Source organism: Trachurus trachurus, assembly GCF_905171665.1.
Source record: "Trachurus trachurus genome assembly, chromosome: 3".
NCBI lineage: Eukaryota > Metazoa > Chordata > Actinopteri > Carangiformes > Carangidae > Trachurus > Trachurus trachurus.
In genome coordinates, this window is record NC_139893.1 from 38,799,842 (window position 1) to 39,088,199 (window position 288,358).

The 288,358-nt window shown below is 41.9% G+C and overlaps 5 protein-coding genes across 8 annotated transcripts; all 5 read left to right on the forward strand.

Moving 5' to 3' along the window:
- Window positions 1-2,770: 2,770 nt before the first annotated feature.
- Window positions 2,771-10,000, forward strand: skor1a (SKI family transcriptional corepressor 1a; the record flags this gene model as incomplete). The annotated part of the gene is made up of 8 exons (XM_083997948.1): window positions 2,771-4,537; window positions 5,084-5,159; window positions 5,269-5,340; window positions 5,466-5,528; window positions 6,487-6,561; window positions 6,814-6,888; window positions 7,507-7,572; window positions 9,903-10,000. The coding sequence occupies 8 exons, from the start codon at window positions 2,771-2,773 to the stop codon at window positions 9,998-10,000; spliced, it is 2,292 nt and encodes a 763-aa protein (XP_083854074.1).
- A 12,403-nt stretch (window positions 10,001-22,403) lies between these two features.
- On the forward strand, window positions 22,404-110,223 carry LOC311005177 (E3 SUMO-protein ligase PIAS1-like). Its single transcript, XM_083997529.1, has 13 exons — window positions 22,404-22,424; window positions 67,326-67,821; window positions 88,022-88,106; window positions 88,219-88,357; window positions 90,049-90,183; window positions 91,153-91,258; window positions 92,795-92,868; window positions 93,796-93,956; window positions 96,118-96,254; window positions 97,841-98,081; window positions 99,295-99,434; window positions 101,221-101,261; window positions 104,770-110,223. Exons 2-13 carry the CDS (start codon window positions 67,329-67,331, stop codon window positions 105,145-105,147), a joined length of 2,130 nt encoding a protein of 709 aa, XP_083853655.1. The 5' UTR covers window positions 22,404-22,424; window positions 67,326-67,328; the 3' UTR covers window positions 105,148-110,223.
- A 783-nt stretch (window positions 110,224-111,006) lies between these two features.
- On the forward strand, window positions 111,007-111,996 carry LOC311004028 (relaxin-3 receptor 1-like; the record flags this gene model as incomplete). Its single annotated transcript, XM_083995975.1, has 1 exon — window positions 111,007-111,996. One exon carries the CDS (start codon window positions 111,007-111,009, stop codon window positions 111,994-111,996), a length of 990 nt encoding a protein of 329 aa, XP_083852101.1.
- Window positions 111,997-120,056: 8,060 nt separating this feature from the next.
- LOC311007183 (mortality factor 4-like protein 1) lies at window positions 120,057-133,710 on the forward strand. Its single transcript, XM_084000277.1, has 12 exons — window positions 120,057-120,253; window positions 120,589-120,635; window positions 120,737-120,804; window positions 120,966-121,052; window positions 121,257-121,337; window positions 121,693-121,718; window positions 122,816-122,904; window positions 127,294-127,395; window positions 127,713-127,801; window positions 128,424-128,596; window positions 130,820-130,904; window positions 132,550-133,710. Exons 1-12 carry the CDS (start codon window positions 120,214-120,216, stop codon window positions 132,632-132,634), a joined length of 972 nt encoding a protein of 323 aa, XP_083856403.1. The 5' UTR covers window positions 120,057-120,213; the 3' UTR covers window positions 132,635-133,710.
- Window positions 133,711-136,422: 2,712 nt separating this feature from the next.
- Window positions 136,423-199,399, forward strand: uacab (uveal autoantigen with coiled-coil domains and ankyrin repeats b). 4 transcript variants are annotated; one of them, XM_083997468.1, is made up of 19 exons: window positions 136,423-136,559; window positions 172,083-172,213; window positions 176,236-176,324; window positions 179,459-179,523; window positions 181,398-181,455; window positions 182,004-182,074; window positions 182,380-182,486; window positions 184,319-184,500; window positions 185,023-185,060; window positions 185,533-185,589; window positions 187,009-187,116; window positions 188,002-188,034; window positions 188,638-188,730; window positions 189,284-189,314; window positions 189,414-189,463; window positions 189,615-192,314; window positions 193,376-193,528; window positions 194,669-194,734; window positions 196,793-199,399. In XM_083997468.1, exons 1-19 carry the CDS (start codon window positions 136,512-136,514, stop codon window positions 196,862-196,864), a joined length of 4,152 nt encoding a protein of 1,383 aa, XP_083853594.1. In that variant the 5' UTR covers window positions 136,423-136,511; the 3' UTR covers window positions 196,865-199,399. The 4 variants fall into 4 exon arrangements, with proteins under 4 accessions (XP_083853594.1, XP_083853597.1, XP_083853596.1 ...); XM_083997469.1 differs by lacking the exon at window positions 136,423-136,559 and adding an exon at window positions 171,463-171,601; XM_083997471.1 differs by lacking the exon at window positions 188,638-188,730.
- The last annotated feature ends 88,959 nt before the right edge of the window (window positions 199,400-288,358 follow it).

Consider the following 288,358-nt stretch of genomic DNA (forward strand, 5'->3'; position numbering starts at 1 on the left):
TCCAATCAAAATTGTTTGATCACTGCACAAACTGATTGATCAATGAATTGTTTCAGCTCTAGATGATGATTTAATGTGTCCCTTCCATTATACAACATAATGAATGTGTGCTGTGAGGCTCCGGGGCCCTCCAGGGCCTCAATGTGGCCCTGTGTTCCCACCTGCTGCAGGTACACGGACTCCTCTATATGTGACAGCAGATCTCACTGAAGTCATGGATCCGCTCATTAATAATAAGTGAGTGTCTTTAAAGCAGACAATGGGCTTCACTCTTCCCGTTTACACCGCTGATTTTTTTCCCTTCCTTTTCAGTTTACAGATTATTGGGCTTCCTCTCTTCCTCTCTGCCTGTGTGCGTGTGTGTGTGACAGTCTGGCCTCAGGCATCATCATCATCATCGGCGGCAGCAGCAGCGGCGGCGGCTCATCCGGATTCACTCCGCTTTGATTGCAGAGTAGAAAACATGTCGCCTCCAAATTATAAGACGCACGAACAAAAGGCACCAAATCGAAAGCCATATATATTTTATTTCAATGTATTTTATTCATATGATCTCCCCCTCGTGCTGCTGCGCCGTCGCCGAGGCCTCAGAGTGCTGCGCGTGGCCGGTGGAAGCCTAACAGATGGCGGTGTAACTTGATAAATGAGCCCGGGCCTTTCTGCGGTTCTTGTTGCCCTCCCTGCAAACTGCCGCTGTTCGTCAGCTCGCTCCTGCTGCGGCACAAATAATCCTCAGTGCACACTGAGCCTGATCACTTCTCTATGTGGGGTCCGGGGGGCCCCCAGAGGGTCCAACCTTGACGTGGTCCGGGGTGCGGGGTGCGGGGGGGCGAGGGCCGAAATTATGACTGTTGGATTTCATTTGTATTCTATGGTGTTATTCCTGTGCTGGTGTTATGTCGCTCTTTTCTTATTTCTAGGTGCTGCAGTAACAAATGGGTCAGAGTGGTTCTGTGTGTGTGTGTGTGGGGGGGGGGGGGGGTCAGAGGGGCATATTAATTAGTCCTGGTTTTGTTTCTGATCATATTTGTGCGTCAACGCGACATCAGTGTAAATTAAAACTGGTGTGTAGCGCTTGTTCTACATATTTGTGTGTGTGTGTGTGTGTGTGTGTGTGTGTGAGAGAGGGAGAGAGAAAGAGAGAGGGGGGGAGAGAGAGAGAGAGAGAGAGAGAGAGAGAGAGAGAGAGAGAGAGAGAGAGAGAGAGAGAGAGAGAGAGAGAGAGAGAGAGAGAGAGAGATGCCATGTGCTTCCTGTCTCCACACCATTCACCTCCCCGGGCTCCACCAGGATGGAGGTCCTGTCTGCTGCTGCCTGCTCCTGCACCGACATCCACTGAAGCTCAGCTCCGTCCCTCTCTGGACTCACCTGGCCTCACTTTACATCCCGTAATAGTCGTCCTATTTATTCGTTCTCCCCCTCCTCCTCGTCCTAAGTCCGGCTGGAGTGTGTGTCGTCTGCTGAGGAGAAGAGGGTATGTGTTTATGTGTTTTCTTCTCTCTATTCAGTCTGAAGTCCTGCTGCTTTTGCTGTGAGTGTTTTTATGGTGAATTTTATTTCTGAATTTGGGATGTGATCGGAACGTGTCGAATATCGATTATCAATCACTCTTAAAAAATAGTTGTTAATCGCATCAGTCAGTGGGGTGAGTGCTGACGCAGCCGCGAGCTGCGTCCTCGTATTTTCGTGTCCAGTGACTGGAGGTAAAAAGTAAGTATGGTCAGGTGAACGTGAGATAGGCCCGCTTCAACCTAATTTCCAGCGACTGGCTGAGGCTAATCTACGCTGAAGCTTTAATTATATATAGGGCTAGTCTTTTATTAACAATGCGAAGACGCACGCTTGGATCTGTGTAATTACCAGGAAAGCAGCTTAGAGTTGTTCTTTTCCTCTCTGCTAAGCGCATTGGCGCAGCTCATGCTGCATTTTCCTTCTGTCCTTATCCGCCTGTAAGGATCTTATGTGACTCTTAAGCAGTTGCCCCATAAGTGCTGAGCCGATTTGGAGATAAGAGGAGCAGCAGATCCACCGCCGCGCAGGAACCCGGATAACCCGAGAGAGGAGGAATGAAACCATAGAGAAATAATTAACAACACGACTGATTGATTTCACTTCTCAGTAAGACAGCATGACCTCGTGCAACAGTCTCATGTTAGTTTCACTGTCTGCTCATTTCTAAATCGAATATAATCGTAAATATAAATCAAAATTATCACCTTTATTATTATTATTATTATTATTATTGGCATTGTTGTTATTATTAATATTATTGTTGCTGTTACTCTTATTATTATTATTATTATTATTATTATTATTATTATTAGGCAATTATTATTATTATTATTATTATTATTATTATTATTATACCCCGTGAAAATTAACATTAAAACTATATAACTAACTATAAATATTTTTACTCAACATCTTTACTCAACAATTATAAATATAGTATTAATAATCAAACCTATTATTGTCGTAGGTTTTTAAGACATGATATTCTTATAATACCATGTGTATTTTATTTACATGGAATTTGTGTGGTATTATTGTTTTATTGTATTATTTCCACCCCACAAACTGAATCGTTTTCAGACGTCGCAGTGGAGGGTGTGTGTGTGTGTGTGTGTGTGTGTGTGTGTGTGTGTGTGTGTGTGTGTGTGTGTGTGTGTGTGTGTGTGTGTGTGTGTGTGTGTGTGTGTGTGTGGCCTCCTTGTTCACTCTCCTCTCCTTCTCTCCTCTCCTCTCCTCACCGACCGACAGACTTCCAGGGATGGAGTCCATGCCCGGACAGCCTCGAGACGCTGGACGAGACGCCAGCTCTTCCCCGGGCTCCAAGCAGGACGCGCAGAGTTTCTCCGGCCCCCCCATCAGCTCCCTCAAGACCAACCAAGTCAGCGAGACCTCCCTGTACGGGGTGCCCATCGTGTGTCTGGTCATAGACGGCAGGGAGAGACTGTGCCTGGCGCAGATCTCCAACACCCTGCTGAAGAACTACAGCTACAACGAGATCCACAACCGGCGCGTGGCTCTGGGCATCACCTGTGTGCAGTGCACCCCCGTGCAGCTGGAGCTCCTGCGGCGCGCGGGGGCCATGCCCATCTCCTCCAGGCGCTGCGGCATGATCACCAAGCGGGAGGCCGAGAGGCTCTGCAAGTCCTTCCTGGGGGCGCACAGCCCCCCCAAGCTGCCCGAAAACTTCGCTTTTGACGTGACGCACGACTGCGCGTGGGGCAGCAGAGGAAGCTTCATCCCCGCCAGATACAACAGCTCCAGAGCCAAGTGCATCAAGTGCAGCTTTTGCAACATGTATTTCTCCCCGAATAAATTCATTTTCCACTCGCACCGCACCCCAGAGTCCAAGTACCTGCAGCCGGACGCCGCCAACTTTAACTCGTGGAGACGCCACCTGAAACTGACGGAAAAGGGCTCAGCTGATGACATTAACCACGCGTGGGAGGATGTAAAGGCCATGTTCAACGGGGGGAGCAGAAAGAGGACTCTGCCTATGAGCGGGTCGGGGATGTCCTCGTCGATTAAACCCCAGACCTCGTCCAGCCTGGCCCGGACCAGCTCCCCAGAGATCCCTCACAAAACTTTACGCTGCGACGACGACCAGGGGAGTAATAACCTGAGTCTGGCGGGCGGCGCGCGCAGCTACCCGGTCATCCCGGTGCCCAGCAAGAGCTTTGGCATGCTCCAGAAACTCCCCCCGCCCCTGTTCCCCCATCACCCCTACGGCTTCCCCAGCTACGGCCTGTGTCAGAAGAAGAGCGACGCGGTGCCGGACGCGGGTAAAACCAGCGTGTCCGGTGTGTTCTGGCCCGGCGCGAAGGACGCGCTCTACCCCGCCTTCCCCATGTTCTGGCCCACACCCGGCGGTCTCCCCTTGCCCCCCTACCCGGGCTCTCCACCCAAACCTCCCCCCGAGCTGCCAGGCCTCCGCCAGGCCGAGCTCGACCTGTCGGACCAAAGCGACCGAGGCGCGAACACCCCCAAAGAGCCCGGACACCACCACGCGCACCCGCAGCTGGAGGGGGAGCGCTGCCCCAGCTCCCAGTCCTCCTCCACCAGGAACGACGAGGACAAATCCGGGGACGAGATCACCCCCCAGAGGAAAATCAGCTACATTTCGGCCTTCAGACCCGTGGTCAAAGACGCGGAGGCCATCGCCAAACTCTATGGCAACCGAGACAGCTACGGCGCGCGCCCTGGCTACCTGTCCCCGGATTTTATCAGCGAGAGCTCGAGTTACAGATCCGTATCACCGGACAGGGACAGCGTGGTGGAGGAGGACGACGACGACGACCCAGACGTGGATGTGGAGTCCAATCGGGGTCAGGACGATGAGGACAGCATCCAGATCTCACCGGGGGGCGACCATGTGCCGGAGCGGCTCCCCTCAGGCGGGGAGGAGAGCCAGGAGCGTCCGGATCCCTCCAGCCCAGCAGCGGCGGCGGCGGCATCACCGGAGGACTCGGCGCACACTGGGTCATCAGACGAGGACAGACAGATGCATAATGGCTCTCCTCTTCATGAAGTAAGATTAGATTAAATGAAACTTTAATGATCCCCGTGGGGGGAAGTTGAATTGTCGCAGTGGTGGAGAATACAAGAGTTTATGGAAAAGAGGAGGCCGATAAAAATGTAATCAAGACCAAGTGGGCCGGAATTATAATAATAATAAAAAAAAACCCACAGATGTAGATATTTGATTGGCACATTTTATAAATCTAAATAAGAAGTCACGTGTCCTGCCTAAGTGCTTTTTAGCTCCAGAACATCTAATAGAGTCCACCTTAATGTTGCTGTTTCCAATCAGGATGATTCAAGTACAACAGCCTAATTCAGTCTGATTTCATTCCCAGTGTATTTCTATAGAAATTATTTCCTCTCTTCCCACCACTTTAATGTTTTTTTTTTTATTCAAATCTATTCACTTTCCCTTTTTTTCTTTTTGGAGAATTAGTAAATTACAGGGTTCGTGCTTTTTTGAAGAACTGACGCCCCAATTACTTGAAGAAGTGCGTTAAATGACATATAATTGGTGCGCGTCATTGAACTCGGCCTGTGCCTCATTTCGCAGGTGTACGCGCATGAAAAGGAGAAGGAGCCCTCGTCGTTTGGGTCCAAACAATCGAGCAGCCCCCGCAGATCCAACGGTGATTATTTAACCGGTTTCTGGTAGGCTCTGGCTCTTCATGGGAAATTGAGGCGGTTTTGTCTCTTTTAACTGAAAAAATATATATGTGCGCCTGCTTGTGTCTATAGGTGCTCATCACGTGTGCGACGCGCAGAACCAGCGCTCTGCAGCATCCTGTCAGGAGCCAAAGGACAGACAAGGTTTTTTTCTTTTTTCTTTCTTTTTCTTTTTTCATATTTGATCATCACTGTCCTGTGGTTCCACGCTCTCCTCATACAAATGACTCAGTTGTAGCTTTAATGTGTGTTTTGTTGTTTTGGCGCAGCTGACGGAGCTCTGCGCATCGACATCAGTGTGCACGAGAGAGACCTGCAGAACATGGCTAAAGGTAAGAAGCTGCGTTCAGGAGCAGGGGCATGTGAAAGTGAGGGGGTGATTATTATCAGATAAGATTCCTGTGTACTTTGTAATTTGGGGCGATGTATGGACAGCCAGCAGCTGTAGGGCCTGGTCAAGACATGTTATTTACCTCAAAATTAAATAGGCCATCTAATTTAACTAAGTGCAGCTCATTATTTGCTAATTTTCATATTTATAATATATATTATTATGTTTACTTGTTAAAATAAATTCAAATGTGCATCTGCATCATATAAAAGCCTGTGTTCGCAGCTCAAAGCCCACGGCCCGAGATGACGTGCCAAAATCTAAATGTGAATTTACATTTTATGGGCCTAAAGTGTTTCCATAGTTGTTAACCACTTAATCACGAGATGTGGGAGTTTTGACTTATTATTGTAAGAGGAAATCGTTTAGAGGCTATTAATATTTTAAGGAACAGAGCCATAACCCCGAGGCACGGCAGCTAATTATTTTACAACGCTTGGAAAAACCCTGGGACTCCATTATTATCATCTGCAGCTCCAGGCAATGCATGGCAATTACTGTGGCAGCGAGCGAAAGCAAAGCGGTGAGATGGTTGTTATGGAGGGTGTAAACGCACCTGAAATCGGTTTACTGGGCTCAAATAAATCATCTTTATGTGGAGAAATTCAAAAATATATCATAGTAAGTGGAACTAAATTGATGTGAGGTAGATGAGGGTGGAGAAGGTTTTTTTTTCTTCCTATTTTTTAAAAATGTGCTTTTTGTTGATATTTTCAATTTTTTTTATTATCATTATTATCATCATCATTTTCATTTCCATCCCTGCTGGTTATTCAGAAGCACTGTAGGTGTCAGCTGGGATGTGTTTCTGTGTTTTAGGCCTGTTTCCATGCAGCAGATAAAAATGAAAAAAATTATCCACTGCTGAATTTGATGCATTTTGCTCTTTTTCTTTGCAGAGGAGTTGCAGAAGCAGCTGGTGGAGCAAGTGGAGCTGAGGAAAAAGCTGGAAAGGGAATTTCAGCATTTAAAAGGTAGGACCCAAAGTGAGTCTGAAATCCAGAGATATGTGTGCATATATATATATATATATATATATATATATATATATATATATATATATATATATATATATATATAGAGAGAGAGAGAGATATATATATATAGATAAATACGTATATATATACGGTGTATATAAATTTATATATTAGTTTAGAGCTGAAGCCCTCTGATTCAGTGTACACGTTGGGAGCAGAGTGAGTCATTTTGTCCTTTATGCTCTTCAGATAATTTTCAGGATCAAATGAAGCGTGAGCTGTCCTACAGAGAGGAAATGGTCCAGCAGCTGCAGATTGTTCGAGGTTGGTCTCTCTCTAAAACTTTGTGCCTTCGTAGACTCTGACTGGAAGGCAGATGTAGATCAATGCTCTTTAAGTTTATGGGGAAAAAAACAATAGAAAACAAAAACGTTTAAATAACATAGGCCGTCTCAATCAATCCGAACCAACATGCCTCCAAACCAGAAAAGAAAGGAAAAGTGACACTTGCATATTGAAATATTGGCGATATGTGCCCAGCCTTTTTCCTGTAAACTCCTTCTTTTTTTTTCCTCCTGCAGTTGAATTAAATTCTTCGATATCAAAAGGTGAAACTGAAACCACATTGTTTTGTATGCAAAGGTTATTTTCTCCTAAATCATGCTCTGGAAAATTGAATAGACAGACCATTATGTCGTGCTGTATCAGTTACATGCAGTAGACAGCAACTAATGCCACCCGTTAAAGGATTGGTGTAATGTTACAGTAGTTTAAATACAGGGTTCAAGTACACAGAGGGGTCACTCTAAATACCATAGGGGCAAATGGCATACATTACACTCCTCCGCTTCAGATGCTACGCAGCCACTTACAATTTCCTTTTTCCTCCTTTTTGACCTTTTTTTTTTATATCTATTCATTTTATTTTATTTGTTTCGATAGACACTTTGTGCAGCGAGTTGGACCAAGAGAGAAAGGCTCGTTATGCAATACAGCAGAAGCTAAAAGGTAATTTTATCTGGTCCAAAAAGGAACATGAACACATGTCTTCTTTTTTTATTTGCCTACAGACATAAATATGCAAGTGCTACTTTTTTTAAATTATTATTATAAACATCTCTTGTGATCAATAATTACAGTAAGACACCATTAAAGGATAGGTTGACATTTTTCTCAGTCAAGCGATACTCACATGTCCACCGTACACTGAAAGCACCGCAGCTCTCTTCAGTGGGCTGTATGGAGATCTCAGTGCAATGTGATGGGAAAAGCCACAGTCCTTGTTAAACTGTTATACATTCACAGCTTTTAATATCTGAATCCAGTCAAACATGAGTTCATCTCCAATAGTCACCTTTTACCACACAAACTCTTTTTGTCACTGCAGCTCCACCACGGCTCTCCGTAGTGTGTTTCCATCCACTGGCTTTTTCACTACATTTTCAATTGGCATGTAAAGAACATGTATGAGAGGCTTCCACACACACACACACACACACACACCTTAACCACAATGAAAACTGGCAGCAGGTGAAAACATCATCGACGTGGAGCGATAAGAATATGTTTCTTATTTTTCTTTTGACCATGTTTGACTGCAGCATCCTGGTCTTCAGCAGTGGTTTAATGGCACATTAATTACTTCAATTAACCGACTCTTGAAATTGACAGTGGTAGAGGAAGGCAACACACATCGGTTAAAGTAGGCCTACATTTGGATGGAAGGCTGGCTCATGAGAACACACAGAAGATGTTTCACACTGAAAAGATTCTTGACTAGAGCTGTGGATTCGCTGTGGATTTTTAGATTCCTCTATGACCAGTACGAAGGAGCAATCATGGCTGGATCACCAGGGCGTCTATCCAAGTCTGCATCATTTGATCACCTGCAGATTTGTCAGAAACTTGCATCACTGCAGTAGCTTTAATTTCTGCTCATCCTCCAGCTTATGGACCTGGTGTGCAGAGGTTCCCTGTGTCAACATGGTTTAAAGACTCTGAATCCTCTAGTTTAGGGCTTGTTTTTTTAGAAAGTATTTTGTTCATTTCTTGGACACATTTGAGTCTTCAGGCACAGTCATATTATTTCACTAGAGGAATTTTAAGACTGTAGTCAACAATTCTTTCCACACATGACAGTTTTCCTTTTTAACAGTTGATTCATTACGTATAAAATATCAGAAAATAATGAAAAAGCTTCTATTATTTTGGCTTTTTCTCACCAACAGTCGTTAAATCTAAATATGTTGAATTTACTGTCATAGAGAAAAAAAACCTTGGAAACAAATTTTGCATATTCAATCAAAAATGATGTAAACTATTAATCAGCCATGTTTTTCCTGTTAGTCAATTAATCTGTGTGTGTGTGTGTGTGTGTGCACACATGATGAGACTGTCAGACGACATCAGCTGGGGTCCAGAAACAGTTGTTTTGCCTGAGGGCCCTGTAGCAGGTGAATCCAGCCATGAGAAATACAGATACAAAGACCAAAACAGATCAAATGTGGTCAAAAGGTTCAAATGGACATGTGAGGTTTTTTTTTTTTTTTTTTTTTAAAGGTTCAGTGTGTAAAATGAGGGGAAAACAGTGACATCTAGCATTTCAATTCTATTATTTATCTATTATTCTACTGTTTATTTATGAATGTGAAACTCATGAAACGCGCTCTCTGGTTGGCTGGATTTTCCATTCCGCACAAACATTGTGGCACAAGATGGCGACACTATCTAAGCAAGACCTTTGGTATCCACAAGTTTCCGAACGTCATCTATGGTCAAAACCGGAAGCCGGTTTTGCCGGTTTGGTGGAATTGTACGTTTACGTTTCCATGGTTTTCAGTTGTTGTCATAGTTGCGGTAAACGCATGGATCTATTAACGCTGGCTTTTAACACGGATGTCAATTTGTGTGATATCCACTGTTAAAAGCTGGTGTGATGATCCATGCGTTTTACAGATTTCCATTGAAAAAAAAAAAAATCCATGCATTTACCGCGACTACCGAAACCATGGAAACGGAAACATAAAATTCCACCGGAAGAGCAAAACCGGCAAAACAGGCTTACGTTTTTGACGTTCGGAAAAAGGTGGATATGTAAAAGAAGAATTATAAGGTTATGAAAACCAAACAGATTTTATTTTATAGCCATTGGTAGAATATTCGGATTTTGCCAATAAACCTTGACAAATATTACACACTGGACCTTTAAGACAGCCTTTAAAAATGTGAAACTATCCTTTGACGCCATTTAGAGAAGAACTCTGTGTTCTGTGTGCGTGCTGAGTGTGTGTGTGTGTGCTGCTCTGCATGTTCTCACTGTTGGACTTGTTCCTCCCCAGAAGCTCACGACGCCCTTCATCATTTCTCCTGCAAGATGCTCACCCCTCGTCAGTGCACCGGAGCCTGCACCTTCAAACCCCCGCTGCTGCCTCCCTAGTGCCCAGCACCACCCCTGCACCTGATCCCAGCACAGCCAAAAACTAAAACTTCAAAAAAAAAAAAAAGAAAGAAAGAAAAAAAAAAGTACACACACACATACACACGCGTACACACACAGGTCCACCTCGAGAGCTCCGATGCGTCCACCTCCCACCTTTAACCCAAGGATTACTGCACCAACCTGCTGTATAGATACACTACTGATTTTAGCACTTGTGTGAGTGAAGACGTGGGCGCGGAGAAGACACCAGCAGCCACGTCTCCTCTGAAGACTCCATCAGGATTTATTTAAACGTGGAGTTTGTTTTATGTTGTGAAACAAAAGGATTGTTGATCTGAACCTGCAAAGCTGAAACCAAGGAGTCTCTCTGAATCAAAGCTGTCTGCTCTTTAGCTATTCTGAAAAGAAGAAAAAAACAACACTATATACATATACATATATATATATCATGTGACAATGTGCAATGGCTTGTATAATTGTGATATTAAGTTCAAAATGTATCTCATTATTTAGCTTTTTGTTGCTTGTTTGAATATTTTTGAGTTTTTACATATATTTGTTATTTATCTGACTTTGGTTTAATTTATTGTCTAGGTTATTTGTAACACTGCATATGTTGTGAAGCACTTTAAATGGGCAACATTTTCTGAATTTGATCATGCCATCCTATACCAAATTACTGGATCCAGAGTAGAGGGATTGTTTTATTTCAAATGGAGCACATTATCGTGAGCACTTAACTACAACGGCCGGTCAGGTTTGACATCAAACAGTGAAACGCGTTCTTCTCACCGGAAAACCTGGTCCTGAGCCATTTCTAGATATCATGTACAGTTTAGAATATTTTAAACACAAAGCTGGTCCCATAATGCTCTCTGTTTCAGGGGTTTTCTACCATCAAACGCATCTGTGAGTCACAACAGACAAAAACCAAAACTTTTCCCCATCATCCGATGGTCTTTTTTTATAAGAGGAAGACTCTGTATGATGAATTATGTGTAAACTGCCATTCACACCGCTGCATTGCATTTTCTCCCATTTGTTTGAATTCGGTTTGTAATTTAAAAAAAATAAAAAAATACAACAGAGTACGTCTGAAAGAAATGAATCTTGGTTTCTGACACAGTCTAACAATAAGTTTACCATTTATGTATGTATCCATGTCAATATTAATAAAATGTGAAAGCCACTCTCTGCTTTATGGCCTTCCTCTTTTTTCCTATCTGTGTCCCTGGTGTGATCCTGACACCTACTGGCTTCCTTACAGAACAGCTCCTCATGAGACGGATCATATTGCCTCTTATTGTATCTGAGTTCAACATGATCTCTTTCATTAGGCGGCGACATCAGTGCATGACATGTCCAGTCAACTTATAATGTTTGACGTTGAGTCAGGGGAGCAGGCTGATCTAATAGTGAAATCTAATTCTCCGATGGGAGGACTAATAGATATTGATTACACGGCTCTGGGTCCCTGGATGCTTCATAGTGAGACAGATACTCACATAATGTCACTGACGCACAATGAATGTTAATTTTCTGTGATGGTGAGGGTCCTCCATGCTAAAGCCATGCAGTTCTCTGAAGCTGAACTGGGATCAGACCTGCAGGGGAGCGGCTGGGCTGCATTTTTATTTCCATGTTTAACATCATCCACATCCTGATTCAGGGTCATGTGAGACACGCATGAGTGGATTGTGTGTCGTATGTATATGTGTGTCTGGTCACGTTTCACCTCTTCTCATTATTCTACATCTCTGTGGTGGTGTTGATCTATTTATAGGAGCTGTGTGGTAACTCGTCCTTGTGGTGGTTTTATATCTCTGTAGTTATTCTGCCTCACTCTGCATTGTTCTGTTCACTCTGTAGTCATGTTGCATTGTGCAGTCATTGTGTGCCTTTCTTATCTCTTAATAGCTGCTGTTGTGTCTCTGTAGTTGTTTGGCTTCACTTTGCGTCTCATTCTGTGGTTGTTTTGTGTCTCTTTGTGTTCAAGCTTTTTGTTTTTGTAGTGTTTCTTGGCCTCTCATCTTGTTGTGCTGGTTTTGCATCCCATTGGCATTTCTCTTTGGTTGTTTTTTGTGTCTCTCGCTGTTTTGTGTCTGTCTGTGGTTGTGTCATGTCTCTGTAGCTGTGTTGTGTGTCTTTGTAGCTGTTTTATGTCTCTTTGTGGTTGTCTTGTGTCTCTCTGTAGCTGTTTTATGTGTCTCTGTGGTTGTCTTGTGTCTCTTTGTAGTTGTTTTATGTCTCTTTGTGGTTGTCTTGTGTCTCACTGTCGTTGGTTTGTGTCTCTTTGTGGTTGTGTTGTGTGTCTTTGTAGCTGTTTTATGTCTCTATGTGGTTGTGTTGTGTCTCTGTCATTGTTTTGTGTCTCTTTGTGGTTGTGTTGTGTCTCTGTAGTTGTTTTGTGTCTCTCTGTAGTTGTTTTATGTCTCTCTGTGGTTGTGTTGTGTCTCTGTAGTTGTTTTATGTCTCTCTGTGGTTGTCTTGTGTCTCTCTGTCATTGTTTTGTGTCTCTTTGTGGTTGTGTTGTGTCTCTTTGTAGTTGTTTTATGTCTCTCTGTGGTTGTGTTGTGTCTCTGTAGTTGTTTTATGTCTTTCTGTGGTTGTGTTGTGTCTCTGTAGTTGTTTTATGTCTTTCTGTGGTTGTGTTGTGTCTCTGTAGTTGTTTTATGTCTCTCTGTGGTTGTGTTGTGTCTCTCTGTAGTTATTGTATGTCTCTCTGTGGTTGTGTTGTGTCTCTGTAGTTATTTTATGTGTCTCTGTGGTTGTGTTGTGTATCTGTAGTTGTTTTATGTCTCTCTGTGGTTGTCTTGTGTCTCTCTGTCATTGTTTTGTGTCTCTTTGTGGTTGTGTTGTGTCTCTTTGTAGCTGTTTTGTGTCTCTCTGTGGTTGTCTTGTGTCTCTCTGTCATTGTTTTATGTCTCTCTGTGGTTGTGTTGTGTCTCTCTGTAGTTGTTTTATGTCTCTCTGTGGTTGTGTTGTGTCTCTCTGTAGTTGTTTTATGTCTCTCTGTGGTTGTGTTGTGTCTCTGTAGTTGTTTTATGTCTCTCTGTGGTTGTGTTGTGTCTCTGTAGTTGTTTTATGTCTTTCTGTGGTTGTGTTGTGTCTATGTAGTTGTTTTATGTCTTTCTGTGGTTGTGTTGTGTCTATGTAGTTGTTTTATGTCTCTCTGTGGTTGTGTTGTGTCTCTCTGTAGTTATTTTATGTGTCTCTGTGGTTGTGTTGTGTCTCTGTAGTTGTTTTGCATCTCTTTGTGGTTGTGTTGTGTCTTTGTAGCTGTTTTATGTCTCTTTGTAGTCATTGTGTGTCTCTTTGTGGCTGTTGTGCTCCTCCCTGTCTTTAGGGTAGTTTTTGTACTTCTCTGTAATTGTTTTGTGGCCACCTGACCCTTCGAGCCCCTCGGCACACATGTACCAACAGATCTGTTCCATAATGCATCTGTGGTGATAAGTGGAAAACAATCTGTCCTTACATGGTGATTTCAGGCTATTCTCCAACCCTCCAAAGTTAAACTGCAAACTGAGTCTGTAGTGAGTTTAAGGGCAGAGGGCCTGAAAGCTGCTGACTAATGACATGATAAATTATTTCATTATAATTTCATAATTATCAAAACTTTAAAATTTAAAGTAGGACTTAAGGGGCTCATTGAAAATGTGCCCTGTGTTCTCACATTGCTCCACGGCGCATGGCATGACACACAATAATAAACTAAACTAAACTATACACACACAAAACATTCAAACTGTTTTACTTTGTGGTCCTTACCAATTACAAAATACAAGATCATTCACAAAAGTACAAAACGACACACAATATGAAATCACAAGAAGATGCTGAGGAGAATAATGTTTCAAACAGGTGAGATATAAAACAACTTTTTAAATAAACTTTTTATATGCAAGTGTGTAAACTGTTTAGATAATGTGACCACAGACACTGTGAGAATATTCAGATTAATCCATCCTCTGACAGTTTGTCATATCGCTTTCTCAATGACTGACATAGTGGATTTTTTGCATGTAAAAATCCTGGATATTTATATGACCTTTTTGTTGGACATGTAATTTTCCAAAATAACCAGTCTTGCTCACAAAATGTACCTAAGCATCAAAAGTAAAATCATGTATTATGGCCCCCGTGTCTGGTTTTGAGTTTTTTTTATTTTTTTTTATCATTGATGCATTTACATGTAAACTGCTTTTATAATGTTAAAGTTGGAGCTGCTTCTTAAACTATCCTAGTTTGTGATATTTAAAGCAATCATGTGTTTTAAAAGTGTAGAACCACAACTTTCATGATGTAAAATGTTATTATGCACATACAATACAAATTCATTGATTGCATACTTAACAGCTGTCGTTTTCCACCATTGGGATCATCCACTTTTTATCCATACATTTTATCTGTTTATCTGCTCATCTTTTATTTGGTTTCCTGTGGCTTCAGAAACTATTCAGACCCTTTCAGGTTTTTTTTATATATTATATTGTAGATTTAATTTGAACCTCTTATACTGACAAAATGAAACATGTTCTTAGAAATATGAGCAAACTCATTAAAAACCAAACTTAAAGCAGAAGTAAGTGGAATGTTTGTGTTACAGTAATATAAGTCTTAAATAGTTCTATCTTCCGACAGCAATCACTTACATAGAGTGTTTGGTCTGAAACACGGGTCTGTCAGTCACTCTGCTCTGCTCTGAGCCTAGGAGAAAACTTTCCTTGTATCCTACAACCTTTATCCAATGAGGAGAGAGAACGGCATAAAGGGGCAGTCCTCTCTGTGTGTGCAGCCAAGGGATGCGCATGAATGTGGTGACGTAGGGACGAGGGCGGGGACTGCTAACTCCATCGGCTGACAGGAAGTTAGACAAAACCACCGGATCACTTACTTCTGCTTTAAATCTCTCATTTAGAGATACATTCTTTGGCTCTACTTCCAGCCTGTTTCCTTTAATTAACCCCGAGATGTGTCCATATAGCTTGGCTGGAGTCTAGCTGTGGTAAAACCAAGAAACTCTCTGTATGACCTCCATGAGAGAACTGTGGTCAGATACAGATCAGGGTAATGGTATAAAACCATCTCTTAAGCAAGAGTTAGAGTTTGAGGGTTAGATCCTCTGAAATATAAGAAGTTTGGAAACACCTATAGACTCCCCTCTCTGAGTAACCTGAAGAGAGGTGACAAAAAGAACCCAACTTTCACTGACAAGAGCTTCATGTCCTCTGCAGGACAGCCTGCTAGAAGGACAACCATATAGAGTTCCCTGTGTCTGCTGAGCACCAGACCCTGCTCCTCTCCTAGCATCCTTGTGCTGAAGCATGGTGGTGCTGCTTCTGTCCTCTGACCTTGAATGGGGCCAAAGTAACAGACAGAAACCCTATAGAACATCTGTGGAGAGACCTGCAGATGGAAGGTCACAGACTATCAGAGACATTTTTCCTTAGAGTTTGAGAAGATGTGTCAAGAAGACTGTCCAAACCCAGGTCTGCAATCCCTGTTGTGAGACATGGGTAACTCAAAACTTTAACTGTGGCACAGACACTTCTGTTAAAATACTAAATTAAAGTGATAGTTCACCCAAAATTCAAATTTCACTCATTATCTACTCACCCTCATGTCAACTAAGAGCTGTGAGAATTTTCAGAGTCCTCCGTTCCTTCTCTGAGTTACGGGGGGGTCCGCACAGCAGTTTTTGTCCATATAATGGTTGTCAATGGATACCAACTTTCTTCGTCCAAAAAGACACACCAAAAAACATCCAAATACCTCCATACTGCTCGTCTGTAATGTCCGTCTTGTATTGAAGCCCCGACATGAGAAATTGTTCAAAAAAAAATTAAATAAGTCTATATTTTAAGCTTGTTTGTAGCGGAAGCTCCCAGTGTCTCAGTTCACTGCTCTTCCTGTGTCATTGCAAATCTCTCGTGATTTGCACTGACCGGCGGAACAATTTCTCATGTCGGGACTTCAATACAAGAGGGACATTACAGACGAGCAGTATGGAGGTATTTGGATGTTTTTTGGTGTGTCTTTTTGGACGAAGAAAGTTGGTATCCATTGACAACCATTATATGGACAAATACTGTTGCGCGGACCCCCCCATAACTCAGAGAAGGGACGGAGGACTCTGAAAATTCTCACAGCTCTTAGTCGACATGAGGGTGAGTAGATAATGAGTGAAATATGAATTTTGGGTGAACTATCCCTTTAAGGCTCTGAATATACATGAAGAACAATAATGGCAGTTTTACACATTCTCAGTCTTAAGTGTGCAAAAAGTACAGGGTTTGAATACTTCACTGTATTTTATTCATGCCACAGTATAAACTGTGTATCCAGTAGTGTTGTACATGTTTGTGCAGTGAGTCTACCTGAAGTGCTTTTACACAAGCAAACAAACATTAAATCAATGCACTGTAATATCAAACATTTCAAAAGCAGAACAATGTTTTTTCTTGCTGAGGGGCATATTGTCTCTCAGTATTTGCCGTGCGCATTAATGATTAATCATTAGCTTGTATAAACATGTGCGGTCAGCAGACACCTGTCCCATCACTGGGCATCAACAATACAACAGATGGCAGCAATACATAATGATATAATAAAAACCTGTGTGATTCTCTGTGTATGAAACGAGCAGCACAACTAGTTTGTCAATAGATTCTTTGTCTGCACCTTGAGGGAACGAGCATTTTCTGATAATGGATTTGGGCATAAAGCCTAATGCGTTTTGGTATTATAGTGAATTTTTGTTCAGGATGGAAGTGTAAAACCATTACTGGTCCTCAAACTGGGTGTGTGTGTGTGTGTGGGGGGGGGTTGGTGTCCTCCACATTCAAATGATGCAGGGGATGGGGGGCTTGGATGACAACTGGGTAAACTGGTGAAGGGTGAATGAATAGGATCAATGTGGGAGATATTAACACAAATCTTCTGGTTAGTGTTATTGTGTTGACCTTTATTTCACTCAAATCCAATAAGGATCATTTTTCATTGTTCATAGAAGATCTTTGGCTTCTGGAGACAAAGGTGTCAGTGATGGGAACAAATTACTTTATGGGCTGTATCACTGACAGGCTGCATGTTATTTTTGATTCACCTTCATTTGAAATGATAGGGCGCCACCTGCTGGTTCATCCAGGACTAACTCTTTTACCTCACTTGGAGTTTCGCCCTGATGCAGCTCTCTAGTGTCCAATCTAGACTTTTTATCCAACTTTACTTACAGTTTTTTTCAATTGCTAAAACACTAAACCCTGTTGTCTGAACCAAATTCTCAGTTGCTCGAACCCACTGATTGAATCAGTCACTCTTTTGGCAAAACCATCAGCACTTTTCACCTGTTTAGACACAACTTACCAACACATTTTCATTGTGATGCACCTGTGTTGCATAATGCTGAGCACAGGTGGCAAAAGTCAAACACAACTAAAGCACGGGTTTCACCGGTTGAACACAACAACTCAAAATTGATCACACTTGTGTCCAATGATGTGAGGGAACATATACTGTAAACTAGTTCAGGATGAAGTCCTGTGGCCTGACCCAGCACGGAGAAATGATGCTGTGGCTGACTTATGCACTCATTTGTATATTTTTGTACTTTATCTTTACGTAGGCTTACTGTATACAAGTGCTAAATGCAAACGATTTCTGTTTGTTTTTGTACTGTACAAGTAGCTACTACGTGTAAAATGCATTTTTTGTACTTTTTTTTTTACACAGTACTATGTACAAGTGCTAAATGCACAGGTTTTTTGTTTTGCAACATGCATTTATGGAGGGAGAGGAGGAGGAGAGGAAGAGGAGAAGATAAGAGACGACAGGGTGAAGGAAGAGAGGATGAGGGAGGGGGGATGAACTGGGAAGAAAAAAGAAGAAGGAAGGAAAAGGGGATGAAATGGATGTGGGGAGGGAGGGAGGATGGTGAAAGAAAGGGAAGGAGAGAAGTGCTAAATGCACAGGTTTTTTGTTTTGCAACATGCATTTAGCCTACAGTGAACAATAAACATTTATTTCTACAGCTCCATGTCCTGAGCATTGTGTTTTCTATTTCATGTAGTGTTTAGTGACTGCTCAGTAGGGTTTTTACAGTAATTTTGATTGACTCGGGGCACGATTTGACAACATAGTTCAGTTTTGGGCACAGATTGAACTGTTTTGATGTGAAAGTTTGGTTTTGCAAGAAGAGTCTGAGATTTTGTGAATGTAGCTTGAAAATTGGGGTTTGTGTTCACAGTTTAGAGAAAAGGAGAGCAGCTTTTGAGAAATGGGTCTTAGCAATCGAGAAAAACTTAAAGCTGACTGAATAAGAGAAGCTGTAGAATTGAATAAGTATAAAAAGTATTTTAATTAAGTCCCTAAATGAACTGTGAGTGTGGATTTACAACCTGAATTTTACAAATACTCTGGTCATAAGATCTCAACACCTCTCTTCTTAATCCTTTAAGATTTTATGAAGTCATTTAAAGTTTCAGTTAAGTTTTATACTATTTCTTTTCTTTTTATTGTTTGTTTGTCTTTTCAATATAAAAATAACAGCTCAACAGAAAAGAACAGAACATGCTACAGGCAAATGGATACAGAATGTAAAGTTGGAGTGGTGGAGTACCATTCAGAAAAGAGGGGAATTAAAGCATAGCTCTGATGTAGTCCGTGAATGGCTTCCAGGTTTTCTCAACGTTATCAGAGGAGCCATGAATTGTAAATCTTACAGTAATTTCTCAAGTTCAAGGAGCTGCATCACTTCCCTCAGCCGCTGAGTCCAGCTCGGTGGATGAGTATTTTTCCAGTTGAGAAGAATCAGTCTCTGTGCTAACAAAGTGTTGTTATTTCAAGCTTGGTTCCAGAAAGATTATTATTGTTCTCTCCCACTATGCCAAAAAGGGCTATCATTGGATCTGGCTGAATAGCCAATTTGAAAACTTCTGATAATGTACTGAAAATTGAGCTCCAGTAGGTGTGCAGATTGGGACAAGGCCAGAATGAGCACATCAGATGGTGAGAGTCCACAAGTTGGGAACATTTTAGAGTCTAACTCTGGAGAAATGAAGGTGATGCAGTATCTTAAATTGACTGTCACCATATTGGGCGCAGATTGAGACCAGTGAAAATGCTATTTCAAAAACATTCTCCATGGTCAAGAAAATTTAAATCCTTCAGTCATTTTTTGAGGCAAAACGTAGTCAGATAAAAATCTGAAATATTAGAATTTGCATGTATGAGAACTTCGTCATCTTAGTTAGTACTATAATGCTTTAACAGTTTCCAGGAACAACATACAGAGGACAGAGTTTTATTATCCTCACTTGTAGCCATAATCCTGGTTTTGTCTGTGCTTCACGAAAAAGCACACTGGTATTAACATTGAAAAAAAGGGATGTAAATAATGAACTCGTAAGAGATTGATCAACACACAGACATTAGTTCTGGTCAGTGCTGTCTGATGGAACACAGTGTAACATCTTTGTTTGTTCCTACCAGCCAGTTTCTAACTTGTTTTCTATCTCTGGTCTCAAGCTGAGGGTTATTTTGTCTCTCATCTCTCTCTCCAGTGGAGATTCTCCATCATAACTGCTCTAACCATGAAGTATGAGTCACTATAGAAAAAGAAAGTACCAATCAAAAAGCCCCCCTCAGAGTGCAGACCCATACAATGCTTTTTGATCATTTCTCTCAAAAGGTTTGACGAGGAGCACAACCCCTCCCTGAGCTCAGGCTCTTGTTGTGGACATGAGGCTCTGACAAACTCCTTTTATTCTCGCTCTACTTTGTATCTATTTTAAAAGAAAATCTAAAGTTTCCAATGACCCGTCAGTCCATCATAGATACATCTGCTACATTGTATAAATCCTTACAGGTTATCCAGGGTTATGTCACTCTGCAAGAACATATTTGTTTTTGTTCACACAAAAAAAAATCAAGGCCAAGGTCGTTCGTTGAACAAGTCTGATAAATTGTTTTTATTTCATTTCTACATTTGAGACTAGAAGTGAAAGTTTATGAGCCCAGAATGTAACTTTTAGCAGTTGATAACCTAGATCAAGATCAACTGTATGTAGCCTATGTATTCATATCTGCATTGAGGAACTAGCATTTGATGCTATTACAGAATAAAGTAGAGCGCTGACTGTCTGCAATGAAATATTGTTTGCAACAAATGTTCAAGGTTAAAATCTGCAGTTAGTATCAGTATTTGAAAGTAGGCATGTCAATTGTATCTTTATTTTTAAAAAAGTGTATTCTTGTGCAGGATATGAATATCTCCATAGCTACTGTAGGTTTTCTCATATCAGCAATAGCTCCAGTTTCTCAGTACCTCAGCGGTAACTGTCGTGGTTTGTCTTGTTCCCTGTTTTATTTTGAAGTTCCAGTCTTGTCTTCCTGTGCTCTCCCCCCTGTGATTACCTCATGTGTCCCACCTGTGTCTGATTGCACCACATGTGTCTTGTTGTGTATTTTACCTCAGTGTTTTCCCATTGTCCTTGATCGGTTTGTCTGTTGTCCATGCTCTCTGTTGATGTCCTGTGTCTTGGCCTCAGCTTCCCTATGTGTTCCTGCCTGTTTTGTAAGTAGCCTACATGAATAAATAAATATCTTTTTCAAGGTTCACTTTACCTGTCTTCAGTGTTGTGGTCTTCATTTGTAGTGTCTGTCAGTGTCTGTAGTAAGACACTGACAAGATGTTGGTATTTAGTTTTTAAATACAAGTTTTCATTACTCTGAAATCCACAAATAAAATCCAGTAGTAAGACAGGTAATATGTAAGTGTACAATTTTTGAGTACATTGTGTTTTTTTGGGGTCGGATCTACTCTGATCTTCCACTGTATGGATTCTACAGCACCATCCAGTCTGTAACTCAGTGGTTCAGTTACAGGCTGGATGGAAGAAAAAAGATTTTATCTGTCATTAAAGAAGAACGAATAAACTTGTATAGCAGACATATCTGGACCAGAGGTGTCTCTGTGTTGGTTATACAGGCCTGTGGTCTGGGAGAAGGTGCACATGTTCAGATGAGGAACTGGTGGTATAGTTTTAAAGATGGTAAATAAGATGTTAATTAATATTTGAGACGGAGATGAGATGAGAGCAGTGGAGCAAAGTCACTGAAAAACTAATGGAAGAGCTTTGAAAGTAATTCAACTGTTGACATCTAAAAAGCCACAAGGAGAATGTGAGCATGTATGAAAATGGTCAACAATAGGCTGTTTTGCAAAAAGGTGAGATTTAGGATTTTTTATTTTATTTTTAAAAGCACCAGTTGTAATATGGGTGGTAACAAACAAAGACAAACTTTTTTCTATTCTAGGTAGCAGTCCATCTGTAAGCCTGCTAACTTTCTGGAGCAGTTGCATCTAATCTTTGTTAGTGGAGTCTGCAGCATGAGCTTAGCTACTCCATGGCAACTGTGGACTTGCATTTATCACAGTTAACAAAACCAGTTTCAGAATAAAACTGTTCCTCACTGTGATTGTGAACAATGAGACATATTTATTAAGTGGCGTCCTTCAACTTACAGCAAAGTATAAGAGAATGTTTTAAAAGCCACTCAAGTAATCACATAGTTTATCACATCATTGCTCAGAGAGCAAACAGGCAGTGAGAAAAATCCACTGACCCTACAGCTGCTAAAAAAAAAAAAGATATTCTCATTGTAGGCTATTTGGTGAATGATTAATGTGTTAAACACTCAAATGTATTCATCATATAAATGTGTGAATATGGATGAGATCTGCAGAAACTGGAACACAATTCTGCTGAGTGGTTTCGCTGTTTCAGCTGCATTAGAGAAATCATAGGAGCAAGGAGCATTCAGTAGCCTACCAAACTGACAAGTAACAATCAGTGATCACTGTGATTCTATTCCACATTGAAATGTACCATATTTCACCTTTGAGAATGATACCGAGAAGAAAATGTAATGTAACAAAGGTAGGCCTAGCTATTTAGGTGCAAATAACAGACTGTTCCTATAGGTTACAGGTTCTGTAGGCAGTCAGGTCCTGTTCTACCTCTAGCGGTGCAGTTTACTTAGAAGAAAGTTTAATTCTAGGTTATTTTTTACCCATTTAGCAAAATAGTTTGTTTGTTAGAGGATGGTAGGCTATTATTATCTAGGCCTATGTAAAACTGAATAGGAATTTCAGTCATTTGATAAACGTCCTATAAAAAAGCCTGTGTGGAGCTCCAATGAAGATTAATTAACCTACAGATTGTTCTATTCTGTCATTTAATTCTGTAACATTTTACACCAGGGCGAAGTTATTATTTCCCTTTTATCGTTTGTGTCCCTGAACGCACCCCCTCCCGCTGTGTGCGCGTTCACGCTACGCTCTGCGCGTCCCAGTCATGTGACAACACTTCACCACGCCTGCGCATAGAAATACAAGATGGCGGAGAGTGCGGAACTGAAGGTAAGGCGCAGCCTGAAATCATTTGAAATTTCCTCCGGTTGCCGAGCGTTAGATTGTCCGGAGACTCTGCGGCTCAGTGAGCTAAAGCTCCGGGGGCCGAGCCGGGGCCGGGCCCGGGGTCTGCGGCTCTGACACGGCAGCAGCTTGACTGAGCTCCGCCAGCACCGCCAGCACCAGGCAGCGGCTTGCAGGAGAGGAGCGTGTTTATGTTGATGTTGGTTTGTGTGAACGGAGCGTTTTCTCCAGCACACCCGGCGCTGGCGGGGCGGGACTCACTTTAAAACCGTCCTGGCTGTGTGTGTTGGTTGAAGTTGCCGGCGGCGGGTTGAGCCTCGGGGGTGTAGACGGTCTCCGCTGGCTGCTGCTGTTTTCGGGGAGAGATGCCTCCAGCTCCGGGGCGTCTGTCGCGCCGTCCGTCGGGCTCGGTCCGCCGCTGTCAGTCGGTCTGTGGATGTGACAGCAGCGGCTTCATGTGCCGCTCGGCTCATGTTTGAAAAACACGCAACCTGCCGAGCAACCATCGCGATTGGTCATTGGCGCTCTCATTAACATCACACATTAATTATTGTAAAAAATAAATAAATAAATTAAAAAAAAAACCCTACCGCTACCACACACCGAGTCCGTCTGCAGCTCAACTAACGTTACCTGTTGATAGTCGCATAATAACAACACGCCGCTTCATGCACAGGTGAAACCAGCCGTGTGTTTATTGGGTCAGGCCCGGATCCACATTATTAATCAATTAATCACAGATTATTAATTAATGAGGTATGTGCACCTCTGGAAAAGAAGCTCACAGCTGGAGCCCTCTGCTCCACTGCACTTTGAGTCGTCATATAGCTACATGTGTGGAGTTATTTGCACTATAAAGGCACAGTGTCATGTAAGGATGCACCTGCACATCAGCCACATGTCAGTCTGACCTGTGTGTGTGTGTGTGTGTGTGTGTGTGTGTGTGTGTGTGTGTGTGTGTGTGTGTGTGTGTGTGTGTGTGTGTGTGTGTGTGTGTGTGTTTCCAGAGTTAAAAGGCTTGTCTCGTATCATCTGTATGAAGCATATTGTCAAACACAGCTGTGAGATCAAACTGAGAGCCTGTCTGCTTACACATGGACTGAAGGCAGCAGGTTGTAGAGAGAGCAGTAGGTGGGTAGGTGGGTGGGGTTGGGTGGGGGTCAGTGATCAGACATGCACCTTGATGACCCTTCACTTCTCTTCACATCACAGCACAGTGTTGGTGCGGTTGGTCGCTCCAAAAAACATGTTTTAATGTAATGTTGTAAAGCCGGGTTGGAATCTATCTAGCAGTTATTGATCACAGTCTTGAGCTATTTTTAGCCTGTTCCCCCAGCGTGTTGCTGTGGATCTATACGTGCTCCTTTGTGCCAGCTGCTGCTCAGCTCCACACATCCTACTAGCTGCTGTTTAAGCCCCACTGCCTAAACCCAGCATCTGTAATATTTACAGGCTTTCTTTGGTTAATGACGGTCACAGGCCAGTCACTGTGGAGACGTAGTTACAGCTTCTTCTTCTTTCTTTCTTTTTATTTTTTTACTTGGCTTGCTGTTTTTCATTATTGTGGGGTAGGGCTGCAACTAATACTTATTTCCACTGTCAGCTCATCTGCAAATTATTTAGTAGATCCACACAGTCTCGGGGAAAAAAAGAGAACTGCACATGTCTTTATTTGTCTGATAAGAAACCAGAAACCCAGACACAGCCAGTTTATTATCACAAAGGAATATGAAGTCGCAAATCATTTGAGAGGATGAAGTTTCTTGACCTGGACAATCTGAATATGACTCAAAAAAATAGTTGCTTGTTGACTTGTTGATTTATTTCTCTTTTTATTACTGTTACAGTGTAACAGAACCAGCTTTCTGCATCTGAACATATCATCTTGAGTTTCAGCAGGAAATAGGCCTAATATCAGCATTTAATTGCATCTTTCTATTTCCACACATTCTGTATAAGAATCAGTCGGTCAGATTGGCAGATTAATTGTTGAGAGAAATGATTGTTATAGCTTCAGCTCTGAGGTTTTGGGCTGTAGCTCACACAGACAATGTATTGTTATGGGTTATATTTGGAAGAAAGAAACAATGATCCACAGATGTGCTCTGTTGTGACTGAGGGGAAAGGTGATGTTTGTGGGATGTTCAACTGAAAGCTCCCTCTAGTCTGTTTGTGTGAGTGTTAAAGTTGCACACTTGACTTGTGAGAAGTGTGAGGAGACCTTGATAGACGCACAATTTCACTATTATATTCACAGCATCATATGGCCGCTGTAGAAGCACTGAGGGCTGTCACACACACACACACACTGGCCCAGGGTTTTGTTTAGAAACCAAACGAGTGAGGTTTGGATTTGCAGTGACTTCCTGGTGACTGAGCTGGCTCCTACTAACCTGCTATTTGGTTTTACAGCAGCCACTCACTTATGCATTCCTCTAGATAAAATAGACTGACTAAGTGAGTGGTCCAGACCATCATGCCTGATCCTCATCTCACTTAAAGACAGACCATAGACGTGGGACACTGGAGCTGCACTTATCAGATCTTTTCACTGTTGAATATTTATTTCATTGTTTGATCTATAAAATGCAGAGAAACACCCGTTAGAATATAGGCTAAAGCTGACATCTCCAAACACTTATTCTGTCCAATCAAGAGTTCGAAAAACCAAAATTGCAAACTGGATGGAATGGCTTGAAACAAGCTTTTCCTTTTTGCTTGGAAGATCCTGCAGTGATTTATCAATTAGCAAAAGAGTTGCTGATCAATTTTCTGAGATTCGATTCATCCACTTATTGGCTCAGCCCAAGTCCAAAACCCAGAGACTTTTACTTTACTAAGATCAAGCCTCAAATGCACACATTGAAGAAACAGGCACTAAAAAAAAACATTCAGTCATCAAAGTTATTGGTCCTTTATTTTTTTGCACATCACTAATTGTTGCCACTGTAGACAACTGAGTCGTCTTACAGATGATTTGTTGGTCAACCGTGATATTTTTAACTCAACTGAAAGAACCGAGTCAGACTTATTTAATCTTGACTCTGTCCTCTTTATAGGTGAAAATGTGGCGAAATATTCTGATTGGACATTTTCCAGATAGTTAATGTATATTTAGGTTTGTAAAGGAGCAGCAGGTCTGAAGAGTCAGCTTCTTCAGGCAGCAGCTGAGACCTCTGGACTTGACAGGGTTTTGTGGTTATGTTTTATTGTATTTAATGTAATGGATGGGTTATATTTAATAACATGCATTTTTCAGATCTGTGTACTGCAGGTACAGTGATGAACAGTTAAATTAACATCAAGCTTAAAGAGATAGTTCAACATTTTGGCAAATTGGCCCATTGCCATAATCCCTATAGTCATAGCAGTAGGTTCGTTACCTTTAATTGTCGGTGCAAGCTATTTTTAGAACGGCGGAGCAGAGCCGTGAGCTGCTCAGAGCTACACTACAGAGGCTCATGGGATTTCTTGGTTTCCCTCATCAAACTCATCAAATACACAATCCAACAACTCCAAAACGCTCTGGTGGACAAGTTGTGACCTGCACATTCACACACATGAGATAATAACACAACGTTACCAGACAGAGTTGTTTTAGAGGTAAATGCAGAGAGTGCTTGATGAAAAACCGCCTCAGACGGGAATGCGGATCAGCGGTTTTGCATGAATTTACCTCAAAAACAACTCTGTCTCGTAACATTCCGTTGTTAGGCTATTTCATAGTATAGCTCTGAGCAGCTTGTAGCTCTGCTCCGCTGTTTTAAAAACAGCTTGCACCAACAATTAAAGGTAACAAACCTACTCCTAAAACTATAGGGATAATGGCAATGGGCCAATTTGCTAAAATGTTGAACTATCCCTTTAAAGAACCTTTTCTCCTTTTTATAACCTGCCTGTACTCATTAGGACACAAACGTATAAAATATACACGTGATCTTTTTTCCACACCTGAGATCAAAGTGTTGTTGTAATGAATCTATTAGTCTCCTCTGTGCATGTGAAGCATCTGGGGCTTTTGTCAGGCGCCATAGGAGCAGAGAGCTTGAAACTGTGATATTGAGCACTGGGCTGACAGCGAACATACAACAGTGACAGTGTGTGGCAGGAGTCGCCAGCCCACCACAAAGACACAGCTCTCAGGCTGTGGATGCAGAGAATATTAATGACAAGGGAAGGCACAGAGGAAGACAACAGAAACTTTACAGAAACATTACAGTGCTGCAGACTCTATCAAAACATGGACTTATAAGCCTGCAGCTAATATTTGTGCATCATTTTCAGTGGATTAAAACATTTTTCTATCAATGATCAGGAGGCAGTGACGTGTTTCCAACCAAGAGATTCAGTTTAGAATTGAATGAGTTTCTGTTAATCATCAAACAGCTTAAACTCTTACTAACATGATCATTTAGCCTTGACTTCCTTAGTGTTTTGGTCTCTCTAATGGATGTTTGTCTTCCACAACAGCAGTACGGGGCAAATTATCCAAAAAAATTGCAGCTTCAGATTGCATTCTGTCAATTTTGGCACAGCAGCTTTTGATTACATTTCAATGAACTGTTCAGCCCTAGTTTGGTCTTTGCCAGCGAAAAGTGAAAACTGTTTACACCCCTCCCATTCTGGGTAAGCTTCAGGTAAAGTCAAATGTCTTGTTTTATTGGACAGGTCAAATAGAGCTGCAACAATTGATTGATTATGTGCACAATAATCGATTATTATTGGGACAAGGAGGAGTTTGTATTTGGTTATAAAAGTCTCATATTAATGTGGATGAATCTACATTACCCACTTGTTAATGGGTCCATTTTCGATAAATATATTGTCTTTTATAGTTATTTTGATATTATTATTATTTAGTGGTCGACTCGTCCAGCATTTCCTACTTTCGGTTTCCCGGACGCTGCCTGGTGGGTCTTGGGAATAACGCCGCCGAATCGCCGTTCATATCGGAACTACGACGGTATCTAATCGTCTTCCAACCTCCGACTTTCGTTCTTGATTAATGAAAAGATTCTTGGCAAATGTTTGGACTGTTTTGTGCCGGTCCAAGAGGCGCGGAGGCTCATGGGAAATGTAGTGTGAAAACACTTAGCTTTCCAAAACTCCTCATTGTCCCTTTAAATTATTAAGTATTTTGATAATTGAATAAGTTTTTGATAATTGATAATTGAATAGTCGGGAAATGCTGGTCGAGCCGACCAGCATTTCTTTACTTTCGGTTTCGTGGCGAGTCATGAGAATAACACCGCTGAATCGCTGTTTATGGTGGGAACTACGACGGTATGTGATCGTCTTCCAACCTCTGACTTTAATTCTTGATGAATGAAAACATGAGTCTGTCTTGCGCCGGTCAAAGAATTTCACGGTGCGGAGGCTCATAAATGTAGTGTGAAAACACTTCGCTTTTCCAAAACTCCTTGTTGTCCCTTTAACATTTTATTGACCAAACAACTAATCGATTAATCGTTTAAATAATCGACAGATTAATTGATAATGAAAATAATGCTTAGTTGCAGTCCTACAGTCAAACCCTCCCAGCTGAGAGAGCAGAGAGCTGGGGAATGATTGTGTTGATTATGACTGATTCATTGACTAATTAATTCCACCTGTGAGCTGGAGTACATTGGTTTGGTTGTATATTGTCATGACTGAAGCGGTGCATATAGAAGTGTGCGTCGCGGCGGCCCCAGAGCAGAAGTGGGTGCTGTGTGGAAGTCTTCTGATGCTGCCAGGCCCCCAAATGTGTCCTGTTGCATCGCATTTTGTTTCACAGGAGTCCCGATCCGCCTCAGCTTCTTTGAACTGTCTCCTCTCTTCTCCGGAGCTGCTGCAGCAGCAACCTGGCAATACAAATAACTGTCTGCGCGCTGGCGGCTTATAGGTGGAGACAGTCTATTTGTAGAGCCTGTGGCTAGGTTAATCCCTAATGATACAGGCCTTCATCTCTGCTCCCCTACATCCTTTCAGCACCTGCCTATTTCCCTCATTGTCATTGTCATTATCGCCGCAGTCAGTCTTTTTTTCTTTCTTTTTTTTTTTAGCTTTTAAAGAGAATTAGATGTTCACATTGGAAATTACCAGTGTGGATGATAACTGTTGTCATCTGTTAGTTGCGTTTCAGCCTCGTGCAGATGTACCACGAGCCATTCTGAGCCGATGAGAGAGAGGGAGAGCAGGGCAGGAAAAGTAGGGAAATGTAAGAATCATATTGGTGAGAGGCCGATTAAAGATTTATGGCAGAAGGAGGCCCGAGCTGGTCTGGTGCAGAGACGTCAGTGGTGCCGGAGCTGGAACAAACCGTTGGAGAGTTGGTTTATTACCTTTTTCCTCCTTCTTCTTCTCCTTCTTCTTGTTGTTTAGTGAAGTTTATCAGCTGCTGCCGGATGAAGATAACAACCAGGGCTCAGTCTGATTTCTGTTCCTCTCCACCACCATGGATGCAGCTCATGCTGTTACTGTCGCTCCTTCTGTCCTGTGAGAGCGCATGTTGTCTGCAGTCATCGACATTTTAGGCTAAGCTTTTTTTCTTAAGTCCTGTGGTGATTTTTTTTTTTTTTTTTTGTTACGCAGGCCTGTTGCCTTGGAAACGTGTCACATTTGAGATGCACATGGCTAGGTAGCAGGGTGTTTTTTTCTGCTTTTTTTTCTAAATTCAATTGTGTGTTTCCAACTGGAACAGACAGATAGGCATCACTGAGCTCCCTCTTGGCAGATTTCTAATGTTTCTTTTTTTTTTTTGTTGTAATTTTGGAATATCAGAGAGATTTTGGTGTGAATCAAGAGGAATACACGATTTAAAAAAAGTCTTGTGAAAAGCCTGTCACCATAAAACATGTTTTTTTTTTTTTTTATCCTGCTGCAGGATTTAAGAGTGTGGTGTGTTTTGTCAGACCCCCCCCCCGCCCCCCCTCTTCCAGCCCATAAATCTCCACCAGACTCACGCTGCTTTGTGCAACCGGAGCGTCGTGAGTTTAGTTCGACTTTCACTTTTTGTAATTTGTGACTCATAATTCACTTATGATCTGAGGCAGCGTTGCCTGCGGTTTGTGCAAGACATGACATCCAGATTAGCTGCTGTCTTCCAATAAATCTGGAGCCCAACTCTGACATTTCACTGGCACGGCACGGTGCGGCGTGTCTGACGTCACGCTGCCGGTAACACACCTGATCACACCTACACCACCAGTTACACAAATAGAAACAATCGTTTAGGAAGAATTTGTTGCATCCTGCTGCATAAATTTGCAAGTTAATGAGGAAAAAAAAGTATGAAACATCTGCATGGAAATATGTTACAGCCTGAACAGGGGAGACAGTAATGAAAAAACAAAAGAATGCAGAGAGAGAAAACTTCATTAAGATTCATTCCTTCTGTCTATTATATGAACAAAAGGAAACACTTTTAATTAAACAATTTGTCTAGATGTAGCCTATCAGTGCTGCCTTATTCTGAAAAACATAGTAAAAAGTATTCCGACAGGTTTTTCTTTTCCCTCCATTTGGAGAGTTGGAAACTGAGTAAAATGCCACTGAATGAAAAGAAAGACACTGCACATGCCCACCCAGCTGATGGCTTCCTCTGCTGTCTCTGCTTAACGTCACATCATGACACCTGCAGCCCGCTGCCCTTTTGTCTCAGGCGAAGTGCTGATGTGTGAGTGTGTGTGTGTGTGTGTGTGTGTGTGAGGGAGAATGAATCCAGCCGGTAAAGACGTTGCTATTGAGTGCTGAGCGGCAAACCAAAGGGTTAATTGCTAATAATAGCAGAGAGCGCATGCCATAGCCTCTCCAGTGACCTGTAACCTGAGGGACTGCAGCTTAAGACACTGATTCACCAAACACTCCTCATTCTTCAGGAAGTGGCCGGCGGAGAGCAGAAACTCCCCTCAGTGTTTTTAAGCAAACAGCGTTTGTGTGCTTGGATGGGAGGAAGGAATGAAATGAAAATGTTGTGATGATCCAGCAGGTCACCGCGTTACCTGTGGAATAACAACCGCACGGGCAAAAGGTAGATACTTTAACTCCACAGGGAGTTAAAGGGATAGTTCACCCAAAATTGAAATTTCTACTCACCCTCATGTGGACTAAGGGCTGGGAGAAGTTTCAGAGTCCTCCGTGGCTTCTCTGAGTTACAGGGGGTCTCGGCGTAGCAGTGCATGTCCATATAACGGTTGCGAATGGATACCAACTGTCTTCGTAACAAAAAGACACACCAAAAAACATCCAAATACCTCCATGCTGCTCGTATGTAATGTCCCTCTTGTATTGAAGCCCTGAAATGCGAAATTGTCCCGAAAAAAATTAAATCAGTCTATATTTCAAGCTTGTTTGTAGCGGAAGCTTCTCGAAGCTCCTCTTCCTGGTTCGTCCAATTTAGACGAACCAGGGTCTGTCCTCTTCCCAGTTCGTCCAAATTTGAGGAACCGGGAAGAGGAGCTTCGAGAAGCTTCCGCTACAAAACAAGCTTGAAATATAGACTTATTACATTTTTTTCGGTACAATTTTGCATTTCGGGGCTTCAATACAAGACGGACATTACATACGAGCAGCATGGAGGTATTTGGATGTTTTTTGGTGTGTCTTTTTGTTACGAAGACAGTTGGTATCCATTTGCAACTGTTATATGGACATGCACTGCTACGCCGAGACCCCCTGTAACTCAGAGAAGCCACGGAGGACTCTGAAACTTCTCCCAGCCCTTAGTCCACATGAGGGTGAGTAGATAATGAGTGAAATTTAAATTTTGGGTGAACTATCCCTTTAAGGCATTGGCTAGTTTATTCAATTCAAACCAAACCACTCACTAATAAGACAACTGAAAGACCATAAGAACTAATACCAACCACATGATAACATTATAAGCAATAATGACTGGCACGTTACCTTTAAAAGGTAGTTAGTTATAGTTACTAGTTACTTTCCCCAAACAGTAACTGAGTTAGTAACTGAATTAGGCTACTACATTATAAAAGTAACTAATTACCAGGAAACGTAACTATTGCGTTACTTTTTTATAAAATGTTCAAATATGTCAATTTACTGGGACCGCCCCCCTAACCTCCGGTTTATCCGGAACTAACCAACTCACTCAGTATTCCACTGGTTGATAGACTGAAAAAAAAAATATATAACGTACACTTTAACGGTTTATTATTTTATTACTTGAGTCAAGTAAAGGCGCATTATTGTCAGTAACGGTAACAGTGTTATAACGGGGGAAACAGTAACTTTTTTGATTACTCGTCGTTCCTGAACAAAGTATAGCGCCGTTGTTTTATAAAACTGTTATTCCCATCATGGATAATGACTTATAGCAGGCAGACACAGTAATAGTAACATACTGTAAGTGATTGATTTTAATTTAAAAGTTAGAACAAAACAACAAGGGACAAAAATTGACAGAGATGAATCTAATGAATTAAGACACAGGACACACGCACATTTCTAACTGACAACGATGCACCCAAGTGCTTAAACAGTTTCTTACTGATGCATAAATCAGGAAGACAAACAGGTAGTGACAGATGGGACAGAAACGTGGACCAAAGCCATGGTTTATCACACAGCATTCCTCACACAGTTGGAGCCTTCTGGGGCCTTTCTCTGTGGAGTTTGCATGTTCTCCCTGTTCCTGTGTGGGTTCTCTCTGGGTTCTCCAGCTTCCTGCACCGTCCACACACATGCACATGAGATTAACTGGTGACTCTTAAAGGAGACAGTTTTTGTATATCGAATTCATCCATCCAGACAACAGTTAAACATAAACACGTGGCTGAGCCTCTGCATGCATATTCTCACACTGATCCTGCTCGTGTTCACTCTGATAGTGTTAAAGGGATAGGAAAATTGGCCCATTGCCATAATCCCTATAGTTTTAGCAGTAGGTTCATTACCTTTATTTGTTGGTGCAAGCTATTTTAAGAACGGCGGAGCAGAGCCGTGAGCTGCTCAGAGCTACGCTACGGAGGCTCATGGGATTTCTTGGTTTCCCTCATCAAACTCATCAAATACACAATCCAACAACTCCAAAACGCTCTGGTGGACAAGTTGTGACCTGCACATTCACCACGCTATGAGATAATAACGGAACGAGACAGAATGCAGAGACTGTTTGCCGGAGAACTGCCCCTGACAGGAACGCGCATCAGCTGTTTTGCATGAATTTCCCTCTAAAACAACTCTGTCTGGTAACGTTCCGTTATTATCTCATAGCGTGGTGAATGTGCAGGTCACAACTTGTCCACCAGAGCGTTTTGGAGTTGTTGGATTGTGTATTTGATGAGTTTGATGAGGGAAACCAAGAAATACCATTAGCCTCCGTCCTCTGAACAGCTCGCAACTCTGCTCCGCCGTTCTAAAAATAGCTTGCACCGAACCTACTGCTAAAGGGATCATGGCAATGGGCCAATTTGCCAGAATGTTGCACTATCCCTTTAACAGACACTCATTAACCAGCCACAAACCAATGATCGACAGAGATAAAAATCTTGTGTTCTGAAAAGACGAGTGTCTGTAAACACACATTAAATCCTCTGCTGTGTATAACCAGCACCGTCACCTCTGCTGAGCAGCTAAATAACAAATAATAACCAGACTTTCTAATGTATAAACAGATTAGCAAAATGAAAACGCACACACTGAATCCTCAAGCACAGGGAGCTGTTAACAACCTCCTCCTCTTCCTCTGATCAATGATATTAACAACAGGTCAGAAAAGGGGGTCTTTTAGAGCAGCCTCTGAGGCCAGGCCTGGTCCTGAGCAGAGCGAGCAGCTTGTCTGCTGGTTGCTCAGAAATAGCAGCATGTGGACGTGCTGTGTGGCGAGTCTGCTGCTCAGTCTGTTGACTGAGGCCTGCTCAGATGGTCCGGATGTCCTCACATGTTTGAACAATATCATTGATTCGTATCAGTCACAATTATCACTGTCAGTTAACACCTAAGCTGTAAATTATGGACAAAACTAATTGGTACACACATAGATACTGTAAAAACATCCCACCACAGGGGCGGTGCGTGGCGCAGTGGTTAAAGCGGCCGCCCCATGTAGAGGCTACAGTCCTCAACGCAGGCGTCCCCGGTTCGAATCCTGCGTCGGGCAGACCTTTCCTGCATGTCATTCCCCCTCTCTCTGCCTCCCCCTTTCCTGTATCTTACTATGTGCTTTCAAATAAAGGCAAAAAGGCCAAAAAATATACTTAAAAAAAAAAAAAAAAAAAAAAAAACATCCCACCACAAAAGGGATGAATCATTGATCATTGACACCAACTGCAACAGAATATCATACTGTTGTGGTGGGTTTTCCCCCAGTTATCCATAAGTGAGATGGACTGATCCGGGACCAGTACTGAGCATTTCTCTCGCGCATCGTTAGGTTTAAGTTCCACACGGTCCACATCTCGTGTTGCTCTGGTGGCCTGACCTGTGGCAGTGCAGTGACACTACACACAGCTCTCAGTGCTTCTGTCTGCTGCAAATATCAGAGTGTTAACCACAGGTGATCGGCCTCACAAGCAATAATTCTAATCTAATGATCACTATTGGCATCACTAATTACCACCTCTGTGAAAGTATCAACAAAAACCTATTACAGTCATCATAAAAAACAGCTTTCGGGAGAGCAATTGTAATATCTCTTTATCTCCTTTTATGTATTTCCACCTTTTATTTGTTTTATTTATTTTTCTAATTAACTGTAGCATCCTGCATTTTAATTTGAGTCCTCCTGGTCTCATTTGGTTGTTGTAGTCTTGTATTGCCTGTGCTGCTTGGGCTGTCATCTCCTATGACATTTGTATGTGACTTGTTTTCTGTGGTCTTTATATCTGGCTTTTGTCAAGCACTTTTTAAACCTGTGTTTTTAAAGGTGCTATGTAAATGAAGTTATTATTATTATGATTATTATTATTGGCAAATTGCTGTACGTTTGACACCGGAGTGTGAAAATGACATTGAAGACCGAGGAGGTATATTGTTGAAATGTCATGTATTTTTCTCAAGAAATTTCAGGTTGTTATGTCTTACTAAAAGGACAGTTCATTAACTGTAAACATCTTTCTAATGGACTTGTTCTTTTTATGATTTATTTCTATTTGAATGTTTATTTAAAAGGGGCAATACATACAACATTGTCACAGAAAATGGGAAAATGTGATAAATAAGACCTCTAGCTTTGGCTAATTTGCAGTCTTTGTCCCTGGTCAGGCTTTAGAATAGAATAAAATACTGAATACAATAAAAAAAAATGCAATGATAAAAAAAATATTAGAATAATACAATGAATAGCGCTAAAACAAATGGAAACATTTCGACTTCTTGTTATTTATAGGTTATTATGCTGTTATTTTACTGGTCTGGCCAAGTGGAGGTGAAATTGGGCTGTGTGTGGCCCCCTGAACTAAAATTAGTTTGACACCCCTGCATTAGACTGAACACGTGCTGTCCTACCTGTGTCTGTTTCCACTAAGTGTAGATAGTGATGTAAAATATACCATCGTGCACTAGTGATAAGCTCACCACTTCAACGGAAACTGTGTGTGGATGCACAACAGCTCTGTGCAAGTGCAGCCGCTCACAGCGCCGCTGCCTCGTGTTGACCGCTGTCAGACGTCCATTGGTTTACACAGAAGCCTTACGCACAACGTGCCACGTCGGTGAACCACTGTTTCACTTTCAGTATGACTTAACAGGTTGTATCAGTATCCAAGTCCGCCTCAACAGCCAGTGTAAAGTTAAAACATTTACCCGTAGAATAGGATATTATAGAAATATCACTTTTTGAAGGCTCTTTAACATACAGGGTTCGACAATAACGGTTGCCCGATTGCCCGGGGCAAGTAAAAATTACCGGCGGGCAGGTAGAACCTGCGCGGACTTGCCCGGTCGGGCAAGCACCGACTCAGATTTTATTATTTTTTATTTTCGGACTTTTTATGCATTTATTTTGAAAGGACAGCTGGAGAGAGACGGGGGTAGAGGGAGAGAGTGAGAGGGGGGGTTGACGCGGAGCAGGCACTGTCAGGTGGGATCGAGCTGGGTCGCTGCAGCGGGTGCTCTACCAGGTGAGATAGGCTGTACGTCCGTCGCGGCTCGCCGTATTTAATCGGCGATTTCACCGAGCATTTCACTGACGGTGAGCGGCCTGACGCTGCTTCATTAACGCCGCCGCTGTTTCAGACTCGGGGCAGACGCACGCAGCAACAGTCACCTGTTACCGTTTAGTTACCATACCGACGAGCTAACGGGTCCTTTTTAGGCTATAATCCTGTTGTCAATAAACACACGTGGAGACGGCGCTTCAACCAGGGGTGTGAAACATGCGGCCCGCGGGCCAAATCCGGCCCAACAGTGGGTCCAATCCGGCCCTCAGCAAGTGTGAAAATTTTAAATTGCACATATTTTTATCAAGAAATTTCAGGTGGTTCATAATATGTTTTGTAAAAGGATAGTTCATTAACTGTAAACATCTTAATAATGTACTAAAACAGAGGAAAAATAAAAAATTTAAAATATATGTATAGGCTATCATGCATTACTGGTTAGGCCTACTTGAGATCAAATTGTGCTGTTTGTTACCCCTGAACTAAATTGAGTTTAACACACATGATTGGCTGTTTGCCTGTCACTGTTGTTTCAATGTCCCACATCCTTGAGTTTTACAGGGGCAACTCAATAAACTAGAGTAACATGGAAAAGTCTAGGCTATTTCCAGTAGTTCAAGTCAAATGGCCCCAACCAAGTACTGAGAGCATATAGATGGACATGAACATTTTCATATTAAAAATTATTTTTTAAATTGGTCTTTTCTAATATATATATATATTTTTTTAGATACTGCAGTAATACTGAAGCTAAATTGTCCACTGCAGCATGTGAATGCAATGAAAAGTATAAAATCTGATTGGAGGAGCCAGCTATCTGTTAAAATGTTGTCCAGGTTAATGTTTTTAGCCATTAAAAGGCCCTTCAGTTCAAGATTTCAACTGTGATCGGGCATTAAACAGGTGGCTCACCTGTTCAGATAGGGCATGGAGGGTGTAACTGCTACTGGTCAAATAATGTGAAATAGCAGTTAATTTTGCATGTCTGCAATGATTGCCATTTAAATGCAATTATAGATAATAATAAATACTGCTTTCTGAAGAAAGAAGTGTTGTGTAGTGTTGTGTATAGTCAACAGGAAGGATTTTAGTAAGATTAAGTCATGAGCGAAAGTATGCACCACACAACCAGAAAAAAAAACCTAGGCAGGGCAAGTAAGAATTTAAATGGGGCAAGTAGATTTGAAAAGTACTTGCCCGACAGGGCAAGTACGAAAAAACCTTAACGTCGGACCCTGACATATAATGTATTTGGGTGTTTGTCTTGACTTAATTCCGGCCCCTAAAATGTGAGAATTGACAAAAGTCTGTAATGTTCAGGCTCCCTAGGTTGAAATCCATGTGGTTTTATGAGCTGTTCCCTCAGTTGTCTTCCAGTGATGTAACTAGTTTTTGAATTTGCATAACCCCACCCCTACCTGGTACCAGTAGAAGGGGCGGGGCAAGCAGTGGCTCATTCGCATTTAAAGGGACAGACACTGAAACCAGCCGTTGTGAACAGGGCTGTTTAGAGAGGATGAAAAGAGCTGTGATGTTTGATCCTTGGGGGATTTTGTCTTTAAGACACCTGAGAACTATTTTAATTTGTGGAAAAGGGGCGAATATGTCTCCTTTAAAGTAGTAACGTAAATACACAATATAAAGCTGCTATCTCAAGAATACCAACCATCACACTACACCTCATATTTACATTTGATCTGTGATGGACTGGTTTCTCTCTGAAGCTGTAATTTATTAATTAAGTTAATTGCAGCTGCTAATGGGGATCCTAATAAACTTAATTAATGAATATGCTTAGAGGGAGATGGTCCCAACATACAGGAGAGGCCACTCAACAGCAATAACTTTACTCAAATGACAGAAGATTGGTTGAGAGACAGTATTACTTGACTGTAGTGCAGCCTTTGAATTGACCACATACTGTTAATTAATAAACTCAGATGGAATGGTTTTCACCCCAACAGCGATAGTATGGTTGGAAAGTTATCTACTTAAAGGGATATTTCAACATGGCAAATTTGCCGATTGCCATAATCCCTATAGTCTTGGGAGTAGGTTCATTATACCTTTAATTGTTGGTGCAAGCTGTTTTTAGATTTTCACAAATCACGTCCCATTGGTGCTGGAAAACGCAACAATATCCATGTGTTCTGATGATACAACAATATATGTACCGGTACATGCGCCCATCAGTGAAATTTTAAACAAAAGATTGATTGCACTATTGGAAAGGGTGACTGGCAACAGATTCGTTTTAAACAAAAAGCATTAAATTTGGTACAAATCATTCATCGAGCAATAAACTCAAGTTAAATCTGATGCTGAACAAGGTAAATGTTGAGCAGGTTGAAGAAACAAAGCTCTTGGGTGTCAACAATCTGTCATGGATATAATAATATAGTACATATAATTTCAACACCATGGGGGAAGCATATACAAAGCGTGGAGGTGTGATACTGTGATGTATTATGAGCATCTTCTGAGCTCCACGTTTGGTTCAGAGCTAGAAAAAATAATCACTGGAATAGCTTTCCCTGCACCGTGCGTCATGGATTCGGCAAGACCAAATTGCAGCACATTTTTCCCATCATGCAGCTGTAGTGACCGAGATATGTGCAGCAGCAGAGTATAGGAATTGATTTGGGAGACTTCATTCAGCGCGGGCCAGCAGCTGCCTTCTTTCTTTGAATGAAGCTCAGAAAAACCAGACGGCAGCAACGCAAACTGCAGGTCCGACATCAGAGCGCCACACTAGCCTCTAATGATAAAAAGTCATGTGTGCTCTGTGCCAGGGACATGTTTGCTGCACGGCACCGCAGTCACAGGTTACTGCCTCTGCTGCCCCCCCCCTCACTCTGGAGCCGGCCTATAGCCGACCTCCATGGGGATTAAAGGGCGCAGAGGGCGAGAGCGGCTCACTGGTGTCTTTCTCCTGCTCTTCGTCTTCTCTTCAGACCGCTGCAGCAGGATTAGGCCATGGAATGTCTTCGCCCTCGGCCCTGCAGCTTCTGTTGTGTGTCCTTTCTTCAGCACAGGGGTCAGCGATATGGCATTGTGCCCTCCCTCAAGTCTTCCTGCCAGTTTGCCATTGTGCCATTTTTTTTCCTGCCAGCTTTGTCTTTGTCCTCGTACATGGCACCAGAACAGTTTTTATTTGGTTGCTATACCGAGCAGCGCGTATACCTGCACTGCACTGTTTGGACAACTTTTTTTTACACCGTTCAGCCTTGAAAGAGACGAGTTTTTGATAGTTCACCCAAAATTGAAATTTCACTCATTATCTACTCACCCTCGTGTGGACTAAGGGCTGGGAGAAGTTTCAGAGTCCTCCGTGGCTTCTCTGAGTTACAGGGGGTCTCGGCGTAGCAGTGCATGTCCATATAACGGTTGCAAATGGATACCAACTGTCTTCGTAACAAAAAGACACACCAAAAAACATCCAAATACCTCCATGCTGCTCGTATGTAAAAAAAAATAGACTTATTAAATTTTTTTTCGGGACATTTCGCATTTCGGGGCTTCAATACAAGATGGACATTACATACGAGCAGCATGGAGGTATTTGGATGTTTTTTGGTGTGTCTTTTTGTTACGAAGACAGTTGGTATCCATTTGCAACCGTTATATGGACATGCACTGCTACGCCGAGACCCCTGTAACTCAGAGAAGCCACGGAGGACTCTGAAACTTCTCCCAGCCCTTAGTCCACATGAGGGTGACTAGATAATGAGTGAAATTTCAATTTTGGGTGAACTATCCCTTTAAACCCGCTAACTGCCATGGGAGCTGTGTACGCTCAGGTGTGGTGGCACAGCGTTTAACTCACTAATGATTAAAGGAGAAAGCATTCTGAACTCGGTCCAGTTAGGCTGGATGAACCGATCCATATTTCTGTCCTAAACTTTGTCTCTTTTTGTTTCATCCGTTGTGTGTGTGTGTGTGTGTGTGTGTGTGTGTGTGTGTGTGTGTGTGTGTGTGTGTGTGTGTGTGTGCACTAGTTGTGATAGCACAGAGGCAGGAGGGAGAGAAAACAACAGGCAGGAGGTATTTCAGAGTTAAGCCTGAGTCAGAGAAGCTGGAAGGGCTGAGAGGAGGAGGAGGAGGAGGAAGAGGAGGAGGAGGAGGAGGTGGGGGGAGGATGAGGAGGGAGCTGGCACAGAGTACACAGCCCTCTAGCCCAGAGTGGGAGCTTTATATAATGGCCAGGTAGTGTGCACCCCCTCCCCTCCTCCTCCTCCTCCTCTCCCTCATCCACCTACACAACCTCCACACACCCACCCACACACACACACACAACGCACACATCCTGCAGAAACTGCTTGGCACAACATTATTAGCCCTCACCATCTCCCAGTCTCCTGGGACTCAGAAGAACTGCATTACTGTTCACCTCCTCAAAACCAACTAAAGTGCAATAGATTTTTTTTTCTTTCTCTTTCCCAGCTCTGCGAACAAACGTGTGGAGCTCAAAGGGAAAAGATGTGGGTCTGTGCTGCCGCCGCTGCTTCGGTCACGTCAGGTTTAATGGGCAGCTTCATCTCGAGGGGGCACCGGCGGACGTTTTAGACTTTTACTATGCTCCATTCAGTCTGATGCCGAGACGCAGTTCAAACTCACGGCGGCCCAGCGGGGAATTTAATTTAATCCCATTGACATTTAAATGTCATTTACATAAATACATTCAGAGGAAGAGTTTACACATTAAGTTAAGTGAGTTATGGGTTTCTAACAAGGAGCGATGAGACAAAGTGCCTGATAAAGAGATTAACATCTGTGGGATCGAACCTCCTAGTGCTGGAGAAGTTTAGCCTCCTTTTTATATATATATATATACTATAAATGCAGATATTTGGTCAATTTGAACCCTAGAAACCATCAGCTTCCTCAGCCAACCAACAAACTTAAAGAGATAGTTCACCCAAAATTCAAATTGCAGTCCTCTGTTCCTTCTCTGAGTTACGGGGGGGTCCGCGCAGCAGTATTTGTCCATATGGTTGTCAATGGATACCAACTTTCTTCGTCCAAAAAGACACACCAAAAAACATCCAAATACCTCCATAGTGCTCGTATGTAATGTCCGTCTTGTATTGAAGCCCCAACATGAGAAATTGTTCCGCCGGTCAGTGCAAATCACGAGAGATTTGCACTGACACAGGAAGAGCAGTGAACCGAGACACTGGGAGCTTCCGCTACAAACAAGCATATAGACTTTTTTTCGGAACAATTTCTCATGTTGGGGCTTCAATACAAGAGGGACATTACAGACGAGCACTATGGAGGTATTTGGATGTTTTTTGGTGTGTCTTTTTGGACAAAGAAAGTTGGTATCCATTCACAACCATTATATGGACAAATACGGCTGCGCGGACCCCCCCGTAACTCAGAGAAGGCACGGAGGACTCTGAAAATTCTCACAGCTCTTAGTCGACATGAGGGTGAGTAGATAATGAGTGAAATTTGAATTTTGGGTGAACTATCCCTTTAACACAGAGGTTTCGCTGCACCTCTACACGGTTGCCAACGTTTTCTGACTAATCTCTTCAAGTGTAAAACATCCTGATGCTGCTACGGGCTGCGAGTGAAGAAGTCGGGATCAAGGTGTGGTGCAGAGACTCCTGTTTCTCCACGTTACCTCTCGGTGTCGTCATCAGTGGAGGGAAAATATTTATGGTGTACTGTGTCACCTCAGGCAGTGTAAAAAAAAAAAAAAGCTAGCCTAAATTTGTCTTCCTACGTGGGCTAAATCTGTACCGGGCCATTCCGGTCTTGGAAGAAGGATTTTTTAAAACAGAAACAGAGTTCATCATCATCATCCTAAACACTCTTCATCCTTGGACTCTTGTTTTCAGCTTGTTTACAGGTTTATTTCCACATCTAAGTGTCATTGCGTGCACGTCATTTGATGGTCATGGGACTAAATGGTAGATTTGAGATTTTCCACACACACACACACTCAACATACACACTCATACAAACCAGCCATCTGACCAGCACATGCGATCTCTGAGAGGTTAACGATCTCTTGTGTTGTGCGTGGGTCCTGATGAGTGTGTGTGTGTGTGTGTGTGAACTGTTATTGTCGCATGCTAACCCTTTGTGTGCCAGATCTGTGGCGTGCATGCTCTCTGTCTCTGCTGTTTGCATGTGGACACAGTTGAAGTGAGCCTATAGCATGATAACAGCTCGTGTGCTCTGCACATAAGTTAATCTGCAGTTTGCACTTGTCTGTGGTCGATTCCCCTTTGAACATTTGAAAGCTGATTACGTGCGATGACATTTAAGGCAAAGAGGAACACAAATCAATGGCAGACCTTTTTCACTCAAGATGTTTCACACCAGAAAAGCACAGGTGCAAATGAAGTGAGTAATGGCTGCAGCTGCTTTTGGCTCTCTAAGTTTCTTTAAGTTTGAGTTCTCTGTTGTTTATAAGCAACCTAAAGCAACATACTGTATGGCTTTGTTTTGCATTGGTGGCACAAACGGTAATATTTAATTGCATCCGTTTGTGCTTTGAGAAATTGTAAATGGAATTGTTCCCATTTTTTCTGACATGACATGATTGTGTAATGTGTCAGCTGCTGTGACTCCTCCATTCTGTCACATCCCTGAGGTGTGGAGTTGGGTTTAGGCCACTGAACTATACTCTGAAGAGCTATAGTTGGAGGTATTTCACAACATGGTGCATTATCATGCTGTAAGCCATGGTCAATTTGTGGCCATGAAGTGATGCACATGGTCAGCAGCAACACCCACATAGACTGTGGCATTCAAATGATCTTTCTTTGGGAATAAGGGGACCAGAATGTTCCAAGAATATGTTCCCCACACCATCATACCACCACCACCACCAGCAGCAGCAGCAGCAGCAGCAGCAGCCTGGTGTGTTGACACAAAGCGGGTTGGGTCCAAGGATTTGTCCTGTGGACTCCAGATCCTGACCCGACCATCTGCGCGCCTCATTAGAAACCCAGCTCCATCAGACCAGGTGGAGTTGTTCCAGTCTGCAGCCGTCAGCGTTGGTGAGCCTGTGCCCACTACAGCCTCAGGTTTCTGCTGCTGGCCAACAGGACAGGAACCTGACGTGGTCCTCTCCTCTGCTGGTGCAGCTTCAGTGTTCCGTCAGCTCACTGCAGCTGTGAAGTGTCACTGTTACCTGCATCACCAAGTAATTAGTTATTTTCTCCCAAAAGTAACAGAGTTAGTAACTGAATTAAAAATATTGATTGATTGTTTTATTTAAAGGTCCCATATTATGCTGTTTTTCAACCATTTCACATGGATCTAAGTTGTCCAACCATATTGTATTCCTATATTGTCCCCAAATCAATCTGCAGCTCTACATCTCAGTAATCTAAAAGTGGCTCTAGCTCTCCTGAGAACGAGCCGTTTCTGTGTCTGCACCTTGAAATGCAAATAAGATGTGTAAACCACGTCCATTCCACAGCCATCACGGGGAGAGGGTGTGGTTTTCACTACAGGTAGCCTACATGTGTCAATGTTGACATTGGGAATAGGGATGGGGTCGGGCATTGATTTCCGGAAAAAAAAAAAAGTTTCTGAGACTCTCATCTTGTCTTGTCTGAAAATGACTCAATACGCTGTAGTACATACACCAGGCCTGTAGTGGCGCTGCCACACAAATACTGTACCACAAACAGAGAAGAAGAGTGGAAAGCTAGAGCAAAGACGGTTTATAAACCAAGACCTTCCATGACAAGTCAGCTTCCTGTATGCATGTCACTAGGCTTCTGCACGGCCACGTCCCTTTAGGGAGACCAGAGGCAGCATAGAGTGTATTGACTCCAATGGGACAATTTAACGTGAACACAGATTATGGTCGAGTCTTTCTCCCCACAGTCACTGAAGTAAATTTTGGACTCATTCACAAGCCACATCTCTTCTGAACAGTTTGACACAAAAATGGCAATGGAAAATCCACTTTGTTCAAGACCTGTCTCTGTCTCTACGACACACTCTCGCCAGATTTGGCACAGATCTCCTAGGCAACGTCAAACAAACGGCTGCGAACTCCCGTGAAAATGATTTAAATTATTTTTGTCATGCTAAATATGTTAGTAGTGTAAATATTTAATGTTATCATAAGAAAATATAAATATCTCACTTTCATCTACCTAGAAATTGTATAAATCCACACACACGTTCACAGACGAGGTGGTGACGGTTGGCCACGCCCATTTAGAGAGACAGGAAGTGTATACCATTTCTATCATTGGAGCAGCCGCTCATGGAGTATCTTTCCATACAGTATATTGAATATCTTTGGCTTGAGCGCTGTAAACAAACTCCAAACATTATAAGTCGAGTAAACAGGAGAAGTCGTGTTGGTACAAATATACCGATCAATGCCGCATGGACGCGTTTCAGGCGCCGTATCCAAGGGACCCGCCGTTTTTGTTGTTGTGTTACAGGTATGAGGTGCGACTGTAAATAAAACTTACTCTTCACTTTTCAGACAACCTTTTGCAATGTGTTCACTGTGCATGCCGCGATGACGATGGAAATCAGATGAATGGTGCAGCTCCTACTGCTCACTGTGCAGAGAGGTCAGTGTAGCGAGCTCATTGGAAAAGTGAATGCACTCTTTTTGGACACTGATCATTGCCTTTCAGCGTGAATGCAATGCATGATGGTTAATATGGCTTCGCCAGTGACCAAGACTGTGTTCACAGTGAAGTAGACAGCCAGTATCCCAGAATGCATTTCACACAAACTGGCAGCAACAGTGATGATGACAGCCAGGAGTTTTTACAAACCTCCCCCTCATACTTTGCCATTATAATTTGAAGAGCCGCAATGCAACATGGGACATTTCAGTTTGTCTGTTTGTTTATAGCACATAGTCAACATTTGTTGCTCATCTAGTGAGCTGTAAATGATGCACTATTTTGCATTGAGGGAGACTGTGTGTCCACTCTACAGGGTGTAATACTGTAATTGCACTAGAAAAAGTAAAACTCACCATAGTGGACTCTACTAGAGAGTGAATTCAGACTCAGCCTTTGACATTGCACTGCTGCCACATGATTGGCTGGTTGGATAATAAGCAGGTGCACAGGTGTTAGAGTTAAAGTGCTCGCTGGGTGTAATGTGGTGAGCTGTATTTGCTGAGCCATTGTATTGTTTGGGCACTCGCCTGTAATCATCTGTGATGTAGAAATACGAGAAGCCAATAAAAGTCTCTGCTTTAAAAAGAAAAAAAACAAGTGTAAAAAGAGACCAGAGCAATGACAGCAGGAAAATAATCAAACATCTTGACGGCCCTAAAATAACAAGGGAAATAAAAAAGACGAATTCTGGAAAGTAAATGATGGCAGATGTGAGAGTGGTAGTCTGCACCGGGCAGGACTTTCTCAGAAACTAGAGCCACTCTGCAGTTGTTGTTTTTTTTGGTGGCCAGTGATTCTCCTGACAGATAAAACAGCCCATTGAGGGCGGCTCGGCAGCTGGCCAGTTCCAACCTGTCCCTCCTCATCAAACGGCCCTGTTTCCTTTCATTATGGCTCCACTGCAGTCGACTGCTGTGAGCTGCAGCACAGTGCTGCTAACAGGTGTGTGTTGATGGTAGAAGTTTTTTTTTTTTTTCTTCTTTGGTGTAAGTGAGCGTGAGATTGTTTGTGAGAAAGCGAAAGAGCATGCATGCAAGAGTTAATTTGCATGTTCCGACAATCTTTGTGTATAAAGGTGTTTTTGATAACATATAGGCTAAGCCTCTGACCGGTGCAGTGTCACTCTGAATCTCCCTGTCCTGTCTCCTGGTGCCTGATAACACATAGGAATGGAAACGTGCTATATTTAGCTTAGTGCTCTGTTTTTAAAATATTACTGTAATAGAATTGAGGAGTGGGAGGTGGTATTCCAAGCGTCCTGGGAAAAAAGAAGTCCTGTGAGTTTTTTGTGCATAGTCTGTGTTAGATTACTGACATTTAGGCAGACGTGAAACTCTCCCACTGAAACCAGTACCAGAGGAGCTGCATCCAGGTGAAAAGCATTCAGTTAGCAAACTTAGGAATGATGTTGTGTGTGTGTGTGCTGCTGGCAGGAGGTGGAGGCTGGAGGCAAACAAACAATGACCTGACAGAAGAATTAAAGCATGTCGTGGTTGACTTACCTTACTGTGCGTTCACACCAAAAGCTTCCAAAGCGTCAAAACGCCGGAAGTCAATGGGCTCTATGCACAGCTCCACTACTTCCTGAAGTTAAGGCAGCTCCTTTATTTCCTGTTTTACATTATTGGATAAACTGATTATCCAGGTGTGTCTGACCATTGTGACGACTCAGACACACCTGGATTAATCAGTTTGTCCAATAATGCAAGACAGGAAACAAAGGAGCAGCATTAAGTTCAGGAAGTAGTGGAGCTGTGCATAGAGCCCAATGAGAGCCCAGCGACACTGAGCGTCCAAAGCGTCAACAGGCGTCACCGCGCTTCCAAAGCTTCCAAAGTGTCACCAGACTATAAATTGAGCCATGGTTAACGTTAGGGTAATTAGTAGGGCTGACCCAAAAAAACGAAGCTTCGAAGCTTTGTTCGTTGCCATGGTAATCGATCATGAAGTCCGTGATCTATTGTTTTTTTTTTCTTCCTTTTTTCCTTTTTGACACCGGTTCTCATCGGCAATTGTTACATTAAAACGAGTAGGCTACTTGGCATCCTGGAAACCTGACTGATTTTGGAGATATGCAGTGTTTGTTTGCCATTACTTTCAGTATTTCCGCTACGACCCCCCGTTTTGCCGTTTTGGGAGCTGTCTTGTCTGAAGCCCACCCTCGAGCGTTTTTGGCGCTTTGGAAGCTTTTGGTGTGAACGCACAGTTAGACTTACCTGCTCACGTGAGGTTTCGTGAAAGGCTACGAATGGCATGCACTCTTGTGTTAAAGGGGACATATTATGAAAATATCACTCTCAGGGCTCCAGACTAACACATTTTACTCGGAGCACAGTGCCCCCAAACTGTGCACAAGCAGAAAATGTAGGGACATAAACTGACTTGCAAAGCAAATATTCACATTTCTTTTCATTAATGATCCTCACACTCATTGGCCTGACACCTTTAATGACAGAGTCCAGATTCTTTGAGTTACCACTTCCACGTTTCACCAGTGTTACAAAAAACAAACAAACAGCAAAATGTACTGGCTGTATGTGCGCAAGTAGATGAAAAATTTGCTTGCACCGTCTGAAATTTTAAGGGTAAAATGCCCCCATATAGGGGCAGTCTGGAGCCCTGACTTTTTGAAGGCTCTTTAACATATATTTGGGTGTTTGACTTGCCTTCTGTTCCCAAAATGTGAGAAATGGGGGGTGAGCAGTGGCTCACTTGCATTTAAAGGGACAGACACTGAAAGCAGCCGTTCTGAACAGGGCTGTTTAGAGAGGATGAAAAGAGCTGTGATGTTTGATCCTTGGGGGATTTTGACCAAAGCATGTCACAGACATGTCTTTAAGACACCTGGGAACTATTTTAATTTGTGGAAAGGGGGCAGAATATGTCTCCTTTAAATGACCCTGAGGTAATCACATGGCAGAGAGTCACCAAAGGATTTGAGTGCTTTTTTGGGGGGAGATTTTCCTTTGATGGACGTGATGGACTTTTTTCATAGTCACATGGATTAATCGAGAAAACAAGATCAGATCCTGGATCTGTGTTGGATGGTTTTGGCTGCTGTGGTCAGATGGGTTTATTCCCCCAGCTCAGACAAATCAGTCTGAAGTTGTTCTGACGAGTGCCTCTGACTTGTTTCTTCTCTGTGGCAGCAGCACATGAAGCTCGTGGTGTCTTATTACTGATGCACCAGCCACACACACACTGGCAGGGAAATCCAGATTTCTCTGAGACGATGTACTTGGCCATAACATAATGACAGATTGTTATTATAATATTAAAAAAACTGAAATTGGACTTTAGAGAGCTAAAGCTTCCAGTTGCTTCTGCCACTTAAAGGACAATTCCGGGCAAATTCAACTTGGGGGTGTATTTTCCTAACATTTTAGGTCTAAAAGAAGGAATCTGAAGATTTTCAGTTTAATTGTTCCTGTTTTGCGGTAGTTGTGTCTGTCCCCGCATCGCCACGGCAGCAATGAATGGGAGCGGATGCAAGTTCCGCTGCTTAGGCTGTTTACATCCCTCAAAGCCGCAATTTATTTCCACAGACAGCATCAGATGGCGACTCAAACATGCACCGAGAAGTTTATTTACTTCAAGCAAGTCGACATGTTTGTAAAACTAGATCTAATTCAAAGTCTCCCAGAGTCTCGCGCAAGACCCAAGTTGCCGTGCTCGGTGTGTTCACGGACAGTGGGAGCTACCATTTGTGTCATAAACACAGGAATATCAACTCTTGACTTGCTTCAAGTAAAAAAAACTTCTCGGCGCATGTTTGAGTCGCCACCTGATGCTGTCTGTGGGAAAAAATGTACACTTCAAGCAAGTCAAGAGTTGATATTTGTTTATGACACAAACGGTAGCTCCGACTGTACCTGAACACACCGAGCACGGCAACTTGGGTCTCGCGAGACTCTGGGAGACTTTGAATTAGATCTAGTTTTACAAACATGTCGGCTTGCTTGAAGTAAATAAACTTCTCGGTGCATGTTTGAGTCGCCATCTGATGCTGTCTGTGGAAAATGCGGCTTTGAGGGATGTAAACAGCCTAAGCAGAGGAACTTGCATCCGCTCCCATTCATTGCTGCCGTGGCGATGCAGGGACAGACACAACTACCGCAAAACAGGAACAATTAAACTGAAAATCTTCAGATTCCTTCTTTTAGACCTAAAATGTTAGGAAAATACAGCCCCGAGTTGAATTTGCCCGGAATTGTCCTTTAACAACTCTACTTAAAATGTTTGATAGTTAAAAACTTTATTATCTATAAAATATATTGTATGACATATAATCATGAGCAACATTTAATTTTTATAATCCAAAAAGTTTGAATACAGTTCCAGCAGTTCAGTGCTGCCTCACCAGTGCAGAACTGAGGAGCCTTTATTTCTCTGATAACATGTCCATCTAAGCTGCCCCCCCCCCATCCCCCATCCCCCATCCCCCCTCCAGCCTCACCACCTCCTCCCATCTTCCCTCATCCTCCCTCCCCCTCCCCGCTGTGTTTTCACTGGAGCTGTGGAGAATTTCATTTGGTTTGGAGGCTCAGCTGCTCTCTCTCTCTCTCTCCTCTGCTCTCTCTCCCCATCCCCCATCCTCCATCCCCCATCCCCCATCATCTCATTCCTCCATCCGTCATTCTCACCGGCTCTGGACATAGCATATTATTACCCTGCACACTCCAGACTAACAAGGATCTAAAGGGTTTCTGCAGGTCTTGAAAAACATCTTAGGAAACATTGAACTAAAAAGAAAAGAAAAGAAAATAAAATAAAAGAAAACATTCAGAAGGTCAAAAAAAGTTTGCTTTTATCTTGGTGAACCCTGCACCCAAATCTACCAAACACTGTGGGAGAGATGAGATTGGAGCCAGCTTTATTTAAGTCAAGCTCTCAGAGCTGAGTAGAGAGTCCACAGTAAACCGGTTAATTACATGGAAGCCAGTTAGCAGGGCCTCCATATGTTTTAGTTTATTTTTGTAAAGATCTTTGTCCACACTGAAACACAGAAACAACAGGATGCTGCTAGAGTTCTCCCTCCACCTTCTCTGTTGGTCAGAAAACAATGAAAGTGTGCATCACAGACAGCATCAGCTGAGGAGGGGGGGGGGCTGATGCAGCCGCTGTCTGTGCTGCTCTCTGCTTGTTAATCCTCCACCGCCCCCCTCCCCTCCTCTCCCCTCCTCTCCCACTCCCTGTGATCACCTGTATACTGCTGTTTTATCATTAGACAGCTGCATCGGCACCAGGAGGGGACTGGATCACAGTGCAGAAGTGCAGCCTGGGATCAGCTTTGTTGACATTTTAAACAGAGAGCTTGCCTAACTTCACCGCCACACACAGTCTCACAGCGTGGCCGTCCTCTCTGAAAAGCTCTGTGTTGGTTTAATGAGAGACAGAAGGCCACAAGACACAGAGGAAAACATGCATCTTCATTTTTTAGCTGTTGCCATGTGGAAACATATAGACATCCGAATTTCTAAAAACTAATGTTTTTCTTTTGTTTCCTGATATATTGGTTATTGATTAACATGCAGTAGCTACACAGATTTGACCGTCTGGTTTGTACCCAGGTTTTGGGGTTGTAGGTCAGCAGCAGCAACAGAAGAATATACAAGTTCATCAAAGGTTTTTTGCCCCCCAAAAAGAAGCTATTTTTATACAAATATAATTTGTCTTAATCATCACCTATGGGCTTCTAGTCCTGTGTGGTGGGGGCTGTGTCTGCAGCGCCCCCTCCCCCTGCCTGTATTTTGGTCTTTTGCTTTGTTTTGTTGTGCACGTGGACGTTTCTGGGTGGAGAGCGAGAGAGTCTGTGTTTTCTCTCCAGCCAATGACAGAGCTCAGGTGAAGCTACATGCATCTCAGGGCTGCTAGCCGCTAGGGCTGTCACTTTTTATTCGACATTCGAATATTCGTTCGATTGTGGGGGGAAAAATCGTATTCGAGCAGTAATGACCCGCTCGATATGCAGGCTGCAGCAAAGATACTCTATTTACCGTCTTTGGCTGCAGTGCCCAGTGCCTGCATAGCGCCGCGGAACGTCCACCGGACGCGGAAGGGCCGCGAACAGCCGAGAAGCGGAGCCAGTTTACTTTCTGTGTCCATATGAACCGCTGGTGTGGTGTCGCGGCGTGCACCTCCGCGGCCGGCTCGCGCCGTGCAGCGTCTGGTCTATTTTGTGTGAGAGCCGCGAGCAATCGCGTCAAGCTGGGCAGGAAGTCAAACATGAAACAACGAGTATCCGGTCAATTTTCAAAATAAAACACCGCGACTGTGTGTGCTGCGGCGGCGGGGGGGGGTAATATTCGAATATATCCGAACGAATTACGGGTCATTCAATAATCGTTCGAACCTCATTTTTCTAAAAACTGACAGCCCTACTAGCCGCACTAGCTGTCTGATGTTAGCGGGTGCTAGCACGTCTCTCTCTCTCTCAGCAGCAGCAGTCAGGACCGCAAAGAAAAAAGAAATACAGTCTGAGTGAAAAGCGCTGGAGCCGTGGACAGATACCCAGACGTCACCGACAACTAAAGCCTCGACTGGTAACAAGTATGAGGTTTAGTTTAGTTTAGTTTATTAGTTTAATAAGGGACAGTGTGCAATTACATTAATCATTTGCAGGAAAAAATGAAAAGATGTTTGCACCAGATTTAGCTCACAGCTAATTTCCATCTGTAGTCCCTACACATAACATAAAAATGATAAAATACACAGAATTACACAAGGTACTATATGAAGGTGAGGCATAAAAAGACACAATTAGACAATAGACAACACATTAGACAATACCGAAACATGTATGAGGTAGGCAAAGTTGGGCTGTTGGGGTTGAGCTAGCTTGATGCTAACTTTGGCTAGCGGTAACGGTTACAGTGTTTCCCACAGGATTTCAGGAGACCATGGCGCGATATAGCACATTTACCACACGACCTGTCCATGCGCCCGTGCGTGTGTATACGCGTGTGTGTGTGTGTGTGTACGTGTGGTGCGACCGCAAGCGAGAGAGACAGCATGGGGGGAGAGATGGTGAAACGCTGTTTTCATTTTTTTTTTCTGTGAGAGACTGTGGTGGGCCCAAACGAGACTGTGACTCGTTAATTAATGGGAAACACTGGGTTAGCATCCGCTGCTAACACCCTGTTCCCAGCTCACTACAACAGCTCCTGCTCCTTACAATAAAACACCGGAGGCTCCCGTTGTTGGTGACGGCCGGGTATCGGCCCACAGTTCCAGCGATCCACTCGGGCATGACACTGTGAGTTTGACTAAAACCAGACTTTTGAAATACCGTACATGTAAATGTGTTAGTCTGACAAATTGTAAAAAAAAAAGAAAAAAAAAGAAAAAAGAAGAGCTGTGACGTTGTCCATGTTTCCACCACTAGCTCATGTGTTTGTTGATTGTTTGGTCTGTGACGTACAGTGCTGTTCGCTGGACTCCCAAAGCTTTAGAAATGGCTTTGTAACACTTTCACACTGATAGATTGTTTTTGTTTTTTTTCATCTGTTCTTGAGTTTCTTTAGCTCGCAGCATGATGTGTTGCTGTTTGAGATCTCTCAGCCTCCTTCACTTTGTCAGACAGATTCTATTGAAGTGATTTCTTGAAGCGACAGGTCTGGTGGTGATCAGGCCTGGGTGTGGAGAGTGAAATTGAACTCAGCTGGATAGTTGTTTTCCCTCCAATAAATAAAATCATCATTTAAAACTTACATTTTATATATCCTTGGGGGGTTTTTTGTCTAATATTTACATTTGTTTGACGATCTCAAGTGTGACAAATATGCAAAAAAGTAAGAAATCAGAAAGAAGCTATCATGGTCTAGAGTTGGACGTAATTCAGTCAGTAGATCAGTTCTCCTCCTGTGCTTGTCTGTCCAGCTTGAAGGACCTGAAACCCCAGTTTTTACTCTCAGGGTTTATATGTGACCTGAAGCTGAGTCCAGTGGACTGACATGTTTGAACAGAAGGAACATGCCAACACAAACATCACTCTGTGAGGGACTAGCTGAGGGGGAGCAGGCCTAAAGCTAGAAGAGCAGCTTCTACTGGACTTTTAGAATTGTCTTGTCTTGTCTTAGTGTCTCTGGTCAGCCTGCTGGCTGCTGCCACACATCTAAAGATCGTTGTCGCTTGTTTCTTGTCTTCGGGAGAAGCAGCATTTTACTGAGAAGCATAACTGTATGTTTTAATGTTTACTGCTGTGCCAGCGGAGACGAGCATGGGCTTTTATATGGATCCTGTTCCATCTGTTCTTGTTGAAAACATTTTTTGAAAGATTAGCTGCTTTGACTTGTGGTGAAAAGCCAACACATGGAGCTGTCGTACCTCTGCAGCTGCATGGAGTTGATGGGGCCACCTGCTCCATGTCATTTCCTCTTCGTGTAGCACGGTTACACAAATGAACTCGAGTTTATCTTTGTTACACATACACTCCAAAAAAAGAGACTGAATTTAGCAACGAGGAAAACCAGGTAGGGTAAGCATCACTTATCTGATGGATGCTGGTTAGTTCATCTAGGTGAAAGAATCAAATTAGAAAAGCCTGTCTAAAGTTCAGCTCCATTACAACAAGTTTTGAGGCTTGTGTTTGATTAATCAGCAAAATTCAGAAGTGCAAACTCCACCTGGATAGTGCCCAGGGCAGCAGGAAGTACTACATCAGCAGGGGAGTTTTTCTTTTTTTTTTAGAGGGGGGGGGGGGACGGGGACGGGGACTAAAAACTGCCAAAACTGGAACTCGACTCCTGCGGTTGAAAAGCAGATAACATACCAGACTTCCTCAAAAACGTACCTTAAAAAATTCCCACTTTGAAAATAAAGGCCATGGCTGAAGGTTAAAAAAAGAAAAAAAAAGAAGCTGAGGAGTAATAACTGTTTCTCTCCGTCTCTTTCTCAGCTGTAATTGAATTCATTGAAGTGAATTGAGCTTCATTTATTTCCACGGGCTGTTAATTAGAAATAAATGCTGCTTGATTCATGTCTTAGTTAAGTTAACCCCTTTTACAGACTCTCTGATGATTGTTCACAAGCCAGAAATTAACATGCAAAATAAAATATAAAAAAAGTTACTGTTAAATTTTACAGTGTAAAAGACGCAGAGGCTCACACATGGGCATTTCTCTCCTCACCTAATTATTTATAGTTTTTAAATGTCTACGTATGGTGATAAATGTGCATGTTTAATAATGAATGCAGCAGTCTTAGAACACGGGAACTCTTCTAGCCTGATGAGACGACGGTACTTCTTTAAAGCAGTAGAACAACAGCGAATTGAGCTTTTTCGTTACTGTGTGAAGTGATTTCATCACTCTGGGTTTTTTGTGGCTTTCAGCTTCAGCACCATGTGTTGATAACATGTTGTTTCAGGGGCCTTTCCGTTCTGTGGACAGTGGATCCTGGGACAGAAACTGTCACATTTAAATATACTCCACATATGCAGTGGAGTATATTTACCAGGCGTAAGGTAAATTTAAAGAATTTCCTCTGGATCTCGGAAAGCCACACTGTTGTGTGTGTGTTTGTGTGTAAAAAACTCCCCTGTTACCAGCAGCTATTCTCTTTGTGTTGTATCCTCGCTCTCCCCCTTTCACCCTCCTTCCTTTGTTGCAGCTTCCCTCTGCACCTACATGTCAGGTTGTTTCAGTGAACCACCACAATGGAGCACATTCTCACACACATGCTGTTTGCAGCCTCGCACTCGTTTTTCTGTTTCAGAATTATGCAAACGTGTTAAAAAGCATTAAAATGATCTTCACTCTGGTGTCTTCAGGAGATCAGTGAGCACTGTCTCCCACACTAGAAATCATGTTATGACACTATAAAGTCAAAATGCCTCTGATGTTTCTTTAAAACATTAACTTGTTGTTTTTCAGTGGCTTTGATCAGTGTCGTGACTAAACCAACTAATTCAGATACAGCCGAGTCCTTTCATCAGTTTCATGCAGCATGATTTGCTGGTGCAATTGCGTTTTTAACCCAAATTAATAAGCAAGTTAGAGCTCTAAGTAATTACTATTTTCATTATTGATTAATGCCTTAATTTTTTTTTTTCAATGAATTGATCAAGAATCCAAGATTGCCTTTTTACGCAGCTTGTTTTGTCCCACAAAAGCCCAAATATCTTTAGTTTAGCAGTATAAAATGGGGAAAATCAGGACATTCTCAGACAGTAGGCTACAGCAGCAGTTCTTTTGTCCACACGGAAACATAGCTTCACCCAAAACAATCTTTTTCTTCATTCGTTTTGAAAAGAATCTCCGTAAACATAGTTTCCAGAAATATCTGCGTACACACAGATCCACTGAAAACGACTCAAAACGCCGTTGTTCATACTCCAGGCCTGTGTGGAGTGTGTGTGTGGCGCTGGAACACTGCCACACATGTACAATAAAAACAGAGAAGAAGAGGAAAACTCCCCCGCTGTAGCCTCCCATCACCACGCTCTTCAGAGAGGAGGAGAAGAGCCTGGTTTCTGTTTACTCCGAATTGTGTCTTCATTCTGGTTCCAGTCTTCTAGCAGATCCAGAAATCACTAAACTCACCAAAGTAAAAGTGTTCACCAACATAAAACTTATAAAATAGACATTAACTTGTAATACAATGAAAGCAAAAGGTTAACTTGATGGCTCAGGGACTTTCTTGTAAATTATATTTCTTAAATTAAAGACTTTCACCGCATTTTATTAGCTTGGTGCTTTTATTTTGACGGAAAGGCCTGTCTCTCTCGCCCTGGTTCCGGTTGCTTAACAAAACAGCGAGTCAACGGCCCCAGACTGCCCCCGCTGTATTCAAACTCAAAATAATTTGATTAAATGTTGACTGGGAGTCGTGTCAGTGCCAACATGGCGATTGAAGATGATTTAACGGAGGCAGTTCAGCTGCAGTGTCCGAGTGACCGACAGTAGTCAACCGCTGTTGTTGTTACGTTACGTCCATAGACTGTTGTGTAGCGGTGTGGCTCGGGGGGGTATGACATCATTGTTTCACGAAAGATCCCTTTTAGGTGTCTTCACAAAAATGCTTGGGCAGCAATTTCAGATTTTCCCACTCGGACCCGTTTTCACCCCCCTGATAACGCTGTTTCCATCTGAACAAAACGCCTAACGGTAAAAAACGTATGCAGATTCACTTGAACCCGTATCCGTGTGGACGGGCTCTCCAAGTGCCCCCCACCCCCAGTAATCAGCAGTTCAGGGATGAGAAATGAAGCTGGTTTGACCTTTTCAGCTTAATTGTCTCTTAAAGGGATAGTTCACCCAAAATTAAAATTTCACTCATTATCTACTCACCCTCATGTCGACTAAGAGCTGTGAGAAGTTTCAGAGTCCTCCGTGGCTTCTCAGAGTTACGGGGGGGTCCGCGCAGCAGTATTTGTCCATATAATGGTTGTCAATGGATACCAACTTTCTTCGTCCAAAAAGACACACCAAAAAACATCCAAATACCTCCATGCTGCTCCTATGTAATGTCCCTCTTGTATTGAAGCCCCGACATGAGAAATTGTTCCGCCGGTGATTTGCACTGACACAGGAAGAGCAGTGAACTGAGACACTGGGAGCTTCTGCTACAAACAAGCTTAAAATATAGACTTATTTAATTTTTTTCGGAACAATTTCTCATGTCGGGGCTTCAATACAAGAGGGACATTACAGACGAGCAGTATGGAGGTATTTGGATGTTTTTTGGTGTGTCTTTTTGGACAAAGAAAGTTGGTATCCATTCACAACCATTATATGGACAAATACTGCTGCACAGACCCCCCCGTAACTCTGAGAAGGCACGGAGGACTCTGAAACTTCTCCCAGCCCTTAGTCCACATGAGGGTGAGTAGATATGAGTGAAATTTCAATTTTGAGTGAACTATTCCTTTAACAACCTGCTGCTGTGACTTTGGTAGAAGACGGTGCTTTTTTTTGTGTGTAAGAAAAACTGTCGCGTCAAATAAATCAGTGTGTAAACAAAGCTGGGAACACAGATTCATTCAGTGATTGTTGACGGAGGAGTTTGGGGGCCACCTGTCCTGGAGGACTAGATTGATTGAGTGATGGAGCGACGGACAGAGGAGACGGAGAGAGAGAGAGAGAGGGAGAGGGAGAGAGAGAGCACCCAGCTTCATCTCTCTCTCCTCCAGCTCCACCACCACCCGCTCCACTGTTTTCTCTCTTCTGTTTGTTTTCCCTCTTTTTTTTGTGTGTGTGAAGCCAGAGGAATGTTACACATCCGCAGTATGGTGGAGGAGTGTGCATGTGTGCGTGTTTTTTTTTTTTTATGTGTGTGTGTGTGTGTGTGTGTTTCAGGTTTATGTGAGCCAGTGTTTGTGCTTGTGTGCATTTGTCTCTCTTTTGTGAGTGTTTGCTTTGCAGCAGAGAGAGTGGGTGGGGTTGAGGGATATGTGTGTGTGTGCATGTGTGCGTGCATGTATGTGTGTGTGCGTGCATGAGGGAGAGAAATGGTGGGCAGCCGGTGTCATCATTTTTTTTCACACACACACACCCCCCTCCCACTTCTCTTCCACATGCATATTTCATGGAACTGGTCATTTATGTCGCCAACAGGAGAGTTCCTTGGCCAAACCAATATACACTGTGTGTGTTTGTGTGTGTGTGTGTGTGTTATTCCACACTCTGCTCCGTCCAAGTGTAGGGAAACTAAAAAGAAAAATATTGAATTATCTAGATTATTATTCAGTTAGAAATCCATAGACGGACAGCTGCTGCCAGGCTGTGATGGAGGCTGATGTCCTGCTGCAGGAGCCGTCTGGTTGACTGATGTGTTTGTAGAGCTGCACTCTGCTTCACACTGAAGGCATCACAATTACTTTCACATATGGGTCTGATTCTGTTTTCCCTCCTGAGTCTGACTTTACTGTGTGACACAGGACGAGGACAGACAGCTTCATCTGGATTTAATACACTTGTTAATACCTGTATGTATGTGTGTGTGCGTGTGTGTGTTGTATGTACGTGCGCTGCTCACGTTGGAGAGACATTAATCTGTTTACACAGTCACACTGTGGGGACTTGACTTCCCTCTGGGGACAAGAAGGGTTAATGCTAAGCTAAGTGTGTGAGTTTGGGTAAGTCTGTGAACAAACAGTGTGTGTGAATAACCCCCCCCCCCCCCCCCCCCCCACACACACACACACACACACACACACACACACACACACGCTCGTGTGAATAGGAGAAGTGTGCTGTGGATCAATCAAGTGGGGTCATCCAAAGCGATGCGTTGGGTCACCATCCCACAGGTCGTTGTGTTGGCCAATCACATGCGAGTGATGAACGCTGTGTTTCTGTTGCTCACCACAAGATTGTCTCAACGGTTGTCTGAACTTTTCAGAGTTGTAAAATCCTGTCTGTGTGTTATCACCACCAACCACCGTGCTGTGTTTTGCCTTTTAAAGATGTAAATCTGTCCTCACTAGGGATGCACATGATTAACCGTTTAACCGCTAACCGATAAAAACAACTTTGACCAATTGAAGCAGAAGTAAGCGGAATGATTGTGTTAATATAAGTCTTAAATAGTTGTATCTTCTGACAGCAATCACTTCTATAGAGTGTTTGGTCTGAAACACGGGTCTGTCAGTCACTCTGCTCTGCTGTAAGCCGAGGAGAAAACTTTCCTTGTATCCTACAACCTTTATCCAATGAGGAGAGAGCCAAAATGACCGGATCGCAGCTGCTTTAATACTATCGATTATTTCTTTTTTTTATTAGCTCCTTATGGCGTCAACCCATGGGGACGTGTCGACACGTGCAGAGTCCACGTGCCTTCAGTCATATTTCGCAGCAAAAAGTTACACAGGAGGACTGACAGTATGTGCAGCAGCCCCCGTGAAGGAAGGTCAGACAATAAATGTACCTACACAGACATATGTGCATTATCTGTAACAACGTCGCTGCAACGCTAGACTGTAAAAAGAATGGACGTAGCACCCGTGACGTCACCCATTGGTTTGGGGGAGTCTGTTTTGTGCCTCTACTACGGGGGTTTGAACTGCGCCATCTTGGATTTTAGTGGGAGTCTACTTTCCATATTTGGAGAGGTGCGGCGGTTAGCCGGCTGAGAACCCGCCCACTGAACCCGAAGCAACCAATTAACGGCCGGTAACTGTCTGCGAACCTGTCACTCAACGTAACCACGCCCCCATTTATTAGGCTGTTTTAGTGTTGTTTAGAGTGTTCACAGAGGTGGAAAATATCGGTAGAGACCAAAAGAATAAAATGTAGCCACCACCAGGCTGTAAATATGCTGTAAAGTCGGCTATTTTAACATGGGGGTTAATGGAGAGTTGCTTACTTCCCGAACCAGCCCCCAGAGGCCGGACAGGAACTGCAGCTTTTTGAATGCGGAAGTGGTCTTCACTTCTATGATTTTTTTTATTTTGATTTTATTATTTCATGCTTGCAGTGGAGGCTCCACTGAAAAACTGCAGAACTGTACAAAAACAAAACAAACATTTAAAAAGAAGCTACATACAAACAAACAAACAATTTCAGGGTTAAAAAAAATATTTCAGGGCAGTGAGCAAGGGCAGTTAGCAATCATTTGTAGCCATACAGTAGCCTATTTTTTTTTTTTTTTTTTTTACAGTCTAACTATTACATAACCTAACTGCAATGTGCAGGGTTGAGTTTCTTGGCCTGCTGGTCTTGGCCATCGGTTCAGCCAGCTTGTGCTGGTTCCTCAGTGTCTTTGCTGTGCAGTTGCCTCGTGTTGGAGGTAGGTTGTAGAACCCACAACTCCCCCCTTGCTCTCCAGCCGGTTCACCTGCAGCTCCACAGAGGAGCTGTCAGAGGAGATCTGCTGTTCCTCTCTCTTCAGCCTGGTGTTTGGCTGCACTTTGTATAACAGTTCTACATTGGACGATCTAACCTCCATATGAGCGCGATCAGCTGAGACAGAGCACAGTGGATGTGGCGCTGATCAGCTGTCACAGTGCATGTGTGTAAAAAAAAAATTTGGAGTGATCAATTAATTTTTTTGCCGTTAAATACACATGTGTAGTCTTATCGGTTAAAGGTTAATAATCGGTTAACGAGCGTCGGTTATCGGTCAGAAAAAACATTGAAAATGTGCATCCCTATTCCTCCTCGCAGGGTCATAATCCACTGTCCCACCGCTCGGTATGTGAATGGACACGGGGGGGGGGGGGATGTCTGTGTGAATGCAGCATAAGTCTCCAGGAAATGTAAACCAATGTAATGTCCCCTGAAGTGTTGGAAACACAACTCTGTGTGTGTGTGTGTGTGTGTGTGGCTATGCATATGTGGCAGCTGTACACAAGATGCAGTGTTTGGTGTGTAAACAGCAGCCTCCGCTCTGTCACACTGGGCAGTGTGAAGCTTGGTTGGAGCCCAGATTGTCTAAAATAGTCCTTTACATGCAGGAGCAGGAACCAAACATCCCCATAAACTGGGCCATCGCATAACTGTGTGTGCAGCTGCAACAATTCCGTGACCGGCCAATGGACAGAAAAATGAACCTGCAACTGTTTTGATAGTGGAGAAATTGTTGAGTAAATCAGATGTACTTATTCCAGCTTCTAGACAGTGAGGAGTTTAAGCTCTTGGTTGTCATATATGTGACCCGTTCTATCAAAACGAGTCGGATGTCGCAACGCTCTATTTTTAGATAATCAGCTGATAACGTGGAAAACCCATAGAAAAGAAAAAGAAAAAAAATCTCCCAAAGTTTCACAGTCCAGATAATTGAGAAAAGGCACGTAAATGATGATTAAAGTTGACTTGCAACTTTAACCCTCTGAAAATGAGCGTTGCTTCGGTGCAAAACATGAAATATCTTCTGAACCGTCCATGATAGAGACGAGCTGTTAACTGCATTTGAATTGCGGGATTCTCCGCTTTCCGACGGTCATTGAATGGTGCCTCTATGACAAGAAGGGACGGGTACAGAAACAGATGCTAAACCGAGTAGCATCGACACTAACAGAGCGTAGCATCGATGCTAAACCGAACGTAGCAACGGCACAACGCTTGCACATGTTTTACAAAACATCAACAAAACATGACAACTTCTGAACCGTTTATGATAGAGACGAGCTGTAAACAGCATCTGAATTGTGAGATTCCCTGCTTTCCGAGGGTCATTGAATGGTGCCTCTATGACAACAAGGGACCGTATAGGGTGCGTGTAATCACGTGGTACAGGGACAGATGCCAGAGTCACTGGCAAAAAGTTTAACTGAAATTTTCTCAGGTTTTAGAACAGAATAAGAGAGTGAAAGATCGTAATTCAAATGGCCACATCTAGAAAACCATCAAATGTATGACTTTGACTAGGGTATCATTTTAAAGCTTATTTTCTAATCTGTCCATTGATACCAAAATCTCAACTTTGAAATTTGGATCATTTTGATGGATCAGGTCACATATGTGAGACAGATGAGTCAAGAACACAATCGACAGACAGTAGCTGTTAGTTTTATAACTTTTGATGACATCATCTTGGTGTTTGGGGATTTGCAAGGAACATTTTTACTGTTACTGTCTGTTGTTCATTTGTTTCTCCTGTCAACAAGTCTCTGATTTGACTTGTTCTCCCTCTGTGGCTCAGGGACGACTGGTGGACCACAACCAACCCTGTAACAGAGATGGAGGCCAAACATTATTCTTAAAGCAGCTTTCATTTTAATGACAGCTATCAAACATTCTGCCTCTCTTTCCTTTAAAGGGATATTTCAACATTTTGGCAAATTCACCTATTGCCATAATCCATATAGTTTTAGGAGTAGGTTCATTACCATTAATTGTCGGTGCAAGCTGTTTTGAGATCGGCAGGGCAGAGACGCGAGCTGCTCAGCTAACGCAATGGAGGCGCACAGTATTTCCACGTTTCCCTCATCAAACTAAATACACAATCCAACAACTCCAAAACGTTCTCGTGGACAAGTTGTGACCTGCACATTCACCACGCTGTGAGATAATAACGTATAATTATGTAACATTGCGACACAAGAAGCAAATACTTGGAACTACTTACACGTTTGAAGTCACTCCGCCCAGCAGCCGTGTCTGGAATGTAGTTCCGGCTATGCATTTGCCTCGAAAACAACTCTGTCTCATAATGTTACATTATTATTTCATAGTGTGATGATTATGCAGGTCACAACTTGTCCACAAGAGTGTTTTCAAGTTGTTCGATTGAGTATTTGATGAATTTGAGGAGGGAAAGGCGGAAATACAGTGTGGCGTGCAGAGCTTACGTCTCTTCCCCGCCGATCTCAAAACAGCTTTCACCAACAATTAAAGGTAATGAACCTACTCCTAAGACTATAGGGATTATGGCAATAGGTGAATTTGCCAAAATGTTGAAATATCCCTTTAACTGTTCCTGTTGCTAACCAGATATCCACAACCAGTTATCTGGTGATGCCAGTTTTTGCCACGGTTACAAAAGTACCATGTTATAAGAAGAGATAGCGAACACGTGTACTGTGTTATCTGCCTTCATGGTCCACAGGTAAAAGAATAAATGTTGCTTCAACCGTTGTGCTGTTATTTAAAGCACATACTTGGTTTGCTGCACTTGTGGCCACTGAAAGCTAGAAGTGCAAAAGTGGAACAGGTCTTACAGTAAACTGCAACACGCAGGGGTTTCGCTTCCTTTCCAGTCTGCTGTTAATACATCATTTGTGATAATGCACCATGGGTGGAGCAGACCAAGAGGCTGCTGTCACACCTGTAACACCCAAACCAAAAAAAAAAAAGTTATGGTATTGTTTTGGTTATTTTTAACTGTTGATGATGAGGATCAGGATAGTGTTTAGAGCAAAGTAGGGCAGCAGTAAAACAGGCTTCAGTTCAGTCTTCACTGACCCAACAGTAGGCTACTCCTGCAAAGAGGATCAAGAAAGAGCTGGAGAGAAGTCAAACTGAAGCTAATGAGTGAGGTAAGGGCTACTTCAGTCCCAAATGATGGATTTTCAGATAATCCTTCATAACATTTACTGTTTGTATTGGGTGTGTTAGTGTTTTCATTCTGCAGCTGTAAGAGGCTGTTGGTATGGCTGGGTCACAGAAATTGCATACAGCAGTCATTTTAAATGTCAATTGAATGCAGATCCCAGGAGACCAAACAGGACTGTGCTGCATTATGAGAAAAAAAATCTAGGCGTAAAGATTTGGAGTAAATCCTCTGGGTGGACACTGCAGTGTATACAGATAAATTGTGTACATAACTTATCATTATTGTGTACTAAGGCTGCACGATATTGGAAAAAACTGACATTGCGATTTATTTTCAGCAATACACTGCGATGTTAAAAAAAAATACAATACATACATGTTGTACATATTTTGGATGTTTACCTTCTTTTGGAGACTAAATCTTCCTTTCCTGTTTCTCCGTCTTGCTTGGTGCTTATTTTCAGAGTGTGTGGCTGACGGTGTGTGTGCATGGGGGGGAGGGGCTGACTGTGAGCTGAGAAACAGAGAGAGAGAGAGCTGAGCTGAATGGGCCGGCCCGGCACGAACAACGCCACCGGACGTGCAGGTGGCTGAAAAAAACAACAACAAATGACTTGGGTCTGGCCTCAGGCTTTTGTTTTTGTTTTGTTGTTTGGCTGCGTTCGAGATGAGAATTAATGCTAGCGAGTCGGGCTTCAACACCCAGGTGGGGTTTTCATTCTAGGAGCAAGCAGCTCATCCTATCATATGACTACTGCACATGCAATGCTCAAACAGTAAATCATGCAGCCCCATTATGCACATATCTATCTGGTATATTTAGACCTGCAACAATTAATTGATTAATCGAACAATAATCAATTTATTAAAGAAAAAAAGTCAAATTTCTCTGATTTCAGCTTCTTAAAGGGACAACGAGGAGTTTTGGAAAAGCGAAGTGTTTTCACACTACATTTATGAGCCTCCGCACCGTGAAATTCTTTGACCGGCGCAAGACAGACTCATGTTTTCATTCATCAAGAATTAAAGTCAGAGGTTTGAAGACGATCACATACCGTCGTAGTTCCGACCATAAACTGCGATTCGGCGGCGTTATTCTCATGACTCGCCACGAAACCGAAAGTAAAGAAACGCTGGTCGGCTCACCCAGCATTTCCACCACCACTAATAATAACAAAATAACCATAGAGACAAAACCATATATTTATCGAAAATGGACCCATTAAAGCAGATATCAGCTTCACGGCCGTTTCGGCTAATGCTGCGTTCAAGGCAGGCTTTTGAAACCGTAAGTTACAGCTTCAAGTCACAACTACGACTTGGTAGCGTTCCAGGTAACCCGTAGCTCGTGTTTTTACCATCCTGTTGTCTGTGAAAGTTCCCTATAACGGCCACTCGTAACTTCCGACCCGTGAACTCGTACCAGATCGAACTGGTATGACTTCACAGGAAGGAAAAACACAAAGTACGAGTTTCTTTGAACACACCATGAGTTAGCAGCCCCCGCCCTTGTCAGGCATCAATTGGTCCTCGTGCTACGTCACCAAATTCACGCGCATCCCTTGGCTGCACACACAGCCCTTCATGCCGTTCTCTCTCCTCATTGGATAACACTTGTATCCCACAAGGAAAATTTTCTCCTCGGGTTACAGCAGAGCAGAGTGACGGAGAGACTCGTGTTTAGGCTGAAATACTTCATGTAAGTGATTGCTGACGGAAAATAGGACTATTTAGGACTTATATTAACAAAAACATTCCACTGATATCTGCTTTAACAAGTGTGGGTAACGTAGATTCATCCACATTAACGTGAGACTTTTTTATAACCAAATAGAAACTCCTCGTTGTCCCTTTAAATGTGAATATTTGGTTTCTTTGTTCCTCTATGATGATAAACTGAGTCTCTCTTTGGTTTGTGGACAAAACAAGACATTTGAGGACGTCATCTTGTGGTTTGGGAAACACTGACATTTTTCAACATTTTTTTACATTTTATTGACCAAATAACTACGATTAATCGTTTAAATAATCGACCGATTAATTGATAATGAAGATAATCGTTAGTTGCAGCTCTACTGTAGATACATTGGACACTGACAGTCCTGTGTGCTTTGTCATTTAAGGAGATGGAGGAGGGGGGTTGTAGTGTGTGTGTGTGTGTGTGTGTGTGTGTGTCTTTATTTTCCATTATATAATTATCCACATGTTATTAGATGCTGGTGACAGACACTTGTTAACGAGCTGAGGTTTCATTTGAGCAGAGTGAATCTCACCAAACTCAACCTTTAGATAAACAAGGGCATGTTGTATCTCATATTGTGTGTGTGTCTTAAAAACAATGGATGATGTTGAAGTATTGCTTCTTTTTTTTTCTTAATTGTAATGAAGTGTCAGACAGGCCAAGACTGAAGTGACTGTAGACAGCTGATTATTAGTGGTGAAACTGCCTTGATTTCATTCTAACTACATCCTCACTGATTTTAATAATTGAAGGAAGTGCTGTCTCTTTGGGTTTATGCCAGGGATGTATTATATTATCGGTTTATGCCATGATTGATGATCATGTTCAGGTAAAAAGAAAAAAAAACATGAAATTACTTTTCAGAACATTTTTCCTGATCTCTTGTCTCTCCTCTCTGGTTTTGAGAGGTTTCAAACTCAAAGCACTTAGCCTAATTCACACCAGGGGTTTTAGTCCCTCTGCCCATCTATTTTTTTTTCTAAGTTACAGTTGCTAAGGATGTAATCAACTAACTTTTGTTTGTATAATCTGCACATAGAGTATGTGTGAGCACTGGACAGTTGGTCTGGTCTGATGAGGATCTGCCTGCTCTGCCACCTTAAGCTGAACCTAGAGTCTGTGTTTTTTTTTTCCCAAGCTTTTGCTGCAGCTTCTCCATCCCACCTCCTCCTGGGAGGTTCTGCCTCAGCTTCGTGTTGAGCCAGGGAAAATCCATTGTTGGTGAAAGTTTTTTTTTTTCTCAGTCCAAAACTGATGAAATCTTATGGCACCTCCTGCCCCGCTTCCCAGCACTGGTGGTGTGTGTTGTATTACAACAGGTGCTGCTAAGGCTGACAGGCTCTCACACACACATTAGAAAATGAAAAGATTCTGCACTGAGTATTTCATCATAGTTCAGTAAAAGTAGCTTCTCTGCCAGGAGGACGGTAGCTCTGTGTAAACATCTGTGAGCAAACTGTGCTGAGTTAAGTTATTTTAATAGGAGACGACCCAACTGCACGAAGCCAGATAAAAAAGATTATTGATTGACATATGGTGGCATGAAAAAGTTTGGGCACCCCTGGTCAAAATTTCTGTTTTGATGTGAGCAGTTAAAGGGATAATTCAGCATTTGGGAAAATTTGCCTATTGCTATAATCCCTATAGTCTTAGCAGTAGGTTCATTACCTTTAATTGTCGGTGAAAGCTGTTTTGAGATCAGCGGGGTAGAGATGCAAACTACTCACGTAACACAACGGAGGCTCATGGAATTTCCCTCATCAAACTATACACAATCCAACAACTCCAAAACGTTCTCGGGGACAAGTTGCGACCTGCACATTCACCACGCTATGAGATATAATGTAGAATTATGTAACATTACGACACATGAAGCAAATACTCAAAATGACTTACTTTTGAAATCACTCCACCCAGCAGCCGTGTCTGGAATGTAGTTCAGGCTACGCATTTGCCTCTAAAACAACTCTGTCTGGTAACGTTCTGTCATTATCTCATAGCGTGGTGAATGTGCAGCTCACAACTTGTCCACCAGAGCATTTTGGAGTTGTTGGATTGTGTATTTGATGAGTTTGATGAGGGAAAGATGGAAATACCATGCACCTTGCGTCTGTCCCCCGCCGGTCTCAAAACAGCTTACACTGACAATTAAAGGTAATGAAACTACGGTATAGGGATTATGGCAATAGGCAAATTTGCCAACATGTTGAAATATCCCTTTAATAGAACTCAAAGAGTATTTTGCTACTATACACAGTTGTGCATTTGAATGTCACTCCTGATCAGGTTGACATGGCAGAAGAACTTGCTGAGCAGCCCCATGCCCCCCTCCCTCCACCGGCCCCTCAGGACGAGCTGATAGTGAAGCTGTGTTGTTCACACAAAGCAGTAGATGGGTTGTGGCCTCTCATAAATCTCTGCCTCTGTCAGTCTGTTGAGTTACGCACATAATTTACAACGTCTTTGGCCTCTGTCCTGCACACAAGCAAGTTTTTAATTTCCTACTGTGCATGTTTTTTTCTCAGAGTGCAGAGACAGAAAAACTTTTGTTTCCTGTCCATCTAGACACACAGTGTTTTGTTGAAACAGTTTTGATATGACAATGATGCCAGAGTGGACCAGACATGACTTCTAATCATAGACTGTAAAAAATGACGTCACCCATTGGTTTTGGGGAGTCGTTTTTCTGACTCCAACATGGCGGCCTGAACAGCGCCATGTTGGATTTACCGGCCGAGAACCCGCCCACTGGCCTCGAAGCAGCTGTCCACGTAGCTGCTCGGACCTGTCACTCAACGTTTCCGCGCCCTAATTGGCCAGAGTTTTAACCTAGTAACAGTAAAACGGTAGCCAGGCTAGCGCCGCCTACTGGTTCCGGCAAATTTCATTTGCCTCAACCATGTAGTCAGGAAACTAGCAATGCGTTTCGGTTTGCTCCGTCCGCCAGAGCGGACGGACCAATCAGCGAACAGACGGGTAAGTGAAGGCGATGACGTTGAACTCAAGCGCTCAAGATTAACCTATGAGCTTAACCGGTGTATAGCACACGTGACCACCAAGCAGCAGCGATTAGTTGAAGCAAATGTAAGCAACCGCCTCCCGGAAGCAAACGAATCCCTATGGCTCGTGTTCAGACGCTATATGAAATGTAATGAAATAAGCGGCTGATGCATCAGGCTAGTAAAACGGTAGAGTTAAAAAAAAATGCACCCCCCTCAGAGTGTGTGCGGGGGTAGAAACTATTGATTGAGACCAAAAAACGTTCTGACACCAGGCTTTGATCATGTTTATTGAGGATGTAAAGTCGGTGATTTTAACATGGGGGTCTATGGAGAATGCTGCTTTCTGACACCAGCCCCCAGAGGAAGCCGGGGGGATTGCAGTTTTTTTTTAACGCAGAAGTGAGCTTCACTTCTCAGTCCGACAACTGCTCCTTTGTTTCTAATCCTTGTCCCCCCCCCCCCCCCCCCCTTCTCCCACCACAGCAGATGGTGATGAGCCTGCGGGTGTCGGAGCTGCAGGTGCTGCTGGGCTACGCCGGACGCAACAAGCACGGACGCAAACACGAGCTGCTGACCAAGGCTCTGCATCTGCTGAAGGCCGGCTGCAGCCCCGCCGTGCACATGAAGGTCAAAGAGCTGTACCGACGACGCTTTCCCGCCAAAATGGTTTCCCACTCAGAGCTGGCCATGTCCGGACCGCACCACCCGGCCACGGCCGGGGTGGTGGGGGGAGGGGGGGCCGCGCTGCCCGCCGGCCTCACGCAGCTGGCCTACGAGGGTCACGCCGGTCACGGCGGAGCCCCGTCTCCCGCCGCCTTACTGCCCCTCTCGCTGCTCGGCCCCGGGAAACACGAGCTGACGGGGCTGACGCACCACCTGCCCGCCTCGGCCACGCTGCATCCGGTCCATCCAGACGTCAAGCTCCAGAGGCTGCCCTTCTACGACATGCTGGACGAGCTCATCAAGCCCACCAGTCTAGGTAAGGACCCGTGTCTCTGTGCGTTTGGAATCAGGACCTTCAGTCTTTGAATAGTGAATGTGGGTGGAAGTGGAGGAGAGTCTCACTTTATTTCAGTGTGTTCACTGTATATAAGAATAATCAGGTTTGGCCTCATGGTTAAAATAAATATTATAGAAATTAGGGCTGTTCGATTTTGCCCAAAAATTAAATCTCGATTTTCTTCTCTGAAAAATCGATTTCCGACTTTTTTGTTAAATGACAAACTATTTTGTGTGCTGTTTGTGTCTTTTTAAATGGACCTAGAGTCTTAAAAAAAAAATCCATCCATCCATCCATCCATCCATCCATCCATCCAGTTGAGCTGTAACTGTGTAGTGGAAAAGGGCCATTGGTCTTTTTGGCAACAAAATCCTCACTGGTCTTAGCAAAATGCCGACATGCTTGTTTCCAGTGTGTGGGGAGAGCAGTGGGAGAGCCTGATGGGAGGAAGGAGGCAGCAGTCATTACCATAATTCAGCGCAGCCCAGATTCATGAACGGGGACTTACCGTAATTACCCTAGTTAGAGTAAAAAAATCGATTTTTATGATTCCAAATAATCGCGATTACGATTTTAAATCGATTAATCGAACAGCCCTAATAGAAATGCAACATATTGAACATTCACTTCAACCAGGGAACCTAGTTACATCTCTCTCTCTATCCTTGTCTCTCATTCACTTTCTCTACTCACTCTTTTTCCTATCACTCTCTTCCTCACCCTGAGGAACCCTCACGGGTGAAAACGACAAAATATTTTATCGGATGTGCCTTTCGTTTATTTTATTTTATTTTATTTTTTTATTGTGCAATACAAGTGACAGACATAAAGTAAACATAAAGACATGACAAGACATGACACAGCACAAGACAATTAAAGCAGAAGTAAGCGATCCGGTGGTTTTGGCTAACTTCCTGTCAGCCGATGGAGTTATCAGTCCCCGCCCTCGTCCCTACGTCACCACATTCACGTGCATCCCTTGGCTGCACACACAGAGAGGACTGCCCCTTTATGACGTTCTCTCTCCTCATTGGATAAAGGTTGTAGGATACAAGGAAAGTTTTCTCCTCGGCTTACAGCAGAGCAGAGTGACTGACAGACCCGGAAACGCGGAATAAAAAGTGAGAACGGAACTCCACTTTTGCGTTTTCTGTTCAGATCATTTCTGTGTAAACATAGCCTTATTCTTCCTTCTTACTTTTTACATCACTCGTTCTCCTCTTTCACTCAATCTTCCCTCTCTCTTGTCTGTCACTCACTCATTCACGCACTCACTCCTAAAAACATGATTGGCCGGGTTGTGGATTTTTCTATATATCAGTATATAATTCATATAGTGATCATGGCAGCAGTCACAGCTAATTCTGACACTTGTACTTCCTCTGCTGTGTAAAAGGCCTCCTGCCAGTCTTGTGCCGCCTGCTAATGTGATGATGACAGGCACAGAGAAGTTAATGCTAAAATATCATTTTCACATTTCTCTCCGCGGGTCACAGTTGGTACCTGAGAGAATTCTGTGAATTAATCAGGTGCCTTAAACATCACTCATCAGAAAAGAGTAAACGCTGGAGAGTTTGTCCTCTCAGATTCCCTTCAACTCTTAACTTAATGGTGTTTTTTCTTGTCGAGGATTAAAGGGATATTTCAACATTTTGGCAAATTCACCTATTGCCATAATCCCTATAGTTTTAGGAGTAGGTTCATTACCTTTAATCGCGGTGCAAGCTGTTTTTAGATCGGCGGAGCAGAGATGTGAGCTGCTCAGCTAAGGCAACGGAGGCTCATGGTTTTTCTATGTTTCCCTCATCAAACTAAATACACAATCCAACAACTCCAAAACGCACATTCAGCACGCTATGAAATTATAACATATAATTATGTAACATCATGCCACTTGAAGCAAATACTCTGAACTACTTTTGAAATCACTCTGCCGAGCAGCCGTGACGGAAATGTAGTTCCAGTTATGCATTTGCCTCTAAAACAACTCTGTCTCATAACGTTCCATTATTATCTCATAGCGTGGTGAATGTGCAGGTCACAACTTGTCCACCAGAGCGTTGTGGAGTTGTTGGATTGTGTATTTGATGAGTTTGATGAGGGAAAGGTAAAAATACCGTGCACCTTGCAGAGCTTACGTCTCTGCCCCGCCGATCTAAAAACAGTTTGCACCGACAATTAAAGGTAACGAACCTACTCCTAAATCTATAGGGATTATTACAACAGGCGAATTTGCCAAAATGTTGAAATATGCCTTTAAATTGATAATACTGTATTTTCCTCATCAAATAAAAGTCTGAGAGTCAGATGAAGGCTGCCCACAAACACAGGCCTTGGGAAAACAATCTTTCCTTGTGCCTGCCCTGTTCTGTTGTGTACATACATAACGTGCATCTCTACTGCTCTAACTTGATATACTCATTATATTCAAGCTCTTTTCTGTACTTTTCCATTCTGGATTACTCATCTGATGCAGTTTTTCAGATGTAGACATTTCCAAGAAAAGCCTTCCTGAGAGATAAAGGGTTTCTCTTCAGTGAGACATTAGAGGGCTTTTATTTTGAAAGAGTAACGGGAGATATTGAAGACATGAACAGCATAGTGCAGGAACTTTAACAGGGCACAGTTGGTTTTCTGTGAAGGTGGTTTAGAGACAGGTCAGGTTTCAGTGTAGCTGTACATGTATGTGTTTGTGCGGCTACATGAGGACTGCTGTGCTGGGATCTGTTTCTGCTGGGTGGTGCAGTGCTGCGTTATGATGAATCGTCATTATATTTTCATTGTATGTATGTTGGTGGCTATTAGACCCATTTTTCATCATGGAGCCACTTGAATATTAATGAATCCCCCTGCATGTGGACCATCAACAACACATGTTGACAGTGTTGTTGCCTCTGTGCTGCTGACAGAGGCCAGAGGCGCTGCTCTGTCTGTCCACAGATAAATCTGTCTGTATGTCATGTGGACACGGTGTCTCAGGAACACCTGAAGGGAATCTCTTCAGATTGGCACAAACAACAATTTGGTTGTGGAATGTCACTGTGACCTCAAAAACACTTTTTTGGCCATATATCAAGAATTCCTAATCCAATCCAATGTGTTGGGGACTCTGGAGTATATTATATACACCAAATATTTTACCATATATATTCAATCTGAGTCTCTGGAGCTATATATATCTAGATCTATATTCTATATATCTAGAATCTAAATATATCTAATACCTGTGTCTTCAAGGATACTACATGAATAGAGCAGTCAGAGACCAGACATCAATGATGCTTGAAGGAAACTCTTCTTTTAGGCACAGTAGTTGAGCCTCACTCTGACGCACTCCTGAAAAAATATTTGTGTTCTGGCTCTGCATAAGACCATCACATCTCCTAACAAAGCTCAGTTTTGTTCCCATGTTGCAGAAACAGAAGGAGGGAACCCAAAAAGAGAAGCTCCTTTATATGTTTCTAATTAAATATGTTTGTTAGTTTTTTTTGTAAATAAAAGCCAATTGTGTATGCTGTAAAAAAAGTGAACTGTAACAACTTCTAATGGGTTATTCTGAATACCATCAAATCTGAATGATAAAGTATGCAACAGTCAAGTTTAAAATATAGTATATATTATTATATAATATAGATATATATTCAAATGATATTCATTAAGACTTGAAGAGTGTGGTTTGATCAGATGTAGCTGTCATAAACACACAACCCACCATCTGTCACAGGGGTTTGATTGAAATACTACAAAGTCCTGGTTGTTGCACAGATGTTTATTTCCAGCTGTGCCACGCCCACAAAAATGCAAATATACAAATTTTGCATGTAAAATAACTAAAACTGCTCTAACTTTGGCTGGAAAGTGGAAATACTGTGTTCACGTCAAAACCCCACTGACAGTAAGAAGCTAAATGACTCCTCTTGATTCATTTCATGAAGGCCCAGAATGGACGCACCATGTCTTCTGTGCCGTCTGCCCCTTAAATTGTTGCTTTTAATCTTGGCTTAATCTTGGTCAGATTTGGCATCATATTAGCTGTGCATCCAGCTCCCTGCCCGCATTTAGCATGACAACACTCTCTGGGCTCTGGGATGTATTGCAAATATATGGAAATGTCTAGATTTTCCTACATTAGCATTTTAATGGAGTAAGAGACCATCTCGTGATTAATTTGCCTGCAGATGCATGTACAAACACAATGCCTGCAGCTCTGTCATCACACCATCTTTCTCCTCTTCCCTCTCCTTTTCTCACTCTATCCATTTCCTGCACATTTCCCCTTCTTCCTCTGGCTCTCCCCTCCCTCCCCCTCTCCCCCTCTCCCTCTCTCCCTCTCTCCCTATGTCTTCCATCCTCTCTCCCCCGTCTCTGTGGCCGTCCTCGATTAAAATTTGCATGCAAAGTGATGAAATCACACAGGCGTACACCTGTGCCCGCAGAACACACCCTCCCCTCATCTGAATCGCGCCGCTCTCACACAAACCCGTACACACCACACGCGCGCACGCGTCTGCACATACAGCACTTTCAAAACGCAAACGTACTTTCCAATAAATAATGCATGTTGATCGCATTGTTCTCAGAGAGGCAGCCGGAGTGAGAGGATGAGTAAGAGGAGCTGCAACCCAGAGGAAGACGGTGCACATCATTAGAGCAAACTGAATTTACTTCAGAAAGTGAAACTCAGCTGCAGCTTCGGAGGTGACGACCCTCTTTATCCTAATAACAATGCAGGGCAGTAATGAAAAGCACTTGATTAACTGTGATTCTTCACTCGTGTGCAGACTGGAAGGTTTTCTTTTTTCTTTTTCTTGCCATTGCTTTAAGGCAGCCATGGTCTCCTCACTCCCTCACCCTCCTCTGCCACAGACTCCACTCTGCTTGTTTACTTCTCTCTGATCTTCTGATTACTGTTCAATCCCTCTCTACCTCTACCTCTCCCTCTCTCTCTCTCTCTCTCTCTCTCTCTCTCTCTCTCTCTCTCTCTCTCTCTCTCTCTCTCTCTCTCTCTCTTCCCATTGTTGTTGCTCCTCCTGTTGCCTCGCCTCTTGTTCCACTCTCCCCCACTCTCTCATTTTCTTTCTTACTCCCTTCCCCCCACTTGCTTACTCTCCTGGTTTGCTGTGTATGTGTGTGTTTTTTTTTTCTGGAGCAGTCTGATTTTGTTGGCCGTGTTTGTGCTTAACCGGGATCCTGACAGGGTTTTACAAGAGCACATATGCATGCCGGACAGTGCAGTGAAAGGACAGATCATCACTTGTTGGTTGCATCCCTGCATCTAAAACTGGAATAAATAATAAGTAATAAGTCTCTTTCCTCAGTAAGAACTGGAGGTCATTTGTAAAAAAAAATTCAGACCCATGTGACATTTAAAATTGAAATTAGTTTTGGTCTGTTTGCAATTACACAACAACTTGGCAAAAAGAAAAATGGAAATGCTTCCAACAAAACACCAGAGCAGAAAACCATACAAGACAGAATGAGGGTTGGTTAGCGCCACAATGTCATAAAGAGCAGAAAGATGCAGTAATTGTTTCAACATGGAGCTAAAATGGCATCGCATTGACAGTTTGTTTGGATTTGCATTCACATGAAGTGACAGTAATAGCAGTGTAAAGAATGAACAAACAAAAGCGATCTGACATCCTGATGCAGCGTCAGATCAGACTGTGTTCTGTGTCGAGCTGCTTCACTACAACTGTTGTACCAGTTCTCTTCTTATTTTACTACAGTAGTGACCTCATGCACGTCACACTCCCCTTTTTTTAAACAAGTTTTGGATGCTTTCATTTAAGAAGCTTTGGATGCTTTTTTATTGCCGTCTGGACACAGACACGGGGCTTTAAATGGAAGAGAGCTTGTTTTGGCAGAAGTTTTGTACCTTCTGCTATAGCATCCGTAAACAAGCTGCATCACGCATACTGCTGTGGAGGGGTGTGTGTGTGTGTTTCTGTGTGTATGCGGCCTACATGTGTGACAACAGATCTCCCCTGGGACAATAAAGCTTTATTATCTTATCTGTGGTTCAGTCAATGTGCCCTGTTTTAAGAGTTACCATGTCCCTAGATTGTTTGAGCCTTAACACTTGGAGGTAATCTGGATGTGTACGACAGTGGCCCTGACGGCTCGACACACTGGTAACTAAAGACAACACATGCACAGAACCCTACCGATAGCCACAATCACAACTTCTCAAGTCAAGAAACACTGAACAACAGGATGCTTCAGCCTGGTCCCTCACTTTTTTTACATCCCCGGAAACCCTTCGGCTGTGGTGTTTTGTGGAGTTTTTTCAGCACATGTGTTGTATCACGGTTATTGTGACCAAATTTATCACGGTTATCATTTAGGGCTGGGCGGTATGACCTAAAATTCATATCGAATCCCACCACGGTAACGGTATAAATATATCGCGGTATAAATTTAAGTGTAAAAATTATAATGGACGTGTTTCTGAATGGGTTTTGTAGTCCCTTAGCAAAGCTAAAAAAAATTTAAAAAAAAAAAAAAAAGTAATAATGTAATTTTTAGAGCATTTATTGTGCAGAAAGCAGATCTCAAATCTCAAAATTAAAACCAGCACTTTATGGTGCAAATAGTGCAAACAAACACAAATAACAAAGCCATAAATGGTCAAATAAATTGCTCATGTTCCCTTTGTTTGCTGTCACTGTCACTCCACACATCTTGCTAATTATATTTTGCTACTCAAAATCTGAGACACACACTCACACACACACACACACACACACACAGGAAGAGTGTGTTTCATGGTGAGTGAGATGTGAGATGGTTTTGGAGTCTCCGGTTGCTATGGATACAGTACGTCTTCTCTCTACGAGGTTCATAAAGTTGCGGACTTTACTTTCACTTTCGTCAACTTACCACCTGTAGCTTTACGGCCGAACCCAGTCCAAATCACGGACGTAGCACCGCTTTTTTTTAAAGACCCCCTCCCATGAAAATCGTGTTTGGTTCGTGTTGGGCTGGGCGGGTGCAGAGCAGCGCAGTCTCCGCCCACCCTCCAGAGACGCATTGCTAATGAGCTGCTGGTGCTGTGCAGAAGGAGAGCCCTGGGAAATGGCACAGGTTTTGTGATTTTGGCTAAAAACTTCATAATCACAATTTAAAGACCACAGAGAATGTTTTCAAATAACCAAAAAGGGTCGCGGGAGGGGGACTTTAACAAGTTCTCCTGCGGCGCTGTCTCTGAGGCAGGTGCGATGACATCATCGACGATAGGACGGTAGAGCGCAAATCTCTACCGTGGGCGAAATTTTCTACCGTCTACCACAAATACCGCGCAGCCCTATTATCATTATTATCACAGTATTGTTGAATGTGTTCAAAATGTTTAAAAAAGTACTACACACATATCAGTGTTTCCCCTAGAATTTTTTTCAGGCACAACTTTCTTACCTTAACCCTAAACAGACGAGGCGTGTGGGACAGGAGGTCGGACGGACAGTGGAAAAGCGACCAGACTTGCATAGTTTGTTCATTTTAAAACATTTATTTATTGAAATGTGGTGATATCTGATGACCCGCGGCTGCTGGTGACCACTCTCTGACCACTCTCTGACCAATCAGCGGTCTGCAATGTTTACACGTCACATTTTAGTACCGCTTCACCCGTTTTGGAACCGCGGCCGAGCAGGTACTAAAAAAATAGTACCGGGTACCAGGTACTTTTACGTAGTGGAAACGCAAAAAGGCCGAGTCGAGTCGAATCGAGTCGAGCCGGTACCATGTAGTGGAAACGCGGCTTAAGTGAACGATTTAAGAAAGCAGTAAGATGAAATCTCCCTCTCAGACAATACAGTAGAGGAGCTAGACACAACTGTAGTTACTTTGATTTTCTGTCTTAACCTCATTGTGCATTGTGTGTGTGTGTGTGTGTGTATGTGTGTGTGTGGAAATTCAGTTATTATCACTCACCCCCCCCCCCCCTCTCTCTTTGTCATTCTCCCTCCCTCCCCCTCCCTCCCGTGTCGCTCTCTGCTGAGTCTGATCAGTCTGTAGGATAAAGGTTAGTGGGGTCTAAACTGGTCAACAATCTGGATACTTTTTCATTACCACGGCAACCTCACTGGTTGAACTCCAGTCTCATCTCCATCATTATCCGTCCTCCGTAGAGAACTGTGCCTCTCTGCTCATTATTGGATATCGCTGTGGTGCACATGCATTATACATGATTTAATCACCATATCTCTGGGAAAAAGATGCAAGTCCATTTTGCGTTTGATGAGCGTTTCATGCATAATGGCTTGTTACACGGGAAAATTGCTGTGATATTCATACAATGGAGTAAAATAATGTGGGGAAAAATGTTCAGACGTCGCTTCCTTCAAAGATGAGTCACCCGATGGTTTCATTTTTATATAGTGAATGCTTTGCAAAACTAGACACTAGGGTTTCATTGTTATGGTTTTTTGTGCCCATTTAGACTATAGGTCACACTCTGTGTTCTTTCATAGGATCTGAAAACAAAAGCAAAAAAAACAATCTCCTCATCCAGCGGTGCCAGGACATGAGTCATGTCAGCGTGCTGTTATTAACTATTCTCAATTTATTTCTCATTTTATTTCCAACCAATAAAATCCCCAAGATATTCAACCTTTACACAAATGATATGACATAAAGATATGACACATATGGAAATTCACATAAAATATCAATTATGGCGTTATTTGTAGAGACAGAAAATAGGTATATTCTACCGTACCGTATATTGGTTAGTGTCTCTCAGGGTGGTATAAAATGATTGTATGGATTAGTTTAAATACATTTTCTATTTATTGTCTGAAAGTGTTAAATTACCTTTGTACTTTTCATATGTAACTTACGGTAACATAAATCACAACCAGAGAGAAGTTTATGTGTTCAGTGTTTGTGGCCATCTGCTTTGTATTATGTGGTATTTTGTCACTGAATGGATTGTAAAGTGTGTGAGACAGATGTGTTTAGATATTCATATAAGGACACACTTATATAGAGGTTTGGAAATGTAAGTTACATAGTTACATAGTTACATATAGTAGCTGCTTCTGAAAACACACTTTCATCCGTGTGTTTATCACCAAAATGTTGTCACTCATTTACAAATGAGTGGCAACACAGACCTGTGGGCCTGACACCTCAGAGAGCGGTTACACAATCACTGTATTTTCTAGCACTCACACCAACATTCAGCCAGTAACACACAGCACGTGCTTTCCCCCCGGTTTCAATATTCAGTGTTGAATCTCACTTAAAAAGGAGATTTCCATAAGTTTGGCATGAAACCACTTTTCCTTACCAAGTGTTGTATAATAATGGCTTTGGTCTTATGTGCTGTAGGTTTTTTTTTTGTGCCTGTCTTTATCTTGATAAATGTTGGTGGACTCTCTAAACACCAGGGGAAATAATGAAAATAATTAGAGGTTTAATCATTCTGTCCTTTACACAGTCTGATTTGATGTCTTTTAATTACTGTGTATTTTTACATCGATAAACAGGTGAGTAGAATCAGGTCAATATTGGGGTTGTCATTAGAGCCAGGCTTTATTTCTTCTTCTATATTCTACCATGTTTTATTGCTTTTTTGATTTGCTGGTACCAGTGTTTTACTGAAGTGACTCAGATTTTATTGTGATTAACTGCCAGAAGCCTCATATAAAGAAAGCAAAATTACAGCAGCACACTTAATGTTGAAGGAATGAATCCATAAGTTCTGGGTTCAAGTCTCCACACTCTTAGAAATAAAAGTGCTAAATAGAACCATATAAGGTTCTTCAGCTTGTCATCATAAGAGAACCCCTTTTTGCTCCTGGTAGAACCTGGCTTTTTTTTTTTGCTTTTCCACTAGTACCTGGTATCTGGAATCTGGTACATTTTTGGTACCACATTTTTGGGAACACCTCAGCCCTGGTTCCAAGCGAGCCGAAGCGATACTAAAACATGACGTCAGCCGACTACCTTCCACTGATTGGCCAGAGCGTTGTCACTGGAAGAGTCGCGAGTACGACTTCCGACATGAAAATCAAACCCGCTAAATTTAAAAACACACCAACAACAGCTCCCACTGATCTGTGCTGAGACTGTTGTTATTCTCTCATGTGAGTTAAATGGCTGCTGTGGGGAAAACCACGCTGTGGTCCGTAATTGACCTATGGCTAAGCCCCGCCCCCTCCACTCACTCGGACAAACAGTCAACATTCAGTGACAGTTGCTATGGCAGCTGTCACAGTAGGAGACATTTCACAGGAGGCAATTGATGGTTTTTGGAGACAGAAAGATTAATCTCGAAGTCACCAAAACTTCACTTAGCTTTACTGCTATGGCTGCCGTTTGCCGCTAAACGCCGATAGCGACGGGCTAACTTCCGCATTATACGTTAGCATTAAGCTAGCGGGCTTTATGCTTAGTTGTGATGCTGGCTAACATTCAAACATCTCTCACAATATGTTGCCTCAAATACGTTGTTGACTTAACTTAGAACAGATGTAGACATCCTTGTTAAGTTTATCCACGTTTAGTTGGTGTTGTGGTCTACTGCATAACCTTATCCAGAGCAGACACTTCTCTTGGTTGAGATGTGGCTTAGGAAAAGGTAAAAAATAAAAATAAAAATACACCCCGTCGCCCAGCCTCTCGGGATACCGTGTCGGAGTTGCATGTAGCCTACCCTATGCACACCGTTTGACCATTTTAAACTTAAAATGTCAAGAAAAAACATATAAAAACGAATGAAAACTGACTAACTGCAATGCATTTCAATGGACGTGGAAGCAGAGAATGTCCGAGTGTATGGGCTAGCTATGCTCACTGTGATTGGCTCATCGTGTTTGGGGGCGTGGCTTAGCCATTGGTCAATAGAAGTGCAGACGAGTGTGTTTGGAGCTAACGAGAGGATGATGGAAAACCACCTAAACCAAGCTGTGCCGAGCCGTACCGTTTCATGCTGTGTAGTGGAAAAGCACCATTAGTGTTACCCCCAAAGAAATTTAAGTCAAAAGCAACTGGACTTAATAACCAAGTCCAGTTGCTTTTGACTTAAATTTCTTTGGGGATAACGATGACCTGGACAAATGAGAATATTCACAGGCATTAGTGTTTCCAAAAACCCTTTCTTCAGAAAAGGGTTTTTCAGAAGCAAATGGTTCCTGGTAGAACCTCAGCCCTTGTAGAAGAACCCTTTTGGAACCCTTATTTCTAAGAGTGCATGGTGGCAGTTGAGCAGGCTGCTGGAGTGTCCTTGAACAACCAGGCTTTAATCAGCGCAGATCAGTTGCTCTGTACGTCACGTTTCGCCCTTGTCCTCACAGAGCCAGTAGAGATAGTATATCACATACATTATCAGATGCATACAACAGGTTCTGCCGCCGCTGTTCCTAAACATCTGCAGCGCCAGAAACGGAGAGAGAGCGCCGCCTCCTCGCATTGGAACAGCACCTGACATTTAGCAGCACATGTTCTGACCCCTGCGTGCTCCCGAGCAAAATCTTTTCCTTCACTCTAAACATCTCAGGCTTCTCACAACAAATGAACATCAACAAAGGAGCCCTGGCTGCGCTCTACTATAAACACGCTGCACAAAATGGCTTCCATCTCTCAGAGCCTATTAAAGCAGCATTATTTTCTTTAAAGGGGACATATTATGGAAATATCACTTTTTGAAGGCTCTTTAACATATATTTAGGTGTTTGTCTTGCCATCCGGCCCCAAAATGTGAGAAATTGACAAAAAAATCTGTAATGTTCAGGCTCCCTAGGTTGAAACCCATGTGGTTTATGAGCTGCTCCCTCAGTTGTCTTCAAGTGATGTAACTAGTCGAATTTGCATAACCCCACCCCTACCTGGTACCGGTAGAAGGTGCGGGGCAAGAAGTGGTTAATTTGCATTTAAAGGGACAGACACTGAAAGCAGCCGTTCTGAACAGGGCTGTTTAGAGAGGATGAAAAGAGCTGAAATGTTTGATCCTTGGGGGATTTTGACCAAAGCATGTCACAGACATGTCTTTAAGACACCTGGGGACTATTTTAATTTGTGGAAAGGGGGCATCATATGTCTCCTTTAAAGAGACCCCGAGGAGTTTGCTTTTGGTTATAAAAGAGTCTCATATTAATGTGGATGAATCTACGTTACCCACTTGTTAATGGGTCCATTTTCGATAAATATATCGATTTGTCTTTATAGTTATTTTGACATTATTATTTAGTGGTCGACTCGCCCAGCATTTTTTTGTGGACTATAGCCTCAACACATGGGGCGGGTGCTCTACCACCCCTCCGACTTTCATTCTTGATTAATTAAAACATTTTTGGCAAATGTTTTTGCTTTCATCCGTCTTGCGCCGGTCCAAGAATTTCACAGTGCGCGCGGAGGCTCGTGGGAAATGTAGTGTGAAAACACTTTGCTTTCCAAAACTCTTCATAGTCCCTTTAATGTCCAAGCCGATGTGTCATCAACGTCACCAGCAACATTATCATCATCGCCTGATTAGACAAACCCGATTCTTGGTTCTAACTCTGATCTCTGTGTTCCATGGTATACTGGCCGAGGTGTGGCACATGAAGGCGGCTCAGGAGATTGTGTGAAATGCCTGCTACAGTAACAGTGATAGGAGGAGGAGGGCCAGCTGCCAGGACCAGAAAATATAATGCCAGCCTTAGGAGGCATGTCATCACATTGGAATGCCTTAATGAGCCCTATAGTATATAACTGCACAACGCCCTTATGCAGATAATAAAGGGTAATCACTGCAATTTGGGGGGGGAGGAAGTAACACTTGTGGAAAGTTTTTTCAGTTGTCAGCGTGGGTGTGACATCCACATTTGACCTTTTGTTGCGGATGTTTCCAGCACTGTAGATTTTCAATTTGAGTGACGCTGAAAGGATTTTCGTCTTTGTTCGGCCTGTGAACGTTGCGCATGTGTGTGTGGCTGTCATTTGTTCGTGTGTGCGTCTCTGTGTGTGTGTGTGTGTGTGTGTGTGTGTCTGCGGTGTACCAAACAGAGGAAAAGTAGCAACGCCACTAACAAGTTAATAAACTCCAGCTGGGCTTTGTTGTGCTGGAGACAGGCTATAGAGCCGAGCACATTCTCCGTAGCTTAGCTCACACATCTTCTCCTCAGACCGGAGCTCAACCCAGAACCAAAGGTTTCTAGGTTTTCACATGCCGTGAGGTCAAAATCATCATGACAACAAATATTCATACTTTCCATACTAGCAGGCAAATGCGCCTGTTCCATTATTTCCACTATGAGATGCTACAATGCAGCTGGTTTCAGTGTAGCTGTAGGAGAAACTTCACTGTAATGTAGCGAGTGCCTTGAGACCAGATGTGACCAAACCGGCTCATAAATCTAGATATGTGCAAACATGAGCTGGTTGTATCTCTCAGATCAGAGTTTTTTTTGTTTTTTTTCTCTGAGTATAGAGAATTTATGTTGGACCTCAAAATGAAGATGGCAGCCATTCTGTCACCTTCATCTCCTTGTGACCAGAGATTATAGGTCGTGGTTTGTTTCATTCATCACGAGTGTTGACGTTTTTTGCCCACAGGGTGTCATGTATTCAATTTGATTTATTTACTCACATTTTACAAGATGTCTTTGTCTAATTAACTAGCTGAAACCAATCCAGCCTAATCCACTGGTCCTGTAATAAATACTATATAATTAAAATGTTGTAGTGTTGGGCCTTGTGTTTACTTAGATATATTGTTTCAGTCCACCTCATAAGGAGAACAGTAACATTAGAAATAGTGTTGAAGAGGCGCCGTGTGGTGTGCTGGTTTGAGGCTGCAGCCCCCGTTCAGTTCTCCTGGTGGCCCTTTGCTACGTGTCACTCCCCCACTCTAAGCTGTAAATAAAATAAATAAATATTGATTAATTGTGGGTGTTGTGTAGCTCAGCGGGATTAGCAGGCGCCCCGATTCGAATCCCGAATCCGGTGGCCCTTATAGCCTCATGTCATTCCCCCTCTCTCTGCCTTCCAATGTCCAAAAAGGCAAAAAGCCCCAAAAATATACAAAGAAAAGTTAATTAATTAAAAAAGTTACCAAAAATACTTTTAAAAAAGAAAAGAAAGAAATTCTGTCCAAAGGGACAACGAGGAGTTTTGGAAAGCTAAGTGTTTTCACACTACATTTCCCATGAGCCTCTGCACGCACGGTGAAATTCTTGGACCGGCGCAAGACGCACGAAAGCGAAAGCATTTGCCAAGAATGTTTTCATCAAAAAAGAAGGTCGGAGGTTGGAAGACGATCAGATACCGTCGTAGTTCCGACTATAAACGGCGATCCGGCGGCGTTATTCCCATGACCCACCGGGCCGGGGGCCGGGAAACCGAAAGTAGGAAATGCTGAGTGAGTCGACCACTAAATAATAATATCAAATTAACTATAACGACAAAACGATATATTTATCGAAAATGTAATGTAGGTAATGTAGATTCATCCATATTAGTAATATGAGACTTTTTTATAACCAAAAAAAACCTCCTCGGTGTCCCTTTAACAGTAAACTAGGGCTGCACTCGGCCATCATATTGAGTATAAATTAAACTGATAATTATTTTCTGTAACTGGGCTGGACAAAATATTAAGAAATACCTCCTGGAATAGTTGTTTATATGAGAGCTAATGAAATGGTTCTGGGCTGTCCTCAGTTTACTTCCTCTTCAGTGTAAACATCAACCCATTAGAGGTATCCACCCATCTGTTACCCTTCCCACCATCTGTCTTTCAGTATGAAATGGTATAAAACAATGTGAATGCAGGGCAGTGGCCGGTGCAGCAGGGGCTCCAACCATCTCCATTCCAACCAAGCGGCGAGAGTCGTCACGTCTCCGTGGCGCGCCGTGTCTGTACCGCGGCTTTTCCTCAGCGTGCACACGTATCCTCGTGATAACACACATTTGCAAAGCATCACGTCTCCATTTTCGAGTTCATTCTCTTTAAAACAGCGTGGAAAGCACTTTTTTTCCCCATAAACTCTCTAGTGTCCACTTGACACCCTTGGGAAATCACACCTCAGCTGAACTCCTGCACCTTACAGCACAGTGAGGTCTCATCAGATGGAACTCCCAGTCCTCTGTGAAGCTCGGCTGGAGATTTGTGCTGATAGACGCTCTTATTTTTTTTTTTTTTGTAATTAGGCCTGTGCCTCAAAATTAATGTCCCCTTGATTTATTAATGTTCATACTCTAATAAGCACCACTAAGCAGAAATACGATTACATGCAGCGGCAGAAAAGTGCTTAATAACAGTAATTACAATCCTGCTCATTAGTTTTGTGTCTTCTTCCACTGAAGTAGAGACTTCATTCATTGTGATAACTCTGTGTTATGTCTCAAACTTGTGAGTAAAAAGATAAGTGAGAAGAAAAAAGCGTTTGACACTTTTTACATTAAAGTGGAAGATTTTAACAGGGAAATAATATACTTGATATTTCAGCACTGTTTTTGCTTACTTGTCTCAGTATTCGTAAGCAGATGATGCTTTGCTAAAGTAAGATAGTTTTGATTGATAGTTATGTTCTCAATTTTTTTTTAGTTTTTTTTAACCAATGCAATTCCTATAATGCAAAGTTGTTTGTTTTACAGTATATTTCTTTTCACTTATCTTTTTACTCACAAGTTTGAGACATAACAAGTAGTTATCACAATGAATGAAGTCTCTACAAAACAGTCTTTTTATCTATTATGTTTTATTGTGTCTTATCTTTAGTATTTTGTCTTTTTATTATGTTTTATGGTTTTTATTTTACGGCACAGCACTTTGGAAACCGTTTTGTTTATTTAAAATTGCGCTTAATTAATAAAATGGATTGGATTGGATTGGATTGGAATATCACATACCATTAGGGGTGTCGCATCCATTCCCCAACCCCACAATACAGTCGCACAACCACTTTAAGGTCAGCCAGTCACTTTCATCCAGTAACACACAGCACACAACCTTCAGTCCTGAAGTGTAAAAGTTTCAACACACAGCTGGGTGATGAATTAAAGGACAAGGCTGAAAAATTAGTGGAGGACCAGGATGAGGATGCTGTCATTCACAGGGAACCAGGGATCACTGACGGCTTTGATGAGTAGGAAAACAGTATGAATCTTATGCTGTTGCCTTCACTACCACATCTCAACCCAATTACACATCTACGGTAGATTTTTAGATGTGTCAGACGGCGCTCTCCTCCACCATCATCACACCACCTAATGAGGGAACATCTTTTAGAGGAGCGGTGTTCATCCCTCCAGCTGAGTTCAGACACATGAAGCTGCTCTGGTCGCTCATGGTGGCCCAGCTCTTCACTAAGACTAAGACACCTAATGTTGCTTTTCCTTTCATTAGTCACCTGCCTGCATATTAAATCTTCATTAGAGTTTGACATGTGACCACTCTTCCCTCCCGAGCAATTTCCTGGTGTAGTGTGGCACTCACCACAAGAGTTTGCTCAAGTAGCTAAATGTCTCATAATTCTTAATGTCACATCCTCATCTTCATCAGAACCAGTAGGATACCTTAAAGGTCCAGTATGTAATATTTGTCAAGGTTTATCCGAATCTACTACCAATGAATATATTTGTATAAGTGCATAATCGCTATAGAATAAAATCTGTTTGGTTTTTATAGCTTTATAATTCGTCTTTTATATATAGCAAGGGTCTTGCTTAGAGAGTGTTGCCATCTTGTGCTGCCATTTATGTATGGAATGGAAAATCCAGCCAACCAGAGAGCACGTTTCAAGAGTTTCCATTCATAAATAAACAATAGAATTATTTAATAGATAAATAATAGAATTGAAGTGCTATGTCACTGTTTTCCCCTCATTTTACACACTGCACCTTTAAGACTCGGTCATACAGTAATTAGCCTGTCTCTCTGTTAAATAAGATACACAGACAACACAGAATAAAAGGAACCAACTTCCCTAAAAATAGTTTAGTTGGGCATCAGCATTTAGTATCTTTTTCTTTTTGACTCTTTTTTTTTTGCGTGAATTGAACAAACTCGATCTAACATGTTAATTAATGAGCTTCAGAGAAGCTGGCAGACTGATTTAGTTCCAGTCGGACTGAGCCAGGCTCGCTGTCTCCCCCTGTTTCCACTCTTCATACTAACCATCTGCTGGCTGGAGCTTCACATTTAACTGACAAATTACCAGTTTCGACCTCTTCATCCAATTCTCTGCAAAGTGAAAGAAAAAAAAAAGTGCTTTTCCCAAATTGTCAAACTAATTTGAATTTAGTTCAGCAATAGCGGCCAAATGAGAACTTTGGCCAAATACGATACAGTATGAATTCTGCATTGTGATTTAATTCTGACCCTGAATCTGAGCACTTGACTGCAGGTTTCACTGATCTAAAGAGACTTCTGCTACAGCAGTGGTCTCGTATCAAAGCTCAGTTTCATCTGAAAACACAATGTGCATCTTAAATCACCAGAGTTAAAGAGACGCCTGTGGGAGTTTGCATAAAGTAAGTTGGGGTGCACATCACATGTATGTGCGAGCATGTGTTTATGTGTGTGAGAGAGACACAGAGAGAGGAAGACATCAATCAAAGCTCATTTCAGCCCCTCTCATATCTCTGCTAACCACACACACTGAAACACCAGAAACAAATCCACTGCCACAGAGAGAGAGAGAGAGAGAGAGGGAGAGAGAGAGGGAGAGAGCAAGCGAGGACAGAGTGAGAGAGAGTGAGAGAGGTAGAGAGAGCACTTTCTATTTATAGCCTGTGTGCCCGGAGAGGAGGAAGACTGTTGTTCGAAAGCACACTCGATGCTCATGGTTTTGCTCTGCAGTACACACACACACTGCCCGGCAAAAGATGCAGGGACAGAAACATACGGTAAATACACAGTCTGTACAAATCCTACATCACGTGGGCGGCGAGATGGGTCATTACTGGGAAAATTAATGGCCTTTAGAAAGGATGATGAGAGGAGGAAAATGATTGGACCAATAATCATCCACAGGAACTGTAGACTCCATCCCACTCAACACCCTCCACGGGAAGAAATTACAATGTGTGTGTGTGCGTGTGTGTGTGTGTGTGTTTTATATATCGTGCACGTACAGCTGTCACTCACCGACAGCGACAGTCATGATTCATGACAGGTAATTCTTTGACTCATCTTCCCCAGTCATTTACACCTCCTGCAGGCCAAAAGATCTGTGCTCACACACTGGATATGACGGAGGCCACAGAGTACTCCTGTGTTTTAACAGCACATATAGTATCTGTAATATAATGTTCAGTCTCCTCGGTGAGGGCTGAAAGCTTTCGCTCAGTGGAGGAGATTCAAGCTGGTTTTTCATCTTCGGAACGAAAAACCGTCCTGCAAACACTTCTATAAAACGCTGTTTTATGGAACTGTTTGTTTGCCGCACACATCACAGTTCCTGAGAGCAAAGTCTGTAATTAGTTGCAAATTTGACAATAAAATAATGTGTTAGTGGCCAAGTGTGTTTGTGTTGATGTGCAGTCTATGTTAAAGGGATAGTTCACCCAAAATTCAAATTTCACTCATTATCTACTCACCCTCATGTCGACTAAGAGCTGTGAGAATTTTCAGAGTCCTCCGTTCCTTCTCTGAGTTACGGGGGGGTCCGCGCAGCAGTATTTGTCCATATAATGGTTGTGAATGGATATTGGATACCAACTTTCTTTGTCCAAAAAGACACACCAAAAAACATCCAAATACCTCTATACTGCTCGTCCGTAATGTCCCTCTTGTATTGAAGCCTCAACATGAGAAATTGTTCCGGAAAAAAAATTGAATAAGTCTATATTTTAAACTTGTTTGTAGCGGAAGCTCCCAGTGTCTCAGTTCACTGCTCCTCCTGTGTCAGTGCAAATCTCTTGTGATTTGCACTGACCAGCGGAACAATTTCTCATGTCGGGGCTTCAATGCAAGAGGGACATTACAGACGAGCAGTATGGAGGTATTTGGATGTTTTTTGGTGTGTCTTTTTGGAAAGTTGGTATCCATTGACAACCATTATATGGACAAATTCTGCTGCACGGACCCCCCCGTAACTCAGAGAAGGCGCAGAGGACTCTGATTCTCACAGCTCTTAGTCGACATGAGGGTGAGTAGATAATGAGTGAAATTTGAATTTTGGGTGAACTATCCCTTAACCCCTTCCTGTCCTGGAGTCCCTCACAGATTGAACTGTTGACGTGGTGGCAGGCTTTCTTTCTGTTGCACTACACTAACTTTAAAAAGCCTAACCACACACGCAACTTTTAATGCACTTTTATATCAATTTCCTTCCTCCCGTTATATTTACAGCAGAACAGTGGCTTCTTACATGCTGTACGTTGCTAAAATGAGGAAACTTGAGACTTGAACTGGTTGGTCTGATTTCAGAGGTTCGTTATAACTATAAAAACATAAATATATAGTTTTACATACATACTTTTTCAATGCTGATGGATAAACAAGTTCCAGCTCATAGTTTGTCATTGTGTTTTTAGATTTCTGTTTCCATGCAGTCCTTCTTGCTCTTTCCCTCTATTCCAATTTTAATGTTATGTTACACTGCTAAGTTAATCACCTCCCACCTCTGGCTTCATGCATATTGCACAGACACGTGGTCTGGATCTTTTCATGCAGCTCTGAAGTATAGATCTGAGTCAGACACACAGTCTGCTGCTGGTTTCCTTGCTAATCTCCTGCAAACATATACACACACATACTTTCCTTGTCTTTGTGAACCTGCTGTCTCTTTAATGGGGGCTGGGTTTTAGTTGCACCAGTTATTTCCAGCACCTGTGGGTTGGCCTATAAATAGAGCGCGCACACACACACATACACATATTTTCTTCTCCGTCTTCACCTCTGTGTAGGGTGCTGTGGTTTTGTCGTCCAGGTGTTCTTTAGCTTTTGAAAATTTTATGCACACGACTTGCAAGAGACGCCCACTCAGTCGCTGGCTCTCTGTTTTCTGCTCCTCTGTCCGTTCAAACAGTGATTCACTGTGTATCATAGCGTTTGGCCTGGTTTACAGAGGTTTGGTTTCCTGATCTGAATGACTGAGGGTCATTGTTGTTGTTTTTTTCTTTTTTATAACTGGCCAGCGTTTTGTGACTGAGACTGAACTTGTAATATCTTGTTTTTATATGTTATTTTCTCACACATTAAAAAGAAATCTCTCTCTTTTTCCTCTCTTGTCTCTCTCTGCAGCTTCAGACAACAGCCAGCGGTTTCAGGAGACGTGTTTTGCCTTTGCGTTAACACCGCAGCAGGTCCAGCAGATCAGCAGCTCGATGTAAGGCCGCTCCTGTCAATGATGCAGGACGCCCAGTGGCTTTTGAATAATTCATGAATGTGCGGCGGTTCCCTGCCGATATGTAGTAACAAACCTGTGTCTGTCCTCAAAGGGACATCTCGGGGACCAAATGCGACTTCTCGGTTCAAGTTCAGCTGCGGTTTTGCCTGTCGGAGACCAGCTGTCCTCAGGAAGACCATTTCCCGCCCAACCTGTGTGTGAAAGTCAACGGGAAGCCGTGCAACCTGCCGGTGAGGAGCAGTGACTTCAGCACACACACACACACTCACCCAGCAGATTTAAAGGAGACATATGATGCCCCTTTTCCAGAAATAAAAATAGTTCCCAGGTGTCTTAAAGACATGTCTGTGACATGCTTTGGTCAAAATCCCCCAAGGATCAAACATCACAGCTCTTTTCATCCTCTCTAAACAGCCCTGTTCACAACGGCTGCTTTCAGTGTCTGTCCCTTTAAAGGGATAGTTCAACATTTTGGCAAATTGGCCCATTGCCATAATCGCTATAGTCATAGCAGTAGGTTCGTTACCTTTATTTGTCGGTGTAAGCTATTTTTAGAACGGAGGAGCGGAGCGGCAGGCTGTTCAGAGCTACACTATGGAGGCTAATGGAATTTCTTGGTTTCCCTCATCAAACTCATCAAATACAAAATCCCAAAACTCCAAAACGCTTTCGTGGACAAGTTGTGACCTGCACATTCACCACGCTATGAGATAATAATGGAACGTTACGAAACGGAGCCGTTTTCGAGGTAAATACAGAGTCTGCTTGCTGAAAAACTGTCCCTGAACGCAACGCGCATCAGCGGTTTTGCATGAATTTACCTCTAAAACAACTCTGTCTCGTAACGTTCTATTATTATCTCATAGCGTGGTGATTGTGCAGCTCACAACTTGTCCACGAAAGCGTTTTGGAGTTTTGGGATTTTGTATTTGATGAGTTTGATGAGGGAAACCAAGAAATTCCATTAGCCTCCATAGTGTAGCTCTGAGCAGCCTGCCGCTCCGCTCCTCCGTTCTAAAAATAGCTTACACCGACAAATAAAGGTAACGAACCTACTGCTATGACTATAGGGATTATGGCAATGGGCCAATTTGCCAAAATGTTGAACTATCCCTTTAAATGCAAATGAACCACAGCTTGCCCCGCCCCTTCTACTGGTATCAGGTAGGGGTGGGGTTATGCAAATTCGAAACCTAGTTACATCTAGAGCACTGGAAAAGAGAGTAACAACACACATTGGTTCAATGGAAGCGCCTCCTGATGGCGGAATATGGGTATTGCAAAAGTGCCCAAGAACTGACATCTCTGCATTGTTGGTGAATGAGCAAGTGTGGGATTTTCAATAATTTAAGGACATTTCTAGATCACCCACGTTAATAGCATCATTGAGGACATTAACACATAAGCGAGTAAAAAAAAAAAAAAAAAAAATAGTTGTCTACATGAATGTATCAATCTACATTTTGTAATAAACAAATTATAAGTATAATTTGATATGACCAAGACACCTAAAAACAAAAACACGGCCGTTTTCATCAATTTACAAGCAAGTGGGCAACACACATACATTGGACTGAATGGGTTTTCTGGGCGCTTTTGCAATACCCATATCCTGCCACTCGGGGCGCAAAACCCTTACCACGGGAGTCAATGGTGGCGTCGTTACTCTCTTTTCCAGTGCTCTAGTTACATCACTGAAAGACAACTGAGGGAACAGCTCATAAAACCACATGGATTTCAACCTAGAGGGTCTAAAAATTACAGATTTATTTTGTCAATTCTCGCACTTTAGGGGCCGGAAGGCAAGACAAACATCCAAATATATGTTAAAGAGCCTTCAAAAAGTGATATTTCCATAATATGTCCCACTTAAACCTTAATGGGAACTGCATTGTCTCCGATACTCACCTCTCTTCTCCAGGGTTATCTCCCTCCAACCAAAAACGGCGTGGAGCCCAAGCGGCCCAGTCGGCCCATCAACATTACTTCACTGGTCAGATTGTCCACCACTGTCCCCAACACCATCGTTGTGTCGTGGACCGCTGAGATCGGGAGGGTAAGAACCAAAGCCTTGTGTAGTTTCTTCATCAGTAAGGACAGCTTTCATGCTTTTTTAAATTAAATGAAAAACATTGTTTTTCTCTGTTCCAACTTCTGGATCTACTACCTTTTTCTTATCTTTCTTTTTCATTCTGTTGATTTTTTGTCATATTCTTCAATGCAATATAGCATATATAACATAATTATAACCAATCTATCTGCGCATGTCTGCACATTTCTTTCTGAGCCTGCTGTAGTTTTCTTGGTGTTAACTCTGAGTGAGTGGCCTTTCGTCCCCTCCACCTCTTCCCTGCTATTCCTGTCAATCACTGTTGTTAAAAGAAAGTGAAAGTGCAAGAAAGGAAAAACAAGACGTTATGTAGTTGAAAATCCCAATTTATGCAACAAGTCTATGTCTGATTCATTAGCAGGGGTGTAGATATTGTGAGTTATTGTCTCTCTGGTCGAGTTCTTACAGCCAGAGATCTTACACATTATGATTAAACGGTTGAGTAAAGTGGGAAAACCGCATCTTCATGAAACCAATGACCTTGTATGGTCCAAATGCAGGAGGATGACTGTGCGTCTATTGATGAAATCATCCTTTGATGAAACATTTTAGATCAAATACATCAGTTATTTTGAGTGAAACTAGTCTGTTCTCTCATACACTGACTCTTATTGATGTCGGTGGAGCTCGACTCACCGTCGGCAGTCCGGCAGTAGATGGCAGTAAAGGAAACGTCTCACAGCTGAAGTGATGGTACACTCTGGCCTCTGATGTCAGTTCTTATTCTCCTCTGCTCCTTCCACTTACACATAGTGGAGCTGGACATCTATTTGGTCTGGAGCCCAGAGAATTGACCTCATGTGAGAAAGACTCAAGGACAGTCTCTGTGACTGGAAAAGAACTCAGACACTGAGCAACAGAAATGTCTCAATGTGTGTGTTTTAAAGTGACATTATGACGTCATTACATCCACAGAGTTACTCCATGGCGGTGTACTTGGTGAAGCAGCAGTCGTCGACAGTGTTGCTACAGAGACTACGGGGAAAAGGCATCAGGAACCCAGACCACTCGCGGGCACTCAGTAAGTCAGACTGCCGACCTTTCATTATATACTCATCCAACATCACATTGGCATCAGGGTCAGTATTGAACCATCCAGATAGGGATGATTGGCATTTAATACAATAGAGTGTTGTAACTTCATTTGTAATTCAGCCTTTCTATTAACTTTGCCAATAGACAAAAAGACTTAATGCAATACAAGACAAAGTATCATGGTTCCGCTGGTACCACATCGGTCTCTGGCCTCATGTTATCATGTGTAAATATGACCTCCAGACTTTCACACATACATAACTTAATTACCCCCGTTTACACCTGGTATTAATGCGTTTTCAGTGATCGGATTGCAAAAATCAGATAGTGTTTGACCACACAAGTTCAGGTGTAAACACACCCAAGACATATTGAGGACAGATTGTGGTCAGGGACGCATTGTGACCACATTGAACAGAAGTGTAAACAGTAATGTGTTCTGTATACGCATATAAATACGCAACAACTATTTATTTTCTTTTTTAATTTACCCACACAAATATGTGATCGGATCTCAATTGGATCTCAATGTCGACGCTGAAGTTGCATCTTAAAGGAGACATATTCTGCCCCCTTTCCACAAATCAAAATAGTCCCCAGGTGTCTTAAAGACATGTCTGTGACATGCTTTGGTCAGAATCCCCCAAGGATCAAACATCACAGCTCTTTTCATCCTCTCTAAACAGCCCTGTTCAGAACGTCTGCTTTCAGTGTCTGTCCCTTTAAATGCAAATGAGCCACTGCTTGCCCCGCCCCTTCTACTGGTACCAGGTAGGGGTGGGGTTATGCAAATTCGAAACCTAGTTACATCACTGGAAGACAACTGAGGGAACAGCTCATAAAACCATGTGGATTTCAACCTAGGGAGCCTGAACATTACAGATGTTTTTGGTAAATTCTCACATTTTGAAACAAACACCCAAATATATGTTAAAGAGCCTTCAAAAAGTGATATTTCCATAATATGTCCCCTTTAATGCCAGGTGTAAATGCTATCCGGTCAAAATACAATCTGTATACGAGATGGATGTTAATTCCAGGTGTAAACAGGGTGAATGATGAGTAGATTTTTGGGAGAGAAGGCCCAAATTGTTGCATCCTAATATGACAAAAACAGCCTGTCCATGCATCAGTAGCCATAGAAACCCGACTTAGACATGAGCTCGAGGGTTAAGTTATTCTTCATTTACAGTATTAGAGAGTGAATGATTGTAATGGTGGAAGTGAAATTTCTTTTTTTCTTTTTTTTTAAACCATAACTAGTGTGAGACTGAGCTCTGCACCCAGTCAGATTGTCAAAATATTTCCCACTTTTAGCACTGTGTAATGAATTATATTTTCTATATCTACCTGTACTGTATATGTTTTATCCTATAGGGGGAAGAGATGCCAGAGATAAAGATGTAGAGGGAATTCAGCACATTTGTGACCTCAGTTAGAAATAAATACTGAAGTTTTAAGTGTAAAATACAAAAGTGAACAGGTTGGTAAGGTGTCTGTGTGTTGTCCCTCTGTCCTGCAGTCAAAGAGAAGCTAACAGCCGACCCCGACAGTGAAATAGCCACGACCAGCCTTCGAGTGTCGCTGCTCTGCCCGGTAAACACGCTCCCTGTTCTTTGTGCATTAAAGGGATAGTAGCATTTTTTTAAAGTGGGGTTGTATGATCTACAAATAGCCCCTAAGTACTTTAATTGCAGTAGAAGACTCTCTGCACTCCTCCCGTTAGCAACGCCAGCCCATAGCCCTGCCCAGAGATTTACAACATACAGTGTTGTGAACAGACCCAAAGAAACAGCCTATTTTCGTGGCCTAAAAGAGGTTTTACCTGAAAAAAAAATACACAGTTCCATTGTTTGCTATAATAATAATACCTAACCAACTGCTGATCGGCGGGCGCTAACCCTGGGTGGAGGGATACGTGAGTTGGTTAGGTCCACATAAAAACTGTGTTTTTCCTGCACTTTGAGGGGCTGGAAAAAATGATATTATAGCGAACAATGGAACTGTGTATTTTTTTCAGGTCAAACCTCTTTTAGGCCGCGAAAATAGGCCGTTTCTTTGGGTCTGTTCACAACACTGTATGTTGTAAATCTCTGGGCAGGGCTATGGGCTGGCGTTGCTAACGGGAGGAGTGCAGAGAGTCTTCTACTGCAATTAAAGTACTTAGGGGCTATTTGTAGATCATACAACCCCACTTTTAAAAAAAATGCTACTATCCCTTTAAGGCGCCACGCCGTCATGCCCAAACATGTCTGTCCATTCTTTTCTGTTGTTTTCCCTGCATATATATATATGACTGTATATGACTCAACATGCCTCCATGAACGTAACAGCTGGTTGATAAACGTGTGATCTGTCTGTCAAACTGTCATCCAACCCCTATCGCGTATCCTTTTGCATGTGGGTTTGGTATGTTTACGCCATTCCTGTGCACTCTTCACCCCGCTGCGTGTGTCATCTTCACGCCCCTGACACTGTATGTGTGTCTGTGTGTGTGTGTGTGTTTGTGTGCACCCTGTGCAGCTGGGGAAGATGCGGCTGATGATTCCATGCCGGGCGATGACATGCTCCCACCTGCAGTGCTTTGACGCCACGCTCTACATCCAGATGAACGAGAAGAAGCCCACCTGGGTGTGTCCCGTGTGTGACAAGAAGGCTCCCTACGAGCACCTCATCATCGACGGGTGAGTCACCTACAGGCTACCTGTTTGACCTGAGGGGAAAATGAGGGAATGATGGTCAAATGGGACATTTTGTGAAATATGCTTTCTGACTTTCCTGGCCTTGGAAAAGTCCAACAGATCATCCTCTTCAAATATGTCTCCAAGAATGAAACAAATGAGATGCAAGTGTTTTTTTGTTTTTCTTTACTCTTTCAAATATTTTTATTAGAGCACATTGTAACATTGTTATATTATCTCAACTAGTCTCACTCTGGGCTCCACATTGTCCCATGGTCATTAAGTCGCGACCCACTTTTATAGAATTCAAACCAAGATTTTTTTTAAGCCTTTAAAAACTCATTTAGCTCTTTATTGAGCAAAGTGCATTTCAGAACACATGAATGAAACTGGGGAGGACCATGACAACTGCATGTACGGAAGTGAATAAAAAAATATCAAACTGCACAAAATGGAGACCAACAAAACGATATATTTGACTTCTAATGCATCTCTGCATTCAGAGCATGTTCACAAAAGTGAATAAATATCAAATTGCACAAAATAAAGACCCACAAAACAAAACAAGATTCACTGCATTCAGGCCACATTAATAAGAAACTGAGGAGGACCATTACAACTGCATGTGTTCACGTGACCCATGCCTTTCAAAGTTATTTTTCAAAATAAAAGACATGTCCTACATCAGATGTGCATTAAATATTATTTACTTTTTTGACCAGCTGTCCGCGACCCATCCAGAAAGGGTCCGCGACCCACTTTTGGGTCCCGACCCACCAGTTGAGAACCACTGATCTACATCATACAGTATAATGTATCTCCATATAGAATTGTGTGCAGTTAGGACACACTGTCCTCTTTTTGTTTTTAGAATATATAACAATGGTAAATGAAGAACAGATAAACATGTATACAGAGTACAGAAAAATAAACGAACAAAAACAAAACCTAAATAAATAAATCCCTCCCTCCCACCCTACCCAGCCTTACCCTTCTGTCTAAATACTACTTTATTATAGTAAGGGGGAAATATTAATTTCCATTACTAGGTGTGAGATAGTGAATGAAGTGTGGGAGTTTATCCATAAGAGTATATTTTGTGGAGAGTGTTAGTGAGATCACACATCTTTGTGGTGGGTGCTTCTTTCTTTTTCCAATGCATGAGAAGTAGCTTCTTTGCGATGATGAGACTATAGGAGAGGAAACATTGTTGGTAGTTGTTTAACCTTTTAATATCGTCTGATATTCCCAAAATAACAATAGGTGGTTTAGGCTCCAACTATATGTTAAGTATTTTAGAGACTAAACTGAAGATATTAAACCAAAAGATCTTAACCTTGGGACACAGGACGAAGCTGTGAAGCAGCGTGTCTTCTGCAACAAGGCATCTGTCACAAATAGGGGAATGTGAGTGTTCACCGGTGAACTTCAGCAGGGCTGTTTGGTAGATTTTGAAAGCTAGCTCTTTCCCTCTGTTTCCAGTCTTTGTGCTAAGCTAATCTAGCCAGCCAGCCTCATATTCAAAGACATGGGACTGGTCTCAATCTTCTCATCAAACACTGAAAAAGAAAACAAAGTAACGCTTAATATTTACAACAAGGTTTCTACTGTACTGAAGCTCTACTGATGTCTCTCACTTGAAAGTGACTTTGGATAAAAGCACAGCCTCAGTGAAATGAGTGGTTGTTATTTACAAAGATTTGTTTTATGTTTACACATTTACTCATGTCTGTCTCCAGAGTTTGATGTTTGTGTTTTCAGAGGAAGTAACTGCAACTTTCAAAATCTCAACCCGTGTATAAGTGAAATCAGGTTCTGAGAGGTTTGAATGTTGCTGTTAACAACAAGAGTTCACAACAGAGACTTAGAAAATGCATCGAAAGTGTTTGTGAGAACTTTTCAGACCTCTTCTCCAGCATGTTCTCAGAGTAACATCGCTCACTGAGCTGCAGTGAAAGCCTGCAGGGAGGAGAACATGTCATATCAAAAGATGGATGTTTGGGTGGAGTGGTCCATCAAGTGTTTGATGCAGAGGCGCCATCACGGCTCAGAGTTGATACTACTTTGTTCAGTGGGTTTCATTTCTCTCTTGAGTTTTTAGAGGAGGCTCTTTTCCACCTTGTTGACAAAATGCCAATTTGTGTGTGTGTGTGTTTGCTCTCAGGCTTTTCGTGGAGATCCTCAACAGCTGCATGGACTGTGATGAGATCCAGTTTAAGGAGGATGGCAGCTGGGCCCCCATGAGGTCTAAGAAGGAAGTGCAGGAGGTGTCCTCTGCTTCCTGTAACAACGGGCTGGATGGTAAGACAAGGGACAGGGGACGGGGGCAGGGTGTGGTTAAAGGGATAGTTCAACATTTTGGCAAATTCACCTATTGCCATAATCCCTATAGTTTTAGGAGTAGGTTCATTACCTTTAATTGTCGGTGCAAGCTGTTTTTAGAACGTTGGAGCAGAGCCGTGAGCTGCTCAGCGAACACAACAGAGGCTCATGGTATTTCTATGTTTCCCTCATCAAACTAAATACACAATCCAACAACTCCAAAACGCTCTGGTGGACAAGTTGTGACCTGCACATTCACCACACTATGAGATAATAACGTATAATTATGTAACATTAAGACACATGAAGCAAATACTTGGAACAACTTGCTTTTGAAGTCACTCTGCCGAGCAGCCGTGTCTGGAATGTAGTTCAGGCTACGTATTTACCTCTAAAACAACTCTGTCTGGTAACGTTGTGTTATTATCTCATAGTGTGGTGAATGTGCAGCTCACAACTTGTCCACCAGAGTGTTGTGGAGTTGTTGGATTGTGTATTTGATGAGTTTGATGAGGGAAAGGCGAAAATACCATGCTCCGTGCAGAGTTTGCATCTCTGCCCTGCCGATCTAAAAACAGCTTGCACTGACAACTAAAGGTAATGAACCTACCCCTAAGACTAGGGATTATGGCAATAGGTGAATTTGCCAAAATGTTGAACTATCCCTTTAAGAAAAACAGAGGTTACTTCTACATCAGGCTGGAAGAAATTAAATTAGGATTACAGAGACGTGGTAGGAAGAGAGGGAGGGTGTATTTACACCCCCTCCTTCTTTGTTTATGCATTGTCAGTTTTAATTTGGGGAGGCATCAATCATAATGCCTCTGAGTAAACGGCCTGTCTCCATAGTAACAAACATACTGTAATTCATATGAGAGCAGGGGACATGTGTATGTGTGTGTTTGTGCGTGCTCACACTGCACAGCAGCGCCTTGTGTTTTTTTTTTTTTACATATCTTTATTGGTTTTTATATTCATACAACAACATAGAACACTTTAAACATATGGCAGTAATACAAATAATAATGAAAATACTAATAGGAATACAGAAAAGGTAAATAAATAAATTGTCATAATAAAATAAATAATTAAAAAGGGATAAATTAAATAGACAAATTAGTCAGCAAAATTACTGAGCAATAAATAATAAATAAATAAATGTATAAATAAAAAAATCATATAAAATAATAATAATAAATTATTATTAATAATAATATTCTTAATATAGGTTACATCGTACACTCCTATCAACACATTAAATATTTTTATTATCTCATTCTCTCATTGCCTCCTCCAAATCTCCACCTTTCAACAGTTCCAAAAATATCTTCCAAATGTCATAAAATTCAGATGCCCTCTTTCTAACAATATAGGTCAGCTTCTCAAGAGCCAAACTGGATGTTAAGTTATTCAACCATTGGGTAAAAGAGGGGCCATTAACATTCTTCCGACATAATGCAATACAGCGTTTGGCCTGCAGTAAACGCTTTGTGTTTTTTAATGTGATTTCTATAAACGTTGATACGAGTACCGACCGGTCCGTTTCCTGTCCTGTCCCTCCCCAGGTTCATGTCGAACATCCTCCGGCTCAGACCAGCGGAGCTCGGCGTTATCTGGCGGCGGCGGCAGCGACAGCAACGGCAAAAAAGTGGAGGTGATCGACCTGACGCTGGACAGCTCCTCGGAGGACGAAGGGCCGGAATCCCCGCCCCCGCCGCCGGCCCCGCTGCCCCCTCCGGCCAAGAGGGCCTGTCCATCCATGTCCCCCATGTCGCCCACCTCGCCGCCCATCATCAACAACAAAGGGTCAGAAGCATAAAACGGAGGCCTGTGGCTTCACCTCCACCCTCGCTTTTGGGATTCATTAAAAGAATAGTTCACCCAAAATTCAAATTGCACTAATTTTCTACTCACCCTCATGTGGACTAAGGCCTGGGAGAAGTTTCAGAGTCCTCCGTGGCTTCTCTGAGTTACAGGGGGTCTCGGCGTAGCAGTGCATGTCAATATAACGGTTGCAAATGGATACCAACTGTCTTCGTAAAAAAAAGACATGAAATCTCGCGAGATTTGGACGGACCAGGAAGAGGAGCTTCCATTACAAACAAGCTTGAAAAATAGACTTATTTAATTTTTTTCGGGAGAATTTCGCATTTCGGGGCTTCAATACAAGACGGACATTACATACGAGCAGCATGGAGGTATTTGGATGTTTTTTGGTGTGTCTTTTTGTTACGAAGACAGTTGGTATCCATTTGCAACCGTTATATGGACATGCACTGCTACGCCGAGACCCCCTGTAACTCAGAGAAGCCACGGAGGACTCTGAAACTTCTCCCAGCCCTTAGTCCACATGAGGGTGAGTAGATAATGAGTGAGAAATTTCAATTTTGAGTGAACTATTCCTTTAAATGTGGAAATGAAGCTCATTTTAGCTGCTTGCATGGGTAGTTCTGTATCTGGATGGTAAATGATTCATGGGTTTTGTGCTGGAACACGCACAAGTGTCTTTTAGCATTTCACATCGACAGCGCTCACAGTAGGCAGCCCAGAGTGCTGACTGAGAAACATTTGTGTCTTTCGCTCCTTTTTTTTTTTTTTTTTTAAAGCTCAGACTTGATCGATGTGAAATGTTTCCAAAACAACAACAGTAAATCTGCACATTTTCACCGCGAGCAGAGGATCATGGCTTCCCCAGCTGTGGTTTCACAAGCTTTTAGACCTCTTAGACTTTAAGCTGCTCAAGAAACATCCCTGAACCACGGCTCCTGGAAACTTTAACAGCTGCTTTTTTTTTTTTTTTTTTTGGTCAAATTAAAATTCATTATCTGTGCAGAAACTGCAGCTGCTTCATTTGACTTTAATGATCCCTGACTGTTGTTGTTGAGAGGTTTGTGTTAGCAGCTCAGTGGAGGACACGGCCCATCCCCGACACCCCACCTGATAAATCTGACATGAAATAAAAGCCTAATTCTAAACGCAGCGGCTTCTTTACCCTCTGTATCTCTGTATCTGCCTGCAGAGTGTTGAACCTGCACCACCAGGCCTCCCCCGTGAGCCGGACTCCCAGCATGCCAGCGATGGACACCAGCTACATCCCTCCTGTCCCCCCTCTCATCCAAGACTACAGACCCTACTACCACCCCCCCAACGACCTGTCAGGTAATAACAAACACATGCTGACTCAACAAATGAGAAGTTACATGACAAATAAATAATATATACACTGCCTGTCCAAAAGAAAAAGTCACACTACAACTTGTTGGGCCACCTTTAGTTTTGATTACAGCATGCATTTGCTGTGGCATCGTTTCAATAAGCTTCTGCAATGTCACAACATTTATTTCCATCCAGAGTTGCATTCATTTTTCAAAGATTCTCAATGGGGTTCAGGTCTGGACTCTGATGTCACATTGGACCACATTTCTTCCTTGAAGATGATGGTTCCCCACTGTCCTTCCAGTTTTTAATGATGCCTTGGACAGTAGTTTTAGCAATCTCCTTAGATCCGAGGTCTTCAACAGGAGGTCTGTGACCCCTAGGGGGTCCACAGAGGTGCTGCAGGGGGGTCGTGGAATTTTTGGTTGATAAGACAATTTTTGAAAATATTTTTTCGTTTCCAAATTTATGTGACAAATAAAAACCTCAATTTAAATAGCTTGTCTGCATGATTATCTTGAACTTGACAGGCATTGTTGATATTGGCACTGGCATCAGTTAAAGGGACAACGAGGAGTTTTGGAAAGCGAAGTGTTTCCTACTACATTTCCCATGAGCCTCCGCGCACGGTGAAATTCTTGGACCGGCGCAAGACGGACGTCTTGACAAGAATGTTTTCATTCATCAAGAATTAAAGTCAGAGGTTCGAAGACGATCAGATACCGTCGTAGTTCCGACCATAAACAGCGATTTGGCGGCATTATTCTCATGACTCGCCGGGCAGCGTCCACGAAACCGAAAGTAAGGAAACACTGGTCGGCTCGCCCAGCATTTCCGCCACCACTAATAATGTGTGTGTTTATAAATGGGAGTGGCACGGCCGCTCACTGTACCTGTACATGTTTGATATATGAACATGTGTGTTATTTGAATAGCTTAGTGAATGCACAATAACAAGGTATGTTTATACATGGCACTAGGTCCAGTTTAATATAAAACACAATTTTATAGAATACAGTATGTCTGCATCAGTTTGGGGGTCCCAGGCCTGAAAAACGTAGAAGACCCCTGCCTTAGATGTTTAATTTGCAGATTAAACAGATTAACATCTTCTCCATGACCACAGGATGTGTCTTCTAACATGCTTGTTAAATAAATGAGACTGCATCAGTTAGGGTTAAATAAGTTGTTGACAGCTTAAACATTATCATCCATGCAATAATTATCCAATGGGAGGCTCTGAACTATTATCTTATTTAAATCCAAGTGGTGACTTTTTTGGGGGGGATGGGCAGGGTATATTGAGAATGAACTGTTTCCCCGCAGCATTAACGACATTAACAGAAAGTAGAACATTCCAATCCCATGAATACATTGACTCACGTTTACATTTTTACTCTTAAACTGTTACAGAGGTGTCGAGTGTCGATTTCACGTTGCAAGATGTTCAATGAGACGTTGCCAAACTCTGTCAAACTGTTTTCTAAAGCGGCTCCAATCCTCTCACATCTGTAGTTAATGAGGGAAGCAGAGAGGAAGAGTTTCTGAGATGAAGCAAGACTCGCTGTTGATGATAAGTGCCGTGCCTGCTGCTAGGATAGAAGCAGTGGCTTGTGGGAAAATATCAATAATAGCAGACAGGCAGGCAGGCAGGCGATGAGGTTTAGGACCCTCCATGGGTTAATCTCTTGCAAATGAGACAGATTTCCTTTTGGAATAATAGAGTTTGTGCTGTATCTTAAATGTATTTAAACATTCACCTCTGACTCTGCTTCCTCTTGATTTCCAGAGTTGAACTTCTTCTCTTTTCTTCAAGGCGACAATCATCAGGTACGTACAGCAGCTCATCACGAGTTGAATGAGCCGAAACAAACTCCCACTGGAATTCTTGAGATTTTTTCTTCCTAAAATTCACATATTTGAATCCTGGTATTGGGTGGATTTACATCTTGTACTGGTAGGAGCCGGCTCTAGGCTGCACACAGGCTATTTAAGGAGATACAAGAGCGAGACGTTTGACAAATGACGGCTGTCACCCCACAGTTACTGGTGGGTTGAATCCACTGAGGCAGTCAGATGTGAATGCAGACATCTCTTGAATTCTGATATCAACCATCTGTCATCCTGCTCCCATGTTCTAAAGAGTTGGTTCTCGCAAATTACAAGAAACGTTTTCTCACTTACTTTGAGTGGTGCGACATGCAGCTGTTCAGATTGCTGCTTTTGAGGAATCTGCCTCTGAGATTTCTGCCGTAGAATAGGATTCTACATACAGTATTGAATTGAAAACTTTATTGAACAGCATTAGACAAGTGTTCAAAAGGATTAAAACACAATAAAGCCCAAAGGCTTATTTCCATTGTGGTCCTATTTGATGGTAGACAGTACACATGGATTTAAAAACAAGGAAGACAAACACACAACACATGGACTAAAAACATGGGAGAAAGACACTAGGGCACATGGACTACAACATTAAAGAAAAAGAAATAGATAAAACAAGGGAATTATGTCCCAAACAGAAACAACAAAACATTTAACAGACACACAAACAAACAATACAATAATCTAGTGCTTCATGGCTCTTTTGATTTAATTTATCGGTTGGCTAACCATTTTTTTATTGAGGACTTAAAAAGAAAGTAGGAGGAGCTAAGATTCAGCACTATGATTCTCACAGTGCTGAAAAACGAGGTTGAAAACAATGTGACAGTGACCGCGTGTTCCTGGTTAGTTCACAGACTGTCCTATAGACAGGAGGCAGCTCCTTCTGTGGTTTTAACAGTGGTGCTGCCTCTGGAAAGATACTGCTGTTGAATATTTTAAATGTCATGTTTTTAATGCCAGCACTAAAGAGCAGAGCAAGAAACCAGGGGTGGATATCTCATCTCACAAGCCAGATAAACAAAAGACCAAATCCAATATCACTGGAGGTTATAAAGTATATATTCTTTTGTAATATGAAGAGCTTATCTATAATTGTTAAAAATTGTCTGCCATTCACTCTAGTGTTTAGAAACCCAGAGCTATAATCATGAAATATCTCAACCTTGATTCTAAATTGCACCAAATGTTAACCCAAACTCAGAGTTTCCTCTTCCAACCAGTTCACAAAGACGCCGAGAGAAACTTTGATAAGACAGGACGTGAGATAAAAGACAGGCGGGGTTGTCCCACTCCTTTTCTCTACAGTGACGGTTGACAGACGACCTGCGTGTGTGAATGAATGTGAAATTAAAGGGATAGTTCACCCAAAATTCAAATTTCTCATTTCACACTTCAACTGTGTCCACATGCAAACAGCAGAGACAGAGAGCATGCACGCCACAGATCTGGCACACAAAGGGTTAGCATGCGACAATAACAGTTCACACACACACACACACACACACACACACACACACACACACACTCATCAGGACCCACGCACAACACAAGAGATCGTTAACCTCTCAGAGATCGCATGTGCTGGTCAGATGGCTGGTTTGTATGAGTGTGTATGTTGAGTGTGTGTGTGTGGAAAATCTCAAATCTACCATTTAGTCCCATGACCATCAAATGACGTGCACGCAATGACACTTAGATGTGGAAATAAACCTGTAAACAAGCTGAAAACAAGAGTCCAAGGATGAAGAGTGTTTAGGATGATGATGATGAACTCTGTTTCTGTTTTTAAAAAATCCTTCTTCCAAGACCGGAATGGCCCAGTACAGATTTAGCCCGCGTAGGAAGACAAATTTAGGCTAGCTTTTTTTTTTTTTTACACTGCCTGAGGTGACACAGTACACCATAAATATTTTCCCTCCACTGATGACGACACCGAGAGGTAACGTGGAGAAACAGGAGTCTCTGCACCACACCTTGATCCCGACTTCTTCACTCGCAGCCCGTAGCAGCATCAGGATGTTTTACACTTGAAGAGATTAGTCAGAAAACGTTGGCAGCCGTGTAGAGGTGCAGCGAAACCTCTGTGTTAAAGGGATAGTTCACCCAAAATTCAAATTTCACTCATTATCTACTCACCCTCATGTCGACTAAGAGCTGTGAGAATTTTCAGAGTCCTCTGTGCCTTCTCTGAGTTACGGGGGGGTCCGTGCAGCAGTATGTGTCCATATAATGGTTGTGAATGGATACCACTTTTCTTCGTCCAAAAAGACACACCAAAAAACATCCAAATACCTCCATACTGCTCGTCTGTAATGTCCCTCTTGTATTGAAGCCCCGACATGAGAAATTGTTCCGCCGGTCAGTGCAAATCACGCGAGATTTGCACTGACCGGCGGAACAGGAAGAGCAGTGAACTGAGACACTGGGAGCTTCCGCTACAAACAAGCTTAAAATATAGACTTATTTAAAAAAATTTCGTAACAATTTTCATGTCGGGGCTTCAATACAAGAGGGACATTACAGACGAGCTGTGTGGAGGTATTTGGATGTTTTTTGGTGTGTCTTTTTGGACGAAGAAAAGTGGTATCCATTCACAACCATTATATGGACAAATACTGCTGCGCGGACCCCCCCGTAACTCAGAGAAGGAACGGAGGACTCACAGCTCAAATTCTCACAGCCCTTAGTCGACATGAGGGGGAGTAGATAATGTGTGAAATTTGAATTTTGGGTGAACTATCCCTTTAACTATTGCATTAATGGAAAGAAGCAGGAAGGATAAACTCACCATCATCTATTTGAAACATACTGACAGGTGTATATACAGTAAAGCAGCAACAGGTCTTTGATGGAGAACATTTATGTCATCAGTTCAGAGGCAGCAGATCACATCCTAGGTTTGAAAAAAGAAGAAGAGGATGGATCTGCTGCTGGTTGGGGGAAGGGGAAAATGTTGTGTTTTTTTCCCAACCTCAATGTTTTTCTAAAACTGCACTCACAAAATTTATACAGTGAATTCTGCATCATATCTTGCTGCGCTCTGATTGGTTGGATTGCCGTCATGTTGTGAGAGCTCTGTTTTAAATATCTGTCCTTGGTCACTAAGGCTGTCTTTACACTACATGGTTCAAGTGGTCGATTAGATAGATAGATAGATAGATAGATAGATAGATAGATAGATAGATAGATAGATAGATAGATAGATAGATAGATAGATAGATAGATAGATACCGGTAGATAGATATTTTTTTATTATTTTTTTTTTAATTAGACTCTAGGTCCATTTAAAAAGACACAACAGCACACAAAATAGTTCGCCATTTAACCAAAAAATCGGAATCGGAAATCGATTTTTCATAGAAGAAAATCGAGATTTTATTTTTGGGCAAAATCGAACAGCCCTACTCACTAATAACACTTCCTCTCTCTGGTGTTTCTCCTCATGCTCCAGCATTACAACATGGTGATGGCGGCAGCGGCAGCCGCCTCGGCGTCTGACGACCACGAGCTGCTCCTCAACCGCTTCCTGCCCTACAGCACCGGCTCGTCCTCCGCCTCCCAGCTGTTCCTGGACCAGTCGGGAGCGGCGTCGGCCCCTTCGCTCAGCGCGCCGCCGACCAACGGGGCCGGCAGCAGCTCGGGCAGCAGCAGCAGCCTGGTGTCGTCCAGCAGCCTCCGAGACACACACTCCACGCACTCGTCCTCGCACTCGGGCTCGCACTCCTCGCACACGCACACGCACCCCGGGGTGGTGGCCAGCCGGAGCAGCACCGAGGCGGCGGTGGCGGCCATTTACGGCGGCATACCCGACGTCATATCGTTGGACTGACTCAAGAGGGGTCAAGACTTCACTTTGGGTTCAGCCATGATCCAGTGATGAACCCGGTCGCAAAACTGTTGACCTGCAGGGTAAAGTTTTGATCCAGAAACTTAAACTGGCGCCGAGCCACTGAACTGAACGTTTGTGGGGTGGCAACGGGGCGAGACTGCCTCTAGAAGAGCACTAAATGTTGTGAGTGGGTAACAGGCCTGAGGGTTCCCTTCACCAGACTGACCTGAGGACAGTAACGAGTCATCAACTTGGAACGGGTCAGCTCTGGAAGTCGGAAGTGCTGGTTTTTACTGACTCTGGATCAGAAACCTGTCCAGCACGTGAAACCCACGTTTACCTGCGGTGGCGGAACCAACCTGGCACAAAACAGCAAAGACGCTACCTGAGCAAAAAACACAAAGGAGGACGGCTCTTTTTTTTACAAAAAAAAAAAAAAACGAAGAGTGGCACCGTGTACAGAGAACAAAATCTATTTTCCTCTTTTACTTTTGTATGTTAAATCGGGACAGTTTCAGTCTAGTGAGCTGCTTCTATCGCTGTTTTCAAGTGGAGGACTGAGGTTTTTTTTTCACAAAATCTTATACATAAGCTTGTTGCCATGTGGTTTTGTTTTTTCCTCTCTTTTAGCTTTTTCCTCTTTAAATTTCCCATTTGCATTTCTCCAACAGAAACTTCAAATCTCTGTCCCCTTTCTCTCTCTCTCTCTCTCCTGCTCGAGCTCATTTTCAAATGAATGGTGTATTATTTCTCTATTCAATGACAACAACTTTTCAGATGCTGAATTTACAGTTTATTAATGTACTAATAATTTTATTATGCTTTTAAGTTATGTATGATATTTAAACAGTTCTCTCTCTATATATATATATAAATCTATGAATATATGCATTCCCTTTGACCTTCAGGTTAATGCTGTTGGGAGTGTGTAAGTGGAAATTAGCCATTTCTGGTTTTTCATTTTTCACTCCTTGATTTTAAGCTCCCTACAAAGACTTTGGCAGCATAGAGCATTTAGAAATGGAGACTTTTACTATATTTATTCTCACCAGTCTAGAGTTTTGAGCTGGAAGAGTTTCTTTTAGTTTCATTTGATTCTTTAAAAAAATCTTTTTTTTTTTTTTTTTGCACAATGCCAAAAACCTATAATCTACGGTACCTATGGAAATGATCACAATTATCAGATTGCAGTTGCCTGTTGCTACGGTGTTTTCAGTCAGCTGTGTCCTTCTGTCTCTGGTCTTTTTAGCATTATTTTTTTTCTTCATTGGATGTTATAGAAGTAATAATTGTGATGGAGGTCGAAACTGTCATGGCAGTTTAAAGGGACGGGCGTCTTGTGACATGTGCCACAGCTCCACTGGGGCAAGTGACTGAGTTTTAAACTAGTGCCTGTTTGTGTGCATGCTTCACAGCGTGTTTTTTTTTTTTTTTTTTATAGTTTTGGGACTCGGAAGAATGTCTTAAACGGTCGGCCACAACCTCTGCCCCCATCCCTGACTAAGCAGTTTGTGAAGATTTGACCTGCCACTGATATTTTTAACCGTGTATGGAGTTAATCTTAGGGAAAGCGCTTGTAGAAAAGCATGGAACAGTGTAAGCAGGCTATTTAGTGCCACAGTGAGAATAAAAAAAGAGGGGGGGGGGGGTCTAATACTGGGCGCAGAGCCAGCTGGTTTAAAAATACACAACCTGTCTGGGAGTTAAAAGCCCTTTGAGAGGGGGGGTGTGGGATGAGGTGTTTAGGCGAGGCGTTTAGGTTTTCGGGGAACCTCAAACACAGGGTTTTGCTCACGAATGTATTGTACAATTTTAAGAGTGGACTCACTTTAGTTCTTTGCTTCCATCGCCGTTACTAAACAGAACAGGCGTTGTAGGGATCCACTGTGGTCTGGTGAGGCCTGCACTATAGTGGACTTGGCCCCGCCCCCCCCTCCACTCCTCCGGCTCGTCCTTGAAACTTTTCCAGACTGCCCTTCCCTAACAATCTCTTCTTAATCTTTCACCTCCGGATGTCTGAGACAGGCAGCTCGCTTTAAAGCGTAATTATCTCCACTTCAATAACGTGATCACCTCTGACAGCCCCCGCCCCCCTTCCCCCCTCCCCTCCCATCACCCAACATCTCCTCTCCTCTCCTCTCCTGTCCTGTCCCGTCCTGTCCTTCAGCCACTAACTGGGAGACTTCAGACGACCTAAATGGACTCCCCTGCTCTCCCTCCACCCCCTGACATTTTTAACTCTTATTCCCTGTTCTTCTCACGGGAACCGCCCCCCCTCCTCCCCTCCTCCCCCGCTCTGACTCGATGACTCAATCATTTGCCAGAACAAGTCTTGTGTATTTCCTGTGTTGTGCAGTATTTTATTTATTTTGTATTCTTATTTCTATATATTATATTTTTTACAAATCGTTTGCTTTCCATGGGTGAGAGTGTGAGTCAGCTGTTGTGATGATATGAGTTTATTTAATATCCATTTTTATTATCCTTTGCCAGCTGCACGGTTTCTCAAAAACATATTGTTTAGTTATCCGTCATGGAGATGTGTGTGTGTTAATTGTCTTGGGGAGCTGACTCGAGAAGCACTTTATAATAAGGGCACAAAACACATGCGTAATTAATACATGCATGACTCATGATGATATAATAGATTCATTAACTCAGGATGTATTATGAATTCCTGTTGTTCACCATTAAGGAGTGATCGAGTCACTGCGACTTTATGTGACTAGTTAACTCTTAATGGATCATAAATGAATGATTAAGTCACACTTGAGACATTAATTCTAACACCGCTAAATTATCTGGAATCCAGTTACATAAAAAGAAGCCATTTGTACCAAGCCGGCGAGTCAGACATAATTATTCACAGGCAACTGCAAAAGTCAACAGAAATGACCTCCAGCTAAAAGTTGAAGTCTCTCTTAGTTTGGCAAATTCAGCAACTACAAAACTATACGGACAGAATTATAAAAGAACCATGTGTTGGTTTGTAAATTGGCTCATGGAGACACTTGGAGACACAACTAAGAATTTGATTTTTTTTCTGTAGTCCCATAGTCCACAAATAAATGACAGTAAGACAAAAACAAAACAAATGATAAGCAGAGCACATGACGGCCCCCTCGCCTCTCACTGTTCCTGTCAATTAGGCCAAAATGCAAAACACATCCCTGTGTGAAAACAGGAAAGCATGACGACGATGATCATTATCATCATGTTGTGGTCGTCTGGTGACGGGATGTTGTGTAACTGGATTCCCATCAGTTTGGTGGCACATGAAACATGTATGACATACCTTTGAGTTAGCGCTGCTACACTGATAAGTCTTAAAGGGATAGTATCATTTTTTTAAAGTGGGGTTGTATGATCTCCAAATAGCCCCTAAGTACTTTAATTGCAGTAGAAGACTCTCTGCACTCCTCCCGTTAGCAACGCCAGCCCATAGCCCTGCCCAGAGATTTACAACATACAGTGTTGTGAACAGACCCAAAGAAACGGCCTAAAAGAGTTCACTATAATATAATTTTTTCCAGCCCCTCAAAGTGCAGGAAGAACACAGTTTTTATTTGGACCTAACCAACTCACGTATCCCTCCGCCCAGGGTTAGCGCCCCGCCGATCAGCAGTTGGTTAGGTCCAAATAAAAACAGTTTTTCCTGCACTTTGAGGGGCTGGAAAAAATTATATTATAGCGAACAATGGAACTGTGTATTTCTTTTCAGGTAAAACCTCTTTTAGGCCGTGAAAATAGGCCGTTTCTTTGGGTCTGTTCACAACACTATATGTTGTAAATCTCTGGGCAGGGCTATGGGCTGGCGTTGCTAACGGGAGGAGTGCAGAGAGTCTTCTACTGCAATTAAAGTACTTAGGGGCTATTTGTAGATCATACAACCCCACTTTAAAAAAAAATGCTACTATCCCTTTAACCAGTCACATGCAGGTGTGTGTGTGTGTGACATTATTATAAAGTGTTTCTATGACTTCCTATATGGATGAAGACGTTGATCCTATAGTTTCCATGGTGTCAGTCTGAATATTAATCACCAGTATTTGGATACTCGTTGAAGTATCACCGTTAATTTATTGAAACGTCCTCTTCCCCCACACTGGCCACGCAGCAGATCACAGCCGCAGCGAGAGAGCAGACCGTTTTGAATGTGTTTCCGTTGAAGTGCTCTACACACTGGGATGCATGTGGGATTACCAAAAAAAAAGTCAGATCCCCCCTCCACCCCCCTTCCTCCCCCCTGCAGATTGTTTCATTACGTGTCCACGGCTCCCTCCTGTGGTTTCCAGTTGTTAGTTTCAGGTAGAAGCAGTGATCACTGAGCTGTTTTGTTGTTTTTTTTGTTTCCCCTTTTAACTGAAGGGCCTTTTTGTGTGAGAAAAGGTCAGGTTGCATGCAGGGATGGATAAGCACAGGGCTGTTGCCGTCTCAGTCCTTCTACACAGGTGTGTGGAGTATCTAGACAGCGTTCTTTGCAGCAGCAGCAGCTTCTGCATTTGCTGGGTTGAACTCTTTAACGTGAGGACACTGGGACAAAACCAACAACTGCACAGAATGAAGTGGATGAAATACGGCCACTTTTATCAGTAGTTAGTTACCCCTAACAGTGTTTTCAAGAGCTCCACGGGCAAACCTTAAAAAGCGGCTCCACTCTGAGGTTGCCAGGTTCTCACCTTAGATAAAAGGGAAAAGTCAACAATGTGTATATTGTGTCTGTATGGAAACATGAAAACTGAAAGTTCAGATCCAAACGTGAGTGTTTGATGTCCGTTTGTATGCTTGTTGTGTGTCAATTCAGAGCGAGAGAATAAATTAATTTATATATTTTCTAGAAAATGAAAGCTGTATTATTATTACTACTACTATTATTATTATTATTATTATTATTATTATTATTATTAAAAAAAGGACTGTGGCCAATAAAGAGTCTCATACAACTGAAATAATCTTACAGTCAGACTCAAGTCGACATCTGCACTCACTGCCTTAAAACATTCACAAGTTCTGTTTCACAGCTCCAATCCGAGAAGAATCATAAAAAGGCTTTTCAAGGAGGGAAAGGAGAAGACGGTGTACAGTAGACCCTTGTCAGTTTGTACAAATATACCAAGTGAAAAATAAAATATTTATTACCTGCATTGGAAGAAGTTGTTTACTGAATGTTACCTGTTTATGTAGAAAAGTTTAGATGTAATAAAAAAATGCATTCTGTTATTTCTCTGGGTGTTGGTGTGGGTTTATCTTCTTCTCATGCTGCTGTTGCATTTCACCATCCTGTTCCACCTAGACCTGAACGCTGGGTGGCGGCAGAGAGTCGCTGTGATCAAGTTCGATCCCCTTTGCTGTCATGGCACAAACCCAAATTACGCACGCTTTGTCAACTCCTGTCCTGAGGCGAACTTAACGCCAAAACATCTTCATTTATGAATTAGATGTTTAATCTTTGATTAAAAGTCAAGGGGGAGACCTCACGCGCCACGGAGAAGCCGTCACGCGCGAGATTAGCGGACGCGTCAAATCTAATGTTGTCCAATCAACACCCCCAAACCCCCCCCGCGTGAATGAGGGGCGGGTTTGAAGCATTCCTGTCATACTGACAGAGAAGCTGGATGATTGTGCGTCTTGGGGAATAGAGGGAGAGAGGGAGGGGAGGGGGGGGGGGACGCGGACAGAGGAGCTGGGATGGCATCATGTGCTTCACACTGATGTGCCACTTCCAGATCCAGCTGCTGCGCCTTCATGTCGGTGTGGAACTTTACCTCAGACTGCGCCGTGGAGCCTCGTTCGTCCTGAGGCGCAGTGTGTGTGTGTGTGTGTGTGTGTGTGTGTGTCTGTATGTGAGCTGCTGTCATTATGGATAAGGAGAACGAGAGCGCGCCTACCAACAGGTCCCTCATGCTGGACATGGACCGCTTCAGCAACCTGGAGGACATCGACGTGTCGGCTGACGGGAGTCCCGTTCTGAGGTTCCTCATCTGCCTGGTCTACTCTGTGGTGTGCGCCGCGGGGCTGATGGGCAACCTGCTGGTCCTCTTCTTCATCAGGGTGAAGAAAGAGAGGAAGAAGTCCAGAGTCAACTTGTTCGTCCTCAACCTGGCGGTGACGGACTTCCAGTTCGTGCTGACTCTGCCCTTCTGGGCCGTGGACACCGTGCTGGACTTCAGCTGGCCGTTTGGAGACGCCATGTGCAAGATCATCCTCTCCATCACCGTCATGAACATGTACGCCAGCGTGTTCTTCCTCACGGCCATGAGCGTGACCCGCTACTGGTCGGTCGCCTCTGCCCTGAAGAACAGAACCGTGCAAAAGTCCTGCTCCGCCAAATGGGTCTGCGCAATCATCTGGACTCTGGCGACTCTGGCCACTGCGCCGACGTCGATTTTCTCAACTGTCAGCAACGTAACCGGAGAGAAACTGTGTTTGCTGAGATTCCCCGGTGGGCAGTACTGGTTGGCAGTTTACCACATACAGAAAATCCTTGTAGGTTTTGTTCTGCCGATGTCCATCGTGTCCATCAGCTACATCATGCTCCTGCGTTTCATCCGCAACCGGAGTATGAAAACCAGCAACCCCAGACGGAGATCCCAAGTCACCAAATCCGTCACCATCGTCGTGTTGTCGTTCTTCTTGTGCTGGATGCCAAACCATGCCATCACCCTGTGGAGCGTGCTGGTCAAGCTCAACGTTGCGAACTGGGACAGGGCGTATTACATAGTGCACACATATGTGTTCCCACTGACCGTCTGCCTGGCGCACACCAACAGCTGCCTCAACCCCATCATTTACTGCCTCATGAGGAAAGAGTTCAGGAACAAACTGAGAGGACTGATTCACCGAGGATAAGAGTTTTTTTTTTGGATGGTGAAATGTGTTGGCGAACAGTGACCAGGACGCACCGAGAGCGCACGGCAAAAGAAGAAGAGGAAAACACAAGAGCCAGAAAGGAGATGCACCAGAAAATACGATCAACTTGTTAACTCGATTCTGCTCATGCAAACTGTTCCAGTCATCTGCGCTTTTGTCTTCACGCGCCTGCGTAATGTGGCTGATTAGTAAAGAAACCACTGTAGCTGGTCCGCATACAGAAGCTGCTAATTTGATGTGGTAAAAAATTACATTTGAGATCACATTGCTTGTTTGACGACCATTAGGAGTGAGGTATCTCTAGTAGTCCACAATCTAAAGTCAGTGCGTGCGTAATTACGCATGACAATCACCTATACGCATTAATGTGCTGGTGTTTTCATTGACCACGTGAAAAAAAGTGACGTTCTGCGTCCACATGTGAGTGTCTTAGTGAATAATGTATACATATATACTTATACTCATCACCTGCTGAGACAAAGGCTGAAGAGACCTGGGTGGGATATTAACCATAGCGTGTCCAACACAGTACAAAATAGCCAAAATAAATGTCATCGCTGTAAATATACAGAAAAAATTGTATGAACTGTGTGTGACAATAATAACGTGCTCATGTTTTCACACAGGTCAGTTCTTACCTATAAATAATATCTGCCTGTCAGTCAGAAAAGTCCAAAGGGAAGAGGTGATTTGATCAGCAGGTGTCCATCGTTCAGGAGTGGCTGGTCATGATAGGAAGGGGGAACACAACACATGTGAGACAGAATAGAGTTGTGTGTGTGTCCCGCTGGTCTCACTGTTCATTCAAAAGGAAGGACCTGCTGGCACCAGCTAATGGGCTCAGCCTCAGCCCTGCAAAGCGGAGGATAAAATAGACTTCATGATGGATTTTCATGCTCAGCGTCGAGAACTCTCCACAATCACTTATCAGAAAAAAAAGAAGTGGCTGCATGCACGAGCACAGCATGAACCACACGTGGACAAAGGCCTTACAGAGTTGCTTTGCGAGCTGCACGTGCACACACACAGCTGGGTGTCGTGTGCGTACATTCATATCAGGGACTAGACTCTATTTCTGTCTGGCAGGATGGACGCTGCTGGCTGCAGCTGCCGATTGAACTAAATGAATCTGAATGTGAAATGTTGAACTGAACCGAATACAAGATGAACCATACCTGCTGTATTTACACAGGGACTGTCAGACATGTTTTTGTTGTGGTGTTATTTTTCATGTACTTATTGGTCAAGTCTGTTTTGAAGATATTGCTGTCTGATTGTGTGTCACACGGGTTGTATTATCTGTTGTTGAAATAAATCAGATGCATTAAAAATAAATACAATAAATAAAATCCCCCCAAAAGTTCAGGACTTTTGAAACTGTAAAAGGTTTATTGAATAAGCTTCTTCTTTTTTTTTTAATCTAAGATGATGACTCCAAAATGAACTGGGAAAACTTCATAACACAACACAACACAACACAGCAAACAACACAACGTAACTCTGAACTTATCTAAGACACTTTAAACAACACACCAAGCAAAAATAATAATAAAAATCAATAAACAATCTCACCAGCATCATATCATATCAGTGAGAGGCCAACCTTTTGCCATAGCAGGGCTGGATGTGTATCTTGAGGTAATAGGCCTTGAGGTAATAAAGGCACCAGTGTAATGTTGTCTATTTCACAGATGTCAATAGGATTCTGAGAAATATTGCCCAGAAACCGTGGATGAACTCTTATAGTTCAATTTCCCACCAGGATTTGAAATAGAAGTGTGTGTGTCGGCGGTGCCTCTGATCTTTGCCGGTGCTTTAATCATGAGGATGTGCTGAGGGTCTTGTAAAGGTCAGTTCCTGTTGACATTTTGGAGGAAAAACATGGTTGTTAAAAGCACCAAGGAGGAGGCCTCCTCTCAGGACACTGAAGATGTGTCACTGCCCACTGTGTCCTCAAGAAGATGAAGGCAAAGAACCAGGAGAAAAGAGATATGAGACCATTACTGTAAAAGAACAGGCCCCCAATCAATCCCAGTTCAAGCAAAAATAACCGACCCTGCATGTTGTGAGTGTTTGCGACCATTAGGCACTGGTATGGTAAGATAAACTGGGAGAAAAAAGAATTAATGTGGCCTTACTTGTTGCCATAGCTATGACAGCAGTGTTAAAAAGACTCTTTATGATCTATGACAGAAAATGTATTTGATACTTATGCGATAAGAAGGCGTGTCTATCTAAGTGTTAATAAGCTATAGCAGTTAAATAACTGAAATCCATCCAAGTTTTTCACCAATTAAAACTTTTCCTCAGAGTTTCAGACTCAGGCACCAAATGCTCTGATATTTTAATAAAAACCTGACTGACTTTAACTTTAAAGAATAATTATATTGTATTTAAGCATTGCATTGATGTTTACTGTGTGCATTTCAGCAACTCAGCTGATGACTGTACAATCACTTTCTATAGAAATGTACTGTATTACAAGGACATAGAAGACAGAGAAGTTTTACATTTGGAGTATGATTTTGCCATTTGATGCAAAAACTCCACTTATTTAGAGTTATTTTCATTTCAGTGTTTCATTTTGCAGCCGATATGTGATGACTGCAGTTTTTGGGGTTTGTATGTAAAGATTATAGATAAAGTGAGACTTGGTTAACTGTGTAAAAGTGGTTATAAAAATCTGTATCCAAGAATTTGTCATTGAAAAACTAAGGGATACAAAAATTGTAAACTGCAAAATTGACAAACAAAATTATAGAAATCTAACTTTGAAGATTATGTTATAGAACATATAAGTACTGTATGTGTGAGTGACTGACCTTGGTATTCTATACCTTTATGAGGAAAGTTTGAAGTGATTTGACTGAAAGCACTAATGCGATGCAGGACTGTGAGTGTGTAAGAAGTCTGAGATTCTATCTGACAAAGGTTCTCATGAGTTGTCAGAGCCAGAAGAGAAATGCATCAGCACAATGAGAGAACGTCTTGAGCAGTGAAACATCTGTACAATGAGAAATGCTAATCAGGGTCAGGGAAAGATGAACTTACTTTTCTTTCTTTTTTTAAGAACTGCATTTAGAGTGGTGAGTAACATTTCTGATGTGAGAACCAATGTAGTTCTCATTCATTCATTCATTCATTCATTCATTCATTCATTCATTCATTCATTCATTCATTCATTCATTCATTCATTCATTCATTCATTCATTCATATCTTTATTACAGACTTATGGTCCATTTGACAGAAGATACAATACAAGACAAAAAGACACAGATTACAAAAAACACAAGATAAAAAGTATAAATTAAAAACAAATTAATATACACAGCTTTTATGCCAGTGCTCCCTGAGAGTTGATGTGTAATGAGTACAGCTCTTCCTCGGGTTGGTTAGAGCAGGGGTTCTCAACTAGTCTCACTCTGGGACCCACATTTTCCTATGGTCATTAAGTCGCGACCCACTTTTATAGAATTCAAACCAAGATTTTTTTTTTAAGCCTTTAAAAACTCATGTTGCTCTTTATTGAGCAAAGTGCATTTCAGAGCACATGAATGAAACTGAGGAGGACCATGACAACTGCATGTACGGAAGTGAATAAAAAAATATCAAACTGCACAAAATGGAGACCAACAAAATTATATATTTGACTTCTAATGCATCTCTGCATTCAGAGCATGTTCACAAAAGTGACTAAATATCAAATTGCACAAAATAAAGACCCACAAAACAAAACAAGATTCACTGCATTCAGGCCACATTAATGAGAAACTGAGGAGGAGCATTACAACTGCATGTGTTCACGTGACGCGTGCCTTTCAATATATGTTATTTTTCAAAATAAAAGACATGTCTAACATCAGATGTGCATTAAATATTATTTACTTTTTTGACCAGCTGTCCGCGACCCATCCAGAACGGGTCCGCGACCCACTTTTGGGTCCCGACCCACCAGTTGAGAACCACTGGTAGAGCCGTGATGGCACTGTTCCCTGATAGTCAGATTTGAGACCCAGACAAACTGCTATAAACTGTATATTTAATTTATCTATTGCCTGACTTTAATACAAAGCATTTCTGGAGCATGAAAAGTATGAAAAGTAGTAGTCAAAAGTTTCAAAAGGAATATACAGATATGTGATACAGCAAAACAGGTTTCATAGAAGCAAAATGAAAACAAACCAGCAACAAAGGATTGTGGGTTTCTCATTTGATTTAATCTGAATGAGACATCAGTTCAATAATGCTTTGAAGAATTATCACTTGATATCTTAGGTTGTAATGATTCTTTGCCTTCTCCCATGCAGTTCCTCATCAATAACCGCTCCAGGAAGATGCCATAAATAGTGAATTTTCCATTTTAACTTGAGTTTGCCTCAAACAGCAATGTAAACATTATTTGAGATGTTGAAAAGATGTTTATTGGTCTTGAAGGGTAATTCATCACGAGGCTGTGGTCTGTCTGTTCCTCTGGGTACGTTATTGGACTTTGGCAGCTGTAGCCTATCTCCTAGTGAAACACCAGTCCTTTTTCTAACTTCACATCTTGGTGTTCAAAGTCGTTCTGCTTATCACTGCTTAATTTGTCCTGATTGCAAAACATGGATTAAAAAAAAAGATAAAATGACATCAGTGCCTGACTGTCATCCTGCGGTGCACAGAGTCTATCACTGATGTGAGGCTACATGTGAACAACTGATAAATTAGGTCTGTCTGTGCTATTAAAAACACAACACAAATGTATACTGAGATCCAATTCACATAACAATGTGACAACTCACTAAATTCAGAGTGCATGAGAAATTGGTGACCTAAAAAACATGGTTGCAGGCCAGACAAGTCTGAGAAACCATGTTGTAGACTCCACAAAAATGTCATCTTTTTTCAGTCTCCCGCACAACAAGGCTGCTGAGTTTACAAAAGCTTCATCAGGAATTTGGGAAAACTTTGGAAAGTGATTTTAGACTGACGTACAACTTCATATTGAACCTATCTTTTTTATTTCCTATCACAGATCGAGCACCATGATTCATACACTGAAAGGTTTTTAATGTAGTGGCAATTGGGGCTAATTAAGAACTAAATGAACTGGATGTACAACTGAGAGAGCTGTGGCATTCAGATGAATCAGTCCATTTGGGCCACTGTGGTTTGGCCTAGTGAAATCGCATAAAAACAACAAATTGGGAGAATTTAAAGTTAAAGAGTGTGGCTCTGCCTGTGAGAGGGCCTTTATGATACAGCAGCCTGTTACCCACTGAGGACTGTACCCTGATATTAAGTCTAAAGAGTGAAAAACATAGAAAAGTAAGAGATTATAGCTGCTGCGCAGCGATGGGTCGGGTTAGGGCTATTTTTTGGCAAATTTAGGCAAATTCTGAGCAACAAACAGGAGAATAGGAGGACAAGCCGTTGACCTTATAATGTTCATTTTGCACCAGTTGAGGCTTGAACCCACAATTTCTGGAAAGACCATTCGCACTGAGCTAATTGGCAAGTGGCTGTTCGACAGTGGCTTCACAAACTGAGTAAACCATTCACTGTCGCGCAGGCAGATTTGAAACCACTATAAAAAAATATATAAAAAATATATATATATAAATCAGTTTTTGAGGTAAATTCTGATATGTATTTGTCAAACATCATCTACCATGACTCTAAAATGTCACACATTTGCTTCACAAAGACTATCTGGAATTTTGATGTATTATGATTATCACCCATGCTGGGGCTTGAACCCACATCATCTGGCACCAAGAACCAGCTCCTAACTCACTGAGCTAATTGTATGGAAGAGCAGCCAGGTATGTGTCTTCTCAAATAGACACAGGGAGTGATGGACTTCATAATTTGTAATGAGTTTAAGTACACAAAAGTTTCAGCAGTATTGGGGTGACATTTTGGTGAAAGTTGCAAAACTGTAGCATGTACCGTTGGTTTGGTAGGAATTTTTAAAGTTTTTAAATTTAAACGATTATTGTGCCCCCCCCTAGGAGGGGGCGGGGGGTCATGTCTTTGGAGTTGAGTAAATTTGGCATGGGGTCGGACGTTTCTGTAAAGTTTGGTGAGTTTTTGCCCATGGGAAGTAGGATTTCCTCGGAAGAAGAAAGAAGAAAGAAGAAAGAAGAAAAACTTAAACTTAAGTTAAGTTTAAGTTTAAGTTTAAGTTTTAAGTTAAGTTAAGTTTAAGTTTTTTAAGTTTTATGTTTAAGTTTTAAGTTTAAGAAAGAAGAAAGAAGAAGAATTCCTATACAATAGTAAAGAAAAATCCACACACCAACAAAAGCTCCAGAGCAATAATTAAAGTGATGTTTTGGGTTGAAAACCTAAAGTCTAAAGAGTGCCACATGTGATGATGTAGTCTGAAGTTTGCTGCACTCCCTGACTACCTGTGTCTGTACTGTTGCTCTGTTTGATTTTATTGCCTATGTAGCCTCATTTAAGCTGCACCATCTTACATGCACTCTGAGGTTTCTCTCTGCTGGGTGTAGGTCTTCCTCTAGCAAAAGAAAGTTAATGTAAATGTGGGCTCACACAAGCTGTGATATTGCATGATCAGAATCACATGACATTTCAAATGTTCAATCATAGGTTTGGGAGGTAGAGCCTTCAAACCGGAGGCACCCTGTGTGAAGACCACCAAAATGCTAGTGACATAGGGTTTGGACAAAGTTAATGTTAAGGCCATCATTTAAAAACAATATTATTGCAATTTTTTGTCAAAATGTATTCATAATATATTGATGCATTGAAATACATCTTAATATGGTGTAACCATTCTCAATATTTTGAATTTTAATCAAAATTACTGTCCCACTTTAGGAAACATGCCTTCCTAAGTGGGACAGGTGTTTTTTCCTAATGTGGGACAGTGCTTTTTCAGGTAAAACTGTGTAGTTGAATAGGTTGAACAATAACAATGGTTGTTTACATGGTTTTATTATTATAATGCATTATTTTGGATATTTCACAACAAAAGGAAATTCTATTTAATAACTGGAAGTGGTCATAATACTGTTAAAGGGGTAAATGGCTCGGATTTTTTTTCTTGTTTCGAAATCTTGTCTTTTTTGATAATGTTCATGATAATTGCTTGAGTTTAGAAGTAATCAAAGGATAGCCCATCATTTATTAATTAAAAGGAATGTATTTCAGATCACAGTGGAAAAGAAGAGTCAATGAGACAAAAACAGGAAAAGAAAACACGGGGGAAAAAGGAAAAGAATCAAGCAAGAGAACTCAACCAGTGGGAAAAAGACAGGATGAGGGGAGACATTGCTGAATATAGGGAGATCACTGAGGATGGTGGTGTCCCACAATTGACACCACCTGGGATTGACAGGGCTGGGAATGACCCTAAGTCCACTCTTAAGCGCAGGGTAAAAGGTCACCTTCATCACACAATTGGTAGAAAACCGTTAATATTAACAGAAGACGAGGCAGAACTAGGACAATAAGTGATATTATTGTACACTGGTTTGCAATCTAGCATTCATCATGCAAATTAAAATTACTTTTAAACAGACCTTTTAGTGTCCCACATAGGAGCATGACTGTCCCACATTAGGGCACGGAGATTGCCGGAGAAGACTTTGCAATCAGAGTTGAAATATGTATGGTAGGCTATTTCTTTTAGGAGTGTGATATCAGAATTTTCTCTTTGGATTTCATTAGATCACAACCTAAGGATTTCAGAATGGTACAGGATGTAGATTGAAAATGTTTGCTTTTCATATCACAATATATACCAGAAGTCAGAATTTCAAAAAAAAAAGTCCCACATTAGGCAAATTCACACTATCTGCAACATAGCCTATGTTATCAATGTGTGTTGCACTTGATAAATAAACAATTAGACATACATGTATAAATAGTTACATGTGTAGGCTATACGCATATCAACATATCCATGATATAGCCTAACCATGAACACATTTCTTTGTGATTAAAATTCAAATCCACCGGGCACGTTAGACGCGTTTGTATTTTACAAGTTTGAGGGGGAGCTCCTGAATGCAGCACGCCCCTGAGGCTTGGTGGTCAGGTGACCCAGCAGCAGCAGCAGCAGCAGGCAGGCCAGTCTCGGCTTCTCCTTCGCTTTGGCTCCGATGTCGGAGGTGTTTGTGCCTGGAAGAAATGGACTCTGGCAATGCACGAATTTGATCCTTCAGACATCCGACCAGCTGAGTCTGTGAATGGCGCCAAAACAGGACCCTAAACCTAAATTTCAAGAAGGTCGGTGCAGAAAAATGGACGAATCTGTGGAAGGGGGCGGGTTTGTTGTTGTTGTTATTGTAGCTGCAGCTAATGCTAACGCACAGCTCGACAATAGTGGTCTCCAGGGAGGGTCAGGGTCTTCATAACCGCACAGTTGTGTGTGACTTTTTATTTTAAACACACCCATAATGTACATGTTATGAAGTGTCACTGCTTAGGGTGAAGATAAATAGGCAAACCAGGCGTTAACGCAAAGCTAACTGTTAGCTAGCCCGTCGTGTTGTTAATGCTGTGTATTGTGTCATGCCGCGGTTTCCACCCAACTTCCTACTTTTGTTTTTCCCTCCTCGCAGGTGAAAGAGTCCTGTGCTTTCATGGGCCACTGCTGTATGAGGCCAAGGTGTGTTTCAGTGCTGCATGGGCTTCCAGAGTGAAATATGAACAGTGAAACAAACGTCAGCCAACGACTGACGCAGGCCCGTGTGTTTTCTTGTTTTACAGTGTGTAAAGATCAACATAAAGGATAAGCAGATTAAATACTTCATTCATTACAGCGGATGGAACAAAAAGTAAGCAGCCTGGTTTGGTTTCACTTTGATTATCTGTCCTGTTTTCAACCTGAGTGCTCACGTCAGATATACCTTGCTTTGTTTGTGTGTGTGTGTGTGTGTGTTTTATTGAGGAAGGTTGCTTTGTTTGTGATGGAGTCTTTAATGCGTTTCTGTTGCAGCTGGGATGAATGGGTTCCTGAAAGCAGAGTTCTCAAATATGTGGACAGCAACCTTGCAAAACAAAAAGAGCTTCAAAAGGCTAATCAGTAAGTTTCCATTGTTGTCATGACAATACAATCTTTCTGTGACCACTAACCCCCAATCCGACAGTCAAAGAAATACCATAATATATTTTTCAATGTTTTTAAATAATATTGACCATTGTTTTGTTATTATCTGCTGTTTTATGTATGGACAAATGTCACTTGACTATTCATGTAATGATCCTCACTTGTTTTTTTCCTCCCCAGAGACCATTATGTTGAGGGAAAGATGAGGGGTTTAGCACCAAGCAAGAAGATTGCTGCTGTGCAGCAGAAAAATGTCGATCTGTAAGTGTTCACTTTGCTTCCACTCCCACTCCCAGTAATCCAACTAATTCTAAACACCATAAATGCAGACGTCATTTCAATCAATGTGTGTGGTAGAAAATCTGAGATGTTTTTGTCAACTTGATGTAAATTCAGTAGTTTTTAAACATGCCACTTAGAATTATTCTATGTGAATTAGTGAACTGTACCATGCACTGCACCTGCGTAAAGTGCCCGCATTCATTATGTTTATCAACACGTTTGTTGAAATGTTTCTTGTAATTTGTCACCCATCTGTATGTATTGTGTGTTGTGCACAAAGTACAAAACATTTAATATTGTATGTTCACACATAATGTCTTTTTTTGGCTCTTAGGAAAGTGAAAAAGGCAAAACAGAAGAGTAAGTAAACTATTTCCATATGACATGTTGATAGTAGATTTCACATGGGTCAGTAACGTGACACAACCCAATGTCAAGTGGTGTAACTGTTTTTTTTTTATATAAACATCTGACAGGATGTTTATACAATTGTTATTTTATACAGGAAAATAAATCTAGACTCAGAAGTGGAATAAATGAAATTCACTTTTGCAATGCAACAATATGTTTCTTGACCAATTTTACATAACTTGTCACATTTTTTAGAAGATAAAGCAATGTTTTAGAATAAGTCCTGCTCCGTGTTGCCAAAATGTATTTAAATACACAAAAAATCAATTTCAGTTTAATGTTTTCAGAAAAGGTATATATTTTATAAGTACACTTAAATCCACTGTAGGTGGATCAAATATTTAATATTTATTATTCTTTTGTGGTCACACCATTTGACATTTTCAGGGCATTCAGTCTCACTTTTGTTAGAAATGGTTCAAATGTCATTTCAAATTATGTGAAACCAACATGAATACAAAATGTACATTTTAACAAATCTGATGCTTTTAAAACAATTTTAAAAGATATTTCTGAATTCCTCATCTTGCCAAGTACCCTTATTTGTTACTGACCCACATACATTTTGTATATGCAACACACATCACACATTAGCTCTAACGCTGCTGTATTGTTTAAAATCACAACAAAATGCAAAGGGATTTCAGCATGTTCTTAAATACACAAAGTTTTTTTATGATATCAGATGATGTTTGAGACACTTGAGGCACTGAGACACTATACATTTGATAATGTCAAACATATTTCCTGAAATATGCATTATATTGTTTTTTTTGTTTTGTAGTTTTTTTTCTTTTTTTGTATTTTTATAGCTGCCCTGCTGCTGGGCCCAGCCCTCACATTGTGTGTTGACATGTGACAAATGTAACTCCTTTTCGACAGCATCGCTCACACCTGAAACACAAAATCATCTACATTCAGTCCTATGATATATTAGCAGCATAACAGTAGAATTAATCAGAGGATAGTTGGGCTTTATCTACATCTACAGTAAAAGAAGACACATTTCTACACGATGTATTAACTGTACTGTGTGTGTTGTTTAGCCCCAGGGCCGGGTGAAGGTACCAGCAGCGGAGAACCGCCACAGGGACCACGGAAGAAGAGGCCTCGGGTCGATCCCACTGTGGAGAGTGTATGTACCATCAGATACTGGTTAAAGGGGTAGTTCACCCAAAATTTAAATTTCACTCATTATCTACTCCCCCTCATGTGGACTAAGGGCTGGGAGAAGTTTCAGAGTCCTCCGTGGCTTCTCTGAGTTACAGGGGGTTTCGGCGTAGCAGTGCATGTCCATATAACGGTTGCAAATGGATACCACTTTTCTTTGTAACAAAAAGACACACCAAAAAACATCCAAATACCTCCATGCTGCTCGTATGTAATGTCCGTCTTGTATTGAAGCCCCGAAATGCGAAATTGTCCCGAAAAAAATTAAATAAGTCTATATTTCAAGCTTGTTTGTAGGGGAAGCTCCTCTTCCCGGTTTGTCAAATTTGGACGAACCAGGGTCTGTCCTCTTCCCAGTTCGTCCAAATTTGACGAACCGGGAAGAGGAGCTTCGAGAAGCTTCCGCTACAAAACAAGCTTGAAATATAGATTTATTTAATTTTTTTCGGGACAGTTTCGCATTTCGGGGCTTCAAGACAAGAGGGACATTACATACGAGCAGCATGGAGGTATTTGGATGTTTTTTGGTGTGTCTTTTTGTTACGAAGACAGTTGGTATCCATTTGCAACCGTTATATGGACATGCACTGCTACGCCGAGACCCTCTGTAACTCAGAGAAGCCACGGAGGACTCTGAAACTTCTCCCAGGCCTTAGTCGACATGAGGGTGAGTAGATAATGAGTGAAATTTCAATTTTGGGTGAACTATCCCTTTAACACTTGACAGAATCTACTGGCTTAGTTTTAAGGAGCCATTTGTCCACTGGGCATCTTTATAGTTGGATAAATTGAAATCACTAATTACTTGAAGAGGACCTCTCATGAAACTACAGACTGAGGAGTGAGCAAAGTGGGGGAAATATCAAGATGTCAGGGTAAAAATGCCCTTCAAGTGTCCAAATGACTGTGAAATTTAAAATGATGGTCCACTCGCTCTCTCTCATTTTGTCTGGCTCATAAACTTTGATGAGGAGTCACAGAAGGTGACTGCTGATTTGCTCTTTGTCCCCAAGTCTTCCCGTGTGCTCTCAGCGTTGCCCAGCAGAGAGAGGAACAGCTTTGTTTACCTCAAAAAAACTAGAAACAACAGAAAGCGGTGGCACCATGCAGTTGGTAGAAGTATGACCATCATACAAACCAGGTTATCAGCGTTAAAGATGCTCTGATACCAGTTACACATAGTGTTTACTGCTTGTATGTATTGTATGGCATCCATACATGTGAGATGATCGTTGTCACTGTTAGGCAAGGCATCTTTATTTATATAGCGCATTTCATACCAAGGCAACTCAATGTGCTTTACACAAAGACAAAATATTTAAAAAGAACAGCATGAAAACAAACAATTTTTTGAAAATTAAAAAAAGTTGTAAACATTAAACGTAGAGTTAAAAGCAAGAGCAAACAAGATTTAAAAAAGTAGAATAAAATAAAATAAATAAAGTTTAAAGTTCAAGTCCAAGCTCAGCCATAAGCACATGAAAAGAGAAATGTTTTTAACATGGATTTAAAAGTGTTTACAATTTGAGCTGATCTCAGTTCTGCTGGTAGTTTGTTCCAGTTGTGTGCAGCATCACAGCTAAATGCTGCTTCACCATGTCTGGTTTGAACTCTGTGCTCCACTATCTGACCTAAGTCAGTAGATCTCAGAGCTCTACTGGGTTTATACTCTACTTACATGTCATTCATGTATTCTGGACCTAAACCATTCAGTGATTTGTAAACCAGGAGCAGAACTTTAAAATCTGTTGAATGATAATGATCAGGTTACACCCTTCTGTAAAACATGAACTAACATGTGAGTGGAGGTTCTATTATTATCTAATTTGACTGTCAGAAGCAACAAGATCTTGGGATAAATAACATCAGGTTGTCATAACACTAGTGCCTAACACTGGATAGTAAAGCCTTGTTGCCTTTTTACTGGAGGTGCTCAGCTATATTGGCATACTGCTGACATATTACACAGTTTACTATCGTGCACGTCTCTGGAGCTGTCCACGGTTCCTTGTTTCCCACGGAGCTCTGCCCCGTTTGAAAGGTGAAGGAAGCCCTAAGTGGAAAGACGTCGCCTCCGAGATGTAGGATGTGTCTTTATAGAAGAGAACAGGGTTCCTACGCAAGTATGGAAAGTATGGAAAGTATGGAATTTGATTTTATACATTTCCAGGTCTGGAAAAGTATGGAAAATGGAAATTATTCTATGGAAAATGGAAATTATTGTATGGAAATATATTTATCTTAAAGGACAATTCCAGGCGAATTCAACTCTGGGGTGTATTTTCATATCATTTTAGGTCTAAAAGAATGAATCTGAAGATTTTCAGTTTAATCGCTCCTGTTTTACGGTAGTTGCGTCTGTCCGCGCGTCGCCACGGCAGCAATGAATGGGAGTGGATGTAATTTCCGCTGCTTAGGCTGTTTCCAGCCCTCAAAGCCGCAATTTTTTTCCACAGACAGCGTCAGATGGCGACTCAAACATGCACCCAGAAGTTTATTTACTTAAAGCAAGCCAACATGTTTGTAAAACTAGATCTAATTCAAAGTCTCCCGGAGTCTCGCGCGAGACCCAGTTGCCGTGCGCGGTGTATTCAGGTGCAGTGGGAAAAGCTACCGTTTGTGTCATAAACACAGGAATATCAACTCTTGACTTGCTTCAAGTAAAAAAAACTTCTCTGCACATGTTTGAGTCGCCACCTGATGCTGTCTGTGGAAAAAATAAACACTTCAAGCAAGTAAAGAGTTGATATTCCTGTGTTTATGACACAAGCGGTAGCTCCAACTGCGCCTGAATACACCGCGCACTGCAACTTCGGGCTCGCGCGAGACTCCGGGAGACTTTGAATTAGATCTAGTTTTACAAACATGCCGGCTTGCTTGAAGTAAATAAACTTCTCGGTGCATGTTTGAGTAGCCATCTGACGCTGTCTGTGGAAAAAAATTGCGGCTTTGAGGGCTGTAAACAGCCTAAACAGCGGAACTTACATCCACTCCCATTCATTGCTGCCGTGGGGATGCGGGGACAGATGCAACTACCGCAAAACAGGAGCGATTAAACTGAAAATCTTCAGATTCCTTCTTTTAGACCTAAAATGATATGAAAATACACCCCCTAGTTGAATTCGCCTGGAATTGTCCTTTAATATCTTATCTGGGTTTGGTCTTATCTGAAGTTATCTGGTTAATTATTTTTGTATGTGCTACCTATAGCTAAAATCTCCTGGAAACTATTTGGTTACATAATGGCATACACATTCAGAATACAAATGAAAACAAATTATTAATTGCATGATTTTTTTTATATAATGCACAACTATTTACTCAAATATCACAAATTATTTGAATTTTTTTACCGAGAAATCTGGAAATTAGGGTCTGGAAAAAGTATGGAATTTGGAAATTTCAAATGTGTAGGAACCCTGAGAGAAACACACATTTCAGGACCTCTGACTTGTATCATCAGAACAGACAAATGTAGCTAATCACAGATGGCTGAAAATCACTGGACGTGTCTGTACAAATCAACAGTGTAAAGTAGAGCTGTCAAGATGTATGCAGTAATTCATTATTGCATACTCTACCTATCACTCCTATTGTTTCCAATGTACAGGTGCATTAGAATATCATGGGAGAGTTAAAAGTGAAACTAGTACATTATATAGTCCCATTACACAGAGAATTAAACATTTCATGTCTTTATTTATTCTATTTATTTTAATAATTATGGCCAACATTAAATGAAGACCTAAAATTCAGTATCCCCCAAAATTTAAATATTACAAAGGACCTTTTTTTTTTAAAGCATTTTTATGTATATGAAATGTTGGCTTTCTGAAAAATATGTCCATCTATATGCACTCAGTACTTGGTTGGGGCTGTTTGATTTGAACTACTGGAAATGGACGTTTCCATGATATTATAATGTATTTAGATGTGGAGAGTGTCACTGCCCTGAGCACCCCCCCCTCACACACACACACACACCCTGGGACACTTCTCTCTTTTTTTGGTCCTGACTCGTTAGCATCCCTGATTAGAATCTTGTTATAATGCTGAGATATTAAAATGAGAAAAAATAAAATGAGAAAATATAAGAATGTTGTTTACCTCTTTTTGGCCACTATAGAAACTGCAGCAGAGAGTTTTGACCTTGTATAGTGAAGTGAAGCTCATGTACTATGCACTGTAAAGCCTTGTAGTTCTATACCGCATGTTCTTGGTTGTTGTGTGTGTGAAGGACACAGGCAGGCCACTATCCAGGGGCCCGTTGGGTGGGTGACAAATACATTACTGCTGCTGAACAAAGAAAGAAAGAAACCAACAATAGCATATGTGTGTGTGTGTGTGTGTCCAGGAGGATATGTTCACCAACCGTGTGGAGGTGAAGGTGAAGATCCCCGAAGAGCTGAAGCCCTGGCTGGTAGATGACTGGGACCTCATCACCCGGCAGAAACAGGTAAAAAGAACCATATACAATACAATACACACACACACACACACACACACAAACAAACAACCCCCCACAAGGCTGTGTGTTTGATGTATTTTTAGTTCTGCTAAGGCGACTGTACAATGACAGTAAAGAAACTCTGTGTATCTTTATTCCCCATTTACTTTCTCTTCCTCTGTTAGGCTCGTTGCCTTGAGCTATTATGTACTCTGAAGCTATACTTTAGCAAAGAAGATCAATCAAGCTTGAAAATGACCCCCCAACAGTGATGTTTCGTCAATGTAAAAGTTTGGATAAAGAGAAGACTTTTCTGTTGCTTGCAGTTGTTTCATCTACCTGCTAAGAAGAACATAGAGGCCGTCCTGGAGGACTATGCAAACTATAAGAAGTCCAAAGGAAACTCGGACAATAAGTAAGGATGAAAGCCATGGCTTCCTTCACATGGTGTGAAAGTAGAGACACGGTGGTGTCCTTTGATAATCTGCTCAGCACCACTGCATGTGTCCATCTCTCTGCGCCGGCTGCCGCAGTATGTTCTCGCATTCCTCTCCACTTTGTGGCATGAATCACAAGCAGTTTAAACACAAAATTGTGCAATTTGCCCCAGCATGATCATACTTACATACAATTTCCTCAGCTGTAGATGGGAATCTAAATTACCACAGCTAAATGCATGTTCCACATCTGGGCTACAAAAGAAAATCAGATACATACAGCTCCCGGTCCTTTTCTGCCGGCGAGCCACATTTTTGCAGGCATGTCATTTTGACCAATTTGAATTCATTCATTTCAGTGGCATCCCCATTGTAAATGCAAAAGCTTGCTCTGTTTAAACTAAATTGTCTTGTTTTGCAGACTCAAATAGCCACATCAGAAAGTGTTCGTGATGTGCATACGTCCAAATCATTAACAATTTTCTCTCCTGGAGGTTAACAGGATGGATTTATTTCAGGGGAAACGATAATTGTCGGTTATCTCTCAGTGATGAAAGCTCCATCTGGATAAACCTGTGACTCTTCTCTTTGTTCACTTAGGGAATATGCAGTAAATGAAGTGGTGGCTGGGATTCGGGAGTATTTCAACGTGATGCTGGGCACGCAGCTGCTTTACAAGTTTGAGAGGCCGCAGTACGCCGAGGTCCTGGCTGAACATCCAGACATGCCCATGTCTCAAGTTTACGGAGCCCCACACTTGCTGCGCCTATTTGGTAGGGACTATATATATGTTTTTTTTTTTTTTTTTTGACTTATACTTTTTTTTAAAATTTTTTCCAATAATCTCATATTACATATCACATATTATATATATATATTTATATTCTGATTCTTAGGAAATTCTTGTTTGAATTACATTAGATTACATTGTAGAAAGCTTTTCCAATATTGACACAGTAGCTGTGAGAGGAAAGTGAAATGTTCTCAGCAGATATGAAAGCACTGTGAGGCTAAAGAGAAACATCACTGTTCTTCACAATTCAGAAAAAAACATTTGCAAGAGGTTGTGTACTTCACCCCTCCATCCTATGTTGAACTTCTATCAAGGAGCCTTTAAGTATTCAGTACAATTGGATTGAATGGTTTGTATTTGTCATTTATTATGATGAAAAGACCCCAGGAAGAATAGCTGCTGCGTGGCAAAAGCTAATGGGGATCTAAATAAACTAAACTAAACTAAACAATTAAAGTAAGCCCTGAGAGGAGAGGAAAGGCTGAGTTTCCAACATTTGAAATGTTGCTCAATGACCTTAAGAAAACGATATAGAAGCTTGGTTGATAATCATTGGTAGCAGGGGTCAGATTTGAATTTACACAGCTACAGTTGTGTAAACTTGCAAGGAAAATATTAACTAGCAACATTTCAGGGCTAGACCTTCATCATACAAAAGCCTTTGATTGTTTGCCTCACGAAGGTCTAGCATTGAAACGTTGCTATTAAATATTTTCCAGTGTTTTGATCAGCTTGTCCCTCTCCTATGCACCTGTCTGAAAAATAGATGCAAGAAGTATTTTTCTCTTTGAATCACAGCTTCCAGTTTAAAAAATGCAAAAATAGCTCATTAATTGTATAGTAATTAAGGTTGATTATATATTTATAAATGCTGAGGTTAAAGTGAGTATCACACACTAAGACGACTCGACTGATTTGACTAAAGCTCTAAATGAATACCTCCAACTGTGAACATCCAATGAGTCTTAACAAATCTCAGACATAACAATGCAATGAGAGAAAGGATGAATTGTTATTTGAGAAGACGCATACAGTATTACCCAATGCAACAATATACAGTTATATCCAATATTTCCCAGTAGAGTAGTGATGTTACAGATATGTGAGAGTGATGCTGGCCTTACATGTTGACTCAGTTCATCCAATCTTATTTTCAATTCAGCTTTCGCCTCACAACGATTCAGAGAAACAAGATAAACAAGATCAAAAGATTAGTGACTGAGTCGCATTCTGTTTCACCACACATTTCATCTCCCCGACAGAAACCAGCTGACGGGGATGCTGATAGAGTTCATACTTGTTATTACAGCATGAAAGTTCTTTAACACTTTCCCCAAACTCTGTCTTTGAGGGGGAGATCTATCCGACACGCATTTTCACTGTTCCCTCCTGCACCTCTCTCTCTGACCTGGTGACAGCACACACACACACACACACACACACACACACACACACACACACACACACACACACACACACACACACACACACACACACACACACACACACACACACACACTGATACTCTGCTCTTGGTGACAATAAAGTCTTAAAGTCAATCTGCCATGTACTGGGCATCTGTTAATAAGAAAAGAAAAAAAACGGAGTGTGGTAATTTTGTTTTAATTCTAAATTTGTGAATTCTTAAAGGGATAGTTCAACATTTTGGCAAATTGGCTATTTTGAGAACGGCGGAGCAGAGCCACGAGCTGCTCAGAGCTATGCTATGGAGGCTCATTGGTTTCCCTCAAACTCATCAAATACACAATCTTTATGACCTGCACATTCACCACGCTATGAGATAATAAAGTAACGTTGCGAGACGGAGTTGTTTTCAAGGCAAATGCAGAGACTGCTTGCTGAAAAACTGTCCCTGATGGAAACACGCAGCAGTTTTGCATGAATTTACCTCAAAATCAACTCCGTCTTGTAACGTTCTGTTATTATCTCATAGCGTGGTGAATGTGCAGGTCACAACTTGTTCACCAGAGCGTTTTGGAGTTGTTGGATTGTGTATTTGATGTGTTTGATGAGGGAAACCAAGAAATCCCATTAGCAGCTCGCAACTCGGCTCCGCCGTTCTAAAAACAGCTTGCACTGACAATTTTTAGCATGGTATGTAAAAAAAGAAAAACAAAAAAAAATCAGTACTGAAGAAGTATCCTGTTGCGTTGTTGTCATACATATGTGGTTCCCCCAACAGTTCGTATTGGAGCCATGCTGGCCTACACTCCACTGGACGAGAAGAGCCTGGCTCTGCTGCTCAGTTACCTCCAAGATTTCCTCAAGTAAGCTCCAACGTCCACCACAGACACACACAACGACACCTTTACTGCTGCTGTGTAATAATGACAACAACACAATGACACACAATGAATCCTGTGTTCAAAACAATAAATTACTGCATTACAAAACAACGGTAGGCTACTTGAGGGGAGGTCTGGTGTGCAAACAACCAACAAAACAAATGAATAAAGCAGCAGCTTTTATTTAGGGGCAAATAGACTGTAAACAATGTCTACAATACAATAGGGTGAACAAATCTCATGCCACATCCTATTCATAAACATACAGGTCGATGTAAATACTCATAACATACACCCACACATACATATGCTTGCATATTTCAGTTGTTTTTCTACTGTCTCTCTGCTTTGCATGTTTTCACATAGCCCTCGGACAGTTTGTTTATATGAAAATAAGCATGGCAACACTGTGTTTTGTATCTTTTGAAATGATTTGGAAAAACAAACTCGACATATTTGATGTACAATTTCCAGGAATTGCTCATTTCGCTTGACAAAACTTGTACATGTCAGACACAAGGCTGCTGCACCCGACTAGAAAAATAGAAAAATCAATAACTTGTGAGCACATAGAGGTTGTCTTTTCCTTATAGGAATGAAACTGCTTTGTGCTGACCGCTGTCATTCATACTGTTAATGAGCCAGAGACATCACATCACCTAGAGAAAAGAGTTCTTTAGAGGCCTGTATGGATTTTATTCTGATTATGTAGCCAGAAAAACCATGACTAATCCCTTCGCAGAAATGATTATGTAGCCCCATTCATGGTTTTTTAAATAGAGGTTAATGCTCTGTGGTTAAAACATGTGCACAGCACTGTGGGATATGTAGAAAAACATGATAAATGTATTTATACACTACAGAGTCAGACACCATAACCATAATTACAAGATAATCCTTTGTTGGTCCCATGATGAGGAGATGAACAGTGTTGCAGCAGCAGACAACAGGGACAAATATAGAACAGATAATAAATATAAAGAAATAAAAAGAGCAGTATTCATAAGAATGTACTTTACAGTGGTGCCTATGACAATATATAGAAGAAATTCATTCTGTACAGATATATTATAGATTAATGTAATTGCAAAAAGCAAATAGTATGTACAGTCCAGTGAAAGTATATGCAAGGTAAATAATTCTGTCAATCAGTATTGCATATGTACACTGCATTGAGTGCAGTGTTTGCTCAATAGTCTGACCGTAGCCATATAAGAAGTAACAAAATCTAGAATAACTTTCTCCATATACTTAGTCATTTCCTTCATTCTCGTCAGGTTTCTTATTACATATTTTTGAATACGGTAAGTTATTTTTTCCAAACAGGCTTTATCTATGTTTTCTAACTGTCCACTCCCCAGTGGATTGCTCTGTGTGAGTTCTGCAAATAACTTTGGTATTTCTTGTCGCATCTAATTTTTATCCCAGAAAAATATATTTTTAAAATCTGCCTCAAAGGAGCCTCCTGGTGGGATGTTAATCTGAAAGGATTGAGGGCTGAGCGGCTGAGTAATTTTCCCCTGCAGGAGAGGAAGAATGACAGCCTGCGCTATCTTATCTTAGTATAAAAATCACTAACCATTTCAGTCCGGCTTCGCATTGACAAACAATTTTTAATGTCCTCCAGGTACTTGGTAAAGAATTCATCCACCCTCTTCAGTGCCAGTGACTACGAAGTCGCACCCCCAGAGTACCACCGCAAGGCTGTGTAAGAGCTCTCAGCAGGCTGCGCTCCCATCAAGGCACGTCAGCCCCCCTCTCCCAGAGCACATGTAAAATAACCATTACTACCCTTCTGAGTGCAGACTTCGATGAGATTTTTCACTTGAACTGATGCGCTTCTACCACGGCGGTCTCAGGAGCTCGTCCCGGTTCAGAGGTCAAAAATTTGACAAAACCTTTTATTTTATTTTATTTTACTTTATTATTTTTTTTTTTTAGCTTTTCTCCCTCCTTGTCTGTTTTGTCCCACTTCTTTGAAAAGACACAAGAAAAAAATGTTTCTGTTGAAAAATGACAGTTCCCACAAGCAGCTCTTTGGTGTTTTTGTGCATTCCATCTGATAGATATTTGTTACTGTTGCATGTCCGTATTTATTAGTGTTTCCTCTGCCACATGAGGTGCAATTTAACGCTGAGCCACACGGTCAGCGCCCAGCAGCTAATGTTTTTTTGTATCTGTATCTTGTGTATTTGTATCAATTTTGTTTAAAAAAAAAAAAAAGAAAAAAGAAAAAAAGTTTCTACACAGTTTCTAGGTTGTTTACTGTGGTCTCTGTTTCATATCACGTGAATTATTTAGTGTCCTGACTGTTCTTTCAAGATGCATTTTGCACAGTGTTGTTTGTGGAGCACTTCAGACATCAAAGACTTTCTCCATAGATTATGGTTTGATATTCATCTGACAAGACACTGAGCAAAAACATCTATCTTTGATGCACATGTTCAGTTCGTGAAATATATTTTTTTTAAAATGTGCAAGTGCCACGTGAAGGAGCAGTAATCAAGACAGTTCCACATGAATATGCAAATGATCCAACATGTTCACAACAAAGTCTTTAACCCTTTGTCAAACAAGTTGAAAAATGTATATTACAGAGCATTCTCATACCAGCTGACAGTGTGTTAGAGGTTTAAGATAACACACTACAAATGTCATATCCCAAGATCACTATGAATAAGTGATTATGAATGACTGATTAAAAAAAATTGAGTTGGCAACAGAAATCCATTTCCTAACTTATGGATGGTTTGAATTCTCCAGTGACATTCTCTAGACCTTGTGGCAGTAATTTTTTAAGTCATTTAGCCGCCATGTGAAAAATTGCACTAGAATATGCAACTCTTATGCACAATATCAACTGACATGATTCAGACATCCTGTAGCAATTCCACATTTGGCATTCATGATGTTTACTGAAGTAAAAGTACATTAATATGAGTAAACTGTAGCCTACTTAAAGTTCCCTGTATTAATGTTATATCATTCAGACACCTGCTGTTGCTTCCGTGTAGCCTATAACAGGGTTCTTACGGATCCTTAAAAAGTCTTAAAAAGCATTGAATTCATTAATCTAAAAATAAGGCCTTAATTGGCATTAAAATGTCTTAAATCAATTTTTCAAAAGTCTTAAAAATGTCGACACATGATAAGTGGTATTTTATGGTTGTAATTAGTCTCAAATCTCAAAATAATTGGTAACATTCCGACATAGAGAAGTTAGTGGCGGCCGTCAACGCTAAATTTCTCACCGTTTTTTTTTTTTTTTTCTGACTTTTTATGCATTTATTTTGAAAGGACAGCTGGAAAGATACACAATCCAATATTCATGTAGCAGTCACTTTACCTTGGATCACATAGGAAACTGGGTAAAATTGTCCCTAACCCTATGTAATTGATGTGGTGTTTTTTTTTCTTTTTTCTGCATTTGTGTTTATCATGAAGTCGGTCTTAAATTTCATTTCAAGTGGCTTTAAAAAAGTCTTAAAAAGTCTTAAATTTAACTTGGCTTAAGCTGTAGGAACCCTGTATAAGCAAAAAAGCACAACACGTACAGTACAAGTCCATGTTAATGTCAGTACCCTGATGTAAACTTCAAACATGCAGAACTAAGCATAGGCACGCTCTGGGGGGAAAAAAGATAAAAGAAAATACTCTGAGATTTAGTAATAGTTTGGACTGAGGACAACATCCACTGGGCTGTGGGTTTATACACCCAGTGGTATCACAATGTCAGTGTGTGTTGCTGCTGAGCTGCAGCCAGGACAGACAGTGGCTAGCTCCATGGTAACTCCATGGTAACAATGTTGCCATGGAGTTGTAGACAAAGACGGGAGACACACATTGAACAGGCAGTAGCATTTGGTTAGATATTTCCTCAAAGTACACAGTAGCACAGATAAGAAGACTGCGGGTCAGTGGGAAAACAAAAACACTGTCCTGTTTGTTGACAGAGCAGGACATTTGATAATGACTGCAGTTGGTTAAAGTGCCCATTAATCCACAGACACATGCATTTAAAAAACAATTGTTTGTTATATCAGCTTTAAACTTATAGCCTATAATTATTGAGTGATTAACTGACCACTTTATGTAGTGGTGGAAGTCCTCTGTAAATTAAAGTAGCAACATATACGGTACATAGGGCCTACTCCGTTCATGTTCTGCACTCAAAATCTAGCTCAAGTTTAGTTGTTGAGTATTCACATCAGAACACACAGTAAACACAGATCTATTTTTGAATTGTAATTATGAATGTGTACAGTTCAGGTGGTGATGGTTTAATAATAATAATAATAGGCCTACTATTTTTATATACTGGAGCTTGTGAGTATAGTACTTGCTGGATTGTGAGTTGCTTTCCACCAGTGTTATGTGAGGTGAAAGCTCTTGCTCATACGACCACAAGGGGGCATCTTTTTCTCCCCACATGCTATAGGCCCACTTTCCCGTTAATTTGTGTATGAAGTGACCTTTTGATGGAAAGCTCAACTCATGTATGTACATTAACATAGCATCAAATAAATATTGGTTGGATGAGGTCAACAAGGCACAGTGTGGGTCTGGATATTATCAGGATAGAATATTTTCTTCATATCATGGTATTTCAGCATGAACTTACCTTGACCTAATGTTTCTATGATGAACAGCAAGTAGCCTATAATACTGAGTCAATCAGAAAATTCTAATCTCTGATTTGATTTGGTCCTTTGAATGACTTTGTTAAGCAGTGATGTAATAAGTACTCAGAACATTTATTTACTAAAATTGTGTGTATGTGTTCACCTCAGAATGGTACATTTCAAATTAATAATGGTGGATTACTTCAATTGATGCAGCAATGATTTTATTTATTTTTCTTATTGCTTGCCATTTTTGATTGATTTGTTATATTATTTATCTCAATCTGAGAAAAAAAAAGTAAATGTAGGCTAGTTAACCCACCAGAAAAGCACCACATGTCTTAGAACAACATTTCCTTCTGTAACCTTGGCAGGTAAGTTGTCATTAGGTTTGTACGTAATTGTAAAGGCTATTCCAGGTATGAAGGCTCTCCATACATCATGAAAAACTGTTACAGACTGATATTCAGATCATTTCCAGTAGGCCTACTAGTTTTACCACATATGAAGGGCAGTAGGGTTAACCACTCGCATTCAAATATTTACAGTAAATAAGACATAGTGGGCGTTCTTTCTCCAGTGTGTTTATAGCTTATATGCGCTTCTTCCAGGTGTTTCAGTCTCCAGGTAAGTTTGACGTCATGCCAGGTTTTCCTGCTCTGTCCCAGGATATGTCCAACTCTGCTCGACGACGCATACTAGGAAGTCCCGCCCCCCCGGTGTTGCTGATTGGATCATAAGCGAACCCACACCGCGCACGTTCCAGTTTGATTGGCTCAAGAGGAATGTCAATCAAAGCGCGAGCAGTTTGCGGTTAAGCGTCAGGTGAAACTCGCTCCGTGAGGAAAAGGGGCCAGATAAAAGTTTCTTCGTTTGGACTTTCTAGAAAGTTTTTTTTTTTTTTGCACTATCGATGAACGTATTCACCAAAGGACACTTTTAACACGAGGAACCACCACGTTACAAGATGAAGAGCCTGAAGTATCGATTGAAAAAGCACGAAGTGACTATCACAGTAAGTTGAATACTGTTGTTTTCCTTCCATTCACTTTGTTTTGCTAATATCTCCGTTTCCAGCCGTTGAAGTAGCCGGGAGGTGACTAAACAAAGCTAATGCCAGGCGCTGTGTTTCAACACCGACCGGGGTATTGTTTGTAACTTGACCCCCTCCTCTTGCCCACAACAACCACGTTAACCGCGGGCATGTTCCCACGGTGGCTCCGCCGGGTCCGGTCGGATAAATTACCGCTAGCAACTGTAAGCACCTGCACCTCTGGATGTGGCCCTGCCTGCAGTGTTCCTCCGCCGCCTGCCTCAACCGACTGTCGTTATTAACAAAGCGCGGCAGGCAGGGAGCAGAGGACCGCAAATCACTGCGCTTTAGTGCCATTTGTCTTGGTGGTTATCAGCGAGGACACTCAGGCTGTCGACAGGCAGCACAGTGGGGCTGTTTTGACCAGGGTTTTTCCTTTTGTGTCCTGCCAAGACTATGGGGGAGATCTGACGACACTTTAAAGCTTGAGTTTCAAAGTTTGACGCCAACTGATGATGGCAAATAGTACAAATATGAGGTGCTTGACGCAGTTCTCTCTGTTTCTTGCTGTTTCACTCTTTTACTTGGACCTAAAGATACTTAATTAAGGGAAATTAAAGTATTCCATTAGACCATTTCCACACTATACATCCAATGCATATGAAATGATATATGATATAAATAGAGAAAAGACAAATTCAGATGTGCATAAAGTTTGTATAGTTAATTTGTAAATTTAAGAATTTTGCATTTTGTTCTTCTACTTGTACAGTACAAGTAGAAGAGAACTTAACCTAATCGGTAACAAGAACTTTCATGCTAAAATGACAAAGTAATCACAAGAATTTGTTCGTATAATTGGATGGAGTTCTGAAAGTGTCACTTTAGGTTCTCTCTGTTGCAGCATTTCTTTGTAACCTATGATATTTAGCTATTTATTTATAACCAGCCAAACTATCAGAGGATCAATCAAGAAAGTAATGCAAAGAGCTGTTGGTTTAAATCTTGTGTAAAACAGTCCAGAAGAAGCTCCACCTCAGTAAAATGCAGCTTAGACATAAATGCAAGAGTATCAATAATATAATTATAGGCTATAACATATAATACACTAGCTAACACTTAAAGGGGCATTTCTCTTCATAATGAGTACTTTTGCGTTTCACAGTTTAAGCACTATTGAATTCATAGTTTCAACTGACTAAGGTTTTTTACTAAGATTCTTCTTTTTTATAGTGATATTACTAGTGTTTATTGACTTGGCTCTCTAGGATGAACCTCCCAAACATGCTCAGTTAACTCACCAGTCTTCATCTGGGCATCAGTGAAAAGTCTGAATCTGAACATCACCAGTTTGCTTTATAATTTATGAGCAGCAAATCATACCAGCAATATTACAGAGAAATGAATTTATACTAACAATGAATCCAACTTTGGAGTAATCAGAAAATGATGATGATAGAACTGACAGCAGCAGCAATGCAGCACAGACATAGCTGTTGTGAACAACACTGTGCTTCTCTGCAGCTTTTCAGCAACATCAGCCTCAAAAATGACATATTTGGACAAGAACTAAACATTGTAACCTACCTGAAGCCAGATTTATCTGTAGGATATTATACATCATTAGTATTAGGTAAGAGTAACAAGTAAACTGACAGCTCTTTGTCTATTCTTATCTACAAGAAAGGCGGTGTTGGGTAAGCCTTCTGTACCATTTAACTGTGCTTTTGTAAAAAATACTACAATGAAACCTCCCATTTACATAGACTTTGTAGCAGTCAGCCATCAGGGCACCATGGCACCACGGATAAACAGCAAGTCCTTCCAGGAATGTTGCAGTGACCCTGTCCTCAGGAGTTTGCATGTGATACAGTCAAGAATGAGCACAATGAAAAAGACGGCACAATTATTCGTGAATAGAATATTCATCGGCTCTATGCTTTTCAGTTAACCTTAGTGACCCCATCCTGGGGCTGTAATGTGGTATTAAATCTTCACAATCCAGCTATGGCCAGTGAACTTCTCTTGATAGGCAGTCTTAACAATTCTGCACAGTTCAACATGCAGTGGGTGTTCAGCTTCCGGCAGTTGCTAAGAGAAAGACACAAAGCCAGAGGAGACGTGTGTGTTCAACAATCTGGCCCTTTTCAGAGAAGAAGTCGAAAATGCCTTTGAGAAATGAAGTGGTATTACGTATATCCACAGTGTTAATGTCTCACTCCTTGAAACAGCAAGCAGCCATTTAAAATTGAATTGCAAAAAAAAAAAAAAAACTTGATTTGACCCTACGGCATTTTCTGTACCATTTTGTTTAAAAACAACCTGAGGGAAAATCTCAAGGTAAGCTGTATTGAGGAAACAGGCCTGACATTTACACAGGTCTGAGTGAGTATTTCAGAACCTTTTCACTGCATTAATCTGTGCAGCAGAAATGGACAGATAGCATTATCCTTACAGACATCACTGTAGGTTTAAGCTACTTGAAAATGTATTAAAGACAGATTTGTGTGCTATAGAGGTAAAGGTGTAGTCTGATATGATATCATATGAGACATGATATCATATCATGTATTGTGTCATATGATGGCTTCCTGATCCGACTTAATCTTGAAATCTTTATTTATAAAACACAAATAGATCATATCTGCCAACAAGGAATTAGATGCATCAAGTCAGCATCAGGTCTTGATTTAATGTTTTAGCACATGCTTCCTTCATTCCTACACAATGCTTGGGAGGTGAACTCATTCACTCTTTCCTAGTGTGGTGGTGACTAATAATTAAGAATAACACTTCAACATTCTCCGAGTGGGAGAGGCCAGGGGGAATTCAAAGGAAACTTGCTTTTGCTTATGTGAATAACAAAGAGTAACTGAATTCCGGCCAGAACAGACAAATCAGCTGAGGTAACAGTATCTTCTTTCACGCCTCGCACAGTGCAAAGCGCAGCTGTTCTGGGATCTGCTTTTAATAATAGGGCCCTAAACATCCCCCTCAGACTGTTGTTGTTTAACAAGGTGCACTGTCTTTTATTTCTGTTGTCATATCTCATCATTGTCCAAACAGGTTATGCCTATCAAGAATTCATTTACAAGAACGTGTTTGATCCAAGGAATTCTCACTTTGTGCCAAACCACTTAAAGTAGCTGGAAAACAAAGCTGAGCTTATCAACCATGCAGGGTCCAAAATGCCAACACATTCTTTTAATACCAGCTGTAGATTGAAAGCAGGATGAGGTCTGCAGGTTTGGCTCCACTTTCTCTTACTCTTTTGTTTCTGGATTAATTACAGGGCTTCTCTTGACAAGTCATTGTCATGTGTAATGTCATGTGTAATTGCACTAGAGACAAGGATATTTTTAGGTTTGACAGAGGACAAAAGTGTCTAGGTTTGCAGTTAACGATTATTTTCAAGTACTTGATTGTTTTCACTGAACAGTCAATCAATCTTTTCAAATGTCCATTCTGGATTCCCATAGCCCAAGATGACATCTTCAGATATAGAATATAGTGTTGTCTGTCTGACCAGAACTCCAAACGATAAAAGGTATTAATGGCCAAATACGTTTTCCTCTATAGAAAGACATGGTCGATACAGCAAGAAGTGATTTATCCATGATGTTTTGACAGACAACATGAACAGACAGTGATAATGAGAAAAGCACTGCGCTGGATCAATCATGGCTGGAATTGCAGGTTGGGTCGGTTGGTTCATAGTGTCACAACAAAGGAGATGAAGGAGAAAACTCGTCTTTTCAACCTGTACCTGTTATCACACATTTTGTGAATAGTTCTTTCTATGGTAGATGTGTCCATGTCCTTGCAAGACCACCATAAGAAGATGAAAACTGTGTGGCATTGTGCAGGCTTTTCAGAGTAACTTCTCTAAAACCAACTCTCAGGGGCTTTTGACTACATTGTGCTCACTTGAACATGAACAGACCACTCCGTTATGAGATGTTTTGTATGGATTATTTGTTGTCTATTGATTTGTTGTTTATGCATGTGGTGCTGGTGTTTAGTTTATACACAGTTGCTCATAAAGTTGAAATGAAATATTTTTGTTAGTGTTAGAGAATAATTTCACCTTACTATTGATAGTGAGGTGAAACTACACAAACTATGAAATTATTCTCTAACAGTTAGGGCTGGGACTTTAACGTGTTACTTACAATTAGTTAATGAAAGAAAAAATTGTGCGTTAAAGAAATGAATGCATTTAATTGTTCCTTTCAGTTCCTGGCATAGCGGTCATACCGATGCACCAGAGTGCCATCAGACACAAAATGCAAACATGATGGGTGAAACAGCTGAGACCGTGTTGCTTGTACCCGGTGGATGGAAGGTTTGGGTTTAGGTTGGTCTAGTTGAACTATGGGCTTGGTGCAGTGTGAACACAACAGGTGCACACCGAGACCATTTCTTCAAACTGCTGCAGCTACAGTCGAACTCTGGTCTGGTCTGCGCTACATTACGATCGGCAGCCGAGTAAACATGAGACGCTGCCAGTGGCGTGGTGTTTGGACCAGGGTGGACATGAAGCTGTGTGAACTCGAACCGTCCACGCTGAGAAATGAAACGGTGCATCATTTCCTCATCTGGTCCACAGCACTGCTCGTGCTTCTAGTGGACATTGACACTTTGAATAGATCTGCTGTGATTGGCTCTGGCACCTGTAACACTGTTGGGCCCAGTGGATGTTCAAGATAACACAACACACAGATAACGCTGAAATTCTTCTCATAAACGACACTACAGAGGATAAATAGAGGGTGGGGTTCCTAACCTGAGAGATCAAAGGACAGACAGAGTTGATTGCTGTACAGATTGCTCAGCACCTGAGGCAACTTTGTGAGTTGTTGTATTGGCCCATATAACTATTGATTGACCTGACATTTGGGGATCGGCTTGTTTGTGGTCTTCCTGGAAGTTACGTGTCTTTCCGTTTGGTCCGTATTCATTGGGCAGACTGGACTGGGATGAAGTAGAGCTTAGGGGGAGTTTCCAGGTATTTCAGTAATGTGTCTTATCTAAACTTGGTTCTTGTCAGGTCGATATGGCAAATGTTAGCCACAGGTACAAGTACATTCAGGAGGAAGAGAATGTGTAGCTGGTCTTCTGAGACATCTGGAGAGCCCAGTGCAGTCACCGAGGATAAACAAGCCGTTGGATGGTCGGTAAATCCCACCAGACTGTATACGGCTGCCTGCTTGTTACACTGCAATGTCTCGTCCTTTGTGTCCACAGGTTAAATACAAAAGACATGACATGCAGATGTGGAGAATTTTGAGTCGTTTAAGCCAGTGGTTTTCAAAGTAGGGGCCGGGGCCGCCAGGAGGTCCTCAGCAAATTTGTGGGAAGATGAGAACAAATGCAAAATAAATCAAATTATTGTATTTTGGGCATTATTAAAAAATCTAATTTATGATAATATAATATATCGAAACCTTATTTGCCATACTCATCTTTCTAATTGCCTGCCAGACAAATTATCATTCATTATATCATGACCATTAACTGTTAATGCTACAAAAATACAGGTCAATTTTTTTTGTGGCTGACAAATTTCTGGCGCCAGGCCCGATTCTGAACAATACAACATAATTTTAATGATTATTATCATTATTATTATTTTTATTCTAGCTATTATTAAATTTTTACAACTTATATTGTTATTATAATTACCACTATATTATTATAGCTGTACATGATACAGTTAAGGTTTTTTTTTTTTTTGAAGACCTTAATATGATGGACTTTTGGTAGCCCAAAGACAGTGACAGTTTTAGGAGCAGTGATTGAACATGTGATTAAACATCTTGCAGTAGCTTCCACTTCCCCGTGAGCTGTGGTTCAGCTTCTCCAGCTATGCTTTCAGATGACCTTCTTCTCTGTCACTGCTAGCCTATCTATCAACCAGATTTGAGTCAAATTAAATAAATATAATTATATGTAAATCTTAGAATTTTAGCGTAATAGCTTCCTGGTCATGAACTACACTGGCTGCATGAGATAGGCTACCCCTCTTGTTTTTACATTTTTAATCTCTAAATATTTTTTAAATTAATTTTAATACATGCTACATTGGCCTCCTGAGATACCTGGTAAAGAACAAACTGAAAGAGCTCCCTGACTCCTGTGAAGCCTCTCCTTCCTCTGTGGTTGTCTGAGTCCTGACCCAGGCTGTTTAACCTCAGTGATTGGTCCGTGACTAATGCAGACATTTCATTGGGAGATGTGCGGTTGGCTCTATTATCTTTCACGTTTTCCTGCCATTTGTGTTTCTTTTCCCGTTCTTTTCTGTACTTATGCGATCGTTTTTGTTATTGTTTGCCACTGCACTAGTGCATCAGCCACATCTCTGAAAGCAACACTTCAGCGACCCAGCAACATACCGGTGTCTCATTGGTCAATGAGAGGCTCATTCCAGACAGGCAGAGTCAGCAGCGGCAGTCACAACTGCACCGGGTCATTAATAAAAACCACCAGACATGGATTTTCAAAAATACGGGACAAAGTGCGTCCCGTATCAGTTCAATAAGGGACACGTCTTTTAGTCTCCAAATACGGGACGATTCCGTATTTCAAGGAACTGTTGGCAACTCTACTCATGGCATTATTCTGAAGACGCTTTCATGAATCTCTTTATACTGTAGACTGGTATTTTGGTGTCACTGTGATCAGTTGGTCAGCTTTATACCTGATATTTCCAAAGTATGTTGGAGGTAGATTGAAGTTTCCAGAAACAGTTTGACATCACAGTAGTTTGTTGCAGTGTCAAACTTGGTCACTTCTTTCCCAACATTGAATTTTAGACACTAAATATTTGGGGGTTTTGGAGTGTTGATCATACAAAACAAACATTTCTGATTGGTTTGTACATTAATTAATCAAGAAGCAGTGAATAAATAAAATAATCACTTTCAGACCAAAGTATTCACAATGACACAACTGACCAGACGTACTGTGCTAAGTTTGACTATAGATGATACCGTCAACGTACAACCTCATGTTGTGTCAATTACATTTATACACTGACTGAAACTTTGATCTGTGTTTTAAAGATTTAGGAATATGTTTGATTTCCTGCAGCAAAAAGCCTTTTTGACCAATCACATCACTGTTCCCAGACTGTTCCGGAGTGTCTGGCTCAGCCGCCTCAGTGTGTGTGTTAGTGTGTGTGTTTGTGTGTGCGTCCTAGACTTACTGCCAGCCGCTGTTCAGGATCAGTCTTTTTATTTCTGATAAGTGAGAGGATCACAAAATAATCCTCACTGCTTGATGCCGGTCTTCTTTTGAAAAATTGGGAACAGAAAATAAAAACGCATAGTTATAAAACAGATTGGATTCAGTGTGTAAGGTTTTTTGTCAGATGACGGATAATTAGTGTGCCACGACCTTTACTGTTGGTAAACTACAGTAGTAGTCAGGTATGTTGTGCCACTCGTACGTATTTCATGGCCCTGAATAATGCTCATACATGGAGCTACTTGTTGTGGCTCCATGTTTGTTTTTGGGGGAAAACAAAGTCAAGTTGACCCCCTAATTCACATAATAGTGGCACCTTCTTAATTCAGTAGGAATACACAGCATAGCATACTGAACACCTCATTCTAAAGCTTGTTGTTTGGTTTGGAAAGCCTCCATCAGTAATGGGTGGAACACTCGCCTAACAAGTGTAATGAAAGGGGTTAATCAAGGATAAAGTATTTATTCAGGTATGTGAAGCCTCACTGGTATGGCCATGTCTTGTTCTCATCTGCTTATTATATAACTAATGTGAGCACCAAGTGCGAGTCACAGCCTTATAAGCATCATGGTTCTGTCTGTATCAGAAATAACCACTGATTTCTCTCTCCACACGGATGCACCTTTCTTAAAGGTTCAGTGTGTAATAATTGCCAATTTGCCAAAATGTTGAAGTTTTTTTTAATCGTTCTTTTTAATTACAAATAACACACAAAATTTCTACCAATTCAGTGTTACGTCAGGTAAATGGACCAGTATCTGTGCATTTACCTTTCCTTTGGTGCACATCTGCCGATATGGTTCCAACATAATCTTTTTTGGAAAGTTGCGGTATTTAGGAATCTTAATGATTAATTAATTGTAAATATTTATTAATTCATTTTTTGTGAAAACTAATCATGACATCCCTCAATCCCTCATCCCTCAAGTCCTCTCTGAAGGACAGACAGTCCATACTGCCCTCTTCACCAGACCCAGGACCAGGTCCACGGGGGTCACCAGGCCTCAGTCTATTTGTGTCAGACTTGTCATTATTTCTCTCTCCACATGGATGCACCTTTCTTAAGGCTGTTATGTCACTAACCCAGTACAGTTTTAATTTGGAGTCTCCTCTCAATGCTCTTCTGCTTCTTTGTCCTCCTGACACACCCTGTAGTCTCTGCTGCTAGACATTGGCCTTTAGGGTGAAATGCAAGAGCCCCCCTCCCATCAAAGTGGTGTTATTTTACAAAATAGAGAGCAGGGTGGTGTCGTGGCTACATACTAGGATGAGGAAGCCCCGATGCAGTTTGAAATTCTTGTTGGGATTGTCTCTGATTTCAGGGTTGTTTTCTATCAAAAGGGGGTTGGGATGGGTGGAAGGAACATGATGCCCCCCAAGCCTTTAGCTGTGATCACCATCTGCTGTTTTAGTCGTGCCTCAGCGTTTAGGGGTAGTTCAACATTTTGGCAAAATGGCCCATTGCCATAATCCCTCTTAGTCTTAGGAGTAGGTTGGTTACTGTTATTTGTCGGTGCAAGCTGTTTTTAGATCCAGCAACTCCAAAATGCTCTGGTGGACAAGTTGTGACCTGCACATTCACCACTCTATGAGATAATAACACAACGTTACCAGACTGAGTTGTTTTAGAGGCAAATGCAGAGACTGCTTGCCGAAAAACTGCCCCCGACGGGAATGCGCATCAGCAGTTTTGCATGAATTTCCCTCTAAAACAGCTCTGTCTGGTAACGTTGTGTTATCATCTCATAGCGTGGTGAATGTGCAGGTCACAACTTGTCCACCAGAGCGTTGTGGAGTTGTTGGATTGTGTATTTGATGAGTTTGATGAGGGAAACCAAGAAATTCCATGACCCTCTGTAGCATAGCTCTGAGCAGCTCACGGCTCTGCTCCGCCGTTCTAAAAATAGCACAGTGTCACCAACTTTTGTTAAGTCATGTAATTGGCCTGTTTGACATGTCTCTCTTGTAACAGCTCAGTTGTGCAGCTTGCAACTATTTGCAGAGTGTTGTCATTTTATTACCCCCACACAAGCCACAATCCTTCAGTCAACCCCGTGAACCAAGTGGATGTTCCCAGACATCGTCAATGTCAATTTGTCCTTTGCAGCTACATTTATGTGTTCAATAAAGCTACAGATATTAGTTCTTAAAATCTTTCACAATAACAGTACAAGAGATGGAGTACAACTAACACAACATTATTTGTTCAATAGCATAAAATAGAACCTGGACTCCAAATTTATATTGCTTCAGAATCGGCGTATTCTTTCCTTGCCAAGAATTACAAGAGTACAGGAGACCTGGCCGAATCTGAAAGAGATAATAATCTATCTGATACCCAACCACCACAGGGTTTTTGTGTGTAACCAGAACTGAAGCCATTATGAAAACAAATGGTTTAGTTTCATCTCCCACCTGCCTGCTACCACACACTGAGGCTTTTAAAACTTGTGCACCACTGCAGCTCTTTGGAGAGTTGTGTAATGGTCTAGTGCTACGGTTACAAATCCAGGAGTGTGCATGACTTGGTTCCAGTTTAACTCTGTTGGAAAAGAAAAGCAGTAAGTGAAGGTTAGGCACTATGTCCGATTAAAGGGATATTTCAATATTTGGCAAATTCACCTATTGCCATGATCCCTATAGTCTTAGGAGTAGGTTCATTACCTTTAATTGTCGGTGCAAGCTGTTTTTAGAACGGTGGGACAGAGACACAAGCTGCTCACCTAACACAACGGAGGCTCATGGTATTTCTACGTTTCCCTCATCAAACTAAATACACAATCCAACAATTCGAACCACGCTATGAAATAATAACGTATAATTATGTAACATTGCGACACATTAAGCAAATACTCGGAACTACTTTAGCTTTTGAAATCACTCTGCTGAGCAGCCATGTTTGGAATGTACTGTAGTTCCGGTTACGTATTTACCTTGAAAACAACTCATTACTATCACCCTTTTCAAAACTGCCATGTTACAGACAGAAGAGGGGTTTTGTTGGTTTTTTTAAATAATAAATATCACCCAGATGTGGGAAGTTGTACATTGTGAAGCCTCCTGAATCCCAGAGGATTGTTCTCAAGCTGCTGAGCCTTTAAGGCCCCCAGTACCTGCTGAGCGTTATCAAGTAGAAGACTACTCCAGCAGGTTTTTGGCTTCAACTCAAAGACACCCTGCAGGCGTTTTCACCCCTGCTCTGGTGGGGGTGAGAATGTTTGGGATTTGAAAAATCCTCTTTTCCTCCCTCCTCCCCTCTCCTCATTTTCGTATGCCTCTTGTTAGCTCGTTGGGGTCTGAGTCTGTAAGGACTGACTGTTTCATTTGAGTTAAATTTAGGTCGTTCAAATCTCATCTGACAAGCAATATTCAGACTAAATTACTGGTCTGCTTGCTGCTCTGTCATGAAGATGTTCATGCTATACAATGGAGCAAAGACTGCTGTCACACAAACACAAGAGCTCTCAGCGCCCAGTTTTGTTGTTCATAAACTTTTTACACATTCAGTCAATTTTGCAGACAGAATTGTTTGTTGTTGTGTTTCTTGCTTCATCAGTTGTCATTTCTGTGATGCATCTCCCTGTACCTGTGTGTAGGGCTGGATGGTATGGTCTAAAATGTATATCACAATTTGAAGCATAGATGATTATGATATAAATTTGGGGCAGAACGGTTCACAAAATAATAGTTTGTATCATGGATTTAGGGTCACGGTTTTCAGTTGTTTTTTCCTATTTCTTAACACAACATTGATATAGCCTGATAATCCACGATTTACTTCTTAAAAAATCACTTATTCTCAAGGACGTGTCATTTAGTCATACAAGAAGTGAAAGAATGAGGCAGTTTGACATTAGGCACATCACTGTGACAAAACTAGGTGACGAACCAACATACTGGAAGTGTTGCCACTGGCATGAGCAACAAGAGTAGCACAGTGTAGAGCTGGGACGATATGCTTTTCTCCAGATTCGATTCTTTTACGATTTTTTAGGTGCAGATTCGATTTAAATCTTCAATATATTTTTGTGATTTGTAGTTTGTTTTTTTAACACCAGACCATGTGAAAAAGTAGCCTGGCTCTCGCCAGACCCTTGTAGTTCCGCAAAGCTCCACCAGAGGCGCTACGCTCAGCTTCACACAAGGGTCTGGACTCGAGGCCAATGCAAACTTCTTCCCCGGAGCAAAAAATAATGAACCAATCAGGATCGCCGGGCGGGACTTTCTGAGGTGTGACGTAGCGCTGAAGCGACTGTTTGAGTCAAACAACAATGGCGGCTCGCAGTGAGGAGTCGTGCGTTGGCATTGATTCTGCTATTTCAACTGTTTTGTCGAATCTATCGAATATTAATTCTTTGAAAGATGAACAGAGAACGGTTTTGAAGGTATTCATTGGTGGCAAGGATGTTTTCGCTCTTCTTCCGACCGAAGAAGTAGCACGTCATTCAAGATAACGGACAAGTGGTTTATCCAATCACATACAAGATTTTTTTTACAAGGCCCCGCCTTCTGAAATGAATCGCCTATGGAGCAGTCCCAGACCCTTGTGTGGAGCTCAGCGTAGCTTTGCGGAACTACAAGGGTCTGGCGAGAGCCAGGCTAGTGAAAAAGTGGAATGATTGATGATGATGATGATGATGTCTACAGACTACATCATGAGCCATATTTCCCCTAAAAAAAAAAGCATGCATATGAGTCAATTTTTCAGATTTATTCAGCAGCAATTTTGAACCATTTTAAGGTAAACTGCTAGATTTATCTGAACATATACTTTTTCAAAAGCCTGGTCTCTAGAGATCTGAGTCTTTGGGTGTCTCGATTCGATTCAAAATCAATTCTCATATGCACACACAGACATGCATCACCTGTAACAACGGCGCTGCACTCTCCAGCTGGTTCACCTGCAGCTCCACAGACAAGCTGTCAGAGTTCCTCTCTCTTCAGCCTGGTGTTTGGCTGCACTTTGTATGAAAAGAGTTGAACGTGTGAAGATCTAACCTCCATCTGAGGCTGATCAGCTGATCAGAGCTCAGTGATGTGGCTGCTCAGCTGGAGCAGCTTGTGTTTTATAACATTTTATAACATCAATAAAAAACAGCGATGGTCCTCTCTCCTCGATAGAGGGTCAGGTTACTGATCGTCTCAGACATTCAATAGAGTATTTTAATCTAATCAGTTAATGGTTATTAATCGGTTAACAAGCGTCGGTTATCTTAGCTCGCTGCAACACTGTGTATGGAAGCCTGGGAGGGCACGCAGAGAGACAGAGGAAACGTTAATAAAAAAATCGATTTTTGAAGTTTATAAATCGATTCAGAATCGTAGAGGATAAGAATCACGATTCTTACATGAATCAATTCCCCCCACCCCTAGAGTTTGCACATAGTTGCAGTTTCCTCCACCTTCTTCTTTCTGCCTTTATCATCATCATCAGGTGGCACTGAATTGAAAATGTTTCCAAACAGCAGATGGAGACGATGCTGCTGGTCCATCCTCTAACTCTGGGCCTCTTCTGTCTCCTCTTGTCATTTCCTCAACCGGCCTGGCTGCTGCACTCCCTCTGCCTCTGTACCAAATGCAATATAATAACAATCTGTTGTTATTACATTGCAGCAAATAGTTTTAATAAATGCTTCTGAAGGGGTCAATCTCTGGTGAAGCAGCTACAATTCTTACTAGGACATACTTCACGTAGCACAGAGATATTAGAAAAACAATTACTGTACAAAACTGCAGTAATATTAAATCTGTGACATACAATGAAATCGACCTGCACAATGTGAAAATAAAAACTGATTTCAAGTACAGTTCCATTATAATGTATCAGAATATAAGTGCATAGTCCAAAATAAGCAAGTGTAGGATTAGTGTAGTACATTGACTTGACCTCAATCACTGCACTCCACATGGAGAACACTTTATTTTGATAGAAGTATTATTCATAACAGTGTTTCAGCGACAGGCTTGTCTTTCCCCAGCCACCCACCACCATGAGGGGTATATTCATTCATTCATTCATCCATTCATCAGTGATTGTAAACTACTCAAGATAATGAACTCACACTGAGTAAAATCACAAGTTCTGTGTTGATATTAAAGGAGTCATCACCCGGAAATTGCATTTTTCCTTGTTAAAACATGTTGGTGTTGGACCTCAGTGGAAACCTGCCTGAAAACCTGGGGGTTGAAGGAGGCTGAGTTTTTTGGTTTGGGCTCTTTGTTAAAGCCAGAGTAGCTCATGAGGCTGCACACCACAAAATTACCAGATTTTGACTCTCTCTTTTGTAAACACACCTCTCTTCCACCACCCCGACTTCCGCCGCGCCGCCATTACTTATTGTTTTATTTCCCACTGTAGCGCTGTTATTTCGTCACTTTATTAAGTTTTAATAATTTTTCATGCGAGAAAGTAAGGGTTTAGATCCCCAATGTGCGGTTAGTTTATCCAAATGACGGCTGTTTAGAAGTTTGCTCCGCGTTGGGAGAAGTGAGGTGCAGCCAGTTGCAGCGAGCACCAGAGGAGCGGAGGAGGAGTCACTGTCAGCAACCCGCCCTGCAGCGCTCGTTTAGCCGGCCGAACGACGTCATCATGCTGCAGGAGGAAACGATCGTTAATTTATTAAGTTTTAATAATTTTTCATGCGAGAAAGTAAGGGTTTAGATCCCCAATGTGCGGTTAGTTTATCCAAATGACGGCTGTTTAGAAGTTTGCTCCGCGTTGGGAGAAGTGAGGTGCAGCCGTTGTCATGCCTGCGGAGGAAACGGTCGTTAATGAACTTACCCGCAGGTTTGTAGAGGTTTACCGCCGACTGGTTAAATTCTTTTTAGGAGATAAATGTTGGTCTCATTGATGAAATCTAACAATTGTGGCAGTGGTATTAGTATGTTTGAATGAAAAGTGAAGCTTCACACAGAGCAGCAGCAGCTCTGCCCCGGGGCTCTGTAGCCTACGTACACAAATCACCACATTTGCATCAATAAATACTAGGGGTGTCACGATTTCGATTTTTTATCGAAATCGATCGAAATTACGTCACGATCTCGAGCATCGAAGTCAAAGAGAGGATCGACGATCCCCCCCCCCCCCCTCCCCCCCAAGCTACAACTGCCCGTTCTCCCCATTGCGCACCAAGCGGCTTGTCAGTCACTGGTCCGAGTTTTCCTTTACTCTTTATTTCGAGACAACACTCACTCATTCTCTCTCTCTCTCTCTTTTTTTTTTTTTTTACCGGCGGTGTCAGCTGATGTGCACGTCTGCAGCAACCCAAACAAATGCACATGTTGACTGACTCTATTCCAGCCACGTGATTGGTTTGGCGCAGCGTAACTCTCAATATCATTGGCTATTTGCCAAAACATGGATGAATGAAAACTATCGACCACGTCTCATATTTCTATCGAAGAAAAGTTATTTCACAATTTACAGCGTTTTATCACCCAGCCCTGGTGGGCTACTGTCCCTCCTACCTGGGAAACAGGAGGCAGACACAGCTCTAACTACACAACACCGACAAGCACTGAGAGCCGCATGTTGCAGAGACGTTATAAGATTTAAAAAAAAAAAAAAACCCGCAAATAATAAGCCGACGAAAAGGTGCAACTTGCCACTTTTTGTCGATGTATTATTTGCGGGGGCTTTCGGGGGATCTGGTGACGGCGGAGGATCCAGGACTGATTCACTGTGGGCCACCGCCAGTCTGATCAGGACCTGATCATCAGGTCCATGGCAGCACAGCAGCTGCAGCTCTGCCCCGCTGTCACATGACTCTCGCGTATCAGCGCAATCTCGTTTACATTACATTAAGCCGACATCAGGAGAATAATGAGACACGACGGTAAATTAATGAAAATAAAATTATGATAATGTACAGATATAAATATATTTGTTTCAAAACCTTGGGGGCAATTTTTGCCCCTGGATCATGATTTTTGGGGGCATGTTACCTTTATATTGTAAAGAAATTATTTAAATGTGACCATTAGTGCCTAATGTGATACATTATGGAAATTGCATCACTTATATGTATCCCATCTTTTGAAATAAGATTTACTGTAAAAAATTTGATGAATAAAACCAATGATCGTAGACTAGACTAGTCTGAAAATAGCATAGGCCTCTGTGCTGTAAGAAAAAGAAAAAAAATCGAGAATCGAATCGAATCGTGACCCTAAAATCGAAAATCAAATCGAATCGAGGATTTGGAGAATCGTGACACCCCTAATAAATACATGTTTTACAATGAACCAATACAATTTTGTTTTATTTTATGAAGTTATATAACATGGTTACGGTACGCGACAGAGAGCAGCACAGTGTGCAGTTTCCAATACAGCCTGCATGTAACCCACTGGGCCAAGCACCATTCCGGCTCTGTCCTTCCTGCGTCCAATCAATGCGCGCCTCATTACATATTAATACAATGAACATCCGGACCAGTCAAAACCTCGCGCTTACTCTCATGAGAGAAAGTTGCCGTATGAAAAAGTGTCAGAACAAGCTCTATGTTTGAATAAAAAAATAAAAAAAAGTTTCCAATAAGTTTTAAGAATTGATTCAAAGCAGGGTTAATCCATCAGTCAGCTACACTGCTGCTCCATGTGGAGCCTGGGGAACATGTAAACTCCACTCAGAAAGGCCCCAGGCCTCCCTGCTGTGAGGCCACAGTGCAAACCAGTGTGACACCGTCCATAGATATTTCAGAGCATGTACAATTTTACCGGCTGCTCAGAATCTACACATTAAGAATTAGTTAAGCATTAAATACTGAATTCATCATTTATAACACATGAATACTCATTAGTATGTAGTTTATAAACACAGTGAAAAAATGTTTTACTCATCATTGATAAACACTAACTGTATTATAAACTACATATTAATGAGTATTCATGTGTTGTAAATGAGGAATTCAGTATTTAATGCTTAACTAATGCTTAATATACTTAAAAGTGTTACCAAAAATTCAAAGCCAAATGACACAAATTGTGAAAGCAGTTGTTGTTGCCAGATGGTGAAAAGCTCTTGGTGTTGAACATATCAGATTTCATGATGTCTGTCCAGCGCTTGTTGATATTTCTTGGGCCAATGGCCAATATCTCTATTCCGATTTGTATTATTATTTATTATCAGTAAATCAGCTTTTTTTTTTTTTCTTTTTCTGCTTTAACAGTCGTTTTTACGGATGTGTACACAAAGACAATTCATTTTTATTCACCGCAGGAGGCCAACCGTCAGACAGACCAGCACAAGTTTGTTTTAGGCTGGATGTAGCGTCGGCTGTATAGTGGGGTGGCAACGTGACGGCCTGTGTTTTTAGGATTATGGTCTGGCTCCACGGGGGCAGCCATGAGGTCATCTCAGCAGCGTTCCCCGCCCCGCGTTCCCATGCTGCTCCGCCTCGGACCAGGAGCACAGGCCTCACTATACCATAATAACCAACAGACTGCATCAGTCAGCGCGTGATGGCAACGTGCATATGTGATGTTTGTCATGTGTGAGTTAAGGGGCCGATTGGCTGGGAGGTGTGTGTGTGTATGTGTCTGTGTGAACTGTGTGTGTTGGGTTAGGGATAGAGAGATTACCAGTGTTGGGGGAGGATGGCATGTGAGAGGGGGCTGAGCTTACTTTGACTTCCTTTGGGTGGGCTGCAGCTGGCACACACACACACACACACACACACACACACACACACACACACACACACACACACACACACACACACACACGCTTGCACACACACACGTCAGGCATGCTGAGCAACAGTAGCACAAAGATTGTGCTGATGAGGGACAAACCGCTGTGAGATGGCTCAGACTAAGCCTCATCAAGCTGTGCTCCATGTGTGTTTGTATCATTCTGTCTTCCTGCGGATTAGACCGGTGTCTTGTCTTTGCCAGACAATCAAACTTGGACAATTTTGATCGTTTTTACAAATGTCACCGAACCTTTTGTTGTCCAAAAGAGAAAAAAAAGGCTTTTAAGAAAGAAAGTGGTGGAGCCTATTAGTGCTGTGCTTTCAACACCAATGCTGGCATCAGTGTAGTAGGCAAGGTTATCACTGGATCACTAGACACATGTATAAAGCACAGACAAATCTAATTGGCTTCTGTCAGTCTTTTTTACTGTTTTCAAGAATTTATGTCTGGAAATGTGTCTTACAACTAAACTCTGTTCATGACTTTATTTAGCACCCCTTCATTAAAGCAGAAGTAAGCGATCCGGTGGTTTTGGCTAACTTCCTGTTAGCAGTCCCCGCCCTCGTCCCTACGTCACCACATTCACGCGCATCCCTTGGCTGCACACACAGAGAGGACCGCCCCTTTATGCCGTTCTCTCTCCTCATTGGATAAATGTTGTAGGATACAAGGAAAGTTTTCTCCTCGGCTTACAGCAGAGCAGAGTGACTGACAGACCTGTGTTTCAGACCAAACACTCTATATAAGTGATTGCTGTCGGAAGATACAACTATTTAAAACTTATATTAACACAAACATTCCGCTTACTTCTGCTTTAACAGAGTCGAAAAGTTTGGCAACAAAGCAAAAGCAATACAAGGCAAGAGACTTAGGAGGCAAAAGCCAAGGCAAGGCAATTTTATTTGTATAGCCCATTTTTATAGTTTGTCTCAAAGGGCTTTACATGGCATCATAACAACATCCTCTGTCCTTAGACCCTCACATCCACTGAGGAAAACCAGGAGAAAGCTCAGGGTGAGAGACAGAGGAGGGATGCCTCACCCGGGATGGGCAGACGTTCAATATGTTCTGTACAGACAAGAAAACAGTTTTATAGCACAGAATATGCAAAACATGGAACTGTTAACAAGAGCCAGAGAGTGGGGCCTGACAAGAGCAGGACAGAAATGAGGTAGCCTATAGTATAGTTAAAGGGAAAAGGTAGACAATATGATTCAATAGACCATAGAAACATTAAAAAGCAATAAATAAGATATTGCATCATACATAAGTCTATAAAAAAACAGTATCTGACTCTATTAGCAGGCTGTTCCAAAGCCAAGAGGCATCTGTAGATTTAAGCCTCAGCTTTTTGTAAAGTACACAGACTTGCTGCTACTAAAGAAAAACAAGAATGTGGGTGATATTGTCTGTAAAAAGAGATGGAGCTGGTGGAGACAAAAAATATTGTTCAAAATATGTCCCCTGCTCCTGACCTCTTTTTAGGACCACAGACTGTATGTTGAAAACATTTAGAGAAGATAGGTTGAGCAGTTAACTGGTTGAAGGGGCAAGTTACTACTTGCTGTCTCCAGGTCCCTTATCTCAGAACATGCTTGTCTCGTATGTTCAGAGGTTAGATTGGCCAGAAGACCACAGCAGCTCAAATGTCATTTTCTACACTTTAAACTCTTATTTAAATGATGGAATTGTTTATTAGTATGTCAGTGTTTTACATAACTAACTAACTAACTATAGTGGCTATGGAAATATTGTAACCTCTGACTGAAGTGGTTTGTTACCACAGAGCAAATAAAAGTGGAGTGACCATTGTTTAATACATTCCATAAAAAAAAAAAAAAATGTTTTTATGAAGTCTGGCCCATTTGACCAACCCTCCAGAGGCATTCCTTGCCCTGTGTGAGTGTGTGTGTGTGTGATGACATGTAAGTGCTGGCCAAACAAGCATCATCACCAGTATTTGTGCCCAAGTAGCAGCATGCCCCAAGAATTCCTTATTTAACCAAATACGGGCATGCAAGACAAAACACTGCCGTGTTGTTTTTACTAATACTGCCTCGTCATTTTCCTGAGGTGAGACCAGAAGAAAACCCAGCCTTCATTCTCCCCTTGAGCCACAGAATGTTTAGTATTAGTATGACTGTCACACGTGTTACCTCGGGCGATGGGCTTTTCTGCACAACAAATCAGTACTGCCAGTGCTGATTTGAATTGTGTGTGTGTGTGTTCATTTTTACTTCATATAATGGCGTAATAATATAATAATAAAATTTGTTCTTTTTTAAAATTTACTGTGGTGTTTTTGTATTCAAAACTTAAATAGTTTCTTATAAAATAATTTAAAATCATTTCATAACCCTGTGCTCTTTCGCCCCGATCGCTTTTCAAAAATCTCCACATAATGAGACCAGCTGAAATAATATCAGTGATAACCAGCACTCATCTGCAGCCAAAACCCATAATAACACTGCTTGTTTGGAATTGTCTTGCTGGGGGACATTGTTATTCCAGTGATGGCCATTTAAAATGTGTCAGCAAAGCCACCGACATTCTCCTAGAAAAGCTACAGAACTGGAGCTTTCAGAATAGAGCTTGAAAATGATTTATTTCCTCTAACATGGCAACTCAAAAGACTCAAAATTCACTCAAAAGAGAGAGTCAACCTTATTAGGGCCCGACCGATATGGATTTTTTGGGGCCGATGCCGATTACGATTATTAGGGGGGGGGAATCCGATAACCGATTAATCGGCCGATTTTTTTTTTTTAAATAAAGTTTTAAAATTGCATTAATTTAAGTAATATCTCTATATATTATATAATATACAAATTAGAGCTGCCCCCAAATAGTTGACCAAGCACTGGTCGACCAAGATTTAAAGCAGAAGTAAGTGATATATTTGTGTTAATATAAGTCTTAAATAGTTATATCTTCCGACAGCAATCACTTACATAGAGTGTTTGGACTGAATCACGGGTCTGTCAGTCACTCTGCTCTGCTCTGAGCCGAGGAGAAAACATTTATCGTATCCTACAGTTTTTATCCAATGAGGAGAGAGAACGGCATGCAGGGCTGTGTGTGCAGCCAAGGGACGCCGTGAATGTGGTGACGTAGGGACGAGGACTGTTATGGTGCGTTCAAGGCAACCCGTAACTCGTGTTTTTCCGACCTGTGAAGTCATACCAGTTTGATCTGGTACGAGTTCACGGGTCAGAAGTTACGAGTGGCCGTTATAGTGACTTTCACAGGTAAAACAGGTCGGAAAAACACGAGTGGGTTGCCTGAAACGCTACAAAGTCGTAAGTTGTGACTTGAAGCTGTAATTTACGGTTTTAAAAAGCCTGCCTGGAACGCAGCATTAGCCAAAACGACCGGATCGCTTACTTCTGCTTTAATTGGCCGATTGGTCGCAGGAAAAAAACAAACATTTGGAGCCCTGCCTTGTCAAAAGCAAGTCAAAATCAATATGACTGATCTGTATATGAAAGGCTATAGGGCTTTTATTTTGAAGGGCCAGATACAGGAAGTCATGACACATGATACTTTTTTGTTGTTGTTGTTTTTTTACACAGCACGGCAGTCTCTCTCTCTCTCTCTCTATTTTTTTTTTTTTTTTTTATCAAAAGCAACTTTTTCCAATGTTGTTCCAGACGTTTCTGGTTTGTTGACTCCGATGTGGAAGCACGTATCACCGCTGTTTCAACCATTAGCGGGTGCAACCTAATGTTGGAGGATCTTTTCAAAGTAAAACCAAGTCTTATTCCCTGCATTTTATTTCTGAAAATATCACAATCGGCGAGTTTTGGCCGATTACCAATTATTCTCAAACGGGCTGTAATCGGGCTGAAATCTAAAATCTGGTCGGGCCCTAAAAGAGTCATTAGGTGTCATTGTCAAGGATCCAAATTCTGTGTCAAGCTGTGGTACATGTGAGATGCTGTGGTCATCAAGAAAAGACTGTCCAACATGTCCATTACCAAGACACAAGCATGGCTAAAAATAGAAGGATGCAGTGTTTTTGGTTTCTTAAGTTACAGGATGGTATTGATGGAAAGGAAGTTGCTAAGAGACGCTAGGTCAATTGACTGAGCAGTAAATCACTGGCTCTCTTGGTTTAAATGGATGCAAATGTTAATATTCTGAAAGCCTTCTTGTTTATTGTTTTCACGTCCTCTCAGTGATTCACTTTTTGTTTTTTTGCCCTCCACATACTAACCATGCTTGTACAATAATTGCTCTTTTCTCCTTGGAGTCCTTTTTTCCTCATCGGAAATAGAACTGCTCTTTTTTATTATTATTATTTAGCAATTTTACACAATTATCAAGTAGGCTAACCTTTATAAGGTCTGTTTAAAACATCCTGATCCCCGAGGAAGCCTTGTTGTCAGATAGATTCAACATTAGACGTTAGTTTTTGCTGATATTAGTGACTGGTAGTGGATCGGTTTGACCTCTCTTTCATGAACCAGAGCTTTTCTAGAACTTTCAGGAAAGATATTCCTGTTACTCATGATGCTGTGGAGGGTCTTTATTAGGGAGCTGGCAGGGGCAAAGGTCGGAGTTCTGGCAACTGGAAGCCTGATCTCCTGCCCTGGCAGCGGGTGTCGGAAGTAGAAGAAAATAGCAAGGGCAGGCTCTGCCCTCCGGGTCATAACTCATCTAAAACGGTGTGACCCAGCAGCTGGACTCGGACTGACAACTCTCCCTTTGGATCAATGGGCAGCACAAGTGAGAATATCTTGTGAGGGTCAACTGGAAATTCCCTATAGACCGCTTTACCACATTGTATTATCTTTTCACTCAGCTATCACAAGTTTGTATACGTCTTTCAGGGCAGGGCAGCTTGCTCTAGGCTGATTTTTTTATTTTCTAAAAAAAATTGAACTCGCTGTCCTCTAAAGATTCTTGTGTCCTTCTAAAATACTTGATAATTACGTGTGTCACAGTATGGAGTGTGCTTTCTCGATATGTTTGTTCTCAATTTAGGTCAGAGTGTAGGGACCTGCACAGTCACATCCTGAAATACTGTAGTTTCAATATTATCAGTAGTGGAAACAGATATTCATACAAAAAATGTAAAAAATAAGTTTTAAAATAGGACAGAAGGGTAGCTTCTCTTGTACAGTAATCCTATTTGCCGGAGGCCCTCAGAAACCACGATCCATCTTATATAATCCCTCTGTGCTTTAGGTCCAACTTCCATCACTTCAGTTTTTTCATTGCTCAGAATTAAGAAGTGAGAGAAGGAGAAGCATAAAGGGCCAGGAGTAAACCCTGCAGCAAGGTTACAGATGAGATGATATTTATTTTATATCTGACTCGTTTGAATTCATCAAGTTGAGTTTCTGTGTTATGATGAATTCCAAGAGTGGCTGTTCTTAAAGGAAGTTTAATGCACTTTTAAACAAACGGAACAAAACAAAAAGAGCCGAGCTAATCACTTAATGGTGCACTCAGTTCTAGAAATGTCATGGCCTCAGGAGTTTGGTTTAAATAGTGCATGAAATAAAAATTCTCATTACTGAAGCGTTGTAAAAAAACTGAGGGAAAAGGGATTCTCCTGCATGGTTTCCAGTGTTACTAACAGACATTTTTCTACCTACCACCAGAGGGCAGGTCTGTCTGTCTGTCTGTCTCTCTGTCTGTCCATCCGTCCTCGTCTAGTCCACACTCTGTCCAGCAGGAGTAGACCTAGACCTGTGTTCATCAGCTACGCACATGTATGCTGCACTTACATACCATAAACAGAAGGACACCTGGCCTGAACCATCAGTGGGGGTGAGGGGGGGTGGCTGGGGGGCTTGGCCCACATCAAGAAGAACTTTAATTTTGAGTCATCAACCCGTCCCGTAATGAGGGAACATGCTGTATCTTGTCACTGTCTCTCCTCTCCCATTCTTCTTGAACACATTAAGTCATCACACTGAGACTCTCTCTCTCTCTCTCTCTCTCTCTCTCTCTCTCTCTCTCTCTCTCTCTCTCTCTCTCTCTCTCTCTCTCTCTCTCTCTATCCCCCCCTCCTCCTCCTCCTCCTCCTCCTTCTGTCCCGAGGGGGGTTTTACTCACACTCTACATGCCCAGACAGTTGCACACACCACTTCATGCTCACTGGGGGTGCAGGAGGTGTAAACCTGCTACTGTTAAAGGGATAGTTCACCCAAAATTGAAATTTCACTCATTATCTACTCACCCTCATGTCGACTACGAGCTGTGAGAAGTTTCAGAGTCCTCCGTGCCTTCTCTGAGTTACGGGGGGGTCCGTGCAGCAGTATTTGTCCATATAATGGTTGTGAATGGATACCAACTTTCTTTGTCCAAAAAGACACCAAAAAACACCCAAATACCTCCATACTGCTCGTCTGTAATGTCCGTCTTGTATTGAAGCCCCAACATGAGAAATGGTTCTGAAAAAAATTAAATAAGTCTATATTTCAAGCTTGTTTGTAGCGGAAGCTCCCAGTGTCTCAGTTCACTGCTCTTCCTGTGTCACCGGCGGAACAATATCTCATGTCGGGGCTTCAATACAAGAGGGACATTACAGACGAGCAGTATGGAGGTATTTGGATGTTTTTTGGTGTGTCTTTTTGGACGAAGAAAGTTGGTATCCATTGACAACCATTATATGGACAAATACTGCTGCACAGACCCCCCCGTAACTCAGAGAAGGACTCTGAAAGTTCTCACAGCTCTTAGTCGACATGAGGGTGAGTAGATAATGAGTGAAATTTGAATTTTGGGTGAACTATCCCTGTAACAGTCCTAAGACGACCCTACTTCTGAGAAGGCAGCAGCAGAACAACAGAACAGAAAACTATCAACATCAACTGCTCAGCAGTCATTTCACTTGTCTCTTGTATGTAGAACCAAACTGACCAGAACAGGTTGTCCCAGCATCGTTGTTTGAGTCTCTCTGCTGGATAACTTCTGTGCCACAGTTTCTGGTATTTCAACCTACTTTTAGGTTCCTCATTAACTCTGAAACTGCTAGACTTTTGGCTTTTCACTGCCATGGGCTGCCTGCCAGGGTATATTGCACCATTAAATCAACCTGTCACTGGGATATTCACATAGCATGCAGCTATTTTAATGTCACAAACGGGTATCTCTGAGGATAAAAGATAAAAATATCGTGCAGATGATTGGTGTCAGGTTGAAGCCTCTTCATAAACTAGAAGTAAAGATTTTGTGCTGAGTGCTGAAATGTGATCTGGGTCGTTATAACACCTGATCTGAGGTCATTTTCACACCTGTAGTTATTTAATGTTTTTGGTGATGCATTACCTCACACCAGTCATCAAATAACACATCAACATCAGTGCATCACTTTAAACATAGCTGGTCAGGTAAATTAGACTGTATTACACAAAGCTACACACAGAATGTTATGAATGGAGATCTATAGGCACAAAGTCACCACTGTTTATTGATCGTTTTTATTATAGTGACATTTTAATGGCGTCCAATGCCGTCCATACATGGTGGTCATCATCATCATCATCATCAGGTGCATTTCCACCACAGGAACTTTGCCCAGGAACCTTTCAGGGGCGTTTCCACCACATGAACCAGGAACTACATTTTGTTCCAGGGTAAAAGATTCCAGTACCGTACTTTCTGAAAGTTCAGGAACTTTGGGGTGGGTGGTCTGCATACTGAACATCTCTGTGTATTGAATTCCAGCTACAGCTGGCATTAATATGTTGCAGTTAGAGCTGCCAAACCTTATCATTTGCCACTGTTAAGTTGTTTTTCACCATGCATAATCAAAATAATGTGTGTATGAGAAGAAATCTTTCTTTTTGTACGCATGTGTAATTTTAAGACAATTACATGATTCACTATAGTGATATTTTAATTATATTTTTTTATATTTTATATTTAAAATTATACATTTTGGAAATGTAGCCTATGGTGAAACGGGTGAAAAATGTGAAGATAGTTGTGTCAATTTCCTTGTTTGTTTTTTTCCCCCATACGTCATCGGCCTGATTTTACATATTCTTCCTGGAAGTTTTGATTCTGCTTGGTCTGTAATGACACTGTGCTATCACTGCTTGTGAGGCCAAGTGGCTATTTGACAGTGTTTTATTTTAAATAGCTAAGCATGACTGTACACTCCCAGTCAGGAATTAATATTTATCTTGCCTGTATCTCACTGTGAATGACTGATGTGCTGTGTTTACAGAGATGAGCAGATAACTAGACATACAATTAAAATTCTATACCACATACTGCACAAGTACCAGGTTTAAAATGACATGGCATAGCCTAAATGAGATGGCAATAGCAAATCCAAATTTGATGATGTGCTGTCATCTCAAGTCTGTCAGAGAAGGGGCATTAAATAATGGTCTGTTTTTATATCAAATCTTATGCACAGTCTAAGAGTTCATCACTCTGTTAGACTGTAGCAATATTTGACAGATTGTCATTTTATGGACAGTATGGACCAAAGTAGCAAGGGATGTGATGAAGCAAAGCCACATCCCCTCCTGGCTCCATGTAAAGATGAATTCCTCAAGTTTTTGTGAGGCTCAGTAATCAAACTTTGTAAATAAGAACTAACCAATTCTTTTTTTGTGACTTACATTTTTATTATGTTTTATATTTTACAATAGAAGAACACACCACCTCCAAACATCAGTGCTGGTGTGAAGTAAAATCTTCAACCTCTTTGGATATTCTCATTTATTCTCGTTTCAACGGAAAGCATTGCAGTGTTTACGTGTACATACTGTAGTACACATTCACATCCCTAAGTCAGACCGATGCGTTGTGAACTGATGAAGCCCCTTGGATAAGAGGCCAAACGTCTTCCTAGACAAATACAAGTCAAGTTGCCTTCGATTCAATTTGTTGCCCAGAGAGAGAAAAAAAAGTAATGTTTTGTTCAGTGTCCACTGTTCCACTGTCGTGTGAGGAATTGTGGTCCTTAAACATTAAACTAGTGTCTGTACACTGTAATAATATGTAGCGCCATCACCACATCCATCCTAAATGATTCATTAATGTGACGCGTTCAGAGAAATATATTTACCAAAACAGTACAGAGGTCAATGCAAATGGATGGAAAACTGGTAATGAGTGAAATTGCGGAGACCTTCCCCATTTATCATTGTGTTTTTCCACCTCATTCATCAGAATCTATTACCGGTATTTTCAAATGCCAGTTCTGAAAGCTATTCCTGAATAATGAGCCTGCAGCATCTTTCCATTTTCTCATTATTATCTGATTCCAGACATGATGACTGTCCAAAAAGCCACATACAGAACATTAGCTTTATCCATGATGTTGATGGCTTTAGGGTTCACAAAGAGCAGAAAAATAGGGGGATTATACAGTTAATCTACAGTAAAATTAAACGTGGGTGAAGAAATGGAGAATCTTCTAAATTAATATTTTTAGGTGGTGGCAGGCTACTGTTGACTTTTCTTTTTTTTTAATCGCTAGCGGCAAAAATCGGAATCGGCAGGTCAGACTTTTAAAAAAATTGGTGATTGGCCAGAAGATTGCAGTCGGTGCTCCCCTATTGGTGTGATTAACATGCAGAACCAAGTAATTGGGTAATTGTGTATGTATAGGTAAGTGTATGCAGTCACAGGCATTACAATTGTTTGAAATGGCATTAAAAGGGCATTCAAAAGCATTAAATTAGATTTGCAATCCCAGCGGACATGGATTTAGGGCCGGGTACACCCTCAACCTTTTTGACCTGTTTAGAACAATAACACTGAACATTTGAACTTGTCCTAAAACTAGCTCATATGTAAACTTGCCCTTTTTCTTCTTGTCTAGCATTTTTAGAAGTTTTTCACATCAAGCAGTAAAGCACTGAAAGTACTTCTCCCACCAAATGTCAGTGGTCTACCTTTCATGACATAATGTCTTTTCACAGACGTGTCCTACGGCCGTAGTCGTCATCATATGAAACCACACCAGTAACTGACATTAGACATGACTATCACTTAACACGTCGGTGTATAGCTTTATGTTTTGGTCTTGGCTTCACTCTGTTATCAGATGACCAGTTAGATATTTTCTGCCGGTGATTTCATCTGTGAGGACATCGGAGACCCATTAGTCTGGCCAGGGGCTTAGAGAGGCAGGAAGCTAAGGTGTTGGAGAGCAGCAGCCTGGAGAAAGTGATGAAAATCCTGGAGTGAAGACGACAAGAGTCTGAAGCTCAAGTAGAACTGGACACCCAGAATAATTAAGAATGAGATAGGTCAGGCCTCTACCTGTCCACACACTGTCAGCTGATGTTTTGTCCCAAAGGTCCCTGTGTTAAAATAGACACTTGAGTTAATGCGCTCGTCTCAGTTACACAGTTGAGTATTGTTTCAACAACAATATCTGGATGTAAATAGTCACCTTACAGAGATCTTATTGTACTGTAATTAAGGGTGTATTCAGACCTGTGGCCTGTTTGCTTCGTTTTGATTCAGTGGCTAAACTGATACAATTGTTGCATTTTTCTTTTGGGTCGTTTGTGTTCACACGGTAACAGTCCCAAGCAGTCCAAAGTTGTACACAAATGCCATGTGAGAACCAACTGTTCTCTCATTGGTCAGAAATCTTACCCAGGAAAAACAAAAACCATGGAATAGAGGTATCAATTAGGGATGGGCATTGCGAATAATTTTCTAACCGAGTATCCTAACCTTGTCGTAACCGGGTAACCGAATACTGTAATAAAAAATAAAATGACATCATGTCTGACGGACAGAGCGCAGCCGGTGCATAAATGCGCTCTGACCGTCAGACAGTCGCATTACTGACACAGCGTCATCAGACACAATATCAGGTGGATAATAAGAGTAGAAACTGGAGTTTAAAATGCACATATGGGGCAGATGTGCATCTTTATGCCGCGGCTGCCTCGGAGGAGAAAACTTTTTTTTTTAAAAATCATTAGCGGTGCTTATTTATTAGTCCACACTACATTTTGGTGCCTTCGGTCCTCTCTGCCTCGCATCGTTTCAGGAAATAACTGGGAAGGTTTCAGAATGTTTGTAAACTGAAAGCATATTTTCTAACAGACTTGATGACACCTGTCGTCTCCCTCCTGACGGTTTACGCTGAGGGAACCACCACAGATTATTGTAAAAGGTTTGAAAGTCCGAGGCTCGATCCAAAAATGCTTTTACACAGCAAAAAATCACGTTGCTTGATCCGAAACTGTTTAACACTACAAAAAGCCGAACCATGGCATGATGATGTAGTTTGATCCGACGCTAGACTGTGCTCTAACGTGCCGTTTTTTTAATCCTAGGTTAACCGGGTAATAATTCATAACTGAATAGCAGATTGCCTACTCGGGTACTCGAGTACCCGGGTAACCGTGCACATCCCTAGTATCAATGGGCCTGAAAATAAAAACCCTGGCCCAGCCTGAACCACGGTTGAAGTCCGGACCTGACCTGACCCAATCTGAGTCAGTTGTCAACCCAAAATCGGTCAAAAAACCTGGTTCATCCTACACATATTTTCGACCCAAATCCAGCGAAATTACGTTCTCACTGCAAACGAACCACTCCAGGGCTCAATGGAAGAGAGCCGAGACCACCCCCTCTAGCCGATCTCGGCCCACTTGTTTTGTGGTGAAACGCTTCCTGGTTTGGAACAATTGCTCCAAAAAAACAGGTGCGAATGCGCCCTGAGAGGAGATGCATGTCGGAAACAAGGTTGTGTTCCATTTTCGTCTTAGTACGTGCACTTATGCAAAGCGTGAGCGTTGTACTAATGGAAAGACCAGCTCAGTGGCTCTTGGATTGGAACTGTAGATCCAGTGCTTTGCAGGAGACTGAAATATGAGGACAATTTCAAATGTGGTCTTTTTCCCACTGGACGAACCCTGACCTAAGTGATGAATGACATCAGCCAGTCCACGGTCAATACTGATGCATTGGAGATGACATTCGTTAAATTGGCCTTAAACACTTAAAGGGATATTTCAACATTTTGGCAAATTCGCCCATTGCCATAATCCCTATATAATAGTTTTAGGAGTAGGTTTGTTACCTTTAATTGTCGGTGCAAGATGTTTTTAGATCGGCGGGGCAGAGACATGAGCTCTGCATGGCGCACAGTATTTTTGCCTTTCCATCATCAAACTCATCAAATACACAATCCAAGAACTCCACAACGCTCTGGTGGACAAGTTGTGACCTGCACATTCACCACGCTATGAGATAATAACGGAATGTTACGAGTTGTTTTCGAGGTAAATGCATGGGTAAATGCAAAGCCGCCGATGCACGTTCCTGTCGGGGGCAGTCGTTTTTCGACAAGGAGTCTCTTTTCGGCACAAAACAGGCTATGCATTTACCTCTAAAACAACTCTGTCTCGTAATGTTCCGTTATTATCTCATAGCGTGGTGAATGTGTAGGTCACAACTTGTCCACCAGAGCGTTTTGGAGTTGTTGGATTGTGTATTCGATGAGTTTTGAGGGAAAGCCCGGAAATCCCATGAGCCTCCGTAGCATAGCTCTGAGCAGCCAATCTAGAAACAGCTTGCACTGAAAATTAAAGGTAACAAACCTATTCCTAAAACTATAGGGATTATGGCAATGGGTGAATTTGCTAAACTGTTGAAATATCCCTTTAACAAATGTTCTGCATGGCCGACATTGAACAGGGTGGGACTGCACTACGCAGCACAGAGAGAGGACCTCTTCTTAGCTGCAGACACCAGAATATCAAGCACAGCTGATTGGTGAAGATGAAGCAGCGTCTCTCTCTACTGACCACATGACTCCAGCATATGAAAGGAGCGACATGCATCATATTGATGTCATGGTATGAAACCAGATACCATCATGTGTTATGGTCATGTTTTCCAGTTGTAGTAGCAGTACATGTACAGATCTCTGTATTACAATATATTACCTGAATGTTTTAATGATTGCACAAATAATCAATATCACAGTCATGATATTTGATTTCTTTGTCAGTCTCAGCCAGCTCTCCTTGACAGTGAGTGGCTACTGCAGTGGCTTGCTAACAGCCCTATTATTAACTAGTACATAAACAGATTCCCAAACAAATACACACACACATACACACACCAGCGAACCCATGTGAGATATTTACGTGACCGATGTACAGCATGCCGCATGGCTAGGTGCCATTTTGGCGCCTTTGTCTCCATGCCGGGCTGAGCAGCTTTGGTAAGTTGACACCTACTTCTTCATATGACATGTCATGCGGAGGAGGTCTCTCTGCATGTTTGTGGATATCGGTGCCGCTCTGTTAACGCCAGTCTGGCAGCGGACAGTAACACAAGCCCACAAGGCGCTGATGCAGTGTGTAAATTAACCCCCCCCTCCCACCTCCCACCTCCCCCTCATCTTCCACTCCTTACAGTGCTGTCTCTGTACCCAGTGTTTTACTTTTTATTTTTTTTTATTATTAACTTTTTATTTGAACTTCAAATGCAACAGATCTATAGGACAAATCTCCTTGTTGTTTACAACTACTTCCGGGTAGAAAACCAGCATGAGAACAATAGTGACGGACGAGAGTTTTACTACATCTAATTTTTCATGTTACTAGCTATATCGACGTTTAGACTAATCTGATGTTTGTAAAGTTTATAAAACCAATGATTGGACAAACATTACTATTTATGTGTGCACATTTTTGTAATTAGTCATGGTTATCATAGATTAGCTGGGGTCATTCCTATGTTCCCACATTTCTAACTTTTGTTGTCACTGAAAATTAGGCCCTATGTTCCCACAGCCCTTTGGTCCCACCATTGGTTGAGTTTAGGCAATGAAGAAAGGAGTTGGTTAAGTTTAGTAAAAACAAGCTAGACAGGCCAGATAGAGAGAGTCCAGTGGGAACATAGGGCTGTGGGAACATAGGCACGCTCCCGATTAGCTGGGCTAACGGTTAGCTACCTGTTTAACTTTAATAACTCAGTGACTCAATAAATGGTCCATGAAAAAATATTTTCTCCAGCGGATATCTGAGTTACAACATGACTGAGCTAACTGGAGTAGTTTCATGTCGTGTCCGACAACGGGAGGGTTTTAACAGCTGACATCCTGATGTTAGCTTAGCTACCGCCGTTAGCTTAGCTACCGTTAGCTGTCCCTGTCAGCTGAGCCACTGATGCTTTCTAGACACTGTGATTCCCCCAAACTGAATAAATACAACACATAGCAACACAAACACACACACACAGAAATAGTAATGTTTCTTCAAACATTTCAGATTTGTCTAAACTGTGATAGGGCGTGAAAAATATGATATATAGCTAAACTCTGGTTCGTTACTGTTGATCTCATTCAAATTACGTGCTGGTTTTCTACCCGGAAGTAGAATGTAAACAACAAGGAGATTCAGTCTATTCCAATTACATTCCACTTTTTATATTGAACATTTTAACCCCACCCCCCTCCCTCCTTCACCCCCCCACCACCCAGCTGTGTGCTATTTCAAAAAAAGTTCTGTTAGGTGAAGTCAGATTCGTCCATACTGCAGTTGTGCTTGTTTCAGCATTGTTGCTGTTGAAAGTTCCAGGTATGCAATGTCCAAGAAGCTTCGAAGCCAGTGAGTTTTTGAGATGTCATGGGGAGGTTTCCTAGCCAGGCTAGCGCCGCCTACTGGTTCCGGCAAATTTCATTTGCCTCAACCATGTAGTCAGGAAACTAGCAATGCGTTTCGGTTTGCTCCGTCCGCTCTGCGAACAGACGGGTAAGTGAAGGCCATGACGTTGAACTCAAGCGCTCAAGATTAACCTATGAGCTTAACCGGTGTATAGCACACGTGACCACCAAGCAGCAGCGATTAGTTGAAGCAAATGTAAGCAACCGCCTCCCGGAAGCAAACGAATCCCTATGGCTCGTGTTCAGACGCTACATGAAATGTAATGAAATAAGCGGCTGATGCATCAGGCTAGAGGTTTCCAGCATTGAACAACAATTTTCTTTGCCGCTGTCAGACCTTCCAACCGGAGTTGACCTGTTTTTCCTTCGAGGGAGAGCTGGGAGTCATCATTCAGAAGGGTGTATAGCAGGTTCCATTGGTAACTGTACCCCTGTTAGCGCTGCTATCGTGCTAATTACCATCTCCCATAAATCCAAAATCCCTGGACATGTGCAAAAGAGCCAAAGCAGTGTTTTACTGATTGAAAGTGAACATGTTTTCGGTGTGGGTGTCATTGGCGTCACTGAAGTCGCGGTGTAGTTGTACAGTGGTGGAAAAAAGTTTTCTGACCCTCTTAAAAATATACACAATTCCCTGCACATGCGGATCAGGATGCGGTCTTTTCTTGCTGAAGTAACCCTTGGATGTCCAGATCTTGGTTTGTCTTCCAAACTGTTGGTTGGTCTGTATTTCTGCAGAGTGGATCCAACTGCTAAAGGACTGCATCTGGACTTCCTGGCTATCTGGAGGCAGCTGGACCCTTCCTAGCTGAGAATCTTGATCTTGCTTAGGTTCCTTATTTGAGCTATTTTTGTCTCTGAAAAACAAATTCAAATTCGAAAGTGCTGGCTTTATATAGACACCAAGCACAGCAACAAAAACTTTCATTAGTGGATCACTGGTACCAAAATGACCCAATACTCAAAATGTCTCATGTATTTTTAATGAACCAATCCAATCCATTTCTTTTAGTACCGTCACAGTCAAAATTCTAAACAAATCCTAAAAAAGCCAATTAAAAACTTGGTAACACTTTGACGCCTATTTCTATAACGCATTATAACCATACTTATAATGAGTTATAATGCAGTTATAGCACTGTATAACTATAGTTATAAACACTCATAAATGACCATAATGCTTTATAACAATAATCATAACACACTATAAAGCATTTTATCATGACTTATAAGGTCAGGTATTATAATATGTTATAATTGTAACTCGCTGACAATGCCCACATCGATAATACATTATAAATATAGTTAGAATGTGTTATAATTGGCTTATAAACGTGTATAACTATCATTATAAACTCTCATAAATAATCATAAGGCTTTATAACAATAAGCATAACACATCATATATAATTTTATAATAAGGTCAAGTATTATAATAGTTATAATGTGTTATGCTTATTGTTATGATGATTTATGAGTGTTATACACATGTATATGCCATTATAAACCATTCTAACTATATTTATAATGCATTATCGATGTGGGCATTCTGAGCGAGCGAGTTACTAACAATTATAATGTATTATAATACCTGACCTTATAAGTCATGATAAAATGCTTTATAGTGTGTTATGATTATTGTTATAAGGCATTATGATCATTTATGAGTGTTCATAACAATAGTTGTGCTATAACTGCATTCTAACTCATTAGTATGGTTATAATGTGTTATAGAAATAGGCGTCAAATAAAGTGTTACCAAGTTTTTAGTTGCCTTTTTTAGGATTTGTTTAGTATTTTGACTGTGACTGTACTAAAAGAAATGGATTGGATTGGTTCCATAAAAATACATTTAGAGTACTGGGTCATTTTGGTACCAGTGATCCACTAATGATCAGGTTATGCTTTTTATTAAAGGACATAGATTTTGTTGTCGTGCTTGTTGTCTATATAAAGCCAGCACATTTGAAAGTTCTTCAGAGACAAAAATGGCTAAAACAAGGAACATAATGCAGGAAACAGGCCTGAAGATCCAGATTCTCAGCCGGGAGGGTCCAGCTGCCTCTGCAGAGGTACAGACCAACCAACAGTTTGGAAGACAAACCAAGATCTGGACGTCCAAGGGTTTCTTCAGCAAGAAATGTCAGCCTCCTGATCTGCATACATGTGCGGGGAATTGTGTAAAATGTTAAGGCTGTCAGAAAACTTTTTTCCACCACTTGTAGCTGTGGGGTTGCAGTCTCAGACAGCTGGCTGCAAAACATCTGACATCTAACCTCGCCACTGTGCAGCTGGGATCGGGGTGGGGGGGTGGGGGGGGGCTTTGGAGCCACACCACTCTACTTTAGATGGATGAGTTGACGGCAGCTTTGGCCCCTGTAGTGTCCTGTGAGGGTCAGTGCCAACACCACTTCAAATGTGCAAACCATAATCCCCCTCTGACATTAATATTTTCAGATGGGAGGCAAGCAGGGAGCATGGTGGTGGAGGTGGGGGGGTGTGGGGGGTGGCAATGTAAGCAAGGTCTTTTTGGCTGGCCTTGTTTCATGCTGGCAGTGGTGATGGACACTATCGTCATTACTCATGGTGCAGGCATGTCCAGAATGTATTCTTAGCCCCTGTCTTCCTATCAGTCACTACAGAAAGGTTGGGGGGTCAAAAAATAAAGAGGTAACCAGTCTACAGGGCTGTCTGCACCAGCGCTGTTTACCAGGGAGGGGGTGATATTTTAAACCTGGGAGAGCTCACATATTTACCCCACTGAGCCTGACTGACCTTGCCATTTGGAGGGGTGAAGACGCCGGAGAGCGCTAACAGCAGAGAGAGGAGGCAGAGGCTCTGCAGCCGCCGCTCCGTAAACAAGCAGATTTCAAAACAGTCCAGAGAGGAAGACGATCATCAAAACAAAAGAAGAACTTTGTTAAATAAGACGTTTGGAGGGTGAAGACGAGGACAGAGGAGGAGACAGTCAGGGGAGGTCGGAGGTAGCCAGGCTGAGCTGACTTTTACCCAGAGGAGGAGTTGCAGTTGCCAGCCGGGGCAGGTCCCAGGGCTGGCAGGGCTGGCCCTTCTGCTTCTCCACCTCCACTCCTTCCTCCTTCTCCTCCCTCCTATCCAACCCTCCACCAAGCTGCTGTGCAGTGATGAACTTACGGGCAGATCCACTGAGCAGCACAGGAATGCTGAGACGAATCCTGCCGGCTGAACTTCTCTGCCTCAAATGAGGGAAACTCCAGAGGCTGAGCCACTGCAGAATAGACTGTCATCGTCTTTGTCTTCTTGTACTCACTGGTTGAGTGCATTGAGAGACTGAGAGGATTTTTTTATACGCTTTGTTTTTTTTTTCTCACTTTGTGTTTTTGTAAAACCGGAACCGTGGCAACCTTTTCAGTAGCACGGTGCAAGGACCAGCTCCACTCACCCAAGATGAGCCGCTGGCTAAAATGCACCTCCATGCACTTTGTAGGTATTCTTTGCCAGTTTGTCGTCAAAAGCTATTTTTATCATTACTGTTCCTTCTGTTCTTATTCTTGAATTACTCGTTGAACTACCTGAGGGCTGCAAACAAAGTAATTATGGTGCTGAAGAAATTCTTCTTGAGGCTGAAGTCACAATTATTTCTGTGGTGGATCTATTTGATGACTCAATAATTGATTCTTAGCCAAAGTTTTCATCATGTCATTTCAGCTTTTACCCAATTAAATGTTCTGCCCAGAAGCCTTACTTCTGTTAACTCTGTTCTCGTTTAGTGAAAGTACTGAAGAGAAATGACATTTTGCCTTTTGTCTGTTGTTGTTGTTTTTGTGTCAGAAATGGACATTGTGCTCTTTATAGTTTAGAGCTGAAGAATGGAAACCAAATTATGGGCATGTCTCTCTATTTGTTTTTAGTAAGTACTGTTATATGTGCCCTATGACTGATAATTCACCGTTGTCATTGTCAGAACACAGACTGGAACAAGTATGATGACCGTCTGATGAAGGCGGTGGAACGTGGCGAGGTGGATAAAGTGGCTGCTGTTCTTGGCAAGAAGGGCATCATCCCCACCAAGCTGGATGTGGAGGGACGTTCTGCGTGAGTAGACACACACAAACATAAACATTCATTCACAAATACACAAACAAACATAAACCTACACACAAATACATTCATGTCCAGTTTGTGGGCATACTTAGTCTTACCAACTACCCTGCATGTTGGAATATTTGGGAATCCAAAAGAGCTGTGCATCACAAATACCAAACATTGCAGAGCCCTCCCCTCAGCATGCTCCTGACCCTGTTTTTTCAGATAAAGCACATGTAGATGGGAATTCCTTCACAATTAGGTCACACTTACTCAGAATAGTTTCACCTCTTACCTCCTTTTTATAACATGACTGGATGAAGTCCTCCCAGGTCCTCCCAATTTCCCATGGCTCTGATGACCCTGGTGGACATTTTTCCATTAAATCTCCATCTAGCCGCGTTGCTTATGAAAGGCATTTCAGTTGCACATTATTATGTGTCCATTTTTATATCCAGAAATTTCCATTTCCGTGTGCAACCGACTGGAGGTCAGTGTGGGAGTCGGTGTAAAGAATGTTTGTGGCCACTGCCGGCTTGACCACTCAGGCCAAAGGCTGTTTTTACAGACTCCACAGGAAATGACTCCCTGCAAATTCGGATCAGGTCCACTGTGGTGCTTGCAAAACCAAGCAATGCATTTAGGTCCAGCTGCAGACCATTATCAGGATGAGTTGACATCTTGAAGGACCTTATCTCATTTTTCAGCGGGAACCTCAGGTTTAGTTTAATTTTTGTCTCTTTTTTTATTGCCTTTAATTGATAGCATAGTCAAGAGAGAGACAGGAAGTGGGGAGGCAGAGAGGGGGAATGACATGCAGGAAAGGGCTGCCCGATGCGGGATTCGAACCGGGGCCGCCTGCAGTGAGGACTGTGGCCTCAACACCCCTATTTTTTGTCTTTTAACACTTTTCGTATGGTTTCATTAAAGGGAAAGTGAAGAAAAGATTGAGTCAGACCAAATGCAAGGTGGGCAGCCTTTTGAAAGTATATTTTCTTCCTGGATTTTACCCAGAATCCAACAGCACCCAGATATATGAAGAAGTCACTGGTTGAAAAAGGCTTTGTTAAAACATAAAAGCGTGGAGCAGCAGATGCCTGAAGCAAAGGTGCTGAGGATTTTCAGGAGCGTGTGAAATTCTTTTGCACAGCCCAGTGATTGTCGACACTGATCAGCCTCAGCGTAACAACCAGGGAACCGTTTTTTTAATCGAGGTTGAGGGGAGTATATGATGATGTATGATGTAAACCCCAGTTGCGTCTGTCAAACTTGCTCCGTCGCTGCTGCACATTCTATAGAGAGTAGAGTAGTAACCCACTGTTCAGCATCTTGGTGTTGGATTATTGGACCTCCTGAAAAACAAAAGAGCGTGCTACGTGCATGCAATCATGACGTGCTGAATCCTAAAGTATGGTGTGTGTGTGTGTCATCTTGTTTTGAAAATGATTCACCCATAGATAACAAACATATGAGCATAGCTTTAAAGAAAGCACATTAATCCCCACAATCCTTTGCATTCAGGCCTTTGTTTGCCGACCTTTTGGTCTTTACAGGATGGAGAATGCATTTGTGTTGTGTGAGTTGAGTTTCTCTGTCAGAGCTTCATCAGTATGCTGGTATACCACCACACCACTTGGATAATGACAACAAGTTCAATCACGGTGTTGGACGATTAGGATGGGATGGATAGAGCTGTCAGCTGTTGAATTTTCCACCATGATAAAATAAATATCAAACACTGTCAAGTATTTAGGAAACACACATCAGAGACAAACTAGTCGACAAAGTCAAAGGCGGCATATCCTCAGTCTGTTGTTTTAAGATCAACCTGAACATCACACAGGTCCAACTGTCAAACTCACAGCTTGTCATGTTTATTCTTAAGACACTCGATCGCACAATTAATTGCTGCTAATCCTGACAAACAATGGGCGCGCAGCAGTATCTTTAGTCGGAGCCGGCCTGAGGCTGCAGGTCTCTAGTGGCGCGCCGTCAGTCCCACTTGTTTGGCTGCTAAGCCCTCGTCAGTTAGCTATCACTACCGCAGGTGTGACGGGTGGGCTCGTCTCTCTGGGAGCCAGATAATACCGCGGCAGAGATGTAAACTGTTTACTCAGTTGGAAGCCGCAATAGAGCAGCAAGAGCTGGATTCATTAGCCCAACGTGGCGAGGGTAATCCAGAGCACCCCCAAATTATATATCAGAGCCACAGTTTGTAATTAGTTTCCCCACAGAGGTCCATGATTACAAGGGATTGCCATTCAGCATTCCTGTGCTGGCTTTTGCACAGGGCCTGAATGCCACAGACACATGTTGGTCTGTGTGTGGCCCAGTGAACTATAAGCAGATTTGCTGAGTTGCCATTGTGGTTCACTTTTGTTTTGGGTCAGACCCAGTGGCAAAAGCATGACCCCTTTTCCATAAAAAAAAAAACCCCAGATATGTAACATGATGTGTTGATTTTATAGTCAACCAGTGCCGGTTTGTCATTGAATAATAAGTACGGCTGCGTTTAGGTAGATCAACCTGCATTCTCTGTCGTTGCAAAGCTGGCAGTGTGGTGTGTATATGTAATATATGGTTCAGCTACCAGCACATAGTCTCTGGTTTACTCTTCCCTGTCCACTGAAAATAGCAACCGTATCCTGTGGACTGTCAACCTGAAAGCTGCCACAGGAGCAGGTGTGAAGATGAAATGACATAGCTAAATGTGCTCCCTTAAAGCCAGAACCATTAGTCCCCCCACATTCACGGGTAAGCAAGTGTGTGTCCATAGAATAAACTCTTTGTGTCTTGGGGCAGCGTGGGACATTTTAGCAGTTTTTTATTGGATTTGTTGGACAGTCACACTGTTGCTGCAAATGTATGAGTTCTGGAACAAAACAATTGCCATTCCTTATTTATAGGGAAATCTGCTGAACCAGTAAAATCTCACAGTGGGGTCCAATGTCCGAGTCCACTTTGGGAGACTGGTCTCAGATGGTATTTTTGGCTCTTTGCAGAAGCATTCTCTCAGTTTCCTGAGTGCTGTGCCTCATGAACTTGACGATTCCTGTCATTATGTCCCCCTAAGTTGAATAACTGCAGTCTACTTCCTGTCTGCTGTTGACCCTCAGAGATCAGGACCTTCCTCTGCTCCCCAGAGAACCAGCATCTCCTGACCATCAACACGGCTTTTAATACCCACACCAGTGTTGAGGTGACAGCCTAGCTGTCTCCTTGGCAGATACCTCAGGGTTAGTGTATAAACAGGTTCATGTGGCCCGATGGCCGACGGTACTGAGATAGGTTTACACACAAGTGCTTTGCAGACGGTGAGGGCTGGTGGCGGCAGTGCTGCTGTGAGTTAAATCAGAGAAGAGCAGCAGGAATGTTTCCACTCAAAAAGTGATGATTAAAGACATGTTGGCAAACACATGCAGTGAGAATCTGCTTAATTGAGCAGGCAGTGAACAAGGGGATATGCCAACTTTGTGGCAATTAAACATGAATACAAAATTGACAAAAGAATGACATTTCAAGGTTAATTTAGTAGCTCTTAATGGAGTCATACAATCCTCATTAGCAGATTGACTTTCCTACTTGTTCTGGAAACGATTATCCCTTTTAAGTTTAAATAGTCCCAAAGCTGGTGCCTTCACTGACAACTACTAATTAAAGAGCCGGACTATTGGTGCAGTTTTATTTGCAGGTGATCTCTGAATTAATTTTAGAATTTGATGCTCTCATTATAAAACAGTAGGAAGCTGAAACTGTAGGAAAATGATGTGTGTGGCTCTTGGTTGCCTTGGAGTCACTGCATGCCCTGAGCTTTCTTGTTATGTACTCTGAGATTGCTGATCTGACTGATAGCCAGGAGCCAGGCAGCTTCTTGCTCTCTCTCAACTTGTCCTCCAGTTACACCCTCACCCCCTTCTCTTTACACCCTATCACGTTCTCACTTGCCCTTCACAACTCTGTACCGTCTACACTTTGCCATCTCCCCACTCCATATCTTTTTCATGTTCTCCATGCGTCTCCCTCTTCTCCAGGTTTCACTTGGCTGCAACACGGGGACACCTAGACTGCCTCAATATCATCCTGGGACACAACGTTGATGTCACTGCCACTGATGCCACCGGTGAGTTGAGGCTGGATCAAAGCAATAGCTTGTGGCCATATCATAGAAACCTCCTAACTTGCAGATCCTAATCTTAAAGGGATAGTTCAACATTTTGGAAAATTCACCTATTGCCATAATGCCTAAAGTCATAGCCGTAGGTTAATTACCTTTAATTATCGGTGCATGTTGTTTTGAGATCTGGAGGGCAGAGATGTGAGCTGCTCAGTGAACTCAATGGTACAGGTCCCCTGTCCCTCATCAAACTCATCAAATACACAATCTAACAACTCCAAAACGCTCTGGTGGACAAGTTGTGACTAGGGCTGGGTACCGAGAGCCGGTTCCAATTTTGGAACCGGAACCGAAATCCCAAGATCCGACAACCGTTTAAAAATGCGCATTTCGATTCTTTATTTCGGTTCCTGGCAGTCACTCACACACACACACCACACGCGAGCACAGGACGGGAGGGTGGGGGTCATCCCCCAGTCGGTAATTTCTCCCGCTAATCACGGAAGGAAGACGGTGGGGGTGGGGGGTCTGCGGCGTCTCTGACTGCAGCGGGGACTATCATGTCTCTGCTCCGTGACACTGTGAGACTGACCGCCGGTGCGCGCTGTGGGACGGGACCGGGGAACGGCAGCACCCGGTAATCGCTAATAACCCGAAAACACAACGACAACGTCGGCAAAATCGCTTTTGAAAAAAAAGAAAAAGAGAGAGACCTGCCGTGCCGTGTAACCACAACAACAACAACAACAACAAAAAAACTGACAGCGAGTGAGTGTCACGACTTCCTGTATCTGGCCCTTCAAATTAAAAGCCCTATAGCCTTTATACTGTTCAGTCATATTGATTTTGACTTAATTTTGACAAGACACTGCTCCAAATGTTGTTGTTGTTTTCCTGCGACCAATTAAATTTTGGTCAGTCAGTGATTTTTGCTTGGTCGACTATTTGGAGGCAGCCCTAGTAACGTTATACAAAAACATACTATATTTATTTACTTTCTAATTAATATTGGTATCGGAATCGGTAATCAAAAAGAATCGGAATCGAAATAGGAATCGGAATCGATGAAAATGCAAACGATACCCAGCCCTAGTTGTGACCTGCACATTCACCACGCTATGAGATAATAATTACGAGACAGAGTTGTTTTCGAGGCAAATATTAATTTCAGACACGGCTGGTGTGATTTCAAAAGTGCAAGTAGAGTATTTGCTTCATGTGTCGTAATGTTACATAATTATACATGATTATTTCATAGCGTGGCAAATGTGCAGGTCACAACTTCTCCAAGAGAATGTTTTGGAGTTGTTGGATTGTGTGTTTGATGAGTCTGATGAGGGACAGGGGACCTGCACCATCATTTTGTTAGCTGAACAGCTTGGGTCTCTGGCTCGTGGATCTCCAAACAACATGCACCGATAATTAAAGGTAATGAACCTACTCCTATAACTGTAGGGATTATGGCAATAGGCGAATTTGCCAAAATGTTGAACTATCCCTTTAAGTGTATGGTATAAAAAAACTTGCATATCCTGATGTAGGAAAATGCTTTTACCGGTGAAACGTCACCATGTTACTAAAGGACTATACTTTAGGAAAACCGTACACAAATGCCCTCAATGTTCCAAAGAGAAACCTAAGGGTTTGGGGTTAGTTAGAGTGGCATTGGTTGAAATAACCTAAATTGTGTGTTTGTGTCTTGATTTGGTGTGTTTCTCTTGCTATGATTGAAAACAAACCACGCTGCTCCTCTATCTCACCGTCATCAACGCCAGTACTACAGCTTCTCCAAATACACTTGGTTAAGGCAGGTTAAGGTACTTTGTGCCGAGGCACGTTGCACACGAGCACAATGAAGGAGAAGAGGATGTGTTGGGGAGAAAATTGGTTTGATTAGCAGGCTATTTCTGTCAATGTACTACAAAGAGTGCAGCTTGGCAGCAAATGTGTTCATTTCCCTCTTTATGGCAGCATAAGTTAGAATAAGGAATAATAATAATGGCTAAATGGTGAGAAATAGAGAGCCATTCCTATTTTCTGAAAAGAAGAAGGATGGAAGCAGCAAATGAAACTCCACACTCTTGTTGCAGTAATGACATGTCTTCTAAACTAATGGGACTGAAAACGCTACAATAAGAAAAGCTATTTATGAAACCTTTTGTTGTTTTTACTAGCAATGCTGTCATTGCTGCTGTGGTTATTGATAATATTTTAGCAGTAACACAGCAGTATATACAGCGCTTCCTAGTCTCCTACCTCTCTCTTCTCAATCCAACTGAAGGTACATGTGTCCTGACTCTGCTTCTGTCTGAGGATTCTCTCTGTTATAGAAGAGTTAGTCCTGTCCATTGACCTCTGCTATACGGCATCAGAGAGACCTTTAACAGTTTGTTCCAACACAAGAGTTTGCAAGTCATTAACCGTGGTTGTGTAGCCTGTAGGAATGGTTTGCATTTACTTGTTTTATGGCTTAAATTAGTAATGTTGCTGTAGGAAATGTGCAAATCTCTTATTAAATATAATATCGGTAATCCCTGAAAGAATTGTCCATTAAATTTACATTTCAGTGATTGTGATTGCGACCTAAATGTTTTTTTTATTTTACCTTGGGCAGTTTCTTGCTCATTTGATTTCAACTGCTTAACCTTATATATATATAAAAATGTGGGTCTTATAAAACTGGGGGAAAAATCAATAAAAAGGGGCCTAAAGGAATGGCCAGGAACAAATCTGCAGTCATATATTGAGAGGAGCACCCAGACTCACAGCAGCATAATCCAGTATTGGTAAAATGAAAGCTGCTTCTTAACAGTAAATGAAAGGCATTGTATCATGGAATAATTTCCCATGGTGATCTATTGCAATTGATGATGTAATCCTGTTCTGTACATACTCTCTATACAGTTAACACTGGATCATTATATCCAGCTTTGCTACACTAATTGCCCACTAATTAGGATCTTAACTTGTTGTCCTTGAGTGTCATGATTTCTCTGTACTCTGCTTTTCTTGTCAACAGTCAAAGATGATCACTAAAGCAGCAGTACAGTCAAACATACTGTGTAGTGAGGATTGAGCATCGCATAGATGCAAACACCAGATTGATGTATATATATTTTTTTGTTTTGTTTTGTTTTTAGGTAAAAACGCTCTTCATCTGTCTTCAAGAAACGGACATTCTCTCTGTGTGCAAAAACTCCTGCAGGTAAACAGCAATTGTCTTTCACACACACATTCCCCGCTGTGACAAAACATACCAGAATACAAGATAATATCTCATACTTCGGTTGGTTTTCAGTTTTGTTTTTCATTCAGTTGTTGTTGCTGTATGAGCAGCCCCTCAGTCACCGGCCACTCACTTTCCCTCTCAGCTCCTTTAAATAATTATAGCCCACTCTGCATCGGTCAACAGTGGGCCCTGTTGAGTCACCCTGCTCCACTTGAGGATTTATGTGTTTACAATGAGGGGGCTACCTCTTCAATATTGTGCTCTCATAGCGTTGTAGCCCCCTCCTCCCCCTCACCCCCCTCCCAGTATCTGGCTTGGCGCTGATCTGACGGAGGTGGAGGCTGTTGGCAGGCGGTTGTCAGCGGTGTTGACAAGCCTTCCCCACTGCAAACCTGCAATCTAATCTTGGTGCCGTCATCGCACCAGACATAGCAGCTGGACGCCAATACCCCCCTCCCCCCCTCCCCCTCTACTGCCTCTACTCTCAAGGTATAGGGTATCCCCCACCCCCCCCCCCCTTCATGCTCTACTGTCAGCTCCCATTGCTGCTCTCCCGCCTCCACCTCCCTAAGCTTTGTCATTTGAGCGTGCGGCTCATTTTTGGCCCTTGTTGCTAGAGAGAGTTGGGTTTTTTTAGTGGGGGGCCCTGAGCTCACTGGCAAAGCTTTACCCAGCAACATCAGGCCCCTGTTAGCATTGAGTCCTCAAGGCTTTCATAGCAGGCCCTCATCACCACCGTGCTGCAGTCAGCCGCCGTCCAACCAGCTGAAAGACTGTGGAGATGTGTCACATGCATATCAGCACAGCACCACTTAGCCTAATATGACCCGCCTGCTGCCGTAGCAACGGTTGGAAATAACTTATTTGGAGATGTTGCCTTGTACAGGTACAACACTACGTCATAATTAAAGCAGTGGGGAGAAAACCATTGTGAAACGTGTTTTATGGATCGGATGTTGATAACAATATTTAATTATTATAAATGTATACAGTTGTGCTCATAAGTTTACATACCATGGAAGAAATTAGCCTATTGGCTGTAATTGGGTGCATTTACATTTTATCTTTTTAAAATGTTCATTAATGTACACTGTCCCTCTCGAACAAATAAAGGAAAAAGAAAGAAAGAAAGATTTTGTAAAGTCTTTAAGTTAATCATGAGTGATCAGGCAAAACAAGTTTCTCTTTTTTTTTTATGGGATTCAAATTAAACTGTTAGACTCTTTCTGATGGTACCAGACTGTGGCTTGGTATCAACAGAAACCTCAATTTCCACTTTTATGAGAGCTTGAACACTGCTGATTGGCTTTCTCAAATCTTTGGAAATCTTTTTATATCCTCTTTCTGTTTTATAAAGTTAAACAACCTCCTCCCTCAGGACTTTTCACAGTTCTTTGCTTCCCCCACGGCTCAGAATCCAGCAAAGTGCAGCAATGGATGAAATGTGCAGGTGTTTGTCAAGAGCCCAGAATCTCATTGACTTTTTATACACAGACACCGACTACAAACAACCAAGTTCCAGGTGTGGACGGTTCCCCTGAGTAACCATTTAAACCAGTCTGTGTCTGTGTCAGTCTGTGTGTTTATTATCAGGGTAGAACTTTTGATCAGGGACATTTTGGTGTTTGTACTTATCATTAGGATTCAAAAAGATCAAATACAGTCTTGTGATAATAAATGGCTTCGCCCAGCCACTAACTCTGAATAAGATAATTTTTGTTGCATCATCAATTATATTTTCTGAAATGTATTTCCAGCATTTTACAAATTCTGCCAGGGTAAGTCAACTTTTGAGCACAACTGTACTTTTAAATATACATTATAACACATCTGTTTATGCTATTTTACAGCACAACTGTCCAGTTGGGAATGTGGACCTACAGGGAAGAACAGCTCTACATGATGCTGGTGAGATTCTACTCTACCACAGACTTCACTGCAGTACAGACTGACACCACTGACTGTGCTCCAGTACTGACTCTAGTCCTGCTTCTACTCTGCCATAGCGCTGACTCTACTGTAGTCTGGTAGCAACTATAGTATAGTGCTGATTCTACACTATTATTGATTATATTACTGTACTGACTCAACTAAATGTAATCATCTAAAACTGACTGACTGACAGTCCACTGCACTCTACCACAGAATCCACTGTAGCACTGACATCACTCTACTACAGCAGCTATTTTACTCTAGTCCCAGCTCTACTGTTTCACTTTTCTTTCATAAGGACCTACTTAACTTTACTCTTCTAATAGAAAATATTACCAGGCAAAACTACTAATAATACAAACTGTTGACAAGAATAACAAAATGTTTCGTTTTTTTTATTTAAAGGCAGAATTTGTTTGGCCTTACTGCACTTTCCAACATATAAACTCAGGCTGACATTGACATTTTCTCAGTGTTAAATGGGATGAAATGATTGCTGTCGTTTCCACTCTTTCTCTCCACAGTCATGGCAGGCTGCTCATCCAGCGTGAAACTCCTCTGTGACAGTGGGGCCTCTGTGAATGCCAGTGATTTTGTGAGAATTAATATTGCACTCGATTTCACACACAATGTGTTGTAATGGCCTTGTCTACGATTTTTCTTCTCCATTTTTCTGGTGTTTAGTTGTCATTGTAGAAAAGCATATCAATCAGCTTGCTCCTTAAAGGCTAGTGCCTTTTTAGTGGCAGCCATTAACTGCATGTAGGGACAGCCAGAGCAACACACAATGGGATTCGCTAAATCTTAACTTGGGCTGCTTGAGTCAGGGCTCTGTAATTGTGGGTCATTCTGGGCTTTGTGTGGTTTTTCTTGACATATGTGTCTCTGGTTTTGATCCAGGACGGCAGGACACCTCTGGTGCTTGCAACCCAGATGTGTCATTCACGCATCTGTCAGCTGCTGTTGGAGCGAGGGGCTGATATCACTGTACGGGACAAACAAAACAAGTAAGAGACGTCGTCCCTCTTGGTGACTTAGGGTGAATTCCAGTTCCTATCTTAACCCTCAAGCCTCAACCCTTAATCTTAGTAGCCCTCAAAACCAAGTGTTCAGGGCTATTTTATGACACCCCTTAAATGCAGATACATCTTCAGACTGTGGAGGGTTTGACAATAGTTTATTTTATTTTTTTTATATTTGCACTGTTAACCCTGCCAGTTTAATCATAAGCCACAAACGCAGCTATCATCGACGGGTCCATCAGGTCCATGTTTTTGAAATTGTTGTGGACTGTCTGTCAGTTATTACTTTGGTTATTAGTTATTTTTTGTAGCCTATAGGTTAGTTGAGTTAGTTATAAGTTGATATTCAAACAAATAATCTGTATAAATACCGCAACCACAAATATATTCATCTGAAAGTCACTGCATACCACGGCTTATTGAAAGGTAAACCCCAGCTGTAAATATGGTTAGATAACTCTGCTGCTACGGGAGATGACGTTAGCCTGGTCATGGAGAAAGGAAGGAGTTCCACCGCACACAATGTGGTCACTTAAATATTGATTTATTGTTTTAAAAGTTAAGCAACCCATTTCACCTAGTGGGCTTCATCAGGCCATAAGCCTGAACTCCTTCCTTTCTCCATGGACTCCTTTCCTGACACCACTGGCACCAATGTGAGGATCTAATCTGTGCTGTGCAGGGCACTCTTCCCTTTCTCAATTAGCCTGGTCATCTTGATTGATTGATTCTTTTAATGACCACACAGCCAGGCTGGTGGAATTTGCTTCCAGTACAGCTTATTGGTACAGGTTCCAAACATATAACATGTATAGACAAACATACAATCACAACTTATAGGGTCATGCTTGTTCCACAGTGCACAGAGTTCAAGATATTTATTGCAGTGGGGATGAAACTGTTTCTGAAGTGGGTTGTTTTGGGGGGAATTGTCCTGAAGCGTCTCCCAGAGGGGAGCAGCTGGAAGGCAGAGTGTGCAGGGTGAGTGGGATCTAAAACAATTCACCCTGAACATTATCGGTGCAAACATTTTACGTAGGCTGTATCTTGATAAAACAACTGAACAACTACATTACCACGGAGAAAAATGACCATTTTGTAACTAAACCATAGTAACATGGCTTGTCCGCACCGACCGGCTATTGACAAAAGATCGTAAAATAAAAAATAAATGTTATTCAACAATGAGGTAAATAATCAATAAAATGGACCTCAACTAAGATGATACAATGGTTTTCTTAATATTTATAACAAAGAAAATACTGCATTCTGGGTAGTCCTTGCTCCCAAGGATGGTGTCGGAGAATCTCAATATTGAGGCTATACAGCCCTAAAACTTGTCCCTCAACTTAACATTCTGAGAATCGGGACAGTACTAGCACTTCACGGGCGTGCGCGTAGGAATAGGAATTGGAATTCACCCTTACAACTTACCATTACAACAGAGACAAAATGCTGCTGTATATTGTGAAGTGTACCTGAATATATGATGTAAAATAGAAAAGATTTAGTGTGCATGTCTAGCTAACAAGGCACATGCAGTTCAGTTACAAAATCCATGTGTTTTGTTTCATGAATTTACAAAATGACAGTATAATACAAGGTCTCCTCACTTACTTTTTGTGTTTTTTATTATTCATTTGTAACACAAAGCAAAGAATCAATTACAAAGGACAAAAAATCTGCAACAGTTATAAAAATGCTCACAGAATTATTATTATTTTTTGTATATTTCAGTTCTTTGCATCAATCATATCAATAATACAGTGGAAACATAGCAAGTTGGTTCATGTTTGTGACTTTGTTGTCGTCGTCAGGACGGCGCTGATTCTGGGCTGCGAGTACGGCTGTAAGGACGCGGTGGAGGTGTTGCTGAAAAGCGGTGTTGATGTGAAGGCCATCGACGGTTTGGGTCACGATGCCTTTCACTACGCTCGCCTCAGCAAGAACCCAGAGCTCGTCGCAATGGTCAGGAATTACATCGACAAAGTCAACAGAGGTAGGTGGCAAAGCATCACCTGAGACAGAACATCAACCAAACAAAGAAACAGAGACTGATCAGACCAATGATGCTGTTCTTTTCAAATGTTTTGTCTTTAGCTAAGGCACATTGAGTTGCCTTAGTATGAAATGTAAATATAGATGCCTTGCCTTTGCCTTGCCAGTGAAGAAAGAATAACAGCATCTGAAATTCAAACTCGATGCCCACCTCCTAGTGTGAAACAAACTCTTGTATTTTATAAAATCCTCTTAAAGCTGCCAATATGTATTAACATAATATCCCCATCCCCACTGTTATAGACTGCTTTTATTTTCTAGTCTTACGTGCATTAGTCTCTTAGAGTTCATTCTTATTTCCTAATTTGCATATTTTCCTGATAGATTATTTGTTTTTGTCTTTCTTCTGTGTATTACCTTCCCTGACCTTGAGACGCTGCTCTGTAAACAAACCACTTTGTCCCATCTTGATAACATATGAAAGGAAAGAAACTGAATTTGTTGTGTTCTGGTTTCATCGCAGATAAAGAGGCTGCAAAGATGGAACAGTGGAAGCGACAGGTAACCCTCCATTAAATGTCACATATAGTGAAGAGAAGCTGTTCTCCATCTCTCCTTTACATATTTTAAAGGACTTCCATGTTTATGTGTGGCATGATGAGAACAGCAATGATATTACATTTCAGTTACAGTTCAAAATGTGACAACGGTCAGTGTTGTTTACATCCCAAAGTCATTAATTTGTGAGAATCCTATCTGTCCATCATTCGCCAATACTTTCTGAAGCCTGTGTTGTGAAGACACCCCCAATTATTAGCATTTTTGGCTGTGCCGTTTTGCATTACAGATCATTTTCTTCAACCTGGCTGGCTGTGTTGTGCAGCCTTTTCATATTTCAGAGTCTAGACTGCTGCTCAGTTGTGCGTGGCTGCCATCTAGTGGTTATAAGTGAGAGTTGTTGCATAAGCTTTGCAAACCAGTTAAGTCATACGCTGGAAAGATGGTAAAACAAAAATTCCTGTGTCATCCTCAGCATTCAGTGGAGAGATCAGAGGCAGCTGAGCTTAACAGAAGGGATCAGATCATACATGTAAGTGCTGTTTAACTTCAGCCACTTTGACTCTGCTTGACTGGAACTAATTAGCAACTCATACCATTTAAAGTGAGTGAATTCACTGCACTCACATTTAAGACCAATCAAGGCATCTGTCCACACAGCAGTGATTAGTTATTATTTTTTTCCCACACCAATAGTTAGATTTTCATTTATTTTAAAGCAGAAGTAAGTGATCCGGTGGTTTTGGCAAACTTCTTGTCAGCCGATGGAGTTAGCAGTCCCCGCCCTCGTCCCTACGTCACCACATTCACGCGCATCCCTTGGCTGCACACACAGAGAGGACCGCCCCTTTATGATAAAGGTTGTAGGATACAAGGGAAGTTTTCTCCTCGGCTTCCATCAGAGCAGAGTGACTGACAGACCCGTGTTTCAGACCAAACGCTCTATGTAAGTGATTGCTGTCTGAAGATAGAACTATTTAAGACTTATATTAACACAAACATTCACCCTACTTCTGCTTTAAGACATTATACTATCTTGTTTTGGTTCAATCCTGGCATTCTAGTGTCATTTTCACCTGGACAAGGCAGCTGTTTGCACTGCCCACGGGCTGTGAGCAGGTCATGAACAGTCCAGACAGCAGAGAGATACAGTTAGACTGGAGCAGGTGAAGCTAGGAGAACATGGAGACCACGTCAGAAAAAGAAAGAATGCACTATGGCTCCATTACTACTGGAATGAATGAATGAATGAATTTATATTTATTTAAGTGTCATGCACCAATTGCACCAAACAAAATCATCAGAGCACAGACAAAACAAAACAAAAACAAAAACCACATGGAGTTCACATAAATAATTCACTTTTTCTTTTTGACCAGGCACTTTTTATGAAAGTAGCTCTAGTAAAGACTTCTTTTCTGAAGAACCATTCCAACTTTACCTCATCATCAGCCCAAAACAACTCAGGTTTCACATTTTGCATTTTCTGAAACAGAAACTGCCTGTTCTGGCTTCGTCATATAACGGACAATGAAACACAAAATGCAGTTCATCCTCAATTACATTTAGATTACATAATGTGCATAGTCTTTCATCCTCAGGTACTGAGTTTAAACCTTCCCACTTCTATTGCCAGAGGGAGAATCCCCGCCCTCAACTGGGCACATAAAGATCTCTTGGATCTTTCCAATTGCAAAGTCACATAGGGTTCTGAACAATAAATTTAAACCAGATATCATTAGCCCATTTTTCTTTATACTCAAGAAATAACTTATGCTTCACAAAATTAACATTACTGGATGTAGTGATACATACTGTAGCAGTTTGCCAACAACTTTGTGTTTACAGCTTGTCTCAGCTGCCCCCTAGTGGACAAAGCCAGAAACAGAAAAGCGTCATCAGATGTGTGTTTTTGTAAGCCTTAAATCTTGTCTGTGTGGATGTGTTCCAGGACCTGGAGAGACAGAATGAGACCCTGCAGGAAAGTCTGAAGAAGTACCACCAGGAGCAGAGATCACTGCTGGACAAGGTTAACATGCTGCAGCAACAGCTCTCACAGGTAAACAATACACCAGCACAGTAGCAGCTACTAAGCTAAACAACTCTGCTGAGATGTTCCTCCTGTTTTTGTTTTTCAGTGTGTAAGGTTTTCTGTGGATCTGAGATGTTTGAGTGTGAAATATAAAGGAATATGATAATAAATGCTGAGATGAGTGTCTGCTCCTTTAGAATAATACCATAGTCACAAGTTCTGCCAAGATAATAAATGCACTACTTGATTTAGTAAATGTGTAATCACAGGTTTTTCTTTCAGAGCAGGCTTTTAGCACTGATTGCTTATAGACAAGATTAATTATATTAATTACAAGCCACGGCAAAAAAAAAAAAAGGCTATTTGTAAGAAAAGTGAGCATATTTCCCTCCGCTCAGCAGGAAGCGGGTAATTCAGGCTGTCTACTTGTCTGTCTCAGATGATAGTGATGCTATCTATAGACATGCCTCTGCCTCCACTCTCAAACCCCTTGATTCACTTCATCACTCCACCCTGAGATTCATTACGGATGACAGTTGCTTTACCCATCATTGCATGTTGTATGAAAAGGGTGGGAAAGCATCTCTAACAGGGAGACATTACAGATGTTTGTTTCTGTTTTCTGCTACTCCTACTGCTGCTGCTGCTCAGTTGTTTGTTGTCTTATTATACTGTATGTGTATCATTTATTCTCTCAAGCTTAGTTTTGACATAATTGAAAAAGATTTTTTATGATTTGAATAAAGGTTCAAAGAAAGAATGGCAAGCCAGTGAGATTGCTCAATATGAGCCAACAGCATGATTTTTATTCCCGTGACTACAAAGACATTCACTAAAAAGAATTGTAATGGTTTATGGTCAGTTATTTAATCCATCAATTGAGTGACTCTGTGTTTTCTCTTTGATCTGCAGGAAAAAATGTCTGCTGAGGACACTCAGAAAGAGGTATTTTCACTTTCTTAAATTTATTCAATATCTAACACACAGATGCTGCTGGGTCTCACAAAGAAATACTGTTCTGCAAACCACTGAAATCTTCCCACATCCACCGCTTTACTGCCTTAAAAGCTTTGGCATTAACTGCAGTTTGCCACGTACAGCCCTTTGGAGGATAACTTTATTCCAAATGACGTCAAGAAGCCCATAGAAATGGTTAAATATTGCTAGACTGGTTGTGGCTGGAGACATCACGCTCTCAGCTCATCCATTAATCCTCAGCAACACCACATCTTAACCTTTTCAAAACATCTACGTACGTGGACACAAGCATGAAGTGATCAGATTTTGTTGATTTGAGCTACTCAGAAACTTCTATTCTAAATATTCTAAATAATTAGAAATAGGTATATGTAATACCTTCTTACTGACTCCCTTCAAGTCTTAACTATAGGCTATTGTTAGCCTGGATAGACATAGATGGAAACTGCAACTTGACTAGTTGGTGGAGACACAGAACCACGAGGCCCTAATTCTAGACTTTTAACTTAAATTTGAACTTATCTACTTATCAACCCGCTCATCCCTGTGATTTTCTTTTTACTGGATCAGAAGGAGCAGTTGAAGGTGTTGCTCGGTACTAAAGAGAAAGAGGAAGGGGCTCGAGGACTGGAGACTGTCAAAGTCCAGCTTCGTAGTACTTTGGTCAGTGACTTGATGTCTGTGTGATGTCTGTTGAAGTCTGACGGTGTAAAGTTCTGTTAGTTTACAAACACCCAGTGACCAGCAGACCTGCTAAACTCATCTCAACAATTCTACAATCAATCCACATTCATGACGGTGATTAAGTTCAGTCTGTGCTGAGGTGTTGGTACAACTTCACAGTCGTTTTGAAGGATGTCATTTGAGTTGAAGTGTAGTGCTGTACCTGCTCTGATAGGCAGTTCTCTTATTTTGTCCATCACACGAGCTGCATAATGTGATACACCTCAACATCAGCACAAACCACATCCTTCACAAATGACCATAGAGATGAATCAGCAAATCTCTAACAGAGTTTCAACAAAAAGCTGAACATTACAACCTTCATGAAAGTAGGAAAGCTGGTGACTCATTGTACTGAACTGCATTACTTTGAGCTCTGCATATTCAATAATATGAAAATGAGTTCTGCTCAAACCTTCTGTTTAGAGTTAAATAGGATTTATTGTAAGAGTGAGCCATTTTGTAATGAGTGTGTATCTGTATGTGTTCACAGGGGGACTACTGTGGCCAGTCTGTCATTAAAGGTTAGATTTATTGCATTTCTTGAGTCCTTTCATATTTAATCATCAAAATATGAGTTGGTCAAATGTTAAACATTGTGTTTGTTCGATGTTGTCTTGCAGGCAAAGAAAATGTTTTGGTCAAACAAGCTCACAGCCTGGATTCTGATCAGGTACATATTTATATATGTGGAACAGTTACATGTCAATTGCAAATGTTTGCTCCATCGTTCCCTAGAATGAATCAATTTCTATATAAAGGGAGGGAAAAAACAGCGATTTTATATTCTCAGATGTCACTTTTTTTTTTTCCTCTGTATGCAGATCATCCAGAATCCTGCCATGTCACGTTCACTGTCCAGGCCTCTAGAGAAGAGTCCAGCAGCTGTAGGCTGGGACCTCTCTGGTGAGGTGGACGCACTCAGACGTGAACTTGAGGCAGTGAAGAGAAGACAGCAGGCGGCGGAGGAGGAGACCACACGACTTCAGTCTGCCCTCAACCGTAAAAACAGAGAATGCCAAGAACTGATTCACAGCCGAGACGTGATCCAGAAACAGGGCGACCAGCAGGTTAAAGAGCTGGAGGACGCCCTGGGAGATGTCCAGAAGAGGATGCTGGACTCCGAGTGTAAAGTCAAACAGCTGCAGGCCCACGTAGTGGCAGTGAAGGAACACCTGGGAGGCCAGGCCACGGAGGAACTGCGCGTGCAGCTCCTGGATGTCAAGGCCAAGTACGAAGGAGCCTCAGCCGAAGTCTGTCGCGTCCGCAATCGCCTCAAACAGAGCGAGAAGGCCTTGGAGGAGTACAAGTCCAGCGAAAACCAGTTGGCGACTGAGGCTGAAAATCTGACCCAAGAGGTGGGAGTCCTGACGGCGGAACGAGACGAACTGGCAGAGACTGTCGTAGAGATGGAAACCCAACTGAAGGAGACCCACGCTAAACACGGAGGCGTGGTGCCGTCGGAGAAGTTCGACAACATGAAAAACCTGCTGACGAACGCCGTGGACGAGAAGGAGCGACAGCTGGCCGAGCTGAGGGAAGACTACGACCGCGTCCTGGAGGAGGTGGCCGAGCTCCACCGGAAGCTGGACGGCCCCTCGTCCCAGGGAGGAGCCGAGGAGCAGCAGAGGATACGGGCCGCTCTGGAGGAGCAGAACGCTTCGCTGAAAAGGAAACTGGTGGACGTCACCGCCAAAAGCCAGGCCCTCATCCAGGAGGTGGAGGAGAGCGAGGAGGAAAGAGATATACTACGAGAGCAACTGGACGAGCTCAACAGCAGGATGGAGACGGACTTTGTACCCGTCAGGGAGCACGAGGAAGCTCAGACAGACATGGTGACAGCTTTGGAGGAGCTGAAGGACAAGCTGGTGGAAGCCAGCGAACGTCACGGCGAAGCAGAGGGACAAGTCCAGCAGCTTCAGGCCGAGAGGACGGCGCTGCAGGACAACATCAGGAGTCTCCAAACCGCCAGGGACAGACACCAGAGCCAGACTGAGACCCTGAGGTCCCAGAATGCCGATCTGATGAAGAAACTGGAACAGTTGCAGAGGAGATGTGAAGACAGAGATAAAGAATGTGTGCAGCTGACCACACAGAGCCAAACTCTGAAACAGAGCCTGGAGGGAGAGTACGTTCCCAGACAGCAGCACGAGCAAGTGAGGGTGGAGTTGCGTTCCACCTTAGAGAGCGTTAAAGCCGAGATGTCGAAGTTGGAAACCAAGGAAAAAGAAAGTGGCGAGGAACTGAAGAATGTGAAAGAAGGAAATGAGAAGTTGAAAGAGGAATTGGACAAAGTTTTGTTGGAGATGAAGGAAAGCTACATAAAGATAGAAGATCACAAGTCGATCACAGACACTATGACTGCTACTGTGATCGAGGCAGAGAATAGAGCAAAAGAAGCAGCAGAAAAGTACGTGTTGGCCCAGGAGGAAACGGTGAAGCTTACTGAAGAGTTAGAAGCCCAGAGGATAGAACTTGACACCATACAGGAGGCTATTCAGTCCAAGTTCATCCCACTGACGGCGGCCGAGGAGAAGGAACACTCGTACAGTGCCCAGGTGAAGGAGCTGACGGTCAAGCTGCTGGAAATGGAGGAGAAGTACGACAAAGAAACGTCTGCTAGAGAAAGTGACAAGCTGGAGAAAGAGAAACTAAAGCTGGAGGTTGAATCTGTTCAACAAAGACTGGACGCTGCTTTAGTCACCAGCGAAAAGCACAAGGAAGTAGAGGGAGAGTTCACGGGTAGATTTGAGGAGCTGACTCAGAAGCTGGTCAGCTTGGAGGAGCAGCACAAGGTGGTTACGCTCCAGAAAGCCGATCTTGAGGACCAGAACGGCCTTTGCAACGCTCAGATCCAGAATCTGCAGGAGCGTCTGAAATCGGAGTTGACTCGGATAGCGACGTACGACACGGAGCTGAAAGCCCTCAACGACACCGTGCAGCAAGCACAGGCCGACTGCAAGAAGGCCAGAGAGGCTCAGCAGGAGGAGGCCCAGAGGGTCAGCGGTTTACAGAAGGAGCTGCAAGACCGCCAGGGGGATCAGAGCTCTCTGCTGCAGCAGCACGTCGACGAGAAGGCGGCCCTGGAGGGCCAGGTGGCCAAGCTTCAGATGGCTCTCCGGGAAGAGGAGGAGAACAACGCCCAGAGGGCCGAAGACGTCTCCGCCCTGCAGACCGAGCTCCTCCGAGCCACGCAGGCTCTGGAGGAGGTCCGCTACAAGGAAGACCACATGAGCCAGCTGACCAAGGAGAAGCAGCAGCTGCAGGAGGAGACGGCCAACCTGAACAACAAGCTGCTGAGCTTGGCGGAGGAGTGCGAAGAGGCGCGTCGGCGGGCGACACAAGCAGTGGAGGGCGAGAGCAACGCCCGGACGGAGATGGAGACGGTTCAGGAGAAGGGACGAGGCGTAGAAAGAGAAATTAGAGATCTGAAGGAGAGATACGATGAGTCGCTCAGCACCATCTGTGATCTTCAGAGGAGGATCCAGACATCAGCTCAGCAGACCGAGGCCAAAGACAAGAAGGTGGGATAATGTACATTCTAATAAACAGACTTTGTAAGTCATGCTTTTATTATTGCAAGTAATTAGACTGATGAGAGCTAAATGTAACTGGTTTGGAAAGAAAAGAATGTTGAATGATATTTTCAAACATTTGTTTCTATTTTACCGATCTTTTTTTTTAAAGGGATAGTTCAACATTTCAAGTCATCTGTGAAATGGGTTGATGATCATGGGTTACATCCACAGTGTCATTCAAAAAAGAGTTTTAGGTTTTAGTAAAGTTGTAGTAGGAGTAGGTTTGTAACCTTTAATTCTCGGTGCAAGCTATTTTTAGAACGGCGGAGCAGAGCCGTGAGCTGCTCAGAGCTACGCTACGGAGGCTAATGGGATTTCTTGGTTTCCCTCATCAGATACACAATCCAACAACTCCACAAGGCTCTGGTGGACAAGTTGTGACCTGCACATTCACCATGCTATGAGATAATAACGGAACGTTACCAGACAGAGTTGTTTTCGAGGCAAATGCAGAGACTGTTTGCCGAAAAACTGCCCCCGATGGGAACGCGCATCAGCGGTTTTGCATGAATTTACCTCTAAAACAACTCTGTCTGGTAACGTTCTGTTATCTCATAGCGTGGTGAATGTGCAGGTCACAACTTGTCCACCAGAGCGTTTTGGAGTTGTTGGATTGTGTATTTGATGAGTTTGATGAGGGAAACCAAGAAATCCCATGAGCCTCGGTAGCGTAGCTCTGAGCAGCTCACGCCTCTGCTCCGCCGTTCTAAAAACAGCTTGCACCGACAATTAAAGGTAACGAACCTACTCCTAAAACTATGGGGATTTGTTGAACTATCCCTTTAAGCAATGGAAAAAGGATGTACATTAATAATTGTGTGTGTGTGTGTGTGTGTGTGTGTGTGTGTGTGTGTGTGTGTGTGTGTGTGTGTGTGTGTGTGTGTGTGTGTGTGTGTGTGTGTGTGTGTGTGTGTGTGTGTGTGTGTGTGTGTGTGTGTGTGTGTGTGTGTGTGTGTGTGTGTGTGTGTGTGTGTGTGTGTGTGTGTTTGTGTGTGTTTGTCACACAGATCACAGAGTTGCTGATGGACGTGGAGCGGTTGAAGCAGGCCCTGAACGGTCTGTCCCAGCTGGCATACACCAGCAACGCACCCAACAAGAGGCAGACGCAGCACATCGACACGCTCCAGGCCCAGATCAAGAGCCTACAGCAGCAGCTGGCTGTGAGTGGACACACATTACATATGATAGATATAAATATGTATACCCACCTAGACAACGATGCATATTCTGAGGGTGCAGTCTGTGGGGGGAAAAAAGGGAGAGGGGTTGCTTTGGAAACATTTTTATTCATAAAATTAAGCACAAACCCATGTCTGTATACTCTTAAAGTTGTTCAAATGATATTAATAGATTTGCAGAGAAAGAAAAGATCATGAGGTACATGGTGTGTTGTTTTCCCACTCAGACATTATTGTGCTCATGCAGACACATGTGATGTAGGATCAGACACAACTAAACAAACGTTTGAATGCTAATGCAGCATCCCAGAATGAAATCTGTTTTTCAGTACCATGGATAGCGTCGCCTGGCCACACGAGCCAGAAAAGCTTATTTATACATTTCAGTAGGCAGTAGCACAATGAGCTACGTAATGTAATGCAAAAATAAATAAGCTGCAGTCACATGAGCGCAGACAGTGGAAATCCATTTCTGATTTTATTGTTGTTTGCACTATAGACTGTTCTCACATTGCAATGCTTTACTTAGACATCCCCACTGGGGGACAAAAATAATTCAGCATAGGCAGGGATATATAGAGCAGCCCACCCCCTCCCTCCTGGCAAAGTGCACCCAGCATATTCTGCTTTATATTTAGATAGATTTCCTGCACAGTAACTGTCAGAAAAATAACTGTATCAACCAGTGTGAAGTTTTTTTTAACTTTTTTTTTTACTATATTTTACATGATGATGATGTTCAAAGTTTTCCTGATGAGGGATAATGCAGAAACACATAGGGCTCACAATCCTCAATCACAGCTAAGTGCATTAGCTCATGTTACATTACAAATAGTTATATGGAAAGTAATTCAGAGAACAAAATCATACATAACATTATACAATGTGAAGTGATTGATTTATAACGGTGACTGCTGCTCCATATTTACAGAAACCTCTGCATCTTCCATGTAAACTGATTATTTTTAACAAAGGAACGAGGGTGTTCAGCTGCTCTTCTTGTAATATTTTAGTGTAGCTGGTAGCTAACTCTAATTTAGCGACTGAACTGCATCTGTATTCACAAGCTGGTGTAGTCACTGTGTCATCTTCATTTCTCTCTTCTCCCTTCTGCCTGATAAGGATGCTGAGAGGCAACACAGGGAGGTGGTCTCGATTTATCGAACTCATCTTCTCAGTGCAGCACAGGTGAGTTAACTCTCATTAATCTCTATTGAAGTGATAATCGCCTCGTTTCTTTCTCCAGCTCCTAAACTACACAATGACTACTGAGGGAGTTTGTCTCATGAAAAGGCCTGATTGAAATAATATGCGTCATGACAGAATAATAGAACAGATAAAAGTGCTCAAAAAGGAATGATTTCTTCAGAACATGCTCAGTTAATGTGTCTTTACCAGCTCCGGGATGTTTATAATTAGATTTTAATTTAGTTACCCTTGTGTGTGTACATGTATGGTACTCTGGAAAAGTTTAAGGCAGTTTAAGTAAAGTGAAGATGCTTTCAAAAATAAGCCATGAATAGTCTTTGTTTCAGCAAAGAAACAAAGAAAAGTAAACTTCATCCAAAGTTCAGTCAACAGAAGAAACCTAAATCAGAACCAGTTCTCCTCCACACAGTTCTTCCAGGTTCTTGACTGGCAGCTTGTTGAAGCCTCTTGGAGAACTTTCCATAGTTGTTGTGTGGACTGAGGCTGTCTGAGTGTCTTCTGTCTCTTCATGTAATCTCAGACTGAGGACTCTGTGGGGGGTTGTACCGTCTAGGACTCAGTTTCTTCTTGTCAATTCAATAGCTATTTTTGACACTGGCTGTAATGTTTGGGTCATTGTCATGCTGCAGAATAAACCTGAGACCAATCAGAGGACTATGTAGAGCAGTGGTTGTCAAACTTTTCCCTAAACTGACACACATTAGGAAAAAATATTGAAACAAACACCAGAAATACAGGCAAGGCAAGGCAATTTTATTTGTATAGCCCGTTTTTACAAACAGTTTGTCTCAAAGGGCTTCACATAACACCATAACAACATCCTCTGACCCTCACATCCACTGAGGAAAAACTCCATGGAAAACCCTTTTAACAGTGAAAAATCGGAGAAACCTCAGGGTGGGACACCAAGGCCAAACTACAAAGTACAACAGATAAGAGAGTTCGAGAGTAGAGGAGAGGAGAGGGCTCCATGTAACCAGATGTGTCCCCCAGCAGTCTAAGCCTATAGCAGTGTACACAAATATTTGTTCTGAGACTGAATAATGTCACTTTTATTTTGGAGAAATTTCAAGGAAAAACATGTGGAAAAATTCTGAGAATAAGTTGGGGACCCCAGAGCCCTCTCAAGGACCTCTGGGGGTCCCCAAACCCCACTTTGAGAACCACTGATGTAGAGGACTCAGAGGTCCAAGTTCATTCTGTGCTTCTAATATGAATACTCAATACATATGTTTTAAACAGTCGGGTTATATTGGTACGTTTAAAAAAACCAATACAAAGGTGACAAAGAAAAAAGATCACAGTGTGTAAATACAGAGCCATCCTTCATAAAAAGCAGACTGAAGTCAGATTTAGTCGAACCCCGTTTAGTATGTTCAGTATGTTCAGTATCTGTCCTGTCAATCCCATCAACAACATGTTCTAGAAAGCTCACGCCACAATGTTTCTTATGTTCTAAAGCCTGCTGTCAGTAGAAAGTAATTACAACGGGGCTAAGTTAGTGTAGAGGTGAAACAGCAGCTGCAGAACGTCTCTAGCTGGCCTCCAGTCAACATTACTGGGAGGCAAAACAGATCAGTGACAGGGGGTTTGTGGCACACTGGCACCACAAAAACAATCAACAATCACAACACTGCACAGACTGAATGATATGTATACAACAAGAAAAACCTATCTGTGACATCATACCTGTTTTATCTGCTCATGATCGCACTTTTAATAAGATGAGCCGTAACAACTTTCAGCACTTTGTCACCATCCATCATATTTTCTCAGTACAGTGAAGAAAGCCCACTGGTAATTTGAAGCAGCCATTACAGGTGGATTGCGGAAATGTAATGGTCTGCAGGGTACGCATTTTTCATCAAAAAGGAAACATCAAAAATGCAGAAAATGGCTCTAAAAAAAATCTGCCTAGATTATCTAAAATACATGTAGGTGTACTGTACTGAATAACTGACAAGAGCAAAGAGTTCACAGTGATAACACTTTAAATTGATTAACTGAAGTCCTTTTTTTCTTGATCGTCTGTCTCAGGGCCACATGGATGAGGACGTCCAAGCCGCCCTGCTACAGATCATCCGCATGAGACAGGAGTTTGTGTGTTAAAGCTGCCTCCTACCAAACACAGTTCTACCTGCTGACTCCGATTCACCATTTTTTTCCTTTTTTTTTTACAAACTCCCTGCTGCCAAGTGTCCCCGCTGTGGCCCCTGTGGGTGCTCAGTGTGTGTCTGTCTGTCTGTTTGTCTCTCTACAAACAGTCTGAAATCCATTATGTTGTAGTATGACCCATTTTTGGTTCTCGGATGTTTTGTTTTTTTACTACTGTAGCACCAATATGGTTCAATAGAAACACAGCAAATGAATGAAAACTCAGTTAACCTAAATTGATAGTGCACCACTTGTAGTCAGAGTCCTGGATCAGACTGAGCAGTGAAGTGATTTTTCTTTTTTTTTTGCCATCACCTGCTGTTGATGCAGAAATGTTTTTCAATGAGTGAAAACGTGATTCCACACATTTCTGTTAAATCTTTTTTTTGAACGACACTGTGGATGTAACCCATGATCATCAACCCCTTTCTCAGATGACTTGAAATGCACAGCTGAAATGTAGAATGGACATGCACACAAAGACCACTTTTCACATTCCCACCTAACAGTCAGCACTCATCCAGTGTTTTTTATTTTATTTTATTTTATTTTTTATAGTCAACAGCATTTTCTTTTCAAGGATTGAAAGGGTAGGTTCACATTTTTTCAATCTGACAATAATACAATACTGTCATGCCTGGACGGTACAGTATACACATTGAATTAGTTACAGGAAGCTGTAATCATTCCTCCTGTTCATACTGGAGAGACATGGCTTCAGAGGAATGATAGAAGAGTTACGTTCAAGAGAATTTATGACATCTAACATCAAAAAGATAAATGTTTGACATATTCATCTTGTGACATGTAAGAGGTCTGAGAGGTGAACACATGATTTCTTTCAGTAGTCAGACAGCTTCTGGAATAAAAAGCAAAACTCCCCTATTCACAGAACATGCAGGCGATCTATAGTCACCGGGTACACATGGAGGGTTATGGATAATATTGTTTAGTTGGATAACATATTTAAAAGAATGTCCTTGTTGAGATGTAAACAAAAAAAAAAAGAAAAATAGTGGAGTAAAACATTTAACTTCTGATGTGCTGTGTTGGAGTTGAGTTCAGATAGAGTCAATAGTTACACTGCCATGTTACTGTGCACATGAACAAACATAACTGTTTAACTCAGAATATACTTAAACTAAGTCAGATTTGCTGAAGCCTCTTATTAACATGAATTAACCTCAGAGTTAGGTTTTGACTTGATTTGTCTGACACTGGGAAAGCACCAGAAAGGAATCTCTCCAGACCACAACAATGATTAGAGATTTTTTTTTTTTTTTTTTAAGTGAACCTATCCTTTAATCAAGCTCATGTCAGGTGTAGGACTAAAGCTATATTCTTGTTTGAGTCAGACTCCATTTGTTGCACAGTTATTATCCTCTGGAGGTCCAAACTAGCACGTTTTCAGTTTAGTCCGAATGCCAAAGACCTAAGGTTCATCCAAATCTTCAGAGCCACTTGCCATTCTGGGAGATGGTGGAGTCTGCAGGAGATTTGGGAGAGCTCTCAGTCACAGTGTGGTTCCATGAGCCTGTGCGTTGGTAATGCTGGATGTGAGTCATGGAGGTGTGGAGCAGAGATCTCTTGCTGTGTCCTACAGTTTGCAGTGGCACGTCGTCCTTTTTTTCTTTTCTTTTTTTTTTTGTTAAAACCAGAGTGTCCTCTAGTGGTGAGACTTGGCGGGCCAAGTTGATAGAAATTGTAATAATCAGTGTGGCCCAGGGGTAGGCAGCTGTTGTTCTTTGGAAGCTGTAATATCTGCATGCTTGTACTCAACACGAGGGGGAATTCATTATTAATGTGAAATTAAATGAAACAGAATATGAAATCAGAATGTAAAACTAAACTGACAGAGCTTAACTTATAATAAGTGTTGTTTCCTTTTCTCAAAGACAACTAATGTCTCAGCTAAAGCTCGACTTTACATCAAACCTAATGTATGCAACAGTGGACTTTGCAGCTCTCCTCGAGCAAAGGCTGTGTACCCCTGAGCCAGCTCTTTGTGACTCTTACTGGTGTAGTGTAGTGGTGTTGTGATGGTTGAGCGAGTCTCTTGTGCCTTTACACTGATATTTTTCATAGCTTTGTACTACTTTAATTACTCTACTACAGTGTGACAACTCTGATATTCAGCAGGTCTGGAAGTAGAACGGCACAAACCCCATTCAGGGTAACATTTACTGTAGAAAACAGATCTGTCGTCATGTGGATAGACAACCCCCCCTTTAACAAATAGTTATTTGAAACACTCCTGTCTTTTACCTTTCAGCTAACACACTTCAACAAGGTAGAAGTTCTTTCTTTCTGTTTTTATACTTTGGTCATAAACCACACCTCTTGCATTTTGTCATGCAGATTTTTAGGATTTAACACTAATTTCTCTAGGTATTTGTTACTAAGTCCCTTCTTCTGTTAACATGAATTGAATCCAGATAAATCTCTAAATACATATACTGTTAACAATCTGTTTAAATTGGTTGGTTTCTTTGGCAATAATATTTGTGTTTGTGAATCAATAATACAAAATAAATAAAAGTGCCTAACATAGAAAACTACGTTTCTCATGTGTGTTGTTTAGTGTACTGTCATTTGTCAAAACCAGATGGATTTCCATGACATATGTACATACACGGATGATTCCAGACGTTGAATCCTGCTCATGTTGATGAACTTGATCAAAGTTTAACTTTTATTTATGTGTCCAATTTTTTTTTTGTCTTTTGGTCTTCTATCTATCTTCTATCTTTAGATCTGTCATCTCACTGAGTTGCCATTATATAGTTTCATCTTGAATGGTGAAATAGTTTATATTGACTGTGATTTGTGTTGACACTGTGCCTGACCATTGTTGTGAGGTCAGACACACCTGGATTAATCAGTTGGTCCAATAATGTAAGACATGAAATAAAGGAGCTGGCTTATTTCAGGAAGTAGTGGAGCTGTGAATAAAGCCCATTCCTCTAGGGGGAGTGGCTACTGGTGTAGTTTTCTCTATGGGGCCTATTATATTATACAGGGCCCACTCTGTTCCCTGCTTTTCTGCACAATACAACACTACTACTGTAAGATAAACAACATTGTAAAAGACCAACACCACACATTTAGGCCCAGCTTCTGTCTCACCTCTGTACACTCTGAAGATCACCTGGGACCAGTGTGTTTCTTGAGATAGGCTACACTGCCACTACGGTGGATGATGGTGGTGGTATGTGTTATAGTTCATTTGGGTTCTTATATTGAAATAACACATTGGAGCCAATAGCTTTACTGAGAACGTGAGCTGAAGAGATAATAACGCAGGCATGAGCAATTGAACATGTCAGCTCAGGTCCCTCAATCTATTATATACAGTATACCAGATTATAATATATCATGGTATGTAATGGTGCGTTTCATTTAAATTGGAAGTCAGAACTCGGAGCTTGGAACAACGTTGGGCGCTTTCCAGTTAAAAAACCAACGCGGAACTCAGAAAAATGTACAGTCAATAAAATTAATCTAAAAATAAGTTTATATACTTGTTGACGTTAGATGTTAGAAATTCCGACCCCCAAGAACACCTAGAATGCACCATCAATGAATTGCATTGAGGTTCTGGGTGCAGGAGAGCTGTGCCCCGAGGAGCTCCTATCTCTTGTATTGAAGGGATGGCGGAAAAGTGACCAATAATTTAGGACAACGTATAGAGCATTTATAATCTACATTTTTATTGCAAGTGATACAATTAACTCCTCACTTTTATTTGCTCATCTAAAAGTATATACTAGTATATATATATATTTTTTCTTATTCAAGGTACCAGAGAGTGGTGGGGCGGCACCCTAGCGCCCTCTATTGGCCAGACTCGACTGTGTAAGGGTTGCCAGGTCTGTGAGGCGAAAGCAGCCAAGCAGCATCTCAGAATCAGCCCAACTGGGTATAAAACAGCCCAAAAACCAGCACAAGCTGTGTCGAAGTCATACAGCATTGGCATATCATTTGTGTCCATATGCTGATCTGTCAGGGAGTTTGACAGGATTTGAGTATCAACATTTGTCATTCAAAATATTAATCTTTATTCATAAGCATTATTCATATCATCTGTATGCAATCCCCACCCACAGACATCATTTTTTACCCACGATAACAGTAAAAAAAGTTCCCCAGTTCTGCAGACCTGGCAACCCTGGCTCAGTTTCAACACAGCAAATCTCTGTATTTCACAGGACTGGGCTTCAATACAAATTTCTTTGCACTTATAATGATTTATTAGATGTCATTTGTGGAGTAATTTTCTAATGTCGACAGATATGTGACACTCACAAAATCATGTCACAAATACAACATTTAGTTAAATATAATAGGCTATAATAAAATATGCTAGAAAGAAACAGCAGGTTTTTTGTGTGGCTTTAGGTTGTACAGTATATGTGTGCCCTTCCCTCCACACACTCTTACTTCCCCTGTGAGAACAGCTCAGTTCATGTGGTTTCACTTTAAGTACAATCAACCCAGGAATGAGAGCGAGTAGCTCTTTGGCACACAGCGCTCACTTTTATCTTTGAACCCGTGCCTCTATTGATTTGTCTGTTGCTCTTTTTCTCTTCACGAGATTTATTTTTCATTAAAGCTCCTTTCAACAGGATGCTGAGAACAGAGGTCAGGGCTATTTCAGTTGTCTCATTTCAGATAAATTCATGGCATGCACACACAGTCACCGAGCACGGGGGAATTTTTCCATTTAAAAAGTACAGTGTGGTTGAATTGGCCTTTGCCATTGAAAATAATCAAGATTAGTAATACTACAAAAAAAATCATTAATACAACCTTCAAGCAAGAACTCTGAGTTTATGATTAAGAGCTAATCCATCCCTTATCCCATCCTCTGTTCACACACACACACAAAAACACAACGTCCACACACCCTCTAATTGATACAAGACTTGTCCTGGGTTTGATTTCTTTGAGAGAAGCTTGCTGGTTTCAAGTGGCAGCCCTCCCTCCCTCCCTCTACACTCCTCCTCCGTCCTTGGTTTTATGATTCCCTTTTTTGCGGTCTGCGCTGAATAAGCTGTTCTCAGCAATTATGGCAAATACAATTCAATCTGTTGGTAGATCTCTCTTTAATCTCATTTCCAGGGTCCCTAATCAGTTCCATACATCCACTTGCGGCCATTTGGTTAACCATTGTAACCCCTTCCCCGGCCGCAAAGAATCCCATCTTTATAAAATTCGTCATCCCGAGAAGGATCAGAGACGTTATTTATGTTGGAATAAGCCCCGGCCGTCCACCGCATGCCTCATGAGTGGTAAACTGGCTGAGGAAGCAGGCGGGTGGTTATATACACATCAGATACACGCCCACATCTTTGCTTCCAGTCCTCAGAGCTGTCACGAACGTTTGTTATCTCACGCAGCAGTCTTCCACCTCTGCAGCTGCTCCCCCCCCCCCCCCCCCCCGGAGGAGCTGCTGTGCTTTGTTAGCCACACAGAGACTGGGGAGGCCTCTCCCTCTCCTCATGCCTTACAGTAATTGTTAGAACTTTCTGTTGTGACTACCCCACAGGTGAAATTGTTTTCTCATCCTCTTTTTTCTACCCATCTGCCCTCACTTTCATCGCTCGTGTTTTTATCCCTATTGTTCCTCTCCGACATGGACGGATTAAACTTCTTGAGGGCCCCTGGGCCTAAAATTAACGGGGGGGGGGGGGGGGGAGTTCCCATTAAACGAGCATGTCACGGCACTTTTATTATAACATTGCCTTATTCACAATGGACAGATTTGAGTAAAAAAACTGTTATCAATGCAGCAGAGCCAGTTATGTTTTCTTTTTTTTAAATACTTTTTTATAATGTATTTACATGAAATTTACAAAGAACATGAGGTCATAAGTTACAATCACAATACATTTTCCCACATACATCATTGTATAATATCACACTCCATTTTCCCCAGTGATCAGTATATTTCTACAACTCAAGTCTTAAAACCAAACCATTTATCATGTTTTTATTCTTATTTTTATTAACTCCTTCTTCTCTCTTTTATTTACACCTGACACTCTGACCACTACAGAGACGGGCAGCTAAAATAACCTGGAGCCACCACCAGCCTCAAGCAGAGATAATGAACGGGGCTACGAGGTCTGTAGTTCACTTCACTTTATTTAATCTTCAAACTTGTAGTCTTCAGAGCCAGCTGATGATGATTCGATTCAAGTCACATCACACGGAGGCCTTTGTGCAGGTCCCTCGGGAGCCACAAAAGACTTCCAGACTTCCACTTTTTTCACACACACATGTGGTTATATTCACAGACTTTGATGTTTAAAATCAGTAGAGTTGCTACTGCTTAACATGTACAGAGCTCACTGTAGAGGCCAGTGTCATTATATGTCACAACAACAGACACGTAGAGTTTGTGTTTGTCAGTTATTCTGTGTCAGCTTCACGGAGACAGGGTTGCTGGGTTTTGTAGTACTGCAGGATCAACAGGGTCGGCTGTGGCTCAGCAGGTCAAGGCAGGTCGACTAATCACAGAGCTCCTCCTATCCACATGTCAAAGTGTCATTGGACGTAACACTTAACCCCCAATTTGCAGACCTGTGCCTTGCCCCTTGTTTTGTTGTGTAGATGCACAACAGAAAGCAGACATTTACCTGTTGATCCTGTAGGTCAGTGATGAAAATGACCAAATCAGGAGGGTGGGGGGGGGGCATTGGGGCATTTCAGGCCTCTGGAGTTTTTTGCCTGGTCATCCACCCTGGTTGGAGTATCTATTTTCTTCTCCTCCTCCCCCCCCCCACCACTCCTTCCTTCCTGCTGTTTTACCTTTTGTCTCTCATCCTTCCTTCCTGGTTAATTCCACAGGTCAGGTCAGTCAAGAGGTCTGTGCCATATTTGTCTCCCTGGTGTAATTGCTAACTATTTCTCTGTCACTAATAGGCCATTACTCAGGCGGTGCTGGCCAGCCGGCCCATGAGGCTACACCGAGGGCAGCGAACACGAGGCCAAGGGGCCCCTCTTTTTTCATTAGTCCCTTGAGGAACCGGACTACTCTTGGCTCCAGGCCGAGACAGGCAAGGCCCCTTTAATGTTTTTGCAGAGCTCCAAAGCACTTTGTTGCCTCAATAAAGTTCATTTATGGGATAATAAGGCTCTGGAGGACACATGGTGCTGATTTGAGTTGAATGGTTTCAGCATGGCTCACATTCCCAAAACCAACTCTCTTGTCTCCCTGCCTGTTCTCCATCCCCGTCTTTTATTTCATCTTGTTTCTTTATCTTTCTCCACTTCTCACCTTTCTCCCGCTCCTTACCTCACATCCCCCTGTACTCTTGATCCGCTGTCATTTCTTCTTCTTCTTTCTAACACTCTGGCAGTGTAACTGTCTGATCCTGGGTTGACCTGGGATTTGCACACCTGGGAATGAGTAGCAGCAAGGGGGCAGGAGGCCCTCTCATTTCCCAGGATTTATTCCAGGGCTTTGAGGGGGGAGGGGTGGTGGGGGTAGATGAGGAAAGAGAGGCGATCAGAGGAACAGCCTGAGACCCTGGCAGAAGGTCAAGCTTTACATGCCAAGACTACACCAGAGACGAGCGCAGCGGACATCGGCCATATCAGACATGGGAGTGCATGTATGGGAAACATGCATTGAAACACATTCCTGGACTCTGAGGATGGGTTAAAACACAAACCCCTCCACTTCTTTTTTTATCTCTTCGGTTATTACACATATGGCTTACGTAAGTCTTGGCCATCTTTCCCTGAAACCTAGTAAGGACATTGTACACCACTGTATGCTAAACGGTTTCATCTGAGTTCAATGTTTTTCTTTTTCCCTCATTAGTAGTTGGTTAACCACTAATGCTTAGTGTATCTGCTCAGCTTTTCTTCCTCCCTTCATTGACTTAGCGAGAAACAGATGGGCCCAAACCGCCACATCTCCCTCTGCCTTCTGACTGTCATCCTTCCCACCACTTCTTTTACAATAATCTCTTGCTCTCTAACGGAAAATCGCCCCAGTTTTTGCATGTCTGTTCGTGGCGTAACATATGAGACCGCATATGTGGTTTAATAGGATAAGGCTTTTGGGGTTGCTTGGTGCTTGGAAACATGGCAGGGGCCACCTCTGGTTGCTTCAATCATCTTTAAGACATTGGGTTAGGCCTGGGGGTGTTAGCTCCAGCTTGTTAGCGCGGTTGGAAAAGGCTGTGTTTGATTCCATGATGAGGGCTGGATGAGAAGCTGTGACTCTGGTGGACTGATGCTGATTTGATGTTGGCGTTTGGGAGCCGCTCAATTTTCAGTTGTGGTATCTTGGGGAAGGCATGCTGGTTGGGTAGCCAGTTCAGCCGAAACAGACCGCTGACGCAAGGAGTTACCTCACGGGTACAAAGGCCACGTCCTACATGTCAGTGGAATAATTGTTACATATCACTCTGATTTTAGATACAGGTTGTGAAATGATCTTCTACAGTAGGCTTTGACTTTCTGTTGTCACACCACTCTATTAAAAAAAAGAAAAGAAAATCTAGCAGTATTGAGCAGCCTCCCCACTGTAACCAAGGACACCCAGGCCTCATAATTATAATTATTTGGAAACGTAAGTAACTCACTGTGAAACCACATTTCTATCTGTGTATGAATTGAACAAATGAGCTGTGGCAACATGTTAATTAGTTAGCTTTTAAGCTGTTAGTCAGTGTATTTTTTTTTATGTGGACAGTGCTAACTGTTGCCACCAGTGTCCACAATCTGTGTATCAAACACAAAGACATGAAGTGTCTTCTTATTTAAATCTACAGCAAAGAAATATACAGCAAAGAAAGAAAATAAATCCATGTGCCCAACCAGCACTAGCGAATAAGGCATAGTGTGTGTGTTGAGCTTTGCAGCTTTTACTCGCACTGAACCCGGAGAATAAGGCAGAGATGTTCTTTAGCTTCTGTGAACATATTTAGAGACTAGCACACACTCACACACTTCTCTGTTGGCCAAACTCACTTCTTCACCAGAACAGAAAAAAACAACACACGCTGGGTGTGGCTTAAACAGAACGTGATGACATAACATGAGGCTCTGGCCGTTACACTTACGACTCACATTACTACACAGTCTTAGGGGTATGTGTGTGTATCACAAGCACTGAGTACACCAAATAAAAGAATGTCTCTTAACAGTGTGCACTACTATGACACACAGACACAGTGCTATGTACCGGGCGCATGACGTCCGTCCGACTACCCATTTCTCCGACCATACATTTCTTTATTTTTGCGTCCATTAGTCCGACCTCCCATTTCTCCGACTTAAGTAGCCCTAACCCTTAACCTTACTCTAAACCTAACCTTAACACTTTAGAATGGGTAGTCGGAGAAATGAGCCGTCGGACTTATGGGCAGTCGGACTGATGTATGCTCCCCCTATGTACCTACCCTCTATTTGCCCTCTTGCAGTGAGTTTTTTAGGCCTTTTCTCGAAAATTGCATATCCATAATAAAATGAGTAGGCTATCTCTGCAACCACAAGGTCTATTTGAATACTTTTGGTGTCATAGTAAAGGGGAAAAAATTGAGGAATTGCTGAGATGTGTAAATTTCAGTATATCTGTTACTGGTGAAGAGTAAATGAAGATGACACACACACAAAAATTTATAAAATTAATATTCACCTAAAAAAAAATCATATTTTTGATGAGTGCTGTTTAGAATAATGCTAATGAAGCTCAAACTCTCTATAAAATCATTGTACAACATATGAACATTGTCTCTGCAGTGGTTGATTCTGATTAATTGAAGCAGGACAAAATTATTGAGATTTTACTACAAAATATTCAGGCGAACTTTCCAAAATGTCCATTTTTGGCACAGCTTGGAACCACCTGCCACTATAAACCATTGTTTAATCTTTATTTTCACACAATTTGGATAAACTAACTGAATATGAATTAACCAGGACTAAATAACTACTACTTTCTAGGCCCTCAGACTGTGTCTCTCTGCGCCATGGATGTATTAGCTCTGCGCCCTGCTGCACTGAGAGCAGCTTATTTGGGTGGGTTTGGCTATCAGCCTCTATCTCTGCAGCGGATTGGTCGATTCGAGTGATTGACGGCTCATTCGAACCATTAGAGAGAGTAGTATGAAGCTAGACCCACGTCGATATGATTGGCCGCACTGGCAGCCATGAGCCAGCCATGAACCAATCAGAATCAGCAGATCCACGTGCAGGCCCACGTGGGGTTGTGTGCGCTCGTGCAGGCTTCCCGCGGGTCCTAAAACCGTCGGATTGCGGCCAGACTGATTCAGATGTAAACACTAGGCAGAGTTCAACTGGAAATATTGTGGATTTACCCATAACACAACCTTTTCACGGCAAAACAGCAAAGGTAAGAGGAAATGTACGACCATGTTTTGGCCAAGCAGCGTTTGTGTTTACTCGACTTTGCTCGTTGTTGGCTTCTCCCTCTGCCGTGCTGCTGCTAGCTGCTGTGTTAGCCGCGGTTGCTATGTAACGCCCATGGTAACGCCCCAATGTTTGTATCCCGCTCGTTCAGATGAGCGGTCGCTGATGTGTTTTGCATAATGTACAGTAGTATACGAGCCAGAAATGTGGCGACTGGGTCCACACAGAGGTGCTTCATGAAGTTTGATGTCTAGTTGTTTGTTTGGGGGGGCGACCGCCATTCCGAAGGACCGCCATTCCGACGGTCTGCCAGTCCGAAAATTCCCGAAGGTCCGTCATTTCGAACTTCCCGAGGGGCCGCCGTTCCGAATGTGTTTTATTTTGAAAATTGACCGGATTCTCTCGTGGTTTGACTTCCTGCCCGGCTTGACACGACGCGCCGCGGGGACAGCGCCCGACCGGCCCCTCCCCCTCCCCCCCCGCCTCCAAAGTTTCACCCAGGTGCGAGTCTGATGCATTACATCCATGGTCTGATGCAGCCGCGGCACTCCTGCTGAAAATAAATGTCCTTGCTCTGTGCTTTGGTTAGGTTTAGGCAAGAAAGGAGTTGGTTAAGTTTAGTAAAAAGGTATAGAGGCCAATAAAATCGCAGTTAATATGTATCTCCCCCGGGAGTCGAACCCTGATCCACCGCGTCAAAAGCAGATGCTCTGACCACTACGCTACCACCGCAATTAGGTATGTTTACTCCGTGCCGTAAACCATTCAAGATTTTTTCAGGTTCGGAATGGCACCCTTTCTTTCAGGTTCGTAATGGCACCCTTTTCCCATAAATAATTAAGGGTCGGCATTCCGACAAGTTAAAGTAAACGTTCGGAGTGGCGGCCCTTCGGAATGGCACCCTGGAACCGTTTGTTTGAGTAGTGTTTGGGCTGTGTTTGGGTCATATTTATGGTTTTTACACGTTGTAGCCCAGCTTCTGCTGTTTAATTTGACATTATAATATTACTATATTCTTTCATAATTGTGCAGTGGTGGCTCTGCTATTGTTCTGCATGTCTTCAAGCTCAAGCTGGATTTTAACAGGTTTTTAAATAGGAAGACTGACATGACTCTCATCTCTGTGGTATTGATATAAGAGATGCATATAGCATGTCAAATTGATGTAGATGGAGGAGTTATTGGTGAAATTTGGCCAGCGTTAGCATTAAAAGCTACCTGTTACTTACCAGCGTTCAAGAAACAGTGCGAGCAGCTGAGTATTGAACCTCCTTTGCTCGCCAGGAGTTGTCTCCGGTGGATCAGTAATAACCCTTGTCTTTTTACCGTCTTCTCGTCCTCTGAAGTTACGTTCCCTCAGCCCTATGTTCCCTCAGCCTTGTGTTCCCTCAGCCCTATGTTTCCACAGCCCTATGTTCCCTCAGCCCTTTGTTCCCTCAGCCTTATGTTCCCTCATTTCTAAGGTTTTTTTTCCTTTCCAAAATGAGGCCCTATGTTCCCACATTTCCTTTATCATCAATTTGCATCAGATTTTAGCCCCATTTTTCCCCAATTTGGTAGTCAATTACACCCAACCTATCATCCAGTAGCAGTTCAGATGTAATGTAGCTTTTAGCTAAATCTGGGAACATAGGGCTGACCACTTCCAACACCGCTGCTACTCCAACATAGGGTTGAGTGACGAACCCTTATACCGAAATTAAACTCACCTCCATGAGTTAGTGCAATTTAGTAGTACAAATAGTGTTAGTAGTAAACAAAGCATTAGACAGTTTGTACAGTAAGTACACCAGGAATTCCAGACATTATTAGTGTGGTAATTTAAGATAGCTGCTTGGTAACGTTAGCGCCATTCGGTTAATAGCGGTAACTCGACCACTGTTCGAGCAAGGGAAAACAAGCTTCTGGGGGGGGGGGGGGGGGGGGTGAGGCCATGGTGCAAAAACCCTAGGTTGAAATTACTCTGAATCATCCCTTTAAATGCAGTATAAAAATAAAAATGACTTGACTTACAGTTTCATTTTGAGAAAATTCTTAGAAATAAGAAAAATCTTAGAAATGATGCAACATAGGGCTGAGGGAACATAGGGCCTAATTTTCAAAATTTTCAGTGAAAGAAAAAAATCTTAGAAATGATGGAACATAGGGCCGTGGGATCATTTTTGCTGTGCTGAGCACTGCTCATAACATGTTTTATAACCTTGCGTATTGTAAACACAGTGTTGGCTGAAGCTCTTGTCACGTGAGAATCACCACACCCTCCATTTATTTGGCCAGAAACTATGTTTAGTGACAAAGAAAACCCTCTATGTTTACGTGGAGACCTCACTGCAGCAGTTACAGAACAGAAGTCTCACACAAACTAAGCTAGATCAGTCTTTTAGTTCTCTTCAGGTACCGGTGTGTAAATCACAGTAGATCTGTGAAGCTGAGGAGAACTTCAGACTTCAAGAAGGTTCATTACTCAGAGTGAAGCTTTCACATCATCATGTCTTCGGTGCAACAGCCCCTGATTGATTTTCATTTAGTAGAGCTCAGACTGAGACTAACCCAAATTGTTCCAAGGCTTTGCCTAATTTACTGCCTCTTGCCTTACATGAATTAATTGCTTTGGGTTGATGGTGATGTAGCGGTTCCGGGGGGTTCATTTCCTCAACAGAGCTGGGATTTCAGTAGCAAGGAGGTCAAAAGGTCAAACATTGAAAACCTCCCTGGTGTCAGCTGTGGTTTCAGTTGCTGAGTTATTGTCTTGTTGGATTGTACATATTAACTCAGTCTGACTTCAAATCCACTTCATTGGATAGAGCGGTTGGTGGTTTAAGAGCTGAGAGAGTTATACAAGGCTATGTTGTTACACAGCATCTAATTAGACACATAAAAGGGAACTCTTTTCTTTGGGCAGCAGTTCAAAAGATGTAAACAGGCTGTAAAGCGGAGACATCTGTATTCATTTTTTACTTTTCTTGCACATGGTAATCTTTAGACAGACAGTCTCTGAATCAAGAAGTTATCAAGTTAAAATTTTCCATAAACTCTGCTGAAAAGATTAAAAAATGATAAATGATCTATAGCCAAGTTTGAATTTTTGTGGATAATATTTCACTTTTTGCTTTGTACTGCTGTTATGTGACACTGACAGTTATATTTACGGGTTACTTTGAATACAAACCACATAATGATCTTATAAAATATGCACCGATCGATATGAAAATATTTCAAAATAACTCAGAATCAAATGCATGAAATCTCATCCCTTTCCTTTAAGTGGTCTTACTACATTCCTCATAACTAATGGATTCATAAATATTAATGAAGTTATTTACTAATGCTTTGTACAGCAATCACAGGCCATTATTATCGACAACTTTGGCATTACCAGGTGGTTTGGCTGTGTTTATCCACCTTTGTAAGAATTCATTATGCCTCATTAGTATTTACTTATGTTGCATAAAGCACATTTAGTTGATAATACACAAAAACGACTTGTTAACTCTTTGTATTTTACATAATTACATATAGCCTAATAAGTGGGGGGAAAGCTTCATTTGCCACTGCACACCCAGTTATCCAAGTATGTTTCAGGAGAATGGACTCCTTTTGGCTTGAATAGAAATTCCATCAATCCAACATTAGCTTTTCTATTTCTTTTAAAACCACCTGAAGAACAAAAACCTAAAAAAAAAAAGAGAGAGATGACATCCTAATTGGACTCGGTGATGTTTCCACTCTGTGAATGACATCTTCTGTTAATCACTGACTCTCACCTTTTGATGTTCAGGCAGAAAAAGACATGCCTTGTCGCTTAACCCTCATAACGTCTGCCCTCACCCAGCAGTATCCTTATTTAATTGCTGCCATTTTTTTCCTCATTAGGGACACTTTGAAGGTTTAAATAGAGTGTTGTCTTCAAATTGTGTGAGGTGTCTGTTTTTTATCGCAGGGTATCGAAGAAACTTGCAAAACATTAGCATTTCTGTGATCTCAGTCTGGTCGGGCGATGACTGCCTCTTTGTGTCTTTGATGCAAAATCAGTGTGATTTGAGGTTTGCAGCATATTCCAGGGTGTAATCTTGTGGGGAGTGCTCCCTTTAACCTGATCAGGGCTTATTTGGCTATGACGAGCTGCAGAGAGGTGTGTGTATGTGTGTGTGTATGTGTGTGTAAGTGTGTGAGAGGGAGGTTCATAGTCGATCGTATGTGAGGTGTGTGTGCAAGTATGCAGGCATCTCACAGACCTGACTTTCATGGCCCCACTTCAGAGAGAGCTTTCCCTTGGCAAGATATCTTGCCCTTGGGGAGACCAAAGGGAAATATTTATAAGTCATCCGCACAACAAATATTGAAGCCAACCCACAAGGTCAAAGCCATTGGATGGACACCCTCGCCAGAGAAGTGCAAATACACCTCGGGGTCCGCCTGCTGACCCACCAGAGCGTCCCTGCAACCACATCTCTGACCTACTTACTTAGCTGACTTATATAAATCATACACACTATTTGAACCTATTAATACCAACATGCTCCCTGTGGGATTGTGAACCGCTGTTTGCTAGAAGATCAAATGTAAACATCTGGCACTTCAGCAATGCAAACAACTTCCAGCATCCAATCTCAGCCGCCTCTCTTCTCCACAGTGCATCTGCTTTTTGTTGTTTTTCTTGTTGCTGTCAGACCCATTTAATTCGTCTGTCGCTGCGCTCTACTACTACATTCCACTATTTCAGATGGGGATGAAATCACTCACACACACTAGTAATTACTTAGATTCCCCCTAAATCTGTTGTGTTATGGTAATTTAAGCAGTAATTTTTTATTTCTTATAAATACATTGCAATAGAGGATGGTATTTTATGCCAAGTTGAGGAAGATGTTGTCATAGGCGTTCTGGAGTTTTAAACTGGGCATGTTAAACTATCAGGGATTAAATCGGGAAGCAATTTTAAACCACTGAATTGCGTGTACTGTGCACTCAAAGAAAATTTAGTCAAAAGATACACGTGTTAAGTCAAAGTCAGATTAATTTAGAAATTAGCTAAGCAGATATATTTAGATATGTAGGAAATTAGTTGAAAAAAGAATAATCAACCTTTAAAAAAAAAAAAATCTGAATGATGGATTAAAGTGAAAAACTGTCCATATTTTATAAATTCTCCAGTGATTCTGAGTTACATTTCCAAGAAGTTGCGGGAACTGTGAAAAAAAAGACAGACAAAAAGTATGATTAAAGCTGCAGAGGATGAGATATTCAGACTTTCAGTCCCTAAAGTGGGTCAAGATCCAAAACAACAGGATCCAACGTATTATGAAAAGATGATTGTGATATTATACGATTTGTATTTATGGTTATTTATACATCTTATAAGTGAGGTGTTTGTTAAGAAGATGACAGTGTTGTTCTGTATGACTGGAACCTATAGTGAGCTGATGTTTGACAAACTTACAAAGGAACTGGAGACGACTTCAAGATGAAACATTTCTGTGAGATGAATAGTCTGATGTTCCAGCATATTCCCTCTGTGTAAGACCTCATACCTCGTAGATACAAGATACAACACGCTGCTGCTGATGTGATTCTAATGCCTTGGAAACTGGTGTATCGGCGCTCCGACCCAGTCATGTGGGAGGACTTGTTTTTGTACTTGTGGGTGTATGGCTCTGTACAGTATGTGGACTTTGACCTGGTAGAGTGGTGATTTTCATGCACTTGGGGCAACAACATTGAAATAGTGGAGTAAATCTTCTCTAATTACACTCAAGAGTGTAAAATGTGGGTCAACAGAGAGAGTGCGGTTCAACCAGCTAAAAAATATGGCAAACTGCAGTCTCTGCAACGTGTCCTCTCCACAAGCTTTCATCACTATTGTCAAGTTAAAACTAGCACAAATGAAAAATGAAAAAAACAGCATCATCTACCAAAGGATTCACAGATGTGCTGCAGGGTGTGAAGAGCGAAACAAAAGCCTTAGAAAGGTTTCATGTGCAAAAACACATATATTTTTAATCTTCTCAGTAAAGTTACAATTCTTTGTGATATTGCCTACTGTAAAACATTTTGAGTTAAATTCTGCAACAAACATGTTTAAATGAAATCTGAAGTACAACATTTAGTGAAACCATAAAAACAAATGTGATATTATGCAAATATATCTCAGACTGAATTGTTAATAGAAACTTCTTGGTTCAAGAGTTGAATTAAAACAGGTTTTTATTATTATTATTATTCAAAACTATCTGCAAAATATACTTTAGTAGCACATGGTGATGTGGGTGTAAACACAAGTGGATGACAATAGAGAAATGTTGTAATGTTTTTATTTTGTTTTGCTTGTTCACTCTTGAATCAATGCAACTGTTAAGGGTGTGTTGCACCAGAATGATGACGAGTACTGTAGGAGAAAGTTCAGTTCAGTGACATCCAACAGATGCATCATGTAGAAAAGTATCATGTTATTTTTAAACTACAAAAAGATGCAAGTATCCATGAGCGAATGATGGTAAACTCAGTTCATTTTTCTAGGTGTTAATATACATATTTTGGTGAGTTACATCAATCAGTATCTGACCTCCTGCCTAATGTTGTGTTGGTCCCTTTTGCTACCAAATACACAACAAACTGCTGTGCACTGTGTTCTGACAGCTTTCTATCAGAACCAACATGAACCTAGTTTAGTTTAGTTTATTAGTTTATTATGTCGAGGACAATCCCAATTAAAGCAGAAGTGAGTGATCCGGTCGTTTTCGCTAATGCTGCGTTCCAGGCAGGCTTTTGAAATCGTAAATTACAGCTTCAAGTCACAACTTACGACTTTGTAGCGTTCCAGGCAACCCACTCGTGTTTTTCCGACCTGTTTTACCGGTGAAAGTCACTATAACGGCCACTCGTAACTTCCGACCGGTGAACTCGTACCAGATCGAACTGGTACCACTTCACGGTCGGAAAAATACGAGTTTCCTTGAACGCACCATAACAGTCCTCGTCGCTACGTCACCACATTCACGGCGTCCCTTGGCTGCACACACAGCCCTGCATGCCGTTCTCTCTCCTCATTGGATAAAAACTGTAGGATACGATAAATGTTTTCTCTTCGGCTCAGAGCAGAGCAGAGGGACTGAGAGACCTGTGTTTCAGACCAAACACTCTATGTAAGTGATTGCTGTCGGAAGATAGAACTATTTAAGACTTATATTAACACAAATATATCACTCACTTCTGCTTTAATCAACTGTATCAATAACAGTAAAAAGGCTTCAGCCAACATGGTTAATATCCTGCTGTAGTCCCCGGCCAGATGACAATAGGCACAACTTCCTCAGCAGTCTGATCAACAGTAGCTGGTCTGGTCCACTGTTCCTTCCTTGGACCACTTGATAGATCCTGACCACTGCAGACCGGGAACAGCCCATAATTGCAGCTTTTCACATGAGACCCAGTCGTCCTGGACAAACTGGATCAGATCCTTACAGAGATTCAAGATTCAAGATTTTTACTGTCAATTCAACCACATGCCGTGTACCAGACATAGGCTAGTAGATGAATCGAAAAAGCTGTTTCTTTTTTTTTTTGATCAAAATTTTATTTAATTCCTCAAAAAATTAGAAAAAAACATAGCGAATAATACAGGGCACAAGGGAGTGTAATAGACAATAGACAATACTAACCAACAAGACAACAATAAAAAAAACAAAAAAGGGGGACAGAACCAGAGCAGATGCACACAGAACATAAAATAACTATTATGAAAGAATACAAATAAAGAAATAAAGAAATAAAAGAATAAGATAGACGGATGAATGACAAAATAAGTAAGGATGATAATAAGAATAAATAATAAAGTAACTTTAACGTAATATACTATAAGTGCGAAAAATAAAAAGATAAAAGAATAGGATAGATGAATAAATCGAAAGAAAAAAAAAGCCGTTTCTCACTGTCCCACAGTGACAGAATAAAATACAACACACAAGACAGGACATTACCTAACGCTAAAGTAAAAATAAACAATAAAGTGCACAACAGATAAGACATTAACTTGACAACATGTTCACTTGCTGCCTAATATATCCCAGCCACTAACAGTACAGGTGCCATGATGGAGTGTCATGCAGTGTTATTCACTCCACCTGTCAGTGCTCATAATGTTAGCTGGTCGGTGTATGTGTGGCTATGAAATCTTCCAGTGGGTGTTGTTAAAGCTGCAGCATCAGTTGAGGCCAGCAGAGGACAGCAGATCCCCATCTGTTCAGTGCACGTTGTGAGCCAGAGCTCCTCTTAAAGCCAACTGTCCTCAGCACCAGCACCAGCACCAGCACGCTGCCTCTCAGAGGAGACGGTGTTTTGATGTGGGCTGTGCAATGATCAGGGAGCCACCATCCTCCGTGGGCATGGCCGTAGCTGCTGAAACCTGACAAAGCATTATTTATTCAGGATGTTTTTTCATGCCTTTCCTCATTGTTGCACATCATGTCCTTCTTGCATGAATGCAGTTTCCAAATCTGTGACTGGTTAGTGCATTTCAAAACACTTCCAGAGAACAACTGTTTTTGACCTTTCTTCAGTCAAAGCAGCGATGAGACAGAGCGTGAGGATGATCCTGCCGTGCACCGACGCTGTAAACAACAGGGCCACAGCTGAGCTACATTCACTGAACATTCTGATTTCTGGCTGCAGGAAGGAAAGGAGAAGGGCAGTGTGTGTAAAGAGAGAGAGAGAGAGAGAAAAAAAAGGTAGTAGCAGCCGAGTAAGTGAAAAGAGAGTTTCTCGTTTCCACGGCTCTTGTTATTGCAGCCTGTTCTGGCTGTCAGAGGACCTGACTGAACCCTGACCTCTCTGCCAGCAGCATGAGGAAGTGGTTAGACAGACTCATAACGAGAAAGAGAAACTGAGGCTGAGGGGAGAGAAGTGCGTGTTCCCTCCGAGTTTGTCTTTGTTTTGGCACGGCACCTCAGGCCACCGCCGTGGTTTTTTTTTTCTGCGCTTCGCGAGGCTCTCTCAGACTGACTATCGATGATCACACACCGCGTGTTTGTGTGTCCACCTAAACCGCATCTCCTCTTTCCCCCAAGAGCCCAGTGACCTCATCCTCTGTCTGAACTCAGCTCTCTCATGAGAAAAACGGCCCCGATCCCCTTAATTCAGCCGCTCTCCACTGACCATGTGGGTGAAGTGTGGATGGATAAAACAGGCTGCTGCTCCATTGCACTCGGGCAGTTTCACGCTCATAAACGCAGTCAGGGCTCAGTGAAAGCACACTCATCGGTGAACTCCCACCCTCCCAATCCCTTCATGTTGTTGTACCAAATACTCTCTCGCTCCGTCTGAGTGTGTATGTGTGTGTGTGTGTGTTTCATATACGCACACTTAGACGCTCAGCAGTCTGCAGGGGACATGCCAGATGTCACTGCTCCATCTTGGAGCAATTAAACCAGTTGTTATGATGAAAGAAATGATTTGCCATTTGTTTCTCCCGCTCAGGACTAACTGAATGATTGAGATCTTAATTAGATTAGCTCTCGTTTTTCACCTCCATTGTCTCTCAGCCTCTTTAATCCCTCATTTGTATTAAAACTCCTCACTGTAAAAGTTATATCTCTGTGTTTAAAGCCCTCTATGCAGTATAGGAACCAGGCTAATTACTGCAAACCCTCTGCAGTTACTGGACTGAGTCTCCTGACCAGTGCTGCTTTTTCTTGTTTTTTTTCTTCGATCGGCTGGCTTTTGCTTCTGGTGCATTTTTTTTTAAAGTATATTTTTGGCTTTTTTTTGCCTTTATTTGATAGATCAGTAGAGGTAGACAGGAAAGGGGGAGGCAGAGAGAGGCGGAATGACATGCCACTGCGTCACGCACCGCCCCGCTTCTGGTGCATTTTAAACCACACACTTTTCACCTTTTCAGTAGTGATCAAAGATACAATCAATATTTTTCATATTACAAATAAATGACATGGTGTCATAGGAAAATTTCCCTCAGCACAATGAAGTAGCCTATGTGTTTTTAACCTGACTGTTTCTGGCCAACAACTCTAATGTTTTGGTTCAGTTTAACTGCTCTTCAGTAAAACTGAACCTCCCAAAAAAGTCTGATAAACCTCAGCATAGTGGATGGATCATTTAACTCAGTAGTTGGTGGAGACCAAACCAGAACTAAAAAATGAGAATAAATAATGGGATTGATATATCCAATTAAATAGGTGGACAGAAACATGAAAGGATTGCAAATGATGGCTCTATTTGGTGTGAAAACAGATGAAAGTTTGCTGTAGCAACCTGTTTACATTGTTGGCAGGAGGAAACAGTTTAGTCATTAGAAAGTGATGATATTCTGAAGAAATCTGATCATGTATTAAAATCCCAATGCATTGATCAGCTACTCTTCCAAAAGTTCAGATACACCTTATCTCCAAAATTTTGATTGGAATTAAAGGGGAAATACGCAAGTCTGGTACGACATGTGTATTTGTGTAGTCTTAACCGTCATAAACAAAAGATTAGGGGTTACAGAGCATGTTTGTGTTGCGGTGTGCAGAGAGGAGAGCTGGGACACCGGGGCGGTGACCGAGTAACTACACTGATGTTGCAAGGTTTAGCCATGAGACGCCATTCTCACTCCTAAAAAGTCACAAGTCATGTAGTTAACTATCACAACAACCACAATTAGTCCGGAGCTTTTTAATGAAGGTAAAAATGTAGCATAGCCACGGGAGAAATCCTGCTTAGTTCCTCTTTAAGTAATAACAATGTGCAGAATTTAGTGTTGCACGTACTTCCTCTTAGCTATAAGGAATCAGACTCTTGAAGTCAGTCCACAATATCTGCTCGCTTGCTTGTGAAAACTCCTCAGCACAGTGCCTTGTGGATTAGAGCATCCATATGTTGACCAAGATGGAAGCAAACACTGTTTGTGAGACGAGGCCGCCCGTGGAAGTTCCTGAAATGGCCATGATTTTAAATGATGATGCACAGTCTTCCCCTCACCGGGCTTAAAATTGCCTCCTGTGCTCTAACAAATGCGATTTCTTTCTCTTGTAGTGTGTAAAAAGCTTCTCTGTTCCAGAGTCTTGCAGAGACCGGCCGACTTGTTTTGCATTCTTGTTCTCGGTGAGACAGCAGCAGGGTAAAAGCTATAAATTATTTATCCTTCGGTTGTTAGCAGAGATACTCTGGATGCTAATAAAGTCCTGAAATGTTTGATCTCCTCCGTACCTTCGTGCTGAAAATAGTTGATTGTGACTGAGCTGTATTTCAAAGGAGCTCCTTTATTTGCTCTCTATCTATTTGATGTGTAATAGGCAACTGGTGCATGTTTGGGTTTGTTGGAAAGTAGAGTTAATAAAACCTTCAGATATGAGCAGCGAACGAGTAAAGCTTTGTGTCATTATATAGTACACATACAGTATATACATGGAGGTTTGACATCTTCTGGTGGTAACGCTGTCTGTTGAATGTAAACTGCATGTTGTCTGCTCCTGTAGTGGCTCTCATAACTCGAAGACATTGGTGCCACTAAAGGTGGGATGTATGTGTGTATTCTTATTCATGTTTTTAAAAAACTAAACGGAATTTAAAACAGTATTGACATTAGGAATGAATAATGTTTTTAATGCTGCATGAATAATTCTGTGTAATACATTATTGACAAAACCACACATGCAAAAGATCTGTCTCCTTACTGTATCAGTTCTACCATGGAGAGAAGTGAATTGCAGTAATTTAAGGAAAGATAGACTATTTTTTTTTTTTTTTTTTACAGTAAAATCAAACTAGGATTTCAAACTTGCATGATTTACATTTTGTAATCCCTTACCCTGTTCTTTCAATGCACCTGCTATTCCATTTGCTTGTTATGTTTGTTGCCCTGTGCATACTATGATCCATCATGCTTAAAGGGATAGTTCACCCAAAATTCAAATTTCACTCATCATGTCCTCCGTTCCTTCTCTGAGTTACAGGGGGGTCCATGCAGCAGTATTTGTCCATATAATGGTTGTGAATGGATACCAACTTTCTTCGTCCAAAAAGACACACCAAAAAACATCCAAATACCTCCATAGTGCTCGTCTGTAATGTCCCTCTTTTATTGAAGCCCCGACATGAGAAATTGTTCCGAAAAAAATTAAATAAGTCTATATTTTAAGCCTGTTTGTAGCGGAAGCTCCCAGTGTCTCAGTTCACTGCTCTTCCTGCGAGATTTGCACTGACCGGCAGAACAATTTCTCATGTCGGAAATTCTCACAGCTCTTTGTCGACATGAGGGTGAGTAGATAATGAGTGAAATTTGAATTTTGGGTGAACTATCCCTTTAAATCCTTTAACTTTTTTTTCCTTTCTTTTTTTCAGTTCTTTCAATCTCTCTCCCTCTCCATCTTGGTCTCATTATGCTGCAGTGGCATCTCCTCTAGGTAGCTATACACTACTCTGGTCAAGCTATTCTGTCATTTTAATAAAAAATCAATTATTCCATTTGCAGGATGGATGGATATAACAGTTTCTTCATTTCTTGCCTTGTCATCGCCACCTCCTTCCAGATTGTACAGAGTTCTCTTTGACTGTGTGGAACAGCACCACTTTGGATTGTGATGGTTGCTCCACATAAACTAAAGAGCGAAGTTGCACCAGGCAGTTTTCCAACGGCTTCTTTTTCTTTGATTGGATGAAATGAATTGATTGAGCCAGGCCTGACATAGTTGTGATTGGCCCTGGTGCAAATGTGTTTCTTGTGCCATCCTCATTTGCGCACAACTGCAGACAATTTGCTATGTCACCATGGAGATGCTTAATATGTAAGCAAACTAGCCTTTGACAGCAGTCAAAATATCAGATTTTTCATTACCAATCCAACAGTCTGCCCTGGACTCAAACCACCACAGCTGGGTGTTTGACGTAGACCTGGTTCAGTGTGGTCCAGCTGGAGAGGAAATGAGGAATTGGTCATTTTTGTGTTTTCTCAAATTTGACGTGTAGTTTTTGGAGGTGTAACAAATCTCTTAGTAAAGGTTCCCCTCCTGTAATGGTTTTGAATCTAGACACGGTCTGGTCGGGAGAACAACCTGCTCAATTGGAAAGCTAACTTTAGCATCAATTTAAAACTTTGCCACTTGTGTGCCTTGTTGGTAAAGTCTAGGCTTTTATGCAATTAGCTAGGGGTGGGAGAAAAAAATCGATTCACATAAATATCGCATCTCTTTTGACGATTTATAAATTGATTTTTTTTTTTGGGGGGGGGGGGGGTTAAAATATTGTGCAATGTGCATTTGTTAGCCTTTTTTTTTTTTTTTTTACATACAGAGAGTACATATTTTGAAAAGGGTTTAAGTTCACTTTATAATGGAGTATGTTAATTTATAGGCTTCTACAGTATTTGTGTGCAGATAAATGTTGAAAATGCAGACTAAAAATCGAGAGAATCGGCAATATCGTGAAATCGCAATTTAAATGGAATCTCCATCCAAAAAATCGTAGAAGAATCGAATCGGGAGAAAAGCATATCGTCACAGCCCTACTATTAGCATGTTGACTTTTTGTAAAATCTCTTTCTTGCTTTTCCACTGCTCTGCTTGGTTAATTAGCAGACCATGTTTATGCTCCACTGATGAAAGACAAGTCAGGTGTACGATCCATGTAATGTTGCCGTGTGTGTAAAGGACGGTTTTATTGCTGACTTGGTTGTAGTTTGTCATGTTCTGCAGTGGGTCTTTACTTTCACTGAGTATGTAATAAGCTTTGCAATGTCGCATATGTGGAATGTGGAGGAGATACTCAGCACACGGAGGAAAAGAAGCACGCTTTAAAAAATTAAGAATGAATCATTTTTATTTATCAGGTGCAGATGATAGACACATTTTCTATGATTCTCTTTGCACATAGTTTTCCAAGGTACTTGGCAGGTTGGTTGTTCAAGTATCTTGGAGATCTCCTGTGGATTGGGACTGTCTCAGTGTCTTCTGTCTCCTCATGTAATCCCAGGCTGACATGAAGATACTGCGATCAGGGCTCTGGGGGGGGGGGGGGGGGGGGGGGGCAGAACATCTGCTGCAGGACCCCTTGTCCTTCTTGTTGCAGAAGATAGTACTTTATGATCGTGGCTGTCTGTTTGGACTTGTCATGCTGAATGAGTTTGATTCCTCCCCGATGACATTGTGTGATGGATAAGAATCTTAACATCTGAAGTTCCTAACTTCTGCACAGCACTGGAAAAGACATTACAGATATTGATAGACGCCTTTGTCCAGAAGGTAAAGGAATTATGTTCATGTACTCCCAAACAGTTTTCCTAATAATGTTGCAAAGGCAAAGTAATAACTGGCAGGTTTATATTCAGATGCTTTTTTTTGTTTGTTTCTTTTATGAATGAGGTGTTAGATGAATGGATTGTGATGGGTTGTGGTTGAGTGAGTGAGTTCACAACTATCATGGCTTTGCTCTTCTAGTACTGTAGATTCCAGTTGTTGGCTGACACTGGGTGCTGGATCTAATGTGTTTTTTCAGGGGAGAGTTGTAACTGTCACCCCCCCCCCCCCCCCCCCCCCCCCGATTATCTTATAAGTTACGAGACACCCAACATCAATTCTACATATTCTGAATTCATAATCTTTTCTGCGTGTGTTGTATATATCCCACTGAAATGTTTTCTTAGTCTGCGATAACATCATAGCCTACCACACTCTGCAGAAATGATTCCCTTCTGTGCTGTCACTCAAAACCTGGAGCACGCTGCCACGGGAGACAATAATGGACAATCAAAGCTTTCACACTCTGTGCACTTTAATGTTAGTATAACAAGGTTAATGTCACTGTGGGCAAGAGTTCAAAAATAGCAGGTCGTTGCGAGTTGCGGTTGATTCGTCAGTGGAAATCACAGACTTATTGAAGCTGAAGCCAGCGCTGACACATGGCCGGTTGGTGAACTCTTTTCTCCTTATTATAACATTTGAAATTGCACATGTGGAAAAAAAAAATCCAGTGTAGCTCAGTCACTTTACACGCAATCATGCAATCATGGTAAAAAGCGTACAACAGCATTGTTTAGGGAGGGAATACTAAGTATCGCTGGCATCTGGTTGATTGTAATTGTAATCATGTCAACACATTAACAACTCCACACACACATGCAACTCCACCACCTGCATTCTCCTCTAAAAATCTAACAAACATTAACTTCCAGCCCAGTCAGATTGGCTTAATACATCCTCCAGCTCCGTGGGGAAATTACTTGTAAGTTATTTTTCTTCAGCGGGATATTGGCAGACCTCCATGAGTAGTGTTTTCCCCTTAAAGACGTATTACTTATGAATCAGAGGGGTGTGTGGGGATTACTGTTATTAGAAAGAATGAAAGTTATCAACGAAAGCAAAAGTGAAACATTACAGCAGAGAAGGGGTGCTCGGAGACTTATAAAAACTATTTTCTGCTTTTTCACCAAGGTCAGAGGGTTTTACCAGAAGAACGTGGACAGTAGCACAAGTCCTGCCTCCTCCGCCATGCATGTTAACACCTCAGCACAACACAGGATCAGTCACTATAAAACCCCAGTGTAGGTTCTGTCTTGTGTCAGAGTTTCATGAGGTGAGGCTGCGTTTCTGCTTCCTGTGCTAACAATTATCCAAAGGCACTGGAGGCCCCAAAAGAAGAAAGGTGGTGGTGGGTTCAGTGCTAACTTGTGATTCCTGAAAACTGCTTGAACAATGGTGTAAAAATAGAAATGGATTTTATTCATGAAACGAGTCTGAGGATTTTCTTTTCTTTTCCACTTTTACTTATTTTATGTCCATTTGCAAACTGCTAATTAAAATGTAACAATTAAAGCTTGACTGGGTTGAGTTAAATATAAAAGATAGACAAAAATATATATCTTGAGACAATATAAATGCGTCTCATTTAATGATTTCAGTAAACTATGTTTTACCTGAAAGTGAAAGTGAAAAACGTCTCCATATAATTTCCCACAGACCAAATGTTTTGTTTTGTCTGACCAACAGGCCAGACAGAACTCAACAGTCTGAAACTGCAACAAACATGATCCTGTTTTAAGTGTGAGCATTTGCTGCTTTTTGTGTTTTAGTCATTAGGACAAAACAAGTGATGTAATAGATTAGTAGTTGGAAAGATAATTGAGATTCATTGATAACTGATAATAATCTATACTTGCACCTTATAATAGCGCACCATCCTTTCTTGCTTGTTTGCATCTGTCTTTATGTGATAGTCCCTCATCTCTGTGTCTCTGTGCTCATGTCTGGAGTCAGTTTGTTTGCCAAGTAAACCCAGTGAAGTCCTAACCCCCTGGTGTGACCTTAAACTACATGCAGAAATAACAACAAAAAAACAGGTTAAAACAGTGTTTTTCAACCTTTGGGTCTGGACCCCACGTGGGGTCGCCTTAAATGTCTAGTAACTGATAAAAAAAAGAAAAGAAATGATTGATAAAATATTTTTTTAAAATTATGATTAAAAACACCACACACAATCTTAAACAACTGTATGCTACTTTCACTTTCTCTAATATAAATCGAGTTCAAATAAAATGCAGCATATAAAAATATCTGAGCTGGCACGTCTTGATCGACGGGTCACCAGAAATTAGTGATGTCAGAATGGGGTCAGGAGCCATAAAAGGTTGGGAACCACTGGGTTAAAATGAGACATGGAGGAGTTGGTTTATCTCAGCATGTCCTCTAAATTATGTTCTGTAGCAATTTAGCAGTAATTTATTGTCTAAGCTGATCCTGGAGAGCACGAGGGTGATCAATAACAAAGTATTCCCTGATATCCTAAATGCAAACTTTGGTTACTTGGGGGCTTTAGGGATTCAGACATGACCCACACATACGATTACTTACCTCTTATTTTGAATTCATGGGAAACTATTCAAAATAACAAACACTAAAATAGCTAACAAATCTAAATATCCCAAAGTGACCAAAAATGATGAAGCATATTATTTATATTGCTTGTATAACATTTAAAGTCAGAGGACAGGAATTCCCTGTGCGTAAAATGTATCTGTACTGTTGATACAGTTGAAACCAGGAGTATTTGGACCTTCTTTTTTTTTTTTTTGTTCTTTCGGCTACAAAATTAAGTACATTCAACATCAAGGAAAATAAGGCCTCAGTATAAGAGCGTATTTACATCTATATTGAGTATTTTTTTTCATCTATATTGAGCAAGCTGTGTGAGAGATATAGCCCTTGCCCAAACTCAATCATCATATTGAAGATATGCTTTTACCCAGCAGGCCGAGGAGTGCAAGTCTTGTGGATGAGCAGAAAATCATTTGCATCAAGAAAAACCCCTCTGGGACCATCGAGCAAGTCAAGAATGCTTTCCAGGATGTAGGCAGACATGTTTCCTCATCAGCGATCAAGACGAACTTTATGACCACCACGACCTGGGAGGAGGGGGAAAAAACCTCAGACTGAAAACATGCAGAAAAGAACCTGGAGCAGTCCAGGGACAAAGTTTGAGTCCACCTCTATCAAAAATGTGGAGGAAATTGACAACGGACAAAGCAACCAAAGAGTTTTCAGTGTGAAGAGCTGAAGGCAGAGAACACATAACAAAGAGCAGAGAGACATGGACAACAACAAGAGGTTTACAAAGTTACTTCTTCCTTTCATCACGGCTGCTGTTGCAGCACCAAGGTTAGCATCCAGCATTGGCAACATCATGTGCAACTTAACATTTCACCATTTTCCTTTAAGGTCAAGAGATTCAAACTGAACAGCATCTATACAGTGAGAAGCATCTCAGCTCTCTAGTGGGTTTTTACCACTCTACAACTCTTTGAACTCTTTTGACTTTTTGTTTGAGGAGAACAACTTCTTTGCTTCCTGGCCCACGCAGGTCCAGAGTCTGAGACTGGTCATGTGATACGTATATGGAGATTATTTCTGATACAGAGCTGTAGCGGTTGACTGGACAGTGGAGTGGTTTTCATTTTTAAACGCTGTTTTAATATGTAAAGGTATTAGTGTGGCTGCAGCCTGAGCAGCGTGAGCCATGGGAATCTGAGCTGCAGGCAGCTGGAGAGGTCGGTTTATGCTCATGTTAGGGATTTGTATAAACTCTGATATGTTTCTCCTCTTATACCACAGGGGGCCATTTTGTTTATGGCCCAAACCGAGTAGACCACCACGTCTGTATTCACGGGCTCTTTTCACCATGAGAGCTGTAACGGGGCCGGAGCTGCTCCAGAGAAGTTTCTGTCATGTGTTTGAGCTCCAGACAGAAAACGGCACTCTGGGGAACCACAGGCATCCATAAATATTCAAGCCCGGAGAAGTTTATAGAGTTTGTCGTTAAGGATTTATGGTGGGCTGCAGAGGCGGTCACGGGGTGGGGGCGGGCGGTCGAGCGCTAGGCTTCTTGCGCTGGTGTTGAGAAACGGAAATAAGTTAATAAGATTAACTGATGCAAACATCACACCCCAGCAGTGTGAAAGCAATTACGTTTTTAGAGGCTTTAATATTCCCGTTGAATTGTTGCGTCATGGAGTTGGCCCGCTCCACTGTGCTACACTGCTGTCTCTCTCGTGAGGAAAACCATTTTGTGGATTGCCATCTGTGTAGTGATTTAAGAGGTTTGGAGGAAAACCCCAGGACAATGGCTTGTCATGGCTGTCAATTTAACATTAAAATGATGCATTCTGGCTTCAGGATATAACATGTGCTCATTTACAACTATGCAACATCAAAAGCTCCAAACTTTTGTAGAGATAAAGGTTTTTTATAGTGGAATTAATGTAGAGAGAAATACATATGTTCAAAGAAGAATTGAATTTGTGAAGTGACACAATGTATCTTTTGCGTGGGGTAAAAGAAAAAAAAGAGGAACATGACATGCCTGAGTTAGTCAACTTGAATTTTCACCTTGTTTGTGTATGTTTTATTGTGTGAACATGAAACCACTTTTGACTTTTGCGGAACATGATGGGTTTGGGTCAGCATATTTGTCTTTCACAACCTGCCCTCTCTGCTCAGATGGACGGATGCCCGTGCTCTCTCACCACAACCACATGATGCTTTAACCATAGCCCAACATGACTACTTCATCTTGCGTTTCACACCTACTTTTTTTTCTCCCTCCCCTCATCCGTCTACTTCCCCTTTCTCATTTCTCCTTTTGTCTCCTTCAGCTTTCCTCTCTCATCAGGCTGCTTTAGTATCTGTCATCTCTCTCGCCCACTCTGTCTGTCCTTACTCCATCCTTTCTCTCTCTCTCATGCTGAACTTTCAGTTAAGTCTCTCTGCAACCTCAGCTTCCCTCTTTTTTCTCCCTCCTCCCCTCCTCGCCTGCTGCTGTGTCATTTCACTGTCAGCCCACAGAACCAAACTTAATTGTGAGAGCGCCATTTCCCTAAAAAAAAAAAAAAAAAAAAAAAAAAAAAATCGAGTCATTGGTGCCTCACCACTTCAATACAACAAGATAAAAGCAGTGTCAAAGTAAAGGTCATGGTGACGCTGTTTTGTCCAAAAATGTTTTCCTGACTCTCATAGGTTTGGAGACCTTCACACGGTCCCTTGCAGCACCTGAATACAGAGTGTTACCTGCTGATTCTGGTGTTACATTGTGCAGCGTGAGTGGTGTTAACATTTCAGTGAGAGTCAGACGATTTAGAAAACCGACTCTTTTCAAGTCGCTGAAGGTTCACCTCTAGTTTGTTAACCTGTACTGTATCTCTGCAGAATTTACACAGTCACTTCCCTAGACTGCAACTCAGGCCAGTACAGTAGGCTACTTGGATTCAAATTCAAACAACTTTATTATCCATTAAACTTCCAGGCACTCGCATGAAGTCCAAAAGATACACATGTCATACAAAACAAAGGACAAGGACAGTGCATTACGTAAAAATTCAGTGCATAAGGTAAAGATCAATGTAATGTAAAAGTGCTATAAAATGAGCAAGAAGTACATAAACCAAGCAAGTATTGACTCTGGATGTGTGTTAATGTGTATTTTAGGTAATAAATTAATCTCAAAATGTGAACTGAACTTCTATGTAGAACCTTTTACTGACTTTGGCTTGCCACTCTTACAAAAAAATGATGTTCAGGTTTACATACTGTAGGTAGGCTAGCTCGTGCAGCTAATGAGTAAAAAACTAACATGCACAAACGAAGCCTCAGTGCATGTCCATACAAATAGGTTTTTAAATGCTATTAGTGATAACGTTGCCACCTCTGCAGCTCTGCAGAGTTTTTGAGCCTCTAAAACATTTGGAAACACTGTTGGTAGTTTGAATGAGGAGAAACTCAGACAACGGCCTCACCTCCTGATTGGCTTATCAGTCATAGCTCAGGGTGAGTTCAAGTCGGAATACAAAGATTGCATGGTGAAAAACAGACACTGATAATCACCAAAGTTAGTGTTCAAAGACAAATAGAAGGTGGCTCTTCCTCAATCCTCAGTGCCATGCCATGTCTCCTTATTGTCGGTAGTGAGAGTGTGCGTTTGTGTGTCTGTGTGTGTGTCTATAAATAAAGTTTGATTGATTGATTGAAGTAGAAAATCAAAAGTAGTGAGTATGACAGCGTAGATGCTTTTAGTGAGTCACCAGTAGGGGTGTACAGCCAGTGCACTATTTGTATTCGAGTTCGGATTTGGGCTTTTTAAAAATACTTAGGATTCGTTATTCGTATTCGGGAAGAAACCGGAAGTGGGCGCACTAGAGACTTCTGCTGAGCTAGCCGGCTAACTTCTGCTTTAGCTCTCGGCTAACTAGGAAGGGAATAAAATAATTCAATCGTGCGGCTCTTCTAGACTTTCCAAACATAATTGGACTGAATGGATCAAATTCTGGTAGAGAAACGAGTTGTTTTGCGGGTTTGTGACACCATTTGATAGTTGCTTCTTTTCCCATTAAGGTGCATTAGCGCCACCTACTGTGTTGGAGTGTGAACCACAGTCATCTGGTTATGTGCTGTTGCTCCTCTGCGATGACGTAAGGGACTGAGCCTAAGGGCTCTCTTCACCAAAACCAGACTGTGGCAGTTTCTGGTGCATAGATGATTGGCTCAAAACAGGCCACAACATGTTTTTTTGTTCTGTTTTGTTTTAATCTCTTGTCGTAGTAAAACACACATCCAAACCTTTCTTTTTCTTACGAAAAAAGCTCCCGAATAATCAGGAGAAACTTTGGACGGAAAAACTATTCTGGATCAAAGCATTATTTGTGTACATCGCTAGTCACCAGTATCACTAATGTCCAGTCATGCCTAGCAAAGTTGAAAGTCACCAGTTTGAAAACAGTCACCAGTTAATTACAATGAGCAAATCCTGACTTTTCTGTCCTAGAGGTTAAGTGTTGTGTGGACGGCCTTGGCCTTACCTCACCTCCTGGTGTCTGGAGGATGGTCACACAAATCAAACACATGGCTTCTACACAACTCCTCACAGTAACGCTGTCACATCGTTGAAGCAGAGGAGGCTCAGTAAGGCAAGGCAGTTTTATTTATATAGCCCATTTTTACAAACAGTTTGTCTAAAAGGGCTTTACATAGCATCATTACAACATCCTCTGTCCTTAGACCCTCACATCCACTGAGGAAAAACTCCATAGAAACTCTTTTAACAAGGAAAAAACAGGAGAAAGCTCAGGGTGAGCAACAGAGGAGGGATCGTGCAATAGATGTTGTTACAGACAAGAAAACAGTTTATAACACAGAATATGCAAAACATGGAAATGAACATGACTATGTTAATTGTAGAAGGTGTTTCAGGGCAGGCTATGTGGGCTGCATTTCAACCAATCTGAATGAATAACGCTTGTTAACATATGGCAGCCCTTGTACTTACACACAGTCAACATGTAGGCCTATGTCTGAGCCATCTGAAGGAGCCACCGGGCTTTTTTCTTCTTCCCACAAAAACCACACATCCTCCGCTGTGTCCTGTGATCCCACCAGCATCCCAATAAAAAGCAGGAAGCTTCATTTAATATCCTGCCAAAAAATTGTTCATCCGCTCCCCCCCCCTATCTTCACAAGCGCTCCGATTTAAATAAAAGAAGATGCTGAAACAAGGCTGGTGTTACAAGAGAGTAAACAAGGCTGCCATATGAGGGATCCAGCTGTATTTTTGCAATATATAAAAGGGGAATTGTTGATGTCTATCTCTCTGTGACAGATGGGGTTACAATAAAAGCAGGGCCAGAGGAGATGGGGCTGTTTGATATCAGCAAAGATATAAGTAAACAATTTAGGAATGCGACAGGCATGAGCTGCTGCAGACGGCGCTTGCTGAGAGAGAATTTTCGGCATCTCAAGTATGGATGCCTTGACATATATTTTGGTCTCTGGATGGAGACGTTGCCTCCATTGTTGTCATACTGTTCACATAATATCCTCCGCCAATTATCAACGGGTCCTTTCATACCGGAGCTACGAAGAAGAGACGTGTCTGACTCATGCCTCGGCTCGGCTAGCGGTGCCGATCATTAGTCCCAGGCTTGATATTGTGCGGCAGAAGTGAGCGCATGTGTGGGAGCGTCTTTGTGTTTGTGTTTGTGCTCATGCATGCAATGTTTTAATAATCGCTGTGAATTTTGTGGTTGGAGCGGTTTGCTAACTGCCAGTTTGGTAAGAGGATGTATCAGTTTTAAATTATCCAGTATTTATTACACCAGAGAGAGGAGCAGTGCTGATTAGGGCCAACTGTGGCCCCCTAATGGATTAGCATTATGCACAGCGAAATGGCCCCTAGCACCCCGAGCTAAGGGGATTTCAGGCTGCTGTGTGAAAGGTCTCAAAGTTCATTATTTGTGAAGCTAATGGGACTAACCAGAGGCCTGTTTTCTCATCTGTGTCATTAGTTCCTCTTACACGAGCCGTTGGTGTCTGTACACAGGAGCACTGAAAATAGGCCTTTTCTGCTTTTCATTAGTTTTTTTTTCCCTCTGGCAGCCCACGAGTGAAAATAAGATATTTGATGTTGTTTTGCTGTCTGTCTTTTTCTGCACCCACTCCTCCATCAGCTTTTTCACACTGTGCAGTATCTCAATCATGCACATATACAAATGTGCACCCACACACTCTTCCTCTCTGAGCACACACACATGCACTCACACACTCACACACAAGCACAGAGAGGAGAATCAGGCAAACCACCCTCATGAATTCTTATTAAAGTGAGATTATTGAAATGGCGGTCGTTGCTTTTCGATGTCAATCACTGCACATTATGCCACTTGCGATAAAAGCATTTATTTTCCATCCAGCTCCGGGTCCAATTACTCCTGCAGTTTACTGTGCACACGGCGGTGTAGCTCCGGTTCTCAGGCCAATCTGGTCAACATGTTGGGCTGTCGATCAGAATTTAATATAAGATGTCAATTAGGGCCTGAGGAGTTTGACAGGTATCTCAGACTGATTAGGCCACTGCTGTTGGACAGCCTCTGCTCCTGACAGCATTCCTCCAAAGATGCACTGACTCAATCCTGTCTCTATTTGTGTATCCTCCTCAAATTCCCTAATTAACACCCGGGACCCCCTAGAAAATGTCAGAAACACATTTTGGAGGTTTCTGAAGCATTAGGCTGATTATTTTCACAGTTCTAATTTTGTTGATAATGTGAAGTTCATTAGGAGAGATGCTGAAAAGTGATGAGCAGCAGCTGCAGCCTGTGGTGATGACGACAGTTATAGTCCATCTTAGGCTAATTAGGCTAAAACTCTTTGCTCCGTGCTCCAAGAATGCCTACTCGTCTTTGAATACGCATGAATGAGTCAGAATGGAAAACATAAGTCTGTATTTATGGATGGAAAAAGTTATAAAAACATCCATTATGTCTAGAAATAGATTATTATGCGAATGATGTGACAGTATTAACTTTTAATCTAGAACAGCTAAAGGACATGATCAGTTGTCATTGAAACTTGGAGGATTTAAAGAGAAATTAAGCAGGATTTTTCCCGTGGTTATGCCACATTTTTACCTTAATTAAAAAGCTCTGCAGTAATTGTGATTAACAACTACAAGACTTGTGACTTGTTACAGTGAGAATGGAGGCTCTCTGCCTTCCACCTGCCATCTCATGGCTGAAACCAACCTTACAACATCAGTGTAGTAGCTGGCCACCGCCCCGGTGTCCCAGCTCTCGTCTCTGTGCACCGCGACACAAACACACTCTATAACCCACAATCTTTTGTTTACGACAGTTAAGACTACACAGATAGACACGTTATAACATTGTGTGTGTTATATAAGTTATCCACCGCTCCATGGATTGATTTTTTGCCAGCTTCATTAAAAACAAATGCACATGACAGAGAGGAGGGTTAGCAAAACAGAGGAAAAGGACTTGCATAGTTCCTCTTTAAATAACTGATGCAGATTTTTATGCTTCGTCAGCGCTGAGTTTCAGTGGGTGGGTGAGCTTCCTCCATCATGAAGGACAACAAAATAAGTGCTGATTGAGTGCATTTCAAACAGTGTAACCAGCGAGAAGATGTGTTTTATATCTTTTTTTAAAAAGGAAACTCATAGCCCGACATGCCCAAACCTGGCCTGGACCGGCACATACGGTCGGGAACTGTAGTTGAGAACGCAAAGTTATGTATATCCAGTTATTTACAGGGGACAGAAAGGTCAACCGAAATAGGGTCTGTATGTATAAACCTGCTGAAACTATGCAGATATCGCCGCCAAGGAGGTGGACACAGGCCACAGGTCAAAGTCAGGTTGACCTTCAACAAACTTCTCAGGTGTGAAGCACTAGCAGGGGTCTGGACAGGAAACGAAAGAAAATATAAAAAACTAACAAAAAAGATGGGTAAAAATAAAAATCCTTGAATTGATATAACTAGTTCAAAACCAACATCCGCGCAGCAGTATTTGTCCATATAATGGTTGTCAATGGATACCAACTTTCTTTGTCCAAAAAGACACACCAAAAAACATCCAAATACCTCCATAGTGCTCGTCTGTAATGTCCCTCTTGTATTGAAGCCCCAACATGAGAAATTGTTCCGCCGGTCAGTACAAATCACGCGAGATTTGCACTGACACAGGAAGAGCAGTGAACTGAGACACTGGGAGCTTCCGCTACAAACAAGCTTAAAATATAGACTTATTTAATTTTTTTGGAACAATTTCTCATGTCGGGGCTTCAATACAAGAGGGACATTACAGATGAGCACTATGGAGGTATTTGGATGTTTTTTGGTGTGTCTTTTTGGACGAAGAAAGTTGGTATCCATTCACAACCATTATATGGACAAATACTGCTGCACGGAGCCCCCGTAACTCAGAGAAGGAACGGAGGACTCTGAAAATTCTCACAGCTCTTAGTTGACATGAGTGTGAGTAGATAATGAGTGAAATTTGAATTTCGGGTGAACTATCCCTTTAATGTCTGATTGTTGTAGTGTGAGGGTTTTATTTCTTTCCCATCATGAGCATGAATTTAAAACTGATGTGTGCGGTAACATGCCTCATCTCAAGCATCTTCTAAATTTGGAAAACCAGAAGAAGAAGGGTTGTGTAGTTGGGTGCACCAGCACATTACAGCCTGTTTCTTCATGAATGAAGTTCTGACACTTTTTTCTTTTTCTTACAATGTTTTTACAGTAAAAATGTTATAGGTGAAAGGAAAAAAACAACTTTCAGCTCCAATGCCGTACATGTGAGGAACCAAAACAGCCCAATGAATAATCACTGTGCACTCCCATATGCAAGCCTATGAGTAATTTGAACTCACACTCACAAAAAGAAGCCACATATGTGACCATTTGGGTCGCAGTCTGGAGCCGGGAATACCTCTGTCTGTCTACCTCCATCTGTCTGCACGTCCATCAATAAGTCAGCGTTACATCTGTGTGTTTGTCGTCTCTCTGCAGATATATTTAGAGGATTTTCCCGAGGCTTTCTCTCTGCATGTTAGATGTTTCCTTACGACGCCGGCTGCTGTCAGGTGCTGCCTAAGTGTTAGTGGGTGACATCTGACTAAGCCAAATGTTAGATCTGAGTTATCTGTCATGACTGTGGACTGTCTGATGACATTTGTCAGTATTTACTGTTGTAGGTAAACAAAGACTTCTCCTCTCTCTCCCGCCTGTGACTCAGTGTTGACAAGGTCGTAGAGAGTTCATGGTTGTGTTTGTTGGGAGCATGACCGCGGCCCGGCCAGACGTGTATAGACTGTGGCAGGTTGTCTTTGTTTAGGCTGGGCTGATGGAGACATTTCTCTGTGGATGTCAAAGGACGACGTCACACGGGCGTTCAGGTGAAGTTGAATTTTTATTTCTCCTTCTCTGTCTTTCTCATTTCCTCCACTTTTGCGTCTCTGGCTTCTTCTTTTTTTTTATGGTTTTGTGAAGTATGTATATGTACAGTATCAGGCATACAAAGACAGATTAGCAGAATTCATTTAAAGGCCCCATGGCATGAAAAATGTGATTTTGGTTATTTTTTGGTGCTTGGGGAGGTCTCTGGGCCACGTATATACTGCCCCATGCATCAAACTGGTCATAAACGGAGAGACACACACCGCCCATTTGTAGGAACATTCTCTTTAAGACGAGCAGATAGCACTTCCTCCTTTCTGTGATGTCACACACAAGGTAACTCCGCCCACCGTGACCAGTTGTTTTTTTTTCAATTTTTATGAATGCAGCTTAGGTTTCAGTTACTTGCCTGTGATTGGCCCAACCACATGCCACTCTAAAACAGTCAGCCAATCAGAGGAGAGGTTCTCATTCTCTCTTCTGATTGGCCAAATGACCTGTGCCTGTTAGAACTCCAGAAAGAGGCAACAGAAAGGGGCAATATAGACGATATTAAGCAGATCACAGGTACTCAAAACCAATGATACATCTTGTTAGGGATATCAGCAGGTAAATAAACCCAGAGAAAAGTGCACAGCATGGGGCCTTTAAGGAAGTTCCTCAGATAAGAGTCAGTGAACTCTGCCACCAAAGCCTCACAATGAAACACTTCAGTTTTGTAAGTGTGGATGTGGAAACTCACAAGCAGCTGAGGAGATTTCATCTAAGATGAAGTTTCTGTAATACAGGTAAAGGCGTTTTAGGCCCAACAGTTTGATTGTCAACACACACAAAGAGTCAGACTAAGTGGTGACAGACTTCATTTAGAACAAGCCAAAGTATAAGTGTAATCTTCTTAAATCTGCTTCCCTTTTTTATTTTTTTTATTTTTTATTATTGCCTGTTTGGACCACAACAGTTGTTGGAGTCTTTTTTAGCCGTGTGGTAATACATACATCTTATTTTGACTTTTCATACTCTGAAGTGAACTATCAGCCTCTTTAGTGGCTCTGTGTTCCACTCTGCTCAGCCTCCCATCGCTAACGTTGTTTATCTGATGTGTGGTACGGCAGTGATGATGATGCATGCTGATGATGACGCAATGAGAGCAATGAGAATAATGAAGTTGGTGGTTGGAAAAAAAACAACTATTGCGTGATAGTGGTCTGTGGGTCAAGACATCTTTCACATTGTGCATCTAATTATATAAAACTTGAACAGTGAGGTGATGGTAATGGAAGAGCAGCTGGGCTGGATGATGTGTGTCTAAGGATGTTAAAGAGGAACTATGCAAGATTTTAAGATTAACTATGCTACATTTTTGACCTTAGTTAAACAGCTTCAGAGTAATTGTGATGGTTAAATCAATGACTTGTAACTAGTTCCAGGGAGAATGGAGGCTCTCTGCCTTCCACCTACTGTAGCGTCTCTTGGCTGAAAACCAACTTTACAAGATCAGAGCCTCCGACCCGGTGTCCCAGCTCTCGTCTCGGTGCACCGCAACACAAACACACCCCATAACCTGTAATCTATTGTTCATGACAGATAAGACTACACAAATATACAGATTGTAACCCATATATGATGAATAACATTATCTGATGTTCTATGGATTGCTTTCTTTGTTGTAAACAAATGCACATGGCTGGGAGGAGGGTTAGCAAAACAGCGGAAAAGCGACCAGACTTGCATAGTTCCCCTTTAAAGGGTACAGCTCAGCTGGATGAGACTCTTCAGAGACTAGTGTTCAAGTTAAAGCTAAGTTTGGCTAACTTCCTGTCAGCAGATGGAGTTAGCAGTCCCCGCCCTCGTCCCTACGTCACCACATTCACGCGCATCCCTTGGCTGCACACACAGAGAGGACCGCCCCTTTATGCCGTTCTCTCTCCTCATTGGATAAAGGTTGTAGGATACAAGGAAAGTTTTCTCCTCGGCTTACAGCAGAGCAGAGTGACTGACAGACCCGTGTTTCAGACCAAACACTCTATAGAAGTGATTGCTGTCGGAAGATAGAACTATTTAAGACTTATATTAACACAAACATTCCACTTACTTCTGCTTTAAGAGCACCCAATCCCTGAAGATCAAAGATCAAATCAAAGATCAAAGTGTTGGTATAGGATACCTGCTTCATGTCCTGGACAACTGTGTCTCTGAGACAGTGATTGGCAGCACTGGGACTTCACAGGGGGACTGTTCTGGCTCTGGTCCTGTTCACTCTGTCCATGCTGGACTTTATACAACCCTGAGTCCCAGAAATATTGAGATAAAGTGTGTGTCAGGAACAAGCAGGGAGTGGAATACATGGATCGGACAGTGGCCTTCAGTGGATGGAGCAACATGAACTACCGTCTTATTAACTCATTGAGTGCCATTGACGTATATGTGGAGGGGAGGGGAGGGGGGGGGGGCATCACTCTGCAGAGTAGGACTCCCACTTGTTGTATTTTAGTTGTTTGTTTGTTTTTGTACAATGAAAAAACATGTGAAATGAAATTTTCAGATGTCTTACATGTTTTTGAAGCCAAAATTAAAACGCATAAATCACAGTTTTTCTTGAGAGACTCTCTTTCACAAAAATGCATTTTTCTCAGCTTTCTAGAAAAAAATTGGTCTTTTTGGTGCAACCAGGCTCTATTCAACTTAAGATAAATCAAGAATGAAACAAGATACAAACAAATGTTTTTTCCCTGGTTAAATAGAAAGTCTCCTCTTTCCTTTGAGCTGTTTGGTGTTTTCAGAGTCATAGTACAAAATATTCTATGGGTCTTGAAATATTACTCAAAATGCCCCGAAATGCTGGCACATGGCACTGACCATTTTATAAAAGGGCTGGCACTCAATGAGTTAAGAAAGAGATGGTCACTGACCTTCAGAGGTCTAGGCCCCTCATTCAGAGAGTTACTGAGGTGGTGCAGAGTGATGAACATCTAGGTGTGCACCTGATCCCTGAGCACAACTTCTATGGGAAGTCGGTGGTGGTCAGAGAGCTGGTTTATGCTGCAGCATCTCTGACCTGAACACAAGGAGACAAATGGACAAATGGTTAAAAAAAAAGCTGAGTCTGTGATTGGCAGGAGTCTGGACTCACTCAGGACTGTTGTTGAGTGACATGTGCAATTTAAGATGCAGGACATGTGGGACAACACCGACCACCCTCTCCTCTCCACACCACAGCAACACAACATCTCCTCTCACTGCGGTCATCAGACTGTACTACACCTCAGCCAACTCAACTCTGATCTTTTTTTTTTGTTGAGCTACTGGACACATGAATCTCCCTCAGCAGATGAATAAAGTATGTACAGTATCTATCCATCTAAGGTATGTCAACATGTTATTTTTGATTTTATTACAAAGTAGACTGCAACTAGAATAAAGTCTTTGCCATTTTTGAGGAAATTTTACACTTGTGCATCTTCAAGAAATGATTAATTTCAGGGTGAGTGCTACATTTGATAACTGAAAAATCAAGTGGCAATTTTTTTAGAACTTGCTGTAATAACATCAAATTTCACAGCTTCAGATGTATTTTTTTTTTTTTTGTCACAGCATTGCATCATAATTCCCAGTCTGTCGGCAGGCTGCGACTGTGAATCTGCATTTTCATGGTCATGCGGCTGAATAATAAAAGCGGAAAAATCTGTCGCTGCCAAGAACTGCACGAACTGTTAAAGGCTTTAATAAAAGTCAACATCAGGGATACAACACTGAGACGTGGTGGAAAGTGGGACGTCTTCACGGCAGCGGTAATAAAAAAAAACCTCGTCTCCTCGACTTTCTCGCTGGAAATCAGCTGTTTCTGACTGTCCACTTGTTGGCAGAGGTCACTTTCCACCTCTCCTCCACTGCACCAGGTTCCCTGCAAAGTCTCATTATCCTTTTATCTCGACATTTATCTGACAAGAGAGCAGGGAGGGAGCATCCAGGCCATCTTTAAAAATTAATAAAAGGCAGTAAAATAGAGAAAAGAAAGCTCTAAAAAAAAAAAGACGAAGGCCCTAAACTTGCAATTCTGTTTAATGTCTGCATGTGATAGGGTTGACAGAATTATTAATCAGGAACTAAGGAAAATTCAGACCTTTGCTCTCAGCTGCCTCACTTAGAGTCTTTAGTTACCACCATTACATAGCAACTGAAGGTCGGGAGGTCTGCCACTAATTGGTTCTACAGGGTTTTGAATAACAATGAGCAGAGCCCAATTATAAAATCACTGAGACGCCACAGAGGAGTAAGAGAGAGTGAGCGTGAGGAGCAGGAGCGAGGGAGGGAGCATGAAAGAGTGAGAGAGTGAGTGACAAGGGACCTGCTGGACCAGCAAGTGGAAAGAGGGGCCGCGGAGAAGAAAGACAGAAGTGAAGCTGTTTCATCACTTTCGCTTCTTTCCTCAGCAGCGGGCTATTAATAAAATTTATAAATCAGCGGTGGCATAAATTTTAATAGAGGGCTGTGGAAAAACAGTCAAGGTCTCTGAAGATAGCTCCACCTCATTTGAAATTCCATTTGCATAAAAGATTCACGTAACACGGGCAGATTTGAAGGGAATATTTTCCTTTTTATCGTATGTTCATTTATTAGTAATAGAACCCTTTTTACATGGCGGGATCTGACACCAGCACTTTGGAATATAAATCAGTGTCTTTTTAGAACAAGTGTCTCCTCCTTTTTGCTTTTTGCACCTCATGTGTGGCAGGTGTGTGTGTGGGTGTGTCTGTGGGTGTGTATTTGTGTGTGTTTTTGTGCATGCTTGCATGTCCAACAACGTTTCTGTGATGGCAGAAGCATTAAGTGCATGGATAGGTGTGTGTGTGTGTGTGTGTGTGTGTGTGTGTGTGTGTGTTTTCTTTTTGCACTTGCTCTAATGTGTCCGTGCTGTGTTAGGGTTTGTGCGATGGGACCGGAGCAGACAGGTTGTGCGGCCACCTGGTGGCTCTGTTCCTCTGAGAAACAACGCAACAACCGCTCCCACAAATTAGCGCTTTGTTGTTGTGGAGGTGGGGAATGTGTGTCAGGTGGAACAACATCCCCTCCCTATGACTTGGCTTCCTCACACACATACACACATACACACCGCTGGGTATGAAGTGACATGCTACCAGTTTATCAGACTGGAAGCTCTTGTTCCACTGCTTTGCTTTACGCTGTGTGAGTTTGAAGGTAATGTGTTGTCATTTGAACAGCGGGAGGCTCTGACAGCTTGTTGCTGATCAACAGTTTGGGGATTAGATTATACTTCCACTGAAAACAACCTCGTCTCCTGGAAATCATTTTTATATACAACTCATTTGTAACAGCAAATACGTTTTGAGAGAAACATAATTACCAGCAGATTCTGATTTCCATCAACATAATGAGGAGATGTTTGTTTATGTTTTCACAGTATCCACTTGTCACTGCAGCCTTATTAAACTTTTCATATTTGTGTTTAGGCCAGGTACAATTGTAGTCTGGTTTATTATAGAAAGGAAAACCCGTCTTTGCTTGAGAAATAATGTGTTTAATTATATTTAAGTGTTTTCATTGTCTAAACCAAAGCACACAGATGCCTGGCATCCTGCATTACATTTGCCACAACTTAAAGGGATAGTTCACCCAAAATTCAAATTTCACTCATTATCTACTCACCCTCATGTCGACTAAGAGCTGTGAGAGTCCTTCATTCCTTCTCTGAGTTACGGGGGGGGGGGGGGGGGGGGTCCGCGCAGCAGTATTTGTCCATATAATGGTTGTGAATGGATACCAACTTTTTTCGTCCAAAAAGACACACCAAAAAACATCCAAATACCTCCATAGTGCTCGTCTGTAATGTCCCTCTTGTATTGAAGCCCCGACATGAGAAATTGTTCCGCCGGTGCACTGACCGGCAAATCACAAGAGATTTGCACTGACACAGGAAGAGCAGTGAACCGAGACACTGGGAGCTTCCGCTACAAACAAGCTTAAAATATAGACTTATTAAATTTTTTTCGGAACAATTTTTCATGTTGGGGCTTCAATACAAGAGGGACATTACAGACGAGCAGTATGGAGGGATTTGGATGTTTTTTGGTGTGTCTTTTTGTATGAAGAAAGTTGGTATCCATTCACAACCATTATATGGACAAATACTGCTGCACGGACCCCCCCGTAACTCAGAGAAGGAACGGAGGACTCTGAAAATTCTCACAGCTCTTAGTCGACATGAGGGTGAGTAGATAATGAGTGAAATTTGAATTTTGGGTGAACTATCCCTTTAATTATATTTAAGTGTTTTCATTGTCTAAATGTCTGGCATCCTGCATTACATTTGCCACAACTTAATGGTGACAAGAAGGGCTTGGATCTTCATTTGAATAATTAGATATCACGTGCAACCAGCCCCTCGAACAACGTAGTTAATATATAAACATTATCTGCAGTTAAACTGAAACGGGATCCATAGGAGCAGAATAGTATCTTTGATGGTTAGCCTATCTGACTGATGAGCACCATAGGCACCTGAAAAAGTAGTGATTATTCTCTGGTGTTTGTCCACTGAGACTCTGTGAGTCCGTCTGGGATTATAGTCTGCCTTTAATCAACCTGGGGCAGAGGCCACGTCTCACTGCCTCACCTCACACTCTTTACCCATGATTGCATTGACAGTATTGATCCAGATCATCAAACAAAAGGTCTATACATACACCCAGGCCATTACATTATTTGATCCCTGCTGCACCTCTAAGCAGTAAGTCAGATTCAATCAATGGCCTGAGTTTACACTGAAGTAACCGAGGGCTGTGTCCGATTTTCCTCTAATCTGACCAGAATGAGCAAGAAACTGCAAATCATTCATTTGTTCTCTTTCATGTTGCGATTCCTACTTTCCACATTTCAAGTTTTTTTTTTCTAAAAATCAAACATTTACCACAAATATCACAGTATTCTCTGCTTTGGATGCCATTCAAACACATTATGCTTTACTTAGCATTTAGTAGCATATAGACATAACATATATACAGTAATACACACTATTTTGGTAACATTCCCTACAATGTTATGTTTTTTTGTTTTTTTTGCATGAGAGTAAACAGCATTATTCATACACAGCAGTTTGTATGATTAATTGTTTAACCTTCACTTGCACCTGTTGCACCTGTAACATAATCTGAGCCAGGTTCAGATTATGTATAGCTGCCAATATAAAGTGACTGCGCGCTCATTGATAACTTCCAATTGTTTTCTCTCTTAATTAAGCAATTAATGTCTGCTCTTTTGATTGTTTGCTGTGTGCCTTAGTGGCGCCATAATAGAGCTCTATTTGTCTGTTTGCGAGTGGAAAGCATTGCGCTGAATAATGCATGGCACATCACCACAACAGACAGTCCAGCCATTTGAATTATGAACACATCGTTGTGAGATGCTAACTCGCTCTGACTAGCTTGAAGTGAAAAGAGAGTAAAAGGCTGGAGAAGAAGAAAAAAAGTCTCATCCGCAGCCTTTCCTGTTTCACATTTATTGGATGCGATGGATGAGAGGAAGAGTGGTCATCTCGGATACTCTCAGGTGTCTTGTTGAAAGCCTTTGAAACCTGAAGGTTGGTCGCGGGCGGCGCTGTCGGAGCGAGCTGCTGTCACAACGCCTCATTTAGCGCATAAACGTGTCTGATTCACAGCTGAACTGGACACTCTGACATTCTGCTGAAGGTGTGGTCTTTACATGCAAGTGGAAGTGATGGACATCAGACAGCTCCTTCTCCCTCTTCCCTCTTTCCTCTTACACCATCACTATTATTCTAAGATCATTTATTCATTCAGGCCTCTGTTCCTGTCAGACATCTTGCATTGCTTTGTCATCATGACCCACTCCTTCTTTTCTACATCAGCCAAGCATTCCCATCTTGCTCAAGGTGTTCTTGAAGGGATAGTTCAACATTTTGGCAAATTAGCCCATTGCCATAATTCCTAGGAGTAGGTTCGTTAGCTACCTTAAATTGTTGGTGCAAGCTATTTTTAAAATGGCGGAGCAGAGCCGCTAGCTGCTCAGAGCTATGCTACAGAGGCTAATGGAATTTCTTGCTTTCCCTCATCAAATACAATCCAACAACTCAAAAATGCTCTTGGGACAAGTTGTGACCTGCACATTCACAGCTGCAAGAACAATTTACAACATACGTTCCGTTATGAGATACAGTAATAACAGAATGTTACGAGACAGAGTTTTTCTTGAGGTAAATTCATGCAAAACCGCTGAAAAGCGTTTCCGACGGGGACAGTTTTTCGGCAAGAAGTCTCTGCATTTACCTCTAAAACAACTCTAACGTTCTGTTATTATCTCATAGCGTGGTGAATGTGCAGGTCACAACTTGTCCACCAGAGCGTTGTGGAGTTGTTGGATTGTGTATTTGATGAGTTTGATGAGGGAAACCAAGAAATCCCATTAGCCTCCGTAGCGTAGCTCTGAGCAGCTCACGGCTCTGCTCCGCCGTTCTAAAAATAGCTTGCACCGACAATTAAAGATAGCAAACTTCTCCTAAAACTATTGGGATTATGGCAATGGGCCAATTTGCCAAAACATTTTTAAACTGTTTAAGCTTTAAATTGTTTTAATAATCAGCCTTAAGAGTAAAGAAGGAAAAATGTATCAATGACCATTATTGGACAGTATTGAAGCCAATTCGCTTTACAAATTACAATATTTAAACTCAACTTGTTAGAGGGGAAAAACAAATATTGATATAGTGACTTAAATGTCTCACTAACTACTGGATGGGTCATCAGGCCAAAATATTGATCTGTTTAATGTCTAGGTGTGTGACAAGATACTTAATCGATCTGAATGATACATCAAGCTGAAGCTTTTGCAACTGATTTTCAACTAACATGCTGATTAGCATGTTACCATGCTGACGTTAGCTTAAAGCCCATCTGTGTCAGCGCTGCCTGAATAAACACTGTACACTTTACATCACCTATAAATACCCATACATATCCCCACCAGCTTTTGGAATCAACCCACAGTAACCTCAATATGTAAAACATCAAATCTGTGACAAGGCTAAAAAGCACAGATGATAGATCTGTCACAGACGGACCTGAAACACCAGAACCAGCTGCCTGAGGAAATCAGGTCGGCTGAGTCGGTGTCTTCTTTAAAGAGATAGTTCACCTAAAATTGAAATTTCACTCATTATTTAGTCACCCTCATGTCAACTAAGGGCTGGGAGAAGTTTTAGAGTCCTCCGTGGCTTCTCTGAGTTACAGGGAGTTTCGGCGTAGCAGTGCATTTCCAACGGTTGCAAATGGATACCAACTGTCTTCGTAACAAAAAGACACACCAAAAAACATCCAAATGCGAAATTGTCCCGAAAAAAATTAAATAAGTCTATATTTCAAGCTTGTTTTGTAGTGGAAGCTTCTTGAAGCTCCTCTTCCTGGTTCGTCAAATTTGGACGAACTAGGAAGAGGAGCTTCTGCTACAAACAAGCTTGAAATATAGACGACATTACATACGAGCAGCATGGAGGTATTTGGATGTTTTTTGGTGTGTCTTTTTGTTACGAAGACAGTTGGTATCCATTTGCAACCGTTATATGGACATGCACTGCTACGCCGAGACCCCCTGTAACTCAGAGAAGCCACGGAGGACTCTGGAACTTCTCCCAGCCCTTAGTCCACATGAGGGTGAGTAGATAATGAGTGAAATTTGAATTTTGGGTGAACTATCCCTTTAAGTCTCTTCTTAAAACGTACTTCTTGATGGTGCCACTGCGTTTGGTCTGTTAATTTTCTAACGCGTTTAGAAAAGTGCTTTATAAATGCACATTATTATTAAATAAACACTAGTTACACACCAGTGCTTCTGGCTTCTGCATGCTCACATAGTAATTTGTGTAGTTCCCTATGGCAGCTCATCGAGGTGTTTTTCATCGCATTTGTTCCCAGCGAGTCTTTGATAAAGTTTACAGGGACAAGATGGCGTTTTGATCTGTGGGAAATGCTTGTGCTTTGTGCAGAAGAAAGTGCGAGTAAGACATTGGGGCGAGCTTTGGGGTAAAGCGCGGCAGACAACAGTCTGTCACCTTGAAGAGAGGCGGGATGCGCAGATCAAATCTGCAGGGACCAGATCTGTCATGAGAGAAGCCTGGGCATCTTTCCTCTGGGAGACACAGGAGGGTTGGGTGGGGGGTGGGGGGAGCAGTGGGTGAGAAAGAGGTAAGAATGGCACAGAGAGAGAGGAATAGTGAAAAGGTGGTGCTGATAAAGGAATAATGAGAACTTGTTGTGTATGTGCCTGTGCCAAAAATCCGAAGAGCTGCCTCTGACAAGGTATTAGCACATTAAAGCGAAAGAAGAGGCAGCAAAACAAAAACAAAAACACACTGAAGCTGCTGCAGCTTTTAGGGACATTTTGGCCCTTTTTCTGCAGCGATGCACAGCCTAAGCTATGCAAATCACACTTTGTATTTGCCTAGCTTGAAAAAGCAACTCTATTATTATTAACAGCAAAAGAAAAAAGTCTGGCTGGGGGTTATTTTACCTCTCCCAGTGGGAAGTCTGCAAATTAACAAAAAGAAAATTGAATGCAACATTCTCTGCCTCTATTATTTCTGTATTTCCCATTTCCTTCCCCACACGAGGATGCTACATCCTCTAAATTAATTAGCTCTGAATATGTCTTAATGATATTTATACTTTTTAGTGTACGTGTCTAATTGTGCTCTTCTAAAGAAACATATACAGTATGTTTTAGAAGAAGAGCTGTTTGCAAGTGGAAATATGGAGAAAATTTCTAAGCTTATTAAGGACTTTTTTTTTTTTTTGATGTTCGGCACATCATTAAGTCTGCTCCCATTGTGATTGTGCTTAACCAGCCTCCTATCTCCCTCTTAGTGCTTTTTCTCCGGGGACAGATTCTGCACCAGGCTGTTGGTCGATTAGTCAGTGTGTGTAATTCAAAGGCTGAGAAACGACCAGCGGGAAATGGAGAGTATGTATTTTATGATTTGTATATGTCTTTGTATGAGTGGGGGTGGAAGGTTAAGGGCCATCATATAAAAAAAATGGGCTATAATTAATACTTGACCTAGAGCTAATTAATCTGGCCTCTTTAAACTGCCATATGCCTGCATGTTTGTCTTACAATTGGTTTGTAAGTGACCTGCTGGTTAAACAAAGTTTCAAGCCACATCATTGACCTAATGGAATAGGCCTACATAACACAGCAATGATCAAATGACCAGTTTTTGTTAGAGAATACATTACTGTACATCATATGTGCCTGATGGTAGATAATGCATTTATTTTCCTGCTATTTGGATATATTCTTGGTAAGATAATATATTTTTGTTTCTTTTTTAAATTGTGCTTCTGGACTGTGTATTTAAGATATCAATTTGCAGCCGAGTGTGCCTCATCCTGCCAAAAAATTTGTTGTAAAGAATAATTTTTCTCATCTTGCTCCCTGGACCGTTTGAAATGATTACTGTTACATGTAATCTCCTTTTTGACACTCTTTTGCAAGGCAGGAAAAATGCACTCGTAGACTGAATACTCCTTATCATATTCCTTCATTTCAGGCTAAAGGTAAACAGACAAAGAGAATAAGTCATGACGTACATGAATCATGTGACTTCCATCCATCCTTTGTCTGTACACTGCTTACCTGTGCAGGGTTGACAGAGGGTTAGGGTGGGGTACACCCAGGAGAGGTTGCCACTCAAGACATATATTTTAGAGTCTGCTGTCAAGCTATTGTGCATGTTTTCAGACTGAGGGAGAGAGAACATGCATTCATTTGCACTTTTTTTATTTGGTTAAAATTTGTGATTTGTTTGGTTGGAAACACACCTACTGAGATGTAGCCTATGTAGGTTAGTAGTTTGGAATCTCTTGCTGATCCCAGGGAATTTGACGCGTTATGTAAATGTTACTTAAAATTATGTTTGCTATGTAATTAGAGAGCTCATGCTCTGCACATGTGTGTCACTGTGTTAGTAGGTCATAGATTCGGTGCAATCATACTCAACATTTTGAAATCATGGATCTACTTTGGGTGTTTTTTGTTTTGTTTTGTTTTTTTATCATAGTCAGTGCCATATTAAAATAAGCTGTCATACATTTGCTTAATGGGGTTTTATGGCCTCATCTGACGATATTTCTCTTTGTTACACAGGGAGCCACAGTGGAGCTCTGTAGTCATATTGCTGTGTCCTGTAGGATGGCTCTGCAGGACCTGTGAACATGCATCACCTACATATGTAACGCACCCAGACTGGTTCTGCACCTATAGTCAGAGACCATGCAAACAGATGGATGAGATGTAACACACACACATGTTCTTTTGCAAAATAAGCTTGACAGCAACTGCTTGCCATCGCTGTGGGCTCATGGCAGCTGCTCCATGTAGGAGCCACTGACACCTCCTCCCCCACTGTTCTGCCTGTGGGTGGATCCATCACTGTATCAATCCAAATGCGGTTGTAAAAAAAAAAAAAAAAGTATTTTTTGAAATAACATCTGATCACATTTTAGATGCAGAAATCACAATCTGACCTGACCAACTCCACCTGACTGTGACTGATAATGTGCCTGAAACCTAACTGAGCCGGTTTGGAAAGTTTGTGATGCATCTCATCTCATTATTGTAGTAATTACGCGAAGACAAGTGAAACAATCGTGAGCTCATTAGGCAAGGCAAGGCAAAGCAAGGCAATTTTATTTGTATAGCCCATTTTTACAAACAGTTTGTCTCAAAGGGCTTTACATGTCATCATAACAACATCCTCTGTCCTTAGACCCTCACATCCACTGAGGAAAAACTCCATAGAAAACCCTTTTAACAGGGAAAAATTGGAGAAAGCTCAGGGTGAGCAACAGAGGAGGGATCCCTCACCCAGGACGGACAGACGTGCAATAGATGTTGTTACAGACATTAGATATTTGGTTTTCTAATTTCCTCTGAACCTTAACATTACAATTCATAAAATTGTGATAGTACTTTCTTATTTTAGCAGAGATGTTTTTTTTTTGTTTTGGTGAAGTGGTGCAGACATCAGGTGTGACTTGTTACCATGGCAAGAATTTTCCAACCATTATAGGTTTTATACAGTATATACTATATATACAGTATATATACACGTGTGTGTGTATATATAATGTTTGAAATTCATTTCAAATATTATGTTGAATCAGTTAATGGTGGATTGCCTGGGGTAACTCCCTCATGTTGTTGATCTGTCTGGTTCTGATCAGATTGTTAACATGCATGTAAACACAGTGAATGACTTCAAATGAATGCTACTAGGCTGTTTGATATTAAATCTCTCTGCCATGTGGCTTCACTGAGCAGCTGAAAGAAGAGCCTTGTGTGATCTGATCCTGGGCATTAGGAGCTCGGGCTCTGGCCTGCTCTTCAGAGGGTTTTCAGGAGCAGGCACACGGAAGTCAAGAAAAAGTTTGGTGTGGGTTCAAAGATGGCAGCTCTTTCAAAATCATGCCCTGCTCTCACTCTCAGCTAAAGGAAATCCTGCCTTCACTCTCAGTGCTCACCTGCTCTTTTCATCTCTGCACCATAGATTAATATTGCAAAGCCTATAGCTGTTACCCTCATCCTCTCCCCTCTCTTTCTCTTGTTATCTCTGCATCTTGTTATCCCCCCCTCTGGATGTGGATATTGCTTTTTCTTCTTCTGTCCGTGACTCTTGTTTTCTCCACTGCTCCATCTCAATCAAGAATGCAGCGAGTTTTTATGAATTCATCAAAACGATCATGGACAGTCCGGGGAGGCATGCAGGGAGGCAACAAGGCGAGACGATGGCTGTTGGAACAGACGGAGGGGAGAGAAAGCGGGAGAGGGAGGGGTAAGAAGAGCAAAGCGAGGGGGGTGTTGCTGTACTGCTGAATTTTAATGAGTACCAGGGGGAATTTCTTCTTCACAATTTTTTACTCGCTTCTTTCCTTTTTTCTCTCTCTTTTTTTTTTTCCAGGGATGCTCCCGTCTACTACGTGGCTCTAAATCACTGTCACACAAATGAGCTTTTAACACAGTCTGGCTCTGGCCTGGACAACAGCGTGTCACTAAATGGAGCCATCGGCTACGCACCAAGAAAACTCTGCTCCAAAAGTCCTAATTGAACTGCCAATTTGTCATGTTTATCTTCACCGTCTCCCACCAAGCCTCCAAACCACACATGCAGCACACACCGCAAACCCCCCCACACCCCACACACACACACACACACCCCTCCCAGAAACCAGTGCAGATGTAAGCAGTGTTTCTCTCCATGACAGATCTGCTGCTCATTAGTGAATTATTCATTCTTTTTCATTAGAGTCTTCCAGATAGCATCACAAGCATCCACACTTTCTATTTCTGTTCTTTGTGTTTTCCTCTTGCTGTCTTTCTTGCTCATCAACTTTCCCTCCTATCCTCCTTCACTAAGCCTCTATGGCCTATGGCTTCTCTACACTTTCCATGCCTTCTCTCTCTCTCTCCCTCTCGCTCCCTCTCTCCTGGGAAGACTTTATTATGCTTTGCTCCGACAGCAAAGTACACAGATAAAAGATAATTGCCTGGCTTGACTCCTCCATTGATATGAAAATAGGATTTAAATTATTCACAGTGGTTTAAAGGTTAGTTGAAGGTTATTAGTGGCAGATAGAAGTAGAAAGGCGAGGGGTAAATCCTTGTGTGTTGCAAGCTGTGGCCGGAAGGTGAGGCGCCTTTTCTGAAAGGCTAATTTGCAGTGCAGGCAGCGGAGACATCTTGCGAACAAACCACAAAAGCCTCTCAGGGGGATTTGAACATGGTGGTGGAAGTCAGTTATTAAGCAGCAAATTAAGGGTGGCTCCTCCACCGAAACATTGTCAGTTGTAAATAAGGCTGTATTCCATCCTCGCCCGTGCTCTAATCCTTTTACTTTGTCTCCTGTCTAGCCTTGCATAGCGTTTCCCTCCCTCACGTGGAGCCATCAGTGCACGTTAGGTAATAAACAGGGCCTTTCCTCAGAGGATAGTAAAGGTTGGAGTGTTGGGTTTAAATCAGGGTCAACTCTGCTGGGACACTGGCTTGTTTTGCACTGTGGACATGATGGACTCAGGAGGGGGCGAGGGAGAATTACCTGCTCTGTTGTTGCCGGCATCCCTGAGGACACGTTCACTGATCACAGCAGGGGTTTGTGGGATAAATAGGAAGGGAGAGAGGTTATGAGGAGTCCTTTTTCTGCTCCCGTAGTATTACCTCGGCACCGGCTTGTGTGTCTGAAGGGCTTTGTTATGCCTGCAGACAGGATTCAGACATTTCTTACATGGGAATGTTGCAGTAGGTGGCCTGTAAACAAAACAAGCCTGCCACCATCCACAGCTCTGGCTGCCAGAACTGTCTCCCTCCATCTCACAGTTATTAGACTGTCTGCATGCTGGCTTTTTTAGCTCGATGAATAGTTGTGGGAAACCTGCTAGAATGATAGAGCAATTATTTGGAGGGACTTCATTTGATATCGAGGAGTAAATGTTTTCCTTGCTCAACTTTAATTCAAAAATCTAAATTTTCAGCTTTAAACACAACAAAGTTTGCTCATTTATACGTTCAGCAGGTACAATAGAGAAACATCATATTTGTTTGGAGTTGACTTGACGAGTACAATTCTGCTCTTCTTTGAGTTAGAACTGTTTTTGGTCTCCACCAACTAAGTTATCTCCTAAGCTGTTCAATACACCACTACTGTACGTTCACCCAGTGTCAGTCAGTACGTTTACATGCACAGCTTAATCCAGCTATGCTCAAAATTAGATTTTGGCGTCTAATCGACTTCTGTCCTTGTCCCAGTTTACATGCAACTGAGAAATTGGAATAACTGACGGGAACGTGTCCTCCTCCTCAACACCAGGTGGCGATATGCGTCGGCAGACCGGCATTTTCGAACAACAGTGAGATGGTTAATCGTACGGCTTTGTTCATCTTGTACGTAATGCGCGCGTTACTTATTGTTCAGATCAGGTGCACGCCATCCCTCGTGGTCATGGTGATTTCGAGAGGCAGACAAGAGCGCCGTAACGGTAAAACAACAGCTTCTGTGACCGGCTTTCTTGTATGGTTTTATTCCAGGGTCTTACGGCAGCGTGGGGGGTGTGGAGCATGCGCACATGCGTTGTCCAGTTTAACTCCGATTAAGGCGTATACATGACGGAGAAAGTCCAATTCCAATCACATTATCTGGGTGTCTTAATCAGAGTTGAAGAACTCTGATATTAGTCAGACTAACGCATTTACATGCACTCAGTCCAGTTATAGTCGGATTAAGGCAATAATTCGGTTTTCTCAAGTGTCATGTAAATATACTGACTGACTGATAGTGTGTCTTCACCAGAACAATGATTCTGTGTGATTACTGCTGATGTTCATCAGTTCCTTTACTTTGCTAGTTTAGAGCAGAGGCGATTGCTCTAAGACTTCAAGGGAAGCTAAATGTCAAAAAATAAATGGTCAAAATGAAGTGTTGTGTTTACATTTCACTGACTAATGCAGGACGCTGGGCTTCAGCATGATGATTGGAGGATCTGTCTAAAGGCTGAATCCCTTTTTGATTGACAGTGATTTTGAAGCATAAACTACCAAAGGATTGTTGAGTTCAGTCCCTTTGCAGATTTTGCATGAGACAAACTGCAGCTGGTATCTCGGTATAAAACACAATCATAGCATTTCCTCGTTTTGGTTTAACATAATTCTCGCATTTCCTTGTTCGAGTTTAATATAGTTTTGTTATATAGTTTGTTCATTCATTAATACTGCAGGCGGGGTTGTGGGGGTATAAATAAATGGACACATTTTATGATGCAGGCCAAAAATGAGCTTACTCCAGCAGCCACACTGGTTTAGAGCTTATTTTTTGGTGCTTCTGTGTACAGTGGAAGGTATTTACCAATTTTTCATTTTTAATCAAGATGATAATTTAAATTTGCAATTAAATTTAAACATGGCTTTTGCTTAAGGATTGCTCCATGCATCCTTAAAAGTAGGTATCTGAAGGACAAGGATCCTGCATGACTGTGGACATAAAGAAGAATCACCATGATTGATTTTGGAAACACACAGCTCCCTGTCTCTTACCATTATAGATTCCATGCTCAGTTTTCCCCCCATTTCACCTCAAAAAGGAAAAAAAAAAAAAAAAAACTAACATTAGTAATTCGATTCCTTCACTGGAAGGCAAATTTGTTTTTATTCTGGATTCAAAAGTAAGGTCCCATCCCGCAGTTTTTCCAACCCAGGGAGCTTATTGATTACCTGCAGCCAATCACTTCACAGCGGTCTATCCTCAGAGAGCAGCCAAGCACCATTTTCCCTCTTATTCTTTAATTAGCGATACAACCCGTGGGCACTAATCTATGCGTCCCCTCTCTGTTATTCTTCAGATGTGCACCGCTTTGATTTCTCTGACCCAACAAGGAGTATTTGGATTGGTGTGCGCTGCAGGAATGCTAATATGTTCCTGGAAAGGGAGACGCTGTCAGCCTGTTGGCAGACAAGAGGAGATCAAGCAAGACTTTCTTCTCTCCATATTCACACCTGTATGCATCATCCCTCTCAAATAAATTCAGATTTATTGCTGTCCCTGAAAAATACTGAATGTAATACCCAAATTTGGCAGGTGAAGAGGCTGCAGACAGGTAGTCATACACAAGCAGATCCAGATTCATGTCCTTGAGAGTCCTGACATATTTTAACAGGATGAAGGGAGAAAGGTGAGAAATGCCCCGTAAGCTGCTTGAATTCAAACAATATGCTGTGTTTATTTCATGCCGCGTTATCTCCACTGGTTTGCAGACAAAATGAAATTACTGAGTGGCTGATCGTTCATTTCTGCTCCGTATTATTGCAGTGTGCACACCTCAGTATAATCAGCTTTTTGTCAATTCTTGCTATTGGGAGCTCAACCTGAGTCATTAGAGAGTTTCAGGTTGGCAGTTGTTCTGTGTTTCTCATTCACTTCTCTTTCACACATTTCTCCAGCTTTGAAAACAGCAGTGAAGCCACCACAGCCTTGCAGCCACAATGTGAAGTCCCCACAATCAACTGCACAGAGGGTTCTGAATGAATCAATCAGAGATGTAGCTCTGTAAGGCTGCCCGGGCGCCACATTGATGAGGCCAGAACTGTGCATCAGTTGTAAGCCCGTGCCACTACTGAGCACACTTCAGACAGGCTTAGTGCTAAGCCAATTAGCATGACTTTGCATGGTGTTGATCTGCCTTTGACATGGAGCAGACTGGGCTTAATTGCGTATTGCTGTGCTGGCTAATGCTAATTTAGTAGCCTCTAGGAAAGCTGTGCCCTGAGGTAAACAAAGCGACAGGGCTAATATGTTGTTAGTGCCATCTCCATGCGCCGGCACAACTACTGCTAATCTGTTTACAGCGAGCAGCTCGTAGTCGTGCGCCTTCAGGCCAGGCGTGCATATTTTTCTTTTTTATTTCCTCGTAGAATTAATGTACATCTGTCACTGTTACTGTAGAGCTTACATATCTGGTTTACTATTAATTACTCAGAGCTGATTGGGCTTCTAAGTGGATGCAGTGATTTAAGAAAGTGGAAAATGACTAAGATGACATTCAAGAATGTTACTCAACAGGGATGAGTCAGTCACTGTGAACTGATGTCATTGAATGCCTCTGAGAGACGCGTGCTGCCATTGCCTGCTGTAAGAACATGTCTCATTACAAAAGGGTTTCCTGGTGCGAGCAGTTCAGTTTTATAGGTCACTTTGTTAGAACATGCTCTAATGATGGGAATTTGTATTTGCATTTTTTGTTGTTGTTGTTAGTCTGGTCTCTGGTCCTCTTCAGCTCCCCTGACTCTAATTATTCAGCCAACACTGACAGTCATATTACATAGTTTGAATTTAGTTGCATTAATGTTAACTACTATTAATTTTAGAGGGTCTTTCCAATTTAAAGGGATAGTTCACCCAAAATTCAAATTTCACTCATTATTTACTCACCCTCATGTCGACTAAGAGCTGTGAGAATTTTCAGAGTCCTCCGTGCCTTCTTGGAGTTACGGGGGGGTCCGTGCAGCAGTACAGTAGTTGTCCATATAATGGTTGTGAATGGATACCAACTTTCTTCGTCCAAAAAGACACACCAAAAAACATCCAAATACCTCCATACTGCTCGTCTGTAATGTCCCTCTTGTATTGAAGCCCCGACATGAGAAATTGTTCCGAAAAAAAATGTAATAAGTCTATATTTTAAGCTTGTTTGTAGCGGAAGCTCCAAGTGTCTCAGTTCACTAACAATTTCTCATGTCGGGGCTTCAATACAAGAGGGACATTACAGACGAGCAGTATGGAGGTATTTGGATGTTTTTTGGTGTGTCTTTTTGGACGAAGAAAGTTGGTAGAGTAGATAATGAGTGAAATTTGAATTTTGGGTGAACTATCCCTTTAATGTCTCGCTTCATTTTGAAATTACCAACTGGAGATTAGTTTTTTAAAAAGCAAGTCATTCAATCTTTTTTGTTAAATAAAGTTTTATTTTTAATCTTTATTATTTTTTCTTTAACTCCACCTTATTCAACAGCCAAACACACACATGGTATTCTCTCAGTAGTGGAAAGTTGGTCCCAACGCTGTTGAAGAAGTTGCCACAAATGTGCTGAACTTGCAGGTTGCTTCTGCCTTGGCAGTCTGTCCCTGACGTTCTCTGTGGGGTTGAAGCCTGCACTGTGACTGTGGCTGCTCCTCCATCATCTGAAGCCTGTTGTTTGCTCCGTTCCTCTCAGGTGCAGCTGAATTATCTTAGAGTTATGTTTTGGGGCATCATATGACTGCAGGATGAACTGCTGACCAACTTTTTCCTGCCACCATGATCGCAGCATATATACATATGGATGCAGTAGATGGCTTTTGTTTGACTTGATTTGCTTCCATAGGTAGAAGAACCTACAGTAGTTGATCCCTGAAAAAAAAAAAAAACTTTTTCTGTACGTCCCCATAATTTGGAATAATGCAAAATCACTTTTAACGTTATTGTTAAAGGGATAGTTCACCCAAAATTCAAATTGCACTCATTATCTACTCACCCTCATGTGGACTAAGGGCTGGGAGAAGTTTCAGAGTCCTCCGTGGCTTCTCTGAGTTACAGGGGGTCTCGGCGTAGCAGTGAATCCCTTTTTGATTGACAGTGATTTTGAAACACAAACTACCAAAGGATTGTTGAGTTCAGTCCCATTGCAGATTTTGCATGAGACAAACTGCAGCTGGTATCTTGGTATAAAACACAATCATAGCATTTCCTCGTTTTGGTTTAACATAATTCTCACATTTCCTTGTTTGAGTTTAATATAGTTTTGTTATATAGTTTGTTAATTCATTAATACTGCAGGCGGGGTTGTGGGGGTATAAATAAATGGACAAATTTTATGATGCAGAAAAACGTCCAAATACCTCCATGCTGCTCGTATGTTTGTCTACGAGCAGCATGGAGGTATTTGGATGTTTTTTGGTGTGTCTTTTTGTTACGAAGACAGTTGGTATCCATTTGCAACCGTTATATGGACATGCACTGCTACGCCGAGACCCCCTGTAACTCAGAGAAGCCACGGAGGACTCTGAAACTTCTCCCAGCCCTTAGTCCACATGAGGGTGACTAGATAATGAGTGCAATTTAAATTTTGGGTGAACTATCCCTTTAATCCAGTCTACACAATTTTTTTTTTTTGCTTGTCAAATTAAACGCTGGGTTATCACAGCAGTTTCACCTGACAAATGGTTTCGGCAACAGCTCTGAAGCAAAGTGACTTCACTTTTGTATTCAGTCTTCTGTGGTGCACATTGTGTCCAGAGAGAGAATCTTATAATGTCAACATTTCTGTAACAGCTTCTGTGACTTTTTAAATGTGTGTACGTAGTGCACAGCTAATGTCATTAACTTTAATACTGTGATGAGCAACTACAAACCTAAACACCTGAATGAACTGTGATGTCTGATGATGTGTTGCTGATGATGGACACTGCTGTCATGATGAACTTATTGATAAACTACGTGCACACTAATGAACTCTGTCCTGATCTGCTTTGACTGGTCAGCAGTAAGGAATAGAAGGTGTGTTTGCACCGCTTTTTTGTGTGTGTGTGTGTATGTGTGTGTGTGAGTGTGTGTGTGTGGTGGGTGCAGTGAGGGCAGCCCAGTCTCAGATCTGAGGAGGCCTGCAGGAATGTTCCCTGCCTTTGAAGAGTCTGCTGTCTGTGCTCAACAAATATCAGGTCCAGAATGAAGGGAATGTGGCTTCAGAAGGCTCCATCCAGCCCTGTTTTATTAAGGGATCCCATTCGCTTTTTCATCCTGCTGCCTCTGTTGTTGTGGTGGGGGGGTTAAGAGGGCACATACATACTGATGAGGTGAGCTGGACTCGAGGCTGCAGCTCAAAGAGACATTCTCCTTCAGTCAAAACACACAAACCGGGCTGACTGAGTTCAGGATGGTGGAATCACAATGAAGCTGCGGTTTGTGGGTGGAATGTTATTTTTTTATTTCTTATTTTTGTACCTTTGGAAATTTCCTGAAGTTTCCTTATAAGAAACATATCTATACGGTAGCTATATGTGAAAGAAGTGGGAGACGGAGTCAGATGGAAACATACCAGAAGAAAACTTCAATCATTTTTTACTGAAAGTCCTGGTTACAATCGGTCTGGATTCACAAAAACTGCTCAAAGATTTTTTGACTAGCAACCTCTTGAGGCCGTGCTAGATATAGGTATTCCTATAATAGTTTTCCATAACAACTTTATGAGGTAATAACATGTCTGTACCGTGTTCTGCCCCCAGGTGGCTGAAGAAGTGAATGCAGGTTTTAGCATGAACCAACCACAGGGGCTCTGAGTGCTGTTTGTCAGATACCTGGTTTGTTAATCACTCAAGTCTTTAGTATAAAACCCCTGTTAAAGGGACAACGAGGAGTTTTGGAAAAGCGAAGTGTTTTCACACTACATTTATGAGCCTCCGCACACCGTGAAATTCTTTGACCGGTGCAAGACAGACTCATGTTTTCATTCATCAAGAATTAAAGTCAGAGGTTGGAAGACGATCACATACCGTCGTAGTTCCGACCAGCATTTCCACCACCACTAATAATAACAAAATAACGATAGAGACAAAACGATATATTTATCGAAAATGGGCCCATTAACAAGTGGTAACGTAGATTCATCCACATTAACGTGATACTTTTTTATAACCAAATAGAAACTCCTCGTTGTCCCTTTAACAAATTCAAGATAACTCGCATCTTCTACTGAAATTAGCAGCATGCTAACCAGCTAGCCTCAGCCTGATTGGTGGGAAACACGTTCTATTAAAACAGCTCACAAATAAGCTCTTCAATTATTTCTTGTTGATGTTATGCACTAGTCTGCGACTCTACACGTTCTGTAAGTCGAAGTAGCATTTGTAAAGTGCATTTGTGATAGATGTTGTCTGGCCTGCCCGGATTGAGTTTTGAACCCGGGTCTCCCGTGGTCGATGACCACTTGGCAAGTTTGCACGTCTTTTATGGGTGAGTGAGTTTAACTTCAGAACCGTGAACCGCCACACGCTGTCACTAACTGGTACCTCGCTGTCCATAGTTGGTTGATATTCGTAATGATGAAGTAGAATTAATCTGATTTTGATTTTCACTGTGTTGTTTTCACTTTAGTTTTTGCAGCTGCAGCACAGGGACCCCCCCCCCCCCCCACATGCAAATGTAGCAAAAAAAAAATAAAAAAGAGTGAGGACAGGGTTAATGAGTGTCACGGAGCAGCAGTAAAACATGTGCTTGAAAGCACCCCAGCCCTTCAACACAGCAGAATATCCATGGTGCAGGTTTATTTCTTAATTACCCTCATTTCCATCAGTGTCAGTGTCATGCCTCTCTGCTAATTGGCTCCTAAATCACAATTAAAATGACCGATTGTGTTTTGGAACGTGATTAGAAGAAACTCAATTTTGATCCAAACAGTTGAAATCTGTTTTGTCACCAGGCCGAGTGAAACAACAACAGTGCATCCTTTGAAAATGACAGATGTTTTTATTCACCACCAAACAAAGTCTTTGAAAAAAAAAATCAATAAGGGAATTGGAAGGATTCAGATTTGATAAAGCTATCAAACAGTCACATGGGTCGCTGAGAGAAACAACCTATTGATATGTAAATATAAAGACTGGTTTATGGTTTATAGAGATGTGAGGACGATAATGGCTCCTCCCTCCTATTGTGCTTCTACAGGTCCAGACAATAAAACAAGAGATAAGCACTTCTCTAAATAACAGAGAGACAAGGGACTGCAGACAGACTTCCTGTTAGTCTGCAATTAAACTATATTGATTGGCTTTTATTTTAAGCTGGGCTGTAATATACTTTATCATGAACAGTTAGAAAAAAACACCTGCCTGTGTTAGATGTAATGATGTATTCCTGTCATTCCTTGCTCATCTGAACTGAAACTGCTCTAAAGTGAAGTAAAACATGAGCTCATTGATTTCAGAAGACGAATGTGAAGGGTTCTGCTGGGATGTATGAAATGTATCTGTAACCTGAAAGTTTACTGACCGCCAGGATGGATGGAGTTTGTTTCTCCCCTCTTTATCCCTTCACCCCTCCCCTGCTCTCCTCCCTCCCTCCCTCCCTCCATCCCTCCCTCTATCCTTCCCTCCAGCACTGCATTACTTACTCCTGCCTCCTGACTCAGCGTCTCACCGGCCCAGACACCAATATTGAGTGCTTTTTATCGTAGCCGCACTTTTTCCTCGTTTGAAACAATATAGCCTGACTGTTGCTATTGATTTTAGTGGATTGTGCTCTGGTAAGCACTCCTTCAAGCCCCTGCTGCTATATTAAGCAATCGTTTCCCACAATAGATGACACTCTTTCTCTGCCTCCCGCAGCAATTTGGTTGGTTCTAATGGGCCTGGCATTACTCAGACTCCACATTGATTGCACGGTAGAGGGTTTTAAAAGGAGTGGTCGAAGTTTCCGTCAATGTGGCTGTCACAAATGAGCCTGTTTTTAGACCGGCGGGAATTTTTTTTCCCGTGGACTGGTTCAGCTTGACAGTTCAAGGTACTTGTGCCATTAAATGATATTCAAACGCGCTGCGATGTAGGCGTGAGGGCCGTGCAGAATGAAACTCAATAGCCCTCCGTGAAGTATGTTGAACTTGAAATGAAACCTTGAAACAGTGATGTGCCTGGATTGATTCCACTGGCCCAGCATTTATTTGCATGCCTTTGGTTCTAATGTGATGTGACTACATTTCCCTGCCAGGCACCGAGGCCCTCTGAAGTATGTCTCTTTAAATCACTGGGGCCTTGGGAGTGCAACTGCAAATGATTTCAGGCGCTGGGCTGCTTTTCACATCATTTGTGGTGCATTGGATTCCCACTACGCTATCTGCTATCTCCTCCCCATGTCACTGAGCGTCAATAAATCAGTACGCTCTACTGGCAGACCAGGGAACATGTGGGGAGAATAACATGCCCTGTAGTCACGCATATTTAAATATACAAGGGCTCTGTTGCTGATTGGGCCACACATCACAGCCTGGTGCACTCAAGACAGTGGAAAGAAATGGCTGCCGTTTGGGAACACTTAAGTGGTGAAGCCGTTTAGCATGTGACTCACCGACGTAATCTAATTGGCTGCACACCACAGACGGAAGAGCAGTTTGTGTGAGAGAGAGTAGATGTGTGTGTTTTTTCTTTTCTTTCACAGAGCAGAGTGTGTGAAATTTAGGAATGAAAGAATTTCACACTGCTGGCACACAGTAGTTTTGTGTGTGTGTGTGTGTGTGTGTGTGTGTGTGTGCATCCACACTCAGAGTGCCACTGATCAGTAGCCAGTGTGTGTTCAGAGTATGATCCAGACATTTCATTACAGCCTGGCCTTCTTTACTCATGTCAGGCTGCAGTAATTACTCTCATTATTAATTCATTTTTTGATTATTTCTCAGCTGATCTCTATGTTGACAACTGAGAAGCTCAAACTTTGATGTTTTGACATTTCTGCTTGAAAAATGATGCAGTTGGAGATTCATTTTTGTTGATCATCAATTATTCAGCTATGGTTCTTGTTTTGTGTGATCAACAGTCCAAAAGCCCAAAGATATTTAGTTTAATCTCATACGAGGCCGAATTTATGAAATGGCCTAAACAAGTGATCAGTTATGTGAATAATAGCTGGAAATTAAATAATTGAATCAAACCAAATGTTTTCTGGGTAATTTGTTGCATGTTGCTCTCCATCTCTTTGTCCTGTTGGCTATCATTTAAGACCTTAACGTAATAATGAAATCAAGCATGCTGGGGCTTTACTTACAGTAATACTCACCAAACGCTTCAGACAGTAAGTCAGAGCTTTATTTTGTAGATGCACATTTAACCGTCTCCTGATGCACCCGGACAAGACCGCTGACACCCGGCTGGGGGTGGCGTGAATATTATAGTCGTGACAATGTGGCGTGTATCCGTGTATGAGGCTGTGGCTGCCCACCCAGCTGTCTGTCAACATCTCCGAGGGAACAACTGTCAAGATTAAGAGCACTAGCTTAATGTCAATAGATCACAATCTGCCTCCTGGCCTCAATTATATTGCCTCTCGTCCTCCAACCTCCCTCCGGTGTGGAGAGGAGCATTAGCTGTGAGCCTCATCATGTATTCAGAGCTGTAATGGCTTCTCCGCGCCTGCACTGCATTGATTAGCACCGAGGGCCGAAGGGAAGCTACATGTTGGCACAGGCTTTATGAACATTGCCATGATGGATGTCGGGCCCGAGTGTCATTAGTGCTGTTGTGCTGTGAATTCGGCAGTAGATTGCCAGAAAATCCTCTCAGCATGGCTTGATATCCTGTTAGCGTAGCCATGGCTGGGGACATGTGCACATGTGCAGTGAAGACTAATTTGCTAATGGAAAATAGGACGTATTTGGATGAGTTATCCTGGTTTGGTGTTTTTGTTTTTGTGTGTGTTTTTTTAGCTGTTTTTGTCACTTTCCCAGTAACTATCTTTGGTGTAATAAGCTAGTGTGGAGTGGAGTAGTTCAGTTCATGTGAGGACTAGAAAACACACACATAGGCCCTTTATATATATATATATATATTTATTGCCTCTACTCCCCCACCCTTTCGCACATAGCCAGTCCCTCTGGGCCCACCTCTGCAAGCCAAGGTTTATTATCTATTTGACAGAAGGGCTGGTGGAAGGCATTTGAACACCCCATAAATTGTCATGCAGGCTGCAGTGTGATGCCTACCAGTTCCATTCCCCCGGCAGCCTGGCGTATAACCTCAGTGCCAGGCCATCACACTGCCGTTTGCTGCTCCAAGTTGAAACAGTGCAGTGCAATTAACAGCATAGATCATTTACATAGCGGCACAGCTCATTTTCATAATGTTTCCTTTATTATCTGAGGAAGAAATTAACCCAGGAATATATTTACATACCAGCCGCCAATGGTAACAGCTTGCTAATTGCCTGTTAGATGATTAATAAGCTTACAGCAGATGCTAATGAATCGAGCACTCATTGTTTCAAAGGTGCTCATGTGGCAGGGCTTGTGTTTTTTTTTTTTTTTGCAGCTTAATTACAGCCATAATTATGTACTTGTTGCATCTGCTTTGAAGCAAATACAATCAAATAATGGAAACGATATATATCTGAGTGAATGGATGGCTAATTGTGGTGGAGTGTTGTCACTTGTCTGAGTAATAAACCAAGGGCACGTTCCCTGACATCACTTTAATTGAGGACTCCTTCTGAAGACCAGGAATATTAATGCAGATTAACATGGTATTGTTTCCAGTGTACCAACAGACCAAGAACTCAGCTTCACTTTGTAATAAATTGATGCGACCAGTAATTTGTGATTTTGTTCACTTTGCGTTGAGCAAAGTGTTTCATGATCTTCTTAGCTGTGTTAGCTGCAGTCGTTCACGGTGGATCCCACTGGCTTTGGTTGTTTCTGAATTTTCCTGTAGCGCCACCCTCAGGTCAAGAAATCCCTTTGCGTGTCTTTTAGCTAATGTTTGTATGTTAACGCATTAAATAAAGATGGTGAACATGGCAAACACATCTGTTTCACATTAGCATGAGCTGCTACACGTAGCATGGTTGTAGCAATTTCTATTCATGCTGGAATCAGGTCACATATTCCCTTTCTTTCATAAAAACTACTAGTATGATTCCTCTTTGATCACTTTGAAAATATATTATAACATATACAACATATGAAATAATATACCTTTCCATCATACACTCTATAGCCTAACTGTTTTGACGCAGCAGTGGCAACGCCTTCACCATCTCACACCACGGTATTCCATCACATTACAGTACAGAGCTGATTAGTAAATGAGCCAGTTAGTAGCTAATGGCTGGTGGTCTCTTTCATCAATTTTCTCTGCTGTCTAATGTCATTTAGAAGCACTATTTACATTATGCTCCATTGAAAAGAGTTCATCTCGCTTTAATCATCTCATAAAAGATAAGATGAGTTGTATTTTACATTTACACTGTAGCTTCTGGTTTGCTTCATGCAGTGTGTGTGTGTGTGTGTGTGTGTCTGCAGAGAAACATGGAAAAAAGTGACACACCCACATAAATGTATGTGTGAATTCATCCTCTTTCCGATGCTGTCTATTCTTCAGTGCAGTATTATCATACCCATCCTAACAGACAGATAAGCTTTGGTTTACGGCATAAAGGCTGACTCACCGGTTGTGATGCAGAACCGAATAAATCCCCTTTCAAATCCGCTGTTTTGCATCAGTTATTATTTCAAATATCCCTTGTACTGTTTTAAAGTCTCGAGCTTGGGAAGCACCCCAACACACACACACATGCACACACAGAATCCCTTTGCAATTTTACAGTGAAGCATGCTCAGTGCCCATGTTACACATTTAGAAAGAAAATATACCCCTAATCCCTGTCTCTTTTTTTCTCTCCCTGGCTTTAGTTTACAGTTTAATAAATGGCTGTGATTTAATTGTACCACAGCACACTGCTCTCAGTGCAGCGAGTGATTAGCACGACAACGTCTCCTAAAACCCTGTGCTGCTGTTTATTTAATTGTCCCTATGATGCCGCGGCTATGCTCTATTTATTTTGCTGCTTAACTAAAACAAAAGGCAAGGTTCAACTTTAGTGGAGGCTCATGCAATATTGAGCAGAGTGGAAGACTGCACCGCACTCCAGAGATGTGGCTCCCAAACATGCTGCACAAAGCCAAGCAAGTGTGTGTGTGTGTCTACTATACGCACGCATGTGTGTGCGGCGCGTGTGTTTAGTTGTGTTCGTTCAGTGTTTGTGCGAATCCTGCGAATAACACAACTTTCAGTCTATGAATAATTTCCTGTGTTTATGCTTTCTTTGCCCCCTGAGTTGCTATTTCTTCCCCTCCTGGCTTTCCTCCATTCCTAATGCAGATTTCTCCCTCTCCTCCATCTCCCACATTTGTCTCCCTTTTACCTCGATGATCACTCGTAATCATTACTGAAACATTTGAATGTATTTTTCCGGAATATGTTTTGTTATTTACCATAACAACGCTCTGGAGTTGTCTTGCATAATAGAAAAAACAGAGAAACTTTAGAAAGTGTTTTTATTAAAAAAAAAACAAAGCTGAATAGTTTAGTTGAAGTGAACTTAAGAGGCGTCCTTCATTTGTCAGTCACTTTGGATCAAAGAGTCTGCTAAAAGACTACATGTAAAGTCATGTAGTTGGTAGACATTTAACCTCATGTAGCTGGTTATCTAATCTGGGTCAGGAACTGCTTGTGTCAGTGAAAAGGTGTAAAACCATGCGGTTCAGATACTGATCAGACCTGCCAGACAACTTCCAGCCTGACTCAAATTATGTCAACCATATGTAATTATCTGCCTTTGTGCAGTAAAGGAAGAGCACACGGTGTACAGTTACCTCTGAACCTTGTAACCTTTGAACGTCACCTCATGGTGTAACCTACTATACGTGATGAGTTTCTTGAGACTTGCAACTTCCCTTCCCTTCCCTCCCCCGTGACCAACAAGATCCAGGTGGGATGTGAGGTGACTGCAGAGCACAAGAAGTATCAGATGTGAATATGGGATCATGATTGAATGATCCATTATATTGTCTAGTATCTATTACCTATCAAGATACCTTTTATCACTGTGATAACACTATCTACCAAAGTAACAACTAAAAGTGGGTTCAGTGGGACATCAATCACAGGTGGTCGTACGATAAGACAGGCTGTAAAACAAGTTTAGCCTGATCAGCATCCTCATTATTCTGAGGTTAAACCGAAAGCATGTGTGTGCATAATGTTGCTAATGATCTTTTATTGCACAGGAAAACAATAGATCAGTGTTGAACTGAGCTGTAAACTGTAATGGATGTTCACAATTAAATTGATGTCATCAATTTACCTTTGGTTTCTCTGTTGAGCTCACCTGAGAGTTGATTTATGACCTGATTGATGGACTGAACTTATTGCCCAATTTTTAATAACTTATCATAACCGCACCAGTTGCCAAAGCTACAGTATGAAAATGAAACTCCAGTTGTAATAAACCATTGTTTCATTTTAATACCAAATGAAAATGAGGCCTTACTTCACTATCACTACATTGTCATTTTGACTCCCGTCTCATGTTAGAGCTGAGGGAACTTCTGACACCTGTGACAGTTGACCTTGAAAAACATGGAGTGAGTAAAGTGGTTAAGAGGAGTGTAAGAGAAGCAGAACAACACTTAGTTATGGGGGATGCCTCATGCTTGAGTTGATATAGTTGATGGGTGATGGAAAGATAGGCGTAGCCTCTGTGATGTCACCTACAGGTTTCTGTAGAGCACTCAGAGTGAGCCGCTCCTCTGTGGCCACGTTAGCACCGTCTGACCCCTCCCAACTTCTCACTAGTCCTAAAATTAGACAAAGAGGAGGAGCAGGATCTGGGTGTGGCCTGTCATTCAAAGGGTCATACCCTCAATTACGCAAAACTTTAAGCCTTAGGCTACTAAAATGTAATTAGGTGAGTGTATAAATTTACATTCATATGGTCGTCGTAGAGATAATTAGCTGTGGAGCCTGCATCAGTTTTCTGCTACATGTTTATCTCTACGGTAAAGTTGTGCATTTTAAAATGGGAGTCTATGGGGATCAGTGTCCGGAAAGTTACTGAAAATGAGTTATTAGTTACAATAACTGGTTATTTTTTTCAAGAATTAAAGCAGAAGTAAGTGATCCGGTGGTTTTGGCTAACTTCCTGTCAGCAGATGGAGTTAGCAGTCCCCGCCCTCGTCCCTACGTCACCACATTCACGCGCATCCCTTGGCTGCACACACAGAGAGGACCGCCCCTTTATGCCGTTCTCTCTCCTCATTGGATAAAGGTTGTAGGATACAAGGAAAGTTTTCTCCTCGGCTTACAGCAGAGCAGAGTGACTGACAGACCCGTGTTTCAGACCAAACACTCTATAGAAGTGATTGCTGTCAGAAGATAGAACTATTTAAGACTTATATTAACACAAACATTCTGCTTACTTCTGCTTTAATTGAATTACTTTACAAATTACCGCTTTATGAATACAATTATTTGCTTGGAAGTAACTTTTTCATTCCTTTTCTCAATTCTCTCATGATGCACACACAGGCTGTTATTGTGGTGTTCCCGAGGCCACTATCAAAGTGTCATTATCAGAGGAATAAAACACAATCTATCGATCCATTTTGATACTTTTGATACATGTATTTAGTGAATCTTTGCCAGGCCTTCATGACAAGGCTATAGTGACGGGGGTTGTGGTGTGTTGTCTGGTTCAGTGCTTCAGAAGATTAGAATTACTAGTCTTTGTTGTGGATACAGTTTTTTTTTGCACATAGACAGCAGATCACCACTCTTGTCCCTTATCTCTAGAGGAGTAAAATACAGCCTGTGTTTCCATGTCGGTAGACTCAACCCTGAACGCTCCTCCATTGTGTAGTGTTGTTACCACACCCACCAAGTCAGGTGATCAGTGAACATAAACTGTATAATCCTGTTTTCACATAAATAAATGAGTATAAGCCCATATAGTTGTAATAGCATCAGTTACACTACTCATTACTTCAAAAAGACAGTCATTTGTTACTTACTGAGAAAGGGGTCACTGCTCTGGGTCACACTCACTTCTCTCTACGTTGCAGCTCAGCCTGGCTAAATGAAAAACAAATGTTTGGATTTCATATTAGTGTTGCTCTTAGGGTTTTAAATGCAGCTTGTTTGCATAAAGTGGACTCATCAAGCCTGCGTCAGAAAACAGAAACCCTCCTCAGTTTGTCAGGAAAGAATCACTGAATGTAATCTAAGTGAAGATGTTTATCTTCAGTCATAAGCCCTCTCTGGATGACACGTGTTTCATCTGAGGTCGCCAGGAAACTGATAATTGCCTCATGATGTTGGTAATTTTAAAAGTAGCTCTGAATGGTTTTATTGTTACCAGAGGTTCGCCCTGAGTGGAGCTCCCCACATGTCTGACGGCGGCTCCGTGTGCTGACAGGCGCACCTTGGCCTTTTGATTCTCGCAGATTATTTGATCAAAGAAAACTGAAATAACCATGCAGATGGCGAACAACCTGGAACAGAGCGTTCCCTCACATTGTGTGTCGGAGGAAGATCTTTACGGACAAAAAAAATATATAATGCCTTAAATTCTAAAACGGCTATTGATCACTGCGAAGTGGTGAAAACTACAAGAGCAGTGCCCTGGATCGAGGTGAGATAAATCACCATGGAGTCTGAGTGTAATGGTAATAATAGAAGACACTTGTCTGTTTTGGCCGAGATTTTATATACCGAGGTCAGGGAAAAGCTTGGCAGCCTCACTTCAGACAGGATGAGCCTTCCAAAGTCATATTAATGTTTTAGTGGATACACAGAGAGTCAACTTATCCTCCAACAATGAAAAATACTAAAACAAGACGAGACCTTTCTCCTTAATGTTTCATGATTTGAGTGATCTACTCTGTAAAGATTAAACTGGTTCCTAGTCTCTTGCGTCCGTGCGGTTGCCGATTTCCCTCTTCAAACCAGTGAAGCTGTTCTGAAGAGTTTTGGAAGAGGACAGTCTGTGCATACATAATATTAATCCCCTATTTCTGTCACCAGGGGAGCGTGAACTTGCCTTTCATTGATCTTGTAAAACTATCTGAGTTTAAATCTTTTCCTCTCTCTGCAAAGTCCAGTAAGAGAACATCTGAGTGAGTTTACTCAAGGGTTGCTTTGGATAAAATAAAATAAAAAAACACTAAACAAAACAAAAAAAAACATGAAAAATAATGAAAATAGACACACAGAAAAACTGAGGTCATGCTCATCCAGCCAAACTCTACTCACACAATATAAAGGCCGTACTAGTGATAAATACTGCAGTAGATTAGTTGTGAACGCTGGCAGGGGATCCTGTGGAACCTCATCTCAGCTCATTAATTTCCAAAAAGTTGGCCAGAGTCTGCAAAATCATGCTCATAAAATATTAATATCAACAAATCTTCAAGGGATCTGTAAGAAAATATCATAGAGGGACCAATTAGGCAGAGCGCCTGAAGAGTCTTACAGTTTATTCCTTTCAGTGGGAATCTGCACTGAGGTTTACATTTTCTAACATGTTTAACGCAGAGGAAATTGTGGTTTGTAGATCAACACATTTTACTGTCGATGTGCCCTCCATTTGAAATGTAAATTCCTTATTAAATTTAATGTCACTAGCTATGCATATAATATTAACATGCACATATGCACACATGCAGCCTCTCACCGAGCCCATCCTAAGATGTGTGTCCTCGCCCGTGCAAGCACACGCTTATGTATGTATTTGTCTGTGTGTGCTTTTTAACTCATGCATTATTCATTTATTTATTCAAGCAACCGCCTATTCATTTGTGCTGCTCTCTCCATTAAAAGGAAGTGTGCAGTTATTCGAAAAGAGAAAAAGAAAAAAAAAGAAAACTCAAGTATGATTACTGTTTCACTGAGCAGATCTAAATGTAATTTAGGAAGTTTATAATTCTGTTCTTTAAAGGGAGTTTCAAAGGATTTGGTGCTTGATATCAGTAAGTGTTGGGCTCAGCGGGGTTAGTGTCCAACAAACAGACTGAATAGATTATGCCGGCGATATATTTAGTCCTGTTTGATCTTTTCTGGTGAGTATTTGCAAGGAGGGAGGAGGAGTCTGGAGTTCAGTTGTGAATCAAGGGTTTAAAGTAAGATGGGTCTGTGGTTTGACCTATTCCCTCAGTTCAAGTAATCCTATTAGAGTTATCACCCTGTGATTTATCTTCTCTTCTCTGTGAGGGGAATCTGCTCAAGGTTAATGGGAAGTCAACCTGTTCATATGATAGTTTTTAACTCATGGTACTGGTTCAGATCTGTAGCCATGTCACAAACAAGGGCTGAAACTGACACTTATTTTCATCATCAGTGAGTATGGTTTCATGGACTCGTGTGTCCCAGTTTTGAGTCATATCTTTATGATCATTATGATTATATTAGGGATGCTGCGTTTACGTGCACTCAGAGAAAGCTCATTTTCCTGTTTACATGATAAATACCAGACTCCGAGTGGACGTAAAACTTGAATCACTTGTTTTCTATAAAATATCAAAGAAAGACCTCTTCTTGTTGTCCCAAAACCAAATCACACACACATATTGTCATTGTACAATAAAACACTCCATAAAATCAACATATAAGAGAAGCTGGAACTAAAAAATGGCTTGAAATGATTCTTTCGGTATTAAAATAGTTAATAAATAGTTTACTTACAATTTGTTGCAGCTTTACCACAACTCTTTTGGAGGCCGTGCTCTGTGTGCAGGTGTCTTCAGTTAGAACAGTGATGTTAAAGCAGAAGTAAGCGATCCGTTCGTTTTGGCTAATGCTGCGTTCCAGGCAGGCTTTTGAAACCGTAAATTACAGCTTCAAGTCACGACTTACGACTTTGTAGCGTTCCAGGCAACCCACTCGTGTTTTTCCGATCTGTTTTACCTGTGAAAGTCACTATAACGGCCACTCGTAACTTCCGACCCGTGAACTCGTACCAGATCGAACTGGTAGAACTTCACAGGTCGGAAAAACACGAGTTACGGGTTGCCTTGAACGCACCATAACTTCTTGTCAGCCGATGGAGTTAGCAGCCCCCGCCCTCGTCATGGATCTATTGGTCCTCGTCCCTACGTCACCACATTTGCGCGCATCCCTTGGCTGCACACACAGCCCTTCATGCTGTTCTCTCTCCTCATTGGATAAAACTTGTAGGATACGAGAAAAGTTTTCTCCTCGGCTCAGAGCAGAGCAGAGGGACTGAGAGACCCGTGTTTCAGACCAAACACTCTATGTAAGTGATTGCTGTCGGAAGATAGAACTATTTAAGACTTATATTAACACAAAAATATCGCTTACTTCTGCTTTAAAGAGCAGAAGACTCATAACGTTTTCTCTCTCTCCGTTTCAGTCTCTGGCTAATTAAGCCCTGTGATCCAGGCAAACTCACAAACTCCTTTTATTTTATCTCACTGAAATTTAACACGCATCGGTTCCTCTGTCACGACTTCCAAAAAATCGAATTATTGCACGTTCGGTACTACAAGCAATTATGCACACCTTTTAAAAACAAAGTGAAACAAAAAATGCTGCCACACACTGTCTACACTTGCCATTGGTTATAGACTCATCAGGTAATCTTACAGTGTAGAATGAGAGGACATCTTAAATAGGCTGGGTGACCCACATGGACCAATCAGATCTCACAAAAGAATGACATCATACAGCGAGAAGAATAACATAAAGTCACGGCATGCTATCAGTCAGCAATAGAATAGACAATGAAATACATAGAGCTTAAAGGGATAGTTCAACATTTTGGCAAATTGGCCCATTGCCATAATCCTTATAGTCATAGCAGTAGGTTCGTTACCTTTAATTGTCAGTGCAAGCTATTTTTAGAACAGCGGAGCGGAGCGGCAAGCTGCTCAGAGCTATGCTATGGAGGCTATAGGAATTTCTTGGTTTCCCTCATCAAACTCATCAAATACACAATCCAACAACTCCAAAACGCTCAGGTGGACAAGTTGTGACCTGCAGATTCACCACGCTATGAGATAATAACGGAACGTTACGAGACGGAGTCGTTTTAAATACATGTAAATACATGCAAAACCGCTGATGTGCGTTGCGTTCAGGGACAGTTTTTCAGCAAGCAGACTCTGTATTTACCCTGTATTTACCTCAAAAACGGCTCAGTTTCGTAACGTTCTGTTATTATCTCAAAGCGTGTGTGTTTTGGAGTTTTTTATTTTGTATTTGATGAGTTTGATGAGGGAAACCAAGAAATTCCTTTAGCCTCTGTAGTATAGCTCTGAGCAGCCTGCTGCTCCGTTCCGCCATTCTAAAAATAGCTTAAGGTGCGTTCACACCGGAGCTTTTATTTTCGTCGCTGTCGCTCGTATCGCTCCGAAAAAAACGCTCCGTCGCTCAGGTGCAGACGCTCGTCAATTTGGCACAGAGCCACAGACTCGCATTTTCGCTTTGATGACATCATGCCCACTGCCATGTGTCTCTGTTTACACCGGCACTACAGGGATTACGGCAGCCAATCAACGCTGAGCGACGAGCAACTGACGGCCGGAGAGTTGGGATTTCTCATCTCGAGCGACGGGAGCGACTCGAGCGAAAAAACGCTCCGACGCTCCGTCGCTGTCGCTCCGAGCCCCAGCGTTTTTTCGCCTGGGCGATTAAACGCTCCACCGCTCGTTTGCATTGACTTAACATGTAAACTCGTCGCTCGTTCTAAAAACAAAAGGTCCGGTGTGAACACAGCTTTACACTGACAATTCAAGGTAACAAACCTACTGCTATGACTATAGCGATTATGGCAATGGGCCAATTTGCCAAAATGTTGAACTATCCCTTTAAAAACATAGCGTCCAATAACAAGTAATAAAAAAGCTTAGGTAAGGTAAAGTAAGTTCCTGAACTGGACCCAAGAAGAGATGGAGTAAGAGAAGATGCATAGCCCAGCCTGTTTAAGATGTTCTCTCTTTCTACAACGAGGACCGAAAGTTGTTTTCTTAATGAATCTATAACTTTTCTCAAGTGTAGACAGTGTGTGGGATATTTTTTGTTGCATGTTTGATACTAATAAACAGTACAAAAGGCTGGTCAGTCTCTCTCTCCACAGTGAAGACACAGGAAGGTCAGTTGAAGACAGAAATCAAACTATAGCTTGCAGAGAATCTATTTTCTTCTCCTGATTTCCTGGCTGGTGCTGATGTTTGCTTAAAACAGCACGCATAAATTTCCCTCCTGATCCCAAACTTCTGACTTTGGAGTACGCTAAGTGATACTAAACGGCTAAATCAGTAAAACAAACAAAAGTGGCTGACGACTATTTTGTCAGCGCAGTAAAACGTGCTCAGCTTGAAAGCCATAACATCGTCGGCTGTGCATTTGGGCCCGTCTTCAATCAAACCTCTGACACAGTGATTTGTCTGCCTCAATCTTAATTGCTTGCGGGAAGGAGCCAAGCTGCGGGTTCATTCTCCATTGGCTCTGTGTCCTAATTATAGATATTGCTTTGGCAACATGGCTAATTCTCTCAGCATTTTCTTTCTCTTCTCCAATGAGCGCCTGCTCCACAGGAAGCTAATGGGAGCGTTGTGCGAGCTTCCAGGTATTAAGTGTCAGGAGGTCTGTTGCGGTGTTCCAGTCACTTTTTAAAAATACTTTGCCAACTAACAAAGATGATGACGTTGGCATGTTAACGTGTTTAATTTTGTCACTGGCATGAAGGAACCATCATAGGCTTTTGTTCTAGACTTAGATGCTGTTTGTCAATGTGTTACTAATGCACAACAAAAGTTAATGCAGCAAAGGACAGTAGGACTGATCAATATAGCCAATGATATCAATGTGATGTATTGTTATTGATCGACATTGACAATTATCACCATATACTACTGTACAGTATCACACCCCAGAGAATGTAGTGGATGCTGACCTAAGTGGAGCAGGATCTATATGTGGTAACGCCAGAGCCCTCTGAATGTATTTAGTGAATCAGTTCAACTTTCAAATGAATGCAACCAAGAATGTACAGTGACAAGAGTCTGAAAGCCACAGCTTCTTGTTTTAAGAATCACACGTTAAATTCTAATGAAACGAAACAAGATCTGAGATTTTATTCCAACAAAATATAAAGTCACACAACCTATTTTGGGTCTGGAGGAAACTAGATGTTCACATTACATGACAAACCCGTCTGCCCCGTGGAGTCTACAGTACAGTCCACCAACACTGTCATCAAAGGTGGAATCGCATCTTGAATGACAGACATTATGAAGTGTTGCTTTTCCATTCTGTCAGGGTGGTTGCAAGTATGTTTTGCTGTCAGTGAAGGACTGGAACCAAAAAGGTCATCCAGAACCAGAACCAACAGACCATTACACAACCTATTTAATATTTTTGCAGACTTTTCCTCTCATCAGCCAGTACAGTCTTAAGTTTCTTTACCCTCTTCTTTTCTGCTCCACTCGTAGTTTTCGGTCCATTTTGTTTTATTATGTGTTGACCTCACTCTTACTACCCATCATTCAATTGTCATTTGATTTGTCACATCAGTGATCGTTCAGTGATCAAGAGAAATGGCATTGATGACCAAAGACATTCTCTATATTATTAACCTTCTTCAGAGTTGTCCATCCATTACACGGCCAGCCCCAGCCTCCTTTTTTTTTTTTTTGGTAACACTTTATTTGATCTCTACAACGCATTATAACCATACTTATGAGTTATAATGCAGTTATAGCACTGTATAACTATAGTTATAAACACTCATAAATGACCATAATGCTTTATAACAATAATCATAACACACTATAAAGCATTTTATCATGATTTAAGCTCAGGTATTATAATACGTTATAATTGTTAGTAACTCTCTGACAATGCCCACATCGATAATACATTATAAATATAGTTATAATGTGTTATAATTGGCTTATAAACTTGTATAACTATCGTTATAAACACTCATAAATTATCATAAAGCTTTATAACAATAAGCAGTATTATAACTCTATTATAATACTTGACCTTACAGTATAAGCCATTATAAAATGCTCTGATGTGTTATGCTTATTGTTATAAAGCCTTATGATATGTTATGAGTGTTTATAATGATAGTTATACACGTTTATAAGCCAATTATAACACATTATAACTATATTTATAATGCATGAATTATAATCCCTGACCTTATAAGTCATGATAAAATGCTTTATAGTGTGTCATGATTATTGTTATAAAGCATTATGGTCATTTATGAGTGTTTATAACTATAGTTATACAGTGCTATAACTGCATTATCACTCATAAGTATGGTTATGGATACGTTATAGAGATAGGCGTCAAATAAAGTGTTACCTTTTTTTTTTATGGCTGCAGCTGTTGTGGTATTTGCCCACATTGCCCTATGGCCAGTCTGTCACTATGTGCTGTCATGTAGTAAAGATGCAGTGCACACACCCCTGAGTGGACTACTCTCTGACTATCGTTCTTGAAATCTATTGGGATTGTGCATTGTGATTGGTGGGTTGGCTTTTGACTTTTAGTCTTAAAGAATGTCTGTACATCAGGTTTGAAGGTCAACCATATGGTGGAGAGTGGATGGCTTTCTTTTCTGTTGTGTTAGAGAACAGCTACCATACAATGTAGCTGTGAGGAAACGTGAGGATTTGAGGTGTTACAGGGCAGAAAAACAAACTCGGGGGAAAAAAAATATTTTCGTAGGTCGATTTCCAAGATCTTGACATGCTTCATTGTCCTGGTGCGCTCCCTCCTGTTATTCTTGGGACTTTTCATAGTTCAAGTTTTAGATTTATTCTGAAATATCCACTGACATCACCGAGGTTAGACTGACAAGAGGAAAACAAACCCTCTCCTGAGTGGCTTTGACCCTGGCTCCCCTGACCTCCACACGTCTGACAGCCAAGTAGATGTGTGTGTGGAACCGGTTTGTCTAGCGCTTTGAGTGAGCGGCCTCAGTCATACGGAGCCCAGTCCATGTTTTTATTAACTTTTTGCCACTGGTGGCCACGATGGAGACACTCGATGAGATCCCTCCCGCTGGTGCATTTCAACTTGGAACATTTTGACTTAAACAAACACTCGTCATCCTTTTCTCTTCCTCCACGATCCACGTTTTGGATCTTGTGAAAGGCTCGGGCCAGTGCTGTTATTTCACGTTCAACATCTCTGCAGTTGATTATGCCAATTTATAAAGTCCACAACCTTTGTCTTGCTACATAACTTTGTAAGTCTCTTTCAGCCCCTTTTTCCCTGCCTCAAATATTCATACATCTCATTGATGTTCCCGGACACAGTGCAATCATCTGTAAACTATTGTTCAATTGGCTACAAATTTAGAAACTTCCGACACTCTGGGCCTGTGGACTCGTAAACACTGTCATGTCACTTAGGGAATTGGTGCACTTACACGGATGTCAGATGTGCACATTGTCTCCATTAAGCAGCAGATGAGGAGGGGAGGGGGTGGGGGTGCGGGGAGGCTGGGGGGGCTGTTATGTCAGTTATCCAGCAGAGGACACAGGCTACAGCTGTACACCCATTACTTTGATTTGTTTATGTCTCCGAGGAGAGGGGTTGAGTAGGAGAGGAGAGGTACGGGAACAGAGGGAGACTGCATTAGATGCCTATCAGAGAGTCAAAATGGCAGGAGCCAACTTCTGGCTCTCCTGCAAATGTAAGTGTGTGTGTGAGTGTGTGTGTATGTGTGTGTTCAGAGACGCACTTGGCATTCCTCCAAGCCCTTCTCCTCTTGGCTGATGACAAACCCAGGGAAGGTGGGTAGGTAATAGCTCTGCAGCACCTGCTTATTCATCCAAAATCCTTCACTTAAAGGACGAAGGAGATTAAGTCGTGCTCAGGTGTCCCACTTCCCCTAAACCCGCTGACCTTTGCTGATTGACTCGTCAATACCGAGCCAACTCGCTGCTTTCGCGGTCCGAGTGCTCCACGCGGCAGAACGGAGCGGCTCACCTTTGACAAATGAAGACAAATGTCTTTTGGAAGGCAGCCACTTTTTAGGGAAATGTGTTTTTCCCTTCCCTTCCTGCTAATCACTCTGAACAACAAGGATTTCACTGTCTCTATGTGAATGTTGAGTGCTAAGTGGGAGCAAATGTGCTGTGACAACAGCTTTTTGGAAAGGGAAATGGGATAGAATATCTCTCATGTGGGGGTTCTGTTAAATGTGTGAAAGTCGCTTTTTGGCTCTTAGGGGATTCTGGTTGATGGCTTGCATAAAGCTTATTGCCACCGCTCATCTGTGCCAACATTTTGGGGGGATGATAGACTGACTGTGTGTCCAGCAGGATGCCTGTGTTGCACGGGGGTAAACAAAGGCACATCAAAGGACCAAGTAGCAAGTTGCATTGTAAATTTTATCACCAAATGAAACAAAAAAACGTTTTTTTTTGGAAAACCACATGATTGTTATTTTTTATTTGTGTTCATTTTTCATATATTGTTTGCCCGATTTTCTGTTGCTTCACAGAAAAACACTCCCATCCTTTCATTTGAAAGGCATAATGGGAAACATAAAAATAAAACACACACATATACACATATACACACATTCTCCCCGAGAGTGATAATATCATCTTGTCCTTGGGAGCCCCTGACTACGGTGAACAATGTTAGACCTGCGCTCTCTCCAGCATCCTCTGCAGTCCCTTGACAGCAGCTGAAGCGCGCACGCTGCCTGTGAGGCCGTGAAAGAAAGAGACATCCTCATTGCAAAGTCTGGGCACAAGCAAACAAGAAAATAGCCTGGCTGTGGTTGAACCTGAAAATAATGGAAAACGCGCGCTTTCAATTTAGCCATTCCTGAGGTTTTCGCCTCTTTTTTTCTGGGGGTGGGGGGTGAGTGGGGGAGAGGTATACATTGCTCAAGGCAAAGCAAGGTAGATAGCTTGGAAGTCGACTGACAAAATACCACTGAAAATTGAAGCAAGCTATAAATAAACAAGCAGCAATATCCTATGTTATGAATATATAATTTCAGTCTTTAATAACTATTGAGGCCTGAGGGATAGTCTACAAACGGCTCAGCGAGCACTGACATTGTGATTGCGAATAAAACTCCTATTGAATTATTAAGGCACCTGCAGACGGGTATCTAGCTGTAGTCAGGTGATCAGCTCTGCTGTCCACTGACACCTGTTTTTCGAGGCTGGGCTAAATTTAAATCCCATAATATTTTCTTTTTCAGCTCAGGGGGATGAGAAGCAACAAGGTTCAACTATAACAAATGTATTTATGCAGAGAAAAGAGCAGTGACTTGTGGGTTCATTTGGAGTAGTGCACATGTGGATAGACAAGCAAAACATTTTATTATCACTTATTTGTTCCAGATGATCATTATGACCACACCTCACAGTTACTGTTAGCTCCTGGTTCCCTGGTGGAGCTCTGACTCACTGGGACATAGCAGATCCTTTAAGTCCTGTAAGTTTTGAGGTTGAGTTGCCATGGATTAGTCTTGTTCCAGCACACCCCCACCCCTCAACACCCGCTTGCCAGTTCATGGTTTGTCCCTCCTCAGGCCTCTGTCAGTAGGTTCTTGACACTAGGAACTGGGAGCAGCCCACAAGTGTTGGTGTTTTAGATGAGATGTGATAACTCTGTTTAATCACAAGGATTTATATCCTTTAGGTTCTCACACCCTCATATTTCTCCACCCTCTAACACATTTGACCAGGAGACCCAACTGTTCACTCACCATCTATCCCAGATATTAATATGTGCCATTGTTATGACTTATTTAAAGGAGACATATGATGCCCCCTTTCCACAAATTACACAATAGCCACAAACAAAATAGTCCCCGGTGTCTTAAAGACATGTCTGTGACATGCTTTGGTCAAAATCCCCCAAGGATCAAACATCACAGCTCTTTTCATCCTCTCTAAACAGCCCTGTTCAGAACGGCTGGTTTCAGTGTCTGTCCCTTTAAATGCAAATGAACCACTGCTTGTCCCGCCCCTTCTACTGCTACCAGGTAGGGGTGGGGTTATGCAAATTTGAATCCTAGTTACATCACTGGAAGACAACTGAGGGAGCAGCTCATAAAACCACATGGATTTCAATCTAGGGAGCCTGAAAATGACAGCTTTTTTTTTGTTGTCAATTTTCGCATTTTTGGGGCCGGAAGTCAAGACAAACACCTAAAGAGCCTTCAAAAAGTGATATTTCCATAATATGTCCCCTTTAACATTATTAATCTGAACTAGGAGTGCTCACAATGCTTTATCTAATTGGTGAATTGTATGTGTAACTTGTGTTTTCATTTATATTTCATTATATATCTATATTCATTGGCTGAATGATCCATCTAAGGATGATAAAGAAATTAACTGTAAATAGAAAGAAAAAAAAAAACTCTACCCACATTTGCAATCACCACCCTACTCTTAGTTGTCAGTGCAGATTTAGACAGTCATTTAAGTTTAATCACAATGAAGTGAACTTGTACATTGTCAACCAAGAATAGATGTGTCACATCAAAATCATGTCAAAGATCACGCAGTGCTGCATTCATTATCAAGAACAATCAGCATACGTGTGCTTTTTTTTTCCTAGTGTACATTTTGTTTCTGATGGAAACACTTGAAATTAAAAAAAAAATGCAATCTGCCTTTTCCTGTAGCGACTGACACAGTATTTGTCTCAGCACTTAGTGACTCATCTACACTACGTTATTAAAAATCTGTGCAAATAATTTCTGTAGTTTGTGGCTAATGTCACATTAACATCTCCCCGTGGATCAGCTCAGAACGATCAACTTCTTATGCAGTTGCTATAATTTGTCACAGCACTCTGAGCAGCTTCAGAATGAGCTGAATGAGAAGATACCAAACTTTCTCTCTCTCTCTGTGCATCTCTAATGAAGGCGATTGTTCTCAGATAAATGCCTCAGCGCCTGTTCCTGTTTTTCACAGGAAGTGCCGCTGTAATGGAAATCATGGGCTGCTTGTCTTGTTGTGACGGTGCAGTGACCTTTCGTGCATGCTTCATCTTTTCTACCGCTACCGTTGCGTATAGCGCTTGTGTAAAATCACAGGTTTTATCCAGCTGCGATAAGCAAATAGGTAACTTACTGTAAATTTGCGTGGTGCGGCCCACGGCAGTATCCTGTGGAAACTGTCACTGGAACACAATGGAATAAGCCTGCAAAAGGCCGCCAATACCACATACATAGTGTTAAATGAATTAACTGTATTCAGCAGTCACCTGCAATCGTCTGTTCTCGATGCAAGTGGCACTGCCGTTTTGATAAACATGTTTAATTAAGTTTTTTTGACCCTCTCTCTTCCTGACTGTACTTGACAATACATGTCCAATGTCGTTTTTTGGTCCTATTTGATACCCTGGTGTGAAAATCCAGGTTTTGGTTCTGCTAGACACTTTATTTACCCTCTGGAGTTTTTTTTTCTCATATTTCTCCACAGTTTCTATATCGTTTATAGCAGACACCCATTCCTACTAATTGTTATTTATTTCTTCTATTTATAGATTGGGTCTCTTATTCCACGTAGCCTACATAGACATCTTTGAAAAAAAAAAAAATTCTATGTATTATGTGTTGTGGTTGTATTTTTTGCATTTTTTTGGCACCGCATTATGTGGGTGTCCATTAGATTTCTATAAATTTTTTGTATAATTGTTGTTGCATTCATTGTGACACTTGGACGGGGTTAATTATCCTATTTCTACTGATGTTGTCTTGGCTCGACTCCCTTTGTTTGTGGAATGACACGCCCCCCTCGAGTCCCACACACCTGTATCCACTTATCCCTCATCAGTGTTCTGTGTCACTACACCCTGAGGAAGACCTGTGTGAGGTCGAAACATCGCTCCTTTTTTAATAAATTATATTTTTCTACATCAAGGCTATGAGTTGAGCGACTGCTTTTTTCTTCCTCCAAATGAATTAACTGTGAAATATTGAGGGAATTATTGATATCGATAGCAACAGCTCAACTTTATGACACATTGGGGTTTGACAATACTAAGATGGGAACACTCTAATAGAAATGGTGTGCTTATTTCAACATTTCTAGAGCCACACACCATGACATTATCCTATTATACAGACCAGTGGCAGGCTAGTGGAAAAACATTAAATCAAACTGCGTATTCAGATCATTTCCATTTTTAACTCCATTTCTCCCTCATTCGGTGTCAGCAGTCAGTTCCAGTTAAGCAACAGTGCTCAAAGTCTTCCTCCCTGCCTATTTACATTTAACCAGGACTAACCTTTTCCCCAACTTGACGTATAAAACAGTGCACGCGACTCCACTCACGGCCGGATGATTTGAATTCATTAGCGGCCCCCGACATTAACATATCACCGTGACAGAGCGGGAATACATGTTGCATGATAACAGTTGATGGTAGACTAACAAAGCTATAAAAGAGCGTGATGGGAGGCAGCAGCCGTGGAGACCCACTATGGAGCAGCCCATTGATTCTCTCTGCTGCTCTATTGATCCAGTGTGTTTCCCTTCCAGTGCAGCCAGCTAATCGCCTGCCTATTAGGGAGATGGGTTCAGGCTTCACTGTAAATCTCTGGTCACTGCCTGGATATGAGTGGGTGTTTGGGCTGTGATTGGTGATCATTACCGATTTCTGTAGATTTATGTAATGCTTAAAGGGATAGTTCACCCAAAATTGAAATTTCACTCATTATCTACTCACCCTCATGTCGACTAAGAGCTGTGAGAATTTTCAGAGTCCTCCGTTCCTTCTCTGAGTTACGGGGGGGTCCGCGCAGCAGTATTTGTCCATATAATGGTTGTCAATGGATACCAACTTTCTTCGTCCAAAAAACATCCAAATACCTCCATGCTGCTCGTCTGTAATGTCCCTCTTGTGTTGAAGCCCCGACATGAGAAATTGTTCCGAAAAAAATTAAATAAGTCTATATTTTAAGCTTTTTGTAGCGGAAGCTCCCAGTGTCTCGGTTCACTGCTCTTCCTGTGTCAGTGCAAATCTCGCGTGATTTGCACTCACCGGCGGAACAATTTCTCATGTCGGGGCTTCAATACAAGAGGGACATTACAGACGAGCAGTATGGAGGTATTTGGATGTTTTTTGGTGTGTCTTTTTGGACGAAGAAAGTTGGTATCCATTGACAACCATTATATGGACAAATACTGCTGCGTGGACCCCCCCGTAACTCAGAGAAGGAACGGAGGACTCTGAAAATTCTCACAGCTCTTAGTCGTCACGAGGGTGAGTAGATAATGAGTGAAATTTGAATTTTGGATGAACTATCCCTTTATTCTTAAATCTTTACTCTGCTGAGCGTTCGCTATGACTCTGACAAGCTCGCCCTGTACGACTTTGACTCGATTTCACTGCAGGTTGAAGGTCAGTCAAACTCGGTGTTGTATTGTTTGCTTCTGATGCTGTAACAGTTTATCTGTGCTGTAACATTATACAGAGAGCAAAAGTCCTGATGTCAGCTCTTGGCTCACTGAAGTCCTCCTATAGCTGCTCCAACTCAGCGCAATCTGGCTCTGAGCAGATTTATTTCAGAGGTCTTTCTGAAGCTGTGAAACATATCCCTGTGATGTATCGTCCTGAATGAGCATCTACATCTGCAACATCTGCTATTAGAAGTGGAAACTTTCATGATCTCAACAAATAATGAAGTTGTTAGCATCAATAAAACTATAGCTCCAATGAAATGACACCAGATAAATAGTTCCAGACTATTTCTACATTCACTACATGAAAAAGGAGAATTTGAAACGTGAAAAAAGCTGGTAAGGAGGGGGAGGAGGGGGAGGGGGGGCCGCCCACCCAGCTGACCAAGTCATGACCTCACTGACACTATTTCATTGTAACGTTCAAACAGTGACAACATCTGTGCTGTTTCATTGATTTCATCAAGAAGTTAAAGATAAGAGAAATTTGTCGTAACTTTGCTCCCACCATTGTGCGTACAACAATGAACTTGTTATACAATACAGTTTTTTCTCTTTCACATATTGAGCCAGATACCTGAATGAATATGAAATAGTGATTTAGTCACAGCCTAAAAAACAGTTCCAAATTTTAACTCTCAAAACTCTAAATTAGCTACTTTGGTTGTGTTATGTGTAGTTATTAAGATGTGAAAGTAAGCACAAACAGGCAGAACACTGCTCTGATGCAACATTAGATGAGTTGTGTCAATACTGATTGTTATTTATGTCAGTTGTTTCTTGATACTTCTGTAGTTTTCAAGTAGGAGATATTATAGCAGCTGTGTGTGTGTGTCAGAATTATAGCTCTAGGGCACAGGAGTGTTTTTTCCTGCTCATAATAAAAGTCTGAAAGCTATGTCAGTGTGGTATAATGGTATTTTCCCCAACCCTTTACTTGTTAACTTCCGTTATGTAAAAAGTGGCACTGCTCTGTTGTATCAACCCTGATCTAATTACAGTCATGCCTGAACCAGTGAGAGCCAATCAATTCAACAGACCATCCCTCTCTGTTGAGTTGTTGATGTTTTATCTGTTGTGGTCAGTACAATTACTAGACCAGACAAATTGAGATGTTTCATATTAGCATTTTGTCTCCACAGACTGTCGCTATTCAATAAAGTGGCAGTGTAGTTACAGGCTGGAAACATTGAGGTGGTAATATACTAGTAGTAGTAATAAAGCATAGGTTTCCTTATTGTTGGAGCAGGTTTCTCTTGGCCTATCTATTGTTTATCTACCATACATGATCATAACCAAACAGAAAAGTCATTGTTTCATCTAATAATGAGTCAGACGGTTAAAATATTAATGTAGATGTTAGTATTCTACACGGATCTTCAGGTTGCCTTATTCAAAAAACTATCACCATCAAAGAAATGGTATTCTCAGTGAACAAAATATGGAAATGAGTATGAATTTCACAGGAAAATACATCCATTTACAAGACAACACTTCACCAGAGGACCATTAACATACTGCTGCATTCCACGCCTTGCTTGAGTTCACAATGGGTCATTTCTCATAATGAATTGCCAAATTATCAGGAGTGTTTTTTCTTGTCAAATAGGAAACGGTAATGATGATGACAAAAGAACAACAGCAGCATAAAACAAGTTGTATCTTGCCCTGCAGCCAACAGCACTGCAGTTTTACACACACATACATATACACACACTTCCCGAGCTGATAATCAGGCATTTATTCCATAAACAATGCTGGAACTGACTTGGGATTTGCCTAACAATGTCTCATTACTAGTGTATGAGCTTCTTTTTTTTTTCCTTGAGATAATGCAATTCGTCAAGGAGAGCAGATGAGGGAGGGAGTGAGGAGTGTGAGAGAACGAGGGGCGGGGGGGTGGAGCGAGGGGAGGAGGACAAAAACACTTATTAATTTGCACGAAATGGAATTAGCAGCAGGGAGTTAGAAGCGGCAGAGTTTCTAATTTTACCCTTGCCCCCGTGTGCCGATGGTAAATGGAGATTTGTCACACTCCACTTGGCTGGCTCCCCGGCTTGATGAGCTGTCTCTCTTGCAGGGGCTCTGCTCAATCTCCAGCATTAGCCACAATGCCAGCACTCATCACTGCCACAGCCCCACGTATAGTCATCGGGGAGTGGGAGGAAGTGTCATCAGATGCCACATTTCACTGGTGACACTGAATAAAAAAAGGAGGATGTTAGAGGCAGGGGTACAACTTGTGAGCTGTTCGTATTCTCATCCTTTCTATATCCAGAGGATGATAGAAGGGTGATAGATGCGCCGGTACGTAGATCGACACATAGACAGACGGGCTCACGGTGACATGGATATAGTTAGAGACATAAACCTCCTCGTGACAGGACAGAAAGCAAAAGTTTACATGTACAGAGATCACAGTGGTGCTGGAGCAGAACTTGGCTGTCACTGCTGGACTGACACTGACTGCACGGTGGTGGACTGCAGCTGGAAACACTGGTTCTTGTTCTGCTTCGAGCTGGTACATGTGCCACCACAGCAAGCTGGCTGAGGCTGCAGAGCAGAACCAGGACTGAGGCCGCTAGCACGCAGTTAGCAGGGGGCCGGTTAGCAGCGGGAGCGTACCTATGTTCCCCTGGTCTTATGTTCCCTGTGTTTCCCAGTGGGTCCTATGTTCCCCAGTCGCAATACTACTGGGGAACATAGGAGCCTTTTTTCTGAAAAAGGGTCATATGTTCCCTGCTGTTGCCGGTCGATGGACTCTCTCTACCTATCTGGACTCTATCTGGCCTGTCCTCTACCTGGTCTTTTTACTAAACTTAAAGCAGAAGTAAGCAGAATGTTTGTGTTAATATAAGTCTTAAATAGTTATATCTTCCGACAGCAATCACTTAGTGTTTGGTCTGAAACACGTGTCTGTCAGTCACTCTGCTCTGCTGTAAGCCCAGGAGAAAACTTTCCTTGTATCCTACAACCTTTATCCAATGAGGAGAGAGAACGACATAAAGGGGCAGTCCTCTCTGTGTGTGCAGCCAAGGGATGCGCGTGAATGTGGTGACGTAGGGACGAGGACCAATAGATCCATGACGAGGGCGGGGGCTGCTAACTCCGTCGGCTGACAAGAAGTTAGCCAAAACCACCGGATCGCTTACTTCTGCTTTAACCAACCAACTTAACCAACTCCTTTCTTCATTGCCCAATGGCACAATTCCACTTCTCACTCAAAAATAGGCAAAAATCTGCAAAGTCACAACTCCACTTCCAGGTATGGGACCGAAAATTGCATGTTCCCCGGGTTCTTTTGGGAAAAGGGTCCTATGTTCCCCGGTCACATACAAAGTGGGGAACATAGGACCCGGGGAACATAGGGATGACCCCGTTAGCAGCAACTGAACTTCTAAAAGTACATCTATACTTATATTAATATAAAATCATTGTTTTGTGGTTTGTCTTGTGGTCCAGCAGGGGGCACTTTTCTTTTTTAAGTTATTTTTGGGGGGGCTTTTATGCCTTCAATTGATAGGACATGTGTAGATAGACAGGAAGGACAGAGAGGACGAATGACATGCAGCAAAGGGCCACCGGTGGAGTTGAACTGGGCCGCTGCGGGTGCCCCACTGAGCTTTCCCCCTTTTTGGGGAAGTTTTATACCTGTATTTTTCAGGACAGTGAAGAGAGTCAGGAAAGCAGGTAGAGAGACTCGGGGAATGACATGCGGTAAACATCGCCACAATCGGGTATCAAACCAGCGATCACTGCTTTGGGTAATGCCAACACGGGTGTTCTCTAACCATTGGACCAGCGAGCACCCCGGCAGGACGCACTTTCTTTTTCAATTCAGCTTCTGAAGGTCAAAGTATTTTGGGTTCTTCACTGTAGTTTACTAAATTACATTTGAATGTGTGGAATGTGGAATGAATCCACCAATCAAGTGAATCAAAAATTAATTTAGCGCTTTAATCAGTTAATTTGAATACATGCAGTTCAGATTACAGACATTCCCATGTTGCACCCTCTCTGTGGGAAGCTGCTACATCAGACACCTCAGTTTCATGGAACATGTGATGTGGAGGTGCCTCCGATCCCCTGGATCAATCAGCAAAGCAACAACAACATCTCAGCTCAGTAACAAACTGTAGTATCACATTACAATTTAAAGGGACAACGAGGAGTTTTGGAAAAGCGAAGTGTTTTCACACTACATTTATGAGCCTCTGCACACCGTGAAATTCTTTGACCGGTGCAAGACAGACTCATGTTTTCATTCATCAAGAATTAAAGTCAGAGGTTGGAAGACGATCACATACCGTCGTAGTTCCCACCATAAACGGCGATTCAGCGGCGTTATTCTCATGACTCGCCACGAAACCGAAAGTAAAGAAAGCTGGTCGGCTCGACATTTCCACCACCACTAATAATAACAAAATAACGATAGAGACAAAACGATATATTTATCGAAAATGGGCCCATTAACAAGTGTGGGTAACGTAGATTCATCCACATTAACGTGAGACTTTTTTATAACCAAGAAACTCCTCGTTGTCCCTTTAAAAAATAAAGGAAAACACACGATCTGGACACAGACACATTTGTGTTCATTTAATTTTTTGAAGTCATTTTCAGTTTAAATGCTTTTTGATCATTTTTAGACTCTGAATCTACAAAAAAATATATTTCAGACTGAAGGGAGTCTATGGCTAATGTGATTTATGTTCATGTGAGACAGTATGATTTTTTTCTTTTTTACAGTGCTACTAACATTGAACATATTGCACGGCTGGAATGGACGTATACGGACAGACAGGCACACATGAAGATGGATATTCATAGATGCATGCCCAAATTCCAATAATGCAATCCACTGGCGCCCACAGAGCAGCAAGCATGATAAACAACATGCTGTTAAACTGGAGCACTGATCAATAACACACACACACACACACACACACTCACACACCTACAATCCCCCGATGAGAGCATCCAGGAGAAAATAACCTGCAGCTCGTACTCGTGGGACTACTTTTTGGCAGCGGTCAAAGGGCACAGCCGCTGATGCAGACGACAAACACGACTCTCGTCCTGCCTGTTCAGCTTCTTCCTCACACCAAGATAACAAGAGCCCACTGATCCCAGCTCTGCTCAGATGAAGTGCTGCCTCCCCCTTTTGCCCCGGCTCCTAGGCTGTGCCACATCAATCAATATATCTGTGATGATGCGATCAACTGCTGGCAATCTGAGATGCCGTTTTAGAGCTGTTATCGCCTTTCAAATTCCTCCCTCCACCTCCATCAAAAAAAAACCTGTGTGTAAAATGTGTTTTTATTGATCATGGTATGCTTTCAGATAGTCGGCCCTTTGTTTCTACGCCTTCTACGAGAACCTCGCCACGGAAGAAAAAAAAGAGAGGGAGAGGAGGTGGGGGCGGGGTGTAACATTGTCATACAGCACTTTAATTGGAAGCATCAAAAGCACAAAGAGAGAGCAGGAGTGTTTATCTTCTGGATGTATTGCTCGTTTTGCACAGAGATGGTTTGTTTATCCATTTGCCAAAGTTTCTTTAAAGTCTGGGTCAGGTCAGCCTGACTGCAAGGCCACAGACATCCCTCACTGATTAAAAGGAAGCAACTGAGACGCACACACAGAGAGGAACGAACGAGCACGCGCACACACACACACACACACACACAGAGCGCCTGCAGCTCTTGCCTGGCGATAAGGATCCCGATGTGTCTGACAGCGAGGCTGACTGCAGAGTGTGAGGGAATTAGAGGGATTAGGGGGTTATAGAGTAGCGTGATAGCCTCTGGGAGGACGAAGGGATTAGCCCGATTATCTCGCTCTCTCTCTCCCAGCCAGCCAGCCAGGCCTAGTTTGGAGCTGAAAGCTGCCAGATGTGGCACCTACAGATAGACAGAGAGAGAGAGAGAGAGGAGGAAACAACCTGAGGGAAGAAGGAAGGAAGGAGGAGGGAATGGAGGGGGCGGGAGGGAGGAAGGGAGGGGAGTTTAAAGAGAGAGGGAACAGTTAGTGAGTGGAGAAAGGTTAAAAAGATGGCCAGTTAAAAGGGAGAGGAGGGGGGGAGAAAGAAGATGAGGGAGAGGAATGGGAGGAAATTGCATGGGGAGTGACAGGCAGGGTAATGATAGTGGAGAAAAAGAGGGAGCAGGGACAAGATAGGAGGCAGAACCCCCTGTTGGCTTGGCTTCACTCTCATTCCCTCCAGTGCACATTGACTCCCTGCTCGGCTTGATATGGGATTTCATCAAGGTGGTGCTTAGACCAGCTTTACATTTTAATTTGCGGATTTTGCTGGCAGTTTGACTCCTTACTGGGGGCTGTATACAGTATGTTGTCTGCTGCTTGCTGCATTTCTAATCAGCGGGAATGAGATTCTGGGCCGCACTCTGTACGTCTGTCAACTGATGGTCCACTGTTTTGCAAAATAGTCCTTGTTTGGCAACATTTATGTGCAAAGTAACTTAATCTCCCGTGACTGGAATTTTGCTCATATTCAGGATGTGACCCGAGTGAAAAATAACCGGAATAGTCAGTCAGAGGAGGTTGTGTACGGAAAAGAATCAGGAGACACAGATTTAATGTCCGCATCATTAGACAATCACTTCATATTACATGTAGTAATGTCTCAAGCCAAGGACAAGGACGAGTATTTATAGTATTTACAGTAAAGCGTGTAATCCCAGTGTGAGTCAGAGTGTTTCATGTCTGTCCGCTGGGGAGGAGCTTTCTGTGAAACGACCACAGAAGAACTGTTTTCATCTTCAGAGAGAGTTGTCATATGTGACTTAATGCTGGTGAGTGTCTCTCTTGTGCTGTTCTCTGTGGTGTGATTGTCTGAGTTGGCCAGTTCAGAGTGGGTTGAGTGTGAAAGCGCTGCATTGTCAAAGATATGCGCTACGCCAGTCACAAGAGCCGAGTAGAGCCCAGCCGAGCTGAGCTGAGCTGAGCTGAGCTGAGCTGGGTGGAACTAATGACCGGCGGCTCCAGTTTGGTACCAGTCAGAGGGACAGCAATCAAGTTCATGTGAAGCCACATGTTGCACACTGTCCCAACATGGCCTGAGTACCATGCTGCCTTGTATAGGGGAGAAAGGTGATGATAATTCTAGGGGCCCACAAAAAACCCCACTAGTCTAATCTTTGTATGACTGAATTATTCTGCATAAGACCCTGACTAATACTCATAGTAATGCTGCATTAGCATCAAAACAAAGTAGGCTAAATAAAAAATGATAATACATACGTAGTCTAAGAAAAAAAAGTGGAAAAATCAGGGGGTAGGGGCCCACTTTAGTATTCTTTCAGGGGGCCCAGAATTCCTAGCAACGGCCCTGCTTGCAAGCGATTTTATTTGCTCTGCAAGTCAGCCTGGAAACCATGGACCAATTTTTCCCTCAACAAAGGAGCCAATCACAGAACAGGGGAGGGGGCAGCAAGCTTGGTGATCCAACATGGCGGCAGACGCTTTACCTTTCGATGCAGCGTTAGAGTGTTTTAAGTAGTTTGGACCGCAAGTTTATTTTGAAAAAGAGCAACGTTTAGCAAGCGGAGTTCTGTCGCTCTACATACGTCATCGGGTATGATTGATACGGTTGGCTAAGCTACGTACAGATGCATTTAAAAAAGACACACAACATCCAGCTCACTCCCTGCTCAAACATAAACACTGCACATACAACCTCAGACACAAACCACCAGACAGCATCATCAGACACAGATCACGCTTTTTCAACAGTTTCTACCCGGCTACAGTCAGACAGTCAGCAAACACAAAATAACCCGGGCACATGGCAACACAACACGCACCCACCTCAGTAGCACTTGGCACTTTACACCTATTTATTCTTACATTTATTTACTTATAGACATAGATCTCTGGCCTTTTTAGAAATTGTATGTCCTTGTCCTTTTTTAAATGTTTTTCGTTGTGTCTTGTATGTCCTTGTGTGTTCTTTTTTGTTTCTCCACCTGACCTGGAACAACCGTACAAAAATTCCTATGTGTGTATGCACAAATGGCAAATAAAGATTTTGACCTTTTTTGACCTTTGATTTGATAGACAATCGTAGCGCCCAATAAACAGCTCTGGGCTTTCGTAAACCACGACTCAAATATGAAAAAATGAACGGGTGGTTCCCAGTACATTGAGATGAGGTCTGGTGTTAGCCAGGCTAGTCCCAACACACAATGGTGCTATCTGTTCACATGTACTTGCCTCATCAAACACAAAATGTATAATTTACTGTACTTTACAGTGTCAAATAACAGTACACCAGTTGAAAGCCTGTATTTATAACCATACACCAACATGCAGAGATGGACAGAGTACTCCACCCCAGTACTTGAGTAAGAGTACAAATACTACTGGTCAAAATTTACTCTACTTTACTAACTACTAAGAGTAAAAAAGTACTTGCTTTAATTGTTTCTAAATGAATGTAAGGAGCTTTTAACTCTTGTTAGTGAGAATGAACTCTTTGAAAGCAGCTGCACTGATGTGCTGCTTTTAGGGGTTAGGGTTTCCTTCTTTGACAAACACAGCTGGTGTCCAATAGGATTTTAGAAAAAAAAAAAAAAAAAAGAGCAGACCTGAAAGTAACGAGTACTTTTCAGCCTTCCTAGAAATTAACTTGAGTAAAAGTAAAAATATTTGTCTTGGAAATGTATTCAAGTAAGAGTAATAAGTACCAAAGAAATCTAATACTCAATCCTCTGGATATGTACTCAAGTAAATGTACTCAGTCAGCATCGTCCGGGGCTTTGCTTTTTATTTCAACTGAACTTGTGAACTGAGGTGAGACTGAACCAAATTCTAGGTACTTTCTGTTGAGTAGGATGACCGCACACACAACCACAATAATCATCAGTTTATCACTGGCTGAATGAGGAAACTCAGCTCTGACGCGTTTTGTTGTTTTATTTTTAAATGAGGTATTTGTGAGTGAACTTGAAACACAAGAAATAACCTGACCGTCGTAAAGCGCTCAGGTTACACTGTTGGTTGTCGACTTCCTGCAGCAGGTAGAGTCAGAGCTCTGCAGCACTGTGCACTGCATAGAATCAGCTCTGTAGCAAAGTCCCAGCTTCTTCAAAACCAGGTCACAGGCCGATGCCAGTTGCTTAATGTACACTATATGTTCCTGTAAGGCGGCTAAGACACTGATCGTCTAGCAGATGCAAAAAAAGGAACTAGCGGGCCACAGTGAATACACAACCGTGAGAACAACCTATCAGAGAGATGTAGTTTAGGAGCATTCATA

Bases quoted from the DNA above. Each gene is read 5' to 3' on its own strand.
- uacab (XM_083997468.1), top strand. From the start codon at position 136,512: ATGAAGAGCCTGAAGTATCGATTGAAAAAGCACGAAGTGACTATCACA. The intron at 187,117-188,001 runs GTAAACAATACA...TTTGATCTGCAG, and splicing joins TGCAGCAACAGCTCTCACAG to GAAAAAATGTCTGCTGAGGA. The intron at 189,464-189,614 runs GTACATATTTAT...CTCTGTATGCAG, and splicing joins ACAGCCTGGATTCTGATCAG to ATCATCCAGAATCCTGCCAT.
- LOC311007183 (XM_084000277.1), top strand. From the start codon at position 120,214: ATGGCGCCAAAACAGGACCCTAAACCTAAATTTCAAGAAG. The intron at 121,719-122,815 runs GTAAGTAAACTA...TGTGTTGTTTAG, and splicing joins GAAAAAGGCAAAACAGAAGA to CCCCAGGGCCGGGTGAAGGT. The intron at 127,802-128,423 runs GTAAGGATGAAA...TTGTTCACTTAG, and splicing joins AAAGGAAACTCGGACAATAA to GGAATATGCAGTAAATGAAG.
- LOC311005177 (XM_083997529.1), top strand. From the start codon at position 67,329: ATGGTGATGAGCCTGCGGGTGTCGGAGCTGCAGGTGCTGCTGGGCTAC. The intron at 90,184-91,152 runs GTAAGAACCAAA...TTACATCCACAG, and splicing joins GGACCGCTGAGATCGGGAGG to AGTTACTCCATGGCGGTGTA. The intron at 98,082-99,294 runs GTCAGAAGCATA...ATCTGCCTGCAG, and splicing joins CCCATCATCAACAACAAAGG to AGTGTTGAACCTGCACCACC.